Source organism: Megalobrama amblycephala, linkage group LG4 (genome assembly GCF_018812025.1).
Source record: "Megalobrama amblycephala isolate DHTTF-2021 linkage group LG4, ASM1881202v1, whole genome shotgun sequence".
NCBI lineage: Eukaryota > Metazoa > Chordata > Actinopteri > Cypriniformes > Xenocyprididae > Megalobrama > Megalobrama amblycephala.
In genome coordinates this window covers 30,844,911-31,133,268 of record NC_063047.1, presented here as the reverse complement: position 1 = coordinate 31,133,268, position 288,358 = coordinate 30,844,911, and the positions used below count along the sequence as shown (strand labels likewise).

Genomic DNA, 288,358 nt, shown 5'->3' with positions numbered 1-288,358 from the left:
AGGGCCCTTGGAAAAGATTTGTGTGCAGTGAACTGTGACCGCTGAGCCGCGGTCCAGGTAGAAACCACAAGAGGGAAGGTCCTGTAATGATGTTTGTGTGTGGAGTTGGTGGATTGTGAGTTCCAAAGCAATTACAGATTAACAATCTTTGAAGGAAACTGACCATTTTTGACATTTTCTCTGTTTTCAGAAAGTTTGATTTGTAAACTCTTATTAACAATTACGTCACCGGCATCCATTCACTCCCACAGTACTCAGCCTCGCCCCACTCATCATAATGTTAATTACATACAGTTTCATTTACATAAACATCACATTCAGATCTTGGTTAAATGTTAGATAGCAAATAACACATGCTAACTATGAAAGAGACTGGCATTATATACTTGCATGTACAAAATACAGTATATGTGATCTTAAAAGTTTTGCAGCCCATCCACAACCTAACCCCAAGCTCTACTCTTCACCACAATGGTAACCCTACAAAACTAACATTACAGAATCTCCTGTAAATCACACACACAGTTTCTGCCAATCTCATATTAATCTTGAGTACCTATAGAGTAGTAGTGCATCCTTCATATCTCTGAAAAGTCTTTAGTTTTACCATATTTATTAAAGACAGATACTCTGTACCGACTCTTTCCGAAAAAAGCAGAGCTCCTGGAGGCGTGCCGTGGGCAGAGCTAAAAAGTCACGAGCACGCACAGCTTTTGCGTAGAGATCGTCTGCAAGCTGCGACATCATTATAAATAAAAAGGGAACAAAAATGTTTGTGTTGTTTACATTATATGCACTTGCGCGCCGATTGCCAACAAAACACAGACATCTGATGCAGTTTTACTCACCGCCTGCGATCTGCAAATCCAGCGCCGAACTGGGACTTGTTTACAAAGCATTTATCACCGAAATTCCAGGAACAAACAAAAATACGTGTGCAACTCTATTGCTGCCCTGGAAAAACAAACTTCATCCACTGTTCCCTTAATGCTTGTTCTTTGGGAAGCTGAAAACGGTAATCTTTCCCTCACAACCAAAAACTAGGGGTGTAACGATACGCTCAGGTCACGATACGGTACGGTACGGTACATGGCCGCACCGCTTCTCCTTCTTTCCAAAGCGCTTGCGCTCCCGTGGCGTCGGTCGTTGCTATGCAACCATGAACTGAGCTCTCCAAGAGGATCAGGATGTTTCTGCAAAGGATAAATGATTTCTAGCCCTTGCATTAGTTTTACTATGAGATATATTGATGGAGATAAGATATAAAAACCACCATGTACAGCTATGATCAGCTGTTCGGCTGAGCTTTTGATGTTTTGTTACGGAAAGGCCATAGCTGATCGGTTGATTCTTGTCACACGACCTGCGGTGCGCTTGAGGCATTCTGAAAAGTTGAGAATTGCATGCGTGTCGCGACCGCGTTGATACCATTATGAGCGCGCCTGCCGCGCGTCTACATTCGAAAAAAATAACTGACTTGCACGAGGAAAAGACGCAATATGTGAACGGCCCCACAGAACTTCTTAAAGCAAAGCATCACAAGCGTGTTTTGCTTTTCTGTGAGCACAGCTGTTGCTGTGCACTGCGGTGAAAGAAAGCCACGACTTTTCTCACGCGACCATGCAAGAGACTGACATGAGAAACGTTTAAACCTGCTTGCAAGATTCAATGTGTGCCCGAAACACTTACTGAACTAGAGAGCTGATTGAGACACACCATTTATATGCGGTGACAACCGGCTTCTCTCACTGCCACCTTGCAGAGTAGGTCACGTCGGCAGCTCAACCAATAAGATTAAACTGCCATCATATCGTAAAAGTATCGCCATCACTCTACGATGCATATCGTAACATGTTTGCATCGCGAAATATCGTACTATGATAAATCGTTACACCCCTACCAAAAACACACTCCTTTAGTGACATTCCCTGAGTCTCAATCAGCTCCCTAGCTCTCTAGTTCATGAATCAGTATATCGTGAAAATGAATGTGGCCAACTCCCTGATCAGTGCCCTGACTGCTGAACTAGGGAGCTGATTGAGACGCACCCATTGTTGAAAAATCTCTCGGCTTCCGTATCCGGAACGAAGTGCGTTGATGGGTGTGTTCTTGCTCTTGCTCTGGGTGATGTGTGTGCGCACGCTTATCATGGAGAAGGTGCACTCAGGGCGTGTCCAAATCCACTTTTGCTATTTTAACGACGGAAAAACGGTCCGTGCGCCGGGGCGCATTTTTGAAATGGGTTGTCCCTATTCTCTTAATGAGTAATGGGCGTAACGTTCAATAAACCAATCAGAGTGTCATCTCCCATTCCTTTTAAGAGCGAGATGCGCTCGCGCCATGGCGGATTGCTATTTACATGGCGGAATTTGTTGGCGGAAAAGCTGAACGCTTTTCAAGCAAAGAAACCGATCTGCTTGTGCGCAAAGTTAAAGTCAGTTAATATATATGTGTGTGTATTGGCTCGATTGTTCAATTAAATAGCCAATTTCGTTCATCATTATAAGTAGGGGTGTAACGATACGTTCAGGTCATGATACGGTACGTATCCCGATATGGAGTTCACGATACGATACGTATCACGATATTTTGAACAAAATGAAACTGAAATTCAAACAACATTTATTCAAAAAACATTAACAAATTTCAATAATTTCCCTTGTTGTACATACAAGATCACATTTCAAGGTTTAATAAAAACCTTCTGTATTCAAATCAACAGCTGAATAGGTCTGTCTGTCACTGAAAAATAATGTTAAATCTAACATGAACATGAATTATGAATATGGGCCGTTCACATATCGCGTCTAAAAATGCGTGGAAGGCGCGGCCGCACCGCTTCTCATTATTTCCAAAGCGCTTGCGCTCCTGTGGCGTCGGTCGTTGCTATGCAACCATGAACTGCGCTCTCTAAGAGGATCAGGAAATTTCAGCAAAGGATAAATGATTTATAGCCCTTGCATTAGCTTTACTATGAGATATATTTATGGAGATGAGACAGCTGTACAGCTATGATTGTTCATCTCGATGCGCCTGGAAAAACGCACCGCATGCGCGTCGTGACCGCGTTGCTCCCATTATGAGCGCGTCTGCCGCGTGGCTACATTTGAAATAACTGACTTGCACGTGGAAAAGACACAATATGTGAACGGCGCCGCGGAACTTCTTAAAGCAAAGCATCGCAAGCATCTTTTGCTTTTCTGTGAGCACAGCTGTTGCTGTGGCACTGCGGTGAAAGAAAGTCACGACTTTTCTCACGCGACCAAGCAAGAGACTGACGCGAGAAACGTTTAAACCTGCTTGCAAGATTCGATGTGTCCGCGAAAAACTGAACTAGAGAGCTGATTGAGACACACCCTTAATATGCGGTGACAACCCGTCTCTAACTGCCACCTCCATGTTGCAGAGTAGGTCACGTCGGCAGCTCAACCAATAAAATTAGACTACCGTCATATCGTAAAAGTATCGCCATCACTCTACGATACATATCGTAACATTTTTGCATCGCGAAATATCGTACTGCGATAAATCGTTACATCCCTAATTATAAGTAGTAATAGGCTGAATTGAAAATAGGTAGCCTAATTCTAATACACGCAATGACTATTCATCATTACATTTTTATATTTATGTAGCCTACACAATAATATTCTTTTACACTGTAATCCTTTTGTTTTTAATATTTGGCATGTTTGTGTGATGTGCATCCCTGTGTGTAATAAGCAAAGTCAAAGCGCACTGTGGATGCGCCCAGAGGCGCAGTTTCTACCAACGCGCTTTAACAAAAAAATATTGCGCCATTGACTTTAGACTTTAGACCAGGTTTAAGTTGGTCTATGGCGCAGTCTATTTTCAGCTCCTTAAAATAGCAATGCGCCTGAACACACCTCTTTTTTAGACCAGCACGTCCATGGGCGCACTAACTGGCGCAAATGCATTTACTAATTTAAGGACGTGGCGCTGAACGGGAAAACGCGAACGCCGCCGGAAGCAAACACACTTGCGCTGCTGCGCCTTGCGTCGCATTGCGCCGGGTGTATTATAGGGCCACATATTATTATTTGAGTGAAACAAACTCATTTCATGTAATTAATTTCGCTGTTCGGTTTTACAGTGTGTCATGCCCATGCATTCAAATCCAGCTTGTGATATGTCCTGACCTTATTCTTTATTAATAAAATTCACACTTCAAGAAAAATGTTCAATACTCATTCTGCAAGGATAGATGTATGCTTCATAAATAATTAAATTAAAGCCTAAAAATGTGTAGTCACGTGTCTGTTTTTCGGTAAATTTTCATAGGCCCTGCTTAAACCTGGTATTAAGATGAGTTTTGGTCAATCTGATCACAACTAGACCAGGGAGACACATTCCCAGATACACCTGGTGCTTTAATGTCTCTTTTGTCCACTTTCAACTACTTGCTTTGAAGGAAGGCAAGTAAATGAGTGGGTTTTGTCAGATCTTTCAATCTAATAGACAAAGTAAGCTTGCGCAATTTACTTATAACAGAAAACAGAAAAACATACTGAGATCATCAGCTTTTGTTTCTTCTCTGATAGACCACGCTGAATGCAGTGAATGGTGAGAGAACATTGTGCTTGGTATGTTTTTCATCTTCAAACCAAACTTGGGTCTTCGGTCGGCAAAGTTTAAATTCCACCTTGCTTTCCATAAAGTTTACACGTTAGGTCAGTAGTCTGGTCGAATGTGTTTTCGACTACCTCTGGATGTGGTCGAAAGTGGACAAGTTCAAAACGTTTTAGACCACGTTTACACCTGTATTTAGCATCGTCCAATTGTGATCGGATTTACGAAAATGTTACTTAATACCAGATGTAAACAGGGCCATAGATAAAATCCAGTCATTTTAATAGGATCGATGTGATCTCGAATTTCGTGTGAGGGTGAACGTTTTCCCGCACAGATTTGTGGAGCCCACTGTATCTACAATGAAATTACCGTAAAGTTAACGTGCATTTTGGGAAAACACAATTTAATAAGGTGCAGAATTAAAACAATTAACTTGAATGAAAAATTGAACCACTTTTACATTTAACCTGTTAGTCGAGTTTGAAAAAGAATTGATGTCCTGATAGCATATTTCATCGTGTGGGTTTCCATCCATCTTCCTGTCTTTCAGCTATTCTAAATAAAGGCACCATCAATCAAATCTCAGCAGCCTACCTGCTCTCCCAGAGTTGAAGACATTTTCCACAGCTCACTTTTCAGTCTCCTGAAAATACATATACTCAGAAAATGGGTTAAGCCGAAAAGAACTCTAGAGTTTAGACATGTTTAATGTCAGTCTTCTGGTTTTCTGTTTGTTCGCTGTAATGCAGAGTTTAACGTCAATGCACTGAAATTTGTGTCAACACAACATTTTTGAGAGAAGGAAAAGCGATAGAGAGAGCTAGAGAGATTGAAAAACAGGACATGATGGATGATGGGTATCCTCTGGAACAAAAGGTGGATCACTAATAGATAAAGTTCACTATGAGCTTTGCGTTTGTCATCTTTTAATTTCCCTCTTTGTAGTTCTTCTACATTAATGGTGTTGGTGATTCTGTTACGAATGGGATTTGTTCAGAAATTAAAAAAGGGTTAAATATAAGATTCATTTGTGTTGAACATAATCATTAATGATAAATATACCTGAATTGTGATCTAATAAATGATATAAATGATACTTACAGATGGGCTTCATCATTTCTTAATTGCAATAGGAATGTTTTTAGAAATGTGCTGTGGAGAAATCAAATAAACATGTATTGAATTGCATTTGAATATATATTAATGATTATGCATTGTGGGTTTTTTTTTTTTTTTTTCAAGAACAACTTGAAGATGACAAATTACAGAGTAATGGAGGTGAGGCACCGTCAGTTTCTCTTTCTCATGTTTGTCTGTTGTCATAGTGTGTTTACGTATCAGTCAACTTCAGTAGTCATTACATTGAGACATTTCAGAATCACTTTGCTCTCAATCACACGTATCCTTTCATCTTTCTGTCTGTTTGTCATGATAGATGCAGTCTGAGTCTCTTCACTGTTGACATCCTTCATCTGGCACTTGGTATCAAACTCATTTTCTCTTCTCTTCTCTTCTCTTCTCTTCTCTTCTCTTCTCTTCTCTTCTCTTCTCTTCTCTTCTCTTCTCTTCTCTTCTCTTCTCTTCTCTTCTCTTCTCTTGCCTCACGTGTTCTCATGTCTTCTGTTCTTTTATTTGTTTTTTCTAGTGTCTCGTCATCTCTTGCTCTTCTCTTTTTGTCTGGTGGTCAACTGATATATTGCCATGGCATGAATATTGTCTGATATTTGTCTTTTTTTTAATTGACTAATGTTCAAATTATTCCAAATATTTATTTTACAGATTTATTTTTTTTAAAAATGGATTCATTTTCAAATTAATAATTTAAAATTATTTTCATAAATAATATGTGCATTAAATATTAATTTTACAGATTTGTTTTTATCAAGTTCAGTTTATTTGTTCAGATTGCGTTTTTAAAATATGGTAAATTATTTTAGTATGATGTAAAATAAACATTAATTAAGTTTAATTTATATGTTCAAATTGATTCATTTTCAGTTAATTATTTCTGATTATTTTATTAAATATTATGTAAAATAAATGTTCATTTTATTTTGAGCATGTGTCTTCAGATTCAGTTCAGTTGTGTCATATCATATACCGGCTTTATATCAGCCATTGGCCACATTCTTCTCTAAGATATCGACGTCAGGCATCGAAAACGAAAAACAACAACCATTATCCTTGTCAAATTTTGTCTCATCTCATGTAACCACATCTCACCTTGTCCCTTCTCTTCTTATTATTTCATCACCTGTTTGCTTCTCATCTCTTCTTTTCTTATTTCTTCTCATCTTATATCATCTCCTCTCCTCCAGTGTTTCTTCTCTAGCTTACCTGTGCCTCTTTATTCTGGCCAGTACAAACCTCCACCTCTCACACTGTGTGTCCACAGGATCCAAGCAGGACTGGTCTATTCAGTGGCCCACGTCTGAGTCGGGTAAAGAGAACACCCCTGTGGGGCCGTCGGACCCCAGTCAGTGGGTCCGTCTCCAGCTCTCCCAGAGCCCCAAATTGCACTCACGCTATAGCCAGCACTTGTGCCAGAGCCCCCAGGCCCTGGCGCCCCCCTTTTACTCCCCTCACCCGCATTCGGACCGGCTGACTGTAGACCCTCACTCCGGCCTCTTCCCCTCGTCTCTGGATACTGGACATCACTCTCTCCCTCCTTCCCCCCGACAGAGGCACTTTGCCCACACACCTCCACGGACTCCGTTAGTAGTGAACACCATGACCCCTCCAGGGACGCCGCAGGTCAGGCGCAGGAATAAACTGAAGGCCCCCGGAACCCCACCGCCCGCCAGCCGGAAGCTCATCCACCTTCTGCCGGGGTTCACGGCTCTGCACCGCAGCAAATCCCATGAGTTCCAGCTGGGGAACAGAATAGATGACGCACAGACACCCAAGTGAGTCACACTACATTATACAGCGTTCAGTGTAATTGTGCAGTGCTTTTTAAATGTTGATTTGTTTTTCGGTGTGAGGGTCACATGTTGATCTCTAGCTCAGCAAAACCAAGCTGCCTACGTAGACAGCATTTTAAGGCATTGTAAACATGCTTTCAACAAAGGTCAAAAGCTAGGAAGAAAAATGAGGCTTTCCTTCTAAGGTACATCATTCACTGTATGTAATCCTTCACAGTTAAGACAATCCCAGAATACACTGATTGCTTAATTAATCCGGATATATGTATTTCATTTAATAAAAAAATGTAAATATATGCAATTCCCCCATCTTGAATGAAAGTTCAGATGCAATGCAATATATATATACCCATTCAAAGTAAATGAGAAGCGTTAACGCCGACGCCCCAAGTGAATGCAGCGTCACAGCGAGTGTCATGGAGGATGAGCAAACCCACTATATTTTTACAGATACTACTGTTATTGTGTCATGGAATATAGTTTTTTTAGACGTGAATGTAGTTGTTTAGACCTCAAATATGCGATTTATATGTAGTCATAGTGCCTATTTAAAAATTTGTTTAGACACTTTCGTAGATGTGAGCTCCAGGCCATCAGCGGCCATTCAGAGCTCATGTACCCACCGAGAACAGCTTTATCTCGGCCAGTCATTCGGGACTTTGCTGCTGTCGGTAGTGTTTATAAGGTATAATTTGTTAGCTATGGCCGAATCACAGCCGTGCTGATATAGAGTGATAGCGCACAGCTACTCATGTGATATTGATTATATACAGGTGCTGGTCATATAATTAGAATATCATCAAAAAGTTGATTTATTTCACTAATTTCTTTCAAAAAGTGAAACTTGTATATTATATTCATTCATTACACACAGACTGATATATTTCAAATGTTTATTTCTTTTCATTTTGATGATTATAACTGACAACTAAGGAAAATCCTAAATTCAGTATCTCAGAAAATTAGAATATTACTGAAGACCAATACAAAGAAAGGATTTTTAGAAATTTTGGCCAACTGAAAAGTATGAACATGAAAAATATGAGCATGTACAGCACTCAATACTTAGTTGGGGCTCCTTTTGCTTGAATTACTGCAGCAGGAGTGCGTGGCATGGAGTCGATCAGTCTGTGGCACTGCTCAGGTGTTATGAGACCCCAGGTTGCTCTGATAGTGGCCTTCAGCTCTTCTGCATTGTTGGGTCTGGCATATCGCATCTTCCTCTTCACAATACCCCATAGATTTTCTATGGGGTTAAGGTCAGGCGAGTTTGCTGGCCAATTAAGAACAGGGATACCATGGTCCTTAAACCAGGTACTGGTAGCTTTGGCACTGTGTGCAGGTGCCAAGTCCTGTTGGAAAATGAAATCTGCATCTCCATAAAGTTGGTCAGCAGCAGGAAGCATGAAGTGCTCTAAAACTTCCTAGTATATGGCTGCGTTGACCTTGGACCTCAAAAAACAAAGTGGACCAACACCAGCAGATGACATGGCACCCCAAACCATCACTGACTGTGGAAACTTTACACTGGACCTCTAGCAATGTGGGTTGTGTGCGTCACCTCTCTTCCTCCAGACTCTGGGACCGCTTCTGATGCTGTCTATTGTTCAAGAGTGGCTTGACACAAGGAATGCGACAGCTGAAACCCATATCTTGCATATGTCTGTGCGTAGTGGTTCTTGAAGCACTGACTCCAGCTGCAGTCCACTCTTTGTGAATTTCCCCTACATTTTTGAATGGGTTTTGTTTCACAATCCTCTCCAGGGTGCGGTTATCCCTATTGCTTGTACACTTTTTTCTACCACATCTTTTCCTTCCCTTCGCCTCTCTATTAATGTGCTTGGACACAGAGCTCTGTGAACAGCCAGCCTCTTTTGCAATGACCTTTTGTGTCTTGCCCTCCTTGTGCAAGGTGTCAATGGTCGTCTTTTGGACAACTGTCAAGTCAGCAGTCTTCCCCATGATTGTGTAGCCTACAGAACTAGACTGAGAGACCATTTAAAGGCCTTTGCAGGTGTTTTGAGTTAATTAGCTGATTAGAGTTTGGCACCAGGTGTCTTCAATATTTAACCTTTTCACAATATTCTAATTTTCTGAGATACTGAATTTGGGATTTTCCTTAGTTGTCAGTTATAATCATCAAAATTAAAAGAAATAAACATTTGAAATATATCAGTCTGTGTGTAATGAATGAATATAATATACAAGTTTCACTTTTTGAATGGAATTAGTGAAATAAATCAACTTTTTGATGATATTCTAATTATATGACCAGCACCTGTATATTATATATATATATACATACATACATACATACATACATACATAAAAGTTCTGTGTAATTCAAACCAGGAATAACTAAAACCAAAATTAAAAATAATACCATAAAATTATTGTTACTTGAAATAAAATAAATGTTAAAAAATATATATAAAAAATTAAACTTAATTTATTTCACCTAGTTGCCTAGACATCAATATTTTCTTTTACTTTAACTTGAAGTACTAAACTAACTAAACTTAAAAAAAAAAAAAAAATTAAAATTAAAGAGCTATATACATATATTTAAAAAAAAACTAATAAAAATGAAAACAGAAAATATAAAAATAAAAACATTCATACAGTATTTGTGTATTTTGTTTTACTTATTAGAGTATCATGTAATTCGTTCAGGAACATGTCAGTCTATTTTAGAATAATCTGAAAGCAATAGTCTCTTGACTCATGCAGTTTTTGTGTGCCATGCATGCATGACCACTTTAGAGCATAGCTTATGAGGTTTCATGATGCTCATGTGCCTTGTGTTGTCTTGAGAGAAAGAAAGAAAGAAATAGAAGAATAGAGAGACATTACTTCCTAGCATAGATCAGTAAACTGGATTAAATGGCATTAGATCAGTGACTACCAGTCCCCCTGCTCTGATGTGATCCAGACCCTTTCCATGTCCCTTTAATAAGGGCCTGGATGCTGAGAATGCCAGCAAATAGGGAAATCCAATCAGGACAAAGCTATTCCGATACCTCCACTAGACCTGATTTGGGACTTGTATTGTTCATTTGAGACTTCACTGATTCATGCAGAGGATAGTTTGTGAACAGGCACTGATATGTTTGCACAAGGAGGTCATCGTATTGTATAATTAACCTTTGTCTTACGAAGCAGTAAATTTAGGCGTGAACATGTATGGCATACCAAAAAGGCCAAGACCATGTCTCATTTTTACAGCCTGTTGTTGGATGTATATTTATGACCATCACTGGATTTTGGTTGTAAATCAGAGATCTCTACTTAAAGGGTTAGTTCACCCAAAAATGAAAAGTATTCCATAATTTACTCACCCTCAAGCTATACTCATTTGTGAATCCAGATCTACTTCATTTTAGCTTCACATTCATGTCAACCATCCATCTCCTTGATTTAGTTTCTCCAGCATTATTGGTCTAATGCTTAAACTTGTGATGTTTTGGTTAGTGAAATATTGTATAAAAAGCATCAATAAGTCAAGGCCAGTATCTGGTACATGTACATTGGTTGCCACAGTAATGATGTAGACGTTGGCTGTTTGTGTGGAAATAGTGGATGGAAAATGACTTTTGATGACTGAACATAGCTAAAATGCCCATTCACACCAAGAACGATAGCTGTAATGATAACTTAGTGACCAACGAACAATATCGTTCTGTTTATTCTAAGAGTGCGCTGCAGTTTTGTTGTCTGCCACTTTAAATGCTCAAGCTCTTTAAAGCAGGATGGATTCTGATTGGCTGGAAAAATAATTCTGAAAGTGATTCCAGTGATATCGTTTCTCTGTGCGTTATCGTTACAGTGGTGGTACAGACTCTGCTATTCTTTTATATTTTATATATTACGATTTATAGAACTATATCTTTATCATTATATTAATCGTCTTTGGTGTGAATGGGCCTAAAGACTCTCCAAAACAACTTTCCCCAGTTTTTCCAGAATATTAGTCATTTATGGAGGTTTTCATTATTTATTTTCTTGAAACAGCTAATGAGCTTGTCTGTCAAACCCACATTGTTTCACTGCTATTGTCGAGGTGTACTTTCTGTATAAAGCCTTAGTGCCTCATAATGGTTTGGGTTTGTTTCATCACCAGTTGCAGGACATTCTAACCACAATTTTTTTATGGCCGGATTTACATATTTGCTTAAGCTGATTGAGAAATGCTGTGTTTTCAATTCCTACCTCAATAAATGACGTGTGGTGCTACAGATATCTCATTAGAACAGCTGTTTAGCTGAAACAGAGAGAGAGAGGAAACAGTTACTGCCAGGACAGGTAGTATATTAACAAGTTTTACACCGACTTCCCATTTCAGTCACAATGGATTTGAATTTTCTGTTGATTTGATAGGATCATGACGAATGAAAGATGCTTAGCTTATGTGCAGCATGTATGCAGATTGATTATGAATGCATCTCGGTGAGGCACTGTCATAGTCTGATACTGACAGTTTAATGAGAAAACCTGAACTGTCAATAAGGAACTTATTGAAGACATGACTGTTAATGGGAGAATTGAAGTTGAAGTCAACATTAAATCAAAATGTACTTTCTTAAAGCATGTTGTTGGTCTTGTGAATGAATGTTTTTTGTGAATAATTCTTCTATTCCACTGTTTTTTTTATTATTTATAAATGTCAAATATCTATTTGCTATTGTATTAGCAAATTCACTGTCTAATGTAATGTCTACATGCCGCTTTCACATTATGAATATGTTACATTATGGAAGTAAAATGGGTTGTGAATGGTAATCGATGTTGACTTTAGGAATCATATTCAAATGTCAGAGCTCTGGCTCAGCGGTTAGCACACATGCTCCATACACACCAAAGACATCAAAAGCTGTAGAAACATCTTTACCCTGTGTGAGGTCTGACTATAGTAGTTGACATAATTATCACCTTTAGTACAGTGGAAATAGACATAACCTGAGACCCAAACACCACCTAATGAGATCCAGACCAAGGCCACGTTTCATTTATGTGGTCTCGAAAGGTCTCACGACTAATACTGCAAGATCACGACTCCAAATCTTCACGGTGTTAATTAAAAACCCCAAGATAAAACTCAAGAATCATCTACTAAACTTTTATTGAAGAACTTTTATATTTAGGAGCTCACAGACATGTTGTTTGGAGTCTCAAATTGTGTTTCTCTTCTTAAATGGGCTCATTTTGACATGGAAAAATGTTTGTTGATTCCGGACTAGTGATGTTAAATGTACCGGTACAAGAAAAAAAAGTTGATGGTACCAGCATTTCTGCAGTACCAGTAGTACAGAGAACTGGGTATTTTTATTACCCACTGAAAGGAGCTGCTTTCAAATACTCTAGTTCATGTTTGTTTGAGCGCATCGAAGGTTTCTATTTACAAAGACTTGAGCATTGTATCCAGAGATTTATAAAGTGAGGGCTCATCTCTTGCTTTCTGTTTATTACCCATTCACAATCAGAATACAAGTTTAGTTTTTCATGCTGCTAAGTACACTGCAAAGTTTCTGGATGGACAACCGTAATAAAATGCGCGATTTGATCGGAAACTGTGATGATTGACAGTGATATCCAACAGACAAGAAAAAAAAATTGTACTTAAAGAAAATGAAAATGAAAATTCTGTCATTAATTACTCACCCTCATGTCGTTCCACACCCGTAAGACCTTCGTTCATCTTTGGAACGCAAATTAAGATATTTTTGATGAAATCTAAAAGGTTTATGACTCGTCCATAGACAGCAATATAATCAACACTTTCAAGGTCCAGAAAGGCAGTTAAAACAGTCGACGTGACTGCTGTGGTTCAACCTAATCTTATGAAGTGACGAGAATACTTTTTGTGCGCAAAAACAAAACAAAAATAACGACCGAAGATGAACGAAGGTCTTACGGGTGTGGAACGTCATGAGGGTGAGAATTTAAATTTTTGGGTGAACTAACCCTTTAATTCAACAGATTTGCTCTGAATTTCACTGGTGGTACAGTGACACACCTACGAGAGACAGAAGTGGCCATAAACCTGAGCTCACCATGTTTCTTCCTCATAATTACAGACCTTTCGACAGCTTACATTAACCTATGACCCTCACACACTGAGACACTCAGGCTCACACGCGCTCCAGAATTCCTAATGAGGGATTTTTAATGAGACCGGACATAGGAATTCTCTTAACATTCAAATGTGCATCTAGCACAGCATTCCCTCTGGTTATATGAAAAGAATCTGTATTACGGAGACTGTGAGAATGCGTCTATCCTTTAGTCATCTCATAAAGAGCTAACATGATTGTTATTTTCTCTCTGGTCATCATTCATGGTGTCATTTGCACTGTGCAGCATTCTTTCTATACCTGGTGGCTCCTGTATTGTATCGTGTGTGTGTGTGGGGAGATGTTTTTGAAAGGCGTTTAAAGCGTGGAATGCTTGACAGCTGTTTTATTATATCTGGCAGGTTTGAAGGTGAAAAACGGCTGCAACGGAGAAGCAGGAGATGATGAAATTAGTGTTGTTTGATTTGCATGTCATCTGATTCCGTCATTGTGATTGGATCGTAACTGATAGGATTTTTTAGATTCATTTGCTATTGTTATCTGTTTAATATGATTTCAATGATGTTTTATATGTGTCCATTTATATATATATTTTACATATTCTATGGCTGTATTTGTCGTAGACAGATATATCGGCCAACCAGTATTCCAGTATTAATCTCTGCAATTCTTTTACATACATGTGCATATATATGCATATGTACATTGCTGTTCAAAAGTTTAGGGTCACTAAGATTTTTTTAAAAGAAAGAAATAAACTTTTATTCAGCAAGTATGCATTAAACTGATCAAAACAGTAAAGAATTTTCAAAATTTTTATTTTAAATTGATTCTGTACTTTGTTAACTTTTTATTCATCAAAGGATCCTGACAAAAATGTATCACCGTTTCCACAAAAATATTAAGCGGCACAACTGTTTTCAACATTGATAATAATAAGAAATGTTTCTTGAGCAGCAAATCAGCAGAATTAGAATGATTTTTGAAGGATCATGTGACACTAAAGACTGGAGTAATGATGCTGAAAACTCAGCTTTGCATCACAGGAATAAATTACATTTTAAAATATAATACAATTAAATTGTAACAGTATTTCACAATATTAAATATTTTTGGTCAAATAAATGCAGCCTGTATGAGCATAAGAAAATCTTACTGACCTCAAACTTTTGTATTTGTATTTTTGTATATATCATATTTTTGTTATATATCAAAACAAATATTATTCACATATATTTCAAAAAATTATATATTCCTATATGTAAAATGTGTATATATACTGTATATTCCTGGGGTAATTCAATTAATTCTCAACGCTCATGTTTGCAATGCTCAGCAGTCGTCACATTCTCCATTTGAAAAAACACTCCTGTCACCTCTTAAACTCTTTTTTAGCATCGAGTGGATGGCTATTAATTTTGCTTATGTACCCGGGCCACCTCTCTCTCTCTGCCCTTTTCAAGCTGAGTGCTGCTCTCAGCTGTAGAGATAATTAGCAAAGCTTATTTGCTATGCTAATGAGCGTCAACATGCATCTGCATAAAGGCCAATGTCTCTCAGGCCTCTGTGCTAGTCAACTACTTGATGAGCCGGAAGACAGCTAGCTACTTTAAAACTGTAATTTCCCAAGTTGCGTGTTACGTGTTACTTGTGATTTAAAAAATGCATACGGTCAAACTGCATTGAAGAATTTTTTTAAGAGTTATTAATTATAGGTTTGATTCCCAGGGAATGGATGAACTGATAAAATTGTATGCCTTAAAGGGTTAGTTCACCCCAAAATGAAAATTCTGTCATTAATTGCTCACCCTCATGTCGTTCCACGGCCGTAAGACCTTCATTCATCTTTGGAACTTATGAAAAGAAAATCTTATGAAATCCGATGGCTCAGTGAGGCCTGCATTGCCAGCAAGATCACTTCCTTTTTCAATGCCCAGAAAGCTACTAAAGACATATTTAAAATAGTTAATGTGACTACAGTGGTTCGACTTTAATGTTATGAAGTGACGAGAATACTTTTTGTGAGCCAAAAAAAACCAAATAACGACTTTATTCAACAATATCTAGTGATGGGCGATTTCAAAACACCGCTTCATGAAGCTTCAAAGCTTTACGAATCTTTTGTTTCGAATCAGTGGTTTGGAACGCCAGAATCACATGATTTCAGTAAACGAGGCTTCATTACATCATAAGTGTTTCGAAATTTCAATGGTTCATATGACTTTGGTAATTTGATACACTCTCCAAACCACTGATTCAAAAGAAAGTATTCGTAAAGCTTCAAAGCTTCATGAAGTAGTGTTTTGAAATTGCCCATCACTAGATATTGTTGAATAAAGTTGCTATTTTGTTTTGTTTTTGGCACACAAAAAGTATTCTCGTCACTTCATAACATTAAGGTTGAACCACTGTAGTCACATGAACTGTTTTAAATATGTCTTTAGTAGCTTTCTGGGCATCTGAAAGTGTTAATGATCTTGCTGGCAATGCAGGCCTCACTGAGCCATCGGATTTTATCAAAAATATCTTAATTTGTGTTCAGATGAATGAAGGTCTTATGGGTGTGGAACAACATGAGGGTGAGTAATTAATGACAGAATTTTCATTTTTGGGTGAACTAACCCTTTAAATGCAATGCAAGTTGGTTTGCAAAAAAGTGTTTAGCAAATGCGTAAATGTAGATGTAAATATAAATTATGAAAAACGTCACAATATCATTCCTAAGGTCTCTTTCTGAATGGAATTTGTACCACGGGTGGTACAGTGAAATGGTAAATTATTCCCACCCAAGTCACACACAAAAAAGGGGTGAGGCCTGGTTGGGTAGTGTTAGTAGTGTGTTAAGGTAAGGGGCGTGGCATTTCTGAAATGCGCTCTAAGCCTTTGACCAATCACAACACACTGGTCCAGCCGACCAATCAGAGCATATTGCACTTTTCGAAAGGAGGGGCTTCACAGAGACAGGAACTAAACAGGGATGCGTTTCCCAAAGCGAACTATGGTCGCAAGTTCCGTCGTTACCAATAGAGTTCAATGTGACTTACGACCATAGTTGACTAATGATGTTTTCGGGAAACGCACCCCAGAGTGTTACTGACAGACTGGGAAGAGAGGTGCTGCAATAATGTCAAATATGTGAAAAATAAAGTGTTTTTTTGACATTCAAGCATGAAAACCCATTCTAGTGGACCCCAAAAACAAAATAAAGACATTGTAGAAGAGCATAATATGGCCTCTTTAAGTGTAGAACTGTAGAACTTTGTCACGCAGATGACATTTACTAATCCTATTCAAAACGAGTGAATGCATGCAACTTTATACATGTATGTGAGAAAGCTTAATTTTATGAAGTTTTCTAAAAGAATATATATATAAACACCTTTATGAAAGTTAAGGTGTGTTTGTACAGCTTAATGAGAGCGTGTATATGCGTGGGAACGGCTAACGGCAAATGTTAAGCACTCCTTTATTTATTCTGATGAGCTCGGGAGACTCTGATGGAGTAAATACGGGAGAGGGGACAGGGAACAGGGTGGAATACGGAGGAGGAGGCGCATGAATCACGCTGCGAAGCCTTTTCTTCAAGTAATTCCACCGTGGATTACTCGAAATTGAGAAATTTGCATCTGCTTCAGTGTGAGCCGCCGTGTTTGGATTGATTAGGTCTGTTACCTCCCCTTTGCTCTGTCTCCATCCACATCTCTCACTTTTAATGAGAGTGTTTTTTATTGCTGAAAACTTTTGAAATAAGACGAGGAGCAGACCTGTGTTTGATCATCGTGTTTAGTTCAGGGCTATTGCGGCGTCGGGGCTTCAATCTAAGGAAATGGAAATAGGATCATGTTGCTTTGGGCTCACAGAAGTCATACAAAAATGAGAGAATCAAGCAAATTATGATGCAACGGAATGCCAATACACAATTTGTGTAGATGTATATAAATATTAGATTTGTATTACCATTGTATAAACCGAAAGCCAAAATTTTGCAAGCAGTAAAATAAGCCCATTTTTAGTTATGCAATCATTGCAGATTGTTGTATAAAGACTTTTTAATGAACAGTTTAGGGTTCTACAGTACAGTCCAAAAGTTTGGAACCACTAAGATTTTTAATGTTTTTAAAAGAAGTTTCGTCTGCTCACCAAGGCTACATTTATTTAATTAAAAATACAGTAAAAAACAGTAATATTGTGAAATATTATTACAATTTAAAATAACTGTTTTCTATTTGAATATATTTCACAAAGTAATTTATTCCTGTGATGGCAAAGCTGAATTTTCAGCATCATTACTCCAGTCTTCAGTGTCACATGATCCTTCAGAAATCATTCTTATATGCTGATCTGCTGCTCAAGAAACATTTAATGTGTACAATTGTACAAAATATTTGTGTACAATATTTTTTTTCAGGATTATTTGATGAATAGAAAGTTCAAAAGAACAGTGTTTATCTGAAATCTAATCTTTTGTAACATTATAAATGTCTTTACTGCCACTTTTGATTGATTTAATGCATCCTTGCTGAATAAAAGTATTCATTTCTTTAATTTCTTTTCAAAAAAATAAAAATAAAAATTCTTACTGACCCCAAACTTTTGAACGGTAGTGTATAATGCTACAGAAGCTTTGTATTTCAGATAAATGCTGTTCTTTTGAACTTTCTATTCATCAAGGAATCCTGAAAAAAAAGCACACAACTGTTTTCAACATTGAAAATAATCATAAATGTTTATTGAGCAGCAAATCAGCATATTAGAATGATTTCTGAAGGATCATGTGACACTGAAGACTGGAGTTACGATGCTGAAAATTCAGCTTTGCATCACAGGAATAAATTACTTTGTCAAATATATTTAAATAGTACACAGTTATTTTAAATTGTAATAATATTTCACAATATTACTGTTTTTTACTGTATTTTTAATTAAATAAATGTAGCCTTGGTGAGCAGACGAAACTTCTTTTAAAAACATTAAAAATCTTAGTGGTTCCAAACTTTTGGACTGTACTGTATATACAAACAGACGGAATCACCTTTATACAATGAAAAGTGATTACACTAAATTTGTAAATTTCTGGTTTGGGGAAATGGATTTCTTTTACCTAACATTGCACTTTCATCAACATTTTGACCTAACCCAAATGTTTGTTCTTGGCTGATGGAGGATTGAAGATGCTAAAGGACTTTCTGTAGTTTTTGGGTTGCCTGGTCATTTTTAAATAGTAATGGTGAAATAGAGTGACTGAGTCGAAGGGATGATCTGGTGTTGAATCATGCATTAACCGTTTGTTTTTAGAGGTTGGTGAAGAATTGTACAGAACTCACTATACAGGTATTCAGGTGAATCTCAACATAACACAGACTGTTGCGTAACAGTCGGGATCATTAATATGTACGCCCCCAATATTTGCATATGCCAGCTCATGTTCAAGGCATTACACAAGGGCAGCCAGTATTAACATCTGGATCTGTGCACAGCTGAATCAGAGAGCGTGTGCAATTCTAATTTCTAATTATGCCCCAAAATAGGCAGTTAAAAAAATTAATAAAAAAAAAATCTATGGGGTATTTTGAGCTGAAACTTCACAGACACATTCAGGGTACACCTTAGACTTATATTACATCTTGTAAAAACTGGTTCTAGGGCACCTTTAATATTACTGTCACTTTAAAGACCTGCACGTATATGCCACGTATCCAATTTTCTCTCAAATGTTTCCTTTCACTTTAGACATAACCAACTGTGTTTATGTAAACTTTGTGTGTACTTGACAGTATTAGAGCAATCGGACTCCAAAGTTAACTTAGTAATCAGGTGCTGTTTGACAGGCTTTTAGTGCTTGTGCGCTTCAGGTGTACGCATTCTAAAAAACGCATGTCAGAACAGAGCATCAGCACGCAAAAGAAAAGTTTAACCGGCAAGGCACATGAAATAATGAACTTTTGTGGATTGAAGTGTCCCACAAATATTACTCTGCCACTGCGTTAAAATGTGATGTGAATGTACGTCACGTTGAACAGTAAACTGAGACGGAGGCGCTAGAACTGCAACTGATAGAAAGCATTGTAGCACGATACTACGATATTTCTTCATAAGCAGATCGTGGAGATTTTAATCGTCTATGATCAAAAATCGTGATATCACACACCCCTACTGTACCGATACTAAATGTGACGTGACACCAAACTCTCTAGATTTAAATCTCTTTTTTTATGTTCATTTCTGCAAATAATGTGTCCAACTAATATTGTAAAACACTAGATATACTATTGCATGACAAAATACGTAGTGTTCAATAAAACTAGTAAACAAATGATATTTGGACACTTTCTAGTTGTTGATAGTTAAACATTTTCTTTTTTCTTTTTTTTTTTTTTACATTTTTAAATTATTTTTATGTTTATAGATTATTTTGTCAAGCTTCAAATATATAAACATTGAGTTTACTAGCTAACAGCAGTGCTGTGCAGTCTTAAAAGCACTTTTAATGGTCTCTCTCTTCAAAATGTGCACAAACAGCTCATAAATCCACATGGCTAATAGAGTCCCATCCATCAAGACCCTAATGCACCTGCACCTGGTCGAATTCTCTCTCATGTCTCTCTCTCTGTCTCTGTCTGTCTCAGAATCAGAATCAGTGTAGGTCTTTGGGTGAATCTTATTAAACACTCTAAAAAAAAACACAGATTTGTGACATTACTATTTTAATGTCAATTAAGCACAATCATACATCTTAATGTTTTACATTTGAGTTTGTAATTCTCAGTATTATCATTGAGGATTCTCAATGCTGCGATAAAGTCACTATGATTTAAAAAAAAAAAAAAAAAAAAAAAAAAAAAAATTTGCATTGTAAGCATTAACATGTTAAATACAGAACAACAAATACTAGTATAAAAGTTAACTAGTCCGTTTTCTGTGTGAGAGTTTCTTATACCGCGACTGAAGGAGTGACGGTGAATTTGAAATCTTTCTCTCTTCTGACCAACATATTCAATCTCTTAATTTTTTTACTCCTTTGGGAAGTAATAGAAACAATATCATGGATTGTTTCTTTTTTATATCTGAGCAAATGGGAACGCAAATAGTATATTTGTCGTAGTTTCAGTTCACCAGTAGCAGTTTACCCAACTATGATGACTTCCGCTTCTGAGAAACCCGGAAATGTGGAAAAAGTCAGAGTAATTTTTTTTTTCCTTTTCAATTTTTCAATCAAGACCTGAGCGTATTCTTGACAGGCGTCATGAGTTTCACCCAGCCACAGTTTTTTCTTACAGAAAATCTCTTTCTCTCTTGCATTTTCTATGTATTATATGTGTTAGGCTGTAAATTTCCTTGCACGTGTGTTTAAGCACTGTTTGTTAGAGGGATCGGGCCATTAAGCAGTCCTCATCCATGTTAATGCCAGTCTTTTTTTTTTTTTCTCCATCTCATTAATGAGCGGTCAGGTTAAAGGCATATAAGCACCAGTGTGGCCGGTTTTCTTTTCACCAGTCTGGCCTTCGTAATGAGCCGCTCTCTTCTCCCTCCCGCCCAGATTGGAGTCATGATTGCGAATTTAAATGAGTGTTTAAGAGGGCCCGGGCCTCAGTTGCATCCCTGCGTATCATTGATTTATCACTGCCGTGCCCTACTGACGGGAGTCGAGCTGTCGGACACAAACCTGTCAGGAGACCCTGAACGAGTATCTGGAGACCAGCTATATCAATGAATCAGATCCCACTTCCTATCTGCCTTTCATCTCAGTGATATGTATGCAGTGCAGTCTGACCGAGATCTGAATTATTACTTCCATCACAGTATGAAATGTTGCTCGTTTAAAGAGACATGCACTCATTTATTAGTTTGTTATGAAATTCCCTTTTATATAATATCACTTTTTTCTTTCTTCACTGTCCTCATTAGCTTTATAAGAAAAGAAGAAAAAGTCATAACAGAGTTATTAGCTTTTCTTCCTCTTAAAAAGTGACATACTGTTACTTGTTGCTTTTAGGTGTTTTAAAAAAACAGTAAATGTGAGACATAATAATATGATGTTTATTAGCTACTAATTGGCATTTTATCTGAAACTATGGTTACCATGGTACATTTTTCTTTTTCTTTTCACTCTTTTGAAATCTCACACAACATGCAAATACAAGTACAAACTTTGTTTTATTTCTTATTTACAGTGTATATTGTGAGTCTTGTGCTCTTATCTTGAATATATATCCTTAAGTAGATAAATTATATTGCCCTACTGCTCCTCTCCTTCACCTTTATGGCACATTTTTCCCTCCGTTCTGCGGAGCAGAGTTGCAAATAATGAGCGTAGCTGAGGTGTAATGAAGCTTAACTATCCCTGTTCCTCCATATTAGCGCTGGTCTTACTGAGGGGAGAGTCCACGGCAGGCTTTACGCTCCAGTCTCACATAACAAGTCTAGCGGCATTGAGTCTGCTGCTCATTACTGCTTAGTTCAGATAAGAACTGCCCACTTAGGCAGGAAGACGCCATTTGACCGATATAAAGTGGCCAGCTGCAGTTTGTTTCAATAATGTGGTGTTTATGGCCAGATATTGTGTCATGAGCACCATTCAGAACTTAATTGAGAATGCCTTTTGAATTCTGATCCAATTATTAAATTTAATTGAGGTAGCGAATAGAATACAGAATTGCAATTTAAAAAAATTTTGATTGATCATGAACATAAACAGAAGCTCAACCGAACCTGCTTGATGCACGAGAATAAACCTCTTCTGGAAGTGCTGCGTAACACGAGAATGAACCTTATTGGTTACGCAGCACATCAAGCAAACATGCTTGAGCTTCAGTTTACCAAAATTGATGTGTGCGCTGATGAATGTTTATATGTGAATAAAAGCCTAAATTCAATCTGTTCATCATATAAAGCGATCGAGTCTCTTCAGAAAATTTGGACTAAACCGCTCAATCCAAATGGATTAGTTTTACAATCTCTTTATGATCTTTTTGAAACGTCAAAGTGGTAGATGCGTAGCTGTCTATGGAGGGACAGAAAGCTCTCAGATTTCATCAAAAAATCTTCATTTGTGTTCTGAAGATGAATGAAGTCTTATGTGTTTGGAACGACATGAGGATGAGTAATTAATCACAGAATTTTCATATTTGGGTGAACTATCCCTTTAACTATATTGAAAAAAAATGTATTCAAAAGTTTTCACTCAGATATTGCTAGTAAATTTCACAAACAATTACAAAGATTTGGATAAACATTTTTTTAAGTAGAAAATCTGAAATAGTAATCTTTATTTACAACTTCGAAAAAATATTTTTTTTACAGTGGAGAAAAGTTTGTCAAGATATAATTTGAATTTTGGCTTAAAGGTGCCATCGAACATTTTTTTACAAGATGTAATATAAGTCTAAGGTGTCACCTCAATGTGTCTGTGAAGTTTCAGCTCAAAATACCCCATAGATTTTTTTTTAATTAATTTTTTTTTAACTGCCTATTTTGAGGCATAATTAGAAATGCGCCGATTCAGGCTGCGGCCCCTTTAAATCTCGTGCTCTCCGCCCCCTCCCGAGCTTGCGACTCTATCATTGCATAAACAAAGTTCACACAGCTAATATAACCCTCAAAATGGATCTTTACAAAGTGTTCGTCATGCAGCATGTCTAATCGCGTAAGTATGGTATTTATTTGGATGGTATTTATCCAGTATGGTATTTATTTACATTTGATTCTGAATGAGTTTGATGGTGCTCCGTGGCTAAAGCTAACATTACACACTGTTGGAGAGATTTATAAAGAATGAAGTTGTGTTTATGAATTATAATAATTATAATAATGAAAATAGCGACGGCTCTTGTCTCTGTGAATACAGTAAGAAACGATGGTAACTTTAACCACATTTAACAGTACATTAGCAACATGCTAACGAAACATTTAGAAAGACAATTTACAAATATCACAAAAAATATCATGATATCATGGATCATGTCAGTTATTATTGCTCCATCTGCCATTTTTCACTGTTGTTCTTGCTTGTTTACCTAGTCTGATGATTCAGCTGTGCACAGATCCAGACGTTAGGTTAATACTGGTTGCCCTTGTCTAATGCCTTGAACATGGGCTGGCATATGCAAATATTGGGGGCATACATATTAATGATCCCGACTGTTACGTAACAGTCAGTGTTATGTTTAGATTCGCCTGTTCTTCAGAGGTCTTTTAAACAAATGAGATTTATATAAAAAGGAGGAAACAATGGAGTTTGAGACTCACTGTATGTCATTTCCATGTACTGAACTCTTGTTATTCAACTATGCCGAGGTAAATTCAATTTTCAATTCGATGGCACCTTTAACAAAGCCTTTTTTTGAAAGTTTTGAAGATGGATGGATGGATGGATGTAAAGAAAAATAAATAGATTTTCGGAACACAAATTAAGATATTGTTGATGAAATCCGATGGCTCAGTGAGGCCTCCATAGACAGCAATGCCATTCAAACTCTCAAGATCCATCAAGGTACTAAAACGTATTTGAAACAGTTCATGTGAGTTCAGTGGTTCAATTTTAATATTATAAAGCGACAAGAATACTTTTGTGTGCCAAAAAACAAAATAACAACTTTTCAACAATATCTATATGGGTCGATTTCAAAACACTGTTTCATGAAGCTTCTGAGCTTTATGAATATTTTGTTTCGAACTAGTGATTCGGATCTCCTATCAAACGGCTAAACTGCTGAAATCACGTGACTTTGGCGCTCCGAATCACTGATTCGATTTGTAAAGCTCTGAAGCAGTGTTTTGAAATGTTTTGAAATTTGCCGCACAAAAAGTATTCTTGTCGCTTTATAATATTAAGATTGAACCACTGAACTCACGTGAACTTTTTCAAATATGTTTTTAGTACCTTAATGGACCTTTAGAGTCTGAATGGCATTGCTGTCTATGCAGGCCTCACTGAGCCATCGGATTTCATCAACAATATATTAATTTGTGTTCCGGCTGTAGAACGACATGAGGGTGAGTAATAAATGACATTATTTTCATTTTTGGGTGAACTAACCCTTTAAGTATTAAACTTTCATTCACATTGTGAAAGTTGAGTTCACTGTTTTACATTTAGTTTGTCTCCTTGCCTGATATGTGCACTGTTAGTATCACATGTGCTTGATTTCTAAAGCTAATTGTTTTCATTTTGTAGAAATGGCCTCATCTTTGTTTTCTTTTAAATATAGTTTCTGAGGTTAGAAGTAACAGCATGACAAGGTCTCTCCCTGTCCCTTGCGTCCTGTTCCAAAACCTTTAGTACTGCCTCACACACTCACAAACACACACACTCGCTCTCTCACTCACTCACACACACCTTCAAGAACATCTGCTGTCAGTATGTGTCATATCCACACACGAATGCCTTGCGTGCTTGGACACTTACATATCATTGTCATCAGTGACAGCATTGCCACACACACACACACAAAACAAACAGATCATTTCCAAAAACCTTTGACAGCCCTACAGAAACAACACGCTCACTGTGGCTGCTTTCATTGACGAAGCCAGTAAAGGCTTCAGTTGGAGTTGTATTGTTTTCCTTCTTTGGAAATAAGTTTTGGTTATATGTAAAACTATACAGTATATATTAATTTAATAATGTTATTAATATTCATTCTTTCATTTCACATTATTATTTTTATTATTTATATATATAATTTCTTTATTTTTTTATTAAACAGTGATTTATTGAACAAATTGTGTCTCTCTCTTTAAATACATTCAATTATAATTAACATTTTCTTAAGGATAAAAATCTATCTCAGCTAATCTTGTAACAGTGTACAGGGAGCCCTTTTGGTTACAGAAAACAAACTATTACATTCAGTTGCTATTTATTTTTAGATATAATAATCAGCTCAAATAAAAAAAAAAAAACATGGAAATAGCACATAAGGCAGGTTTTGCATTAACTTATAATTATTAAAATTATTACTCCAATTCATTTTTGAAAGGATTATTTACACAGTAGCTGTCATAACTTGTTTTCATGATAAATTTATTTAAACATATTAAATAATTGAAACATTAATAACATGTAAAGTACACACCCGATTCCAAAAAAGTTGGGACACTGTACAAATTGTGAATAAAAAAAAAAATGCAATAATTTACAAATCTCATAAACTTATATTTTATTCACAATAGAATATAGATAACATATCAAATGTTGAAAGTAAGACATTTTGAAATGTCATGCCAAATATTGGCTCATTTTGGATTTCATGAGAGCTACACATTCCAAAAAAGTTGGGACAGGTAGCAATAAGAGGCCGGAAAAGTTAAATGTACATATAAGGAACAGCTGGAGGACCAATTTGCAACTTATTAGGTCAATTGGCAACATGATTGGCTATGAAAAGAGCCTCTCAGAGTGGCAGTGTCTGGAGCAATATCAGAAAGGAGTTTTTCAGAGAAAAATTGCAAAGAGTTTGAAGTTATCATCATCTACAGTGCATAATATCATCCAGAGATTCAGAGAATCTGGAACAATGTCTGTGTGTAAGGGTCAAGGCCGGAAAACCATACTGGATGCCCGTGATCTTCGGGCCCTTAGACGGCACTGCATCACGTAGAGGAATGCTACTGTAATGGAAATCACAACATGGGCTCAGGAATACTTCCAGAAAACATTGTCGGTGAACACAATCCACCGTGCCATTCGCCGTTGCCGGCTAAAACTCTATAGGTGAAAAAAGAAGCCATATCTAAACATGATCCAGAAGCGCAGGCGTTTTCTCTGGGCCAAGACTCATTTAAAATGGACTGTGGAAAAGTGGAAAACTGTTCTGTGGTCAGACGAATCAAAATTTGAAGTTCTTTTTGGAAAACTGGGACGTCATGTCATCCGGACTAAAGAGGACAAGGACAACCCAAGTTGTTATCAGCGCTCAGTTCAGAAGCCTGCATCTCTGATGGTATGGGGTTGCATGAGTGCATGTGGCATGGGCAGCTTACACATCTGAAAAGGCACCATCAATGCTGAAAGGTATATCCAAGTTCTAGAACAACATACGCTCCCATCCAGACGTCGTCTCTTTCAGGGAAGACCTTGCATTTTCCAACATGACAAAGCCAGACCACATACTGCATCAATTACAACATCATGGCTGCGTAGAAGAAGGATCCGGGTACTGAAATGGCCAGCCTGCAGTCCAGATCTTTCACCCATAGAAAACATTTGGTGCATCATAAAGAGGAAGATGCGACAAAGAAGACCTAAGATAGTTGAGCAACTAGAAGCCTGTATTAGACAAGAATGGGACAACATTCCTATTCCTAAACTTGAGCACCTTGTCTCCTCAGTCCCCAGACGTTTGCAGACTGTTATAAAAAGAAGAGGGGATGCCACACAGTGGTAAACATGGCCTTGTCCCAACTTTTTTGAGATGTGTTGATGCCATGAAATTTAAAATCAACTTATTTTTCCCTTAAAATGATACATTTTTCTCAGTTTGTTATGTCATCTATGTTGTATTCTGAATAAAATATTGAAATTTGCTTCCACATCTTCCACATCATTGCATTCTTCCACATCATTGCATTCTGTTTTTATTCACAATATGTACAGCGTCACAACTTTTTTGGAATCGGGTTTGTAAATATAAAGAATATATACACCTATATAGAGTATATATTTAGTGAAATGCTCCCCTCTAGAGTTCATTTCTCTAGTGAACTAACATGCTGCGGACACTAAATGACTTGCTTGAGGTAAATGTAATGCTACAAGAGATATTATTCTCAAAGCTGTTTTATTGATTTCTTTCTGTGGTTGAAACACTGATTGAGTGATTACACATAAACATATCTATGCATAGATTGTCTGTTCTTCTTCTGTGCTTTTTCCTTTTGTGGTGGTTAGCAAACAGTGTTGCATTACCGCACGCGCCTCTTTCTGGATTGGAGTGCAGATCGCCTGTTACTGACTGTATTTGTCGTCTAACTGTATGAACCGAACCGTGACGTCCGTACTGTACAATTCAAGACGAATACATGTACCGTTACACCCCTAATTAATATATATATATATATATAGTAGGCATTCATTTAAGTGATTAGTTGACTAATCGCACGTGTTTATTAATAAGACGTAAATCATAATAATGAGCCGTTATTTGCCTATTTATAATCATAATACAGAACCTAATCAGCACTCAAGCGCACAGATAAATCCTATAAGTGATAGACTTACATTCAGTGACGTGGAAATTATATATGAAATATATTTTACGCTATTTTAAAAGTCTTTTCATTTATTTGATTATATTTGAATTATCTTCATTCTGGGGGCCTTTGTCAGCAATTGTCACATATGTGATTTAATTTTATTGCAATTTTTATCAATAAGTTGACAGCCCTATCGATTTTTGTTTTGTTTTACTTTTAACATCCATGTCAGACCTCAGACTGTGTAATAGTTTGATAAAATGTCAGACTATTTGGCACTTTACACCTAGTCTTAAGACAACAAAATAAAGAAAGCAAGATGGCAAAAAAAAAAATGAAAAAGCAAAACGTATAAAAGAAAGAATGAAAATCTGTCATCAGTAGTTCGCTGCCAGTCAGTTGTGCCTGTCACCCTGTTGATCCGTCTTTATTTGTCTGTCTCCTGTTCTCTGTCTCCCTTTTTCACACACCTCGCCGTTCTGCTTATCCCTGCACAATAAGAAATCTTCTCTCACACACACTGTCAGTATTTGTCATATCCACACACTAATGCATTGTGCTCTCAGAGTCTTGCACATCGGCGGTAGATACACAAACACTCTCACAATGCACCAAAATATCTAACCATCGGTGAACATTAATTCCCTTTTTTGGATTGAAAAAATATTTGTATTAAGAAGAATCTTCATGTTTAATGATTTGCATCTTGCTGGAAGTGTTTCCATTTTAATTCGCTATTAGTTTACATATCTGTCTCTCCCTCCTAGTTCAAAGCTTCTTAAACTTCAATGCTTTTTCCAAAAGGACAAAACATTTAAACAGGGAAAAAATCTAATTTAATATGTTCATTAATTATACATTTAGAAGTGGGTTCAGTGAGTGATCTGACCATTGAAAAGAACCAATCAGGGATGTTTTGATGCCCACACTTTTCTTTTGATGTCAACTCAAACTCTTTCTCATATGGTAAAAAATGTTTTGCTGTCCAGTTAGGCTTTAATATTAGGTTGTCAAACATAAATTTGTCTAGCTGAAAAGTCCAATCTGACCCAGAATATGTTTTGAGAGAAAAAAAGAAAAAGATTGAATTATGCTAAAAAAAAACATTCATGTTCATTTATTATATCAATACGATATATTCATAATGTTGTATCTTTAGTTACAGCAGGAGAGATGAACTTTTTAATTTGATATGTTATGTGTTAAAGGGATAGTTCACCCAAAAATGAAAATTCATTTACTCACCCTCAAGTTTTTCCAAACCTGTACGAATAGAAGATATTTTGAAGAATGTCTGTAAACAAACAGTTGATGAACTTCCATAGTATGGGGGAAAAAAATTTAAGCTATGGAAGTCAACAGGGTCTATCAACTGTTTGGTTACAGACATTCTTCAAAATATCTTCTTTTGTGTTCAGCAGAAGAAAGAAATTCATACAGGTTTGGTACGACTTGATGGTGAGGAAATGATGACAGAATTATCATATTTGGTTGAACTATCCCTTTATATCTTGCATACAATTGTTTGTGTGCATTTCACAATACCTACAGTGTCTGTGGAATAAGCTGTGGATCATTTTGTCTTTCTTTTGATACATAATGCATTTAATCACCTCATTTGGAAATTCATGAAATGCTATTTCACTCCGCATTAAGCAGTAGTAAAAATAGTAGTACAGCCCCTTTTTACACACGGGACTGTCTTGTCTTGGAATGTTTGCTCTATGGTAGAATGAGGTTGATTTTGAGATGTTTTGGTGGTTTAAATGTATTTTGCAAGAAAATAAACTGCTGTGTGAAAGTGCATGCTGGAAGAATTTTTGAAAAAGTGTGCTCAGTATTGAGAGATGCATATCAACAGGAAAAAGAAACGGTTAAGAGAGTTTTTCTTTTAATTATGCATGGCACTTACATGCAAATTTGTTGCACCTGGATCTGATACCAATTGTCTTAGAACAGCACAGTTCATTTTCCCACTGGGAAGTTTGTGAGAGTTGCCCACAGCAATAATAGTTGCCTTTACGGGTATTTGGAGCAAATTTCATAGTGGATTCCATATAAGTCTATTTCATTATTAGATTATTATGTTGATTATTAAAACGATAGAACTTACGAAGTTAAGAGAAAGGTGACATGATGACAATTTCAAAGCTATTCTCTGAACAGTAAGACATCTGTCCTTGCAAACATGCACCCATACACACAGAAAATGAATGGATCTAATTGGATTTGAACGGTATAATCAGTGCTTAATTAGTAAATTCTGAGGTCCCGGAACAAGGGGGGAGGGTGACGGATCCGGCAAGTAAGTGGGGTAGGGAAACAGAACATATGCGCAACCTCAGTCGGGTTTCCATCCAACTATTTTGATGTGCGTTTTGAAAATGCGCACAAGAAATCCTGACAGACATGCGAATATACTCTGAGAATCAGCATAGAAATTTAATGCACTACACGCAGATTATCTTGAGTTTTGCAGATGAGCATTAAAGCGATGGAAACCGTTTATTCACATACTGATGATGTGTTGTGAACATTTGTGCATATCAAACACCATGGCATTATGCGCTAAGCCCAACAAAAGGTCTGACCAACATAGCCCTTGACATTCGTACAGAAGTTTAAACTCTAGTCATAGTCATTTTGCTCGTGGGCGCTTGCAGGTATTTAAGGAGGCTGCTGGAGTATGGGGATAGCGGCCGTTTAAGCGCCCAAATGCCTCACAGCATTTAATAAAACGATGTCCAACAACACAAATAACTCTCTCCAAAGCAATGGGCTCCATCACAGCAAGTTTCCTCAAGATATGATGCATATTACCTAAAAATCATGTTAACATGCTCAGCTAGAACTTTTTTTTGATAATCTGGAGGGGATCAGAATTGGGCACAACACGGCTCTGCTTGCAAAGATTTAAAGAGGAATCAAAAGTGAAAATATCCATAGCGACTTGCATGATTAAGTTTCATAAAACCGCTTAACAGAAGCATATCGAAGTTTATATATATTCTTTATATATAGGCCTATTGCTTGTCATTGTTAAATGTCCACTGTTGTTTTCCTTAGTTTGACCTAGTTTTCCCCATTCTGTTTAATTAGTCATTTCATTCACCTGTGCCCTGTTAATTATCTTGTTAAGTTCCCTTTGTTTGTCACGTGTATATACAGTATACCCTGTGTTTTTCTTCATTCCTTGTCCGTTCTCGTTTATGTGTTGATGTTTGATGTGTATATTGAGTTTCCTGCATGTTTCTATTATTAAATTGCACTCCACTTATTCTCCTTCATCCTTGTGCCTTCATGTACAAACGCCACGTAACAGTCCTCCGTCGGAAATGTGAATAGCGGTCAAGTCCAATAAATCATCGCCAAAACATGGCTTGGACCACTTTGTAGCTGCATTTCTTCCACTTCTTTTTTATACATTTAACATAGCAAGTTATTAACAACAACATTATTGTTATTATACATAATTGTCCTGAACATATGTACACAAGTCATAACATAAATATTAGGGGTGTACACAAACATGACGGTTCAGTACGTACCTCTGTATTGAAATCACTGTTCGGAACAGGGGGAGAGAACTAAACATAAATTTGCTTCTTTTTTATAAAACAGTGGTTTATTGAAAAATTGTGCCTCTCTCTTTAAATAAATGTAATTATAATTAACATTTTCTTAAAGATAAAAAATCTTATCTCAGCTAATGCTGTAAACTATATACAGGGAGCACTTTCTTGCACATTACTATAATATTAAAGGTTACAATTAACAACAGAGCCCGAACTATTAAATTCAGTTGCTATTTATTTTTATATATATATATATATATATATATATATATATATATATATATATTAGGGGTGTGACGAGATCTCGTGGCACGAGATCTCGCGAGACTAAACTGTGACGAGATTTCTCGTCGAGACGAAAAGTAGTCTTGTGATGTTGCCATGACAGAGTGTTAGGATGATTAGGAAAGAATATGCCACCTCTACGTTTACATTATGCCTCCACTGTCGTTTTGCTTTGTATTTAAATAAAAAAAAACATTTAATTCAGTTGGATAACGGTCACCGCCACTCCATATTTAAAGAGTACGCGCGATCGCTGAAAGTGAAAGTAAACGCCCGCGCGCATTCAAACGCGATTTCAATACCCCGCATTTGAAAGCGGCTCCCTGATGAATGCAAATATCTCTCAATATGAAAGCTATTTTAGGCTGGGCAGTTTAGTTGTAACCATCTCTCAGCTCTGTATCAAAGAAAAATTTGGTCTTATTTGATCTTTGAATATTGAGAGAGTGCGATTATGGTTGCACTTATTGTAAAGTGTTACCATAAAAATGAATAACAGTTTTCTCTTCTTATTATTTACTAGTACAAACAAGGTTTCATTTGTTAACATTAGTTAATGCACTGTGAACTATCATGAACTAACAATGAATGACTATTTTTATTAACTAACAAACAAAGATTAATAAATACTGTAGCAAATATATTGCTTGTTGTTAGTTGATGTTGGTTAATACATTAATGTTAATAAATGAGACCTTATTGTAAAGTGTTACCATTTTTATTTATACTGTTTTTATTTATGTGATCAGTTTGTGGAGAGGAGTTCAGTTAGGAGGTCAAAAGCTGTAGAAGCTCATAATTCATGTACAGTAAGATCTGAAGAGAAGCCAGTCAGTTGAGTTAGTGGCAAAACCTTTTACAGTACTTCAGTATTGTTGTCTTTTACTGCATATGATAATTCAGTCTCAGAAAGTAGAACTGAAATGACATTCATTACAAAATGATTAGTTAAAACATTTCAAATACACCTGCAGAATATTTTTTCTAGTCATGTATTTCGCCATCTTGTCTCGTCTCGTGAACTCAATCTCGAGTCTCGTCTCGTCTCGTGAGATACTGGTCTCGTCACACCCCTAATATATATATATAAAAAACGTAAATTGCACATAAGGCAAGTTTTGCATTAACTTCTAAGTCTAATTATAAAGTTATTTTTCAATTATTTTTCTACTCCAATTCATTATTGAAATATGATCATTTACACAGTTACTGTCATAACTTGTTTTAATGACATAGATTAAATAATTAAGACATTACTAACAGGTAAAGTAAATATAATGACTATATAAGCAAATATAGTACATATATTTAGTGAAATGCTCCCTTCTAGAGTTAATTTCTCTGATGAACTAACATGCTGTGGACACTAAATGACTTGCCTGAGGTAAATGCTATGTGAGATATTGTCAAGCTGTTTTATTGATGTCTTTCCACGGTAGAAACACTGGTTGAGAGATTACCAACATGTTCTCCAACCAATACGCCTATATAGGTCGTTTGTCACTTCGCTGAAATACGACCCATAGGAGCGTTTGCTAAAGTTGGGCCCTTTCGACAACAGGACACTTTCATTTTAATGCATTGTTCCCTTTTATCTGTGTCATATTTTGGGTTTCGCAATTGGCAGAGCATTGCAATATCAGTATGCAATCATGTGATCATGCGATTGTGGGTTCGATCCCAGGGAACGCATATGCTCATAAAGTGTATATGCACTATATATCACTAAGGGTAGGTTTAGGGATGGGGTAGGTGTAGTCGATCATAAAAAACTCCCCTTTCTGGATTGGAGTGTGGATCACCTGTGACCGACTGTATTCCTTGTCTGACTGTATGCACCGAACCGTGACGTCCGTACCACGACAGTTCGGGATGAATACATGTACAGGTACACACCAAATAAATATATTTTAGTGGTATATGACATGGAAGATCCCCAGATGAGGTGCTGGATCGGATTTCAGAGGTGCCAGATCCAGCTTGTTCCAGCATAAATTAAGCCCTGGGTGTAATGTGTTTTTTTAATTGCTGACTGAGTCCTGATGATAACCTGTGGTCTGTTTATTTTTTAGCAAATAAACGGTTTCTCACAGATGCTACAAGCAACATCGTTTAACAGTGTGAGATTGTGTGTGTGTCTTACTGATATGTGAGAAGTACTCAAAATAGCTACAAAAACTGTAGCATGAAAGGTCTTGTTATAGCCTACATGGGTTTAGGGCTGCAGGATTATGATGAAAGTCATAATTTGGGTTAAATTTACCTTTAAAATGCTTAAAATAATATAATGTACATTGTAATGCCAATGCTTGTTTTGTGAGATGTTTTGATTGCATTATAATCACTGAAGTGGTCAATGCAAGTTGAGATAACTGAGCCCTGCAGTTCAACACAAGCTCACTGACTGTTTAAATTAAATTAAAATTACCAATGGTACTTTGTGAAAAGAAAAGTATAACTTAAAACCTTGTTCATTAGGATCAATTGTCATTACTGAAGGGCCTAAAGTGCAATTTCTCTATTTATTCTCTCATTTGACTAATCTGTGACTGGTTACAATGCTCAACCAACCCTAATCAAGCCACTCAAGCCGTAATTTGAATCAGTTTTAAAAAATATTTGTTTTATTAATTGTGCATACATGAGTTTGCATATACATGCATGTGTGTGCATGTGGGTTTACTTGTGTAGAGTTTTGAAGATAAATCCGTCTTGGAGCTTGACGTGCAGGTGCTTGTTTGGAATCCAGATAAAACATTGTAAACAATGTGATCTTGTCTTATTTTGGGCTCATTTGTTTTTCCTCTGACTCTCTTTGTAGAACAAAAAAAAAGAACAAGCCGCTGAACCTGAAGATACACAGCAGTGTGGCTGGGAGCTGTGAAAACTTGCCGACGCAGCGCTCTCCTCTCCACTCCGACCACTCACTTCGCTCCTTCTTTTTCCCTAATTTTGTCCCTTCGACACCACCGGTTCACTCTGACACCCCCTCAGCAAGTGAGTAAACACACCCATTAACCTCTGTGTAGGACAACACATTATTTTGGGTTCTCATTTACTTTGTCCCACCTAAAACACAGTTGATGATAACTTCTGAAGAACCTTTGCGTGTCTCCCTGCATGGTACGTGTGATTCTTTGCTTGTAAATAAACACATGAAAATATCCAGATAGAACACTAAAGCAATCTGGACTCATTATTATCAAGTAAACACATAAGCATCAAGCATAAGCACACTAATGATTGAAATAAAATAATAATAATTGAGATTATATAATAATAATAATAATATATATATATATATATATATATATATATATATATATATATATATACACACACACACACACACACACAAGTGCTGGTCATATAATTAGAATATTGTGAAAAAGTTCATTTTTTTATTGTAAATTATTTTAAAAAATGAAACTTTCATTTATTCCAGATTCCCTACATGTAAAGTAAAACATTTCAAACGTTTTTTTTTTATTTGTTGATTAGAGCGTACAGCTAATGAAAGTCCAAATTCCAGTATCTCAAAATATTAGAATATTTACATTTGAGTTTCATTAAATGACCATCCCTACAGTATACATTCCGGGTATCTCTTGTTCTTTGAAACCACACTAATGGGGAAGACTGCTGACTTGGCAATGGTCCAGGAGACAATCACTGACACCCTCCACAAAGAGAGTAAGTCACAGATGGTCATTACTGAATGTGGTGGCTGTTTACAGAGTGATGTATCAAAGCATATTAAATGCAAAGTTGACTAGAAGGAAGAAATTGGGTAGGCAAAGGTGCACAAGCAACAGTGATGACCACAAGCTTGAGAATACTGTCAAGTAAAGCCGATTCAAACACTTGGGCCGGAGTCAGCGCATCAAGAGTCACCACACTCGGACATCTTCAGGAAAAGGACTACCAAGCCACTTCTGAAACAGAAACAATGTCAGAAGCTTCTTACCTGGGCTAAGGAGAAAAAGAACAGGACAGTGAACAGTGGTCGAAAGTCCTCTTTTCAGATAAAAGTAAATTTTGCATTTCATGTTGAAATCATGGTCCCAGAGTCTGAAGGAAGACTGGAGAGGCACAGAATCCAAGCTGCTTGAAGTCTAGTGGGAAGTTTCTGAAGTCAGTAATGATTTGGGGGGCCGTGACATCTGCTGGTATTGGTCCATTGTGTTTTATCAAGTGCAAAGTCAATGCAGCCATCTTCCAGGAGATTTTTAGAGCACTTTATGCTTCCATCTGCTGACAAGCTTTATGGAGATGCTGATTTCCTTTTCCAGCAGGACTTTAGCACCTGCCCACAGTGCAAAAACCACTTCCAAGTGGTTTGCTGACCATGATATTACTGTGCTTTATTGGCCAGCCAACACGCCTGACCCCTGAATCTATGGGATATTTTCAAAAGAAAGATGAGAAACAGTCGATCCAACAATATACAGATGATCTAAAGGCTAAATAGTGCTTCAGCAGTGCCACAGGCTGATCACTTCCATGCCACACTTCACTGATGCTGTAATTTGTGCTAGGAGCAAGTCATTTGCTGTAATATGTGCTGCTGACCAAGTATTGAGTGCACAAATGAACATACTTTAAAGAACTTGAACTTTTCTGTTTTGAAAACTTTTTGATGATATTCTAATTATATGACCAGCACCTGTATATAGTGCATATATATGCACTATATGTGTTTGCTGATCAATGTTTATATGTGAATAAAAGCCTAAGTTAAAGGGTCAGTTCACCCAAAAATGAAAATTCTGTCATTAATTACTCACCCTCATGTCGTTCCACACCCGTAAGACCTTCATTCATCTTCGGAAACTCAAATTAAGATATTTTTTGATAAAATCTGATGGCTCAGTGAGGCCTCCATTGACAGCAAGATAAATAACACTTTCAATTGCCCAGAAAGCTACTAAAGACATATTTAAAACAGTTCATGTGACTACAGTGGTTCGACCTTAATGTTATAAAGCTTTACGAATCTTTTGTTTCGAATCAGTGGTTCGGAGCATGTATCAACTGCCAAAGTCACGTGATTTCAGTAAACGAGGCTTCGTTACATCATAAATGTTTTGAAATTTCAATGGTTCACGTGACTTTTGCAGTTTGATACATGCTCCGAACCACTGATTCGAAACAAAAGATTCGTAAAGCTTCAAAGCTTCATGAAGCAGTGTTAATCACCCATCACTAGATATTGTTGAATAAAGTTGTTATTTTGTTTTTTTGGCACACAAAAAGTATTCTCGTCACTTCATAACATTAAGGTTGAACCACTGTAGTCACATGAACTGTTTTAAATATGTCTTTAGTATCTTTCTGGGCATCTGAAAGTGTTGATTATCTTGCTGGCAAAGGAGGCCTCACTGAGCCATCGGATTTTATCAAAAAATATCTTAATTCGTGTTCCGAAGATGAACAAAGGTCTTACGGGTTTGGAACGACATGAGGGTGAGTAATAAATGACAGAATTTTCATTTTTGGGTGAACTAACCCTTTAAATATGTTCATTATATTAAGTGATGATGTCTCTTCAGAAGACTTGGATTCAACTCCTCAATTTGGATTTCTTTTGCAATCTCTTAATGTTAGTCTCTTAATCTCTAAATCTTTCAATGAAGGGGCAGAAATCTCTGAGATTTCTTTAAAAATATCTTCATTTGTGTTCTGAAGATGAACAAAAGTCTTATGGGTTTGAGGGGGAGAAATTGATGGCAGAATTTTCATTGTTGGGTGAACTAACCCTTTAAGTAGTAAATACTGTGCATTTCTTCTATCTATACTTTCCCTGATCTGAATTTCTTTTTGAGCAACATTGTTCAGCTTTATCCCATGTGCGTCCTTAAAGACGATGAAACTCATCTAGGTTGGTCAGCACCATTAGATCACAGCTAGTGTTGACAGATGTCTGATGACGCACGTTGGGCAATTACAACTTTCTTTGTCGTTTCTTTTCACAATGTGACCCTTCTCATCACCTATTAAAGGGCAGCGTCCCAAACTTACACGTGTCCCAGGACACCTGGCAGCGTGTAAGCGCATATTGTCCAAGCCCAATATCTACACCGGGGGCCTCTTAGCGTGGGCTATTAGAGGAATAATGGGCCGAACGGAAGCAGTGTGGATGTGAGAAGACTGGGAATGACACAAGAATGACGCAAAAGACTCAGTTTTGGAATGAGATTATCGTACAGATGGAGGGAAAAGTTTTGACTGCTTGTTTCCAGAATTATGAATGATAGACCCCCTCCAAGCTTTGGCAATCTGGTGTATGCTTTGTACATTGTACACTGTGGAAAATATCTGTTAGGGTATCTGTTAGGGTGTTATTTTTATGTACCCCTTTTTTGATGGGTTTTGACGAATTGAATTAACTTATTGAAATCCATTCACTGTTGAGCAGTGTTATTTATACTATTATAGCTAATATAGTATGTATTAATAGTTAATAGTAGAATTAGTATTTTTAGTCAACGATAATAACCGCTGTTGGAAGTAACGCATTACTAATAACTCAATTAGTTCCTTTTTTTAGGTAGTAATGCAATATTGTAACGCATTTCTTTTAAAAGTAACTTTCCCCAACGCTGATAATAACCTCACTGTTGAGACAATTTTTTTTTTTTTTACCCAAACAACCAAATTCCTCTAGAGTTTGGGAAGCAAGGGCTTGTTGTGAAACAAGATGAAAGAACGTTATAGTTGAATTTCCGATAAACCAGTTGCTGAGGTATAATCTCGTTGAGTTTGTGGCAGCCTCTGTAATGGCATTACTTGCGTTCTGGACCTCCCGATGGGGCTCCAGGCCGGACGCAGTGGCAGCAACCAGGCCTCGTGAGTGTCGTCAGACCTGGTAATGCGTCTGCTGTTTTTCTGCATGCGGTGACAGTATTATTGTATACAGCAAGCAACAGTGTGCCTGAGGCCTGTGCTTCACGGTTTCGAGTTTCTTGACTTGAACACAGGATACAAATAGTGTGTGCAATACTATGAAATGCTTACAGTTTAACTGTTAACTTCACAACTGAAAGTTGAGAACTACACAGAGTAAAATGGTGTTGTTTGGATGTTGCTCTTACATAGCTCAATAGACCCAATGGATAGTTCACTTAGTTCACTTCAGAAATAAAGTTTCCTGATAATTTACTCACCCCCATGTCATCCAAGATGTTTATGTCTTTCTTTCTTCAGTCGAAAATAAATTAAGGTTTTTGAGGAAAACATTCCAGGATTTTTCTCCATTTAGTGGACCGTTACCGATGGGTTAAATTGCAGCTTCAAAGTGCTCTACATGATTCCAGCTGAGGAATAAGGCTCTTATCTAGCGAAACGATCAGTCATTTTCTAAAAAGAAAATTAAAATGATATACTTTTTAAACACAAATGCTCGTCTTGCACTATCTCTGTGTACTGTGGTAGGGCAAACAAACAAACAAAAAAAAACTCCATCTCATTTTCTCCTCCAACTTCAAAATCGTCCAACATCGTCGTTTTACCTTTTTTTTTTGTAAAGGCTGCTTGACTTAGTCATTGCACATTAGCTTTGTAAACACTTGCTAGGTACTTCCACCTACGTCACACGTGACCTTTCCAATGTGATTACGTAATGTGTGGCGCATTGTAGAGCAGTGCAAGTATATCATTTTTATTTATTTTTTTCGAAAATGACTAGATAAGACCCTTATTCCTCATCTGGGGTTGTGTAGAGCTCTTTGAAGCTGCACTGAAACTGCAGTTTGAACCTTCAACCCGGTGAACCCCATTGAAGTCCATTATATGGAGAAAAATCTTGAAATGTTTTCCTCAAAAACCTTAATTTCTTTTCGACTGAAGAAAGAAATGCATAAACATCTTGGATGATATGGGGGTGAGTAAATTATCAGGAAGTCTGTTCTAAATGTTCTTTTTATTACTTTCCAGAAAGTTTGAGGACTCATTTTTTGTACTCTTCCATACATTTTGAAGAGCGTCAGCTTATTTTCTGTCTATATAGAAAGAATTTAAAACTAATGCAAAAGGCAACTCTTAACTGTAACTTCTTGGCTGCAACAATTTATCTTCATGACACAACGACGCAGTGCAGCACTTCTATAACATCATTTATCTAGCTGTCAGTCAAATCCATAGAATTGTTTAAGAGCAGGTCAATAGCAGGTGTTAAATGTACTTAGCGTCACTCACTCATATTTCCTTATTGAAAAAGTGTCTCAGTTGAAATCTTATCAAACTGTAAATCTAATAAAGTTGCTTTATTGTATTCTGGAAAGGACTGAGGCGGACCGCTATGTTAGTCATTGTTTTACAAATCATTTGTTTAGTCTGTTTGTTTGTAAGATGCCTGTGATATTTATATCACTAACACTGGCATGTGATTGGTCGATCGTGAAAATTGGCCAACTGTTGCTTCATCTGGCATGAACAAAATCCAGTTAGTCTTGTCATGTCTAAATTTGATAGTTAATTGAGCTATTGAGTCAACATGGTGGTTTTTAATGACTGGTTGTTGGTTCAAAAAGAGAAACGTATAATGCTTTTCTGCAAATTAGACACCTGCCTCTGGTAGTTTTGTTATTTTTAGCAATATTTGTACCAATTAAACATAAATTCAGCCTCTCTGTAGTGATGCTGGTTTGTATTCACAAGTAAGTAGGTCTGTCTATGCCTGTGGATAAAACATTTACCTGCTGAGAGACGATGTGAGTTTGTCAGGTAAACCTTTAACTCGGGTCTATAATGAAAGACTCTCTTTCTCTCCATTTCTTCATAGGATGAAAGGTTTTCAAGTAGCATGTACATGCCTTGGTATATGAATATGTTGATCATTCTGTATCTTATCAAAGTACTATGGTATTATTTGATGCCATCTTTATATCTATATATGCTGCCGGTACTTTTTTTGAAGGATGCTCTCAAACTGCTGTTTGAAAGTCTGTTTTCAATTGGCTTTTGTTTGTTCAGTCTTTACTTATGTATTTTATTATTATAGTAAATGTAAGATTAGTTTTGGAAAATTTCTGGAGTCCGTTATAATTTGCATCATCTCCTTTAAAACTTTGAGTGGTTACCATAGAAACAGGCAAGGAAGGGTTTTGTCTAAAATTATCACTGCAGTATAATGTAGTTTATACATTTGTTTTCACTTAGTATTTACTCACTTTAACAATTTTTATGTAGTGTTTATAATTTTTAATCATAGTGCATACCTCACTGCAGAGGTCATCGGATGTTATTTTTAGTACTATTTAATTACTGTTATTTATTAAAGCAACTGTAGTTATTTTTTACCTTGAAATATTAGTTATAATATAATATAAATATAATATACATAAATATTTTGTTTTTGATTGCAATCAATTAGTGATTGATTGTGTTATGGTTAATAGAAGTCTTTTTTTCATACTATAAATATTAAAATAGTTTATTTTTATTTAAATATTTGCTTAGATATTTATGAAAGCTTTTTTCCACCACGGAATAAAAAATAAAAATGGTAATTGCACATTTTTATCTCAGAATTCTGCCTTTTTTATATCTAGCATTTACCTTTTTTTTCCAGAATTGTGAGATATAAACTCGCAATTATAAATGATAAAGTCCTACTTGCAGGATATAAATTCTGAGAAAATTCTTGAGAAATAGTTCGCAATTCTGAGAAAAAATGTCAGCTCACAATTCAAACTTTTTTCTTGCAATTGCAAGTGTATATCTCACAATTCTGATTTTATAACTCATGTGTGTGTATATATATATATATATATATATATATATATATATATATATGAATAAAGTTGTCAAAAGTACCGACTTCGGTACCACATCATAACTGAAATTTTAAAAATGTGATGCTTTGAGCGCTGTTGAGCGGATTCGTAAACAGCTCTGATTGGCCATTGTGTTCACGGCTCATAGGATATGTCTATGATTGGCTTCAATGATCAACATAATAGTCATCAATGACGCTCTTCACCAAGCGCTTACACTGATACACATGGAAGCGTTTGAAAGCAGGCGTCTATTGCCGACCAGTCCTCTGATAGACACCTGCTTTCAAACGCTCCCGCTTCCACTTTCAGATTCAAACACTTCCATGTTCTTTCAAACGCTCTCATGCGTTGATTATTGTAGCCAATCAGAGACATATCCGATGAGCACGTCAACACAATGGCCAATCAGAGGTGTTTATGAATCCGTTCAACAGCGCTCAAAGTGTCCAGTTTTAAAATTTCAGTACCGATTGGTACCGAAGTCTGTACTTTTGACAACAAAAGTTTAATAACAATTATATCACTTCACAACAGAGAATGACACTTTTAAGAGAGAGAGATAAAACTGACATGCATAGAGGCGATGGAAAAGAAAACAAACGCATTAAAACAACCTAAGCATAAGTCTCAATTGTCTCCATTTAATTTCATTATTTCCTAGAAAGTTTGAGGACTCTTCCTTTTGTACTCTTATGTACACTTTGAAGAGTGTATCAGCTTATTTTCTAGATTCCATATATATCAGATCTTGTAGAGTGTAATATTTTATATTGGATTTTAATACTTAAAGGGTTAGTTTACCCAAAAATGAAAACTCCGTCATCATTTACTCACCCTCAAGTTGTTCCAAACCTGTAGTGATTTTCAGCAACTTTTTGGTTACCCATATTCTTCAAAATAACTTATTTTGTGTTCAGCAGAACAAAGAAGTTAATACAGGTTTGGAACAACTTGAGGGCGAGTAAACGATGGCAAAATTTTCATTTTTGGGCGAACTATTCCTTTAAAGATCGAAAGTTTGGGATTGAGGCAAGAGTGAAACAAGCAAAAGTAGCAAAAGTAAAAGGTAAAAAGTTTATGGTGAGCTTTATATAACAAAAAGTTGAAACCTATAAGTTTGGATAAAAATCAAGCCCTGAGGCATTAAAGTGCCCATAGTCAGAGAAGCACTTGTATATTTATGCTGTTTTACCCCTCAAGATCACTTGTGTTTCAGTAGAGGTCCAGCACTCCAGAACAAAGATCATATCAAAACTCTGATCTAATTTGGAACACTGTGTACATCCTCGATCCACCTGAAAGATGCAGCCGAGCAGAAATCAGAGGTCATACTCGCATCCATATTTGATATAAGCATCATGGAATGCACACTGACAGAGTCAGTCATCAGGAATCACAAGTAAATATATAAGTGGATGCAATCAAAGGCAGAAATATGATTATGAATGCAAGGCTCCTCATATTTTTTCATACAGTATTTTATGTTTATAATAAAGCAGAGCAGATTATCCTGTTTGTGTGTGGGCATGTGTACTAGTCCTCGTATCTCCCTGTTAATCATAAACAAATGGAGTGTAATTGAGCGTGGACAATCTGATGAATGGCTTTTTGAACTAACAGTGCTGTGGGAAGCAAATGCGATTATTGTCTTACAAGTCTCCATTTAGGTTTCATCAGATCTCTTCCATTTGAGTGATGACAGAAGACATCTAATTTCAATTCTTCAAATCTTTTTAAGCATTTAAGGATTTATATATTATTAAATAATGATCACATGGAAAATTTCGTTTGGTTTGGCCTGTGCCCTTTCTAACAAAACATAATGAAGTTAGTACTGTTCAAAAGTTTGGGTCAGTAAGATTTTAAAAATGTTTTTTAAGTGCATTTATTTGATCAAAATACAGTAAAACTGTAATACTTTAAAAAATAATTAATATATATTAAAAATAACAGTTTTCTATTTTAAAGGTCCCGTTCTTCGTGATCCCATGTTTCAAACTTTAGTTTGTGTGTAATGTTGTTGTTAGAGTATAAATAAAATCGAGCGAGATATTTTATTTAACAGAAGTCGCCTACATCGAACGGCCAGTTTGGACTACATCCCTCTACTTCCTTCTTTAATGATGTCACTAAAACAGTTTTTTGACTAACCTCCGCCCACAGGAATACACAAGAGTTGCGTTTGTAGAGTGTGTTTGTCGCCATGTCGTCGAAACGCTGTTATTTTCATCCCGCAGTCCAATCACCGGGTCTGATTCCGGCTCAAATTGATAGGGTAAAATTAAAGACATGTTTACAATAACACTGAGCGCGTGCATCTCCACGTTATGGTAAGAGGCGTGACCTTTCCGGGCAAGGTTCGCTAAGCTGCTGTCGAATCACAACACAGGAACCGCTGGCACAATCAGAACTCGTTACGTATTTCTGAAGGAGGGACTTCATAGAACAAGGAAGTCATCAGCCCGTTTTTATGACAGTGGAAACAGCGGTATACAGATAAGTAAATTATGTGAAAAATACTGTGTTTTTTGACACGCGAAACATGAACACATGTTATATTGCACACTATAAACACAATCAAAGCTTCAAAAAACCATGAAAAACGGGACCTTTAACAGATTTTAAAATGTTATTATAAACATCACAGGTATAAATAAAATAAAAAAATACCAGGATTTTTTGATGAATAGAAAGTACAGAAGATGAAAAATTCATGACCCCAGACTTTTGAACAGCGGTGTATATATAATACTATATATTGTAAATATACAATGCATTGTATATTAAAGGGTTAGTTCACCCCAAAATTAAAATTCTGTCATTTATTACTCACCCTCATGCCGTTCCACACCTGTAAGACCTTCATTAATCTTCAGAACACAAATTAAGATATTTTAGTTGAAATCCGATGACTCCGTGAGGCCTCCATAGGGAGCGATGACACTTCCTCTCTCAAGATCCATAAAGGTACTAAAAACATATTTAAATCGGTTCATGTGAGTACAGTGGTTCAATATTAATATTATAAAGCGATGAGAATATTTTTGGTGATGGCCGATTTCAAAACACTGCTTCATGAAGCATCGAAGCATTAATGAATCAGTGTGTCGAATCATGATTCAGATTGTATGTCAAACTGCCACCGGCTGAAATCACGTGACTTTGGCGCTCCGAACAGCAGATTCGACACACTGATTCATCTGTGCTCCGATGCTTCCTGAACCATTGTTTTGAAATCGGCCATCACTAAATAAGTCATTATTTTGTTTTTTTGGCACTCCAAAAATATTCTCGTCGCTTTATAATATTAATATTGAACCGCTGTACTCACATGAACCGATTTAAATATGTTTTTAGTACCTTTATGGATCTTGAGAGAGGAAGTGTCCATTGCTCCCTATGGAGGCCTCACGGAGCCATCGGATTTCAACTAAAATATCTAAATTTGTGTTCTGAAGATTAAAGAAGGTCTTACAGGTGTGGAACGGCATGAGGGTGAGTAATAAATGACAGAATTTTCATTTTTGGCTGAACTAACCCTTTAATGTGTCAAGATGCTTGGTAATCAACCTTTGTTAATCCAAATAATAGTTAATGATTGATAATAAATATAATTCCTTATTAAACATTTGTGTCTTTTATCCTATTGCTGTTGCCACTGTTTTGTTTGTATTGTGGCTAAGAAAACCTCTTAACCATGGTAAAAATCACTGTATGTCTTCTTGCAACATTGCTTTGTTTTACAACCATTTTGTCGCTCATCTAGTCAGTTTTGGGAAACTAGAATTATAATAGCTCTTTTATGCGCTTTATGAAAGTGATTTTAAGTTTTACAACAGTCTTGGTGTTATAATACCTTGTAATCTGTGTTTCCAAGCTTTAATTCTGTTTTCTTGTGTTTGTCTGTTCTAGATACTCTGTCTGTTCCTCGCTGGTCCCCTCAGATACCTCGTAGAGACCTCGGCAACTCTATAAAACACAGGTGAGTTTTGTGCATGTGTGAGTGTGCGGTAGTGGTTACAATATGTCAAGCCAATTAACTCATGGTTGTGCAACTCCAGTCAGGCCTGCTCACGTCTGACGACTTGATTACACCAAATACCATTGATCCCAAGTCAAACATAGAGCCTGCATTTGCACTTAGACTACGAAACACTGCAGATTTTGTGATGCAGGTTATAAAGGTTATAATGACATCTTAGCTGTCAAAAGACATGCAAAATTCACCAAGGCTAAAAATCAACCTCCAAAGGGCACTTCAGAGTGGGACCAATTATGGCCGCCATATTGAAGGGCTGTTACAAACCAAAGTGCCCTTTAGAGGCCCTGTCCCAAATGGCACACTTCATATGCTCTTACACTTCATGTTTACTGACAAATGGGACAACCTATGGTCTCATGGATTAGGGCTGGGTATCGATACAGATGTCCTGATTCGGTTCCGATTCACAAAATCTCAATTCGATTCGATTCTCGATTTTCGATTCAATGTATTCAATGACTCAATTTTCACTGGCCCCATCCCAAAAAAGTAATAAATGAATAAAATAGTTATTGTTTTTGTTTTTTTGTATCCTTGTATTGTTATAAATAAGGTTATGACACCAAAATTTTAGATACCAGTGAAATTTAACAATTCTCAATTCCAATTTCGATACCACAGCTAAAACTACTAGCCTAACTAATATAAATTTCAAAGATGATTAAAGAGAAGTAAACAGAAATTAATAAAAAAGAACAAATAATTAAACTACAAGCAACATCACAAATACATAAATACAACAGAACCAAGATACAAATGAAATAATCAGTGCTTTTCAGGTTTTTCATGAAGGTCTAACAGTAGTTTTCATTGAATAAAGTAATCAAATGTGAAACAACACTGCATATAATCTTCACTGTACAAATTAAATAAAAGTCAATCTTTATTAAAATTACAAAAAAGTTCAGTGAAGAGCAGTGAGTGACTTCTTTCTTTTGTAGTTTGATTAACATTAAAAACACAGACAGCAACAGGAATATTAGGCTGCTGTCACTTTAAGAGCTAATGCACACATCCAATATACTGATACACATGCGTTCTTTCTCTCCTCTTACCTTCACTTAAGCCATAACCGACTATGTTTAATAGGATACTTGCCGAAGTGGGCATTTTGAGATAAAAGTGGGCATTTTGATTGTGTGAATTTGTCCATTCAAGCGCAAGGAGACATGAAAGATAATTCATTTTATTATTTGCACTGGCCCGATCGGGTCACCTTAATTGGCTTGGCAAGATGACGCACAAGTTTTTTGGTCCACTACACCCTTCATCCCTTCGAAGGGCTCTCTCTCTGGAGGGTAAACCCTTCGAAGGGATTAGGGCATAGGGATGAACTCTTCAGAATTGAATGCAGGGGTGGAAATTAATGTCATCATAGATGGACAACTGCCACAGTTCTAAAACGCGAGCAGATAAACAGATCCAAAAAATTGAAACGCTCATGTCAACTTTAAACTGAGACGGCTACGGTGATGTGGGCTTGCGTACTAAAGCCAGCCGCCTCTTTTATGAGACAGCACGGCTTCAATCTAATGAAGACACTTTGACACTGTCAGAGCCCATTAGTCATATTCTATTAACTGTCAGCTTCTGTTCATATCAGAGAAATAGATTGGCAAATGCACAGTGACCCTTCAGAGGAACTCTATTGCAGGAGATTTGAATGGCCCTTTCATTGTGGAGAACGGCAAATGCGACTACATGTAAACAAAAAGAGATAGAGATAGAAGAAATGAGGAATAAAGAGAGCACTTTCTATGCAATTCTGCTGAACAATCGCCAATGCATCCATATGGCATTTGTCCTCGCGTATATTTGTCAAGTGCAGATGCACAGTTGAGTGCAAAGGAGATATTCAGAGATACTCGGTTACAATTAAATTACTCTTACGGCGAAGTGTCTATCTTTGGGCGTACGCTGCACATATCTGTCTCTCGATGAAAAGGTTAGTTGGCAAACGTGATCGCTGCAGTGACACATTCGCTCTTTCATCTGAAGAGTTTAGGAGTGGTTGTCAAAAGGTCAGAACCATCTGCTGATAGTTTGACAGCGAAGCAAAACAAACCCATATGGCCTCATGCATTTTAAAACTGGATGAAATTAGATTTTTTTTTTCTCTGAGAAAGTGTCTGAAAAAGGGTCAGTTATGAATTACGCCACTTATTTGTGCTTTTGCAGGTTTTCCACGAAGTATTGGATGTCGCAGACATGTATCGTGTGCGGGAAAGGAATGCTATTCGGCTTGAAATGCAAAAACTGCAAGTAAGTTCTACGTTTGTCTAGAAGGATATTTCCTCCACAAAAAGAAAACAAAATCATGCTTTTGTAATCATAAGCATGACATAAAAAGTTGAAATTATGACATAAATGTTTCAGTTATGACAAAAAAACATTCATGACATCATTTTTTTTTAGAAACGGCTGTCAAATGATTAATCGTGATTAATCACATCCAAATTCCAAAATAAAAGTGTTTACAGGTGCTGGTCATATAATTAGAATATCATCAAAAAGTTGATTTATTTCACTAATTCCATTCAAAAAGTGAAACTTGTATATTATATTCATTCATTACACACATACTGATATATTTCAAATCAGTATTTCGTTTAATTTTGATGATTATAACTGACAACTAAGGAAAATCCCAAATTCAGTATCTCAGAAAATTAGAATATTGTGAAAAGGTTCAATATTGAACACACCTGGTGCCACACTCTAATCAGCTAATTAACTCAAAACACCTGCAAAGGCCTTTAAATGGTCTCTCAGTCTAGTTCTGTAGGCTACACAATCATGGGGAAGACTGCTGACTTGACAGTTGTCCAAAAGACGACCATTGACACCTTGCACAAGGAGGGCAAGACACAGAAGGTCATTGCAAAAGAGGCTGGCTGTTCACAGAGCTCTGTGTTCAAGCACATTAATAGAGAGGTGAAGGGAAGGAAAAGATGTGGTAGAAAAAAGTGTATAAGCAATAGGGATAACCGCACCCTGGAGAGGATTGTGAAGCAAAACCCATTCAAAAATGTAGGGGAAATTCACAAAGAGTGGACTGCAGCTGGAGTCAGTGCTTCAAGAACCACTACGCACAGACGTATGCAAGACATGGGTTTCAGCTGTCGCATTCCTTGTGTCAAGCCACTCTTGAACAACAGACAGCGTCAGAAGCGGTTAAAGACAAAAAGGACTGGACTGCTGCTGAGTGGTCCAAAGTTATGTTCTCTGATGAAAGTAAATTTTGCATTTCCTTTGGAAATCAGGGTCCCAGAGTCTGGAGGAAGAGAGGAGAGGCACACAATCCACGTTTTAGAGCACTTCATGCTTCCTGCTGCTGACCAACTTTATGGAGATGCAGATTTCATTTTCCAACAGGACTTGGCACCTGCACACAGTGCCAAAGCTACCAGTACCTGGTTTAAGGACCATGGTGTCCCTGTTCTTAATTGGCCAGCAAACTCGCCTGACCTTAACCCCATAGAAAATCTCTGGGGTATTGTGAAGAGGAAGATGCGATATGCCAGACCCAACAATGCAGAAGAGCTGAAGGCCACTATCAGCACAACCTGGGCTCTCATAACACCTGAGCAGTGCCACAGACTGATCGACTCCATGCCATGCCACATTGCTTCAGTAATTCAGGCAAAAGGAGCCTCAACTAAGTATTGAGTGCTGTACATGCTCATACTTTTCATGTTCATACTTTTCAGTTGGCCAAGATTTCTAAAAATCCTTTCTTTGTATTGGTCTTCAGTAATATTCTAATTTTCTGAGATACTTAATTTGGGATTTTCCTTAGTTGTCAGTTATAATCATCAAAATGAAAAGAAATAAACATTTGAAATATATCAGTCTGTGTGTAATGAATGAATATAATATACAAGTTTCACTTTTTGAATGGAATTAGTGAAATAAATCAACTTTTTGATGATATTCTAATTATATGACCAGCACCTGTACATACTATATGTATGTACTGTGTATAATTATGAATATTTAAATACACACACATACATGTATATATTTTTAAAGGGTTAGTTCACACAAAAATGAAAATTCTGTCATTAATTACTCACCCTCATGTCGTTCCACACCCGTAAGACCTTCATTCATCTTCGGAAACACAAATTAAGATATTTTCAATAAAATCTGATGGCTCAGTGAGGCCTCCATTGCCAGCAAGATCATTAACACATTCAGATGCCCAGAAAGCTACTAAAGACATATTTAAAACAGTTCATGTGGCTACAATGGTTCAACCTTAATTTTATGAAGTGACAAGAATACTTTTTGTGTGCCAAAAAAAATAAATAACGACTTTATTCAACAATATCTAGTGATGGGCGATTTCAAAACACTGCTTCATGAAGCTTTGAAGCTTTACAAATCATTTGTTTCGAATCAGTGGTACGGAGCGCATATCAAACTGCCAAAGCCATGTGATTTCAGTAAACGAGGCTTCATTACATCACAAGTCTTTCAAAATTTCAATGGTTCACCACTGGGGGCATGACTTTGGCAGTTTGATACACGCTCCGAACCACTGATTCGAAACAAAAGATTCGTAAAGCTTCAAAGCTTCATGAAGCAGTGTTTTGAAATCGCTCTTCACTATTGTCGAATAAAGTCGTTATTTTGTTTTTTTTTGGGCACAAAAACAGTATTCTCGTCACTTCATAACATTAAGGTTGAACCACTGTAGTCACATGATCTGTTTTAAATATGTCTTTAGTAGCTTTCTGGGCATCTGAATGTGTTAAAGATCTTGGTGTCAATGCAGGCCTCACTGAGCCATCGGATTTGATCAAAAATATCTTATTTTGTGTTCCAAAGATGAACAAAGGTCTTACGGGTGTGGAACGACATGAGGGTGAGTAATTAATGAGTAACTTATATTATGACTTAAGTTGAAATTGTGATAAAAAGTGAGACACAATTCTAAATTATGACAAAAAGTCTAAATTCTGAGATAAAAAGTTTACTAAAATGACAAAATCTGACATAATTGTAATTGATTTATGTCATAATTATGACTTTTTATATCTTAATTCCAATTATTTTATGTCATAATTTTGACATTTTATCTCATAACGATTTTCATGGGGTTTTTTTCATATGTGGTAGAAATGGGTTTCCAATGTTCAAGTATATGATGAATTGACAGAGAAAACAGTTTTAGTATTTGTGTTTGTTAGTTGTTCCAATGGTGTCTAATAATTCCAATAATTACAGACATTTATTAGCCTGTTCTGCAAGTATAAATGCTATAAATGATATTATTTAACATTACCATTTCATGTTATTTTTGCTGTGTGATATTTCCTAACCTCTAAGTGGCAACGAAAAGCATTGTTTGTAGCATAGCATAGCATAAACGGCTCAACAAATTGTCAACCTGTCTGAATCAGAACAATGGTAAAAGAGGGGCTGTGTTTGAGAAATCTGTTATGAAACAACCGTTAGCTAAATACAGTAATATTAGATATAGCTTGTTTCTCTCCTTCAAAGTAAGTGTAGGACGTTTTTACATGAGCCAAAAATTTACAAAATGGAAATCCTCTGGATAATAAAATGGGCAAAAAAATTCCAAAGACTGATATTGAAACCATATCTGTAGACCAAAAGCAAAAAAAGTTTAGCAGTGTGCTAAAATTCAAGTCTTAGCACCCTAGCAATCGTTGTGATGATTTTTGCATGGCCAAACACCACTTACGTTTTCTTGAAGATCAAAAGATCATAAAAATCAAGCTATTTTTGTAATTCTGTCTGGTGCCACTTCTGATGCAGAGTCTTTGCACATCATGACATCATAAATGTCAAATGTTAAATATATACTTGACTATTTATTACCATTTCTTAAACCATCTCTTATGATCATACAAATGTCTGAAAATGAAAATTCTTAACATTTTAGTTTGGTAAAGATGCGATTTGATGTTTTTGTTTGAATCAAAGCCTCTTTATAATTCAGCGCTACACACTTTGTGCCTGCAGTAGTGTCTGAACATTCAAATTGAGCATAATTATCATTATCATTAAAAGATTATTTGAATAAATTACCTTCCTAATAGTTTCCACTCTACCACCCTTGACTGTGGCATCTTGTTACTAAGATACTTGCTGGCTTTTGACACCCTCAAAATGATGGCTGCATATTAAGTGTTTATTTTGAATATTCATTGATTTGCTTTTACAAGAGCAAACTAATAAACATTTCTGTCATGCTTTCTTTTGTCAGATTGAAGTGCCACAACAAATGCACCAAAGAAGCACCGCCCTGTCATTTACTCATATACCACAGAGGAGGTAGGGACCCATTCAGAGGTATTTAAACTTTTATGTTTTCTCTTCTTCTTCTTTTTAACTTCATGAATGCTTAAATCCATAAGTACTACACATGGCAGGCCATTAATTATGGTTCAAATATGACTTCAGAAACTGCAATGTTCTTGTTCAAAGCATGTTTTGTATTCAATTGAACATATTTAATTACAGGCTTTATCTGTATATTATGAAAACACTGCGTTTTGAAAATTGGTTCCCAAAAAGGAGAATGCATTTAAAGGGAATAATTGTGGGAACAATGAAGAATGTATTTGTATTTAGTGGCATGACATCTTTGTAATAATGTATTAAACCATTTGTCTTGTTCTCTGTGAAGCATTAGGTTTAACCTTCAGTCTGCAACCTTCTTACCATTTTTCTTTCTTTTTCCATCTGTGCTGTTTTACACCACCTCATTGTTCCCTCATTTGTTATGTTGCAGATCAAGGAACATCTCAAGGTAAGAGATGTGACCCCATTCTTTTGAAAGATATTCTATATAGATATATTACAGTATATGAAAAATGAATATAGTATAGGAAAAATGTCAAACCAATTTTTAAATACTTTCAACTTTAAATTTAAAGGGATAGTTCACCCAAAAATGAAAATTGTGTCATCATTTACTCACCCTCATGTTGTTCCAAACCTGTATAAATTTCTTTGTTCTGCTGAACACAAAGGAAGATATTCGGAAGAATGTTTGTAACCAAGCAGATCTCGCCCCTACCCTCACGACTACCATAGTAATTTTTTTCCTACTATGGTAGTCAATGGGGGGTGAGATCTGCTTGGCTTCTAACATTCTTACAAATATCTCCCTTTGTGTTCAGCAGAACAAAGACATTTTTACAGGTTTGGAACAACTTGAGAGTGAGTAAATGATGACAGAATTTTCTTTTTTGTGTGAACTATCCCTTTAATGGATCTTTTCTCTGCTGGAAGAAGTGAACAATGATATTTTATATGTCCTGGTCGCTGCTGTTGAATTTCCATGTGATATTTCTGATATATACTGTACATAATACATGGTTTAGTGGCTCTTCCATTAAAATGTGACAAGACTTTTCAGAGTTTTTCTGTTACCGTGACAACTGCCTCCTGTTACCGTGGATACTATGCTGTTTCTCTCGCTCTCTCGCTCTCTCAGCTCGTCAGCTCGTCAGGACCGAGTCGGTACCATGTGACATAAACAACCCCCTCAGGTACTCAGACCTCCACATTAGCCAGACTCTCCCCAAGACCAACAAAATCAACAAGGTAAGAATAGTCGCGTACTATTACGTCTAAGCAAACGCATCTCAACCCTGTTACATCCCTCCACTGTCAACATTATTACTACAAGTCCTTCCTGTAATTTAATTTTTAACACAACATGTTTGCTTTTGATTTTTATTGAAATAACTTCAAAAGCAGTTTTTGCAGACCAAACAACCTACCTGTAATTTTTGGTACAACTGGTTTTCTTATGTGTGTATTGGAAAACAAATCACGGCAAGATGAGTGTGACATTTTTAAGACACCGTGTCAAGTCTATGTTTAAAAACGTGTCTTGAGAACCCTGCGTTCAATTCCATTCCATTGCGCTTTATTTAGGTGCTTTTAAATGCAAGAACACGTCCTGTGTGTGTGTGTGTGTGCGCGCTCTCCATAAATGCTGCTAGAACTCCTGTGTGAAGGGAACTGACTTCATATCCAATAAAAGTCACTTCAGAACTAGCTGGTAAAAAGTAACTGCAAAAGAATATGCTGCTACATTATGTTTGATATTTCGTTACCTTATATACCTAATATACCTCTTACCTAATATATCTGTCAAAGAGGTGAAATTGTGGAATAACTGTGACAAAGTGCAGTTCACTTTGCAAATTTAAAAAAAGTTTAAAGATAAATATAACTCTAAAATGAATCATTTGTATATGTAAAACTTAAAACGATTGTATTGATGTATGAAAGTGTAACTTTCAGTTATGTACTGTATGAAAGTCTTAAAGTCAGCATGAAACGGAAGTTGCAAAGTCTTTTCTTCTCTATTGTGATGTATATCTGAGTGTAACAGCTTCTTGAACAGGAATAAATGAAGGCCAGGACTTGATTTTGTCCAACAGGAATTGATTGGATCAAAGTGGTTTGCTATTGGTCGATCTCATGTGAGTGACAGGTTGTCCCGCCCTCACACCAGTAAACACGTCATCAGAGAAGAGATTTTGCTGCAAGAGGGAGGGGAAGTTATTTTGATTAAAGATTATGAGGGTACATGAATTAAAAAAATAACGATGTGCATGGGTAAATTATTTATAATAAATACAGCAATATTCCATAAAAAATAAGAATAGTCAGAATTGAGACTTTAAGAAGTTTTGTTTTTGTTTCTGTTTTGTATCCACCTTATTATTAAAGGGTTAGTTCGTCATTAATTACTCACCCTTAAGTCGTTCCACACATGTAAGTCCTTTGTTCATCTTCAGAACACAAATTAAGATATTTTTGATGAAATCAGAGAGCTGTCTGACTCCTCCATAGACAACAGATTAACCACCACTTTCAAGGTCCAGAAAGGTCGTTAAAACCACCAACGTGACTGCAGTGGTTCAACCTGAATGTTATGAAGTGTGCAAAAACAAAACAAAAATAACAACTTTATTCAACAATCTCTTCTCTTCCATGTCAGTCTCCTATGCAGTTGATGCAGTAAGCACAGTGAAGGCTTCTGTGTTTACATCTGAACGGCGGCTCAGTATTGGCTGATGCTGTATTTGTGAGCCGCAGGAGCCAGTCAATGATGAGCTGGCCTTCAATGTGTGCTTACTACGGAAGAGAAGAGATTGTTGAGTAAAGTCATTATTTTTGTTTTGTTTTTGCACACAAAAAGTATTCTCATCACTTCATAACATTAAAGGGTTAGTTCACCCAAAAATGAAAATGATGTCATTAATGACTCACCCTCATGTCGTTCCAAACCCGTAAGACCTTCGTTCATCTTCAGAACACAGTTTAAGATATTTTAGATTTAGTCCGAGAGCTTTCTGTCCCTCCATTGAAAATGTATGTACGGTAGACTGTCCATGTCCAGAAAGGTAATAAAAACATCATCAAAGTAGTCCATGTGACATCAGTGGGTCAGTTAGAATTTTCTGAAGCATTGAAAATACATTTTGGTCCAAAAATAACAAAAACTACGACTTTATTCAGCATTGTATTCTCTTCCGGAATCCTTCCATTGAATTGATTCCATTGAATCCTTTCATCGTTCGGCGTAACTTTTACGTCGCCGTGGTTGTTTTTGGCGATTAGGACATCCGCGACATTTTGAAGCATCGAAAATACATTTTGGTCCAAAAATAACAAAATCTACGACTTTATTCAGCATTGTATTCTCTTCCGGGTCTGTTGTCAATCTGGGTTCACGACTCTGCTTCTTCTTCTTCTTCTTTCCTGTTTTACGGCGGTTGGCATCCAGCTTATTGGTGCATTACCGCCCCCTTCTGCTCCGGAGTGTGGTTCACGACTCCGCAGTGACACTCCTGATGTAAGACGCTGCTGACGTGTTATCTGGTGTGCCAGAGCTTCGTTTACAGTCTGAGGGAGACGCACGCTGTATTCAAGCTATTCTACATTGTTTGTATTTTGGTATTGCTATATTTTTTAAAATGGTGCGTAAGTGTGCATGTCGCGGATGTCCTAATCGCTAAAAACAACCACGGCGATGTAAAAGTGCATTACCAACACCGACAGATGAAAGGATTCAATGGAATCAATTCAATGGAATCAATTCAATGGAAAGTATTCCAGAAGAGAAGACAATGCTGAATAAAGTCTTAGTTTTTTTTTTTTTGGACCAAAATGTATTTTCGATGCTTCAAAAAATTCTAACTAACCCACTGATGTCACATGGACTACTTTGATGATGTTTTAATGACCTTTCTGGACATGGACAGTCTACCGTACATACATTTTCAATGGAGGGACAGAAAGCTCTCGGACTAAATCTAAAATATCTTAAACTGTGTTCCGAAGATGAACGGAGGTCTTACGGGTTTGGAACGACATGAGGGTGAGTCATTAATGACATAATTTTAATTTTTGGGTGAACTAACCCTTTAAGGTTGAACCACTGCAGTCACGTCGACTGTTTTAACGATGTCTTTAGTACCTTTCTGGACCTTGAAAGTGGTGGTTAAACTGCTGTCTATGGGGGAGTCAGAAGCTTTTTAACGGCGCAGCATTTCCAATGACTGACATCATAGAATTTACCAGTATTTTGGTGCGTATGCGTGAATGGTCTCATAACGGTAAAAAGTCAGAACGGCGTTGCTTGTGTGAACACCAAATTTGTGTATTTACCAGTGAAGTCATTCTGGTAATTTTACAGTAATTTACTGAAATTGCTGTGTCAAAGGGGCTTATGTTGGACAGTTTTCTAACGTAGCACAACTGTCCAGTTTTCAGCCCATAGGAGATCAGGTTTACAGCCGCCTCACCCCTGGTTTTTGATTAATCGTTAACTGACCGTGAGAATGAAGCCAGGTTTACTGATGTCTGACCGTGCCAGTAATGAGCAGAGAGTAGGGAGTGTTTTTGTGTATTACAAAAGGTCTGTCTCTCTCTGTTTCAGGACCACATCGCTGTGCCATATCAGCCCGACTCCAGCAGCAACCCCTCCTCCACCACCTCCTCCACCCCTTCATCTCCTGCTCCCCCTCTGCCGCCCAGCGCGACGCCCCCGTCTCCTCTGCACCCTTCCCCGCAGAGTGCCAGACAACCGAAACAGTCCAACCTTACAGGTACCAACCCAAAACATAATATTATTTTTTTCCTCTGAATTTCAAATAAATGATTACATTTTGCATTTTTATTCTTTAATAAAACAAAACAAAACAATCATTTCAAATTATATCAGCATAACAATTTGAGTGAAAAGTTGGATTTTATATATATAGCACTGCTGGGGTTTTTTTTGTGATTCTTTTTTTGTGAATTTGTGAATAAATTGCTTATTTGATTAGTGATATAGAAATATAATTGTGTGTAGAAATATATATATATTTTTAAATTGTTAACGTTTTTTTGTTATACATTTTTCAAAATCATATTTTAAATTAAAATTAGACAGCACGTTTACATGCACACCGATATACTGATAACTCCCAAAAATCAGCTTATTGAAATAACCCATTGTCTCGGTTTAGATGCAAACCAGTAACCTGGCAACGCAAGTAAACCGCGTTTAAAAAAAAAAACTTTATTAATAAATCAGGTTATTCCCCAGTAGTGACGTCAAACCTAACCACTCGTGCGTCTGACTCAGAGTATTTCATATGTTATGTCCGTTGTGATATTAAATAAAGCATTAAAAACCCAAGAGTATTCCAAAATGTTAGCAGGAAACTCATATTCTCCTCTCCTGCAGTTACGGATGCAGCATTTTGACTGTACCACTTCTGCACAAGATGAGAACACATTTTTAGACTCTTTCTTGGGTCAAGAGTCAAGAGTGCGATATATTTCTTCCTCCCATACCGCGACACGCTCGCTGTGTCTGTATGCTCTTAAATCCACAGTAAGGATGCTTTCCTGTCACATATCACACATGTGCACTTCGATAGACCTTATGTACCCCCACCCCTTTTCAGCACTGTGCTCGTTGTGTTTGTTGTGTTCTGCCTTCCGGTTTGTATTTCCACAGCATGGAGGTAAGATCTTACAGATTTATGAATGAACTGCTCATTTTAAAATCTTCCCGGTCTACTGACTTTTATGACATCTGCTTCTTACATTGCAATTCTCATGATAACTTTCATTTACTCTACAATAAGTAATCACCAGCTAATTACTCCTTGACAGCAATGCCATAGAAATACACAGAGATACGGCAAAAAAGGAAGCTCAAAGACAAAATTCTGATGGCTGCACTCTTTTTTCTCTGGTGAATAAGGTCTATAAGCCGAAAGAAAACAGATAGATGTGTTTATGTGCCAGCGAAAAAGTAAAATTTTTATGCCATGGAAGTTGCGATAGTCTTTTCTTCTCTATTGTGACATATGTAAGCAATAAGGTACGAGAGTCTGTGCTGTATCGTGAATAAGAGAAACGGACTGCCTGCAACCCCTTCAGCCGTGACTTATTCATGATACAGCACTAGCCTTGAGTACCTTATTGCTTTTATAAAACGGTTACCACACAATACAAATATTAAAGCCAGAAATATGTATCAATGCAACTTTCATGAAGTAAACTCTTACTAAAAGCCTTCCTTCCGCCGGAAAAAATAGTCCAGTGAATAGACCGTGAACAGCAACAGAAGTTACATTATTATGCCATTAGATGGCGGCAAAGACTGTCTTTATGAGTGTGTCAGTCAGTAGCGAAGACTTTTATATTGAAAAGACTGAATTGTTTTGAAAACGGAACAAGACGCAACTGACAAATGCTTTGACTAGTGCTGTCAATCATGGGAAAACCCCCTAACATTTAAAAGGACAAGATAATACATTGGACATTTAAACTGATTTTTTATTATGAACATAGGACTGACCTGAAAGAAAATTGCTAAATCTGAATGCAGGTGACACTGCATGAATTTAGACACGGTGTAACATATGTTTACGTTCCTAAGATTGGTTGCTAAGGGTGTTGTGTAGTGATACACAGAATCGTTGGGGGAAGCAGTCAGAGCCGTGTTTTATCGTGAATAAAACACAGCTATTGACCAATCAGAATCAAGGACAGGAACTAACTGTTTTTATAAATCTGAGTAAAATGGCTTCTAGAATGAGAAAAAAAGTAGGGCTGAACTTGACTTTTTTTGCCCTCATGTGACTCGTTTCATCTGTTTTCCTCATGACAGTGTGAACAGTACAAACCACGTGGAATCTGATCTTTTCAATTCTGATATGTGCCACTTCCATATGTGGTACTAAATCCGATACAGGTCAAATGTTTTGTAATGCGACCGCAGTGTGAACAGTCATATCAGAATTCATGCGATTTCTACGTCACTCAAGATCAACATTCGTCATGATTCTGCACTCATGGGAGTCTATTCAAAGATTTTACATATCCAACGTTATGAAGACAGTTGTGAAAGGTAGTCAGTAGAAGGGCAGAGATGTGTCAAAACTCATAAGTATTACAGAGACGGCTCTATAATACAAGCAAAACATGAGGGCTCGTATCATAAAAGTTTCAAAACTCTGCTCTCTTTTATCTCATCGTTCTTTATTTTTCATATTGCCTGCACATAATTTCATACTATAAATAAATGCGGAATTGCTTACTTTAATGTTTACTTCCGTATGACAACGCGCTGTGTGTTGCCAAGTCCATGATTTTCCCGCAGAATTGTGTTACTTTTTCACCATTTCCACGGGTTGTTGTGCAAACTGCACTAACGTGATATTTAACCCCCAGAACACGATTTTTACTGGGATACCTCATGGAACGTGATTTGGCTAGTTTTGGACTAGTTTTGATAAGCAATTGAGTGGATTTTGTGGTTAAAATCCTGGTAACCCGGTTTGTATTGTTCTTTTGCGCATGCAGTTCAGTTCAGAACCATGATCTGTTCACACTGGAAATCTGATATTGGCCACATTTAAAACAACAATGTGAACAGTTACCACACAAAACAAATATTAAAGCCAGAAATATGGATCAATGCAACTTTCATGAAGTAAACTTTCACTAAAAGCCTTCCTTCCGCCGGAAAAAATAGTCCCTGACCGTGAACAGCAACAGAAGTTGCATTATTACGCCATTTGATGGCGGCAAAGACTGTCTTTATGAGTGTGTCAGTCAGTAGGGAAGACTTTTATATTTAAAAGACTGAATTGTTGTGAACACGGAACAAGACACAACTGTCAAATGCTTTGACTAGTGCTGTCAGTCACGGGAAAAACTCCTTAACTGTTAAAAGGACAAGATAATACACTGATAAAAAAATTTGATCTGAGGAAAAATCAGAATTGAGCATTAAGGCTCGCAGTGTGAACGTAGCCTTAATGGAGGCATATCTAAATGCCAGTTTGCATTCAGTTGCGGAGGATTCACTTATGACCTTAGTCCGATAAAAGAAAACGGGTTAACACATTTACATGACCACGTGCATTGTTGGCTAATTAAGCATAATTGCATGTAAACGTGCTGATTGAATCCCAGATTTTTAGTCTGGACTCAGACTTTGGACATTTCTGTATCCTATAAGTCAGTATTTGTATGTTGTCTTTGTGATAAACTGTGGTGAATTTTGCAGAGCAATAACACACGCCAATAATCATCTGGGGGGTTTGCTGAATTTTATTGAATTCTGTCTGCTTCTCTCCTGTGCTCCTCTCAGCATCTCATTTCTACAAATACAAGCAGCAGTTCATCTTCCCTGGTAAGTGTGTCATAATTGGTCATTACCCCTACCCATAATGCAGTGCGACATGCAGAGGCAAACTTTTTTGATGTCATTTTTATGCCATCTTTTCTTTGAGGCACAACAAACCCTCTCCCTATGTCTTTCTTTCCACTTCTTGTCGTCTCTTAACCAGCAATGCTGTATTCTATAATGATGGTTCTTTTAAAGGCGAGGTCGCCTGCGCCTCGCTGACAAATAAAGGCTGATAAGTGCCTGTATTCTGTGGGAGGCACTCAGCTCGCTGCATGTTTTTGATGAACGCATGGAGGGAGGAAAGCCATGATGTTGTTGGTAGCCTGGTAGTTTGAAATAAAGGCTACTTGTGGCAATTTCGCTGGTTTAATTCCAATGAAGAGGTAACCTATGTTAGCTGCTGAGATCACAGTCACAGTTGTAGCTTTAAGAAGGAAACATATGGCCAGTTTTGTCCATTAGACAAAATCAATGTTTTATATATTGCTTACTTATCAAATAAATAAATCACTGGATATTCTATGGTGGCTTAAGTTGAGAGTTTATTTTATTTTATGTATAAAATCAGTTGCCTGGTGTGTGTACATATACTGTTCAAATGTTTGGGGTCGGTAAGAGTTTTTTAATGTTTTTAAACTTTTAATGCATTTATTTGATCAAACATACAGTAAAAATACTGTGAAATATTATTACTATTTAAAATAGCTGCTTCCTATTTTAATTCGTTTTAAAATGTAATTTATTCCTGTTACGACAAATCTGAATTTTCAGCATCGTTACTCAGGCTTAAATGTCACATGATCCTTCAGAAATCATTCTAATATTCTGATTTGCTGTTTAAGAAACAATTATTATTATCAATGTTAAAAACAGATGTGCTGCTTAAAATCTTTGTGGAAATGGTGATATATTTTTTTTTTGGATTCTTGATTAACAGCTTTTATTTGAAATATAAACATTGCAAATGTCTTTACTGCCACTTTTGATCAATTTAATGCATTCTTGCTAAATAAATGTATTATAAATCTTACTCACCCCAAACATTTGACCAGTAGTTAGTCTTCAGATGTTTGTATAATAAACACATTGTTGCAGTGTAAATCAGAGAGTTAAATGTTGCTCTCAGCAGTACTGCTGCATGAATTTATTTCTCTGTTAGTCTATAAAAATACACTCTCTTACAAATTATGTCATTTTCTCTCTCATCTCTGCCTTGTGACTTATCTTTTAACTCTTTTTCTTTGTAGATGTGGCCCCTGAGGTTCCCACCAGGGCCCCTCAAGTCATTTTACACCCTGTTCTGTCTGAGCCTGGGTAAGTGTGTGCGTGTGTTTATATGTGTATGTGAGTTTATGTTGATTTGACATATTAGGATGCATTTAAACATGATGACATCAGTCTGCCTATGCAGAGCGTTCCAAATCAGTCTGAGGTCATAGAAGGCAAGAGTAGAGTTGTGTCATAAATGACATACTATACACTATCCACATATATACTGTGCACTATGTACTCAACAATGTAGTGTATGAAATTGATAAGGTTATTTTGTCATCCAGCATTGGAGTCGTTTGTTAAAAAACTTAACATTTTTTATTGTTAGTTCATGTTAGCTGAGGTCCATTAAATAATATTAACAGATACAACTTTTAATTTGAATAATGTATTAGTAAATGTTGAAATGAACATGAACTGAGATTAATAAATGAACATAATTAAGTTTATGTTAACTAATGTAGTTAAGTAATGTTAAGAAATGAAACCTTATTGTAAAGTGTTACCGTTATCTTTTGTTAAGGCTGTTGTGGAAATTTTGGTTATGCATTGATTCTGATCTAGTTTTCAGAGCTAGGACTAAAGATTTGTTTACTGCCAAACTAAAAAAAAGGCTCTAATTACATCTCGTTTTACGGTGTTCTCTGAAGATGCTGCTAAATTAGCAGCATAAAATGTAGATTACTGTATATATTGTTATGTTGCTCTCTCTGGCTCTTTTGGATTGAGGTCAAATACCATAAACTGTGGAAATATTATTTTTTGTCACTTATAAAGACATGCCAAGACCATTTAGCATTGTTTATTAATATACAAATGTGTCTGAAATGTCATGTTCTGTCCTGTACTGACTTTGTGTGTATTTAGAGCGATGCCCAGTGAAAGGCCACAGACATGTCAGACAGTTACGCCACGGCTTGTGTCTATTTATGGCAGATATGAGCATTTTAGATTACAGAATTATTAGAGCAAAAATATTTGTGGTGCAATAGTTGATGTGACTGGAGACAAGTCACACACACACTTTCGCCAAACAAAGAGTGGGGCTTGAGTTCACGCTACAGTGATGATGTCAACCATATCTGCCTATGTTTTGGAAAACTCAAAGACCCATAAAGAAAAATGGCCTTTTTAATTGAATGAATCAAGATGCAATAACTTCAAAAAACAAATTTCAGTTTCTGTTGTGCTTTCACAGCAGTATGTGCATTATGGGGTTCTTTGACATAACTGTAGAGTCAGAGTGCAATTGTTTACAGACATGTACGCATAAATGCCCTGACAGATCTTCCGGCACTGTCCTCCCATATTCTTCAACCCAAACAAGGGTCAAAGGCGTATTAACAAACACATTTCTTACCACGGATATGTACAAGCCAAGTCATCCAGACTGAAAAAGGCCTTGAGATTTATGCAATTTTAGACACTGAATTTCTTTTTGTAAGAGGAAGTTGATGATTATATGCTGTACTGGCTACAAAGGTCATGGAATTCTTTTTTTTTTCCTTATACATTTTTTATAACAGGCACAAAAACATCATGCTGCCTTCTATGATACTTTGCTTCCTAAAACTGATTGTACTTATTTGATGTGAGCCCGTGAGGTTTGGTTTGATGCTTCTTTTTTTTTTTTTTTTTGGCTTATGTCAGCTGTCCAGGCTGAATTGTATTTTATTTTTTGACAAAAAGTGCTCATAGAAAATACATTAGTCTTGATTAAAAATAGACTATTTTGCCTGGTATTTGTCTGTGATATTTATGTATATGGTAATTATAGAGTGGTGCAGGGATGAAGTCAAAATTCACCACTGGTTCTCTCAAGATTTTTTTATTTTAAAGTCCCTGTAAAGTCATTTTAAAGTATGTGTTCTGAGTTTGTCACACCGCAGAAAAATGTGTTATTAACCTCCCAGCCAAATTTGAATGATTAAAAAAATCTGCAAGTAAATGAAATAAGTTATCAAAATCTCGAAAAAATAGGCAGCGCTCTCTGCTCTCAAACGCTGGGGGGCGTGTCCGCTGTCGGCGCTGAAACCACACCCACTCGCTAGAGCTGCAGCCTCAACTGACTTGAGTCTAATGAGTCAAACATACTGATGCATATAAAAAGAATCATTTAGAGGGTTGCAAATTTTAGTAGAGTTACTGTGGACTACTTATTATTATAACATAAGCAAACTTGGCAACTTACACTCATTGGTGGGCACGAACTGCCTACTATTGTCGAGTCGACAAATGATGGTGTCGCGAGACGGGAGGATGAAGTCCGGGACGGGAGAGACTCTGTCCGGCCCCATATATCATCGGTTATTGGTGGGACGGTAGGAAGGCCGAGGCGGGAGGGCGGCCGAGGTCTGTTCAGTCACATTCACCAAAAACAGCAGATTATCTGTGAATCCCAGCTGTCTGATGAAAGTTTGTAAAACTATCCGTTGTAGAACAATCACTTTAGAATCCTTAATATCATCGTTTTAGGAAATTTAAATAAGGAGACCGAGCATGTTGTATATTATAACAACCATGTAATATGCATTTGCGTGACAAAGGCATTACTAGCTAAATGTGCAAAAGGGCTGAGGCGGCGCCACGCTCAGTGCGTCATCGACAGTTAAATAGTGTTAGGGGCGGGGCTATGCTCGGGGTTCCAAGTGCGTCATCAGACCCCCGTTTTAGCTCCGCCCAAAAAATCCTGAGCAGAGACTTGGTGAAAAACTGTTTAACGCTCTAACTTCACAATTAAGCATTACACAATTCACAGTCTTTGTAATGTGTTTCAGCAATACATTTGTAACATTTATAAAGTGTTTTGAAAGAATTCTCAGAATTGACTTTACAGGGACTTTAAGATTTTAAGAGTAAATTAAGGTCTGTGGTAAACATAACTTGATGGTACTTGATTGTTTGTTCTACAATTAAACTGCACACACTCACACTCCAAAGGTTCTTATCTGGTTACTTATTAGTTTTACTTATTAAAATTTTAAGGGGGCATATCATGAAAATCTGACTTTTTCCATGTTTAAGTACTATAATTGGGTCCCCAGTGCATCTACCAACCCAGAAAACGTGAAAGAGGACAACCCGGTAACTTTGTTTTGGTAAACCTTTCTCTGCAAGCATGTGAAAAAACGAGCCGCAAAGATTTCACTCCCCTAGTGACGTAGGAAGGAGATCTTATTATAATATTACCAACCTTTAATCTGCACGTTTCCACCCACGGTGTCGCCATTTTGTTTTCGCAAGCAACAACGGTGTACCAGTTCTAACGCCATGGCAAAAGTTCAAGCAAAGCATGCTAACTGTTCTGTCATTGGCTGCACTGACGAGCACAGAACACTATTTAGGCCATGTTGGGCTGCTTTAGAGAAGAGGAAGAGTTGTTGTAGTAGAGTGCTGTCATTTTACGCCGGACTGCTTCACAAACGCGGGTCAATTCAACGCTGGATTTGCACAAAAGATTAACATGACGGCACATGCTAGTTGATAAGTTGAATCAAATTTCACAGCAACTACATACATTTATCCACTAACCATTCAGAAACATCCAGTTTCATTCTAAAAGTTATAACTTCTTCCTGAGTCTCTCCATCAGTGTCGACTCCGGTTTGAACGATGTAAGGCTGAACACCGTTATTGACAATCCTCATTTTAGCCGCTTGAGATTTTCCAGCATTGTTGTTGTTGTTGAGCAACCGAACGCGAGCTGTTAAAGCTCCGCCCTCTTTTGAAAAGCATCCAGGAGCAGCAGCTCATTTGCATTTAAAGGGACACACACAAAAACGGCATGTTTTTCCTCACACCCAAATAGGGGCAAATTTGACGAGCTATAATAAATGATCTGTTGGATATTTTGAGCTGAAACTTCACAAACACATTCTGGGGACACCAGAGACTTATATTACATCTTGTGAAAAGGGACATAATAAATAAAAATAACAGCTTAAACATTAGCATTTTCGATTTGGCTTCAAAACATTCAAGTATCGTCAACTCATATTTACCACAGACCTTGTTTTAATCATAAATTGAAAAACCCCATAGGAAACTCTTGAGTGAACCAGTGGCAAATTAGTCTTCTGGGTTTTGACGTCATCCCCGCACCACTATATTGTCATCTTAGCTATATGTGAGGTTACGTTACAGTTAGCATGCTAACTGAAGGCAGCTCACTAAGCTGTAGAGCCTGTATGAACCACTTTTGTAGAAGCTAAAAATACGAAGATGAGCAAGCAGAATTTTTTATGTGATCCTTTCAGATGGCGTAAAGTAAACAATGGATTTTAATTCGATTATAGGCCTTTGAAAATGAAACATTGGTTCGTTCTGCTGAGGTAAATGACCCTCCCTGCGCAAACACATTTTCTGTTTTCTCTTCACACAGTCCCAAAGGGAGTCCCTTGCTACAAATTGAGGTTGAGCCAACATCTGATGTGAGTCATCCTGCTTCTATAGCAAATGTGCACTATCATGTGGTAAAAACCTGAGTACAAACACTCTTAAAAATAAAGGTTCTTTATCGGCATCGATGATTCCATGACTTTTTGCTTGGAACGTTTCCATTGCACAAAAGGTTCTTTATAGTGAAAAATGGGTCTTTTTGGGGTCTAGATTATTAGAATGTTCTTCACAGTATGAAAAAATATTGATCTTTTAAAATCCCCTTTTAGAACCTTTATTTTTAAGAGTTTTAAGATTCTATCTGTATATCTATCTATCTGTGTGTCTGTCTGTCATTCTATTGTTCTGTTTATCGCTCTATCTATCTTTTAGAACGAGGAAGGCAATGATGAGGCAGAGGGCTCAGCAGATGAGTTCGAGGAGATGAATCTCTCCCTCTTGTCCGCACGAAACTTCCCACGTAAGGCCAGCCAGACCAGCATCTTCCTGCAGGAGTGGGACATTCCCATGGAGCAGCTGGAGATCGGAGAGCTGATAGGGAAAGGCCGGTTTGGACAGGTCTACCATGGACGCTGGCATGGAGAAGTGGCCATACGACTAATTGACATTGAAAGAGACAATGAAGAACAGCTGAAAGCATTTAAAAGAGAGGTGATGGCGTACAGGAACACGCGGCATGAAAACGTGGTCCTGTTCATGGGAGCATGTATGAGACCCCCTCATCTGGCCATCATCACCAGGTAGGCGTGAACAGAATTTGATGAGTGATCACAGCTCAAAATTTCCAGTGCCCGACTATATCTTAGTGGGAAGTTGACTCACTTTTCCTGAACTTCTCTAATCAGCATGACCTCATAGCTTGCATTAGTAGCTGCTTTCAGCCTAATTTGAAAGGACATGTCATTGACCACAAATGTAAATATAAGTGGCTGAATTTTTCTGAAGATTCTCAGAAGGCATGTCAGTATAAATATGGAGATGCTATGAAAAACAAGTGGTACTTTAGCAACCTGTCTGAACAGGAGATGGCAAATATTATTTCCTTCCTCCTACCACACAAATTGGTGCTTCCTGTTTGTTTGTCTGGAAGCAGATGCTGAGCTGCATGGCCACAGCCATTAAAAGATTTCAACAGAGGATTTCAATTTTCTCTTTCTATAATTAAAGTGTTAGCAACATTTTTGATATGATTGAAATTCAGTAATTCTCATCACCAATTTCAATATCATGAAAAACTAATACTAGTCTAAATAAAAAAAAAACCTCAAACTTACTGAAGACAAGTAAACAGTCAGTGATAAAATAACAAAGAAATTAATTACGAGCATTAGGACAAAACTTCAATAGAGCAAAGACACAAATCAAATAGACCTATCTGAAAAATTTCACGCACTAAATAAGACTTAAATATATATTTTTTTCTTATTAAAGTTACAAAAGCGATTCAGTCAGGAGCAGTGATTGATTTTCCTTTTGTCTTTTGTTGTTTGATTAATATTAATGACACAAACATCAGCAGGTATATTTGGCTGCTGTCACTTTAAGACCGAATGCAATATTTACTGATGCACATGCACTTTTTTCTCAACTGTTTACATTCACTTAAGACAAAAATTATTGTGTTTGCGAGGATACAAGCAAAGATGGGCATTTTGACACATAAGTGTGTCTATTTGACCGTTCAAGTGCAATAAGGCGGCAAAAAGAACTCCCGCGCTCTGAGCGGCTTCATGTGCGTGCGTCTCTCAGACAGTGCACACATATACCGAAATGAGTTTCCTTTCGCTGCTTATTGGACGGCTTGAAATCACTTGTTTTAAACGATAAGCTTTTGTGACGGCGCAGCATGGCAACATCACGTAAGCATAACCGCGATAGAGACCGGTTGACAAATTTCTCGCCCGCCCCTAGTCTTCATGCCTTAAGGTGCGTTCACGCGGCCTTGTAATTCCTGTAGTTTCAAGATTCTAGCTTGTAAAAAGCATTCATGTCCTCGTAGAGCTCGTAATTACAGCTTGTAAGCTGGGAGTTTTCTGAAAGCTCCCACATGTACCACCTGACCGCTGTAGATTCATTTAGGCGTTGATAGTGGTGCCATAGAAACGCATAATTCCCAGTCCAAGGACCAAAAGGATGTAAACAGCTCCGAATATAATGTCACGTGTTGTCATTTCAAGATTCCGGTAAATACGAGGTGGCGTGAACGCAGCATAAATGCACCAAGTTGCTGCCATGTGATTGGCTGATTAGATATTTGTGTTAATGAGCAGTTGAACAGGTGTACCTAATAAAGTAGCCTGTGAGTGTGTGTGTACACACACAAAACAATAAACAATGAATAATAATATATTAGCCAATATTTAAATGTAGATCTGACTTTTTCAGTATTTGTGAGTTAATTTCCAGTCAAAATTGCTAAACAAGAATCAATTCAGTTTATTTTTCTTACCTTACTGACAAATAGTTTTCATTTGGCCAAACACTGGTAGACATTTATTAATGTCTAATCCTAACTAATTTTAGTGCATGATTTTGTGTTTTACTATTAACACAGACAAAAGTTATAATGATTTTATTCATAGTTCTTAATCATAGCAAAGCAGGCTCAAACAAACAAATTGAGAAATAATTGCTATAAATGGGCTCTTTCTTAAAAATAAACATTGACATAAATATTGATTGTTTGTCTCAGCATTGTCATGAGTGATTATACTTTGATTGCTTTCCATATCACCCCTGCAGTGTGGAATAAAAGTTTGGCTTTCGCTCACAAATGCAGCGTATAGAACATAATTGCCCCGGAATGTCAGAGCCTGTCATTATTTGGAATAGTCTGTCTTGACATTATTAGTGTTAACAGCTGAAATGTGATGCACACGGGACTTTTCTTTAGTGACGGCGTACATACAGAGTTCAGCATTTGCATTTGTGCATCACGTATTTGAATGGTCCCACACTGCAGAAGGCCAAAAGGCCAGAGTGATGCTATAAATGAGCGTCGTACCCTGATGCCTTTATGAATATGTATAAAGGGAGGAAGAGGGCAGCCCGGGGAAAGACGCACACGTCTTTGTGAGGTGGCACAGTAGGAGCTCAGGTGTCAGGGAGTTAGAGGGGTGTCTTTCTGCTCCTTCCTGCCGAGGTGAAGTTCACGGCTCACTCAGCATCATTAGTGACAGCACTTAAATCTGCTTGTAAATACAGAACAGCATATCATTCCTGTGCTAACACATGTCATATGATAATGTGGATTGTCGGTTCAAACTCTGCAAGTGGTGATCCATGAAGTTCGATCACTGACCTAGAGCAAAGTGTTTAACCACAGGTTGCTCCAGGAGACTTGTCAAATGACCCTAACTTCATTTCCCATTTTTCTTGGTGGCAGCACAAGAATAGAAATGGATAAAATACATAATATTGTATTTTGACTATTGCTTTTGCCTACTGCTTTCATTGACCCTCTAAGTGAGTTGTATTTTTGGTAAGCTTTATTGCTATTCTTCATCAACAAGCTAAATAACATTCATAATTTATAGGGATGAACCAAAATTTTGTCTGCCGAAAAATACTGGCCGAAAATGGCATTTTCGGTTTTTGGCCAAAAGAGAAAGAGGGCACTCTTTCCATCTTGGTTATCTCACCATGGACTACATTTCCCACAACCCATTGCCTGGACTCATTATGCCTGATTACATCCACCTGTGTCTCACCCTGCCTATTTAAACACTGTCTGTTCATTCAGTCATTGCGAAGTCTTGTATGTGTCTGTACTGCATTTCTGAGCATTTGCCCTGGTTTCATGTCTCTTGTTTTTTTGGATTCTCTACCTGTTCCCCTAGATTTCTCTTCACTGTTGCCAACTGCTTTCATTTGAAAGTAGCTAAAACTGGTAGCTAAATGTCACTAGATGACATCATAATGGCAAATTCATTGATCTATATAAATATGGTCAGTGGGCAAAAAAAGAATCCAGATAAGGTTTGTCCAAGAAGTTGCTAGATTTGTCCCTAAACTTTTGAAAAAAGTCTCAAAAAATGTCTCTTTCTCCTTTCTGCCTCTGCCCTTAACTCTGTCGATTGGATTGATTGCCTGTGTATTGTACGTGATCGTAATCATGCGGTGAATCCGGCCAATCGTGAAACAGCTGTGTCGTCATCAGAGCTCGTGCAGCCGTTCTTGAGAAACTGCGCTGGCTGACTCATCCGACTGCTCTCCAATCGCTCTTGCGGTACTTTGATGCCATACGTCACAGTCAGATGGCGTCGGACAAAATTTCTTACCGACATACACTGCTTCAAGTCAGCCGCCAATCGGTCTGTGCATCAAGTCAAACAAGCCTATTATTTCCCCCATATTTTACATTGTTGCAGCACCTCTCTTCCCAGTCTGTCTGTAACGATTGATTTAGTTCCTGTATGAAGCCTCTACTTCTGAAAATCACAGTGTTCTCTGATTGGTCAGCTGGACCAGTGTGTTGTGAATGATCTGCTTCGAGCAAGTTTCGGATATGCCACAACCCTTAACGTAACCACAAATTTCAAAACACTACTAACGCAACTGAACTAGGCCTCGTCCCTTTATTTTGCATATGCCTTGGGTGGGAATTATTTAAATGAGGAATAATGTGATGCGTACATTCCCAGAAGAAAACTCAAGACTTCAATCGAGGCCTTTCAGGGAGTTCAGAAACAGTGCTTACTGATATAGAGAATAACTCCCTTTGGATTGACTTTGTGTTTTGTAACTCTACAGACATTTTTCATTCTCAAACAGTAACATTAAACACTAAAGAAAGTTGAGAATGTTTGAAATAGTTTGAAGCTTGAAGTAGTTTTGAAGATAGATAGACAGACAGACATAACTATGACCCATACATTTTAGTACTCTCATGGACATCAATAATCAATCTGATGATATTTAATTTAATTTTAATTGTCTTTCATTTTAGAGCTTCTAGTTTCAGTTTCATTGATTTTTATTTATTTATTTTTTTGCATTTTTGCACATAAATTGTGAAAATAGTCAAATGCATATTTAGATTCATATATATTTGAGTGTCGTTTTACATTGGATCTACACGACCCTGTAATGCTTTTGTTCTTTATTTCTGCAAAGATCATTTTGAAAACCTGCAATCTGCTCAAGTAGCTTTCCAGGCTACATGAAATGAACATATTTTGATGTTATGTTCACTGCTGATGTCTAATATGTGTTTTTTGTTGTTTTTCTCTGTTGTAGCTTGTGTAAGGGCAGGACCCTCTACTCAGTGGTACGAGATGCAAAAGTCGTTCTCGACGTGAACAAGACTAGACAAATCGCACAAGAGATGGTGAAGGTAAGAGTAACTGATGTAAAGTCAGTGTGAAGACTGTTTGCTAAATGTCAGCTAAAATTGATTCAGCAGTCATTTTGAAAAACATGATAGTGTCGGGAAGCTTTCATATCTACCTGAACATGTACTGTTCCTTTATACATTATATGAATACGTTTAGGGCTGGACGATTAATCAGAATAAAAACAAAATCACAATATGGCTTATAGCACTGTGTTCTGGTACAAGCAAGCAACTCATGATTCATTTTTTTTTTTTAAGTTTTATTTTCTGCTTATAATGTGCATTTGGGAATATGTGCCAACACTGCAGAAAATAAAGACATTTGTACTGTAAAATAACTATAATAATTTTTATTTTATTAAATATCAATTATTTTATTTCACAGTAAAATATTACAGTAGTAATATATATTTTTATTTTGTTTAATATTTTGATTAAATAATAAGTATTATAACAATAATAATTTTTATATTGATACAGAATCACATAATTTTTGGCCCAATTGTGCAGCGTTACAAACAAGCACAGCAAACCTGAGATTTTTTTCCCCTTTTTCTTAATCACCTTAAAAAATTGCAATTTATAAAAACTGCAATTAGGCTTTTTACCAAAACATGCAGCCCTAATTACATTAACCCATTTTTTCCAGGGCATGGGCTACCTACATGCCAAAGGGATCCTTCACAAAGATATGAAATCCAAGAATGTATTTTATGACAACGGGAAAGTGGTCATCACTGACTTTGGCCTGTTCACAATATCTGGTGTTCTACAAGCAGGCAGGTACGTAAAATTACAAACAAACACACATAATTAAAACTTTGAATGTTTTGAAAGAAGTCTCGTATGCTCATCAAGGCTGCATTTGTTTGATCAAAAATACAGTAAAAACAATAATTTTGCGAAATGTTAGTACAATTTAAAATAACTAATTTCTATGTGAATATACTTTAAAATGTAATTTATTCCTGTGATGCAAAGCTGGATTTTCAGTCTTCAGTGTGATCTTTTAAAAAAAAAAATAGAAATTATTACTTTTATTCAACAAGGACGCATTAAATTGATTCAGGTGACAGTAAAGACATTTATAATGTTACAAATAAATTCTATTTCAAATAATTGCTGTTCCTTTGAACTTTGTATTCATCAAATAGAAAACAGTTATTTTAAAGTGTAATTTCTCAATATTTCTGTTTTTATAGTATATATTTTTGAATAAATAAATTCAGCTTTGGTGAGCAGAAGAGACATTTCAAAAACATCTTATTTATTCCGACCGCCAGTGAATTTGTTATCAATACTTTTGTTATCGAAAAAACATTTTCATCTTGCATTCTTTTTTTCACTGAGCTTATTGTTGTGCATTCTGGAATTGCTTCGTTCTCATAGGATACACATGATATTGCCTTAAATATTGGCCAAAATGAGGTATCTAAGAAGGCAACATGATGTTTCTGCCTGCTGTACCTTTTAAAGGATTAGTTCACTTCAGAATTAAAATTTCCTGATAATTTACTCACCCCCATGTCATCCATGTTTATGTCTTTTTTTTTTTGTTTCTTCACTTGAAAAGAAATAAAGTTTTCTGAGAAAACATTCCAGGATTTTTCTCCATGTAGTGGACTTCATCGGCTACCAACGGGTTGAAGGTCCAAATTGCAGTTTCAGTGCAGCTTCAAAGGGCTTTACACGATCCCAGCTGAGGAATAAGGTCTTGTCTAGTGAAACGATCAGTCATTTACTAAAAAATAAAAATGATATACTTTTTAACCACAAATGCTCATCTTGCACTGCTCTGCAATGCGCCACACATTACGTAATCGCGTTGGAAAGGTCACACGTGACATAGGCGGAAGTACTGATCCAGTGTTTACAAAGCGAATGCGCAAAGACTAAGTCAAGCAGCCTTTACAAAAAAAAGGTAAAACAACGATGTCGGGCGATTTTGAAGTTGGAGGAGAAAATGAGAGTTGTTCGCCCTACCGCTGTACTTCCACCTATGTGATGTGACCTTTCCAACATGATTCCAACATGACCCTTATTCCTCGTCTGGGATCGTGTAAAGCCCTTTGAAGCTGCACTGAAACAGCAATTTGGATCTTCAACCCGGTGAACTCCAGTGAAGCCCACTATATGGAGAAAAACCCTGGAATGTTCTCCTCAAAAACCTCAATTTCTTTTCGACTGACGAAAGAAAGACATAAACATCTTGGATGACATGAGGGTGAAATTTTAATTCTGGAGTGAACTAATCCTTTAACAGCCTTTACTTCATGAGTGCACCTGTGATGCTATAAAATGCTGTCTAGATAGGCTTTTCACTAGCTGAAATCGAGAGTAGTCGCCTAAGCTCTGATCGTAATCTCTATGTCGTCTGTAGAAGAGTGACAAATGTACAACCCATCGCACTATACGTGTGGCAGGCCATTAATAATGTCCTTAAATTCCGTAATGACTTTCAGAACTGCTTATTAAAAACCAAAGCCTGTAATTATTAGAGTGTGGGCCACAGAGCTAAATCCAGTTTGACCTTCAGTGTTCTCTTGGTTCTTCATAAATGTATGCTTCAGTGAGTTGAAGTAGCCGCAGATGTTATCGACACACCAGCATTTGACAGGACTTCAATAACTTCTATCACGGAAACTCCCTCTTGCAATGTATTTTCAGTTCACTGCAAAAATATGAATATGAATATCAACCAGATATCCATGTCTAAATAGAAAGAAGTTCACATATAGTGCACAAGTCATATGGACTCTTTTTATGGTGCTGTTTTTTGTCCTTTTTTAAGCTTGACAAAGTATAAAGCTAGAAACATACTTTACCTAATTGCATGAAAGACATGAATGCCTGGCCAACACATAGCATGTGCAAAAAGTAAGTAAGTGTGTTGAAACTCGCGGTTATGGTAAAGGGCGTGACATTTCCAAAACACACTTAGGGTGTGTTCACACTTTGCATGTTTGGTTCCATTAAAACTAACCCTAGTGCAGTTCATTTGAATAAGTGTGAACACTATCATCCAAACCCTGGTGTGATTGCTCTGTTAGTGCGGTTCATTTGAATAAGGGTGTGTTCACACTTATTAGGTTTGGTTCGATTAAAACTAACCGTGGTGCAATTGCTCTGATAATACAGTTCATTTGAATAAGGGTGTGTTCACACTTATTAGGTTTGGTTCGATTAAAAGGAACCTTGGTGCAATTGCTCTGATATGGTTCATTTGATTAAGGGTGTGTTCACACTTATTAGGTTTGGTTCGATTAAAACGAACCCTGGTGCCATTGCTCTGTTAGTGCAGTTCATTTAAATAAGGGTGTGTTCACACTTATTAGGTTTGGTTCGATTAAAAGGGACCTTGGTGCAATTGCTCTGATATGGTTCATTTGATTAAGGGTGTGTTCATACTTATTAGGTTTGGATCGATTAAAACGAACCCTGGTGCGATTGCTCTGTTAGTGCGGTTCATTTGAATAAGTGTGAATGCTATCATCCAAACCCTGGTGCACACCAAACAAGTGGGTCTTGGTTCGCTTCCAAACGAACTCTGGTGTAGTTCGAATGAAATATGAATGCAATGTACCAAAAACATGTAAACAAACCAAAAACAGGACATGATGTCACAAGATGTGACCCTAAAAAGGTCAGAATGCTCAAGCATACCTGTTTTTTCATGATGTTGCCCGTCACAGTTCAGTACAGACATCAGAACCACATTTCCTCGCAGCAGATGTTTGTGACGGAGGGATTCCTGCCACTGTTTTGACTCCTTTACGCATTTTAAACTCCCAGCTGGTCAAAATACCATCATATGTAGGCTACGCACATACAACGAGTGCTTTTAGCCCAGTGCACAGCATTTTTTTGGATGTTCAATAAGTTCTGTCACCAAATATACATCATAAAAGCTGACCAATCTGGTTGTGAACGTTTCCCTATGACTTTAGGTTTGGTATCTTTAGGTTTGGTGTCGGACCAGGATAAATCAAGCGAACCAAACTACAAGTGTGAACACACCCTTATAGCGGTAACCAATCACAACACACAGTCCAGCTGACCAATCAAGGTTAGAAGGATAATATATGAAAAATAAGGTGTTTTTTGAAAATTCTAGCATGAAAACCTATTCTAGATGACTAAAAAACAAAATCAAGACTTTGTAAAAAGGCATAATATGGCTTCTTTAAATACTGTAGTTCACTAAAAAACCCTCATGTTGTTCCAAACCTGTACAACTTTTTTTTTTTTTACAGTAACAAGTATTTTATCTGCAATACACACAAGAAGGTATTTTGAAGAACATTTGGGTCCAAAAACAACATTGGACCCCAATGACTTCCATTGTATGGACAAAAAAGACTAATAAAAATGTCTTTTATGTTTCACTGAAGAAAGTAAGTCATACTGGTTTGGAACAACATGAGCGTGAGAAAATAATGACATTTTTGTGTGAACTATCCCTTTAATGTTACACATTTCAGAAAGCAACAATGCGTGAAATCGAGCTTGCATAGCTAGAAGCGTTTCTGTTCACATGAGGATGAGTGATATGAGCAATGATGACCAATATTTTGCCGTCTATCAACTGAGCAAGAGCTTCCCTTAGGGTCAATTCATTTCAATTTAAATTTCAAATCAATATTCAGTGTTACAAATATTCACTTAATTATGTTTTAATGCCATTTTCTCCAAGTAATTATTTCAATTCCACCCGCGTGTGTGATGCGGATGAGGATTTTGGCGTAAATTGATTTATGATTGAGTGTCATAATACAGAACATAAGGAAAAAGCACAATATTTTTCTCAGATCAGTACTGAATAACAGCTACCTGAGGGGGAGTCTGCATTTTACATGCTGTTTGGCTTCGAACTAATCACCTCCACCACCTTCTTAATTGAGTACCACACAGTCTTTACAGATAGGACCTTACAGATTGTCCTTCAAGAGACAAAGACTTAAAAGAATCCTTTCTCCGCCACACTCCTTTGAACAGGAAAATCCATGAAAAGGGTGTCTGATGTATGCGTTTTGTTGCTCTCTTGCACTGTATGAAGAGGAAACATCCTCTTCTTTAAGGCTGAATGAACTTGAAGACATTCCTTCCTCCAGGCAAGGCCATTGAATCACAGTGGCAGACGTTTCATTTTTGTAAATCTGTGACATATGTCTTGATTATTCATCAGTTTTGAATGCATTTCATCAGGTAAAGGGAAGGGTTATAAGAGGACATGTCCACTTGTACAGTATATTACAGTGCATTGAATTTGACTGGTTACACTGCAAAATCATAAAAAATAGGATAGCCACACAAACATAATAAAACATAAAATAAAGTCCAGGCCTGGTCCTCTCTCCTCCTTCACTGACGTCGCTCCTCCTTTTATGCTTCCGGAGCTCCTCCGTGAGAGACTCAAGGCCGGTGCGCCTCCCAGGTGGAGCTCATTAACTCTCGCGCCACCGGCCTCGCGCCGTTCCCTCACGGCTCTGGCCCGCCCTGGTCGCCACACAATCCTATTATGGATTTTTGAAAATTACCTTTCATGTAGTGTGTAACGGCTCTAAGTGAATGAAAACATCCTGCAAAGTTTTAAATCTGAAAGTGCACCGTATATAAAGTTATTGTCTCTCAAAAGAAAGACTCTGAATCAATAAAATGAGTCGTTTAAAAAAAAGGAATCCCAAACCGTTTCGTTGTAACGTCACAACAAAACATTAGCATATTGTCTGCCCACTTATTGCGCACGCAGACGTCAGGGAAAATTCTTTTCTTTTTTTTTTTTTTTTTTTACAATATTACAGCAATACAATCTTTTATTGTGTTCCCATCATTTTACTGACCACTGCTTCTCAAACCTTGGGGAGTTTAACGCAGGATTCACAAAATGCTTGATCTTAAAATATGGATCAATGTCCAGTTTATTTGGACCAGCTTGCTCCTCTGAATCTCAGCTCGTAAGTATGATTAATAATTGATCTTTATATTTTCTAGCGATCATCCAAAATTCATAGTTTTGTATGTTATGTTGTGTAACGTACACCCTAGTCTGTATGTCTCCTGCTAACCGGCTAACTCACGTTTCTGTAGTTCTGCTATTCAGATGTAGGTCCAATATTGTCTAAAAATGTGTCGATTAATGCAGCTTGTCTGAATTATTACTTGGAGTATTTATCAAGGATGGAGCACGACTTTTGTTTACAAAGTGTAACGCATTATCAACTATTCACATTTGTGCTCGGCTAACGTGGGAGTTTACAACATATCTGTAGGCCCGGTTCGCTTACATCACTGTGAAACAAACTGTTTTTTTCCTCTGCGTTTTTATTATTACAGTAGAGTGGAGCTCTATCTGTATTGTAATAGGATGTTAAGATGCTAGTCTGCGCTATAAACAGCAAATGTCAAACAATGATATAGCCATTTTTTACTTTGTTAATAGTTATGATGAAAAAAGTCTGTGTTCACATCTGGCCTAAATGTTTATCTTATGTAAGAGGTTTCCAGCTTCGCTTGGCATTCTGATCCAGTTCCCTCAGGTGCACCTACACCTACGTCTTATAAATAACACAAACTAAGGTGACACTTACCATATAGAACCGTCCTACTCCAGTCGTAAATGTGAATCAGTTTCTAGTTGATCGACTACTTCAGACGTTTCATCGTCGGATTCGGGCTCAAATTGATACGGTAAAATCACTGCTGTCTTTTCTGTCCATACATTGTATACAATGTCTTGCGAATTGATAGCTGTCATTCACTGCAGTGCGTGTAGTAGGCTAATCACAAAGGATTGGGCCATTTGACCAATCAGAGCAGTGTAAGCTCATGGAAAGGAGGGGTTTAGAGAGACTGATTCTTTGAACTGCTTCTAACGAATCGCTTACAAATCATTGAGAACTGAGGTGAAATTAAATGTATATTATGAGAAAACTAACGTGCTTTTTGACCTTGCATGCATGCAAACCTGTTGTAGGAGAATCCCAAAACTATATTAGGAACCTTAAAAAGGCATAATAGGGGCACTTTAAGATGTTCTTGCATTGACGTTATTTTCAAGACATTCAAGCACATTTAACTTAATTTAATAATACTGTCATGACAACACACTCTTCCATTTAAATAATTCTATAATTTTAAAGATTTTACATTTATAATAATAACTTTTTTACAGTAATGAGAATGAGGGAAATGTGATGTCATGTTAATTTTCATTTTTAGTACTGCCATGATGTAATGCCATGATTAATTTAATTTAATACTGCTATGATTTATACACATTTTACCATTTAAATAATTTTAAAAATTTTTACATGTATAATAATAACAACTTTTTCCAGTATTAACAGTAATGACAATGAGTGAAATATGATGAATTTGATAAGATGTCATGTAATAATAATGCCACAATGCAAAAAAGCTCAATAAGACTAAAAAAAAAAAAAAGAATAATTTCTTTCATTTGAGATTAAATATGTCCTGAACATGTTCTTGACAGGTTTAGTGAGATTCAGCAATATCTTAAAATATTCAGTTACTAATCAACAGTCCTGATACACAATTTTAATTAATAAATTCTACTTCTTTGTTTTGATTTTATATGTTTATTGGTGTATCAAGATGTTTAATGAAGTCTTTGGCTTTGAAAGCACTGAAAATGAGAGTAAATTATCTGGGGCAACATGAAGCGTTTGCCACCACTGATGACCGTGATGATGTTGATGTTGTTTTGGCACTCGTCCCATTTGTGTTTGCGAGTCTCGCCTCTTTGAAAATGTTTTCATTGGCATTACAAGCAGTAAATCAACATCCCCAATGGAGCGATATTACAAACACTCGGACCCATCGGTTCATCTGATTATCAGGCAGATTTCGCACAAGTGTGTTTACGTACGTTGGCAGTAATTACCGGGAAAAAGACGACGTCTCCACAGCGACAGGTTTACATTGCAGCCATTGTTGATCAAGTCTCTTGGATCGGCTCACTGTTGCCGTTCTGATCAGCCCACTTCTACACCTCCGCAGCCATGTGAATTATTATCAGGAGTTATTAGATCGAATGGATAGTATTTGAGAGCGGCCATCAGAGACGTGCAGGCTCTAGCATAATTATGAATTGTTTATCTGTAAAGCACAAGTCTGGCTCTTAATAACATGATTTTACATTAGTTATGTATTATGACTCAGGGTCTGACTGTAATAAGATCTGATTATTCTGGGATTTGCTGCTGTTTGAAATACCACATCCCTGTAAGGCAACGTTTCACAGGTACAAGAGGCTAGTGAGGCTGTGGACGCACTCATACTGAAGCATCATAAAATGTCAAGGTTTCTTTATTTTTGAGAGATGAAGTCAATGGAAATTTACTCTGGGCAGTGTGATGGGGGCTGCTCAGATTTGAGACAATAGCTGTTTTAATGCAATGGAAGACCTAAGAGGTCGTGCGCCTTTGTTGCATATAAAAACATGGCTGGTTTGAATTTAAATAGGCAAACACTTAAGAGTCTATGACTGGATTATTACTGCTGTGATTATTATGTTTCTAGCATGGTAGATGTTTGGGAACAGTTCTTCTAACTTTTGATAAAGTGTGTAGCTTTTCATTTTTTAAAGGTGCCCTGGAATCAAAAATTGAATTTACCTCGGCATAGTTGAATAACAAGAGTTCAGTACATGGAAAAGACATACGTTGAGTTTCAAACTCCATTGCTTCCTCCTTCTTATATAAATCTCATTTGTTTAAAAGACCTCCGGAAAACAGGCGAATCTCAACATAACACAGACTGTTAGGTAACAGTTGGGATCATTAATATGTACGCCCCCAATATTTGCATATGCCAGCCCATGTTCAAGGCATTACACAAGGGCAGCCAGTATTAACGTCTGGATCTGTGCACAGCTGAATCATCAGACTAGGTAAGCAAGCAAGGACAATAGCAAAAAATGGCATATTGAGCGATAATAACTGACATGATCCAGGAGGGCAGGGAGCGAGAGATTTAAAGGGGCAGCAGCCTGAATCGGTGCATAGTTAATGATGCCCCAAAATAGGCAGTTAAAAAAAATAATTAAAAAAATCTATGGGGTATTTTGAGCTGAAGCTTCACAGACACATTCAGGGGACACCTTAGACTTATATTACATCTTTTGAAAAGACGTTCTACGGCACCTTTAAACAACCATGCAGGAAGACACATCATGGCCATATTCCAGAATGATTGGGATGGAGCATGAAGAATCATTTTCACACATGATATGGCACCTCTGAATCCAGACCTTAAATTCATTGAAAGTCTTTGGGATGTGCTGGAGGAGACTTTACAGAGTGCTCACCTCTTGCATTGTCAATACAAGATCTTGAACAAAAATTGATACATCTCTTTATGGAAATAACATCACAAAATTCTTTCACAATTTGAGCCTGATGAATCTTGGCTTTGTCATCCTGGAATATGGCCATGATATGTCTTCCTAAATGGTTGTTTAAGTAATGAAAAGCTACACACAAACATATACCATGCTAGAAACATAATAATCACAGCAGTAATGATCCAGTCATAGAATCTGAAGTATTTGCCTATTGAAATCCAAACAGCGACTTTTTTTTTCTGGTCAGGCAGTGTGTGTATATATGTGTGTGTGACCTGTGCTGGCAAAATGAGACGGAATACACTAATTGACCCTTTGCCGGGAGTTTGATTGACAAGCGATCTAACCAATCAGAACGCAGAATCCGCCATTTTGTCCAACAAAGCAGTCAGGAGTTAGAAGATTAACCTCGGTGGACTTGAACTTGAAAAATGGTGTGTACTGACGTCTTTCCGCATTTGAAACAACATTCCTTCTCATGTTCATTCATGTTTATTTGATGCTATAAATGAACTAATAGGAAGAGATGATTGGTTCATGAGCTGCTTGAGCTGATGCACTACAGCGATCTGTCACGGCACATTAAAGAGCCACAAAATGGGTTTTATTGTTTGAATTTCTTTAAAGGTCCCGTTCTTTGTGATCCCATGTTTCAAACTTTAGTTAGTGTGTAATGTTGTTGTTAGAGTATAAATAAAATCTGTAAAATTTTAAAGCTCAAAGTTCAATGCCAAGCGAGATATTTTATTTAACAGAAGTCGCCTACATCGAACGGCCAGTTTGGACTACATCCCTCTACTTCCTTCTTTAATGACGTCACTAAAACAGTTTTTTGACTAACCTCCGCCCACAGGAATACACAAAAAAGGGGGCGTGGTCTTGTTGCGCTCCCACGGAGAAGAGCAAGAGTTGCGTTTGTAGAGTGTGTTTGTCGCCATGTCGTCGAAACGCTGTTATTTTCATCCCGCAGTCCAATCACCTTTGTTTGGCCTTCCCAGGGATGCTGTACTTAGAGATCAATGGTTACAATTTATGTTTAACTCGGTTCCCGAAAATTATAATCCACATGTAAAACTATGTGCAGCACATGTTTACAATAACACTGAGCGCGTGCATCTCCACGTTATGGTAAGAGGCGTGACCTTTCCGGGCAAGGTTCGCTAAGCTGCTGTTGAATCACAACACAGGAACCGCTGGCACAATCAGAACTTGTTACGTGTTTCTGAAAGAGGGACTTCATAGAACAAGGAAGTCATCAGCCCGTTTTTATGACAGTGGAAACAGCGGTATACAGATAAGTAAATTATGTGAAAAATACTGTGTTTTTTTACACGCGAAACATGAACACATGTTATATTGCACACTATAAACACAATCAAAGCTTCAAAAAACCACGAAAAACGGGACCTTTAAAAACGACACAGTTTGAAAGCTGGGACTTTGTTTAATATCATAAGTAACCTGTTCTGTCTTGACTGTCGACGTGTTGTCAGTGTCCTCTTTGCTCTGCGATGTATTTTTCACTGTGTGTGGCATGACAGCGCCACGGCTTGTCGGACAAAGCAACAGTAACTAAGGGCGGCGGGTCTTTGCGAAGGGTCAATTACGAGCTACAGGCAAAACAAGTCAAATTGTCGATTTTGGTCGAATTTGAGGTTTTCACAAAAATGAGTTCATTAAGCCCTCATCTAGCAATCCAAATGCTTCAACTAGCAATTAAACATCTAAAAGTATCTTTATTTGTACGTTTTCTGAGAGGAGTAACTTTCCTTTGTCCATGACCATCACCACTCGTGCTTCCCCTCAGCAACTTCCTCATTAGTCCAAGTTTGGTATCGTTTTAAAGCGCAGCATTCCAACTTGTGAATATTCATAGCGAATTTTTGAAGGCCAATGAAATGTAAACAAATCTATCTGACTCGTGCTGACTGACAGATCCCGATATACACACATAAACAGAATGACAGTGCTTCAAAATATTATATTGAAAAAAAGTTGAATATATATATATATATATTTTCCTGTAGATATTTGGTTTTGATGAAGTGTGTGCCAAATTTGGTGGTGTTACCAGGGATTTTAAGATATGGTTGTTAGGTAATTTTGTTTTGGAAGCTTCAGAAAACTTTAAATTGATTTTCTTCAAAATTGACTCTATCGACTTCAAAATTATGTATGATTTGTTGGAATCAGACAAAAAAATGACTGAGCTACACCTGTTTGAAGGTTTTTTAATAGAAAATAACAATAACTCATTTTTGAAAATGTGCTTATTGAGACTCATTTTGCCAGCGTGGGTCTCACACACACACAGCATTTATTTGAAATAGAAATGTTTTGTCACATTATAAATCGTCCCCTTGGAATTATCTGTTCCATCTGCATTCTGAGCAGTTTTGAGATATTGAGCTTCAAAGTTTTTGCATTCCATTCGACTTTATAGATAGGACATTGTTTTCTAAATAAAAAGTTACAAAAGTTACACAACATAATGTAAATAAGTTGTCACAGAATTAGAATGTGTGAATAAATCAGTTTTGACAAAAAGAACCTTATAATTCCAAAGGGACGAAATGTTGTTACTTTCACTTTTGATCAGTTTAATGTGTCTTACCCCAATGTATCAAAGTTTTCCACAAAAATATTATGGAGCACACCTGTTTTCAACAATAATAAGAAAATATTGTAAAATATGTTAAGAAATTAAAGAGAATAATAAAGAAAGAATTTTAAGGGGTATTTATTTGTCAGTTTCGATGGCATTTTCCCCCAAGCCCCCATTAATTTCCGTCCCTGGTTTGAAGGTATATTATGCTGTATATCATGGGTGAGTGAATTTGTTTTTTCTTGGATCAGAGACTCAGTCAAGCTGAAGCAGCTCTATGTCTGTCAGTGATAGACCACTTCCAAATCCATGTCTGACACTTGAGAACGAGGCAACTGCTTTATCATTGTAGAGGCTTCACAGGTTTTAATCGGTCCAGTGGGGAAACAAAGTTGTGTTTACAAGTTTCCCAACTGCAGCATTTCTAAGAAAAAAGAAAAAAAGTTGCTAGTTTCTTGCCATTCAATCTTTGAAACAGACCGAGTTTCTAATTAGTAGCAACTATCAACTTTGTATTTAAAATTATAAATAGATTTAGAAAGAAAAGTAGACAAAATGTAGAAACAATAAGAGTAAAGAGCTAAAAACTGATTGTGAATTGTGTAGCTCAGATTATGAGAAATATCTTTGTTGAGATCTGATACATTTCTAAAGAAATTCTCTTAGGAGGAAATTTTGAAAACGGGAGATTAAAGCAAAAGTTTGCTATTCATTTGATTTTATTGCTGTCTAGGGGGAAACGATAAGTTCAGAAGGAGATCTCATTTGAGGACTAGACTTTGTCAATAATCAGACTATGGGAGAGTAATAGTTGCTTGCCCTCTATTGTATTTCTTTGACAGAATTGTCACTCTAATGATCTTTTGGTTTATTCTCTGACCTTTTGCGTAGCACAAATAAATCGTTAGTGTGTTGTGACTGATTATTTTTTAAACTTCAGGTCTTCTCTGTCTCTCTCTCTCTCTCTCCAGCAGGAGAAAGGATAAGCTGCGGATCCCAAGCGGCTGGCTGTGTCATCTGGCTCCTGAGCTCATCCGTCAGCTCTCCCCTGAGACAGCAGAAAACCAGCTTCCCTTCTCCAAACAGTCTGACGTCTTTGCCTTTGGGTGGGTCTCTCTCTCTGTCGCCCTCTCAGCACCCGTGTTTTCACCCCTCACTGCTTCTCTGCCTTTTGTCACTCGGGGAAACTAACAGAATCCATTTTTATTTACAGAAATAAGCCTAAGCCTGTTTCTCTCCACATCGAATGTGCTCTTATAGTATCAGCACAACCATTTTTGGATGCTAAATCTAGAATATAATAACATTTCATTAGTGTTATTAACACTTTATTTTTTCAAGGATGCATACAATTCATCAAAAGTGACAGTAAAGACATTTATAATAATAAAAAATATTTCTAATTCGAATAAATGCTGTTCTTTTGAACTTTCTATTCATCAAAGAATCCTGATAAAAAAAAAAGTTGTATCACAGTTTCCACAAAAATATTAACTTTCAACACTGATAATGAGAAATGTTTTTTAAAAGCAGCAAATCAGCATATTAGAATGATTTCTGAAGGATCATGTGACACTGAAGACTGAAGAGTAATGATGCTGAAAATTCAGCTTTGACATCACAAGAATAGATTATGCTTAAAATAGAATCATATAGAAGTTATTTTAAATACAATATTACTTTTTTCTGCATTTTTGATCAATTAAATGCAGCTTTGGTTAGCATAAGAGACTTCTTTCAAAAACATTAAAAATGCAATTAAAAACTGTACTATTCAAAATAAACTTGAACTGACGTCATGTATCCACTAAAAATCATCAAACCACCAGTTGATTAAAAGACATTGAGCAAAATGTCTCAGAAAAGTGACTTTAGTTTTGAGAAGCTCCCTAGCGTCATTTGCATCCAGATGCCACTTCTTTTGATATATTATCTAATGCATTGACATTCATAGATTTGTGTCACTTAAAGGGATAGTTCACCCAAAAAATTAAAATCCTGTCATCATTTACTCACCCTCAAGTTGTTCCAAACCTGTATGAATTTCTTTCTTCTGCTGAACACAAAAGAAGATATTTCGAAGAATGTCGGTAACCAAAAAGTTTAATTGATGAAAAAGTCATTGGGGCCCATCAACTGTTTTTGTTTCCCATATTCTTCAAAATATCTTCTTTTGTGTTCAGCAGATGAAAGAAATTCATACAGCTTTGTAAATTCTTACAACTTGAGGGTGAGTAAACGATGGCAGGATTTTCATTTTTGGGTGAACTATCCCTTTAAGCATCCAAATACATTATTGATTTCCAATCAGATCAACCAAAATCTTTTTTCCATTTAAATATGTCCGTTTAATTGCTACAGTGGCCATTGAATGGTACAGCTATATCACAACATCAAGAATATGGCTCGTTTAGGATGAGTATTATCAAAGAATTGATTTGCTCAGTGCTCAGCCTCCACTAATCAGATTGTATTCACATGAGACGAAATGCAGAACTGAACCTCCATCTGTAGTTTTTTCTACCTGACCCGGGCCTTTCCAGAGGCAGTGAGTGTGTGGGCCAAATGAATAAAAGAATGGATGGATGGTTGACGAAATGAAGGAATGCTGCTCTGTTGGGTCCTAACACAATTGCGTCCTCAGCTGTTCTCTCCATATGGAGGCTCTGTCACACTGTCACTCTATGGGAGCCAAATACAGCACCCACGCAAGCTGTCCAGCTGGTCACACTAAAGGCACATTACCTAGAGGTGACCCCAAAGCAATTCTCCCTATTGTTCCTTCTGCTTCCTCTTTTCACTTCCGTTGTTCTCTGCGAGTGCCGTGTTTTAATGCGGCACAGTTCGCATTGGCTTATGACAGCAGCTGTGGGATATGTTATGCCTGTAATGCTCTCGTGTTCTGTTTTATGGACTTTTTATGATGTTATCTGTATGTACTGTATGTACTGTACAAAACACTACTGGTAAAAAGTTTTAAATATTTTTGAAAGAAGTCTCTTGTGCTCACCAAGGCTGCATTATTTGATCAAAAATACAGTAAAAAGAGTAATATTGTGAAATATTATTACAATCAAAAATAACTAAATTTTCAGCATCATAACTCCAGTCTTCAGTGTCACATGATCCATCAGAAGTCATTCTAATATGCTGATTTGCTGCTCAGTTATTATTGGTTCTCAATTATTAATAACGGTTCTTATTATTATCAATGTTGGAAACTGTGATTCTTTTTTCAGAATATTTTGATGAATAGAAAGTTTAAAAGGACAGAATTTATTTGACAGAAATCTTTTGTAACATTATAAATATCTTTATTGCCACTTTGGATCAAAATGCTTCCTTGCTGAATAAAATCATTAATTTCTTTGTTTGTTTGTTTGTTTGTTTTTCTCACTTACCCCAACATTTTGAATGGTAGTGTATCGGTTTCCACAAAAATATTAAGTAGCAAAAATTGTTTTCAGCATTGATAATAATAAGAAATGTTTCTTGAGCATCAAATCAGCATATTAGAATGATTTCTGAAGGATCATGTGACACTAAAGACTGGAGTAGTGCTGAAAATTCAGCTTTGCATCACAGGAATAAATTATATTAAATAAAAAGTATATTAAAATAGAAAACAGTCATTTTAAATTCTAATGATATTTCACAAAATTATTGTTTTAGTTTGATCAAATAAATGCAGCCTTAGTGAACATTAGAGACTTCTTTCAAAAAGATTAAAGAAGATTATAAGATTACATATTCTAAACTTTTGACCATGTTGTGTATGTTGCGCTTAAAGGTGCCGTAGAATGTCTTTTTAAAAGATGTAATATAAGTCTAAGGTGTCCCCTGAATGTGTCTGTGAAGTTTCAGCTCAAAATACCCCATAGATTTTTTTTTATTCATTTTTTGAACTGCCTATTTTGGGGCATCATTAAATATGCACCGATTCAGGCTGCAGCCCCTTTAAATCTCTCCCGAGCTCGTGAATGCCTAAACCAGCATAAACAAAGTTCACACAGCTAATATAACCCTCAAAATTGTTCTTTACAAAGTGTTCGTCATGCAGCATGTCTAATCGCGCAAGTATGGTATTTATTTGTATGTTTACATTTGATTCTGAATGAGTTTGATAGTGCTCCGTGGCTAAAGCTAACATTACACACTGTTGGAGAGATTTATAAAGAATGAAGTTTTGTTTATGAAATATACAGACTGCAAGTGTTTAATAATGAAAACAACGACAGTCTTGTCTCCGTGAATACAGTAAGAAACGATGGTAACTTTAACCACATTTAACAGTACATTAGCAACATGCTAACGAAACATTTAGAAAGACAATTTACAAATATCACTAAAAATATCATGATATCATGGATCATGTCCGTTATTATCGCTCCATCTGCCATTTTTCGCTGTTGTTCTTGCTTGCTTACCTAGTCTGATGATTCAGCTGTGCACATCCAGACGTCCTGCCCTTGTCTAATGCTTGAACATGGGCTGGCATATGCAAATATTGGGGGCGTACACCCCGACTGTTACGTAACAGTCGGTGTTATGTTGAGATTCGCCTGTTCTTCGGAGGTCTTTTAAACAAATGAGATTAATATAAGAAGGAGGAAACAATGGAGTTTGAGACTCACTGTATGTCTTTTCCATGTACTGAACTCTTGTTATTTAACTATGCCAAGATAAATTCAATTTTTAATTCTAGGGCACCTTTAAACTAAATTCACTAAATGGCCTTATTTACTAACTATGTAAAGTCTTTTTTCTATTTACTTTCTATGTAAATTAGGCTAATTATAGTATGCGCATTATTCAGCACTATTTGCCTGGCACACTCAACTTTGTTTTCTGTGGGTGGTAAATTAATTTTTATATAAAAAAAAGAGATGTTTATGTACGGTTTCTAGCAATCATGGCAGCGGTAATTCATCAAATGATGTAGAAGAATCTATCACCAGGGCATATGTCCAGATTCACGGTGTACACGAGCGCACTTTCAGTGTTTTTAAGAGATGATTCAGGTGTCTGGATCACGGTAGTAAAATGGTACCGTCTCAGTAAAGTATTAGACTAGTAAATTAAAAGACTGCCTGATCTGGAATAGTCTGGTCTAGTCTAGCACTAAGAAACCACCTGCAAGACTGAAAATGCACCATGCGAATTGCTTACTTTTTTTTTTTTTTTTACATGCAAATAAATTACACTATCATTGGTTGCAAATGCAGTTCATTCATGGTGAATTCCCTGCTTCAGTTTTGCAAAAGCCATCTCAATTACATCAGTTTTTTTTTCTTTCTCACCAGTCTCAGCAAGCTGCACGTTTCACGGCTTTAAATTGCAGAACTCGGATGATTGGTCTTTTCAGCAGGGCTCTTCGTTCAATGATTGTTAATGAGCTCTTAAGTGTGGTTTAGTAAACTTTAACACGAGCATGCTCTTTAGAGCAGAATACTGTGTTTTTCAGCAGTCAACAGCACCTCAAAGTCATTTATTAATTATCTTGGATGACTTCTGACTATATCGGCTTCAGGGAACGCAAAGTGATGTAGTGCACCAGAAGTGCTTTAAAGCTTTTGAACTGTTGTATTGCGGGTCCTCAGGGAGGCGCTAGTCCTCATCCTCACACACACACACACACACATACTCGAGCTTGTGATACAGGAGTTCCATCTGATTTTTTGTTCTTTTTAAGTTAAATTATAATTAAGATCTATTTATATAATTTAAGTTTTTGAAAGGCATTGTTAAGACTCTTTTCTCACACGTCTGAAATGGTTCGGTAAAGGATCCGGTCTCTCTAAACCCCTCCTTTCCGAGAGCCTACTCTGCTCTGATTGGTCAGATGGTTTGGTCTGTTGTGATTGGTCTACTGCTTACAGCGCATGTCTTCTCGACCCTTCTTCTTCAGGGGTAGTCAAAGTAAACGTTGTTTGCGGGCAGCCGGTGAAGACCATAGGTTGGCATTATGTAAATCTGTCACAAACCTATGCAGGTTCAAGCAGGAAGTAAGACTGGAATTACTGATGACTCGTTTCAAATCGGTTCTTTCTTTTGGGAGACAAAAACTGCACTTTAATCATTGAAACTTTTACATTCAGTTATATTACACACTACATGAAAGGTAATATCCGAAATAGGGGCACTTTAAGACATTATTTAGTTTTTTATTTACTTTTGAGAGGTTTTATTATATTAGTGACAACATTGTTATACATTTGGCCCTCACTAGTATAAAGAAACCAGTACATGCACACTAACACTCGTATGCGTCATATGTTTCAGCACTATCTGGTACGAGCTCCATGCGCGTGAGTGGCCCTTTAAGAACCAGCCAGCTGAAGTCATTATCTGGCAGGTGGGAAGTGGAATGAAGCCCAACCTCACTCAGATAGGCATGGGCAAGGAGATATCCGTGAGTATTTCCATATACCTCACAGGCTCTGGGGTCCAGACTGTTGCAGTTAAGCAAAACATATGAGAAAGTCTGAATAATAGCAACTTTCCACAAACAAAGCTGTCAGAATATAGTGTACGAGTCACATGAACCACTTTTATTGTGCTTTTATGAAGCATGAAAGTGGCTATTCAGTCTATTTTTATTGGAAGAGACGGACTCTGACATGCTTGACCGGCTTTTACATGGCATCAAAGTATATGAACAGATTCTTTTTTTCCTGTGTAGGACATCCTGCTGTTCTGTTGGGCGTACGAACAGGAAGAGCGGCCCAGCTTCTCCAAGCTCGTGGAACTACTCGAGAAACTGCCGAAACGCAACCGTCGCCTGTCTCACCCAGTACACTTCTGGAAATCAGCTGAGTATGTGAAATGAGCTAAACTCAAAAATGCCCGTTTATAAAAAAACAAACGAACAAAAAAAAAAAAAAAAACCCAACAAAACAAACAATCATGAGGTAACGTTAAAATGGAGTCAGTCAACGCGAATCTGTCGAGAGTCGCTACTGGATGGTGCATGTATTCTGCTGTATTTAGCAACGTTTCCTTAAAGCAGTGATCATTTAGCGTATTTAGAGCACACAGTATTTTCTGGTGTATCGTTTGGTCGTGAAAGAGAGATGTTTTCTCTTTTTTTTTTCTTTTCAGTTGTTGTTTTTGCTAAATGTTTGATCTGTTTTGCATATATCAACTGCTTGTGATTATTTCTCATTATCTTGAATGAGTCCACTTTCAGTGAATGTTGTTTTCTTTCGTTGAACCTCTGCAATGCATTTTTATAAACAACTGAAACTAGTGTTATTCAAGTTTTTGTCTGTATTGTTTATTTTTTTTTTTCCTTTCTGAATTAAGTCATTGGATGAATGTATTTTTTTTCTCGATTTTGAGAAATGTACCCTTTGGAGTTGTTTTACATTTTCTGTCATCCATGCTGTAAATGTTTCACAGAATTCCATGCCGTTGTTTGACTATTACGTGCGAATCACAAAGCTTTACCGTAACGCAGGGAGACACGTTTTCCGGGAATGTGACGAATTTCTCTCCCTTCCTGTTGCATTGTAGATAAGGCGGTCACTCATTTACTGGCGCGGTCAGCATCGCCTATATCGAAAGATGCGTTCGTACAATTGAGTGTGCCACGAGGCACATATGTATATTATCGACACTTGAATTGTATCATGCCTAACTGTGACAAAAACAGAATTACCTAGAGGTAAACTGCTATTCCTGAGCCTACAAAGAAAGGGATAGATATAACAGATTGTATCTATCACACTTACAAACCTTTTCTTATCAGTGCATACTTACGAATGTTTTAGCATAATTTAAAGCTTTGCGTTGTTTGTACTAGGCTACACATTGTTATATTGTAGAGAATACACAGTACCACGAGTAATAGTGCACTTTTCACCACGACGGCATTTTTGTATATTATTATAAATCACGTCTCATTAATATGACTGTTGCATGTTGCAAGTTCTGGAGTGTCCATGTTGTAACACGGAACGGTGATCAGGTTGGTGTCGCTAGCTAGGTATGGCTTAAACAGAACCGCTATCCCGCTTTCTCCACCATCTCCGCACCATGGGTACAGACAATCTGCTCACTTGTAAAGCCATGGTTTTTGGGTCATAAACAGTGCCAGTGCTCACAAACTTGTTGCTGCTGTTATTTTTGAAGTATATTTTAGGATCACAAAAATACAGATGTTGTTAAGTGGGCGTTTATATTTGTACGGTCGGCCGTTTTTACATGCATGAGAACATTTTTAGGGGATTTGTTAATGTTACGGACCCCCCCGAATACAGTACCACACATAGTAGTTTTACAAACTATGACGGCTTATGTGATAACCTGAGAAAGTAATACAAATATAAGTCTATATCAGGCCTTGTAAGGCAAAATTTTAAACCTATAAATAAATAACTGTGCTATAATGTTTATATATATATTTTCTTTTTAAATGGGGGCTATGAGGATGTGTTGGGACAGTGTTTTCACGCTGGGAAGAAAAGACGAGAAGATGGGATCTTGTTAACAACCATTATTAGCAGCTTCCATATCAGGCCTATTTAACAGGCTGTAGATTTTGCTTAATAATCTGTTGCTGTAATTAATATTCCAGTCACTGAATCCGACCTCATTGTCATCTATTATATTTCTGCCCCATTATGAATGTATGTATGTGTGTATGTGTGTTGTTGTTTTCTTTTCTTTTCTTTTTATCGTCTTACTATCCATCCATGCATTTACTTGGTGGTCGTTGATTATTTATCAATACTTTTCCATCGCTCTGGTTTACGTTTCTTTTCTGATATTGTGTGCGTGTCTTTGCAGATTTCTTTGATGGCCTCCATGATTGAGTTTTTTGTATTATGTATTTGTTGTAAGTATATATATAAAGCTTGTATTTACTGATGCCTTATGGTCCATGGCTTAGCGACTGGTACACATCACAAGCTCTTTCTTTGCACTCATCCTTTATGAAATAAATAAAAAGGTGTTGATTTTGGACTTTTGTTTTTTGTTCGTCATTTCTTTTTGCTCCTTGTCATGATTCATGTTTTATGTTCACAGAAAACCTATGTTACATTATGTAAAAGCTTTAAACGTTAGATGATAAGGTCTTAAGTGGTTAAGTAAAGAATAATTTGATTGTAATTATTTTAATGAGTTGGATCGTGAATAAATAAGTCTTTCACTTAAAGGGATCGTTCACCCAAAAATGAAGATTTGATGTTTATCTGCTTACCCCCAGCGCATCCAAGATGTAGGTGACTTTGTTTCTTCAGTAGAACACAAATGATGATTTTTAACTCCAACCGTTGCCGTCTGTCAGCCTTATAATGCGAATGAATGGTAACACAATCTATAAGAGTGAAAAAATATACATAGACAAATCCAAATTAAACCCTGCGGCTTGTGACGACACATTGATGTCCTAAGACACGAAACGATCGGTTTGTGTTTGAAACCGAACAGTATTTATATCATTATTTATACACCACTATGTCCAACTGCGTTCGGCACTCGATTAGTGAGGTCTGATCGCGCTCTGACAGCGGAAGTGATGTCTAGCACTCATGCATCGACGTCACTTTCCCGCCGAAAACACGCTCCCTCACCCTCAGCTGGACTGACTGGCAAAAGAACCTGCTGCGTGATTGGATTTAACAGGGGAAACTGCGAAAACGCGAGTAAAACTAACGAATTACACTAAAGGTTGGAATTGAATGTGTTCCTTACAACTTGAAAAATAAACCTAATCCATGGATATTGACATGCAGCCTGGAGTCGTGTTTCCTGACATTTACATGTGCCTGATTTCGACGGCGGGGAGACACAAAGCATAAAGCAATATTTTATATAACTAAATCCGCGTAATCACTTATATCATTATATTGTCCAGCCCTAAAACATATATAGTTTTATCGTATAGTTTTTGTCAGTGTTGTTTATTTAAAAACACCCAATTATGCAGAATATAAGATGGAAAATAATTAATTGATGAGTTGTCAAACTAATAACAATACAATATATACGGTATGATTTTACCTCAAAATCCAACAATTTGAAACAAAATGATAACTAAAACATGTTTCTCTGCCTGGAGTCGAGCTGTTTCTGTGAATTGCAGTGATCCATTTGCTTCTTTCCCTGTTGCTTTCTGCAGTTTTTAAATATATACCTCAGGGTTTGTGTCAAAGCTATTTGTACAGTCAATCACAAAGCTCTTTCACGTTTGGATGTGTTTTGTGTGTTTTTCGCGACATTCACGCTGAAAACCAATGCTGCTGCTCGATCGCTCAGCGCCGCGCTGCGCCGCGACACGTCTTTCAAATTCGAACGCATTACATTTTTCTGAGTCGTAGCTGGGCGCCGCGGACAGGCGCCGAATGTCGCCGCCGGTGTGTGTACACTCATAGTTCTAAAACAATGCGTTCGAATTTAAGACGTGGCGAGGCGAGCCCTTCAGTCTTTTGCCACTCAGTGGCCGTGACCGCAGTCGTAACGGTCGACGGTGACGTCACGTGCACACCCTCTATATGCGCGAGACATCACTTCCGTTGTCAGAGCGCGATCAGACCTCACTAAGCGAATGCTGAGTGTAGTTGGACATAGCGGTGTATTAGAGGTAAAAAATTATACTGTTCGGTTTCTCGCACAAACCGATCATTTCGTGTCTTAGGACATCAGTGTGTCGTCACGAGCCGCAGGGTTTAATTTGGATTTAGCACGTTTTATTTACTCTTATGCTGCGTTCACACCACACGCGACTTGCGCGAATAAATCGCGCTATTCGCGCGTAGTAGGACTTGGACGCTTGAACATTTTGAGTTTACTCGCTTCATTCGTGCGTGAAAATCCCTTCACAACAGACATGAGAGGGGCTCTCCCGCTCCTTTATGTGTCCCAGACTCTCCCACTGCTTTCTGCACACTTCCTCTGAATAAACACAACTTGTCAGTGGGGAAATAATTGTAAATTACAGTGAATAAGCTTAATTGGTCGTCTTTAGTTGGCTTGTAGTCTTAATATGTATATATATATATATATATAGATCAAATTGAATAAAGACCGTTTTTTACAACTTATCAGATTGTCCGACCTCCTCACTCACTTTCTTTCAAACACGATCCTTTTTATTTCTGTTTCTATAAATGTATGAAGATGTATAGCGATGATGATTTTGTCCTCCATTGTTGTTTCGAATTTCTGCCTCAGCTCGCTATGTCACGTCACTACTAGAGCAAGCTCCTGATTGGTTAACGCGGCACGGAAATTCGCCAAAGTACAGATTTTTCAACTTGCGCGATTCACACGAATCGCTCAATTCGCGCCGCAGGATGTCAATTCGCGTCTTTGCATTGACTTAACATGTAAATCACTCGCGCTTACCGCTTCATTCGCGTCTGGTGTGAACGCACCATTAGAAGTTCCCATCCACTAGCATTATTTGACTGACAAACGGCAGCGGTTGGAGTTAAAAATCATCATTTGTGTTCTACTGAAGAAACAAAGTCACCTACATCTTGGATGCCCTGGGGGTAAGCAGATAAACATCAAATTTTCATTTTTGGGTGAACTATCCCTTTAAACTTAGATAACAATTTTGAGCAACTATACCAAATAAGTGACTAAATCACACTATAAATATTCACAAATATCACAATTAATAAAATGTCTTTAAACTGATTCTTGATGTCGGATTTAGCCTAAGAATTCACAGTGCTGGTTAGAGAAAAAGAAAGATGGGTGAAAAACTCTGATCTATCAATTTTAATGGTCCCCTTTAGATATTCTTTTGATCATAAAGGTTCTATATAGAACTTCAAAGGGTTCTGTGAGGCGCTTCATATATACAACCTTTTAGGGGTTGCCATCATTGGGACCCTTTTATGGATTTTGTTTTAATTCATTTTTATGAATTAACCAGTTTGTAAGCATTGACCTAGCACTAGAAAAAATGAAAACAACCTGTTAAACATGAAAATGCTATGCAATCGTTTCTCATTAAATTGGTATAAAGGGTTGATTAAAACTGAGTGAAGAACCCTAGGATTCAACGATTCAACCCACTGATCCCTTTTTTCTAAGAGTGTAAGTAACATTGCACCTACATGTCAACTGGCTCTCATTAGAGTTTTAGTTGACTGTCTGCTTAATAGCTGCTAACACTTTATTTTGATGGTCCCCCAACAGACATTCTACTGACTATACTATTTGCAAGTATGTCAACTTATATTACTAACCCTAACAGCCTACTAATACTCAACTACTCTGAGAGTTAGTTGACATGTAGGTGTAATGTTACTTAATCAACAGAATGTCTAATGGGGACTATCAAAATAAAGTGTAACCTTTTTTTTTTTTTTAAAGTAAATCTCAAAGCTTTAAAGGGTTAGTTCACCCAAAAATGAAATTTCTGTCATTAAGTACTCACCTGCATGTCGTTCCAAACCCGTAAGACCTTCGTTCATCTTCGAAACACAAAATATTTTGAGCTCTCTGACACGTCCATAGACAGCAATTTAACTACCACTGTCAATGCCCAGAAAGCTACTAAAGACATTGTTAAAAATAGCCCACGTGACTACAGCTGTTCAACCTTAATTTTATGAAGCGACAAGAATTCTTTTTGTGCACAAAAACAAAACAAAAATAATGACTTTATTGAACAATTTCTTCTGTCCCCTGTCATTCTATTGTTGTCGCTTCATAACATCAAGGTTGAACCACTGTAGTCACGTTGACTATTTTAACAATGACTTTACTACCTTGAATGTGGTCATTTCATTTCTTTCTATGGGGGATAAAAAAACCTCTCGGATTTCATCAAAAATATCTTAATTTGTGTTCCGAAGATGAACAAAGGTCTTACGGGTTTGGAACGACATGAGGGTGAGTAATTAATGACAGAAATTTCATTTTTGGGTGAACTAAACCTTTAAGACAAGAAGGGTCAACATTCAGAGCTAAAAATAATTTTGTGTATTTAAAAGGATAACACTCCTTCCAAACCCACATGTTTCTTTGTTCTGTGGAAAAAAGCGCATTTTAAATAACGTACTGGTTGTTTAATCCCATGCAGTTTTCTTCAGGCACCTTACGTGTTCCACAGAAGTAAGAAATTCATATGTGTTTGAAATGACATGAGATACAATTTTCATTTGGACACCATGTGACTGCAAATGTCACATCTCTATTGGCTAGTCTTTCTAATAAGAGAATGATCTGCTCCTGTTGCTCCCAATCTCTCCCTCAGCTGATGAGTTTAATTAGGGCAAATCACTGTTTAAAATGCTAAATGAGGTGAGCCTGAACCTCACTACAGATATATGGCTCAAAATGGGGTTTAATGGCATATTTTGTAATATTAATATTTCTAATATTTTATTTCAAATTATGTAAGTATTTTTTAAATAATTATTTTTATTATATAATATATAATTAATATTTTTATACACATACAAGTAAGACAATTAGTTCACAAGTATGTCAATGTAATGTGGTTATAAAAATAGCAATGTTTGTTTCAAAAACCTTGGTTTCACTCAACACATAACAGAAATATGCAGAAAATGAATTGACCTGAAACCTTCATCAAGAAGCACCTCTGAGATCCGCCAATTACAAGCAGATAAACTCATTTCATTCCCTGGATCAGAGTCAGATGAGCGTTAGTGCTTAAGAAAGACCCGTGGAGTGCTATCATAAAAGACGATAAATTGCCATACCACACAAGATTATTAGCAGGGGATCCTTAATTGAATTAGGAGCAGTGAGTGAAAGAAAGAAAGAAAGAAAGAAAGAGCGAGAGAGAGCGCGCATGGTAACGGAAGTGAAAGGGGGTGTCGTAATTAGCTGTCTTTTCAGTGTAGACTACACACTAGATATGCATGCTGTATATATTTCATATTAGATTTATCTGTTCCAAAACCCGGTGAGCTGACTACAGAGGAAGCGTTTTAAGGCATCATGAGCACATTACTGTGCAAAGGCTGTTTCGAAAGGTAGGCAAATTGATTATGCTACTTTGTATCATTTTCAGGAAATGGAATCCCAGAATGCACTGTCAAGCTCAGTAAAAATAAAGACGTCTTTATAAGAATCGACATGATATAAAAATTGATTATTTTGCACAATACACACTGCCTGGCCAAAAAAAAAAAAAAAAAAAGTAGCTGTTTGGATTTTAATAAGCAAATACTTTAGAGTCTATGGATGGATCATTATTACAGTGATTATTATGTTTCTAGCATATGCTTGGCAACATATGTTCTTTTGACCCTAAAGGATGGAGTGTGTCGCTTTTCATTTCTTAAACAACAATGTAGAAAGACACATCATGGCCATATTCCAGGATGACAATGATCATCAGGCTCATATTGTGAAAGAATGGTTGGGAGGGAGCATGAAGAATCATTTTCACACATGAATTGGCATCTCTGAGTCCAGACCTTAACCTCAGGATGTCTTTGGGATGTGCTGGAGGAGACTTTACAGAGTATCTTGACCAAAAATCGATGCACCTCTTGACAGAAATAAATGTTGTGATGTTATTTCCATCAAGAGGTGCATCATTTTTTGGTCAAGATCTTGTATTGACAATGCAAGAGGTGAGCACTCTGTAAAGTCTACTCCAGCACATCCCAAAGACTTCCAATGAATTTAAGGTCTGGACTCCTAACCATTCGTGGCCTAATGGATAGAGAGTTGGACTTGTAACCCAAAAGTCATGGGTTTGAGTCTCAGGTCTGGCAGGGATTGTCGGTGAGGGGAGTGAATATCCAGCGCTCTCTCCACCCTCAATACCATGACTGAAGTGAGACCCTTGAGCAAGGCACCGTACCCCCAACTGCTCCCCAGGCGCCACAGCAATGGCTGCCCACTGCGCCATGTGTGTGTTCTCTGCTGTGTGTGTGCACTTGGATGGGTTAAATGCAGAGCACAAATTCCGAGTATGGGTCACCATACTTGGCCACATGTCACGTCACTTCATTCTTTCACGATTTTAACCCTGATGAATCCTGACATTGTCATCCTGGAATATGGCCATGATACATCTTCTGACGTGGTTGTTTAAGAAATGAAAGCCTACACACTCCATTTGTTAGGGTTAAAAGATCCGTTGCAAAACATATAACATGCTAGAAACATAATAATCACTGTTATAATGATCCATTAATACATTCTTAAGTATTTGCCTATTAAAATCCAAACAGCAACTTTTGTTTGGCCAGACAGTGTATATGAGTGTTTTATATATTTTTATGTTCATTCTACAGTAGGTTCTTTACTGGCATTGATGGTTCCATCCCAACTAACAAAAATATGTTCTAAGAACATTTAGATAACGTTCCCATTAAGTTATCAAAACCTTATTTCTGATTGTTCTTAGTGTTCAAAATTTCCAAAAACGTTTTTTCTTCTTTATGTGCAGGTTAACAAAAACATTAATGGAACATTCAGTTTGATTATTTTACAAACATTATAGGAACATTACATTTTGAATACAGAATGTTTTGGAACAAGGACTAGTAGTAATGTTTAAAAAATGTTAGTCGAATGTCCAACTAAAGCGTTTCATGAATGATGTATAAATAATATTTTTGTGCTAACATTTTGAGAACGTTATTAAAGACCAGGGGCCATATTCACAAAACATTTTATCTTACCACAAAGAGTTCTCCTAAATAGCAGTAAAAGTTCTTAGCTAAGAGTTTTCTCTTAAAACCTATTCACAAAGCTGCTGAGACAAACTTTTACTAAGGAATAGACTGAAGTCTTAAGCTAAGAGTAAGGGTGGGGTTGACCTCGTTGCTATGGAGTTTACACACAGTGATTGGCTGATTCTATTTAATCATAGAAATATTGTAGAATGATGTGTCATGTTTCCATATTAAAATAATGGTTTTAAAACACAAATGTTGCCCTATTCAAATAAATATTTTTTTAATAAAAATATAAAATGTTGCCATATTGTTGCCATAAAGGTTTTAAAATGTAGGCCAATTGTCACTAATAAACTAGTATATACAGTTAATTGTCCGCCTCTTGGATGTCTGCATCTCAAGAGAATGCAGAATTCAAGCGACAAATTACGTTTTATAAACAAAGTTTGGGAGAAACACATTCGAACAGTCTTTCTAATCAAAATATTAGAATATTTCCTAAGATCAATCAAAAAATGCATTTGCAAAACAGAAAAGTTCAAGTTCTTTAAAGTATGTTCATTTGTGCACTCAGTACTTGGTCGGCAGCACATATTACAGCAAATGACTTGCTCCTAGCACAAATTACAGCATCAGTGAAGTGTGGCATGGAAGTGATCAGCCTGTGGCACTGCTGAGGCACTATTGAGCCTTCAGATCATCTGTATATTGTTGGATCAACTGTTTCTCATCTTTCTCTTGAAAATATCCCATAGATTCAGGTCAGGCATGTTGGCTGGCCAATAAAGCACAGTGATATTATGGTCAGCAAACCACTTGGAAGTGGTTTTTGCACTGTGGGCAGGTGCTAAAGTCCTGCTGGAAAAGGAAATCAGCATCTCCATAAAGCTTGTCAGCAGATGGAAGCATAAAGTGCTCCAAAATCTCCTGGAAGTTGGCTGCATTGACTTTGCACTTGATAAAACACAATGGACCAATACCAGCAGATGTCACGGCCCCCCAAATCATTACTGACTTCAGAAACTTCCCACTAGACTTCAAGCAGCTTGGATTCTGTGCCTCTCCAGTCTTCCTTCAGACTCTGGGACCATGATTTCAACATGAAATGCAAAATTTACTTTTATCTGAAAAGAGGACTTTCGACCACTGTTCACTGTCCTGTTCTTTTTCTCCTTAGCCCAGCTAAGAAACTTCTGACGTTGTTTCTGTTTCAGAAGTGGCTTGGTAGTCCTTTTCCTGAAGATGTCTGAGTGTGGTGACTCTTGATGCGCTGACTCCGGCTTCATTCTACTCATTGTGAAGCTCTCCCAAGTGTTTGAATCGGCTTTACTTGACAGTATTCTCAAGCTTGTGGTCATCCCTGTTGCTTGTGCACCTTTACCTATCCAATTTCGTCCTTCCAGTCAACTTTGCATTTAATATGCTTTGATATTTCACTCTGTAAACAGCCACCCCATTCAGTAATGACCATCTGTGACTTACTCTCTTTGTGGAGGGTGTCAATGATTGTCTCCTGGACCATTGCCAAGTCAGCAGTCTTCCCCATTAGTGTGGTTTCAAAGAACAAGAGATACCCGGAATTTATACTGTAGGGATGGTCATTTAATGAAACTCAAATGTAAATATTCTAATATTTTGAGATACTGGATTTTGGACTTTCATGAGCTGTATGCTCTAATCAACACATTAAAAAAAAAAAAAAAACTTTTGAAATGTTTTTCTTTATATGTAGGGAATCTAGAATATATGAAAGTTTTATTTTTTTAAATAATTTACAATAAAAAAATTAACTTTTTCACGATATTCTAATTATATGACCAGCACCTGTATAGTTACTTTGACAGTTTTCTGCATCCCTCCGCCACCCCGCTCGGCTGGGGATATGGGGATAACTTTGGGTTTGGGCTAAATTCCAAGCTCAGAGCCCTCCATCCCCTTGGACAGCACACCAAATACGCTTATTATATATATATACATTATCTATTTAATCATTTGTAAGTGTGAAACCTTTGCCACAGGTAATATTTATTTATTTGTTAAAGTTTTTTTTTTTTTTGGCGTCTCATCGTAGATTCAAATCTATAAATCAAAATGTATTGCATTTATGAAGAAAAGGTTCAGCACCCAAGGCTCTATCGCTATTGCCTTAATGGTGTTCAGTGTCTTTGGGTGAATTAGGACTGTTTGTGATTTGGTCTTAGTGACTTAGGAGTCCTCTTGACTACTAACGTTTTACAGGCTTAGGAGCTAGTTTTAGCACTAAAATGCTTTGTGAAATACTCTTAGAGCAAAAATTTAGGACTCCTAAAATTAGGACTGACACGCCCATTCTTTTTAAGAGTTTCTCCTAAATCGGCAAGTTAGGAGCTACTTTTAGCCTTAAGATGTTTTGTGAATACGGCCCCAGGTAACTATGAATGAACATTCTATGAATGTTACTGGAAGGATGTTTGCTCATAACTTTGAGAGAACCTTGCCAGAATGTTAGCCAAAGTTCTGAGAACTTTCCCTGTTAGCTGGGATGAAGATCCATTTCCATAGCACAAAAGGTTCTTTATAGTGGACAAAAGGTTCTTCTACGGCATTCAATGTGAAAACCCTCTTTTGGAAACTTTGTTTTTTAGTGTATTGAGTTTCCTGTTCATTTTGCACTCGCCAAGCACCAAATGCGAGTAAAAATCGGCGTTGACAAGTATATATGAAATGGTGTCAAGTGCACAAATACTAAACTGAGCTCTCTTTCGCATCTTCTTGTGCTTGAATGGACAAATTCACACAAAACTATGTCAAAAATTCCTGTCTCATTGAATATCCTAGTAAACATAATTGGTTATGTCCTAAGTGAACTTAACAGTTGAGAAATAAAACGCCTGTGTAAGAGTATCGGTATATTGGATCTGTGCTTTAGGTCTTAAAGTGACAGCAGCCTAATCTGTCCTAATCTGTCTACGTTTTTAATGGTCATCAAACAACAAATGACAAAGTAAAAATCACTCACTACTCTTGGCTGAATAACTTTTGTAACTTTAATAAGGATTAATCTATGTTAAATTTGTAGTGAAGACTATGCAGATATATTTACATTTATAGCCTATTAGGCTAGTAGTTTTAGCTGTGGTATCAAAATTGGAAAAGAGAATTGTGATTGTGTTTTCATTGGTATCTAGAATTTTGGTGTCATAACTGCCTGTTTCAAAAAGTTAGTTTTAAGCACAGAAGAACACTAAAGAGTGTTACTTACAGTATGAGGTTTGATTTCATTTATGATGCTGCCTTAGAAGGTAGCTGCCTGTGTAGACAGCATACAGCAAGGTGGCTCACTAAGTTTTGGTACAGAGCATGTATTCAGAAACAGAACAAAATCAAAAAGATAATTTTGTGTTTTTGTCCAATGTCTGATGTGTTGAACATGACCTTCTGTTGAAATGTTGAACCTTCCATTGTTGATTCTTCTCGTTTTTATCTACCTCCACATATAATTTCTTTCACCCATAATAAGTCTGTCGTTCTGAATGAACTGGGATGGCCAAACCAGGCCTGGAGGTAAATTAAATTTTAAAATCTTGTTGCTACTACACTCACATTTGTGAAAGTTTGAACTGGATTCATGGCCTAAAGCTGAGTTTGCACTGAAAATGAGCATTTTCGCTCCAATCTAAAAGGTGTCCAGTCACAGGTACTGTATCAATACATGTCTTGTCTATGTGGGAGGACTTTCTGACCAATTTCATGCTTCAGATGTCTAGTTTAAAAGTCATATGCGCAGGAGAGTCGAGATTTTTCTTTACCTCGCTGATGACACCCACACACTTCACTGAGCTTGTGCTGATTAGTCACGAACTTGGGACAAAAAAAGGAAAGCTGTGAGAGAATGAGAAAAGGTTAGATTTAAAGATGAGTGATAAAAGAGTGGCTATATTGTACCGCACAGCAGGCTGGAGATCCACTAGCAATGACGACGAGAATGCTGATGCAGACTTTTAATGTCCTGTCGTGCTCATTGTTTTATTGTGCGTAATTTAGGGTTTAAGGCCAAAAACATACTCAACACAAGTGCACAAATGCAAATGCAAATCCTGTGGCCAAAGCATTGCAAGTGCATTTTTTGTGGCAGAAAATAACTTTAATTATTGTTATTATTCAGATAGCTTGCTATACTTTGATACATTTCTGACTCGATCAGCAGGGTTTTCCATTGAAGGTCAATGAAATTGACATAAAAGAAGGCAGTTTACACTAAATGCCCTTTCACGTGACTTGCGCTAAGATTTCAGTGCTCCTCTCAACATTCTGCCATGCATCGTTTTTCCTCTAAATGTCATGATAGGCCTTTGGCGTTAAATTGAACTTCAAGTGTTCCATTACAATGCTTGATCAATGCTTGAGTTCAATCTATTTAGAAATGTTGATGCAAGTCATGACAAGTCATGTCATGTGACACAACTTTAATTCCCACTATAACGCCCCCTTGAGGCAATGCTGAGAATGCAGTGCTCAATGTTGTGCAATGTTAAATAGTTAGTTCACCCAAAAATTATGTTATTAATTACTCACACTCATGTTGTTCCAAATCCGTAAGACTTTTGTTCATCTTCGGAACACAAATGAAGATCTTGTTAATGAAATTGAGTGATTTCTGTCACTCCATAGACAGCTAAATAACTACCACTTTGACGCTTCAAAAAGTTCATAAAGAGATTGTAAAACTAATCCATTTGGATTGAGCGGTTTAGTCCAAATTTTCTGAAGAGACTCGTTCACTTTATATGATGAACAGATTGAATTTAGGCTTTTATTCACATATAAACATTCATCAGTGCACACATCAGTTGTGGTAAACAGAAGATCAAGCAAGTTTGCTTGACGTGTGTGAGAACGAATGAGGTTCATTCTCATGTGTTACGCAGCATGTTTGAGCTTCTGGAAGAGGTTTGTTCTTGCGCATCAAGCAGGTTCGGTTGAGCTTCTGTTTATGTTCGCTGATCAATTTTTATATGTCAATAAAAGTCTAAATTCAATCTGTTCATCTTATAAAGTGTTCGAGTTTCTTCAGAAAATTTGGACTAAACCGCTCAATTCATATGGATTAGTTTTATGATCTCTTTATGAACTTTTGGAGCATCAAAGTAGTAGTTGAGTAGCTGTCAACTGAGGGACAGAAAGGACTCAGATTTGATCAAAAAGATCTTCATCTAACATCTGTTAGCAGTCATTTTTAAAATGTAATACCCTTCCAACTTTCTAGAATAAATATTGCAATAAAAACAAAGAAAAGGACAAAACTTGTTTTAACCTAAAATACATGTTAAAAGTATGAATGTGAGGGCAAAATTCACTCACCCTCCTGAGATCACATGAGATCCTTACAGTTCAGAGTGGGCTGATGGATATTGACAATGAAAATAATTTAAAAAAACAGAAAAGAATAATGTGAGTTTGTTTCTAGCTCTGTTCCAAAAGCTGTCTTGCTGTCTACTGCCTACATAGACAGCTACTTTCTAAGACAACATCGTAACTGAAATGCACAATAAGTGATTTATTTGGCTCAGAAATAAGAAATAAGCTTAAGTATTAGTAACTCTTTATTTCGTTATAGTCCACTTTGGACATTTTACTAAGTATAACTTTGTCAACTAACTCTCATTAGAGTATTAATAGGTGTATATGACTTTCTTCTTTCTGATGAACACAATCAGAGAAATATTAATAAATATCCTGACGCATCCAAGCTTTATAATGACAGTAAGTGTTACCAAATGAGTATGAGCTGAAGAAAGTGTCTCCATCCACATCCATCCATCATAAACATATTCCACAAGGCTCCAGGGGGTTAATAAAGGCCGTCTGAAGCGAAATGATGCGTTTGTGTAAAAAAATCCATATTTAACAAGTTATGAAGTAAAATATCTAGCTTCCGCCAGACCGACTTCCGTATTTTACTTACGAAGAAAGTGTAAGACTCTCACAAGTTCAAAAAGCTTACGCTACGTCCTACGCCTTCCCTATCCAATTTACGGAACTGACGCGACGCCAGTTCCGTTTTTTTCCATAATTTGAATACGGAAGTTGGTCTGGCGGAAGCTAGATATTTTACTTCAAAACTTGTTAAATATGGATTTGTTTTTTACACAAACATATCATTTCGCTTCAGAAAGCCTTTATTAACCCCTGGAGCCGTGTGGAGTACGTTTATAATGGATGGATATGGATGGAGGCACTTTCTTCAGCTCATACTCGTTCATCCAGCTTACTGCCATTATAAAGCTCAAATGCATTAATCCTTTAAGGGTCTACTAATATTCTAATGAGAGTTAAACATGTAGTTGCAAAGTTACGTATAGTTAGTAGCATGTGTAAAGGGGACTATAGTTGTTTTATCTTTTATTTCAGTGTTAAATAATGAATTTTCTTTTTATGGTTTTGGTTTTAGTTAACGCTGATAACCTTGATTTGGCTCACTGAACACAAATAATGCTCCTTAATTAACTCAGCAAACACTCAAGGTTGATTCCAATAGTTCATGTTAGCATGTTGCTAAGCTACTGACACGACACAGTAAGAATAGCCTTAGAATAAAGGACTAAAGAAGGCATAATGTTGCTGCCTACGTTTATAAACAGCTTTTGTGTCATATGACCACCTGATGTCTCAAAATGTTTTCTAGGTAAGCAGCTCACTAGGTTTTGGAGTTAATTGTGTTTCTGTGTGTATTTTTAAATATGTCCCAACAGAAGAGGAGGAAATAAACATAATTTCTCATGCTGGTTTAACTTCATCTGTTTTCCTTTTCATAGGCTGTGACAGTGATGGGTTCCTGTTCTTCAGAAGGCCTTTCTCTAATTATCTCATCTGGACTGCATTGTCACAATCAATCAAGCCCTGGAATGAGTTATTACCTCATCAGTCATGTGACAGGAAATCTTGACGCTGGCTTCCTGTGGCCCTTATGATCGACGGGCTGAGTTCATTATAGAGAGCCCTTGTGTTGTTAGTCTATGCAGAATATGACTGGTACCTGGTTAGATTTTGATTTCAAAAAGACGCTGCATCGTCTTCGTAATCTGCATAGACAAAGCCCATATCTGTCCTCCAGCAATCAACCATTCTGGAGATATTCATGCTGTATTAAAGGTGAAGTGTACATTTTTTTTATACTTTAATATCCAAGTTAAATGTTCAAAGACAAGAAGGGAAATAAACAAGCCATTTGTAGCTTCTCAAATATTTGCTCTGTTTCTTTGATTGGTCTGAAACAGCAAAATTACCTCAACCATCGCATGAGTTTGGGAATAAGGCACCTGTTTATTCCAACAATTGAACGTAACTGTGACTTTTTCAGCGGCCATGACCCATTCTTTTCCTCCACAGGGATTTCAAATAATCCTTCAAATAGAGTTCTGAGACTTGAACCAAAACAACCAGCTCCAGTTAAGATGAATCACATGAATCCCACTTATGATTCAAATTAAAAAACTATTTGAAAATCAGAAAACCGGTACAACCCAGCTAACAAAATTATGTTCTAAGAATGTTTTTGTAACATTCCCATTATTTTTTAATTATTTCTGAACATTATTAAAGACCTGGGGCCTCATTTATAAAATGTTGAGCAGAAACCGTCCTAAATTTGATCTTACGCTCATTTCTCCAATGTGCGTACATGTGATTCATAGAATGAACGCACGCACAGAAAACGAGCGTACGCCTCTCTTTCAGATTGAAATCTATAAATCGCAAATGATCTTCAACTTGCACGGAGCTGAATGGTTTCAGTTCTCCGCGTTTTAAACGACACCCCAATTAATGTAATTTACATATAAAAGATCACCAGTCATCGTCCAAATCCTTGGCGAGCTGCAAGAATATCTTAGATTTCCAAAAACCTGCAGTAATCTGACCAGGAAAAGTGTGTACGTCTACTCAGACCCTGACATGGCGCTAGGCACTTTTCCACGTCAAAGACCGCTTTGAGCATTGCTGTGGATTTAAGCGTAAGCACGCTCTAAGATCAAATCTGTGCGTACGCTCGCTTTATAAAAGGCCCCAGATAACTCTGAACGAACATTCTATGCATGTTACTGGAAGAATGTTTATTCATAACTTTGAGAGAACCTTGACAGAACGTTAAACAAAGTTCTGAGAATGTTCCCTGTTAGCTGGTGTTTCTTGAGCAGCAAATCAGCATATTAGAATGATTTCTGAAGGATCATGTGACACTGAAGACTGGAATAACAGCTTTACCATCACAGAAATAAATTACATTTTAAAATAGAAACAGATATTTTAAATTATAATGATATTTTACAATATTAATATTTTTAATAAAGCAATAAGCCCCAAGAAGCCATGGTTTACAGTGAATTATGCAGAGCGGAGTGCCTAAAACCCCCTTAGCTGTTATAAATTCACTGTAAACCACAGCTTCATGGGGCTTATTGGTTTTATAAAATGGTTACCACACAATATAAATATTAAAGCCAAAAAAATATATATCAATGCAACTTTCATGAGGTAAAATCATTAAAAGCCTTCCTTCCACTGGAAAAAATAGTCCCTGACCGTGAACAGCAACAGAAGTTACATTTATTATGCCATTAGATGGCAGCAAAGATTGCCTTTATGAGGGATTCATCAGTCGCAAAGACTTTTCTATTGAAACTTGTTGTGAACACGGAACAAGACGCAAAAGACAATGTTAAATGTTAAAAGGACAAGATCGCAGCAGACATTCAAACGGATAGAATACTCTTCTATATAATGCAGTAAGCTTCAATGTACAAAATCAATTGAGAACAAACATATGTTTGTTGCTAAGGTTGCGAAGACAGGCTCACTGAGTGGCACGATGCAATGCGGTCAGCTGTATGTTTTCGGGAATTTTACAACGGCTTCGAACGCGGCTCAACTAATCAAAATCAAGGGCCGGAACTATGCGTTTTCTAATGTATTTTTGATTAAATAAATGCAGCCTCTGTGAGAATAAAATACTTTAAAAAACATTAAAAAAAAATCTTAATGACCCCAAACTTTTGAATGGTAGTGTACAGTATATAACACTAGCAGAAGAAAATGTGCATACAGTACATATATCCTTAGCACAGAAGTAGACACACTCGATAACAGTAAACATTGGCCAATCAAACTAATATTAAATGCAGTTATAAAATAACAGATTCTCACCAACTGGAAAGAATATTTACTTCTGGAACCAACTGCTGCACTATGAGAAGAGAATAATTGTATAAAGCTGTTTGGAAACAGTATTTATTTATGCCATTACACACTTCACCTTTAATGTCTGCTTCATTTAATCTTTATTTTCATTTCTCTCTTCTGTGCTGTATCACTGCATATGCTACTTCAGTGCCCAGGTAACGTCATCCTTTTACATGTAATGTAAAACATACACAAAGATATGCTTACTATCACCCAAACCATGCTCTGTCTCTGTCATCTGATGAGTCAGTGTCTGGGCAGGAGCTGTTCAGGTATGCAGCCGCACAAGCCCTCATTTAATTATGTTACTCTTTGCACTCAGGACAGTAAAATGATCTGACTGACATTTTCTGGCCATTGGACAGACAATGCTAGTTGAACTTTATCTTTCAGCATAATAAATAATTTGCATTAGTCAGACTCATACAGGAGAGGTAAGAGGAGGGCAGACAGGTGGGATGTGCTTAATTGTGTGTCTCTTTATGAGTAATATCTAACAAATTCTTTGGTAAAACATAACTTTTATTAGCAAATCATCAGTAAACATTATTAGTGGTGTTTGCTAAACCAAACATCACAATTGCTACATACTTAAAGGGATAGTACACCCCAAAATGAAAATTCTGTCATTAATTACGCACCCTCATTTCGTTCCAAACCCATAAGACTTTCTTTCATCTTCAGAACACAAATGAAGATCTTTTTAATGAAATCTGAGAGCTTTCTGTCCCTCTATTGACAACCTACATGCAACTACCATTTTCAAGCCCCAGAAATGTTGTAAAACATCATTAAAGTAATTTGACCTCTTCAAAAATCAGAAATCTTCAATTTTATGAAGCAACATGATTGCTTTGCTTGAGGAAAAAAAAACATTTACCAGTTTGTTTGTTTATAAAAATATTCATCTCCAACGTAAGAGTAAAATTGAGGTTAAACTACTTGGGTCACATGGATTACTTTCATGAGTACCTTTCTGGGCCATGAAGTGTTGCATCAAATCAAATTTCATTAAAAAAATCCTCCTTTGTGTTATGAAGATGAACGAAAGTCTTATGGGTGTGGAACAATGTGAGGGTGAGTAATTAATGACAGAATTTTTGGTTAACATCCTGCAACTGTGACGTGAGTTCTGCACAGTCAAACACCACTCATGCATTCTTAAAAATGTATGTTATAAAATTTCTATAAATAATATTTATGAAAATTTACATTTACATTTATGCATTTGGCAGATGTGACTTACATTGCATTCAAGTTATACATTTTATCGGTTCATGCATTCCCTGAGAATCGAACCCATAACCCTGGCTTTGCTAGCACAACTGTTTGAGCTACAGGAATACTATAAAAAAAAAAAAGATGACATTTTAAACTATTTGAATGCTACAGAGCCCCTAAAGGGACATGGTGATGGAAAAAATATGAGATGGGAGGAAAAATTACATTTCAATGCATTTGCGTGCGCTTGCGAGGGAATGCAAAGTTTCTCAGGGGAACGCAAAACAAATGTGAGAGAACGCAAAAGCATTGACATCATTTTTCCCCTCACATTTCATATTTTTTTCCTTTGCCATGTCCCTTTAGCGGCTCTATAGAATGCACATTAACTAATGATCTGATAAGCAATATGCAATGTAATAATGTTTGTTAATGTTCTTAATGTATAAAGTTTTAACCTTTGTTCTCATTTTTTTCTGACTGTGGGAGTGTTTGATCATTAGCATTTGTAGAGCAGGAAGATGGGCTGATTGAGCTGTGCAGCATTAAATGAAAGTACGCCATCAACAATAACCTGAACCCTCCGCACAGTCAACATGCCTCTCAGAAGAATCTGATTAAAATGCAAAGCATTTAATTACTTATGACGGGATGTGTTTACCATCACATTATGGCATAAAAGAAGCCCCCCCCCCCCACACACACATAACAGCTGATTTCATAATTCCACAAGTCGTTAACCAACGCAGAATTGTTAATTTTTCAACGCACCCCGCTTTGAGGCACATTTTCATGTAATTTTCAACGTAGGCGAATGATTTGCTGCTTTGATAATTACCAAATAATTCACATTCCGGATAATTAGACCAAACAACCCTGTGAGCAAGAGAATTCATTAACAATCTTCACCTCTGATGCTCCGTTTGAAAGGCATATCACACATTCCATCTCTCTCATGGCACTCATTTGTAAGACGCTTCGGATATCATCTGATTAGCTTTCTGAACGTTTCCTAGAATCTGTGGAGGGAGAAATCTTTGTTTTTCTTTAATCAGTTCATTAAGGTTATTCACATTTCATTTCATGAGGCCCGTTCTGTTGAATGTGAGTTAAGTAATGAATTATACCAAACTTTGCTGAAGATTTCCCATCAATCTGTATTCTGAAATGTGTACACAGTGCCCAATCTTTCAGATGTTGGCAATTATTATCAGTAAATACTTGCCATGAAGATTCAAACTGTGACCTAGCGGTGGACAGACAACGTTTCTGCCGCGAGAACCGTGAATGTATCCCAGAATCTCTCGTGCTGCAAAAAAGGATGAAAGGAAACATGTCATCTAAATCAACATCATTGCAGAAAGTTGCACCATCAACCATTGCACACAATGTACTTTAAAAACAGGCAAAAGTAAGAAATATTCTAGTCTGGCCAAGAACAGCCCACTTAAACAGTAAGAGAACATTTGCCCGACCTCTCAAAAGTCGCAAAGGTCAAACAATCAGATTAGAACTTGGCAGGAAACGCTATTAAATTCTTTTGGATATTCCTAAGTAATGTGCATTCAAATGAGTTACCATTGAGAGTATATATAAGTATACATCAGGGAATTATGAAATACTTTATAACATGCTTTCAACTTAAAGCACATGCTGAAAATTTTCAAGTGCAGTAAGATTTATTTCCTAACGTCAAGGTTACTTATGTAACCCTGGTTCCCTGAGAAGGGGAACAAGATGCTGCGTCATGGAGTTGACACTATGGGGAATGCCATCAGTGTCACCAGTGTCTGAAGCACATGTACCAAACACACCAATTCATTGGCTGACAGCAATCTTTGACGTCGCAAGCGGAGCACCTGTAAGTATAAACTTCATCAACTCTTTTGTCTGAAGGAGACATGCAGGCAAGCCCTAGGCATGGCAATGAGACACAGCGTCACGTTCCCCTTCTCAGGGAACCGGGTTACAGTCGTAACCTACACATTCCCTTTTTGAAGTGTAAACTCGAACGGGATTGGGACTCGAACTGCCGCCTTCGTCATGGGAGACAGGTGCTCTAAGTCCGCAGCCTCTAGCGTCATTTGCTACCGAGACCTCTTGAAGCCAGGGGAGTGAGGCTTACACACACAGATCTTACTGGCCTACGTTACACTCACCTCCCCAAACCTCACTCCCATCCAGGTCACGCCACCAAATGTAACCAGTCCTACTCGACCCACTCTGAGCGGGACTCGAACTGACATCTTTGGCATGGGAGGAGGGCACACTAACAAGGACGCTAAAGACCACAGTCTCTAGCGTCAGTCGCTAAGCATTCCTCTTGAGGTCAAAGGGAGTGAGGTTTACCCTCACAGCTCTTACTGGCCTACGTTAAACTCACCCCCCCAAAACCTCACTCCAATCCGGGGCACGGCTCCAAATGTAACTGGTCCTACTCGACCCACTCCGAGCGAGAGTCGAACTGGCATCTCCGGCATGGGAGGCGGGCACCCTAACAAGGACGCTAAAGACCGCAGTCTCTAGAGTCAGTCGCTAAGCATTCCTCTTGAGGTCAAAGGGAGTGAGGTTTACACTCACAGCTCTTACTGGCCTACGTTAAACTCACCTCCCCAAACCTCACTCCCATCCGGGGCACAGCTCCAAATGTAACCGGTCCTACTTGACTCACTCCGAGTGAGACTCGAACTGGCGTCTCCGGCATGGGAGGCAGGCGCGCTAACAAGGACGCTAAAGACCGCAGTCTCTAGCGTCAGGCCCTAGCATGCCTCTTGAGGTCAAGGGAGTGAGGTTTACATGCACAGCTCTTACTGGCCTATGTTACACTCACCCCCCCCTAAACCTCATTCCCATCCGGGTCATGGCACCAAATGTAACAGGTCCTACTTGACCCAATCAGAGCGGGACTCGAACTGGTATCTCCGGCATGGAAGGCGGGCGCGGTAACAAGGATGCTAAAGACTGCAGTCTCTAGCATCAGTCACTAACATGCCTCTTGAGGCCAGGAGAGTGAGGTTTACATGCACAGCTCTTACTGGCCTATGTTACACTCACCCTTCTAAACCTCATTCCCATCCGGGTCACGGCACCAAATGTAACCGTTCCTACTCTACCCACTCCGAGCGGGACTCGAACTGGCGTCTCCAGCATAGGAGGTGGGCACACTAACAAGGACCCTAAAGACCGCAGTCTCTATCGCCAGTCGCTAGCATGCCTCTTGAAATCAGGTTTAGATGCACAGCTATTACTGGCCTATGTTACACTCCCCCAGTTACACATGTTGAGGGAATGCCTGTCTCACTAAGCTGTGAATGTGCACAAACATAGTGACCATAGCATAAATTGACTCTAAGGATTACTTAGCCAGAGTCCGAGTGTGTCAACCCCAAGGGCACATCCAATATGACTCAAAGACTGCTCAGTGTCTTTATTCCTTAAGCCAGTATCTACCAATAGCAAGAGAAGATATCCAAGCTTCTATGCTGTATAGCAAGGGACATCCCGGCCTATACAACCTTATAAGGCCCCAAGAGCAGAGATCTAAGGTAAAATGGCCCAGCTTTGTCAGGACCTTGGCAAAGCCCTTAGGGAGTCGCCTACCAAAGGGAGTATATCAACTATGATCTTCAATATACCAGTATTTCCAAGGGGAGAATGAAACTCTCAACTTCAAAGAAAGGATGCAAAGACAAGAACGGCATAATATAACATCAAAACTCAAACCCCTAGGGAAACCACAAGGGAGCTTTAGTTCTACTTAAATACCCTAGAGCAGGGGTGTCCAAACTTGATCCTGGATAGCCACTGTCCTGCAGAGTTTAGCTCCAACTTGCCTCAACACAATTACCTGGAAGTTTAAAGTATGCCTAGTAAGACGATTAGCTGGTCCAGGTGTGTTTAATTAGGATCGGAGCTGATCTCTACAGGACAGTAGCCCTCCAGGAGCAGGATTGGACACCCCTGCCCTAAGAGCAATGGGGCGTTCACACCCTGCTTGAGCAAAGGTACTTCTCCAGGATCCATTATAAAAAGACACCATTCACTCATACAGTATACGTTTATAATGAGTTTTATAATGGTCACTATAATGAACCTTAAATGAAGACATATATTATACAAAAATTACATTACATATACAAAATGTTTCTGTTTCAGGCCTCATCACTAGCTTTCACAGAAGCCTTTTGTTTTTGCTTTCCTATTTTTATTTAATGTTGCTCATTCAGTTCATGCCATCCATGATGATTAATGATCTCAAAGTCAATCTACTGTAACTGTGCTCCAAACTCCTTTCCCACACATTTCACCTCCTCATGGAGTTTCCTTTCATAAAACATTGTGAATGAAAATCACATATTGTGCAAAAAATGAGGATAAATGGCTGTGTACATATTGTACAGTGATATTTCTATAGTTTTTTTACTCTTGTAAACAAATGGTATTTATATCAGCAGATGTCATGAATGTCAGCTCTGGACTGCTGCAGGCCTTGTTACCAAATATGTGTTTCTGTTGTGCCGCTTTTGGTCAGGTTCTACTTTTGCCCGCAGAAATAAAGACTTATTTATCAAAACCAGTGATAAATTGTTTTTTCATGACTTTTGACAAACATGTTTAAAGTTATGAACACACACATGAGAAGAAGACGCCAGTCATATCAGTGGCCTAGAAAAAGAATACACGTGACCAAATATGGTTGATATGGGTTGATAATGAAAGTTTTGCAAACTTTGCATGGTCTAAGGTGAAGTTATCCATCTTTCTTTCAGACACTGCATGCGACATCCTGCTAGGAATACATTTGTGAGCAAAAGAGAGAAGAGGAAAGCAGTGCAAGATAACAGTATAGTGGCTCAGTAAGGAGTGTGAGTCATAACTTGCCTCCAGAAAGTGTTTTTCTTCCGACTCTCCACCCTTGTTCTGTTATTGAAATAAGATTATTAATTCAACATAATTCCTGTGAAAACTTCCACATGGTTTCATTTTGCCTGTATAGTATCTTTTCTCTAACAGATTCTTTTTTTCACCCTGATGTTTGTTCACATGATTTGGCCAACTTATATGTGTCTCTGTACTACTACACGCATTAGAGGACTTATTTAGAGGCCATATTTTACATTTCCCCTCACCAATCACAAGAGAATTCCTCTGTTGTGTTTCCTTTATCCATAAAAGGCTTTGCAGTATTCAGAAGTTGCATGGAAGTGGAGGACAAATTGTGTATCTGATAAGTGTCATTTCTATTTCTCAAATAATATGTAGAATACAGTGGCCCCAAATGGAAACTTAAGTCATACCTAGAAATGTCTGAATGTCATTTCACTATACACACACACACAAAAGTGGCATCAGCAAAGAAATGCTGCTATATTTTCTGAGCCATTTGGGCAACTGGTCTAAAAGTAATTTTTAACAAAAGAATAAAAAAATATTGAGTATGTGTGCACATTCCAAAAACCTAAATGTGCTCAGGTACAGGACAACAAAAAAAAACAGTGATGAAAAAAGAAACGTGAAGTCCGCACACTGAAAATAACTGCTCCAATAAATTATTTATTCAAGACAACGTTTCGACTAAAAGGTCTTCATCACGCACATCCATGTGGAATACAATCAACTCTTTATAGACAACAGGTGTTCAGCTTAATCAAACTGACTCAAGAAACAGGTGACACATAATATAGCTCATGTGACCAGTCCCCCGCCCCCCCCAGAAAAAACACAAATATTCAACAAAAAAAAAATAAAAAATGAATGAATGAATGAATAAATAAATAAAAAATAAATAAAAAGTAAAGTGCACAGATATACAGAAAAATATAGTAAGAATCAGTATTCATACACATGAACCTCGTAAGAGTCGAGAGAAAGCATGTTATACATCTAAAGGTCATATCAAAAATATAACAATATCTTAATTGTTAAAAACAGCAGATAAATAAATAAATCCCTACAAAAAAATGTTTAATATCAAAATCCTCATTCAACCCAAATTTCAACATTTACTAAAACATTATTAAAATCAAAAGTTAACATTAGTTAATGCATTGTGAACTAACATGAACTAACAATGAACAACTGTATTTTTATTAACTAACATTAACGAAGATTAATACTGTACTAAATGTATTGGTCGTTGTTAGTTAATACATAATGTTAACAAATGAGACCTTATTGTAAAGTGTTAGTGTTATATATATATATATATATATATATTATATATATATATATATATACACACACAGTACAGTCCAAAAGTTTGGAACCACTAAGATTTTTAATGTTTTTAAAATAAGTTTCGTCTGCTCACCAAGGCTACATTTATTTAATTAAAAATACAGTAAAAAACAGTAATATTGTGAAATATTATTACAATTTAAAATAACTGTGTACTATTTAAATATATTTGACAAAGTAATTTATTCCTGTGATGCAAAGCTGAATTTCCAGCATCGTTACTCCAGTCTTCAGTGTCACATGATCCTTCAGAAATCATTCTAATATGCTGATTTGCTGCTCAATAAACATTTATGATTATTTTCAATGTTGAAAACAGTTGTGTACTTTTTTTTTCAGGATTCCTTGATGAATAGAAAGTTAATGCTTTGCCATCACAGGAATAAATTACTTTGTGAAATATATTAAAATAGAAAACTTTATTTTAAATTGTAATAATATTTCACAATATTACAGTTTTTTACTGTATTTTTAATTAAATAAATGTAGCCTTGGTGAGCAGACGAAACTTCTTTTAAAAACATTAAAAATCTTAGTGGTTCCAAACTTTTGGACTGTACTGTATATATATATATATATATCATGCAGCTGTATATAATATCAAAAGTGATGTAATGACATATGCTTGTCGTATGTGTGGGTTTCATACAATTTTATACAGTAAGTAAATCTCTTTTAGTGTTTGAGCAAAGAAACTGGATGCTGTCAATGACATGAATAGAAAATCTGCCCTGCCAACATTTTAATTTTATGATTTTTTCTCGCTCTGAGCCACTGAATCTTCCTGTGGAATATATATTTCCGAATGCTGTGATTAACTTATGACTCTTTGCTCACTCTACATTCTGAAGCACAAAGTGATGCAACCCTGTGCTAATGGGAAACACTGTAAATTTGAAAGGGCAGAAAGTCACAACATAATCACAGGATACTGAAGTTCACTGTTCAAACATACCGGCAGTCTGGTTAAACTTGTCTTGCACCTGTCATAAAACCATTAATCTCATTGACAGGTAACTCACTACCTTGTGATACACCCACAAATTTTCAAAGTGTCTGAAAGGTCTCAGCCGATATATTAGTTCATTCCTCAACATCAGTTGAATGATTGTTTGAACATAATCATGAATTCATCATTATGCACATGGTGTAATGGTGTCTTTTGGAAGACAGTAGTACTTCCACTGAACTTACACTACCGTTCAAAAGTTTGGGGGAGGTAAACATTTTTTAAATGTTTTTTAAAAATGTTCCTTTATGGTCACCGATTAAGGCTTCTTTTATTTGATCAAAAATAGAGTAAATGCAGTAATATTGTGAAATATTATAATATTCTACATTGTGATACACCTACAAACATTGAGACAAGCAGAAACTCACATATACAAATAAATACTCACACATGCACTGAAAAACAGTGGAAATATCATATATATCCTTACAAAAAAAGTTATTTTATTAAGTATACTTAAATGGTTAGTTCACCCAAAAATGAAAATGATGTCATTAATGACTCACCCTCATGTCGTTCCAAACCCGTAAGACCTTCGTTCATCTTCGGAACACAGTTTAAGATATTTTAGATTTAGTCCGAGAGCTTTCTGTCCCTCCATTGAAAATGTATGTACGGTATACTGTCCATGTCCAGAAAGGTAATAAAAACATCATCAAAGTAGTCCATGTGACATCAGTGGGTCAGTTAGAATTTGTTGAAGCATCGAAAATACATTTTGGTCCAAAAATAACAAAAACTACGACTTTATTCAGCATTGTCTTCTCTTCTGGAATCCTTTCCATTGAATTGATTCCATTGAATTTACATCATTTTAAAATTGACGTAACTTTAAGTAACGTTCAAGTATATTTTTAAGTATACTTTATGTAGTAAGTATGAATGTACTAGTAGTACTTGTAAGTGTACTATTTCAATACTACTTGGGACTAAATTGGCCCACTTTTTAGTGTATAAAAGTGTATACTTTAAGTGTAACAGTAGTAAACTTTGAGTACACAACTAGTTTACAACTGTTTTTCATTTGTACTGCAACTATACTACAAGTGAACTTATAAGTATATTAATAGTTTACTAGATAAGTTCTTGTATCACATTTTATTTAATTTATTAAAGTTCAATTTGAAGTATTCTTCCAGTAAACTAATTTAGTAGTTTTATACTTCAAGTATACTTGTAAGTTTTCTTTAAGTGAACTTAACATCATAGCTATTTATATATTATTTTTGCACTTTAAGTATACTACTATGTTCCTTATGTATTATTTTTTATACTTGAAATACCTTTAAGTGTACTTTAAGTAGATTTAAAGTAAATTCCTATATACACTACAACTGTACTACACAAAATTCACATACTCAGAATTGGGAACATATCGGTTTACTTTATAAATCAATATTTTCAAACAATGTAAGTTTATTAGTATGTAAAACTAGGTGAAAAAAGGATTTAATAGTCTCAATCAAATACTCAATCAAAAGATTAAACACAACTACAAGCCAAGTAAGAATACCTAATTATACTTTTAAGTATATCTCGATTAAAAGATTGAGTACAAGTATGGGCCAAATAGACTTAGACTTTTCTGTCAGTATAAGTCAAGTATTAAGTGTAATTTCAAGTATATTTCTGAGAAGTACATAAAACGTAGACAAAGTATTCTAATAGCACACTTAAATTAACTTCTTTTTTGTAAGGGTAGTCTACTAATGCTGGTCATTTTCAGCCATACAAAAACTACTGGATCTTATCTGCAATGTTTTGGCCAAATTCAACATTGCATTCTTTATCCTTTACATATAAGGTAATCCCATAATGCACTGCGACCATCTCTGTGAACAATTCCATTTAAAATGATGGATGGAACGGGAGAAACTACTACTTTAATATACCTTTTACTATACTTAAAATTAATTTGATTCCAAAAGTATTGATAACTTCAAGGCTGCCACAGGAACTGTACTATTGTCTCATGAATTCAGCATGCACATTTCCAGTTTATCATCATGAAATTTATTTTTAAACCCAAATACAAATATAATTGCTATTCTGCAGCATGTATTACAACAAATGCCAGGCTTGCCCTTTTGAGCCTGGACAAAATTACCATCGCAGCCATTATCTGAGGGTGCAGCGGGAACAAAACCATAAGGCCCTTCAAACAGAAAGGCCACGTCATATTGAACTGGTGATGAACTGGCCCTCTGCATATTGATAAAACAGAAGTGCTGATGCTTGTTTTCCTATATTACACAATTAAAGGGTTAGTTCACTCAAAAATGAAAATTATGTCATTAATTATGTCATTCCACACCCGTAAGACCTTTGTTCATCTTAGGAACACAAATTAAGATATTTTTGATGAAATCCGAGAGGAATCTGACTGATACCGAGATGTATATATTATCAACCCAATGAGAGAATATAATTTGTTAGTATACAAATATATTATACTATACCACAGTGTTTCTCAATCCTGCTCCTGAAGATCACTTGCACTGCACATTTTTGCCAAAAATCTAATAAATTAATTTTTAATGTAAAAATAAAAAAAAATAAAAAAAAATAACTTCAAGTGACATTGAACAAATATTTAGAAAGATATATAATGTTTTGTGCTGTTAAACACAGCAGAAAAAAAGCAGATTCAGGAAGGCACTTCAAAAATTGCATTTTGCATTTCAGGGCTTCCGTAGAAAGGTAATGGAGTATTCAGGTCATGGCATAATCTAAAATGTGCAGTGTTTGGAAAGGATAAGGAAGTAAGGGTGCTTAACATCACCGACTATCAAATTATAGATTTATGTGTATGAAGACCTACAGTTACATATACACAACATGGTTAAAAAGCATACATTGACATCCTCAAATATACACTATATGATAACACAATACAAAAACACACATCAATTTGTATCTGTAGTTGAATGCACAAGTAAATCACTGAAGTTGTACCATGCCTCTGTAAATATATGTAAATTTGTTGTTGGATTTGAAGATATTTTTGAGACATCAGCATCAGTCCATGTGCAAGAACACCTGTTTCACTGTAAGGTATAAGGTAAGTATGCACTCAATTTATCAACTGTTATAAATAGTTTAATGCTTCATTAATTGTTTGTTTACACATACTGTAGTTGTTTACAAGCATTTTTTTTTTTTTTTTGCTTGGCATGTGCAGAGTTTGCCATTTATGATGTTCAGTTTCTAGTCATAGTTTGTGGATGAGGATTGTCACTTTAATATATTGGTATACTGGTCTGGACAGATCAACTGTATGTACTTCTTGGTACTTAGAGGAAGCAGTGAAGACAAGGTCCCAGATACACTGTGCGGACTCCTTATCAGCTACCTTTAATGTCACAAATTACTTGTGGGCACTGTCACTAATGGTCAACCATAAATCTAAACATAACCATACATTGCAAACCGGTTTAAAGTGACTTGAAATACAGGGACAGTCACTATGGAGCAACCTGGGGTTAAGAGTGTTGCTCAAGGGTATAATGGTGATAATTCATGTTCAGCCATCGGTTTAGATGCATTAACCACTATGACCCAAAACAAAATGAAAATGTATTTGCATGGCACATAGAGTTCATGTAGTAATTTATTTTTAAAGTAAAGATATAAAGGCATCATCACCATGCCTGTCATGCAGCATGACTCAATAAAAACTTATTTATGACTGGTTAAAGCATTCCTTAGATGTTTCTCCAGGCGAGCTATTGCTGTTTGTAATGGCTAGTACTGTGGCCTGACAGGTTGTCTCAAAAGCATTGCCTAGGAAGATCAAAGCCAGTCAGCCAATCACAATTCATGGCATGTTCTTTTGACGTAGCTCTTCAAACTATTTGCTGCCCCAAAAGAGGTGCATCCAAGTTGAATCTGTGTAAGTGCAGAAATTATATATCTTAATTATATATCATTACTGTGGCCCTTAAATATGTTTGCACACTTAAGCCACACATTCTTAAAATGCAAGAACGCCATTGCATTAAATAAAATGTCAAACCAAATGCCACTTATTTAAAAGAAAGCACAAAACATGCTTGTTTGTTTTTTAAATGATAGAACATCAGACGCACTGTCTAAGAATTAGGACTTAGTGAAAACAATTCTGCATTTCTTCTCTTCTCTCACTTGCTTCCTAGTTGTCTAATAAACCTGGAATCATATATTACGAATATTGTTAGCTGTTTGATGAAGTGCTTTCGTTCCTCTTTTGTAAGTCACTTTGGATAAAAAAGTAAAATGTAAATATAACCTGTTCATAGTTAATGTGATGAACTGCCGCCAATCAGAAGATATTTAATGCACTGTGATGTAGAGCAGCAGTTTGGACCTGTGAGATTTTATTTGTAGATGGAGCTACACAGTACGAAATAGAAACAAATGCCAATTCCAAATGCCATTTGTGCATCTGAAGGGCACTCGTGAAGGGGATTGTATTTGTGGGGTTATTCCTAATGAAAACAACTGAATCCCTTCATGAAGGGCCCTTCCACAAGCCCGTGAGCGAAATGTATGTCCGACAGTCACTTCAAGGAAGAGCAGTCCATTCAAAAGAGAGCATCTCTTTGCCGAATTTACTCCGAAGGCCACTTGGAGTAGTGTGAATGGTGCAGAGTACTGTAGTCACATATTCATCTGTTTTGACACGTTAGACACTATTGATAACATTGCAGAAAAAAATTATATTTACAATATAGGCACTTTTTTGGAGGCACTTTCTTCAGCTCATACTCGTTGGTCCTGTTCACTGCCATTATAAAGCTCGGATGCATCAGGATATTTATTAATGTATCTCTGATTGTGTTCATCAGAAGGAAGAAAGTCATATATACCTAGGATGGTGAGTAAAGCTTGGGGTCATTATCATTTGAAAGTGAACTAATCCTTTAAGGTTTTTGAATTACCATACATAATTTGGGGTAAAAAAAAAGAGCCTGCAAAAAGATTTTTAAGTACCATTTCCATGGTAACACAATGTCCCATTTCAAAACGGTTTCATCACAGGATGAATTTTGAGTGTTTAAGCTTTCAAATGATACCTAATTAAAAGGCAATAAAAAAGCATGCCAAGTGTTCTGCTACTATTGTTAACGGACAATGGTCTTGATTCTAAAATACTCAATTGCTCTTGTACACACAAAGACTGTCAGCAAAAAATACTTCTGACACACATTTCCATTTATGTTTGTTTTGCACCAAATGCCATGGTACAGAATTTGAAATCAATTCGACTGAAATACCCAAAGAGTTTGACGCAAAAGTGTTTTTCACAACAATTTTAGCAGCTACTGTATAGACATCAATTTTGCTACACTTTGAAACTATTTAACTTCATAATAAAGTGGCTATAGCCTCTCTTTGTGTATGATTTGAAATGAGATGGTAATGCCCTGTTCTTACTTACTTCAAGAGTCAGACAAAATGTTATCAGATGTTTGCAGATGGTTAGAGCAAAACTCATGAAAAGAGATTATCCCTTTATCAATTCATTGCTTATTGGTCACTTGTAGCGTATCACTGTATTGCATTTTGTCTGGTTAGAACACGTGTTAGAGGTGAAACAAATTACTTTCAAAGAGAAGAACATGTTGTGTGCCATGGTTGCTTTAGTCTTTGGCTGAAAAGATTAATCAAAGGAATAGTTCACCCAAAAATGAAAAATTATCCCATAATTTACTCACCCTCAAGCCATCCTGGGTATATATGACTACCTTCTTTCAGCCAAACACAATCAGAGTTATATTAAATAATATCCTGGCTCTTCCCAGCTTTGTAATGGGATTGAATAACTCCCAAGTTTTTAAAAAAGCACATCCATCCATCATAAAAGTAATCCATATGGCTACAGTGCCTTCTGAAGCGAAGCAATGGGTTTTTATAAGAAAAATATCCATATTTAAAACTTTATAAACTATAGTCACTGGCTTCCGGCAATGAAAAATACATTGGGGAGCAAAGAGGACACTGACAACACGTCGACAGACAAGACAGAGCAGGTTACTTTTGATATGAAATGAAGTCTCAAATTTAAAATTTTGTCATTTTTAAAGAAATTTAAACAATAAATACCATTTTGTGGCACTTTAATGTGTTGTGACAGATCGCTGTAGTGCCTCAGTTCAAGCGGCTCGTGAACCGATCATCTCTTCCTACTAGTTCATTTATAGCATCAAATAAACATGAATGAACATTATAAGGAATGTTTTTTCAATCGTGAAAGGACGTCAGTACACACCATTTTTCAAGTTCAAGTCCACCTACGTTAATCTGCTAAGTCCCCTGACTGTTTTGTCGGACCTAATGGTGGATTCGGCGTTATGGTTGGTTAGATCGACTGTCAATCAAACTCCTGCCGAAGGGTCAGTTGACGGACACGGAAACTCAGAGGATAGAGCAAAACAAAACGCCGGTCACAAATTAGAAGTCTAAAATGAGAAGTTTTAAAGAGAAATGTCAGAGGATTTCGATAAAAGAGGAGTTACATCCCACCTTATACTCGTGAATGCGCATATGGCCTTTACCAGAAGCCAGTGATTACAGTTTATAAAGTTTTAAATATGGATATTTTTCCTACAAAATCCCATCACTTCACTTCAGAAGGCTTTTATTAACCCCCTGAATTACTTTTATGATGGATGGATGTGCTTTTTTGGGCTTCAAATTCCCCTGAATTACTTTTACGATGGATGGATGTGCTTTTTTGGGCTTCAAATTCTAGGGTACCATTCACTCCCATTATAAAACTTGGAAAAACCAGAATTGTTTTTTAATATAACTCAGATTGTGTTTGGTTGAAAGAAGAAAGTCATATACACCTAGGATTGCTAGAGTGAGTAAATGGGATAATTTAAATTTTTTTGGTGAACTATCCTTTAAGGGTTTAAGGGTTAGCAACATAAACAGTTGTATATAATATACCGTTATACTGTTATTGTTCAGACTATGAGATCAGCAGCAGAGTGAGGACCGTTTCTGACTTAAGAGATCCAGGGGCCGCACTGCAGTCCCTCTCATGCCTGACATGCCACTGAGACTGATTACAGGCAACATCTGTCACATTTATCTCAAACATACAGTTATCTACCTGAAATGCAGCTGACCTGTCTCAAATCTTCCTGAGTTTTGTCAAAAATACACTGGCTACGACGTCAGAAGCCTGCTATCATAGATTTGTCATGTTAAATATTACAATTCAGCTTCATGCAGCACCCTTGGTCAGACTGAAAAACGAAAAAAAACAAAAAAAACATTCTCACACTATTTGAACAAGGTTTAATGGTTTTTGTTGTGTATTACCCAGGGTTATTACTGTAGACTAAAACTAAAACCATAAAAACGTTTTTGTTACTTGACATAAATAATAGGGTAGGCAATTTCGGACTGGTTAGCAATAGCAAGATAGCTTTGAAAGCATCCCAACTGTCCTTCACAGCCCTCACCAACACCACGCCTCATCCAAAACACACAGCCAGAGCAGTGTCTGCCAAACGTCATGAGAGAAGGCGATAAATTACCTCAAAGCATGTAACATTACAATAATATTGAATGTAAACAACTTAAAGAGCTCTTACTTGTAACAACTGACTGCTGCAGATTTCATTTCGGCGTTGATAGTGTTGCCACAGAAACGCATATTTTCGAGAAGAACATCATGGGTTGCCATCTCTTAATCATGACATAGCATGCAGCATAAGCTTGTTGTTTTGGTTCAGGAGGAACTATAAAAGGTGGCTGCTGTTTGTTTGCAGTGCTCTGTGAGTGACCATGGCTGTGTTTTTGCCCCCTACACCCTCATTCACTATTTCTTAAATTACTCCACTAATAGGCTATATTGGTAGTCCATTTGAAGAACTGAATGAAAACGAGGGAGTGAATTCAGCCACAGTCAGTGCACCAGAAGGGCTGCCGCTTTTGCATAATTTGTGCTGGCTGTTTAATAATAATCGTTTGAAACTTAGCAAACCAGCAGCAGCAGCATAAGATAAAAAGATTTATATTGAACTCTGTACATGTATAAAACTTAAGCAATTTAATAACCAATTAAAAAGGAATTTATACCTGTATGATATTACGCTGGACCAGTGGTTTGATTCAGCTATGGGCGCCATCTTCTGGTCAGATGCGGGAATTCATTCAGCACGCGACTCTGACAGTGCATTTTGGTATTCGTTGAGCCGTACGTACATCGGCTGTCCACTCATTATTGGGGTTCAAATGGCTGTCCACTCAAATAGTGCCCTTTTTAAGGGTATGGGGCGATTTAACTTTGGCAGATGACTCTGCAGGCAGCGTTATGTTGTTCATGTGAGTACATTGGTTCTACCTTTATAGACCTTATGTAGCCCCGCCCCTTTTCAGCGCTGCGCTCGTTGTCTTTTGACTTCCGGTTTGTATTTCCACAGTGATCTTACGTATTTATGAATGAACTGCTCATTTAAAATCTTCCAGGTCTACTGACATTTGTTTAGAAATCTGCTTTAAACATAACAATGCTCATGATAACTTTCATTAACTCTACAACAGGTAAATTCACTTCACCAGCTAATTATTCTTCAAAAACTATGCCATAGAAATATGGGCTACCGCTAAAACGGAAGTTCAAAGACAATATTCTAAAGATGGCGGCGCGCTTGTTTCTCTGGAAAATAAGGTCTTATAGAGCAGTGGTTCTCAAACCTGTCCTGGGGACCCCCCACCACTGCGCATTTTGCATGTCTCCCTCATCTAACACACCCAATTCAACTCTTGCAGTCTCTACTAATTAGCTGATGACTTGAATCAGGTGTGTTAGATGAGGGTAACATGCAAAATGTGCAGTGGTGGGGGGTCCCCAGGACAGGTTTGAGAACCACTGTTATAGAGTACCTCAGGGATGACGTGTTTTTGTAGGCAAAACCCGGAAGCGAGTTAGCATTTTAGGATTTCCTGTTCCATCGCCCTAAAGTCAATGGGTTTTTGCTAAATCGCCTGAAATTGTCAACTGCCATTAAATCATACAAGAAGAAGAAGAAGAAGAAGAAGAAGAAGAAGAAATCGCCTGAAATAAGATCTGTGGTTAACAAAGCCTCTAAATATGTTCACGTTTTGATCTATGACATAAAACACACCGGTTATAACCCGCTTGTGATTTTTTAAACCTTTATTGTGTCTTAAAAACGGTGGTTGGTAACAAGTTGCTAAAAGGGACTACTTCCTTTGGCGGGGACTTTAGACGTCATCATGACAAACAGGACATTTGTACAGCATTTCTCATGAAAAAGTGGATAAGTATTCATACACAGCGCAGATCATAATCAGCGAGCATGTTTTTAAATAAAGTTGTTTTTTAAAATAAATTTTGAGGAAGCTTGGTGGTGGTGACGTTGATCTGCGACCATGTTGTGCTTTATAGCCTACTGTTAGCTGTTTATATCTGATGACTTTATTTAGGCTTCAAAATGTATAAATGTTGTGTTAACTTGTAAAGATTATCTTGATAGACAAAACGTGTAAGTGGCATAACTCTTTGTTAAACACAGAGCTTATTTTTTATGATTTTCCAAAAATGCATAGGCTTTTGATCGAGGGAACCGCTAACTTCCGGGTTGGCCTACAAAAACACGCCATCCCTGAGGTACTCTATAAAGCGATGAGAATAAAGGTGTAAAAAAAAAAAAAAAAAAAAGAGAATAAAGGTGCGTTCACGCGCCCTTGTAATTCCTGTAGTTACTAGATTCTAGCTTGTAAAAAGCGTTCACATCCTCGTAGAGCTCGTAATTACAGCTTGTAAGCTGGGAGTTTTCTGAAAGCTCCCACATGTACCACACTGTACCGCCTGACCGCTGTAGATTCATTTAGGCGTTGATAGTGGTGCCATAGAAACACATAATTCCCAGTCCAAGGACTAAAGAACAGCTTGAATATAACGTCACGTGTTGTCATTTCAAGATTCCGGTAAATACGAGGTGGCGTGAACGCAGCATATTTTTTGTGCGCCAGTGGATCGGAGCACCAAAGTCACGTGATTTCAGCAGTTTGGCGTTTGATACGCGATCCGAATCACTGTTTTGACTCAAAAGATTTTATTTTAAGATGTTATCATAAGATGTTATTTCATCAACAATATCTTAATTTGTGTTCCGAAGATGAACGAAGGTCTTACAGGTGTAGAACGACATGAGGGTGAGTAATAAATGACTTTATTTTCATTTTTGGGTGAACTATTCCTTTAATGATCTACATCACAATAGAGCGAGCTTTGGTGAGAACTAAACAAATGTTAAATTACCACAGTAGTAATTTCATGCTAGAAATGGCATCAGAAGTGAAAAAAAATCTTTCTTTTTGTAGCTCAACTGTAACTGAATGGAATGCATAGGATTGTAGGATATCAAAGGCAGTGAAGGATACATCTAGTGTATGCTGCCTTCAAAAATCGATCAGATGAAGGTATCTCAGGAGGCAGGAAGTGAAGCTAACATTGGATTTGGACGTGCCTTGATGCCTTCCTACCTTGGAATGCAGCCTCCGAAGGCAGCATTTATGCTAATGACTGCGATGTCTGGTATGCAAATACATATGTTGACAGGCAAGTACACATTTCTCATTTTCATATAGTTTAACTTGACGTAACAAAATAACTTAAACTAAAATAAAAATGAATGAAAACTATAGACATTAAAAAGATTATAACACAGCAAAATTACAAAAATAACTAATAATTAAAATTAAAACAGAAAATATTAAAATAAAAAAATACATCAAAATATGATATTATAATAGTATCTCAGTAATACTAAAATAGCACTGGTATCACCCTTCACAGGTTCACATTAATATTTAGTGTCATCATAATTCATAGAAAATAATATATAAATAAAAAATGTATTTTAAAAAATGTATCCCTCTCAGACCACGCTGAAAACCTTTTTTTCTTTTAAACTTAAATTTTTAAAATTAACAAAATAAATCTAATTCAGAGAGGGAAACGTATATGAAAGATTCTACACTAATCAAATTTGTGAAACTGACCATGTTAACTTCTTTTAACTAAAGGTCAGATTTTACAAGACGCTCTTTGAAATGAATGTCATGCTGGTAATATAATTTGTAATGAACAAATGTATATTCAATTAGAGAAGAATACAAAATAGAAACATTTTCACTAAAAACACTGTTTCTTTGCAGCATTTGCATATATTGAAAGACAGTTTTTTTTATTATTTGTGAGTTACCCATCAATGAAAACTATTATTAGATACTCTAAAAGTAATCTAAGTCAAAATAAAATAAAAAAAATGTAAAAAAAAAGGTAAACAAGAAAAATATTTGTTCTCCAAACTGAAAATCTGCTGTGTTGAAGATTCTGACTCTGTATGAGAAAGAACGACATAACCAACAACGAAAAAGTTTCCATGGCAACCAGAGGTAAAAAGAATCAGACAGTTACAGAAATGATTGTTTTGGTCATACCTGAGTAATTAAAATATTGCTGTGCATGTGTGTATGTGTTTACCAGTGTTAAAAGCTGAGGCAAAACAGGACAAATTGTATTTAATGGGAATATATGGTGCGTATATATCACCTTTACACAGACAAGAACTGGCAACGCGTTGCAGTGACACTACCCACAATCCCCCACAAACTGAAAATATGGCTATAAAAAGAAATGGCAAAATAGTAACATTTGTAATTTTAGCTTGAGTTTTGTCTCGAGTTTCTGCAGCTTTCATTGAGAGGGTGCATGTGTAAATGTTTGTTTGCTGCTGCTGCTGTGCGTGTGATTTAGATGGGTGTAAGAAGAAAGTGTGTGTGTGTGTGTGTGTGTGTTATGAGCCACAGTGCACGGTTTCATTAGGGGGCAGATGGCAGCACTCAAGTCGGAAGTGACTGACATAATGGCTCGACCAGGCCGACAGGCTCTATGTGTATGTGTGTGTGTGTGTTTGCATTTGTTCACATCACAGATTGAAAATCTCCCATACACTTTCCCGTGCACAGCAGAATCCTCTCAGATTTTGCCTGTTTAAATAATGTGTTTTTGAGTGAGGTTAATTTAATAGTTTTATGGGTAGAAAAGGAAAACGAATTTAATCAAAAAATATACTGTTTCTATATAGTCAGCATGAAGCCTTTAAGTGTTATTTTAAATGTAGATGAGGAAAACAATATCCAGTGGTCTCACACAAGTCTAATACATTTAATATTTGATTTAAAAAATATTTTATAATTTATTCTTTTTATTATTCTTATTCTTTTTTTTTCTATTGCGCTGCATGCATTAAAAATGCACATCACATAACATATTTATTCTTATACAGTCTTGTTTAATAAAGCAATCAGAATCTCTGATGTGAGTCTGCGGTCAGTCTGGAGCTTGTTGAACGTGTCTCTCCTCCTGCGGTGCAAATTCATATGCGTCTGTTTATGCTGCCTGTTTAAATGAAGATCCCGTCTGAATGACACATTGCAAAACAATATTAGGGCTTATGAAAAAACATCTAGCTTGCAATGTACGCATGGCTGGTGTTGACACCAAAAACCTTCATTCAAATTCATTATGACTGGTTCTGAAGACTAGATTCAGTTCGTTATGCTGCATCGAGACATTTATTTAGTGGAAAAAACATCTCACCAAAACTTTAAAAAAAAATATGACCTTTAGGTTCAGCCTGTTATTGAATGAAAACATGTTTTTGTACATTGTGTGGGTGTTGCAAAAATAAAGTTGTAAACTCAAATATACAAGCTGTACTCAAATATAAAATTGGCAGATTAAACTTCTTAATGCAATGTGCATAATTATTATTAATTTGGTATAATTTGTGCTAGAGCTTTTAGTATCCTGAGGTTGAAAGTTTTAGCTTAGTGTAAAAATTAACACTACAGTACGTAATCTGTTATTGAAAGTGTGTGTGTGTGTGGTTCATGGTGTGTTCTTCTCTCCTGCTACTTGACCATGTAATGCAGGAAACCTTTGACACCAATCTTTGAAGGTCCACAAAGATAAAGGCATTCTTGCTAGAAGATAGCTGTGTTTTTTTATATCAACATAATACAGGATTGTGTTGTTTAAAATGACCATGCTGGAGCAGTTTTATTTCTGATAAACTTAATTCATTCTCTGAGTAATCCAAATTGTTTTTAAATGAATGCCAAATGAAAAATAAATCTTGATTAACAGATCTTCATTGCAAATGAGTTCAGCATTGATCTTTGACACTGAAACAATGATTTTACTTATTACTTCAATTTAACATTCACTCAAAAAATGAACTTTCACTGTTGTTAGTTTCACTCAAACAACCCTTGTTCACATTACTAAAAAACTCATGTAACTACATGAACTTAATTTAACTGAGTTGTTTCTACTAAAAATAAGTATTGTCAGCTTTACTTAAGTGTTTGTTCAGTCAACTTAACATTTCTGAGTGAAACGCACAAATTAATGTAGACATAACTAGGCAGTGGGTCGGTAGTTCCCAGCATGCTTTGCAAGGGACTGCTTTAGGAGAGTAAATTTAGGGATTAAAGTGTTATTTTATGTGTTTTTCAGTAAAGATGTTGTTAATGTTAGTGTGTAATGTTCAGTTATGTTGTACATTTAGAGGAGTTTATGTAATGTTTTTGAATTTTGTGGTTACCATTATGCAGATAGCCTACCATTTTTTTTTTTTGAGTGCATTTCGTAGAGCAAATAGTTAAGGTAAATTAAGTCAATAAATGTGTTCACCTTATAACGTTAAACATAAGTAAACTGCACATATAAATATTATGTAACTGACAAATTCAAATAATTTGTATTTACTCAAAGAAATGTTGTCAGCTTTACTTGAATTTCTTTTGTTTGTACAACTAAATTGTCATTTGTACAAATTACTCAATATAGTTGCGTGGAAACACTTGACACTTCTTTTTTAAGTAAATCCAACAATTCATGTTTTTAGTGTTGAAAAGGCTGCAACATGCATGGAATTTCATGATTTTTGGAGAGTGATTTTGTTACAATACTACCTGTAAATTGGGATTTGTTGTGCTATGCGTCTCAAACTTTGATGTAGCATTTTTGTCCACTTCAATTTAAAATAGTTTAGAAATCTTCAACTAAACATTTGTACTTACAGCTTCGTATAATAGTGATTTCACCCGTTTAGCTAATAATTTAGGTTAAACGTGGCGTTAACTTACAATCCTCTCCGGTCTCCACATTTCAGATATTGTAATGTTGATTTCCGTTTTAATTTGAGATGTTTCAACGTATAAATTCATCGTGTTTAATGTGAGGATGTACACATATTACTGTGCAAATATCATTCATTCCTATATATGCCAGTGCACTGGGGTTGTAAAACCCTCCCATTGAGGGAGGCAGAGCGTCGGGAGGGATGGATGACAGAATGACAGCAGTGCGCGCGGAATAAATGCTCGCGTACCGGAGCGGCAGAAGCGCAGAGCTTCTCACGCGCTGCGTGTTTATACAGCAGCTCGCTCAGACATGCCACGCTTCTTCTGAGTGGGACATCAAGAAAAAAAGTCTTAACCTTCCATCGGAATATTGCCAAGGGGATAACCGCACTGTTTGAGACGATATTTATAGCTTTTCAAAGTGAAAAGGTAAGTTACCTTGCTTTTTTTGCTTTTTAACTGTCAAAAGTATATTTTATTATTAATGCCACATGTTTTGTGAAATGCATACGGTATATTCGATGATGCTTTGTGAAATGGGCATGCGGACTTGCTGTAGCTCATGATGCAACTGGTGTGTCCTGTTGAACAAGCATGCATGGCTGCAGGTCAGCGCTTCTGATAACTCTATATTATAGTTAACCCATATTTATTATCATTTGGTTTTTAAAAAAAGGGTCATAGGCTATAATTGATTGAGTGTATTTGTGTATGGGAAGTTCTTGCCTGCTTCTGAGAACTGTCAGCATGTGTTTCTGTCTTTCTGTATTAAGAAAAGGCAACTTATAAATGCTCGAAGCATGCTTTTTAGTATTTATTTACCCTTTTTTCTGCTTTATAGCAGATATATCCGCACATGAGATTTATTTAAACATTATTCTAATAGGTTACTGATTTCATAAGTTAATTAATTTAGCTTTTTTTTAAAAAAATAAATGTCCACATAATCTGCATGCAAAGCATCTGTATCTGGTAATCTTTCTTAAAACTTTGGGAATTTTGGATCATGTCTTGGTAAATTATGGTAATTATAAGGATAATATCACAAGATTCACCAATACATGTTAACTGTTCGAATAAATATATATATAATTTTTTATTTTTTTATTTTTTGCAAAGAGGAGCTATTTCTACCTGATCTGACAGTTAAATTGTTTTCATTGATGGAACCTAATGTAGTCGGTCATATTAAATAGAATTTTGTCTTGAATAAAACCTGTTATGTAACCAAAATGAAGCACATTTTCACAGTATAGCCCAACAGCAAAATGTCAATATGTCTATACTAATAGAGGAATGTAATGTGTTCTTTAAGAGCTTTGACATGCATAGCACATGATTTTCTCAGTGGGAAATCTCATTGTAATCTATAACAAATGCATTTTTGTTATTTTACTATCCACAAATAGTTCTTGAAAACAAGTGTATTATAAACAAGAAGTTAGATCATGCTGTGAAGCTGCAGTGCAATTGAAAGTTGTTAGTTGTGTTTTTCCCTGTTCTTCATTACAAAACAGTCCCTGCAATTGTAATGTCTCACTCTAAATCTGAATTAGTAATGTCCCATTTTGACAAAATTGGACAATAGTTGTTCACACGAGGCCATATGCGTTTCATGCTGCCAAGAAAGGCGAGATGCAGGAGGACTGTAGATTCTAAGTGTTTCTTACGTGAACGTTTAATGATGCTCATGAAGGAAATGCTACTGGCTTGTCAACAGAAAGGAAAGACTGAATTGAAGTCTATGTTCACAGCTTGTACACTGTGATATGAGTCACCACTCAATCATTGAAATTATTATGAAAAAAAAAAATTTGTGATGAATTGAGCTGAATTACTTTTTCTTAGAAATAATGACTTGCATTCAAAGAAAAGCAATAGCTCATCCAAAAAAGAAAAAGAAAATTCGGTCATTATTTCCTCACCCTCATGTCGTTCCAAACCTGTATGATGTATTATTTCTGTGGTACAAAAACAAAATTTGAAGGAATCTTCACAACTTATGCTCTATATTTTAGTTCTTTTGAAGCTGCACAATAGTTTTGTATGAGAACTACTGAAATTTAATTGAATAATGTTCATTTACTGCTAAACTTCTCCTCCTGATATCTCAAGAACTTGATCACGAGTCAGTTACATTCGTGAACGAATCATTCAGTCTGATTTGTGAACCAGATCAAGAGTTCATTGAAAAGAACTTGCCCAAAAGAAGAATTCATTCACGATTCAGACTTATCAGACTTTAAAGCATTAAATATAGAGCATGAGTCATATGGACTACTGGCATTTTTCATGGCATTTTTTTGCTTTTTGTTCCATGGAAATATGAAAGAATAAGCTAAGAACAAATTATTTTTGTTTAATTATTCCTTTAAACCTGTTCTTACTTATTATATTCAGACATAGTTCTATATTTTCTTAAATGTCACAGGATGCCATTAGTACAATGAAAAAGTGAATTTTACTAGCCCATATTGTTTTGCATCTCTGCATGTCTTCGCCTGCCGTGGCTGACACATTTGACATGTTGCTCTCCTTTGTCACATTCAACTCAATTGCAGATCAGCGCTGACGCACAGAAAGACACAATGCAGGAATCTGAGCCCAGCGTGTGTCAGCTGCAGCCCAACATCATCTCAGTGCGCCTCTTCAAAAGAAAGATCGGTGGGCTGGGCTTTCTGGTCAAACAACGTGTGTGCAAGCCGCCCGTTATCATCTCCGACCTCATCCGGGGCGGGGCGGCAGAGGAATGTGGGCTGGTCCAGGTCGGCGACATTGTCCTGGCCGTGAACAACAAGCCTTTGGTGGACCTGAGCTATGAACGTGCGCTCGAGACCCTGAAGAACGTGTCGCCCGAGAGCCACGCCGTCCTCATCCTCCGGGGACCCGAGGGCTTCACCACTCACCTGGAGACCACGCTGAGCGGCGACGGTAAACCCAGAACGGTTCGCGTCACCAGGCCCGTCAACCCCGCTCAGAGCAGGTCGTGCGAACGATGCTCGCCCGTCACGCCCAACATGACCAAAGAGCTCAGGGCGATAGAGAACCTGTCCTCTGCCTACACTCCCGGGAAAGAACCGCGAGAGAACAAACCCTTGATTCCCCTGCTATCCCAGGACTCTCTGCTAAGAGAAGGAGGCCATTCAGCCCTCCTCCTCAATGGGGTGGAGGAGAACAACGACCTGCTGAAGGAGATTGAGCCAGTGCTGAAGCTCATCAAGAACAGCAAAAAAGAGATCAATGGAGAAGGTCAGAGAGTCATAGACAGGAAGGATGTCGAGGTGCAGGTGGAGAGGTGAGTGATGTCATTAGTGCAACATTTGCAACATTAGTGCCACGTTTCCACTGCAGGAACTTTCCCCAGGAACTAGGAACTTTGGGGTGGTACTCGGTGTGTTTCGACTGCAGGAACGAGGGTCTAAATGAAGTTCTGGGTAAAAATTTCCCCCTCAGAAAGTCCCTGCTCACGAGGTAGTACTTTTTTCAAAGTTCAGGAACTTTCAGGGGTGGGACTTGGGCACTAAAAATGCTGATTGGTTGAGTTCACGCAGCATTTTGATTGGTTGACTCCACACGGCATGAACCACCATTTTTAAAAGGCGGTTGCGGTGCATGCAGAAAGAGTTGTTTGATATTCGAATCAACAATGGAGTGGACTGATGATGAGGTTCAGGCTTTATTATTAAGCTTATATGCGGAGGACGAAATCCAGTGAGAACTGGAAAGTCGCGTGCAGTCCTTCGTCACGACTGTCTTCACAGTAATTTAGACTGCAATGGAAAGGCAGACAGCAACAGGTCTGGGGGAAAAAAGTTCCTATGATAAATTATTCCAGGTAATTTCAGTGGAAAAGCGGCTATACAGTAGGCTCATTGGAAATACATGCCTCTACCTACATTTTTCCAAAAATATACCAATATTCACACAAATTATGATTACGAGGGCAAATTATCAATTAATAAAGACTTATTTTTGCACATTTCCTTTTACAATACTATGCTGTTTCTAGTTAATGACTTATTGACTTATTTTTGCTTAGTTCCTTTCATAGTACTATGTTATTCTGACCTCAAAATGCTTTTACTATAGTGCATGAACTGTTAACTAGAATTACTTGGAAGTATGTGCCTCAACCTACTTTTTTGCAAAACTCCAAAAATGTACCAATACATGCAATTCACTACAGTTTTCAACTTAAATAAACACTAGAGCCTGCTAACAAATTTTATTCCTTTCACACAAATTATTATTACAGGGCACATTATTATTAATTAAAGACTTATTTTTGCACAGTTCCATCCACAAAATTACGTTATTTTGATCTCAAAATGATATGTAAACTAATAAATTTTGATGTTTACATCATATTACCAGTTCCATATGTATTTTTACATAGTAAATTTGCTCAGTATATCACCTAGTACAGCAATGCACTTGCAATGTGAAGCACTCTGGTACGAGCCCTGTGAAGCATGAGTTATGATAAAACTCAAAGACTTGTAGAACCAAGCTTAAATGGCAGGGTTGCTTTAGCAAATGTGTTTTTATCTCATGTTAACACTATTGGTTAAGGCCCGTTCACATTGCATTACAAGTAATGTAAGTTATGTAATCAGATTACTTTTTCAAGTAACACATTACTTTTAAATTTACAAACAAAATATCTGAGTTACTTTTTCGAATAAGTAATGCAAGTTACTTTGTTTTCCCATTTATTGACTGACAGCTCTCCTGTTTCTCCGTTGAGAGAAATTGAGAGTTAGTGCAGAGGTGTTGTGAGCACTGTGGAAACATGATGGTTATTGTAGTTATAGACTTAATGTGAACATGCATTTACTCATCTCACTTGCTTAAAAACAGATTCAGTATTCCTCAAAATGAATAAAAACAGGGAAATACAAAATCAGAATATTACATAAACCTGCAATAATTACATTTTATCTTTAATTAATTAAATGTTAAATTACACAAATATACTTTATGTATGTAAACTCACTTTATCGACTAATGTCAATTAAGGAATTAATTTAGGGAGGAATTAATTAAGGAATTAATTTAGGGAGTAACACAATATTGTAACACATTACCTTTAAATGTAACTTTCTCTTTTTCTGCTGACTGCGCATGAGAATCAACAAATAACGTCTTTGTAGAGTAAAGGCGGCCATAGATAGATAATGCAAAAAAAGGAGAAAAAAAATCACAATGTAGAATTCAAATAAAAGCAAGAAATCAGATTCCTTCAAATATTTTCATGACATTGTTTTGGGTTCAGTTTTGATTGTCAAACATGTCGTCAATGTAAGTCAAAGTTTTTCAAACTCAAATATTAATTTTTAAAGAAGTAAACTAAAACAAAGTTTGAATGCACACTAAGCAAGTAAAATTTCAACACATATTTTGTCCTGACATGAATGGAATCTAAATGATGCCTGTTGTGTGTTCAGTGAGTCTGATCATGTGATCTGCACATTGGAATCTGATTTAGGTACTTACAGTAACTCCATGTAATTGCCTTGCTGAAAGCATCAACTTTCAACATTCCACTTCTTACATTCACCAGAGTACAAAATAGATTGCATTCCAGGAAACCTCTAAACTTTTCAATATATGTGCAAATATAAGTTATTAATGCATACTTCATTTTGGATTACAGTTCTGAAGTGGCATTTAAGAAGCAAAGATGAGTCTGCAAACCTGACTTAACTTCACTTGTTCCCAGAAATATCTTGTTCTAAAAGCTTCAAGTGGTAGAGCATGAGTAATGAAAACACTACAGCTAATTACATGAGCGCTATTGCTCAAGAAAAGAGTTCTTTCAAAGCATTATTGGTTTCATGTTGTAAACACAAATCGAGAAGACATCCTGCTCGTAAAATCAATTATACTATTTTATATAAAATATGCCTGTATGTACTCCAGTTGAGGTTTTTTTTAATGAGTGCATTTTCTGTTTATTTGCTGAGCCGTAAGTGAGTGAATCTGTACATAGTGTATTTATTCCGTTCAGTCTTTGAAATTACTCTTGCATTGAATGTTCATATTGCGCTTAAGTGAACATGAAATACTAACAGGCAGTGTGAGAAGCTTCCAGCAACATTAATAATAGAATGGATAAATATAGACATTAAGTATTATTGTCATTTCGTGATCACACCCAGTTTTCACAGTACACCACTTGGTCTAATTAATTATGCCTAAATTATTTGTTACACTCTAGTGCTGTAATGTTGTCATATTGTTTAACCGAATGAGATTTACCGTCTTCAGAAATGTGAAGATCAAATGATCGTCTACTCTGTAAACGCCTCATTACACAAAACTGAATCGATTTAGTCCTCGTGGTTCATGAACAGCAGCTGTCCCCGTTGAGTGTGCAAACAAGGTGAAGTGTGTAAAAATAATGACTGTTTCCAAATAGGTTTCCCAAACACTCTCCTCCCTTCTGCCATTGGTTGGTCAAACAAATAGTCCTGCCCCAAACTCATACCAGTGGTTGAGTCACTGTTGCTGTTGTTGGGCAAGATGCTCAAATAAACAGATCAATGATTAGAAATGGCCTCAAAGTTTTATTGTTTGAAAAAGTACACACTTCACCAGATTTCTATATTACTAAACAAATCATAATTAGGCTTGGAATTTCAATCCGACTGGGCAGCATCTCATCCAAAACAAATCATGCTTCTCTCACTCTTCTCACATTTGTGAAGAATGTGTTACTATAAGTCCCAAAGTTATACACATGCAATAGACAAAAAAAAACAAAACAAAAAAAAAATTATAATAATATAATCAAATGTGATTTGAGTAGTTGTACATATATCAAGACTTATATCGGTATTCTGGCTGGCATATATATCGGTCTTCTGGCTGATGTTTGAGGTGTGACCTGAACTGTTTGTGACTTTCAGAGACCTTGGTGTGGGAAATGGACAGAACGCCCAGCTGGCGTCGGATAACGACAGAGTGTTCGATGACCTCTGGAGAAAGGACAGCATGCCTACGGTGCTTAACAACCCTTACTCAGAGAGTGACAAGGTAAAATACAGTCTAAATGGCTTTACATGTGGCTTTGAAGGACTGCGAGTGAGTCAGTAATCTATCGTTATTTGTTTTTCTGTTTTAAAGGTGCAAGTTCAGATATATTGAAGCTGTACTTTCTGTAAATATGGCCTGATCTGCTTGACAGCTGGCAGATAGTCAATGTCCTATTGTTAAAAATAATTACAGGACATAGTCCAATAAATATCTTTTTATTTTCTGAATTCTTAAGATGAACAGTGATTTACTGACATTTTTAGTTTTCTGACTGATCTGAAGATTCTGTAATGTAAATTCAAGCATGTTTTCAAAAGAACCACTATATGGGTTTCTTGAGGGTTCTTTGCTGCAAAGAACCTATATTTGGGAGATTTGCAAACTTTAAAAGGCACAATATGTAATTTTCGCCACTAGAGGTCGCTTATCCAAAACAAAGGCATAGCTTGATGATGCTGTGAATAAGCATGGAAGTTGTCGTCTTCATATCCACAGCTGATGGAAAGGAATCCAACGGACTCGGGCAGAAATCATGTTCATGGATGAGCTAATGTATTAAAGTTTTATTAACGTGACTGTGGTATGAAGCAGGACAGGTGTGCCGTGGGAACAGAACGAGGCCCCTGAAGCGAATGCTAATGATTGACACCTGCGATGCACACTGATCTCGAGTCCAGCAAAGCTTTTATTATGCTAATGCTGCAGTCTCTTTTCATTGCGTACGTGGGGTAATGTGGCACTGTTTTACATGGTTAAAACAATCATACTAAATACATTTGAGTGTGTTGAAATTTATATTATAACGTTACTCTGTGCATTTGCTCGGTGGCTGCTATGAGAGACTTGTTGCACTTTACAGTAATCTAGATCAACATTAGTAAAACTTGAAATTGAAGGTAGCGCGGATATGACGTCATTGACAGGCGACGTAATGACACTCTCCGTGTCCTGGTTAAAATTGCTGATTTCTGATTTAAACGTTGTTGGAAAAGGCTGGAATAATGTAAGTGCAAATGTCAACAAAATATATATCATTGTTGTAGGGGTTTTTGGATATTTTAATCTAAAAATCTTACATATTGTGCCTTTAAAGGTGCTAAAGAGGATGTTTTGTTTTATACATTTTTGCAATATTACTTGAAACTGTCTTTACTAACTGATAAAAGACTATTTATTAGGTGCACTGAAAGGAATAATATTAATATACATCATCTGTGCACGAGGTAGGGCCTTAAAAACATCAACGATTGGCCCTCTGGCTTGTCAATCACTGCCATGACGTTCCTTGTGAGAGACGAGCGCGGCTGCGCGCTCCAGTAACTTTCCACACTCCACAGGCGCCGCATGCAATGTTTTTGTCAGGAGACAGGAGTAACAACTGCAGATTATGAGTTACCTGCAGTGAGTCCGACATAATGAATCCACAAACACGACACAGCGAATGCCGGTGGTAAACACTCGTGTTCCAATACTCGTGCACGAGTTTTGGGAGGCGTTCCCTCGAAATTCTTACACATGCGCTCATTTCAAAAACTCAGTAACAGTCTTTGGTTTCTCAGTCGACGAAAAGATCAGCTTTAGCACCTTTAACCTTATATTTAAAAAATACAATATTTACAAAAACAAAAAAAATACAAAACACACCCACGACTGAAATTTTCTACAAAATGAGATATAACTTGAGTCTGCATGTCAAGAAGTTCAAGCTTAATTAACTGCAGAAGTACTTCAAGTACTTATAGGGTCACTTGTATATGTGAAAGTAACCATATGAAAGCCTCTCTCTAGCACCTGTCACATGGTCTTCTCTGTACCTGCCAGCACAGTGCTGGTGTAGCATGTGTTTCTACAGTCCTGGTTGTGGGGGTAGCAGTGCTTACATTTCACATCAGCACATGACTCTCTCATCTGGCCTCTTGTGACGCATTATCCCTCTGAAAGAAACCGGATGGATGGAGGCGATCCAAGAAAGCAGAGGAATGAATGGATGCAGCTGTGTGGTCCAAGACGGAGTTGTTCTCTTTCTCTCTCTCTCCTTCGCGTAATACAGTGTCTGGTGGATGATTAATCATCAGTGAGTAAGACGAGGAGGGGGAGAGTGAGAGAGTATAAGAGAAATAGAAAGACAAGAAGATGGTAGCATGTGATTGTTGTGCACGATGCCTGACACTATTAGTGTGGCAGAAAGATGACTGTTGAGATGACATATGAACTCTTAGAGCACTAAGTTTCCAGCAACAAGCAATTTGTCAATAAGTGCAAAACTGCTGTAGCCAATCAGATGATATTTAATGTATAATGCAGTAGTGGGCAGGGCTATGTAGTGAAATGTGCATGATCAACAAAATGTCCAGATTTACACAAGGTGTCAGATTTACATCAAAGAAATAGCCTTTATTGCTTGTTGCTGTGTTTGGTTAGGACTGTAAGAAGCTGAAGTTTTAAAGTGATGGATCTGCACAGGGGGCGTCTCACGTTCCCGATGAGGAAAGACTATAGATGTGTCCAGAATTCACATTCATAAACTATGCATTATACTTTTTTCCTTTTTTGGCGGGGTGGGGGGCACCCCTGCACACTACAATCCTGATCTTGGAGCTCTACCTACTTGCAGAATTCAGATCCAACCCTGATCCAACACACCTGTCTATAATTATCAAGTGCTCCTGAAGATCTTGGGCAAATTCCAATCAGAAGTGAGCGTCGCTATGCCCTACTCACTCTGAAGAGTAGAACCCTTGAAGTGGAGACTTTGGAGGGAGCAGGGGAATTGTATGTCATAATGAAGCCATTTGGGACGCACTTGGCAAAGGGAGCAATGAAAGACCACATAATTTCCCCATTAGCTAACGAGAAACTTTTTATGCGTTTTGGCCGTTAATTTAAGCCAAGGACACACCAAGCCAACAGTTATCTGTCGGGCTGTTTTTGACCATCGGCAGACTTCGTTTTTTCAGTGTTTTCCGCGCTATTTGCTCTAGTCGGTTGCCGTTGTTTTTTCCAATTCAGCATGTAGAATCGTCGTCGGGCCGTCGGTGAGAGAGAGAACTCTGATTGAATTAAAATATTTAATTTATGTGAATCGTGTAGATCCAAAGAGTTTTTTTGGGGGGGGTGACAGGGTGAGTTTGCAGGCACAATAAATCGAAAATCCCCATAGACTGTTAACCATAGTTGTCGTGATCTTTTTTGGCGCTCTGTGGTGTGACTAACACATCGCTGTAGCACTTCAGTTCAAACAGAGGCAGAGCGCACGTGAACTGATCATCTCTTCCGCTTTACAACACGAAATAAACAGAAATGAATGTAGGACGAATGAATACTGAAGGTATGTTGAAAGATACAGTACAACTTACTGAAATCCATATCATGTCATATGTAACGTTAATCGATCAATCATCGTTTCAACCGCGGAAAAGCGCCAATAAAATAGCTTGTAAAAATGTACCTCAGAAAAGCCGTTCAAGGTCAAAAAACTTGTTAGTCTGCTACAAAAATGAACTTAGAGAGGAGCATTTTGATATATATCCACTGTGACTATAGGCCATTGCATATTCATGTACTTAACATGTGCATCAGTACTGAATGTATAACACCATTTTATGACAGCCACCATTTAAATGTTTAGGCCGATATTAAAAACAAATAGAAACATAATTATGTCTTTAAGAATGTATTATAAATTTATAAAAAAAAACCTTCTTTATGTGTAATTTATATGTAAGTACACTTCATTTTAACCTTTAATATTATAATGATGTACCAGCTGTGGTTCCCTGTATAGTTTACAGCAATAATTGAGAGATACTTTTTCTTTGAGTAAATTTGCCATGTACTGTACCTGATTGGCCCCAAATTAATCATTATTGAATTGAAGGTGATCAAATTGAAATCAAATCGCAAGCTTCTGAATCAAAATCAAATTCAATTGTGAAATTTGTGTCAATGCCCAGCCCTAGTGTCTCTAGGAAATGAAAATTTTCTCCTGGAGGAGGATGCCCCCAGACCCCCCTACAACTATTTACTTTGTAAACATGTCACCTTTTTCACCACTTTGGAGTTTGCAGGAAGGCTTCTAATTTTACGTCATCTTACCTGAGCTTTCCACTGCACAAATATTTTCATAATAATATAAACAGAGCGGAGTGGAATAAAGAATGATTGATTTTCAAAGCGTTAATGTTTATGGTTTGAATACCTGCAGTCTTATTTCACTTTCCCTTTTTGAATGATGAATATATAGACAAATAGATCTGCTTAAATAGATAGTTATCTTCTTTACACGCAGGCACAGAACACATGTGCTTGTTGACAGTTGGTTGTATTCCTTTTGCCGTGTTCAAGCACAGATTTTTTTCCCAGACGCAGGTGACGCAAGGCGACGACACAGACGGCTTTCATCAGAGCTAGTTCTTTAGCGCCGGTTTGGTGTGTCCCTTCCCTTACACAACAACAGCGTTTTGAGTACCTGAAAATGCAAACTTTTGAAAACGGGTTTCAAAGTGCGAGTTTTTGAAAACGATCCCATTATTGTCTCTGTGTAAACTACAAAAACATGAATTTGTGAAAACAGTGACGTCATGTGCATGCAGGTTACGTGTTCAGTCTATAGGCACATAGTGTTTCTTTACAAAGTGACATTGCCAGCTACTGGCATGGATAGCCTGGCATGAATAGTACAGCGTTTTTAGTCGTTTTCATGGATCCGTGTGAATAGGGATCATTTTGACTGCATTGTCATCTGTACGTGAAAAACGAAAAGGAAAAACGTTCTGTTTTTTGTACATTGTTGTTGTGTAAACTTCCTAATTTGTCAAATAAAATCACTAAATCAGCCTTGAACGCTTGTGCTCACGCACACACAGCACTGCCCCCCACTTCCAAAAATCACCCATAGGAATCAATAGGAGACTTTTAAAAAAATTGCTTTCTGTTACGTAATTTGTCAAAAAATGTCAGGTACAATGCAGAAAACAAAAAACAAATTCTGGGGTGACACCACAACACATCCACGATGTAAACACTCAAACAACCTCCACCCCACACCCCACCTCCCCCTAAACCCACAAAATCATTTATAAGAAATGAAAAGGTGAGATGACAAAAGTTAGATAATTTGTCCGAGATAACCCCCCCCCCCCCCCAAAAAAAAATCATTAAAAATGCAGACCACACACAGAAATGGTGGAGTGACACCACAACACATCCACGATGGAGAACAAATTCAAGCACACATTTATAACATTAGAGTAAAAACATTAATAAAGTGAGCAATGTTAAATTTGTTACATTATTATGCCACAAAATAACATTTTACTGGTGTCTGAGGAGACCCCAAACATCCTGAGTGTACACCCTAAACGAACAGTGCATAAGACTTAAGACTGTGTGTTATTCAGTCACAATGACCTGAAATGGCTAGCCAGATATGACAATCTCTGCAAAGGCTAAGGGTTGATAACACATTCCCTTGTACCTTCCAATCTTCACTTCGCTCTGACAGTTTGAGACCTTGGCTACTCTATAATAACCTGTTATAACAGAAGTGTATGTTGACATTTTGCACTTTTAGCATATTCTCACTGACACGCACTGCTGGGTAATGAATTTGCTCGAGCATGACCAGAATATTCTCGACACACTGTTAGATCTACAGAATATTCCTGCTGAGATGATGATAAGTGAGCGTTCTCTTTAGGTTGCTTTAGACAAATTTAAACTTGTTTTACATTTCTGTATCAAGCCGTAAATGGAACAGCTTGTTTTTTTGTAAGAAGTGTCTGTACTTTGGAAAGCTAACCTTGCTGACACTAGACAGAATGCATGTTTCGTTGCTTTAGTGATTGCAAACCCCCTTAAAGTAACACAGGTGTGATGATTTGAAATGTTTGAGATGATAATAACATTTCAGTCTGGCTGATGTGGTTGAGGTTTTTTAGAAATGTGCTGAGTTTTCCAAGGCTAACAGCAGTGTCCTGCATAATTTAAGCTCTAATAAGGCTCGCTCGCCCAGTGGAAGTGGTGCAAAGCAGTTGGACAGATGAGCTGCTAACATCATTAAACAATGATGCTGCTGCCTTTAAAGCTCTGCATGAAAAATAAGAAATATTGTTTTATCATCTACATTTTTATTAATTCCGTGCCCTCATAAGTTCAATTATAAAACAGATAGTTCCTCTCCTGGATGCTAATGTCAATACAACATTCCACCAGTTCAAAAATATGTGGTTTAATAACTGCTATGATACTAAAATGCATATTCACCATTAGCTATTAGGTTTTACATTTAAATTTATGCATCTGACATGTTTTTTTTCAAAGTGACATAAATAGAATAGAAAAATGAATAGAAATTTGTCTATTATTGTTATGCTTTTTTAAATTATGTATGAATCATTTAATGTAAAAGTACAACTCTAAATACTTAAATGATTATGTGAATAATGTATATTAATCAATACTTGCATATTTATGATTTGCATATGGATGGATAGATGATGATCGATGGATGGATGGGTGGATGGATGATTGAAGGATTGATGGGTGGATGAATGGATTATCGATGTATGGATGGATAGATGGATGGATGATCAATGGGTGGATGAATGGATGAATGAATGATCAATAGATGGATGGATGAATGGATGATCAATTGATGGATGGGTGGATGGATGATCAAAGGATGGATGTATGGGTGAATGGATGGATGATCAACGGATGGATGGATGATCGATGGATGGATGGGTGGATGGATGGATGGATGATCGAAAGATGGATGTATGGGTGAATGGATGGATGATGGATGAGTGGATGGATGGATTGATGGATGATCGATGGATGGATGGATGATCAAGGATGGATGGATGGGTGGATTGATGGATGGATGGGTGGATTGATGGATGATTGATGGATGATGAATGATCGATAGATGGGTGAATGGATGTATGATCGAAAGATGGATGTAGGGGTGGATGGATGGAGTGATGATTGGATGGATGGATGGATGATCAATGGATGGATGGATGATGGATGGGTGGATGTTGGATGGATGATCGATGGATGGATGATCGATAGATGGGTGGATGGATGGATGATCGATGGGTGGATGGATGAATGATGGATGGATGGATGGGTGATCGATGGATCGATGGGTGGTTGGATGGATGGATGATCGAAGGATGGATGGATGATCGATGGGTGGATGGATGTATGATCGAAAGATGGATGTACGGGTGGATGGATGGATGATCGATGGATGTATGGGTGGATGGATGAATAATCGAAGGATGGATGGATGGGTGATCGATGGATCGATGGGTGGTTGAATGGATGGATGATCGATAGGTGGATGGATGTATGGATGGATGGATGATCGATGGGTGGTTGAATGGATGGATGATGTTTGGATGGATGGATGAATGGATGATCGATGGGTAGTTGAATGAATAGGTAGATGGATGGATGATCGATGGATGGATGGATGAATGATTGATCGATCGATCAGCCACACAGAACATCGTAGCAGCTATCTAGCCTTACTAGGTATATAAAGCTAATATTAGGTAGGCCTGTTTATACAGACAATTTCCATGATATCCAAAGAAACACAATCTTTTCAGCTGATTAGTCATTCCAGAATGTTTTATTTATTAGCAGCTTGTGCTTGTGAAATTAGTTTGTCAAATCAGCTCGTGTTACTCTTTTACATAATAAAGCTTTTTGCGCAGCTTGTGTTAATACAGCTGTGGTGTATTAACGATGAGACGTAGGATGAGACGTAGACAAAGCAGTTACCCCCGCAGTGGCTGTTGTCGAGCAAAGTTGAATAACGAGGCGCAGCAGTAAAGGTGGGCTCTGGGGGTCTGTGAATGTTGCGTGAGTGTATCGAGTGCTTGTTTCTGAAGCGCTCCAGTGTGGGTAAGTGGTCTTGAAGTGTCGATGATGTTGCCGATTATTCCACCCCGCTTGTACACGTGGTTGTGTGTGTGTGTGTGTGTGTGTCAGTTGTTGCTCGGGGCAACGCTGTCATGTACACAGAATCCTCAGTTGAAGTTTCCTTTTTCAATTTTACATCTTTTCTTTCGCACTGCCTTCCTGTCACGGTGCACGTTCGTATATGTAAGGGTGTATCATATCCGCTTTTGTCCTCACATTTCACTTGTGGCAAGATTGTTCTTCTCATCCATTCAGCTTCAGATGTCTCACATGCGTGAACATGAGTGTGGTGTTTTCCGTGCCAGCCGAGTGCAGCGTGACGGCTTTGAGATAACAATCGTGTATGTTGCGCATGTTGTGTAGCCAGAGACATATTTTTCTTCTGAGGAGAATCAAATCGATTGAGTTGAAGGACGCCCACTATTCTTCCAGGGGACAGCGAACATAATGGGCCAAGGCTGATATTGAAGTTTGCATTGATATCATCAGAAACCACCACAATTATGAGAGTGATGTGGTGCCGAAACCGTCGGCCTGTGAACTGGGTCTTCATAAGGAATATAATGGCGGCTAGATTGATTTCCATTGGCTTAAAGATGCCAACTTTTGATACATTTGTACAGGAAGCAAATTACAGTCATTTTTTGAATGGCAAGTCAATGAGAGTATTCTATTCTCTCTGTAGCTCAATTAAATCTTTGCTTAATAATGCTGATTATTCCTTTGCCGATTTGAGTATAGTTAATTTCTTTCCTTTACCTGCTGGTTATTAAAATACCTAAATTAGAATAAAGAACTTTGCAAAGAAAGTTGATTGCTGTCAAATATCATTTGTCTTCACGCAGATGTTGAGGATTCATAGAAGCTGGTTAATGTCAAACTTAAAAGCTATCTTTTCGAGAAATAAAAAGCTGGTTTTGCTTAGTGTCCTGATAAAGATGTTTAAATGCTTGTGCTGATAGCAAAAACATTCTTTTGAAGAAATAGAAATTTATTATTATGCTTTTTACATACATATTTTTTATGTATGACTGATTTAAAAAATGCTATGTGTGATCGCCTTTTAGCACAATCCTCATGCTTATATGAATATGTGAGTATATTAATCAATATTTGCATATTTATGATTGGTGATACAAAGAATTTTGATATTGTTTTATATGCATGTATTTTATTAGATGTTACATTATTAATGCCATTTAATATTCTTTTCAAGAAGTAAAAGGCTGGTTTTGCTTAGTGACCTAATAAAGATGGTTAAATGTCTGTGTTGATAACCAAAACGTTCTTTTGAATTGTTCTTGTAATAAGTGTACAGGGAGTCATTGTGGATAATAGTGTTTGCTAATAGACAAATTAGAAGCAATTTTGCTAATAATGTTTGTTCCTCCACAGCCGCAATCCCATGGAAGAGTTTCCCCCACTAAGACTGTACAGAATGGAAGTCCCTCCAAATGTCCCAGATTCATGAAAGTGAAGAATTGGGAAACTGGAGCTTTATACAATGATACTCTACATCACAGCTCCAGCACGGTACGTTTGATGTTGACCTCAAAGCTCTAAGGAAGGCTTTGTACCTGTATATGATCTATTTGCCATTTAATTGAGCATGTGAAGAAATATCTTTTCAGACAGTCCACCTCTGTTTCCACCTAGTATTAAAGGGTTAGTTCACCCAAAAATGAAAATGAAATGTAAATTATCCTATAATTTACTCACCCTCAAACCATCCTAGGTGTATATGACTTTCTTCTTTCAGCCAAACAAAATCAGAGTTATGGTACCATTTTTTTTGAGGCCCAAAAAAGCGCATCCATCCATCATAAAAGTAATCCATACGGCTCCAGGGGTTTAATAAAGTCCTTCTGAATTGAAGCGAATCGTTTTTGTAAGAAAATATTTATAACTTTATAAACTATAATCATAATCATATAGAGATTTTTTTTCAGAATTGCATGTTGTAAACTTGCAGCTACATCTTATAAAGTCAGAATTGCGAGATATAAACTTTTTTTCCTCAGAATTGTGAGTTTTTATCTCGCAATTCTCACTTTATAACATGCAATTGCAAGTTTTAAAGTCAGAATTGTGAGATAGGCATATAAACTCGCAATTCTGAGAAAAAAAAACGTCAGTCTTTTTTCCCCTCACAATTAGACATTATAACTTGCGATTGCAAGATTATATCTCACAATTCTGACTTTATAACTCACAATTCTGACTTTATATCATGCAATTATGACTTTATGACTCACAATTGTGAGTTTATATCTCGCAAGAATTGTGAGATAAAAAGTCGCAATTACTTATTTTATTATTTCATGGCAGAAACAAGCTTCCATAGAAATGGTTTATGAAGTAATTTAAATGACATGCATGTAATCAGAAACCTCGCGCACATAAAATACTGAAATAACGAATAACGATGTCAGGTATTAATGAGATAATCACACATAGATGCATATAAATCCAATACCGGTTGCAAGATATATACCACAAATTGCAAGTAATATTGTATATAATCAGAAAGCACATTCACATGCGCTTAACAGTGCACGATACACATTTACTTGATAAACAGGCAACTTACATTTGTTTATTGACACACACTTTTGCACACACAGTCCTGCGCGCACCTTCCGCCGAGTCTCTGCTGATGATGGAAAGTAGCGCATGTGCACGGAACTGAGCCTTTCTAACAAAAACTATATATTTGATTATGATAATGATATGAAATGGATAGATAGATACACAATGGTTCTAGCTACAATTGTTATTTTTTATCTGCACTTTGTTTCAGTCTCTGTAACCAAAGAGGGTCCTTAATACATTTTCCTGTGATCAAAATCATTAGGCCTATTTCATTGCTTATTCAGGTGTTTCCAAAGTAATATAATAACAACTAGAAAGAAATATCAGGAATGGCTCAGTGTGAGAGGTTCATGCAGCGTTGACATTGTGTCGGAATTTTCGTAATTACAAAATGACATCTCTGAGATTGTACTTCTGCTCAGACACATGAATGAACACTTTGTTTCTATGGCAACACTCATAACACCAAAATGGATCCAAGTGTGGCTTTGTTGGTACAGTAATGACCGAAAAATACTTTATTACTACCTTAATTCACCTCTTGCAAAATATTAAAATGCCATATCAAACAGAGGTTGCCAAAAAAGTAGCTGCTTCCATCTTGGTTGTTTTTGCATAATGTCACACTCTCAACAGTCTAGTGTGAAAACTCAGATTGTTTATGAAAAATGAATTCAACAAAAATGTGAGACATTTTCACAAGTTGGAAACTCATAATTATGGTAATTCGGAGCTGACTTTTACTATTCGCATTTGCTTGCAATTTAGCTGCTCCTTTAGAATCCATATGTTGTGAACGAACTGAGGTTTAAAATTAGCTTTTGCCTTCCACTGTAGACATAAATCTGTACGACAACATGTTTTAAGAACTCTCAACATCTCTCTAAATCTGAATCATCATTCCAAGAGGGGGTTATGAAGTTCTGCGCACTTTCATGAGAGGATGGCTTTGCATGCTAATTGATGCTAATTACAGATGGTATAATTTATAATATATCACATTTTGAAGGATTTTTGGGTTGAATCTCCAACTCTACAGAATGTGACAGCTGCAAGACTGCATTCACAGTCCCTTATGGTGGGTGAATGTGAAGAAACTAATGAAAGTCTTATTTTATTTTTAACATTCTTATGCCAAGTGCCATCAGTATAAATGCATGCCAAGGATAGGACAAATGGGTAAGTTACACTTTGTTAGGGCAAGTACTAGTCATGGTATCCTGAGTTAGTTTAGAGACAGTATAAGGGGAGGATAAAATTCAATTAATAGAAGAAGTTTGAAACATTCAGTAAGGTGGTTCGAGGACAATGTAGGATGAAACAGCAGAAAACTATTAGCATGTTTAATTCAATGTGTTACTTGCCATTTCTTTCTGAGTGAAAATTGTTTCTACACCATTTTTTTAACCCTTCTATAGTGAACCATTTTACATAATTTTAATTTCAGTCCCAGACTAAAATTCATGTTTGAGCTGTTTTAACTGAATGCAACTTGCACTGACATCTTAAAATATATCAGTGCTGTTGTTTTGTCTCAAGATGCACATTAGTAATGTTTTATTGTTCTAAGGCATGTTTAAAAGCTACTTAAATGCCCTAATTTAACTAAGACCCACAGTAATCCTGGCTTAATCTAAGCCCTCTCTGTGAAACCGTGCCATAATGTATTAATGTAAAACTAATAACTCGCCATTTGTGGTTTGCTTTATGCACATTAATTATTAACTGGTAGATACCATGCATTTTGTTCTTGCCGTGAGCTCATACAGTAAATACAAGGGTGTTACCAAGATGGCCACCTAGTGAACTGACTTGCTTTAAAGGGAGTTTGGTTATTTTGGGCTGGTTACTCTAAAACCGTTGAACGTTATGGGTCAATGGTTTAAATGCTTCACCAGACTGAAAGGGCAATTTGGGACATAGAAACAAGCCAGTCCTTATTTAAACAGCACTAGCTTAGATAGGCTTGTTGTTTTTTTCCAGCTCTTCTTTGCCATTTCACCCCTAATCCAGTGAACATATTAACAGCTACAGAAAGTGACAGTGCACTTCAAATCTAATCTTATTATAGTGACCATATGAGTATTTTCCTCAAGGCAATGAGCGACTTCCGTTTGTCTGTTTGCTTTTTCTTATCAAGCTCTGATGAAGCCTGCCACTTATCACTTAGCGATTTGTTTTTCATACATTTTCATTATGATCACGAAACACACGTACAATAAATGTTGAAGCTCTGTGTTTGTTTCACATGCCTATTTTGTGATTAGAATATGTTACATATTTACTGCCCAACTTAAAAGGGTCATATTGCATGATTACTAAGGTTTGCAGCATGTAGGTGACACATAACATTAAAGGGTTAGTTCACCCAAAAATGAAAATAATGTCATTTATTACTCACCCTCATGTCGTTCTACACCCCTAAGACCTTTGTTCATCTTTGGAACACAAATTAAGATATTTTTGATTAAATCCGATGTCTCAGTGAGGCCTGCATTCACAGCAATGACATTTCCTCTCTCAAGATCCATAAAGGTACTAAAAACATATTTAAATCAGTTCATGTGAGTACATTGGTTCTACCTTAATATTATAAAGCAATGAGAATATTTTTTGTGTGCCAAAAAAACTAAATAACGGCTTTTTAACAATTTCTAGTGATGGCCGATTTCATAACACTGCTTCTTGAAGCTTCGGAGCTTCACGAATCAAATCAGTGAATCGGCGCGCAGATTTAATCAAAAATATCTTAATTTGTGTTCCGAAGATGAACAAAGGTCTTAAGGGCTACAGCTAATGAACTGAACATTTAAATAGACTGGTTCATTGTTTGCTATAAGCTAGTCCTGCAGCACCCTATCAGAGTTCCTCTGAACCCCTCCACCTCCCCCAGCTCCACCTGCCTAGATCTGCTATGGGATATATGTATATCTTTTTATGCAGATGCAGCATATCTTACATTCTCACAGCAGCATATATCTGTGTATCTATTAGCAGTAGCAAGTCTATACTTGGTCTGCAGCAACAGCAGCATAACAGATCTAGCCCACCAGGACCAGATACATTAACATTGCCACATTCATTAACATGCTAAAACTAATTCAAGAGTTGTCGTAATTTTATGCAGCAACCTAAAACTGTTAGTAAAAACAAGCTGTGTATGTACAGTAAATAATGCCGTTTGAATGTAAATTTTCTGACCCTTCTAATGTAACTTAAATTTCATGACATTTTATAATTTATGGTGGTAATTAAAGGAAATACTCAATGTGCTGACCCAGACATCACTTTATATTCTGTATAGAGCTGCACTTCTGTTACACAGCAGAAAAAGTGTCTCAGCTTGTGCCTGCTGTTGCAGTTGAACTCCTGTGGACACAATATGTGTGAGATGTACTTTGGATTTGAACACAGTTTTCTTATTGTGCTAGTTGCTTTTTATTTGCAGGTTCCTATCTGCACCGAGCGTGTTTGTATAGGCTCTGTTATGGTGCCAAATCAGCACAGTCGCAAACCAGATGAAGTCCGAAGAAAAGACGAACTGCTACCACTTGCGACAGATTTCATTGACCAGTACTACACATCAATCAAAAGGCAGGAGAAAAACTTATTTCAAGATATACTATCTGAAAACATCTTTTTTTTTGGGATTTTGGGATATTTTTCAAGTAAAAACAATACTGATTCATAATTATTTGTTTGTTTGTTTTTTCAGTGCTTAGCTTTCCTTGTTAATTTTCTTATCAATGCACCTCTATATGTCTGGCTTCTGTCTGAACAGATGCGGCTCAAAGGCTCATGTTGACCGGCTAGAAGAGGTCAAAAAAGAGATTGAAACTTCTGGAACATATCAGTTGAAAGACACAGAGCTAATCTATGGGGCCAAACACGCATGGAGAAATGCAGCTCGCTGTGTGGGACGGATCCAGTGGTCCAAATTACAGGTATTTTATAATAGTTTTTATAATATTACAATTTCTCATCCTAGATCCAAACCCAGTCCCTAATCGTACCTGAAAATGGTAATTTCAGAAGCATGCCATACTTAAGTAAATTACATTACACAATTACACAAAGATTAAATGTGTCTATCTTCAGATTAGTCTAAAATCAAAGCATGTTTTTTCACAAATGCAATATACCATTCCATTCATCTCATCAAGAGCTACAACAGTGTGATAACCATTGAAATGCAGTGATAATAGAAAAAAGAATGCGTTCTAAAAAGTGAATTTCTCTCCGTCGAGGTGTTTGACGCTCGAGACTGCACAACCGCTCACGGAATGTTTAATTACATCTGCAACCACATCAAATACGCCACCAACAAAGGAAACCTCAGGTTAGTGTGGTCGTTTTTCACCAGCTCCCTTCTCTTCCTGTCTTTTTTCTGCATCTCCTTTTCTCTGCAACTTGCCTCCTTCCCTGTCAAAGTGTGTGTTCCCATTCTCTCTTTGTCACCTTGTTCCACAGCCCTCAGTACAGCACCTGCCACAGCATTGCCGAGCGCTGGCACCGCTGCCACGTTACAAAGCTAATCATACATGACACTTACTCTCTGTTCTGTTTAATTAGCGTCAGTCTAACAGAATGATTAGAGCCTGGGAGAGTGAGAGAGAGGGGCGAGGAAAGGGAAAATTAAAACAAGAAGAGAGGAAATGCTGTTATACAGGCAGAAGCCCCCGCGCTTGCTTCTTACATCACCAGGACCTGCCAGAATAAACGTCAGAGGTCTCCTACACTCTTTTTCTGCACATAAACAAATCAAGGCACATTTCTCTGTTAGCAAGAAAAGCTTCTCTGCGCTTTTGCAAACAGGCTGTTGACCCAAATTTCATCCGAGAGTGACGGAACTTGTTATTTAGATTAGTTGGACTGACACTTTGTGCTCTTAGCATACTTTTGAAGTCAGTAAACAAATAAAGGCACCTCAACACTGTTGCAGCGCCGACGTGACGTCAATGTGATGTATTTTCAGTACTGAAGCACGTTTCTGTTTTCTTATGGAAAAGATGGGGTGGTTTGATTTCAAAAGCACTTAAAACAATAAACTCTATTATGTAATTACCATTATCTGGATGGTAATGCTAAATAATTAGCTGAAAAAAAACATTGGTAAGATCAGCAAACCAGTAAAGATTGTTTTTCAGCAGAGTCCAGTTGAGGATGTTAGTCTTTAGTTAGTCTTTAGGATGGTCTTGCAGCCTGGCAATTTTTTTTTTTTTTTTGGCTGCATGGGCTGTTTGATAGTTCCTTGCCCAAAACTCATATAAAACCAGCATGACCAGACTTAAAGACACTGAAGACTAGCAAACCAGATTTGTTTTAGTTCTTTATATCTGGAAAGTACTATTTATTAGCATTCCTGTTTATCTCAATGGCAGCCTTTTGTTGGACAAAATTTTTTAAATGTCAATCCTAACAAAATTAATTATCGATATATTTTCCAGAAGATAATTACTATCTTTGTTGCAGTGCATTAACATGACCACAAAGCTAACAGCAGTATAAAGCTATTAAAGTTGGATATGTAGCCTACATACAGTATACTCACATAAAGCTATATATACTATCACAAATATATACTAATATATACTGTCACAAAATTTAAACCATATCATCGCACGCCTCTTTATATAAAGTTGGATGTATAGGTATATCCAATTTTTTACCCACATGAAACCCCTCCTTGCACCACTCCGAGCAGGATTCAAACCGCTGTGTCCGGCATGGAAGGTGGGCATGTTAACAAGGACCGCAAGACCACAGCCTCTAGCATCAGTCAGTAGTGCACCTCTTGAGATCAGGGGAGTGAGGTTTACCCGCACAACTCTTAGGTCGTGTTTCCCCCAAAGCCCTTTTAGCCAGCTGAAAACACCAGCACTCTTCTGAAAACACCTTGCTGCGGGTGCTTGAGAGTACTTCAGTGGCACAGCGTTATTTTCAGTTGAGTGGTTTGATACGGAATTTCCGTGGAACTGTTACTAGTATCTGATTTCACAAATAGTTTGTTTCTTAGTATAAAATTGTTGACACAATGTAACGTACTTGCTCTGGCACTAGTTTTGGATAAAGAGATGTTCTTGTTGTCGTTCGATATTATTGTACAAGCAGAATGTGACAGTTGGTCAGTGTGGTATGTGTCCCGCCTTCCTCCACTGTGATTGGACTGCTGGGTTAAAAGTGACAGTGATGAGTGCTGCGTTTTACCCAAATATGAACATTCTTGAACTCTCGGCAACCTGTAAAAAAAAAGAAAAATAGATGCTCAACGCCTCATCACGCTGCTGGCATTTTAAAAACATGGCGCTCACATTGTAAACATTTGGAAAAATATGCTAGCCTTGGGAAAAAATGCTTTGGTGGACACACGTCCTTACTAACTTATCTCCGTTACACTCACCCCCCTAAACCTCACTCCCATCCGGGTCACGGCACCAATCCGGTTCTACTAGCCCCACTCCAAGCAGGATCCGATCAGGCATTTCTGGCATGTGAGGCAAGCACACTACCAAGGATGCTAAAGACCACAGCCTCTAGCTTCTGTTGCTAGTGCACCTCTTGAAATCACGGGAGTGAGGGTTACCCGTACAGCTCTTACTAGTTTGCCTTCGTCACACTCACCCTCCTAAACCTCACTCCCATCTGTGTCATGGCACCAACGAAACCCCTCCGGTTCTTCTCGTCCAACACTGAGCAGGATGCAAATGGACATTTCTGGCATGGGAGGCAAGCACACTAACAAGGATGTTAAAGACCACAGCCTCTAGCTTCTGTTGCTCGTGCGCCTCTTGAGATCACGGGAGTGAGGGTTACCTGTACAGCTCTTAGTAGCTTGCCTTCGCCACACTCACCCCCCTAAACCTCACTCCCATCCGGGTCGCGGCACCAATGAAACTCCTCCGGTTCTACTAGCCCCACTCCAAGCAGGATGCGATCAGGCATTTCTGGAATGGGAGGCAAGCACACTACCAAGGATGCTAAAGACCACAGTCTCTAGCTTCTGTTGCTAGTGCGCCTCTTGAGATAATGGGAGTGAGGGTTACCCACACAGCTCTTACTAGTTTGCCTTCGTCACACTCACCCTCCTAAACCTCACTCCCATCTGTGTCATGGCACCAACGAAACCCCTCCGATTCTACTCGCCCCACTCTGAGCAGGATGCAAATGGACATTTCTGGCATGTGAGGCAAGCACACTACCAAGGATGCTAAAGACCACAGCCTCTAGCTTCTGTTGCTCGTGCGCCTCTTGAAATCACGGGAGTGAGGGTTACCCGTACAGCTCTTACTAGTTTGCCTTCGTCACACTCACCCTCCTAAACCTCACTCCCATCTGTGTCATGGCACCAACGAAACCCCTCCGGTTCTACTCGCCCCACTCTGAGCACGATGCAAATGGACATTTCTGGCATGTGAGGCAAGCACACTACCAAGGATGCTAAAGACCACAGTCTCTAGCTTCTGTCGCTAGTGCGCCTCTTGAGATCTCGGAAGTGAGGGTTACCCGTACAGCTCTTAGTAGCTTGCCTTCGCCACACTCACCCCCCTAAACCTCACTCCCATCTGTGTCATGGTACCAACGAAACCCCTCCGGTTCTACTCGCCCCACTCTGAGCAGGAAGCAAATGGACATTTCTGGCATGGGAGGCAAGCAAACTACCAAGGATGCTAAAGACCACAGCCTCTAGCTTCTGTTGCTAGTGCGCCTCTTGAGATCACGGGAGTGAGGGTTACCCGTACAGCTCTTAGTAGCTTGCCTTCGCCACACTCACCCCCTAAACCTCACTCCCATCTGTGTCATGGTACCAACGAAACCCCTCCGGTTCTACTCGCCCCACTCTGAGCAGGAAGCAAATGGACATTTCTGGCATGGGAGGCAAGCAAACTACCAAGGATGCTAAAGACCACAGCCTCTAGCTTCTGTTGCTAGTGCGCCTCTTGAGATCACGGGAGTGAGGGTCACCCGTACAGCTCTTACTATTTTGCCTTCGTCACACTCACCCTCCTAAACCTCACTCCCATCTGTGTCATGGCACCAACGAAAACCCTCCGGTTCTACTTGCCCCACTCTGAGCAGGATGTACCTGGACATTTCTGGCATGGGAGGCAAGCACACTAACAAGGATGCTAAAGACCACAGTCTCTAGCTTCTGTTGCTAGTACGCCTCTTGAGATCAGGGGAGTGAGGGTTACCCGTACAGCTCTTTCTAGTTTGCCTTCATCACACTCACCCTCCTAAACCTCACTCCCATCTGTGTCATGGTACCAACGAAACCCCTCCGGTTCTACTCGCCCCACTCTGAGCAGGAAGCAAATGGACATTTCTGACATGGGAGGCAAGCACACTACCAAGGATGCTAAAGACCACAGCCTCTAGCTTCTGTTGCTAGTGCGCCTTTTGAGATCACGGGAGTGAGGGTCACCCGTACAGCTCTTACTATTTTGCCTTCGTCACACTCACCCTCCTAAACCTCACTCCCATCTGTGTCATGGCACCAACGAAAACCCTCCGGTTCTACTTGCCCCACTCTGAGCAGGATGTACCTGGACATTTCTGGCATGGGAGGCAAGCACACTAACAAGGATGCTAAAGACCACAGTCTCTAGCTTCTGTTGCTAGTACGCCTCTTGAGATCAGGGGAGTGAGGGTTACCCGTACAGCTCTTTCTAGTTTGCCTTCATCACACTCACCCTCCTAAACCTCACTCCCATCTGTGTCATGGTACCAACGAAACCCCTCCGGTTCTACTCGCCCCACTCTGAGCAGGAAGCAAATGGACATTTCTGACATGGGAGGCAAGCACACTACCAAGGATGCTAAAGACCACAGCCTCTAGCTTCTGTTGCTAGTGCGCCTCTTGAGATCACGGGAGTGAGGGTTACCCGTACAGCTCTTACTAGTTTGCCTTCGTCACACTCACCCTCCTAAACCTCACTCCCATCTGTGTCATGGTACCAACGAAACCCCTCCGGTTCTACTTGCCCCACTCTGAGCAGGATGTACCTGGACATTTCTGGCATGGGAGGCAAGCACACTACCAAGGATGCTAAAGACCACAGCCTCTAGCTTCTGTCGCTAGCGTGCCTCTTGAGATCACGGAAGTGAGGGTTACCCGTACAGCTCTTACTAGTTTGCCTTCGTCACACTCACCCTCCTAAACCTCACTCCCATCTGTGTCATGGTACCAACGAAACCCCTCCGGTTCTACTCGCCCCACTCTGAGCAGGAAGCAAATGGACATTTCTGACATGGGAGGCAAGCACACTACCAAGGATGCTAAAGACCACAGCCTCTAGCTTCTGTTGCTAGTGCGCCTCTTGAGATCATGGGAGTGAGGGTTACCTGTACAGCTCTTACTAGCTTGCCTTCGCCACACTCACCCCCCTAAACCTCACTCCCACCCAGGTCACGGCACCAATGAAACCCCTCCGGTTCTACCCGCCCTGCTCTGAGCAGGAATCGAACCTGCATTTATGGCATGGGAGAGGGACACACTGACAAGAACGCTAAAGACCGTAACCTCTAGTGTCTGTCGCTAGTGCGCCTCTTGAGATCAGGGGAGTGAGGTTTACCTGCACAGCTCTTACTAGCTGGCCTTCTCTTACAAATTTACCCTCATACATACATATGTAAAATGTAAACTATATTATTGCCCAGCTCTAATGTGCTAAATGCAACTATAAGGTATGAAGACATTAAGATATCATAAACAATAGGCTGCTTTGAAACATTATGTATTGTAAAAAGCGCTATACAAATAAAAATGCCTTGACTTAACAGACATGAACTGGGAGTCACTTAAGTTTGATTTCATGGAATCTGTAAAACTGCCTGAATTAAAAGATTAGAACTGTAAATCCACCAGAGGGATCTCAGCATTACCTCAATGATCTCTTGTCTCTGATGTGTAGATCGGCTATTACCATCTTCCCCCAGAGGACAGACGGGAAGCATGACTTCCGGGTGTGGAACAGCCAGTTAATCCGGTATGCAGGCTACAAGCAGCCTGACGGATCAATTCTTGGAGATCCAGCTTCTGTGGAGCTTACAGAGGTGAGATGGGAAGCTACATTGCAATAATTCCGATTGTCAGAGTCACAGGCATCACAAAAGCATCCTGCTTGCATGTTAATTGAAGCAGTGCACACAAGAATAAAGAGTCAAACTGATTCATACAAAACTTTTTTGGCATCATAGGTATTTCTTATCATAATTGGGATGACGATTGTTTAATTTAATGTTATTAATTGTGTTTGAGTTGTTTTAGGGCAGTGCAATCTATATTTTGGAACATGGTAGCTGTTTTCTAGCTGAGCTAAACAAGTTAAAAGCTGGTCCAAGATAGCTGGGTTAACCAACATGTTCCAAAAACCAGCTTGACTACCTTAAGACCGACTGGTAGCTGGTTTGTTGCTGGTTCAAGATGGTCTAGCAGCCAATGACCACAGTTAACACTGGATTTTCCAGCAGGTATTTATCTTGTTGCTCTGTTAGATGATCCTATAGAAGTTGTGTTCTTGTTTGTTTTTGACTTACAGATCTGTATACAGCAAGGATGGAAAGCTCCAAAAAGCCGGTTTGATGTTTTGCCCCTTCTTCTCCAAGCTAATGGGAACGATCCTGAGCTTTTTGAGATTCCTGATGATCTTGTACTTGAGGTTCCTATCTTACATCCAAAGTAAGAAGAACCAAAAATATTTTAGAGTTTTTTGGGGGTCAGTCTGTTTGGTGAAACATTGTTGAATCACGTCAGTGCTTAAAACGCTTTGCACCTGCAATGTTTTTCAACTCAGAATATGATAATACTCTGTGTCAGTACATACCAAAGGGAAGTCACATATCAGAGAGGCTGTAATGTGCAGAGCTTCAGGATGCATAGCAACAGAGAACTCAAGCTGAGAGAGTGCCTCTTATGCACGTACATTCAGGAACGTGGGCTAATTTGGCATAAAACTTGCCCTTTTTCCAGATCCTGCCTTAGTTTGCTTGTTTAATGCTGTCAGTTTGACACTGATGTGTCTCAGAGATGATCAGATTGAGATACTTGACATAGGTCTAGATCTCATAAGTCATGCAGATGAAGTTAAACTTCTTATCAAACACTCTTAAAAATAAAGGTTCTTTATTGGCATCTATGGTTCAATGAAGAACATTTGACATCCATGGAACCTTTCCATTCCACTAAAGAGAGTTCTTCAGATCAGTGGTTCCCAACAACGTTCCTGGAACCCCCCCAAGACTGCACATTTTCCATGTCTCCTTTGTCTGACACACCCATTTCTGGTTTTGGAGCCTCTGCTAATGAGCTGATGACCTGATTCAGGTGTGCTTGATCAAGGAGACATGCAAAATGTGGAGTGTTGGGGGGCAATTAATGCAATTAAATGCAATTAAATTGAATGAAATTTATGAAGATATAAGTGAAATCAGTAAGTCACTAAAAGTCAGCTACATGTTCTAGAGTAAAAAGTAAAACAAAATGTTTTCTTCTGCTCATACACTGCTCAATTGCGAAATAGACAACTAGACTTTTCTGGCATAAATGAAAATGACAGCGGTGCTACTCTTATTCAAGAAAATTGCGATTAGGCCATTCTTGAGGAGTAAACCTTGAATTGTGTGTTGAAGTTTGGCTAAAATATGCTTGTTTTATACCCGCAATGTTCCTGTGATTTAAAATGTGTGGGAGGTTTTTATACAGTATGCGAGCAATTTTGACATTATGAAGTCAAATGCACACAAATCAAACATTCTGAAGAAATGGCCACATACCTGAAGCACTGGTAGAGATACTACCATTATGAGACGGTTAGCAGAAAAGAACAACAATTTTCAGCACTCAACTTTTGCATTGATATAATGCCCATTATTGACAGTTTGTCTCAAAACTCTTCAAGAATTGACCAGCCAAACAAACACACCTAAATGGAGGAGATGCATTTGCATATAGTTTCTTTTCAAGAAAAATGCTGGTATAATGACAATAATGGACTCAATCACTGCATTATTTAGTGCAATAATTGTGTGAATACTTCTGCATGGCTCAGCCATTCTGCATTTATAACAGACGGGTGGAATTGGCCTTTTAGCTCAACACCTGAGACACCTGCAGGTGCTGGTTTAGAGATAATGACAGTTTTGGCAGTGCTTACTATGTTTTTGCATTTACTTACAGAGAAATTATGATGAAAACTGTAAATGGAATATTCTTCAAGCTTAATGGTGTACATCTGCATATGCCAAGATATTCCACATTATGCTATGCAAATAAACCCCAAGAACCTTTCATTGCAAAACATTTCTGCGTGTAACTTTTCTCCCTGTGCTGGGTTTAATATTGTCCACTCTCCTGTCTGTGTCTGTTTAGGTTCGAATGGTTTAAGGAGCTGAATCTAAAGTGGTACGGCCTTCCTGCCGTATCAAGCATGCTGTTAGAGATCGGAGGACTGGAGTTCACCGCCTGCCCCTTCAGCGGCTGGTACATGGGGACCGAGATCGGTGTCAGAGACTTCTGCGACAGCTCTCGATACAACATACTTGAGGTACACCCGTAATTCACCCCTGCATTACTGAGAATGTCTTAAAAAAAATCACACTTTTGAACACGAACGGCATTACATTTGTTCATTAACATGCATATGCATTAGATATTGTACTGCTGCAGGAAATTAGGAATGACACTTTTGTTTGTTTGATCATCCATTATAATGGATTAAGTTAATTATATGGTATATTACGCATTGTTTATAATTTTTGAATTCAGTATTACAATCTCTCCTCCACATTTACATTGTACTATGGAATAAATTCTATAAGACAATGAGTCAATAACATCCTGACTGTTTACCACAAATAAAAATATATGCTCAAGTATAATTCTAATCATCTAAAAAAAGAAATTTTTACTCAGTTTCATGTTATTCCAAGCCCGTCTGATTTTAAATCTCCAAAACTAATTTATAAAAATGTAAGAATCAGCCTTCATATCAAAAGGTTTTTAAGATCATGAGAAATACATATTCATGTCAAGTGTGTCCGAAGTTTTGACTGGAAGTGTATTTTTAGAATCTTCCTGGTCGCACCAGATCTTCCAGATCTATAGAGGCAGATCACGAGTGGCAGTTCTATTAACCTCGGTTCAGATCCAGAGAGAATACAGTATGAATAGTCTCCCTGTACAGTATGATTAATTCCCTCTATTACAGGAAGTAGCTACAATGATGGGGCTGGACACGAGGAAGACTTCATCCCTGTGGAAGGACCAAGCTCTGGTGGAGATCAACATCGCAGTCCTTTATAGCTTTCAGGTAGGATGAATACATATGGATGGATGAATCTCAGAAATTATGTCAGAATCAGAACGAAAATATAGCCTATTTTAGTATCATTAATAGTTTGGACATGTGACTTCATTTTCATTTATTGATCCATAGATCTATCTATAGATTTTTTATTAAAATCAGTATAATTTACAAGTAGTGCAATAAATACTACCACAGTTTAAATATTAATACTTTATTTTACTTTTTCATTTTAATTTGACGTGAAGATGTGTTGACTTGGCATGTAAATAACGTCACAACATCAAAAAAGCCCCTAAAAATAGGCTTTATTGTCTTTACGCAAAATAGAATTTCTAATTCATTTTTTTTCTTCTTTTGATTTTGTTGTCAAACCCAACCCAGACATGTTTTTGACAGGTTTTGTGAGGTTCACCCACATGTAATCTTAAACTCAGCCTTATTTTCTGTCACGTTTATTTATATTTGCCAGTATCTCATTTTTCAGTCCATCTCTTTACACAGCTTCTCCAAGAGCCTAAAAGAAAATCCCTGTGTTCACATTTATGCAGCATTCATAGAGACTCGTGCAAGCAGACAAAACATTAACCGGCTTTCACAAATCAAAAGGCTGAATCCCTTCTGTTCTATTTATTATAGTTAAGCACCTTGGACATTTAACTGAAAGCTCCTGTGACTGAAGAAGCATGTTTATTGATATTTATTGCACACCCCCTGCAGTTTGTTTACCCACAAGACCTTATTCCTTGCTTAAAAGGCTTTTACTGTACGGTTTCAACACTGATAAACTAATTAGACGTTAGTAAGTAGCTGTGTTCAGTTTCTTATCTTTCATAATTGCGGATGGAGTCAAAACAATGACGGATAACAATTAAATCTACTTGGAAAAGTAGACGTGCTGCAGTACAAGCCAATCTGAGGATTTAATAGCAGGTTGTATTGACTTACGTCAACATGCTGCATTAAGCATTACAAGCTATCTAAAATGCATTTGAAAATAACCACGTCCATGAATGCAAAACATTACGGGCATTGTTGCTGTTCGTACTGGATTTGTGTCAGATAAAAAAGCACAATTTTGGGATTGCACAATATTATGGACATTTCCTTTGTCAAGCATTGACATTTTATTGCATGTAATACTTCATGATTCTATTATAGAGCATCTGATAATTGTATATTATATTAAAAGACAATATACTTTTCAAAACAAGTACTTCAGAATACTAAGCAAAACCCAAAAACTAACATGTGCCTCTTTTATTTTTATTATTTCTATCACCTCCGTGTTGATTCGCTTCACAAGCTGAATTTAACTTCAGTTTTGGTCTTTTTATAGCTGTTTTTTTTTTTCAGCCAGGAAGTTAGAAGTCTCACTTTTTCCAATTTTTCCTTTATAGATGTCAAAGGTTACCATAGTAGACCATCACTCGGCCACTGAGTCCTTCATGAAGCACATGGAGAATGAGTACAGAGTGAGGGGAGGCTGCCCGGGTGACTGGGTTTGGATAGTGCCGCCCATGTCAGGCAGCATTACACCTGTTTTCCATCAGGAAATGCTCAACTATCGCCTAACACCTTCCTTTGAGTACCAGGTAGGTCTTTTGTCCAGTTTATGTTTAAGTTTGACTTGATTAGTAAAATCATACATATAAGCATTAAAGTGCCCCTTTTCTGTAGTGTGTTATCAGTGCTGGGTAGTAACTGATTACATGTAATCTGGATAATGTAATCAGATTCGAAAAAAAATTAAGTACTTTTAATTAGATTATATTACATTTTAAAATACTCGTAATCAGACTACAGTATTTTTTTATCGATTAAATGATTACAAATTATTCTCACAATGATGGCAGTAAATTATTCATAATCCATTCTACTATTTTTTTTATTTCTAAAAAGCCTACTGCTTATACAGTAGGTTCAGAAGGTCTACCAGGTTTGTGGAATTCACCCTTTACCATGAGTTTGATTGACAGGTGATCTGACCAGTCATAAAACTGAATCTGCCATTTTGTCCAACAAACAAACCAGACAGGAGAGTTAGTAGATTAACATCAGTGAACTCTTTCCGCCATTGAAACAACATACTTTCTGATGTTCATTCATGTTTATTTCCTGCTATAACTAGTAGGAAGTGATGATCAGTTCAAGTTCCTCTTCAACTGAGGCACCACAGCGATCTGTCATGGAACATTAAAGAGCCACAAAACAGTATTTATTGTTTGAATTTGTTAAAAAAAAAAATGACAAAATTTGAAAGCTGAGACTTTGTTTTTATCACAATGTGATAAATGATTTACTGTAGGTCAAAAGCAATCTAAAAGTAAACAAAAAGTAGTCAGATTATATTACCTAAAATGTAATATGTAATATGTAAAATGTAAAAATGTAATATTACCTAATATGTAACTGATTACATTACAAACTACAGTTTTTGTTGTGTAATTTGGAATCAGTAACTGATTACAATTTGTAAGTAATCTACACAGCATTGTGTGTTATATAGCTGTTTGTGAATGTAAAAGGTCTGCAAAAGAAAGAACCAATTCTGAACTGCCTGAAATGAGTCATCAGTAATTCTACTTCCTGCACAAACCTAAGTAGGCTTATAATAAATTTGCGTAAAGCCAGCCCATAGTTTTCACTGGCTGTTGCGAACATCTACTTTGACCCGCCCTCAAACACTTTACTTGTAGCTGAGACTGGAAGAAACAGTCGGCAGATGTAAAAAGCTAATGTTATGATATAAACAAACAACACTACTGTTACATGACTTCAACGTCATCACCACTAAGCAGACAACTCTTTCAATCTTTATTTAAAGGTGCCCTTGATTCAAAAATTGAATTTACCTTGGCATAGTTAAATAACAAGAGTTCAGTACATGGAAATGACATACAGTGAGTCTCAAACTCCATTGTTTCCTCCTTCTTATATAAATCTCATTTGTTTAAAAGACCTCTGAAGAACAGGCGAATCTCAACATAACACCGACTGTTACGTAACAGTCGGGGTGTACGCCCCCAATATTTGCATATGCCAGCCCATGTTCCCAACATTATGAAAGGCATTAGACAAGGGCAGCCAGTATTAACGTCTGGATTTGTGCACAGCCGAATCAACAGACTAGGTAAGCAAGCAATAACAACAGCGAAAAATGGCAGATGGAGCGATAATAACTGACATGATTCATGATAGCATGATATTTTTAGTGCTATTTGTAAATTGTCTTTCTAAATGTTTCGTTAGCATGTTGCTAATGTACTGTTAAATGTGGTTAAAGTTACCATCGTTTCTTACTGTATTCACGGAGACAAGAGCCGTCGCTATTTTCATTTATAAACACTTGCAGTCTGTATAATGCATAAACACAACTTCATTCTTTATAAATCTCTCCAACAGTGTAGCATTAGCCATTAGCCACGGAGCACTATCAAACTCATTCATAACCAAATGTAAACATTCAAATAAACACTGTACTTACGCAATTAGACATGCTTCATGACGAACACTTTGTAAAGATCCATTTTGAGGGTTATATTAGCTGTTTGAACTTTTTTTATGTTGTTTAAGGCAAGCGCGAGCTCCGTGGGCGGAGAGCACGAGCAATTAAAGGGCCAGCAGCCCTGAATCGGCTCATTTATAATGATGCCCCAAAATAGGCAGTTAAAAAAATGAATTAAAAAAAATCTATGGGGTATTTTGAGCTGAAACTTCACAGACACATTCAGGGGACACCTAAGACTGATATTACATCTTTAAAAAAAAGTTCTAGGGCACCTTTAAAATCTACATATTGGAAAGTTTGAGTTTGAATAATTTGCAAGACTGCGAGTATAAACACAATAAGGCTGTAAAAGTGGACTAGTGAATAGATGAGTTTACCTGATCAGCGTGATGACGTTTAATTTCTCACCAACCTCTGTCCCATTTAGCCACTGAAAGAAATAAAACAATCAGCCTATTGTGCTCATAATTGAAATGAGCTCTGCAGCTTTCTCTCTCGCTCTCTCTCTCTCTCTCTCACTCTCCAGCCTGACCCATGGAACACTCACGTGTGGAAAGGGGTGAATGGAACACCCACAAAGAAAAGAGCGATTGGATTCAAGAAACTTGCCAAGTGAGTGGGTGAAGAGCTCGAGACCTTTGCGCTGTTTGTTTTTGTCTTGAGCACAAAGTGTATGCTGAGTTTAACCTGCACAGCGCTTCCGAGGCCTGCCGTCTGCAGCGCTCCAAATCTTTGCCAGCCTTGTGTTGTAATTTTAACCCTTAGCTCAGGAACTTCAGTAAGTGGTTGTGATAATAGCTGTTTAAGAGTGCTTTCCAGCATATTTTCCTCACAATAATGCTGGAACAGCTGCAAATAGTGTGAGTCTAACTCACTGAATCACACTCAGGTGTAATCAGGTTTCCTTTCAGTGTCCCTTTAATGTTCAGCCTCTGTGCTATTACAGTAATTGCCTGCAGGATATAAGTAGCTACGTTTATGTGATTGTGTGGTCTCGGAAATGAGGGGAAAGTGTTTGTCAGTGTGTTAAACTCTTACTAAGAGATCATATTCAGGAATTGCAATGCACATTGTCACAATCGATGAGATTTTTAGTGCAACAATTCATCCTTGCTGACATTGTAACATGTTACCCAAGAAAAAGACACTGAATATTCAGGAATATAATCGATTTGACTACACTGACACTATTGAATGAGAACAAAACTAACCCTTACTGAATTGAGCTGGATGATGGCACTATTGCCAAAGGTTGCCAGGTTTTCACAAGAAAACCCACCCAACTGCTAGTCAAAATTAGCCCAACACACTAACCCTGCTCGAATAAATCTCAATCTCAGGTAGATTATTTGTAGTCTCATTCATCAGTTAGAAACAGGTGCCTCAACCCTTGTGGTGTATGTGTGACAGCAGCAGTGCGAGATCTTGGAAGAATGACCAAGCAGACAAGTAAAAAAAAATAAAAAAATTATATATATATATATATATATATATATATATATATATATATATATATATATATATATATATATATATAAATAAAATATCATGATATGCTAAATATCATGTTATTTGGGGTCGTTTCAACCCACAGACGTGAAAAACAACCCGTTGCAACAGTGTTAAAGTAGACCAATAACGCGGGAAAACTGAGAACTTGGCAACACTGCTATTGCCTTCTGTAGAGTTTATAATTTTTCAGAATTGATTAATTTTGCAACATAGACACTGTTTTGAACTGAAATGAATCAACATTGAACTAACTTGAGCTGAATAATGACACTATTGTCTTCTGCAGAGCTGCTTATAGCTGAAATTAACTTTTGAAAAACAGCTTTTCACTGTTATATGGTAGGGGGCGCTAATAAACATCTTCTGATAGTGTAGAGAATTTCCGGATCAAAACACAGGAAAAAAAGGGGCAGAAACAAGCAATAAAAGCATTGCTTATGCACGTTGTAGTCTTTTTAAAAAATAAAAATAAAAAAAATAAAAATAAAAACTCTTTATGAAACTTACCCACATTTAAGTGTTGATAAAAAAAGAATGCATAAAGGTAGAATGTCTTGTTGTTGCTGTTGTTTGTTTGTTTAAAATCAGAGGCTCTGTTCCTTCCTTTGATATATTGCATGTTCAGATATTCATACAAAATATTCTGGGGGCGATTAAATTTTTTTGAAAATTATCAAAAATGCTGGCAACTTAAAAAAAAACGCTGGCGGGGAAAGAATTAATGAACTTTACAAAGTTACTGAACTGAATCAACACTAAACTAACTTGAGTTGAATGGCACTATTGACACTATTGCCTTTTTAAAGCTGATTTTCTTGTTTACTACTGCTTTCAAACAATCTGTATTGCATAAAGCACTATATACAGTAATGACATACTGATATTGACATCTGACATGTTTGTGTGCGACTTGCAGGGCTGTGAAATTCTCTGCCAAACTCATGGGGCAGGCCATGGCCAAGAGAGTCAAAGCCACCATCTTGTTCGCCACAGAAACTGGGAAATCGCAGGACTATGCAAAAACACTCTGTGAGATTTTCAAGCACGCATTTGATGCCAAGGTAAGAATGACGGGCTTATTGAACCACACATAATAGATTGACATCTGTGTGTAATTCTTAAAACCCTTCCTGTTCATCCCAGATCAGTGCCTCCAGTGGATTTGCACGTAAACATTGATGTAAACAAAATGACAAAGAATATTGACACAAGACACGCGGTATCCCCTTATGGTTTCACAACCAAAATCTCTCTTCCAATTCAAGGCTATTTTCACACCAAAGTGCACTATGCGAGAGCTTACGCAAATGTGTCTTTTGACCCAATTTCTTTTGCTCCAGTGCCATAAAATGCCAAGAATCAATACACCCATGCATTGAGCTGTAGGTTAAGATAAGATCACATTACACTCCAAGCTATGTGACATCTCAAACAAGCGTATTGAGTCCATCAAGTATTTAGCCTTGGGATGGCATTTAAATGCAAAGTTATTTTTATAATCTAGCAGAATAATCAATCTTGTTCATGTGTGCTTGTTATTACGTGATTTACATGCAGATGACGCAGATATACCGCTTCTCTCTCTATTTCTGCATGTCCTGAAGGCGTTTGCCCTGCCACACGCACTGATGCGTCTTTTCTGTTAATTGTATCATGGCGCATTAGCTGCTCGTTAGGCGCCGTACGAACTGTTCATTACCGCTACACCCCTTTTGGCGGTACGTCAGGATCAAGAGATAACGTGCCTCCCATTCCTGATGCACATTGTGTGATTTTTCACACTCGAAATCTCTCCGAACGCTTATCTAATAGTCAAACTTTTTGCTTCTGGCTTACAAATGAGACAGAAAAACCAATCATGTCTAGTGGAGGAAGTATTATGTATGTTCTCACAAACAGTACTAGTAATTAGATTACATGCTTGCTGGTGCAAAACTGGCCACTGTGATGAAAGGGAGTTCTAGGTGGTTGCTTACTGGCCAAAGTCAAGAAAAGTTCTAGATATGACTTGCTTGCTCCCTACTTCAGTTGATTGATTGATTTGATTGATTAATTGCTCAAACAGAAGATTGAATTATAATACAGTATAATACTTGGGATTTGAGTAAAGGTCTTATCTAAGTGAAAGCCTTAGCCTTGCATATGTATTAATTCAGTAAAAATAATATGACAGACATGTTGCTCTTGTGGGAAAATGTAAAATAAATAAATAAATAAAAAACTGGCATAATACACAACAATGCTGTTTTTCTAGATGGGTATATATGATAATACATAGATATATGATGTTTATATTAGGGGTGTAACAGTACACAGAAATCACAGTTCAGTACATTCCTCACTTTTAGGGTCGCAGTTCGGTAAGATTTCAGTACAATAGCCAAAATGGTCACACTTTAAAAGTTTAGTTTCCAATTGTCTAAGACTTTTGCCTCAATAAACTCCTAATTGCTGCTTATTAATAGTTAGTAAGGTAGTTGTTAAATTTTGGTATTGGGTAGGTTTATGGGATGTAGAATAAGGTCATGCAGAATAAGGCTTTATAAGTACTAATAAACAGCCAACATCCTAGTATGGATGCTAAAAAGCAATTAGTTAATAGTGAAGATTGGACCCTAAACTAAAGTGTTACCGGACAAAGGAACTAATCCACAATGCTAGGTTTCTATTATTTTATTTTGAACAGAAAGTAGTGCAAATCAAATTTTGTTATATTTAGTCCCCTACTTGGTACAGTACAGCTTCCTATAGTGTAGTAGGCACTAAGCAGTAGGTCATATTTTTTTTGCAGGGCTAATAAAAAACAAAAGGTATTTAGTCACAATCAGCTACAAACTGAAAAGCATCTCGTGTTATAAAAGTAAAAAATAAATAGATTAATGAAAAATAAATCTTGTGCTTTAGGAGTGTTACAATTTGCTCTACTCAAACCCTAGAATTAAAAATTGAATTTATCTTGGCATAGTTGAATAACAAGAGATCAGTACATGGAAGTGACATACAGTGAGTCTCAAACTCCATTGTTTCCTCCTTCTTGTGTAAATCTAATTTGTTTAAAAGACCTCCGAAGAACAGGCGAATCTCAACATAACACCGACTGTTACGTAACAGTCGGGATCATTAATATATACGCCCCCAATATTTGCATATGCCAGCCCATGTTCAAGGCATTAGACAAGCCAGTATTAACTAGACTAGGTAAGCAAGCAAGAACAATAGTGAAAAATGGCAGATGGAGCAATAATAACTGACATGATCCATGATATCATGTTATTTTTAGTGATATTTGTAAATTGTCTTTCTAAATGTTTCGTTAGCATGTTGCTAATGTACTGTTAAATGTGGTTAAAGTTACCATCGTTTATTACTGTATTCACGGAGACAAGAGCCGTTGCTATTTTCATTTTTAAACACTTGCAGGCTGTATAATTCATAACCACAACTTCATTCTTTATAAATCTCTCCAACAGTGTGTAATGTTAGCTTTAGCCACGGAGCACTATCAAACTCGTTCAGAATCAAATGTAAACATCCAAATAAATACCATACTTACGCGATTAGACATGTTGCATGACGAACACTTCGTAAAGATCCATTTTGAGGGTTATATTAGCTGTGTGAACTTTATGCTGTTTATGCTGTTCAAGGCAAGTGTGAGCTCCGTGGGCGGGGAGTGCAAGATTTAAAGGGGCCGCAGCCTGAATCGGTGCATAGTTAATGATGCCCCAAAATAGGCAGTTAAAAAAATTAATTAAAAAAAAAAATCGATGGGGTATTTTGAGCTGAAACTTCACAGACACATTCAGGGGACACCTTAGACTTATATTACATCTCGTAAAAAAAACATTCGATGGCACCTTTAAACATTCAAATCTTAAGCCCAAACACTCCTATACTTAATTTTGACCTTTCAAAGAATTCTGTTTTGTCCATGAGTGCAGAAAGATGCATTCGACACATGTGCACTAGTGGACTTTGTTTTCAAGCGCTCATGTGATTTGCGTATATGTGCTGCTTCTTCTTCTGCTCTTTTTCCTGTTGTGGCGGTTAGCAGACAGCGTTGTATTACTGTGCACGCCCCCTTCTGGACTGGAGTGTAAATCGCCCGTGACTGACTGTATTCGTCATCTGATTGCATGCACTGAACCGTGATGTCCGAACCGTATGGCTCAGGACAAATATAAGAAATGTATGTTGAGCAGCAAATAGGAATATTAGAACGATTTCTGAAGGATCATTGACACTAAAGACTGGAGTAATGATGCTGAAAACTCAAATTACATTTCAAAATGTATTTAAATAGAAAACAGTTACTGTAAATTGTAATAATATTTCATAATATTACGGCTTTTACTGTATTTTTGTTCAAATAAATGATCTTGGTGAACATAACACACTGCTTTCAAAAACATTTTTTAAAAAACAAACAAACTTTTGAACACATAAGCATAATTAAGCACATTTCCCCACATTTCTCATTACTATAATGTGAAAAAATGATTTATTTAGAATAATGTTCCAGTCACATTCCCTGACTCTCCCCAATGTAATTTCAGTAACACTTTTTATTTGCTAGCTCATGTTAACTAATGCAGCTAAATAATGTTAACATATGGACCCTTATTGTAAAGTGTTCCTGTAATTTCTTCTCTCCTCTCTCTCGTGTCTATAATGAAAAGTGGCATAAAACACAACATCAGTACTAATACAACTATTTAGATGGATGATGTTTACTGAGGTCATAATATCATGTACATATATAGCAGCATAAGTAATGTGTATAATGCAGTATAATATGATCCTGCAGGTGACGTCCATGGATGAATATGACACAGTCGATTTGGAACACGAGACGCTTGTGTTAGTGGTGACAAGCACGTTCGGCAATGGGGACCCTCCTGAAAATGGAGAGGTGAGTTATTAAAATACAAGTTTGCTTTCACTGAGCACATCAATCATTTTCTTCTGCTTTGAATCAAATTGTCAACACTTCACAACACAACAGAATGTGCTCATCGTGATGATAAAGGACTTCACACATATACTGTACAGTGGAGAACCTGCATTATGCTGACAGGTCCTGGTTGAATTTGTGATTGTGAACATGCGTGGGAAGGGCCGGTAACTTCTCTCCTGTTTCTCTTTCTCCCCTTTTCCACTCTACAGAAATTTGGTGCGGCTCTGATGGAGATGAGACATCCCACCACCAGCGTAGAGGACAGAAAGTGAGTGTGTGTGCACGAGTGGAGATGCAAGCGAGTGATTTTCTTCTCATCCTCCCACCCATCTGTTTTCCCATAATTAATTTTTTTCAGTGTTTCAGTTCACACACCTACACAAAGTCTAACATATATGCATCAGACATACACATTTACGCATAACATGCATTTCTTCTCTATACGCTCAAACCATTCACAGAAATGCACAAAGAAATCTCTCTCTCTCTTTCCCTCTCTCAGGACGTACAAAGTGCGTTTTAACAGTGTTTCTTCATATTCTGATACCCGTAAATCCTCCAGCGACGAACCTGAAACCAAAGCCAACTTTGAGAGCACTGGACCACTTGCTAATGTCAGGTACTGTAGTGCCTGTATGTGTATGTATGTGACTTTGTGTAGATTTGATCTTTATACTTTGGAAAAACAAACAAACAAAAAAGTAAGAACATGTCTGGGTTATTCCACCTCAAAATCCATTTTTTTTTAGGATTAGGATTTAGGATTTTAGATAAATTATGCCACAATACAATTAAAAAATATATATGTTTTTGCATTTAAAAAAGCACAATTAAGTACTATTCCCCTTAGATTCTCTCTATATTTTTAAATTGTATTTAAGTGTTGATTAATCATGTGAATATTTATTGTACTTTTATTCTTTAATTGATAACTGATTTCAAAGGGGGAATTGCTACGTAATTAAGGGAAAATGTTGCAAAACCAAAATTCTTAATGGTTCTAAATTAGGCCTAAATTTCATAAAATAAATATTTTCTTCATGCAAAATATATTTACTTATTTTCCTAGATTCCTAGATTATTTTTCTCTTGGAGAAATATGCTTAATTGTGCTTTTTAATGCAAAACCTTTTTATATAATTATTATTTTTAAGTTTTTGCATTGTGGCATATTTATCTGAACACATAATATCTAACATCCTAAAAAATTGCCTAAAAAAAATTTATTTCCAATTTTGTGGTGACTTGGACTTGTTTTTCATGATATTGTCCTATATGTCTTTATGTACATGTGTGCATTTCTTCTGGTATCTGTCACTAAATTTAAAGGGTTAGTTCACCCCAAAATGAAAATGCTGTCATTTTATCATTAATTACTCATCTTCGGAACACAAATTAAGATGAAATAAAAAATTCTGACGTAGAACCCGGAAGTGCTGCACTGTGTTTACTACATCAACTGTGTAGGAGATTGACATGGAAGAGAAGAAATTGTTGAATAAAGTCATTATTTTTGCTTGTTTTTTTGCGCACAAAAAGTATTCTCGTCGCTTCATAACATTAAGGTTGAACCACTGGACTATTTTAACAATGTCTTTACTACCTTTCTGGGCCTTGAAAGTGGTAATAGTGTTGGCAGTCTATCCCAGAAAGCTCACGGATTTCATCAAAAACATCTTAATTTGTGTTCCAAATATGAACGAAGGTCTTACAGGTTTGGAATGGCATGAGGGTGAGTAATTAATGACAGAATTTTAATTTTTGGGTGAACTAACCTTTTAAGTTCATCAATTTCTTCAAAACTAAAATACAAAGCACCTAAGAACAGAGAACAACCATCTAAAATAACTTTAGTTTTGAAAAGAAATTCCATCCTAAAGCAATCAAAAGAAATTTCACACTTTTTGCATGTATGTGTGCAAATGCTTGCGTAACATCCTCTCTGGCCTTGAATTTCATCCTGTTTCATAGTTTCAGGATCAAAGCTCACAGCCTCTGGCCTGATGTCCACAACCATCCCACTCTTATAATTTACTTGGTTTTGTATATACGGTGTATCTTCTTGTGTGTGTTGTTGTTTGTGTTCATGTGCTTCAAGTGTTTTGAACACTCCGTTTCTCCCATGCAGATTCTCTGTGTTTGGCCTTGGCTCCCGGGCATACCCACACTTCTGTGCGTTTGCCCACGCAGTGGACACGCTGTTCGAAGAGCTTGGTGGGGAACGAATAATGCGCATGGGAGAGGGAGACGAACTCTGTGGCCAAGAGGAATCCTTCAGAACATGGGCCAGAAAGGTCTTCAAGGTACTGCCCTAAGCGAGCAGTGGGCTGCAGTCACTACTTTGCATGGATTGTTTTTTCATACAGTATTCAAACACATATGCGTAATTTTGTTTTATTGAATTTGAAATGGAACTTTTCAATTCTTTTCCATTTTTTTTCTTATTTCATATGTCAGGCTTAACAGGGTTAAATAAAACCATTTAATTTAGATTGTATTGTTTTTTTGGGGTTTTTTTTTAGACATTTTTAAGCCTAATAAAAAGATGTAAAGTGTATATTTCTTGCACTGCACTTACACTTATGGTTTAGCTCATGATACATCATAAAAAGTTGTCAAGAATTTGTTTTGATCCTTTTTTATCCTTTTTATCCCAGGCTGCATGTGACGTTTTCTGTGTCGGCGATGATGTTAATATCGAGAAAGCAAACGATTCCTTGATTAGTAACGATCGCAGCTGGAAGAAAAGCAAGTTCCGGATGACATACACGGCGGAGGCACCGACGCTAACACAAGGTACATTGCTGCTCCAGTGCCTTGCATTTATTAAGGAATGACTCATTTCAGAAAGCCAATAAGCTTTTATCAAATTAAATGATACTTAAAGTCTTCCCCTGTGAATGGCGAAGCTTTTTTATTTGCCACAAAATTTATGACGCATGCCAACTGACTCTTGAAGGGACTGCCATTTTAGTGGCTCATTAGCTTGACACGGATTGTCTCAGCGCCGTTTTAGCATTACCCAGAGGATTGTAAACACTTCTTATTCAATTGATGAAAGTGTAAACAATGCCTTTAAGGCTTCCGGATCTGATTTCTTATGTCATAGACTTTTTTGCTATTGCATCTAAAGTCCTCAAAATGATGTTGAAATGGGCGGCTCGGCTCCATAACGAGTTTTATAGCAAATCAAGTTGTAGGGCCGCTAAATTGTATAGTCTAATTCCACACAGCACATTTTTAACTGTTGATTGGTTTTTGTATCCACTCTCAGCGCTTTACAGCATCCATAAGAAGAAAGTTTATGGGGCCAAATTTCTGCAGAGACAGAACCTACAAAGTGCCAGATCAAAGTATGTTTTTGCTAATATTCTGTCCAATTTCAAATGATCTCACATTTACATTGTCATGAAAGTCTTTCACATTACCTTTGACTGAGTTCTGCCTTAAAAAAACTTAAAAAAGTTACTGAACCTTCCTTAGCAATTGTTGCTATCTGCCATATTTTCTGAGAAGCTTTTGCTCTTTTCTAATGTAAATCTATGTAGGATTGGTGTTTGGATAGTTTTAAACTAAGTTTTTCAAAAAATTATTATAAAATGCTATTTCCATATTGTTGCAATCATTTATTAAACCCTGAAAAGTTAGGAAAATCAGTAAGAAAAAACACATTTCCTTATAGCTAAATTAATGTCAATAACATAAAGCTACTTTAAGCCTTGAGTTTTTATCATGTTACTGTAAAATGTAACAATTTATTTTAAGAAAAATGGCACATAAAATGCTTTTCAATGTCACACTTCACTCCAGCCTATTCTAGCAAAAGTACCCAATGGGGCAAAGCATATCAAATTGCTATTGTGTATGAATATATCTTTTATAATCTCTTTAATAATGACTGCAACTGTTTCATATTACGTTTTCTTCCTGTCCATCAGCCGGTCGACTATATTTGTGCGTCTTGATGCCAACAATCACGAGAGCCTGAAATACTTGCCTGGTGACCATTTAGGAGTTTTCCCTGGCAACAACGAAGATCTAGTTACAACTCTTATCGAGAAGCTGGAGGACGCACCTCCTGTCAATCAAATTGTGAAAGTGGAGTTCTTAGTGGAAAGAAACACAGCATTGGGTAACTATGAAATACATGCAAATATCTTCTTTTTTTTTTTTCTTGTCAAAAAAAATATACAAATTTTTATTATAAAACCATATGAAATACTATTTATACTATGGGACTGAATGCTTGAATATGATTGGTTGACAAACATTCTACAAACATTTCATGGAAAAGCATAGCTAAAGTAGTTCCAGGCAGGTCTTGACCACATTTTATGTCCAGATCACTACACCAAATGATTTCAGTTATTTCAAAGGTCCTTACAGCCTACAACAGCAAAAGAACCAAAACCTACAATGACACTGACCAAGCAATTAAATATAGTAAACAATAGGATAAAAACAACAAATTATTTCCAAACTGTAAAAAAATATTTTCATGATTTGTCAAATCAACTTCAGTAATTAATGTGGTTCAGATAACATATTATTTTGAGTTTCTGTTTATTAAACCAATCGCCTTCATTGTATTAACTCAAATTTTTAATTTCATTGAACTCAGAAGTTTAAGGCAACCAGGTAACTTACTTTTTTAAGTTGCATGTTTTTTGCAACAATAGTGTTTTATTATGTACAGAAAGCAACCTGATCTCATGGAAAAACTTACCTGTGGGAACATCATTGCAAATGCAAAATACATATATATATATATATATACAATACAATACACTAGTTTCATAATACTGCAGTTTCCAACAGAAATGAACACTAGAGGCAGTAAAACAGCAAGTATTTTTAATCCTTGTCACACAGTTATGATCACAGGGCGTCTCCTTGCACAATATTATGTTATGATCTCAAAAAACGTTTTACCATCAGTGCATCCCACACATAGACTTTACTTGGGCGGGCCGCCCAAGTATATTTGGAGACACATTTTTGCCTCTTATACTTTTATATCCGCCCAAAATAATGAAACCATTCGCGATCGATTAACAAGCCGTTTCGTACCTGCTCGTTATGTGTGTGTCAGAACTGTTTACTCCCGCTGTCACAAGGGGGCACTGTTGTGCGCTGTACAAGCTCGCGCAAAACTGCTTCAAAGTGATTCTCAATCAATGAAAAGCGCAGATTTATGCCAAGCGATTGCAAATGAGCTCAAGTTGATGAATTATTACAATGTCTACTTCATGGCCTTTATATAAAATGTTTTATACGGTTGTAAGAATCTGAAGGATCAGCCTGCAATAGTACAGACATTTCAAAATAAGAGTCCCAGTGTATTTCGGCTTGTTTATAATTAAAGTTATAAGTTTTAATTTCGCTAAGTTTTTTCTTTTTCTTTTGGGTATTATTGGTATTTTGGTTACACAATAAATTGTATTTAATTTGATTTCCATTTAATTCATAGTAAATTATTGTAGTCTCCCCCACAGGAAGAAAAGACTAAGAACATTATTTGACACATAATATTCATTATATAAATTTTACTAGTAAAATCTGTGTCCCATTCACTGAGAGAGACACTATATGACAGCAAGGAGAACATAGGAAAAGGATAACCATTTAAATGCTGTAATTTTGCATAATTTACAATGCATAATAATGCATAATAGTAGTATGTAATTAAATGTAATAGTATGCTATGTAATTAAAATTAATTTCAATAAATAAAAATACTGTTAAAAATCACACTTTATTTGTTTGTCACATGTAGTAGACATTTTTGTGCCGTGGGTAATAGGAGAATTTTTACCCGGCTCCTACCGCAAGTATATTTCAAACCTGTGGGAAGCACTGACCATAGTACATGATTTGTAAACGAATACATTTTGGACTTTGCATTGCTTAACCAGCTCCATATATTTCGCTTTTCTAATGTAACAAGCTTCCTCGTTAGCTTAGCTGATACAGAATTGTACTTGGGATGCGGAGGGCCTGGGTACGAATCCGGTGAAGCATGACTTATGATAAAAGAGCTCAAAGACAAGAGATCAAAAATGAAAACAAGCTAAAATGGCATGATTGCGAATGCTTTTTATGTCACATTTGTTTTTGTTAACACTATCAAGTAGGTTTAGGTTTAGTGTTGGTAAAACGTTATTTTAAAATGTAATGGAGCATTAAGCTTAGCGCCACTCACCGGACATATCAAATCAGAAATGCGGTGATATGTATAAAAATAAAAAAAAAACAAGGTAACACTTTATTTTAGTTATTTACAGTACTTATTAGCATGCATAGAATATTGGCTATTTATTAGTACTTATTAAGCACATATTAATGCCTTATTCTGCATGAACTTAATCCTACCCCATACCTAAACTTAACAACTAACTTATTAACTATTAATAAGCAATAAATTAGGAGTTTATTGAGGGAAAAGTTGAAGTTAATCTTTGATATGTGTTCCCTATACTTAAGTGTTGCCAAAAACAATGCAAAAAAAACAACAACAAAAAAACATACCAGATTAACATTCATCTGTTTTGGAAAAACAGAACACGCTTTTAGCACCACTCAGTGGACAGTTCACATAATAACAGTCACAAAACATGAATGACGAAACGCATTTTCGTTTTGCAAAAATGTTCCCAAATGTACATTTTTCCAATGAGCCTGGGCTGATGGAAAACACATATTCTCTTTCCCTTTCGAAAGGGAACTTCAACTCTGCGCTAGACTGCGCTATGGGGTTCCCTATAGCGCAGTCTAGCGTAGAGTCTCGTTCCCTGTTCTCAGGGAACCATGGTTACATGTGTAACCTGAGACGTTCTCCCGCTCTTTCCCACTCAAATACACACACATACAGTACGGACACACACTCGCACAGATACAGGTTGTCAGCGCTGCTCTGAAGATTTTATCAGTAAAATAGTTTAGCAACTTAAAAGCTACATGACATTTCTCACTAGTGATGTAAAAATGGTGCTGTTATTGAAGCAGATAAACTTAAAGTTTTGCTATTAGTAGAAACCCTGCTGCCGAATACTGTTGCCAGATGCAGATTCAGGTAATTGACACAAGCTTAATCTCTCTCTCTCTCTAATAACTGATATAAATAAATGACTGCATTAGTCTGCAATCAGTGATTTTAAGCCTCTGTCACTAGCTCTTAAATGATGTTTTGAAATTAGCAACGTGGCGTGGGATGAGGTGCGGAAGAAATAAGTCCTACACACAAGTGTCTCAGGACAAAAACCTGACAAATGTCTTGAAATACAACATCTGAACAATGTTTTGAGGTGTGGTAACCGTAGTATAAGCGGAATAATTGACTCCAGGCCGTTGAATTATTAGAAAATAATGCACACCTGCTTCACATCATGGCTGCATTACCACCTCGGGTGTGCATTATTTTCTAATAATTCAATGGCCTTATTGCTTACTAATTATTCCTTACATACTAATCCAAAATTGAAAATATAATACGAAATGGAAAAAAAGTATTCTAGAATAACAATCTAGCTTAATAGCAACTTTAAATTGTTTGGTAATTTCTTGCAAATGTCAATAAATGAAAAGCAACTTTCCAAATCAACTTGTCTTTCAATCATCTGCTTTGGTATCTTATGGAAAATGACAGAATCTGCATAAAATAATCTTTATGCCATATCACTTTTGATGAACAAACAGAATGAGAAGAGAGATGCAGTGTTTCTAGTACTTTGTCCATATAAGTCTGCCAGCCCCCCCCCCCATTCAAACATTATTTTGATTTCTCCCCTTTGAACACAGAGGAAAGGCTTTCTCAATATGCCATTGTCTGTCGAACAGTGCGTTTCGGTGTTCACAATGAGTCAAAGATCAGGGTAACCTGGTCCATAGTGCTCATCATGTCACATTTACTGAAAAGTGAGCTAGCTTTCATTCGTATCACTTACAATAACACTTACAACTGATATCCATCAGGAGACCGTCCTTAAAACAGATCCTGTATTCTGAGGGTTTATAAATTATACAGTTCACTACTCAAAATGTATGCGCTGACATCGAGTAGATTAGCATTCACAAACTCATTACGCTTAACCTGACAATGTGTAAAGTGTGCATGCATCTTTTTAAATAGTTAAAAATGATTTTTAAAAAAAAGTGGTTTTGCTTTAACTTCACTGGCATTATGATGGCTTATTCAATGTTCGCACACAACAATAAAATCACAAAATTTAAATCTCATGTACATGCAATTCTCTTGCATTGTTAGGTTTTTATAATAAGCTGATCCTTGCTAGTTATCAGTGCAGTGTGCGTGTAAACACTCATTTTAACATTTGCATAGTGAATTGCAATTGTATCAAATTATTAATCAATTGTAAAACATAATTTAGATGCCACATGACAAATCTCTATATACGATGAATGCAGGATTCATTTGCTTTGGATTCATTATAATCTATGACAGATATTTAGATTAACTAGACAATTTTTGAGATCAAAACTTCACTGAGAGGGAAAGATTTTGATGCTGGCATGCTATTGTTTGATTCCTTTGCAAATCTGACTGATTCAAAAATATTTTTGATGCCAAATGAAGTGCTTTCAATCACATTTCTATCAGGGTTTCATCTCTTGTGCCAGAGGCGCAGTCCCATTTCCCTATTTGAGCCTTTTCATTCTATTTGTTCTCTTTTGTTGAAGTTTTCCCTCATCATATATGGTTATTTATCTTGCCTCTGTGCATGGAAAGCATTATGATTATTTCACAGTTGTTGTGTTGAAGAGATAAGAGAAGGTGTTAAAGAGATACTACATATATTTTTGGTGGTACTGACCTATCATACAGGACCTACTTATCAGAGTCTTTTAAAAAGGTTAGCTCAAGTGAGATTTCTCACCCTTTCTTGTTGAGAAATATGTCAGGATGACTGAAAACTGGCCAGTGACCTTTACAGAGGTAATATGAGGTTGCTGCAACACTTTCTCCTTGATCTGACAATCATTACAGATGTGGTCTCATTGAAGCCTGCATTATTGTGCACAAAAGAGGTATTTTAACAAAAGTAGGTGCACATCATCAGGGTACAGTTCACTCAGAAATGAAAACTCTGTCATCATTTACTCATCCACATGTCCTTCTAATCCCATACAACTTTCTTTATTTTTTTTTTTTAATACAAATGGAAAGGTCTATAGGCCTCAAAAAATGATAAAACAAGCACCATGAAAGAAGTCCAAATTATCTGTCCACTATATTCCAAGTTCTCTGAAGGCATATAATAGTTTAATGTGTGAGGAAAAAAGCTACAATTTAAGTCATTGTTTGCTTAAATATTCTCCTCCAACATAACTCTCAAATCTCATCTGCATTTGTGAATATCTGAATGTCACATCAAGTTAGACTTCAGTGATGACAAACTACAGAAGAGGACGAGATTTTCAGCGAATAATGACTTAAAGGATTAGTTCACTTCAGAATTAAAATCTCCTGACAATTTACTTACCCCATGTCATCCAAGATGTTTATGTGTTTCCTTCGTCAGTCGAAAAGAAATTGAGGTTTTTGAGGAAAACATTCCAGGACTTTTCTCCATATAGTGGACTTCAACAGGGTTCAACGAATTGAAGGTCAAAATTGCCGTTTCAGTGCAGCTTCAAAGGGCTCTGCACGATCCCAGACGAGGAATAAGGCTCTTATTTAGTAAAATGATTGGTCATTTTCAAATAAAACAAACAAAAAAACATTATATACATTTAAATACAAATGCTCATCTTGCACTAGCTCTGCAACGCGCCACGCATTAAGTAATCACACTGGAAAGGTTACGCGTGGTACCAATCCATTGTCTACAAAGTGCAAAGACTAAGTCAAACACCCATCCAAAAAAAGGTAAAACATTTTGATGTTGGAGGAGAAAATTAGATGGAGTTTTTCGCCCTACGGCGGTACTTCGGCCTACGTCACGTGTGACCTTTTCAACGTGATTACGTAATGCGTGGTGCAGTGCAAGATGAGCATTTGTGGTTAAAAAGTATGTACATTTTTATTATTTTTAGAAAATGACCAATCGTTTCACTAAATAAGACCCTTATTCCTTGTCTGGGATCGTGCAGAGGCTTTTGAAGCTGCACTGAATCGGCAATTTTGACCTTCAATTCGTATAGTCCACTATATGGAGAAAAATCCTGGAATGTTTTCCTCAAAAACCTTAATTTCTTTTCGACTGACGAAAGAAACACATAAACATCTTGGATGACATGGAGGTAAGTAAGTTGTCAGGAAATTTTAATTCTGAAGTGAACTAATCTTTTCAATTTTATTTTTTTTTACTCACACAAACCTATAATATGACTAAAATATAGTGCATACATGATACTTTTATTGAATTTTTGGCTTGATATCAATACATGTTGCCTTGAATTTTTTTTTTTTTTCTGCATGGAAAATGGGATTCTTAACAAATCAGAATCTCTTCATCTTCTTCAGGTGTGATAAGTAACTGGACGGATGAGAGTCGTATTCCGCCCTGTACCATCTATCAAGCTTTCAAATACTTCCTGGACATAACCACCCCTCCTAGTCCTCAATTATTGCAACAGTTTGCTCCTCTAGCGACTAATGAGAAACAGAGAAAGAGACTAGAGGTGCTCAGCAAGGTAAGAAAACACTGCATGCCTGCACACAAACTTGTGCGTTTCTCCAATTATCATGTGAGACATTTATTTGCATCAATACAAGCCGTGCTAAAGCTCAGTAATGATCTAAGACCCGTTTTCATACACCGTATTAGACAAAAGGCGTCACGTCTCCACATGCGTCCCTGCATTTTCCGCCTCAAATCGGCAGTAATTTTCTCAGTTTGATAACTTATTACCTGAAAATCAACCCCCTCCTCCCCACTTCCTTTTTTCCTCTCCCATGCCTGTCTTGCTCTCTCACACAAGCCTCTCAGCGTCAACTCGAAGACATGGAAATATTTCTCTTTCATTGCTTGTTCCCACTGAAAAATTTTTCGATATTTTGCTAAAAATGGCTGCTTAGTTAGTGAGTCATTCTTTTTTGGTTCAAATGATTCTGATGAAGGAATGGAGTGAAACAGAGGAGAAAGAGAGGGTCACGTCAGTGAGGACGGCAACTCCCCACAGTGTCTCTCTCTGCCTGGTTCAAATAAACATACAATTTACTTCTGTTTATTTTAAGCATTTATTTGGAAAACACTAGTGAAAGTTTGGGGTCGGTGAGATTTTTAAATGTTTTTGAAAAAGGTCTCTTAGGCTCACCAAGGCTGCATTTATTTGATCAAAAATACAGTAAAAATTGTGAAATATAATTAGAAGTTAAAGTAACTTTTTTATTTTATTTTATTTTATATATATTATAAAATGTCATTTATTCCTGTGATGTCAGCTGAATTTTCAACATCATTATTCCAGTCTTTAGTGTCACATGATTCTTCAGAAATCATTCTAATATGCTGATTCGCACTGTTTAATATTCTTGTGGAAACCATGATACATTTATATTTCAGTATTTTTGATGAATAGAAAGTTCAAAAGAACAGCATTAATTAAAAATGGAATTCTTCAGGTAATAGCTGAAGGTCAGAAAGGATCAAGAAATCTATGATGAAGAAATGATCAGGAAAAATGAGCAAGTAGTCTATATGATTTTTCCACCACTGTGTCATTTTTTGAAGCCATATGATCAGGTAGTGTAATTAAAAATAACTATTAGAAAGTTTTTGGTACAGTTTTTTTGAGTTTGACAGCTCTAGTAAAACCACTTTCATTGTATAAATAAGAACATTGTGCTAAATAATAATTTATGTTCAAAATATCACATACTGTAGATTAGGATTGATATGATGGTGAGTACATGGTGTCAAAAACTCTCTTTAAAGGATTAGTCCACTTTTAAATACACTTTTCCTGATAAATTTACTCACCCCCATGTCATCCAAGATGTTTATGTCTTTCTTTCGTCAGTCGAAAAGAAATTAAGGTTTTTGAGGAAAACATTCCAGGATTTTTCTCCTTACAGTGGATTTCAATGGCTACCAACAGATTGAAGGTCAAAATTACAGTTTCAGTGCAGCTTCAAGGGCTTTAAACGATACCAGACGATGAATAAGGGTCTTATCTAGCGAATCAATCGGTCATTTTCGAAAAAAATACAACCGTTTATGCTTTATAAACAAAATATCGCCTTGAACGTACTTTCCGCTTCCGCATTCTTCATAACGCTTACGCTGAATGTTCTACGCCTTCCCTATTCTACTTACGGAAAGAACGCGGCGGCAGTTTCGTTTTTTTCCGTAACTTGAATAGGGAAGGCGTCCTGGAATGTTTATCTCAAAAACCTTCATTTCTTTTCGACTGACGAAAGAAAGACATGAACATCTTGGATGACATGGGGGTGAGTAAATTTATCAGGAAAAGTGTATTTAAAAGTGGACTAATCCTTTAAAAGGAGAGATCTGAGAAAGACATTTCTGGCTCTGTTTTACACTCACATGATTAACGCTTATACGCAAATTACAACGTTGACAGTTTTTTTTTACTCGCTTCTTGCCGTCAGTTCACAGCTTGCAGAATGTTTTGAACGTTTGCCATTCACTGCCACTCATCCAGAGCTCATGTGCCAAACCAGAGCTACAGAGAACATCATGTTGATGTCATGTGCTTCATTCTGTGTCTCCTCAGGGTTTGCAGGAGTATGAGGAGTGGAAGTGGTACAATAACCACACCATAGTGGAGGTGTTGGAGGAGTTCCCGTCCCTCCAGATCCCCTCCACCCTGCTCTTGACACAGCTACCCCTCTTACAGGCACGGTACTACTCCATCAGCTCCTCTCCAGACCTCCATCCGGGAGAGATCCACCTCACTGTGGCGGTGGTGTCCTATCGGCCCAAAGGTAATGAAAAAAAAGAAAAGAAAAACCAGAGGGGATCGCAAAGGGGTTGCTTTTTCATAGTTCAGGAAACTTAATAGTTTTGCTTATAATAAAAAAAAAAACAGTAAAAATGCTACAATAAAAACCTTTTAAGATGTTAGCTGTAAGTTACCTTGCCATATATGGTGAAAAAAATGGTTAAATGGTTTACCATTGCATAATATGTAATGTATGTAATATGTAATACAAGCAGTGTTGGGGGTAACGCATTACAAGTAACACGAGTTACACAATCAGATTTGTACTTTTTCAAGTAACAAGTAAAGTAACGCATTAAAATTTAAAAGTAACGCATTTTAAATTTACAACAAAATATCAGAGTTACTTTTTCAACTAAGTAACGCAAGTTACTTTATTTTCCCATTTTTGACTGACAGCTCTCCTGTCCCCATGTTCAGAGAAAGTGCAGAGGCGTTGTGTCACTACGCTGTGTGAACATGATAGTTATTGCAGTTCTAGACTAAATGTGAGGATACATTTACTCATCTCACTTGCACAAAAACAGATTCAATATTCCTCAAAATGAATAAAAACAGTGAAATCAGAAAACTCAGAATTGTACGCAAACCTGAACTAATTAAATGTTAAGTAATACATATATACTTTATGCATTTAATCTCACTTTATTAACCTATGTCTTTGTTGCTGACCTTAAATGTTCCAATTCAACCATACTAATAAGCAAAATTGACTTTTGATTGCATTTCCTTTAGCGTGAGCTTATTCATTTCACTTTTGTTGTGAATGGGTCTTTACATTTGCCAATAAAATATAACTTTGTTTTTTAATATACAAAAAAAAAACCAAGAAACAAAAACCAACAAAAAACAAGCTAGCCCAGCCCTGGTGAGAAAAAGAAACAAAAAAAGTAATGTAATGCAATTCTTTGCATAAAAAGTAAGACCATTTGTTACTTTTTTAGGTATTAATGCAGTATTGTAATGCATTACATTCCACAATCACACACAAGTCAAATGAAGATCCACCGCTATGCTCCTCATACCAGAGTCCAGTATCTCTCAAACGTATTTTATTAAATTGTTATGGTTTAAGTTCTTGCAGGAATTATTTTACTATACCTATAGTTTTTTTTTTTTTTTTTTTTAAACCTGTTACTCACCATGAAGATAGCCAAGGAGGCTGGCATGGTGTTAAAACACCAACCAACCAGCTGTTATTTAGTTAAAGGTCCCGTTTTTCGTGGTTTTTTTGAAGCTTTGATTGTGTTTATAGTGTGCAATATAACATGTGTTCATGTTTCGCGTGTAAAAAAACACAGTATTTTTCACATAATTTACTTATCTGTATACCGCTGTTTCCACTGTCATAAAAACGGGCTGATGACTTCCTTGTTCTATGAAGTCCCTCCTTCAGAAATGCGTAACGAGTTCTGATTGTGCCAGCGGTTCCTGTGTTGTGATTCGAAAGCTCTGAGCACACCGTGCCCGGAAAAGTCACGCCTCTTACCATAACGTGGAGATGCACGCGCTCAGTGTTATTGTAAACATGTCTTTAATTTTACCCTATCAATTTGAGCCGGAATCAGACCCGGTGATTGGACTGCGGGATGAAAATAACAGCGTTTCGACGACATGGCGACAAACACACTCTACAAACGCAACTCTTGTGTATTCCTGTGGGCGGAGGTTAGTCAAAAAACTGTTTTAGTGACGTCATTAAAGAAGGAAGTAGAGGGATGTAGTCCAAACTGGCCGTTCGATGTAGGCGACTTCTGTTAAATAAAATATCTCGCTTGGCATTGAACTTTGAGCTTTAAAATTTTACAGATTTTATTTATACTCTAACAACAACATTACACACTAACTAAAGTTTGAAACATAGGATCACGAAGAACGGGACCTTTAATGTTTACTGCATTATTTTAGTGTCTCGTGTTTCACTGACTGATGGTGTTTTTTCTTTGATTGCATGACACTGTGCACATTTATACACAAGTATTGGCCTTGATTTATGGACAGGCCACTTACTATGAACTGTGATTCATCATGTGATTTTCTGTTTTACCACCTGCATTATTAAGGTGATTATTAGTATATTTTAAGGCAAAAAGCAGATTTTGATAATTCAAGTAATAATACCTAAAACAATGTGACTGTGTTATTTTCTGGCAACCACAGCTGCAGTTTTTTTAATCATATAAATTTAACAGAACATTTTTTCGAGTGAGATGTTAAAATTACTTCTAAAATTACTTTTAAAAAAATAGAATCAAATAAAACAGTATGTACCGTATATGTATGTACTCTACATCAGCTAAATTTGATTCTATCCATTTACACCACAAGCAATAGCAAACTCATATTAAATTGCATAACAGACCTGGTATTGACTTTTTTTTGTTTGTTAGTTTGTGGGGGGGGTTTATGTCAATGTGCAGAGATAAACTGATGTAATAAGTGATTTAAGCGGTCTTTCAGAGAGCCTCTATTTGATGAAAGCTAATGGTCACCAGAAACACATTTGAGATGCAAGTTTGCACCAGGTGTTAACAGTAATGTATCTCAGGTGATCACTTTAACACCAGATGTTCAAAGCACGTGTAAACCGGACCTGATGTTGCGTTTAACCAATGCAATCCACTTCACGGTGTTAAACGTTTCCAGTGCTTCTTTGTCACTCGTTTCAAACTGTGAGTGTCACACTAAACAGCCTCTCACTTTCAATGACATACAGCCTGAAAACTCACATTTCCCCAACAGCGGTATCGTATGAATAATTGGGTGCTTAATAAGAGACTATGAACTTAATTAGCAATTTGACTGAAGTGCCTAATGAATTGTGAATAATCTGTATTGTCAAAAGAGAAACCAGGCTGATTGTCTGTGGTATTAGACTGTTCATCTAATAACTGCTCATTTATTTTAAAGATAGGGACTACATAAAAATTAAAAGATCAAATTAATTCTAGATCTGCATTTGCTGTTAAGCCTTTTTTGTCATCATGCGCAAAAAAGAGAGAAACTGTGATCTAATCTCTTTTCCACATTTTTAATGCATTGTAAACATGTAATTATGTGCATAATGGCGTAATTGGCGGTTAAAATATAGCAATTTCACTCCATTTGAAGCAAGTGATGTCAGCCCTGTGCAGTCCTAAATTGCCAGGCATTAGATCAGTGTCGGAGGATGTCAGGTTAAAGGATTATGTGCTTTATTCCGGATAGATGGAGAGGGTCCCGTACACCACGGAGTGTGTTCCTCCTGGCTCAACAGCTTGGAAGAAGATGATACGGTGCCATGCTTTGTCAGAGGGTAAAGCGTTTATACACTTCTCAAATATGTCCACTGAGGGTAGTTTTCTTGTGGATTTGATGGAATCGAATGATGTATTTTGTGTTTCAGGGCTCCAACGTTCCGTATGCCCAAAGACAGCCAGGTTCCGTGTATTCTGATTGGTCCAGGCACTGGAATTGCTCCATTCAGAAGTTTCTGGCAGCAGAGACTCTATGATATTGAAAATAAGGGTAGGCTTTGGGTTGTGATTGCTTCTAAGTTTAAATTCTAAGTTCTGAGAAAGGAAAGCGTCTTTTGTTTGATTCATTTGTTAATTTGTTGTTTAATACATTTTCAAGTGTGACTTTTCACACTTATATGTGACCCTGGACCACAAAACCATAAGTCGCGAGGGTATATTTGTAGCGATAGCTAACAATACATTATATGTTTCAAAATGATTGATTTTTCTTTTATGCCAAAAATCATTAGGATATTAAGTAAAGATCATGTTCCATGAAGATATTTTGTAAATTTCCTACTGTAAATATATATAAAAATGTATTTTTGTGAGTGTATATGCATTGCTAAAGACTTTATATGGACAACTTTAACTTTTTTTGCACCCTCAGATTCCAGATTTTCAAATAGTTGTATCTCAGCCAAATGTTGCCCAATCCAAACATCTTATTTATTAAACTTTCAGATTATGTATAAATCTCAGTTTTAAAAAAATTGACCCTTATGACTGGTTTTGTGGTCCAGGGTCACATATGTGTTCTACTTTTTGTAGAAGATGTATTCATTTATTTTATTTGTCACTTGTTTTAATTGCTTGAATGTACAAACTCAAATTTGCATTTAAATTTCCTGAAAAGGGTCAATCATTGTTTGATTAATTTGTTATCTAATGCTGTGATATTCCATTACTTTTTATAGAATAAAATGAAATAAAAAGTTTATTTATTTTTATATATTAATTTATTTTATTTATTATTTTGTTTTGTGGATATATATTATATATACTGTGTATATATATATATATATATATATATATATATATATATATATATATATATATATATATATAATTTTTTTTTTATAATATAAATTTATTATTATTTATCATTTTAATTTTAATTATTTATTTATCATTTTAAGATTAATTGATAATTTGCATATAGCACTAATATACTTTGGCATTTGTCATTGAAGGGTTAGTTCACCCAAAAATGAAAATTCTGTCATCATTTACTCACCCTTATGTTGTTCCAAACCTGTATGAGATATTTTGAAGAATGTTGGTGTAACCAGTCAGTTGATGGTAGCCATTGACTTCCATAGTAGGAAAAAAAATTACTATGGAAAATTACAATGGTTACCGTCAACTGTCTGGTTACCAACATTCTCACCAAAATATCTTCTTTTGTGTTCAGCAGAAGTAAGAAACTCATACAGGTTTGGAACAACATAAGGGTGAGTAAATGATGACAGAATTTTCATTTTCGGGTGAACATCCCTTAAAAACTTAATTTTGGCATGTTTTATTTGACCAGGAATCAAGGCATGCCCCATGATCTTGGTTTTCGGTTGTCGGCAGTCACAGATTGACCACATTTACAAGGAAGAGACCATCCAGGCCAAGAACAAGGAAGTGTTTAAAGAGCTTTTCACCGCATACTCCAGAGAGCCTGGGAGACCAAAGGTGAGAATATTATGCCTTGGCAAATATCAGTGAGGATATTTCAAATCCATTTATACTCCAGCATTAGTGAGGGTTTAGCTAGATTGCCCATGTGAATCATAGAGATTAGTGGGAAAATGAAAAATGGACCTTTTTGAAGAAAGTCTCATTTTTCCTTTTTTTTTTTTTTTAATTCAGTGAGCAAAGCAAAGGCTTTCTGGCTTATCAAATAATAGTCAACTCTTCATGTACCATGCCATGTGGCTCAGATGTCTATTCAGTCCCTTACCTCACAATTTCGTATTCTTTTCTCAGAAATACGTCCAGGATGTGCTTCGAGAGCAGCTGTCTGAAACAGTGTACAAGTATCTGAGAGAAGAAGGAGGACATATCTACGTCTGCGGGGACGTCACCATGGCCGGAGATGTACTGAAAACAGTCCAGCAGATCTTTAAACTGCACGGCAACTTGACTCTGGAGGATGCCGGCTTCTATATCAGCAAACTAAGGGTCAGATCCCACTTTTTTCGAAACTTTACACTATAGCCGCTTTTCCACCAAAATTACCTGGAACAATTTGCCCCAGGAACATTTTCCCCCAGACCTGTTGCTGTCTGCGTTTCCATCGCGGTCTAAAGTACCATGAAGATAGTCTGGTGATATAGGAGTGCGACTTTCTAGTTCCCACTGGATTTCATCCTCCGCATATAAGCTTAATAAAGCCTGAACCTCGTCGTCAGTCCATCGTTTGTGTTCTTTAAACTCCATTGTTGATTTGAATAGCAAACAACTCTTACTGTACGCACCACAACAGAGTGGCTGAAATAAATGGTGGCTGAAATAAAATGCTGCGTGGAGTCAACCAATCAAAATGCTGCGTGAACTCAACCAATCAGCATATTCAGCGCCCAAGTCCCACCCCTGAAAGCTGCTGTTTGCGAGCAGGAACTTTCTGAGCGGGACATTTTTACCTGGAACTTCATTTAGACCCTGGTTCCTGCGATCGAAACACACACTCTGTGGACCCAAAGTCCTTAGTTCCTGGGGAAAGTTCCTGCGGTGGAAACACAGCTTATATTTAGTGTTGTATTTGGCCATTTATTTAAAACTGACGCTTTGTGTGCAAAGGTAAATCAAGTACAAGGTCATCTGAGAAGTTCTAGTTACTTTTTTCAAACTGTTTTCTCCTCTTTCTTGTTGAAGGATGAGAATCGATACCACGAGGACATTTTCGGCGTTACTCTGCGCACTTACGAGGTCACCAACCGTCTAAGGTCGGAGTCTATTGCATACATCGAAGAGAGCAAGAAAGACACGGATGAGTAAGTCCTGTTTGCTTCTTCTTCATCCGTCCTCCTCTCTCCTCGAGTTGCCTTGGGTTATCCGTGCTTGTAGGAGGACCTTGTGCTGTGTAGATTACTGTAGATACTGCCTCTGGACCGGCATCACTGAATGCCAGCGGTAACCATAGAGACGGAGGCTGAGAAGAGGCTGCAGCGTAACAGGATTAGTGAGAAGAGAGTGGCTGTGCTATTCTCTGTTTGTGCTCTTACAGATAAGAGCTTGTTCATTGCACACTTGCTGTAAGAGCGGAGGGAGGGAGAAGTGCTCTAACCGTAGCGCACTGAACTGGCCTTTTTGCAGTGTGGCCACCATAGTTCCTGTGAGAGGTGTCACTTATTTTGATGTTTTATGATGAAAGTCCTTGTGTTGGAGGACGAGAGATCTCTCGCCATGTGTCATCTGGTACTCTGTTGGACAGTGGGCAAAATTGAATAAATTAATATATATATATATATATAAATTAATCGCATCTAACATAAAATATATATTTACAAAATATCTTATTTTACAAAATATGTTTTTATCAATATATATAAATTTTATGTTAGATGCGATTAATCATGATTAATTGATTTGACAGCACTAATCACAACATAATTAAATATCATCATGAAATGTTGCAATGAATGCATAGAATATGAAATGTAAGCATGATTAAAGCATGAAAGGTGTTTATTATTCGAATTACTTTCATCATGCAGATTAATTAATCAAATTAATCACAATTACAGCAACACATTTTCTTAAGTTAAATGAAAAAAGGCATGAAATATGAAAAATATACTACCGTTCAAGAGTATGGGGTCAATAAGATTTTTTAAATGTTCTTTAAAGTCTCTTCTGCTCACCAAGGCTGCATTTATTTAATCAAAAATACAGTAAAGACAGTAACATTGTGAAATATTATTACAATATAAAATAACTGTTTTCTATTTGAATATATTTTAAAATGTAATTTATTCCTGTGATACAAAGCTTAATTTTCAGTATCAGTCTTCAGTGTCACATGATCCTTCAGAAATCATTCTAATATGCTGTTACATTTAATTATTATTAATTAAAATATAATTCTATTAATTCTATTTTATATTTTGTGATTGATATATATACCGTATGCATACCCTCTCTACCCCTCCCCTTTTTGTCTTTTTTTTTTTTTTAAATCTCTTTTAATCTTTATTTTCTTTCTTTTACAGGGTGTTTTGTTCATAGTTTCATTTTCAGTCCATATCGCTGGTTTTTGCTCATAATCAGCCAACCAGAAGCATGATGGGACACCAACCATGATTCGGGAAAACTGTGCCAAGTTTGTCTAATTTAAAAACGGTTTCTTCTTTTCCTTTTTTTAAATGGAATATTTCATTTTCTTTGCTAGGTCTTGTTTGATGTGCATCTCTATGATCAAATCTGTATTAATACAAACCTTTCACTTGAATTTCTAAATGCACTTTTTTGTGTGTCTTTATGCTTTGTCCTCAATGGGCTACGTGCACTTAGACATGGCCTGCCTTTTTAACATGTAAGCAAGATCAGTGGCTTTTCTGATGTACAAACATGCGTAGATATTGACTTTTGACCATTAAGAGATGGGAAGCATTTGATTTAGTTAGTGAGTCTTGGGGTTATTATGCACATTATGATCTGTTTTTATTAAAGACCGAGTCTCTATCCATGATAAAAAGAGAGGATGTGCTAGCATTTACTAAGAGTGAGTCATCTTTAAAAGAACCAAACACAGACCAAGAGATGAACTGGGTAAAAACATAACCAGTTCGCTTTGCATTCACACTGTCCTTGACCTTAAAAGTGGGTTCAGATCTCATTTTGGTCCATATTAGTTCATTTTGATTGTGAAAGAGTCAATTATACTATCAGTTATATTAACTTCTTCTTCATAATAATAATATTTTATATTCAATTTAATATTATTATTATTATCATCATCATCATGATAACACTTTACTATAAGGTCCCATTGTGTAATGCAAAACACGTTACAGTATTTATTCACTTTGTTAATGTTAGTTAATAAAAATACAATTGCTAATTGTTAGTTCAGGTCCACTGAATAATATTACCAGATATAACTTTTGGTTTTTGATAATGTAAATGTTGAAATTAACATTAACTAAGATTAATAAATGATTTAGAAGTATTTTTGATTGTTAGTTTATGCTAGCTTATGTATTTAACTAACGTTAACCAATGGAACCTTATTTTAAAGTGTTGTTGTTGTTTTTATGTTTCAAAATAGAAATATACTGTTATATATACTGTTATATTTCACTGTTATATGGTAGGGGGCGCTATTACGCATCTTCTCAAAGAGTACAGAATCTCCAGGTGAAAACACAAAAAATAGAAGCATTGCTTATGCACATGTAATCTAAAGCGATCATCAAACATTAAATAGCATATAAATCAAAACTGCTTAATATACCTGAATGAAATGTTGGACCCATGACAAGGTATAGGACTGTGCAAGCTTTGAGGGTGTTGAAGGACTCGATCTATGTTTTGATCATTCGATCTATGAATCTGATCCTGACGTAGTCTTTCACAAAAATGCGAGAAAAACTTTCTCAGCTTTTGGTTCAAAATGTTACTTTTTTTAATGAAACTTACCCACATTCAAGTGTTGACAAAAAAGAAAGCATGAAGCTAGAATAAAATGTTTGTAGTTGTATTTTCCCTTTGCGTTCTTTCCTTTGATATGATGTATGTTCAGATAATTCAACAAAATATTCTGGGGGCCATGAAAGTTTTGTGAAAATGCTCAAAAATGCTGCCGCAGACTGGCAAGTTTAAAAAAAAAAAATACTGGCAGGGATAGAGATAGAGTTAATTAATATTACTCAATACTTAAAGGGATAGTTTACCCAAAAATGAAAATTTGATGTTTATCTTCTTACCCCCAGCGCATCCAAGATGTAGGTGACTTTGTTTCTTCAGTAGAACACAAATGTTGATTTTTAACTCCAACCGTTGCCGTCTGTCAGTGGTATAATGCAAGTCAGCGGGAACTTGGACTATAAGAGTAAATAAAACACAACAGACAAATCCAAATTAAACTCTGCGGCTCGTGACGACACATTGATGTCTTAAGACACGAAACGATCGGTTTGTGTGAGAAACCGAACAGTATTTATATCATTTTTTACCTCTAATACACCACTATGTCCAACTGCATTCATCACTCGATTCGTTTGGTCTGATCGCGCTCTGACAAAAAATGATATAAATACTGTTCGGTTTCTCACACAAACCGATCGTTTCGTGTCTTAAGACATCAATGTGTCGTCACGAGCCGCAGGGTTTAATTTGGACTTGTCTAAGCAAGTTTTATTTACTGTTATTGTAGAAGTTCCCATCCACTAGCATTATTTGACTGACAGACAGCAACGGTTGGAGTTAAAAATCATAATTTGTGTTCTACTGAAGAAACAAAGTCACCTACATCTTGGATGCGCTGGGGATAAGCAGATAAACATCAAATTTTCATTTTTGGGTGAACTATCCCTTTAAAGGTGCAGCGTGTACATTTTAGCGGCATCTAGCAGTGAGGTTGCGAATTGCAATATAGAGAAGCTATACAGGACAAAGATGTCATCGTCTGAGACAGAAGAGAATAGCCAGTCAAGCAAACATGCTCTGTAGAGCAGTTTGTCCATTCAGCGCTACTGTAGAAACATGCCGGCTAGAGCCGCACGATTAATCGTAAAAAAACGCGATCTTATTTATTATTGACAACGATTCGCCCGTGTCTGTTAAACCTTTGACAAAATCATACTGGAACATTCAAATCTGTGTTCATGCCGCCGTTCTGAGCCAGAGAGAGAGGTTTTGAACCACACAATAGTAGTATTTCTGTTACAAATATTCAAATTATCACAGAAGTACTGAGATTAAAGTTAGGATATAAACACTGATGTCTACGATAGCGATCAAAATAGAGCAAACCACCTTTTGAAATGAACATGGCGCTTCAAATAATGGTTGTATCGATTACATCTTATGCCACTAGGTGGTGACAAGTGACTGTTAAAAAATGTATTGTCATTGAATCATTCATTCAAAAGATTTGTTCAAAAACGCTGATTCATCCAGTAACGAAGCAAGTATTTATTAACAAGTCATTGAAATCATTAAAAAAACACACACTTTTTATTAAATAATTCATTTAAAATAAATTAATAAAAAAATTAAATAAATTCCCTGTTATTTTTAGTTGTATATTCAGAATCGTGGAAGAATCGTGATCTTTATTTGAAACCAAAAAATCGTGATTCTCATTTTTTTCAGAATCCTGCAGCTCTAATGTGGGCACAAAATGGCGACTTAGCATATCAGGGGACCCGTGGTGTATGTAGCTAGAAATGGCTCATTCTAAGGTAATAAAAACATAACGGTTCGCTATGTAAGGTCTTTATACACTACTAGAAACATTGTTACATATATAATATAGCAATAGATCCTCCTAAAATTCACACATTGCACCTTTAAATGTATAATTACACTGGAACAAGGACACCTTAAAATATCATCACTGGTTTCCGTGCATCTGAACGTGCTGAAGTGGTTAGTTGTAAATGTTTGTCTTGTTAAAAACTAGCCCTCAATATGGAAAGAAATATAATGAACTTTAAGAAAAAAAAATAGAGTGGTTATTTTTATTTTTTCCTGATGCACTAAAAACATCTCACTTTTGAAATTAATTCAGTGAATAAAAACATGAGTGTGGATTTAAAGAAAACTGGTTGGATTTTAAGATCAATAAAATTAAGATGAGGCTCATTTTGAATATTCAATATGCATTTATCTCAAGCTAACTGTAAGAAAAGGCTTGAGGAGTTTTGAATATCTCTCTAGGCTGGTTCTTTTATGAAACATCCTGATCTTCAGTATTCAGGAGGAACTGACAAAAATGAAAGAGGTGATGCACCTGTTGTGCTTTATTATACTTCTGTATCCCTTTTTCCTCGCTTCTCTGAGACATGGCTGTGATGGCACTTTTCTTTGAATCCAACTGAGATCTGGATTTCTTCTTTAGATTTAAGATCAACCGTTGTAGTTATTGTTTTGCATTAAAGGGTAAACGCTTGCAACAGAGAGCAAAAAATCAATGCCGTGCATAGTTTTTTTTTTTTTTTTGCATGCAATGCCTTTTTGATGGCTTTAAAAGGATGGGTTTCTGGAGATGAATCCTTTAAGAAAAGTCACTGTTTTGCTTCTGATATGTATGTTCGATTAGATCCTAGCTCGCTTCGGATTTGCTTGGAAAACTTTGAGTTATGAGTGGCCTCTGGCATGAAAAATATTACATGAGGTAATTTGATTTCAAGGGACTTTGCTTTCTGTTGTCTTTCTGTAGGAGAATATTCTTGTTCTATGTATGCTGTTAAAACTGAATGTTTCCTTCCCCACATTTGGGTTTTGCACCGTTTAAACTCTGTGATTATAAAAAGTCTGGCAAAAAAGAAACACACACATGCATATATTAAAAGGTACAGTAAATATCTAAATATATATGAGAATTTTTTAAGAATGTATTTTGATTATGGGTATTGATTTGGTTTTGTCCCTCTGAGTTGCTTGTAATATATTTCGTGAATATGATGTCTAATCTTTACTTAGTTTGGGGGAACCTGAAGCATTATTCTGAATGCATGATGTTACAGTCCTGTTCTTCTCTTAACCTGCACTGTGTGTGTCCATTTAACTGTTGTGATCGCGTCCTTCCTCTGTGACTGGACGGAGAAGAAGCTTACGGGATTTTAATTTCTCTTTTTGTGTTTGTTCTTTGCTGCTGCTAAAAGAAACTGTTCCAATCAATTTCCGCTGTTAATCTTATATTGTGGAACTTCGAACATTGAAACATTTGCCATTTTAATGCATATACTGCAAGAACTTTGCATCTACTTAATAATAAAAAACATTTGTATGTCAAGACTTGAAGTTATTTGCTGTTCTTTCTAAAGCGAACCAATTTTAAATTGTATGTCGTGTAAATCTGTAATGCATAAAAGAATATGTGAAATTTTGAGCGTATGGAGATTATGGTGTGTTTCATGTAATAATGTATTAATGCCAATGTGTGAATGGCTTGTAACAAAACTTTAAAAAAAACAACTCCTTCCTTGACTTCCTAGGGTGTCTATGAAAGCCTGTCAACCGATTTTTATGTGAAGGACTCGGGACGTTTTTGCCAGGAAAATGAAAAGGATGTGATGTTTACGGACGCTGCCGAGAATCTTCATTCTATGACGCGTGAAACGAATGTTTGTGCAAGGTTCAGGATAATGCAGAAAGAGCTCCGTACTGTATATGTCAATGTGTCGTCCAAAGGAAACGGATTCGTTCAAACTATAGCCAGCTCTATATAGTCGCAAATACTTTAATCAAACTATCATAACAGTGTAATTTTAATTACCTCATCAGTCGACATGATGCTGGGGAGTTGTAGAGCTGGTGCAAACATATCCACATTGCTCAGATGCTTTCTTATCCGCTGCTTTCTCATCGCTGTCATTGTTGTCTTTATTTTGTTTGTTGAGAGGAAAGTGCATGCAGCACGTATTTACATATTCATCTAAATGTCACTCTCAGCAGCTGGATGGCGTCGGGATTTTTTGGTACGTACCACAATACTCTCAAGGCTTACCGAACGCGCCCCGCCCCCTGCTGCCCCGCCCAGCCCTGGCCCATTGCATCATACACAACCAATAGAGCCCAGATATTTGCCTAACCACCAATAATTTGCAATAAGCTCTGTGTTTTGTTACTTTCGATAAGAAAAAAAAGTGTCACCTTTCAAATTCTGTCAATTTTATCATGAAATTCAAACAAAAAAATGCCGTTTTGACGCTCTTTAATGTGGCGTGACAGATCTCTTTACAGCAGCAGCACGGAGTGAACGTGATCATCTCTTCCTGTTTAATACTAGTTACAGAATAAACATGAATGAACATCTGAAGGTATGTTAAAATATACAGTACAACGTACTGAAACGTATAATATGTCATGTAATCCTTCAGTCAGTGTTTCAAAAACGTCAATAAAACAGCTTGTAAACGCTGTCATAGCATTTACCTCAGTTGAGTCCAGAACTTCTTAGTTCACCAGAGAAATTAACTCTTTTGCTAAGTATTAGACTATATATTCATTATATTTTACTTAACTTGTTAGTGATGTCTTGATTATTTAATGTGTGTTTAAAGGATTAGTTCACTTTCGACTGAAAATTACCCCAAGCTTTACTCACCCTCAAGCCATCCTAGGTGTATATGACTTTCTTCTACATTCTGAGATATATTAAAGGTGCTCTCACACACTTAAAAAAAAAGTGATGTCACGCGTTTTTAGGCCAAAACATTTTTTGTCACATACAGCAAACATCTCCTCACTATCCGCAAGCTGCCTGTCCCCTGAACACACTGTAAAAAAACACGATCTCTGTAGTCGTCACAAGCTCCGGAAATAAAAACAAAAAACGGCAATAAAAACAAACTGGTGCAGCCTGGACCACGAATCATAATAAACATGCTCCAGCCAATAACTGACAAGAATGATTTTAAATGCACGTTCATGACTGTTTCAGGAAGCACGGAGGGGAGGGGGGGGGGGTCTCGCTAGCCTCTGGTTTGTTTGACAAGACTTCGAACGTCAACAGGAAGTTACTCCACCCAGGATCACTTAGAGCACCTTTCATATAAATGATTATATTTCAACAACGAATTGCAGTAAAAATATAATTTTATAATTAGAATTAGAAGTTAATGTAAAAACTGCCTTATGTGCAGTTTACAAGTTTGCATACAATTTGTTATTTAATTGTTGATTATTATATCCAAAAATAAATAGCAACTGAATTTAGGCTAATAAGTTGGGCTCTGAACCTTTAATATTATATTAATGTGCAAGAAAGGGCTCCCTATATAGTTTACAGCATTAGCAGAGATAATTTTTATATCCTTAAGAAACATTTAAATTATAATTGAATTCATTTAAGACAGAGACACAATTTGTTCAGTAAACTACTGTTTAATTTTTTTTTTAAAAAGAAGCAATTTTGTTTAGTTTTTTCTCCCTACTGTACGAAACCGTGATTTCAAAACCGAGGTACGTACCGAACCGTCAGTTTTGTGTATTGTTACACTCCTACTTCCAAGGCTAAGCTAAGAACGGGGCCAGTGTGTTAAGCTCTCTCAGCCATCATAGACACATAATAGGCCTACGTAAATGTTGCCATATTCACTCTAAAAAAAGTGATATATAGCACTAAGAGTGGTTCTTGGCTCGTAATCCTTACCACTTTTGGTGCTATGTAGCACCTTTGTCAAATGGTGCTATGTAGAACCCATAAGAGGTGCTATATCGCATTTTATTTCTTCAACAAAAATAGGCCTAAACAGCACCAACAGTGGTTCTTTGGCTCGTAGAGAAGGGGCTTTACAGGTTCTTTGTAGAGCAGTGGTGCTATATAGCACCTTAACCACCCCAAAGAACCACTGAAGAGCCATGCAGGGGCTTAACAGGTTCTGTATACAGTAGCGGTGCTATATAGCACCTCAGTCATCCCAAAGAACTGCTGAAGAACCACTGAAGCACCAAGATTTGGTGCTATTCAGCACTTAAAGTGGTTCCCCTATGATTACGAGCCAAAGAACCACTTTTAGTACTACACAGCACCATTTTTTTAGAGTGGAAGGCTGCATCCGAAAACTTAGGCAGCTGACTTGTTGCCTTGCTGCCTCATCAGGCAATGACTTTGCAGGCAGCGTTTGCATACGAAGGCACCTTACGTAACCTCATGAGATTTCAGACAGACTTCTGAGGCAGCATAACGTTTTAATGATCTAGAGCAATAACTAAGCAAATGTTTAATTATAACAATAGTAATTTCTCTCTAGAAGTGGAAAACTTTGGTCAAAAATTTACATTTACACACAAACTGACCACCAACCACAACTTTCAGACACCATCTTTCTTTTCTTTTTGTTTCTCAACTGTCACCAAATGGAACGCATACGATTGTGGGATATCAAAGGCAGCGAAGGATACGTCTACTGCCTTCAAAAATCAATCAGATGAAGGTATCTCAGGAGACAGGAAGTGATGCTAACATTGGATTGATGCCTTCCTACCTCGGAATGCATCCTCCGAAGGCAGCGTTTTTAAGTTTTCGGACGCAACCTTATATTAAAAATGTAGATCTTTAAAATGTAACTATGTAAAAGAAAAACTAAAGATATTTTTATTTCAGACATTTTAGATTAAAAATAAATTATATGAAGAATATAGTAAATATAAATAAGTTTTGGTGATTACTAAATATTTAAAAAATAATTCTAAAAATATATAGGCCATAAAAACTTAGAATGAATATATATATATATATGAATTATAAAATGATATTTAATTTAAATTGTGTAGAGAGCAGCTGATTATTTAGCTTTTATAATCAAGCTGATATCTGTATTGAGGAGAAGTATGTTCTTTGTTTTATATAATTGTTTCTCTCTCTCGCCACTCACTCACTGCTGAAAAAGATTGAGTGCAGCTTTATGAGAGGAGAAATGACACCATGGCAACCAGTCAACAAAACAAATGAGCTGAACAATAGCCCACCCTCACTGTTCAGGCTCTCCTGCTGAATGGACAAACTGTCCAAAAATGCAGCTCTGCAATTAGTCAAAGTGACTGTCAGTCAACTATAACCCTCCTACAGAGCAGGTTAGTCTGGGGCAACAGGAGACAGCACTGCACTGATTTGCTTTCTTATAGATTTTATTTAATTTAAGGATATCGATCCTGGCTGACTTGGGAAACCAGAGTGAATTGAATGTGATTTAGTTTGAACAAAACATTCTTAAATTCATTTTCAAACAATCACAAAGTCTCAAAACATACATAGAATGGTAGTGGGTAAAAAGGTAACAAAAGATAGTATTCTTCCATCTGTTTGTGAAGATGATGGAGATGAAGGTGGAAAAGAAGAGGATTTGGGAGGGATTGCAAGCAGGCCGGTCAGCAGACCCAGAAGTCTCTACAGCAGAGGAAGTGTTGATGGCCAAGTGAGTGTCCCTGCTCATATTTCACGGATTCTGTTCACACTTTACAATAAGGTCTCATTTGTTAACATTAAATAATGCATTAACAAACACAAACTAACACTGAACATTATAATCTTACAGCATTTATTAATCTTTGTTAATGTTAGTTCATAAAAATGTTCATGTTCACAGTGCATTATCTAATATGTTAACAAATGCAACTTTTGATCTTAAAATTTAACTATTAAATGTAGAAATTACTATTAATGCTGCAGAGGTTTGTTCGTTGTTAGTTCATGTTAACTAATTGTAACAAATCATACCTTATTGTAAAGTGTTACCGTGTCTCTTATGCTTGTATCTTAGAAAACACATGACAACTAGTATACAGGTTCCTGGATCAACATCCTTTCAACCAATCGGATTTTAGGGTTTAGGGGAAGTGACATGGTTTGGCCTATGAAAGGTTGAACGCTGGTTGCCAAATACTCACATACAGTGTCAATTTAACACTTTTGTTAAGCCATCCCAAATATAACCACCATAATAGTGTCCAAACGGCATTTGAATTAAATAAAATAATACACTTCTGTTCAAAAGTGGGGTCAGTAAGATTTGAAAAAAATGCTTTTATTCAGCAAGGATAGATTAAAGTGATCAAAAGTGACAGTAAATTCGATTATAATGTTACGAAAGGTTATAAAAAGGAAATATTCAGCATATTAGAATGTTTTCTGAAGGATCACTGAAGACTGGCGTAATGATGCCGAAAATTCAGCTTTGATTACACGAGTAAATTACAATTTAAAATATATTAAAATAGAAAACAGTAATTTTACTGTATTTTTGGTGTACAGCATGAGAGACTTTTTTTTTTTTTTTTTTTAAATCTTACAGACCCCTACAATCTTTTGAACGGTATATAATGATGTAGTTTAAACACCAAATTCATCAGAAACTCGTGCTCTTTCATATTTTGAGCAGATGATTGGAATGTGATTGGCTCCTGACCAGTGTTGGTTTACATCTCATTGGATAAAGTTTTGGTTTTCTCAACTTTTTGATGCTCTCACCACTTGCCTTGCTCCACTGTCAATCCCACAATCCCCCGCATGAGCCTGTCGCTCAGCAGCTCCCATAGAAAATGAATTGTAAACGCCCGCTCATCTCAGCACCAGTGGGCGCATACAGTTACTTTTCAACCACTCACCACTAACCATCTGGCTCCATTCTGGAATCTGGTACTTTACACAATCCAATAAAATCAAGTCCTATCCTACAGTATGTTTTTTTCCCCTCACAGTATGTTTCATTTGGAAATATGTCATATTGTGGAAGTAAAATGGCTTGTGAATGGTAGGATTGTGCACGATTCAGAAGTGAAACGTAGAAATTCAGGTAACTGTAATGTTAGAATAGCAAAGTTTGTCAAGACAAGCTTGGAATATTGAATTGACAAAGTTGAGGATGGATGGATGGATGGATGGATGGATGGGTTTATGGATGGATGGAATGGATGAGTGGGTGGATGAATGGGTTTGTGGATGAATGGGTAGATGGATGGATGGATGGATGAGTGGGTGGATGAATGGTGGATGGATTTATGGATGGATGGATGGATGGGTGGATGGAATGGATGCTTGGGTGGATGGAATGGATGCTTGGGTGGGTGGGTGGATGAATGAATGGATGGATGGATTTGTGGGTGGGTGGATGGATGGATGGATGGATGGATGGATGGATGGATGGAATGGAATGGATGCATGGATGGATGGATGGATGGATGCATGGATGGATGAATGGGTTTGTGGATGAATGGGTGGATGGATGGATGGATGGATGGGTTTGTGGATGAATGGGTGGATGGATGGATGGATGGATGGATGAGTGGGTGGGTGAATGGGTGGATGGATGGATGCGTGGGTGGATGGATTTATGGATGGATGGGTGGATGGGTTTGTGGATGGATGGGTGGATGGAATGGATGCTTGGGTGGATGGAATGGATGCTTGGGTGGGTGGGTGGATGAATGAATGGATGGATGGATTTGTGGATGATGGATGGATGGATGGATGGATGGATGGATGGATGGATGGATGGGTGGATGGGTTTGTGGATGGATGGGTTGATGGAATGGATGCTTGGGTGGGTGGATGAATGAATGGATGGATGGATTTGTGGATGGATGGATGGATGGATGATGGATGGAATGGAATGGATGCATGGGTGGATGGATGGATGGATGGATGGATGGATGGATGGATGGATGGAATGGATGCATGGATGGAAGTATGGGTGGGTGGGTGGATAAATGGATAAATGGATGGATGGATGGATGGATGTGAATGTTATCTATAGAAATGTGTTTTATACAAATGACAACGTCTTATTGGAAAGTTTTGAAAAATGTTGGAAAAGCCTTGAAAGTTTATAAAACTTATTGACATGAGTGAACGATAGATGGCTAAATGATGAGATATAATTTCTGAGCATATTCCCTGCCTGAAAATTTGCATTCTTCTGCTCAGAGAGTGCCTAGATCCCCCAGCCAGCATCAAAGCATAAAATTGGTCCATCAGGTTGAAGATTATACAAATGAAGAAGACGAGGTGGAGGAAGGTCGAGGCCACCCAGGTGATGGACAGCAGCAGGAGGGAGAGTGTGTCATCGGTGACGAAGATTTTGACACAGACCTGGAACTCGACAGATTTCACAGTGAGAGTTCTTATTAAAAGTGAAAGTGTGAATATGAACAGAGAGAGAGAGAGTGGGCTGGCGGGGGGACGTGGGTGATGCACGTTCTGATAGAGGGTGTCAAAGAGCTAAGGGGCAGAGAATATGATGTTTCCACTCAATGGGGAATAAAACAGGCAAACGGCCGTGAGTCATGCTTGTAATTTCAGACAGGCTTCTCTCTTTCTCTCTCTCTTTCATTTTTCACCTGCTCGTTCTGCAGATACCGAAACACCTACACAATCCTCTGCATATACATAAATCATGGCTCGATCCATCTCTTACTATCTCTCTGATGGCTGTTTATTCAGCTTATTAGAGATAGCCATCTGCTAGATTACTGCTGTGTGCCTCCGCATAGCTTAATGAATGGCTTGGGAATTTTCCACATTCATGATAATTGCGCATCTCAATGAGAAACAATGATACATTGTTGTCGTATTTGGTTTACAAAGTCACACCAGTTCATCTCAGTTCATTCAGTTCAATTGAGTGGAAGGCTGCACGTGTGAATACTCCATATTGGTTATCTTCTGTATTGACTGATTAACGGCGCTTGCTAAGGAAAACATTATTATTTTTTACCCATAAACCCCTAACTTTATGTTTTAAACTTCAATGAGTTGTTTCTTGTCCTGTACCGTTTGAGCTACAGACAGGAAAGACACAGTACCTTAAATGCTTTGAGATGCATTATTCCTTTTCTAAGCAATCAGATTCTAAGCAGTTTTTAAATGTTATCTGTTCTATGTTTTTTTTATTTTTATGATTCATTATTACTTATTGTTTTGCATTTGCATTTCTTGTATTCTAGCAATTTAATATGGGAAAGGTGCATTATAAATAAAAAGTATTATTATTATTATTATTATTATTATTATTAGACAACACACAGACAGCAAATTGATAAAAAATACTTATTTTTAAGTCTACAGTTACAGGACAAAATTATAAAATTATATTAATATATTTATGTATATAGGTGCTGGTCATATAATTAGAATAACATCAAAAAGTTGATTTTATTTCCCTAATTCCATTCAAAAAGTGAAACTTGTATATTATATTCATTCATTACACACAGACGGATATATTTCAAATGTTTTTTTCTTTTCATTTTGATGATTATAAGTGACAAGTAAGGAAAATCCCAAATTCAGTATCTCAGAAAATTAGAATATTACTGAAGTCCAATACAAAGAAAGGATTTTTAGAAATCTTGGCCAACTGAAAAGTATGAACATGAAAAGTATGAGCATGTACAGCACTCAATACTTAGTTGGGGCTCCTTTTGCCTGAATTACTGCAGCAGGAGTGCGTGGCATGGAGTCGATCAGTCTGGGGCACTGCTCAGGTGTTATGAGAGCCCAGGTTGCTCTGATAGTGGCCTTCAGCTCTTCTGCATTGTTGGGTCTGGCATATCGCATCTTCCTCTTCACAATACCCCAGAGATTTTCTATGGGGTTAAGGTCAGGCGAGTTTGCTGGCCAATTAAGAACAGGGATACCATGGTCCTTAAACCAGGTACTGGTAGCTTTGGCACTGTGTGCAGGTGCCAAGTCCTGTTGGAAAATGAAATCTGCATCTCTATAAAGTTGGTCAGCAGCAGGAAGCATGAAGTGCTCTAAAACTTCCTGGTATACGGCTGCGTTGACCTTGGACCTCAGAAAACACAGTGGACCAACACCAGCAGATGACATGGCACCCCAAACCATCACTGACTGTGGAAACTTTACACTGCACCTCAAGCAACGTGGATTGTGTGCCTCTCCTCTCTTCCTCCAGACTCTGGGACCCTGATTTCCAAAGGAAATTCAAAATTTACTTTCATCAGAGAACATAACTTTGGACCACTCAGCAGCAGTCCAGTCCTTTTTGTCTTTAGCCCAGGCGAGACGCTTCTGACGCTGTCTGTTGTTCAAGAGTGGCTTGACAGAAGGAATGCGACAGCTGAAACCCATGTCTTGCATATGTCTGTGCGTAGTGGTTCTTGAAGCACTGACTCCAGCTGCAGTCCACTCTTTGTGAATCTCCCCCACATTTTTGAATGGGTTTTGTTTCACAATCCTCTCCAGGGTGCAGTTATCCCTATTGCTTGTACACTTTTTTCTACAATATCTTTTCCTTCCCTTTGCCTCTCTATTAATGTGTTTGGACACAGAGCTCTGTGAACAGCCAGCCTCTTTTGCAATGACCTTTTGTGTCTTGCCCTCCTTGTGCAAGTTATCAATGGTTGTCTTTTGGACAACTGTCAAGTCAGCAGTCTTCCCCATGATTGTGTAGCCTACAGAACTAGACTGAGAGACCATTTAAAGGCCTTTGCAGGTGTTTTAAGTTAATTGGCTGATTAGAGTGTGGCACCAGGTGTCTTCAATATTGAACCGTTTCACAATATTCTAATTTTCTGAGATACTGAATTTGGGATTTTCCTTAGTTGTCAGTTATAATCATCAAAATTAAAAGAAATAAACATTTGAAATATATCAGTCTGTGTGTAATGAATGAATATAATATACAAGTTAGTGAAATAAATAAATTTTTTGATGATATTCTAATTATATGACCAGCACCTGTATATTGTTTGTATTATAAAATAGCACTTAAAATAACACTAAATTATAATATTGTATTATGAAAATGTTTCTTTTACAGAATATTATAGAATTATACATTTCATGCTTTCAGTGTTCCAAAAATATTTACTATCATACATTGAAATATCTGCAATTTATTTGTTGCTTACAAAGTGTTAAAGGGTTAGTTCACTCAGAATGAAAATTCTGTCATTAATTACTCACCCTCATGTCGTTCCAAACCCGTAAGACTTTCGTTCATCTTCAGAACATAAACTAAGATCTTTTTATGAAATCTGAGAGATTTTTGACCCTTTATTCACAGCCTACACAACTACCACTTTGATGCTTCATAAAGTTCGTAAAGAGAATGTAAAACTAATCCATATGAATTGAGCGGTTTAGTCCAAATTATCTGAAGAGGCTCGATCACTTTATATGATGAACAGATTGAATTTAGGCTTTTATTTACATATAAACATTGACAAAGACTTTGACATTGATCAGTGAACATAAACAGAAGCTCAACCGTACATGCTTCATGCGCGAGACAAACCTCATTGGTTCTTGTGGAAGTTCAAACGGGCTGCGTAACACAAGAATGAACCTCATTGGTTCTCACACGTCAAGCAAACATGCTTGAGTTTCAGTTTACCACAACTGATGTGTGCGTTGATGAATGTTTATATGTGAATAAAAGTCTAAATTCAATCTGTTCATAATATAAAGCGATCGAGTCTCTTTGGAAAATTTGTACTAAACCGCTCAATTCATATGGATTAGTTTTACCATCTCTTTATAAACTTTTTAAAGCGTCAAAGTGGTAGTTGTGTAGCTATCAATAGAGGAACAAAAAGGTCTCAGATTTCATTAAAAAGATCTTCATTTGTGTTTTGAAGATGAACAAAAGTCTTACGTATTTGGAACGACATGAGGGTGAGTAATTAATGACAGAATTTTTATTTTTCACTCATAACATCCTAGCATTAGTTTTGTCTGTGTTTGTCTGTATGGATTGAGAAATAATCCATGTATCATCATTGCAGCTGTCAATATTTTACCAATTTGCTTCATTTATACTAGAGATATCTTATCTAACAAAAGAATGAGATGTATTCTGATTGTGTTTTAGATGAAAAACAAGCATATGACCCTACAGGCCAGTCTCACTACAGAGAGGCTTGTAAGATGCTGAACGTAACTCCTGTGTCCTACTTCCTCCGAAATATGAACCAGAGTGAACTCAACATGATGCATTGTGGTTTGGGCTCACAGGTAAGAGCAAAAAAACTGATTTAATGTCACACTTTAAAACAGAGATGAAATAATGCACAACAGAGTGCAACAGTGTCTGCCCATTTTTCAGCTGCATTGGTTCTGGAAGTATTTTTCCCCATATGAATTTTTAAAAAGTCTTTGTTGAAGAGTTATTACTAAGCCATGAACCAAACCAACAAGCTACAAGGTGAATCAAAACATTACAAATTTTGTAATTATTTGAAAATTGGACAAAAAGGCAAAGGTACAATGTTGTGTATTTAATGGCTTTAATGAGGGAAAGAATTCCCAAGAAACATTGCGAATGACATAAAGTAAAAACAATGCGGAAATATGGGTGCTAAACAGTTTATTTAGTGCAGCAGTGCCCGCCCCCTTTTTCAGCGGCGCTGTTTTTTTGTTTTTCTTCTTTTTTTTTCCCATAAGAATTTTAAAATAGTCTTCGTAAAAGGTCCCGTTTTTCGTGGTTTTTTGAAGCTTTGATTGTGTTTATAGTGTGCAATATAACATGTGTTCATGTTTCGCGTGTAAAAAAACACAGTATTTTTCACATAATTTACTTATCTGTATACCGCTGTTTCCTCTGTCATAAAAACGGGCTGATGACTTCCTTGTTCTATGAAGTCCCTCCTTCAGAAATACGTAACGAGTTCTGATTGTGCCAGCGGTTCCTGTGTTGTGATTCGACAGCAGCTTAGCGCATCTTGCCCGGAAAGGTCACGCCTCTTACCATAACGTGGAGATGCACGCGCTCAGTGTTATTGTAAACATGTGCTGCACATAGTTTTACATGTGGATTATAATTTTCGGGAACCGAGTTAAACATAAATTGTAACCATTGATCTCTAAGTAGAGCGTCCCTGGGAAGGCCAAACAAAGGTGATTGGACTGCGGGATGAAAATAACAGCGTTTCAACGACATGGCGACAAACACACTCTACAAACGCAACTCTTGCTCTTCTCCGTGGGAGCGCAACAAGACCACGCCCCTTTTTTTGTGTATTCCTGTGGGCGGAGGTTAGTCAAAAAACTGTTTTAGTGACGTCATTAAAGAAGGAAGTAGAGGGATGTAGTCCAAACTGGCCGTTCGATGTAGGCGACTTCTGTTAAATAAAATATCTTGCTTGGCATTGAACTTTGAGCTTTAAAATTTTACAGATTTTATTTATACTCTAACAACAACATTACACACTAACTAAAGTTTGAAACATGGGATCACGAAGAACGGGACCTTTAAAGCGTTATTAGCCAAGAACCAAACCAATCAGCTACAAGGTGAATCATAACACTACAAACTTTGATTTGAAGCAAAAAACTTTTTGAAAATTGAAATTGAACTTTTTGAAAATTGAAAATTACAGTCCCATGAATATGTATATATATATATATATATATATATATATATATATATATATATATATATATATATATATATATATATATCATTATATTAGAATGATTTCTGAAGGATCATGTGACACTGAAGACTGGAGTAATGATGCTGAAAATTCAGATTTGTCAACACAAGAATAAATTACATTTTAAAATATTTTCAAATAGAAAACAGTTATTTAAAATTGTAATAATATTTCACAATATTACTGTTTTTACTGTATTTTTAAATAAATGCAGCCTTGGTGAGCAGACGAAACTCCTTATAAACATTAAAAATCTAACCGTTTCCAAACTTTTGACTGGTAGTGTGTGTGTATATATATATATATATATATATATATATATATATATATATATATATATATATATATATATATATATATATACACACACATTTCAATATTGAGAGAGCGTAGGGAGATGATCAATTCGATTGGTCATTTGCAGTACTTTTAAAGAGATCTGTACAGTAATATAGTTTTAGTAATATAGGTAATGTAGTTTTTCACCAGGAATTAAACATGATTATTTATTATTTAGCTGAAATAATGCAGGCTGATGGCTTCAGCAAAAGCAAATACCGTGGATTAACAACCTTGTAGCTCACAGGTGTGTCTTTAAAGGTTTACAAGTTATCGTTCAAAATCAATTTCCTTTTAGAGAAAATTAATGGAATTTTTACTCCCAGAACTGTTGCATTTTATTTGGCATGATTTGTTTGTTTCAGTTCTCTTTTATTGCAGAATCATGGGTAACGTAATTTTTCATGAGGATTCCCTCTGTTAAACATAATTGTTTAAAAATGAGTTAAAATAATAAGGGCCGATGGCTTCAGTAAAACCATATACCATGTCAGTTGGTTTTTTTTAAGGTTTATAAGTTATTGTTAAAAATCAGCTCTCCTGTGGTGAAAATGAATGGGATTTTTACTTTTGGAACCTGACTGTTGCACTCATGTCCACCATAGCATTTTTATCCAGCTGAAACGCCTAGCTGTGGCCGCTTATTCGGCGCAGCGTTTTGTTATTGTTGTTGTTGTTTTGTTTTTTTTAATTCAGTTGAGATGCTTTGGTTGCTGTGATACAGAACATACGCGGAAGTGTTACTAGTATCTGATTTGGCAGATAGTTTGTTTCTAAATATAAACATGAAAACACAATGTAAAGTATAGTCTTGTTTTGGAGGATTTTGTTCAGTTGATTTTGTTGTTGTGTACTTTGTTGTCTGTTGTCGTTGTACAAGCAGGATGTGACAATTGGTCGGTGTGGTACTTGCCCTGCCCCTCCTCCATTGTGATTGGACGACTGGGTAAAAAGTGACTGATGAACAAAGTTGAACATTTTTCGGCTGTGTCCGAATGCTTTAAAATGCTGCCTTCAGAGGCTGCATTCCAAGGTAGGAAGGCATCAAGGCATGTCCGAATCCAATGTTAGCTTCACTTCCCGTCTCCTGAGATACCTTCATCTGATTGATTTTTGAAGGCAGCATTGACGTGTCCTTCGCTGCCTTTGATATCCCACAATCCTGTGCATTCCATTCTGTGACAGTTGAGCTAAAAAATAAAGATGGCATCTGAAAGTTGGGGTTGGTGGTCAGTTTGTGTGTACAATGTACATTTTTGACCAACATTTCAACATGTCTAGCGAGAAAGCATTGCTTAGTTATCACCAAAGCTCACTCTCCTTTGCTTTAGATCATTGAACTGTTACATTGCCTCAGAAATCTGTGCAAAATCAGTTTCGTGAGGTTCCTTTGTGCGCAAACGCTGCCTGCAAAGTCATTGCCTGATAGGGCAGCGAGGGTACAAGTCAGCTGCCTAAGACTTCGGACACAGCCAACAACTCTCGGCGAGCCTGAAATAAATCATCAGCGCATTGTCACGTTGATGCCGTTTTTAAATTCACGGCACTCCCATTTAAAACAATTGAAAAATATGCTGGCCTTAGGAAAACAATGCTTTGGTGGACACACGGCCTAAAGGGTTACAAAACAATGTCAAATATTTTAAAAACTCTCCTCTATAGGGTACCAAAGCTCTGGCGGTTTCTTTGGTAACCAACACCTCCATTCTGAAACTGAATCTACGAGATAATTGGATGGAGGGAATGGGCGCGGCTGCCATCGCTGACATGCTCAAAGAGAATTGCTACATCACAGGTGACTTTCTGCAGCCACACTGCTACCATCCCACACACTACTTCTACTTCACAGTACTGCCTTGTTTTCTGTTGGACTTTTATTTGGGATTCACTGGCAGTGTGAACTTCAAGTCTGTTTGATCTCATCTGTGAGACAGTCTTGTCATGTATTTTATAGTGGAACATGGTGATCGGACAGTCTGGAATCTTTTCTAGGCCCTTTCAAAATGAAATGAATAATTCTCAGGCTGAAGGAAATGCAGATTAACGCCTGTACAGTAGAGGGCGCCGCTCAAACAAATTTTTCAGCTGTGTTGCCATTCTGGACGATAGATAGATTTGCATTACTTATTTGAAAAAGTAACTCAGATATTTAGTTTAAATTTAGAACGCGTTACTTTACTTGTTACTTGAAAATGCAATCTGATTACATAACTCACATTACTTGTAATGCGTTACCCTCAACACTGTTTATCATTCACTGTGCTTTTCATGAACTTTTATGATTGTGCAGTTGATTGTGTTTTTCCCTCCCAGAAATTGATTTGTCTGAAAACCGAATGGGCGAACATGGAGCCAGGGCTTTGTCCAGCATGCTGTTGGAAAACACTACTCTAGTCTCTCTCAACCTCTCCGGGAACCATCTGGACGAGCGAGCGGCCAGACACCTGTCTCCAGCTCTGATCGCCAACCAGAAACTTCAGCACCTCGACCTGAGTCACAACAGATTCGGAGATATGGCAGGTGTGAGATGATGTGAAAAGCTTGCTGTAAAAGGTTCACTGCTTGAGCTTAGACATGATTACGGCAGACCTCTACTTCAGTAACTTTGCTTTTAAAGGGGCATTTAGTGGTATTTGGCTGCCCAGTGTTGAATGGTTGCACATAACACTTGAACTGGAAGACTATTGCATGGCCACTTAGTAGGACAAGTACTAGAAGAAACAGCTTGAGATTTGACCTAACACATGCATAACAATAAAAGAATGTTAACCTTCACTCGAATATTCCACAATGGGAATCAAATTAAATATGTCAGTTTCTCTTACTTTGATTATACAGATGATTTTACAGCACTCCTGAGTGTGATAAAATAAAATGTCTTGACACAAAACTTGGATAATTTAGTTTCAGTTCAATAAGCAAAATATAACTCTCAGACTACATTTGTCCGGATACATTCAAAAATGTATCTTTTAGTTTTGGTCTTCTGTCCACAATGAGACAATGTTTTTGTTCATGAAAAATGAGCTTTTTGAAGATGCTTTCCAAAGTAGATGAACCCAGCAAACAAAAAAATTTCTAAGAACATTTTGCTAACGTATTCTTATTAAGTTATGAAAATGTTATTTCTGAACATTTCAAACGTTTTTTTTCTTGTTTCTTGCGAACATTAAGGGAACATTCCATTATATAATTCTGCAAACATGCGAATATAATTTACTTTTGAATGTTGTCTGAACATTCTGAAACAAGTAGTAACATTTAAACAATGTTAGACGAACATCCAACTAAAACCTTTTAAGAAAAAACGTTCCATGAATGATGTTTAAATAATGTTTTTGTGCTAGTGCTTTGAGAACATTATTATTGAAGACCAAATAACTTCGAACGAACGTTCTATCAATGCTACTGGATGAATTTTTTCATAACTTTTAGAGAACCTTGCTAGAACATTAGGTAAAGTTCTGAGAATGTTCCCTGTTAGCTGGGAATGATATCTATGATTATATCGGCATGTGCCTATCTTCTGTCAGATTAACACAATATGAGATATATTTAAAAATATCTTGGCTCTTTTTGCTTTATAATGACAGTGAATGGGGGGCCTGATTTTGAAGCAAAATAAAAGTACATCCATCCATCTTAAAGGATTAGTCCACTTTTAAATAAACTTTTCCTGATAATTTACTCACCCCCATGTCATCCAAGATGTTCATGTCTTTCTTTCTTCAGTCGAAAAGAAATTAAAGTTTTTGATGAAAACATTCCAGGATTATTCTCCTTATAGTAGACTTCAATGGGCACCAAACAGTTGAAGGTCATAATTAGTTTCAGTGCAGCTTCAAATTGTTCAACACGATCCCAGATGAGAAATAAGGGTCTTATCTAGTGAAACCATCGCTCATTTTCTGAAAAAAATTGAAAATTATATAAGTTTTAACCATAAATGTTCATCTTGAACTAGCTCTCTTCTTCTTCTTCTTCTTTTCCTCTATTAGAATTCCAGCAGTGTAGACACTGCTAAGCGTAATACTGCCCTCCACAGGCCAAAGTTTGAACTAATTGTTATATACTATTGAACTAGCATATTGCATATAAAAATTAGTTCAAACTTTGACCTGTGGAGGGCAGTATTACGCTTAGCAGTGTCTACACTGCTGGAATTCTAATAGAAGAGAAGAAGAAGAGAGCTAGTTCAACATTTATTGATAAAACATATAATTTTCAATTTTTTTCAGAAAATTAGCAATGGTTTCACTAGATAAGACCCTTATTTCTCATCTGGGATCGTGTTAAACAATTTGAAGCTGCAGTGAAACTAATTTTGACCTTCAACTGTTTGGTGCCCATTGAAGTCTACTATATGGAAAAAAATCCTGGAATGTTTTCATCAAAAACTTTAATTTCTTTTCGACTGAAGAAAGAAAGACATGGACATCTTGGATGACATGGGGGTGAGTAAATTATCAGGAAAAGTTTATTTAAAAGTGGACTAATCCTTTAAAAGCAATCCACAGTTTCCGGTTCCAGGGGGTTAATAAAGGCCTTCTGAAGCGAAGCGTAAAAAATATCCATAATTAAAACTTTATTAACTATAATAACTAGCTTCTAGCAAACACCCGCATGCATCGATTTGCGGCAGAAAAGTGACACATGACATAATGATGAATGCGGAAGCGCAAAGGATAGAGCAAAGCAAAATAAAATGAATTAGAAGTTTTAAAGAGAAATTTTAAGGAGAAAAGATTTCAATATAAGAGAAGAGGAGCTTGAGTTTGTTGCACAGCCCTATTTTGTTTAAATCATGAGAGGCGTCTAAGCTTATGCTACTCCTACATCCTACGTCATACATCGCGTCACGGGTTACTCTTGTGGCACAAGTCGACTTGCGCGGTATGTGTACGGTCGTCTGCTGGAAGCTAGTTATTTTAGATTATAAAGTTTTAAATATGAATATTTTTCTTACAAAAATGCATCGCTTCCCTTCAGAAGGCCTTTATTGACCCCCCGGAGCCGTGTGGGTTACCTTTACGATGGATGAATGCACTTTTTTTGCTTCAAAATCAAGCCCCCAATTCACTGCCATTATAAAGCTTGGAAGAGCCAGGATATTTTAGAATATAATTCAGATTGTGTTTGTCTGTCCTTGGATGGCTTTAGGGAGAGTAAATCATGGGGTAATTTTCATTTTTGGGTGAACTAACCCTTTAAAATCTACTGTTTTCAAACACATCTGGTTCACCAAAGATTATTCATACCTTTCTGTGAGAATGCATGGAAAAGCAATTCTTCAAAATAATGTAGTTTTCTTTTATAGCTAAGTGCTCTCTTCTTAACTGCAATGCAAATTGGAAATGATATTCAGCTTCAACACAAGCACAATATCTTCCTATTTGCAAGCATCTGAGATATCCAGAGGGCTGGATCTCAAATTATCAGAAACTCCAGTATGATGATGAGGGATATAGAACATAGTCCTAAAGCCCCATAGCTGTCAGCATGAATGACAGAGTGTGAAAATAGGGAAATTGCCTCAATAAAATATTGCATATCATCATCAAGAGGAACTCCTCCATGACCTGCCATGATTCATACATCCTTAACAGATTCCACTGGCATATCTCTGTTCATATTACATATGGTGATGGCTTTCTTTTTATAATCATACACAGCTTGCTTATTCTTGGCAGGCAACCCTGGTGACCATTGAATATGTGGTCAGTAAGGCATGATATATTTATATAAATCAAATATGATATTCATTGAGTTTTTATTTATTTAAGAGCTTTGAAAATGGAAATGCGGAAATGCTTTTTATTAGCTATGTAATATTCTACCGTTCAAAAGTCTGGGGTGTGTAGGATTGTTTGCTTGCCAGAGCTGCATTTACTTGTTCAAAATACTGTAAATATTATTATAATTTGAAATAACGGTTTTCTATTTGATTATATTTTAAAATGTAATTTATTCCTGTGATGAAAAAGCTGAATTTTCAGCATTACTCCAGTCTTCAGTGTCACATGATCCTTCAGAAATCATTCTAATATTCTGATTTGCTGCTCAAGAAATATTTCTTATTATTATCAGTTTGTAAAACAGTTGTGGTGATTAATATTTTTTGGATAATTGTGAATTTTGTTTCTCTTCAGGTTTATGCATCTAAAGGTAATCTATGGGTGGGCATAACGAAAAAACTGTGTCAATTTAATAGAAATAAAAGCTGTTTTCAAGATAATATTTGACACATATTTATATATTATATTATTGAAGGAAGAGGGTCACTCACAAGGGCACCACCATATTTAGGGCCTAAATTACTAGTTACTAGTCAGTTAGATGATGCAGAAATCAAATTATAAGTAGAAGGCACAATAATACACTGAATTAATAACAGCAACTCCCCCATGTTGCTCTTCTCCATCTTTCTCCTCCCCTCAGGGGAAATCCTGGGTGCTGCTATTGCCGAGAACACAGCAATGAAGTCACTCAATCTGGCTTGGAACTGCGTTCGAGGAAAAGGAGCCATTGCATTTGCCGAAGGCCTAGGGGTAAGAGAAAAGTCCATCCTCTGCCAGAGTCAGTCACTCATGCTAAGAATTTACTTTAGCCTAAACATTTAACAACTCAGATAGAGTACAATGCTGTTACATCCACCATTCTATGCAGTAAAGGGGTCTTATCACGAGAAATCAAAGTTTACTTGATGTTTTGAGATAAAAAGAGTTCATTTAACTATGAAAACATACCTCCCCTGTTCAAAAAAAGAGCATTTCCATCATGATGACAACTCTTGGAATAGTTTTAGCATGTTATTGAATATGGGAGTGTTAATGTATTTGGTCTTGGCGGACCAGATCTGTTTTGCTTCTGCTGTTGATTATTGCTGCAAGTATATGACTTTCTACTGCTAATAGATACACAGAAATGCTGCTGTGAGCATGTAAGATATGCTACTGCTGCATAAATAGAGATCTAGGCAGGTGGAGCTGGGGGAGGTGGAGGGTTTCAGAGGAACTCTGCGCTGCAGGACTAGTTTACAGCAAATAATGAACCAGACTATTTAAATGTTCAGCAAGCAATCTAATTGGCTGCAGGGTCAGCAGAGGCCAATCAGCTTGCACCATATGTGAGTGCCTTCTAAGGATAGTTTACCAAAAAATTACAATTCTGTAATTAATTACTCACCCTCATGTCGTTCCACACCCATAAGACCTTTGTTCATCTTTGTTAAGAATTAAGATATTTTTAATCAAATCCAATTGCTCAGTGATGCATGCATTGCCAGCGAGATAGTTAACACTTTCAAATGCCCAGAAAGCTACTAAAGACATATTTAAAACAGTTCATGTGACTACAGTGGTTCAACCTTAATGTTATGAAGTGATGAGAATACTTTTTGTGCGCCAAAAAACGAAATAACGACTTTATTCAACAATATCTAGTGATGGGCGATTTCAAAACACCGCTTAATGAATCTTTTGTTTCAAATCAGTGGTTCGGAGCGTGTATCAAACTGCCAAAGTCACGCCCTCCAGTGGTGAACCATTGAAATATCAAAACACTTATGATGTAACGAAGCCTCGTTTACGGAAATCACGTGACTTTGGCAGTTTGATACATGCTCCGAACCACTGATTTGAAACAAAAGATTCGTAAAGCTTCGAAGCTTCATGAAGCAGTGTTTTGAAATCACCCATCACTAGATATTGTTGAATAAAGTTATTTTGTTTTTTTGGCGCACAAAAAGTATTTTCGTCGCTTCATAACATTAAGGTTGAACCACTGTAGTCACATGAACTGTTTTAAATATGTCTTTAGTAGCTTTCTGGGCATCTGAAAGTGTTAATTATCTTGCTGGCAATGCAGGCCTCACTGAGCCATCGGATTTTATCAAAAATATCTTAATGTGTGTTTCCGAAGATGAACGAAGGTCTTTTGTGGAACAACATGAGGGTGAGTAATTAATGACAGAAATTTCATTTTTTGGTGAACTAACCCTTTAAGATTGCATGTAGAGGACCTATTAGCCTGCGCCCTCTAGAGTTTCATGACTGAACTAGATATTTATTGAAGTTAATTTGCACAAAAACAGCCTATTTGAAAAAAAAAAAAAAAAAAAAAAAATATATATATATATATATATATATATATATATATATATATATATATATATATATATATATATATATATATATATATATATATATATATATATATATATATATAAAATTATTATTATTTTAAAATATATTTTTAATTTTATTTTTAATCTGACAAATGATATGACCCCTATAAAAAAGGAGCACTTCATTTCCGCACATGTGTTACTATAGTCAGTCTGTTGGATTTGATTTTTTCAGGGAAATATCTTCTTGCGGACCCTGGATTTGTCGTACAACGGACTGGGCAAAGAAGGAGCCGTGGCTCTAGAGGAAGCACTCAAACACAACAATACACTGGAGGATCTCAACATTAGGTACTGTCGCCATAGTATGGTTATATATCATAACTGTATTTATGGACTGCAGGATGTGAGACTGTCCTCACTTATTCTTTTTTATGTGTACACAGACAGCTGTCTTGATTTATTGCCGTAATTATGAGATGGTAGACTGTTGAAATTGTACAGTGTTTGTCTGCTAAAGTTGTTTGAATGTTCACAATGCACATTAATTCATGATTTATTTGCCATGGCAAAATCAACAAACACCAGACTTAGCAAACATTCAATAAAATGACAAGCGCCTCCATAAACACTTTTACTTTCATTGCTAAAAATAGTTAACTATTGTCTTTTTCTTTGTCTGCAGCAATAATCGCATACCCTTTGAAGGAGCCATCCATTTTGCGTTGGGCCTCAAAGTGAACTCAACTCTACGAATTCTCAAAGTACGAAACTTTAGAATAGGAACATCAGCTGAATTATTGAAGCGAGCGATACTAAAGTGGCTTTTAAGCGTAAGCTTTCAAGTCTGCGTCAAAAGAGATTAATGGCATTTCTTTCATTGTTATGACTAATTCTGTTGGTTTTAACTGTGATCCAGATGTCTAGGAACCCAATGCAGTCAGCGGGATGCTTCGCCATTCTAAAATCTGTTCAAGCAAACCCAGAATCTGCAGTTGAGTTCTTGGACTTCTCTGTGAGTGACTCTTACCCAATCATTTCTCATGTTTCCTTTGATATTTATTGGTTTTCTTTATTTCTAAAATCAATTTTCTTGTATAGGACATTTGCGTGGACCAAGAATTTGAAGACTTATTCAACAGCACCAAAGAAACGCTCCCAAACCTTCAAGTGAAACATGGTGGAAAAATTAATGCTGCATTTAAAAAGAGCTGAAATTTATTTAAAAAGAAAAACAAACATTGTGGACAATCCATATAGGCATGTAGAACGGCAAATGTATTTTTGAACTTGCATACAACTGAGATTAAACTGATTTGAATCTAGCCTCACACTCCTCCACATGGAAAATTGGATCAAGTCATAGTTGATGGATCATGGTTTCTGGCGTTAAGGGAACAAAGGTTCAGTAGAATGATGTTTAGAAAAGAATTTGATGGCATTAGTGACCTTAGGCTTTAAAACATATTTAACAAAATGGGTACTGACATGATGTGAGGAGCAATGACAAGACAGACTTTGTGTAAAACAACATTTACCTAATTCTTTTTATGTTTGGGATCTTTTTTTTTGAAAGAAGTGTCTTATGCTCACCAAGACTGCATTTATTTGTTCAAAATACATTATTAAATATCATTACAACTGTTTTATATTTGAATAAATTGCAGTATATTTATTTCTGTGATGCAAAGCTGAATTTTCAGCATAATTTCTCCAGTCTTCAGTCACATTATCCTTCAGAAATCATTTTAATATGTTGATTTCAAGAAACATTTATTATTATCAATGTTTAAAACAATTGTTCTGCTTGTTTGTAGCATCAATTATTGTAACTTTTGATCAATTGAATCCTTATTTGTTGAATAAAAGTACGGTAGTAGTGTATTCGTGCTTCATGTCCTCATAAATTGGAGATTACATGTAATATTTATCCTTCTAAAAAGTATTTCACACTGCAACACTATTCAAGTGAACAACGTCAGCAGTGTCACATGAAATCTTTCTTATCAAAACTATGGTATTTAGGCAGCAAACTGGCTATTGCATTCGGTCCCATTTCATTATTATTAGCCTATTATTCGCTTTTAAAAAAACACACAACAACAACAACCTAAAACTAGTTAACAGACAAGTTTAATTGCATCATCGACCAAATCAACAGATTAATCATCGTGATTAATGAGTTTCTAAAAGCGCTGTTTCATGAATCAAAGGCGCACATGGAGCTGAAGTCCAACAGTTCACGCGAGTCAAACATTAACTCAGGGTAAGAGAGTGTGTCGCAACAACTGCAACTTCATATAGACGCCAATCTATAAACAACACGCGAGAATAATGGCGACAACACGATCTCTACACATCCTCAAGAGACAGCAGCATTTCCTTAACAAGGTGCAATCAGCATGGGTGGCCAGGTAATGTGGATTTGTCATTGAGAGATGCGTGTAACACGATACAAATGCTAGTTAAAGTTAATCAGCAACGCAAGTAAGTCAATTCAGTCATAAATTCAGTATGTGGGTAGTTGATAATATGGACATTATCCTTTTTTTTCATCAGGGGTTTTATTTTAAAATACATGTGAATATATGAGGGGAAAGTGTAAGTTTTAGTCTGACAAGGGAATATCTAAGAGTGCAAAAATTCAATATAGCCTAGTCTCTAAATTTGCACCCACAATGCATATGTAGCTAATATTGCTAGATAGATTATTCACAATAAATTAGATTTTCGTCTGACTACAATTTCTCTGTCTTTGAGCACTTAGTTTTAACTGGTTTTATTTTAAAATAGATTGTATATTCATAAATAGACACACACACACACACACACACACACACACACACAGAGGTATTCCTATTATTATGAGGACATTCCACAGACATAATGATATTTATACTGTACAAACTGTATATTCTACCACCTAAATTTACCCATCACAGAAAACTTTCTGCATTTTTACATGTTCAAAAAACATAGCCTAATTTCATATGATATATAAGCCGTTTCCTCATGGGGACCAAAAAATGTCCCCACAAGGACAAGGTTTTCGGACATTATTACCATCTTTATGGGGACATTTTGTCCCCTTAAAGGATTAATTCACTTTCAAATTAAAATTTCCTGATAATTTACTCACCCCCATGTCATCCAATATGTCCATGTCTTTCTTTCTTCAGTCGAAAAGAAATTAAGGTTTTTGATGAAAACATTCCAGGATTTTTCTCCATATAGTGGACTTCAATGGAGCCCAAAGTGTTGAAGGTCAAAATTACAGTTTCAGTGCAGCTTCAAAACGTTCTGCACGATATATATAAAGTTTTAACAATAAATGCTTATCTTGAACTAGCTCTCTTCTTCTTCTCTATTAGAATTCCCGCAGTGTAGACACTGCTAAGTGTATTAATGCCCTCCACAGGTCAAAGTTTGAAATAAATTGTCATATACAATATGCTAGAGCAAGTATATAACAGTTAGTTCAAACTTTGACCTGTGGAGGGCAGTAATACACTTATCAGTGTCTACACTGCTGGAATTTTAATAGAGAAGAAGAAGAAGAAGAGAGCTAGTTCAAGATGAGCATTTATGGTTAAAACGTATAAAATGAAAAAAAAATTTTTAGAGAATGAGCGATGGTTTCTCTAGATAAGACCCTTATTCCTCGTCTGGGATCGCTGTAAACTGTAATTTTGACCTTCAACTGTTTGGAGTCCATTGAAGTCCATTATATGGAAAAAAATCCTGGAATGTTTTCATCAAAAACCTTAATTTCTTTTTGACTGAAGAAAGAAAGACATGAACATCTTGGATGACATGGGGGTGAGTTAATTATCATGAAATTTTAATTTGAAAGTGAACTAATCCTTTAACGTAGGGTTTACCTGAACCACTTTCTCTCTCTTTCCTACTGATCTAAATGAAGACATACATAGACTGCCGTTGCCTGTAAATAAATCTAATAACAATATCTACAGGCTAATCCTCTAAAGAAAACCTTTTGCATATTTGGATTAAAAAAAAAAACACACATTTAATTTATTTATGACTCAGTGGTCTCCACAGGGAGCAAATTTGTCTCCAAAGTATAGCTAAGCAAGCTCTCCACATATAAATTATCATCAAAATGTATTTTTATTGACAAAATGCATGTTATGTAACTATATGCATCTAATTTTTCCATTATTTTTTGACCCACGTATGCGCTGTAGAAGGAGGTTAGCTATTTAGCTATAAAAGTTAATATAAAGTCACAAAAACTGCATGCATAATAATTATTATGATGGAATGTAGCATGTTACGCTGCAAGCCGTTGCTGTCACTCCTTCAAACGTCACATCAACTACCCAAGCTTTTTTATACTACTGCGCATTGCAGCTTGTGATGCATCATTTATATATTTATTAAACACTTGCTGAAACAGTTTTGCTTGTGAATCTTTAGAGGTTTTGCAAATAAAAGTGATGAAGGCTGGTTGAGTTCCATGTTTGCACACAAAGTGGATGCCAGGAAAGATGCCCACTCCAATCTGCTCTCCAAGAAAGAAACCAGCAACCTCTACAAGATCCAATGTGAGCCAATCCATCTAAAACCTTCTAGGATGCGCTCAAATTTTTAGGCCTTGAGAGAAATTGTGCATGCAATAAAGTTGATAGGAATTGCTAAAAATATTCCCATGCATGAATGATGTGCTTTCTTGTCGTTTCGCTCCAGAAAAACTGCCTAAACTGTTTGTTTTATACTAATTGCTTTAATAAATCAGCCTCCAAAAAGTTTATTTGTAGAATTCATTTGTGTACGGAGCATTGTAATGAAAATTGGGTTTAGAAAAATGAGGGTGATATGTCATAAACGGTTGATTTAAGTGATAAAATCACAAGGGATTTCACTAAATTCATAACGTTGCAAAAATAAGATACCGGTCCATTTATCTTTCCTGACATCTTCAAATCCTTTTTTTTCTTTCAGTTCACAATGTCAAGCCAGAGTGCATGGAGACATACAACAAACTGTCGTAAGCTCTCTTTTGATTTTGCAATAATATACAGCCGATCAAGTCTATTTTCTTCGAATGTAGCCTAGTTTTCAGTATGACGCTTGCAGGCCTGCATTGTCTAGATTTGGTGTACTTTGATTCCTTGATTGTCCCATGTGACATGATATGTTATCATTAGTATAGCATCGATATGTCAACACATTAAAACTGCACGTCATGCCATTTCATGGGGTTTTAATAGCCTACTGACCATATTGGTGATCTTTTTGTGGTTTAAGTTTAAAACATGTTTTTAAATTACTCCCACTGTCTAATTTCAGGGATGAGGTACAGAAAGAACTCCATCGCGATGCAGATTATCCATGTGAAGTCGTTGGAAGCTGGAACACCTGGTATGGTGATCAGGATCAAGCAGGTGAGATGAAAAACAAAGTATTTAGCTTTTTCTATTACTGGGACAAAACTGGAATAGTCTTCTGGTTTCCCTTAGATTAGTTTCAACAGAATCTGAATAGCTAAAGCTACTGTTCCTAGAGTCTAAGATAAGTCTTACAAGTGTTTTGATGCTTCCTCTTTTTATTGCATTGCAGTGTATATAGTTTATATGCACTTTCTTATGTCTGCAATGTCTATTTTAAAGGGATAGTTCACCCAAAAATGAAAATTCTGTCATCATTTACTCAAGTTGTTCCAAACTTGAATGAATGTCTTTCCTGTGTGGAACATAAAAGAAGATATTTTGAAGAATGTGGGTAATTAAACAGTTGATGGTCCCCATTGACTTCCATAGTATTTTTTTCCATACTGTTAAAGTCAGTGGGGACCATCATTACCAACATTCTTCAAAATATCTTTTTTTATGTTCCACATTAGAAAGAAATTCATACAGGTTTGAAACAATTTGAGGGTGAGTAAATAAATTTCATTTTTGGGTACAGCACAATGGTCAACTACTGTTGTTTTTACTGTGCTTTATAAATAAAACTTGATTTATTTTTGTAAATACACTGTTCAGAAGTTTGGGGTCAGATATTTTTTTAATGTTTATAAAAAAAAGCCTCTAATGTACACCAAAGCTGCATGAACAAAAATGTAAGAACAGTAATATAGTGAAATATTACTGTAATTTAAAATATAAAATAAAATAAAATATAATTTATTCCTGTGATGATTACTCCAGTCTTTAGCGTCACATGATCCTTCAGAAATCATTCTAATATACTGATTTCAAGAAGCATTTCTTATTATCAATGTTTTTGTGGAAACCATGAAACATTATTTCAGGATTCTTTGATGAATAAAAAGTTCAAAAGAACAGCATTTATATGAAATATAAATTTTGTGTAACATTATAAATGTCTTTACTGTCACTTTGGATGAATTTAATGCATCCTTGCTGAATGAAAGTTCTAAGGAAAATCTTACTGACCTCAAATTTTTGAAAAGTAGTTTGTACTTCCATAAATCGGTGTTTTTTTCAAGCACCGCCTGGATATGTTGTGTGTATGATGTTGCAGTACTAGAGTGACACATGCTGTTTTGTGGTTGTAGTGCATCTCTGGAGATACTCTGGTGGATATCCTGCTCTTATGGAGTGTTTGCGCAAACTCAATCTCAATTCGGTATTTAACACATCTCTGTGCTCTTAAAAATTGGAATTAATAATGTGACAATCCATATATTTGTGTCATTTACCAAAATGTTTCCTGTACAGACGTATCTTGCATTTCGAAAAGAAAGGAGCAAAATGTTGATCTCCCGACGCAACCAGCTTCTTCTGGAGTTTAGTTTCTGGAACGAGCCTGTGCCCAGAATTGGTCCCAACATTTATGAACTGAGATCATATCAACTACTAGTAAAGGCCATTTAGTTGTTCTTTTTTATATATAATAATATATTGCATTGCATTTTACACCTTTTTTAACTTTTCCTTTTTTTTTTTTTGGTTTGTTTGTCCTGAAATTTCTCAATCAAGCCTGGTACTATGATCGAATGGGGAAATCATTGGTAAGTTTGAGTGTGATTTGTGCAGTTTAACATAAGAAAAAATATTGATATTACTGTATATCACCATGTTGCATATTTAATCTGTTTTATGATGTTCCAGGGCTCGAGCAATCAAATATAGACAGGAAAACAATGAAGCAGTGGGCGGCTTCTTCACACAGATTGGTGATTTGTATGTTGTTCATCATTTGTGGGGTAAGAGCATCTTTTTCTTCTTCTGCTGATCATTGCATATTAATAAGTGGCGACACTTTAAAATCTCTCAGTTGTACTGAATATATTTAATGTGTTTTAGCTTATAAAGACCTGCAGTCCAGAGAAGAGACCAGAAACGCTGCTTGGTTAAAAGAGGGCTGGGATGTCAATGTGCACTATACAAGTGAGTAAGAACCAAGACAGATGATGTTTGGAATAAAATACGAGCATATTGATTATTGCATACTGCATAATAGACCTTAGTCAGGGTAGCGCCATATTTAATTTTTATTGGTAATGAAAAGGAGTCTGTGAGCGATAGAAGTGCAAAGGATTGTACTGTTGTTTAACAACATACCAATTGTTCAGCTGATGAAACGTCTTTCTGACATCTCAGAGCAGACAAAAATGCCATGAAAGAGTTTTAAAAGCTGTGAGTTGAGGAAATTACATGACCTTTATGCAGTGCGTGCCATTGTAAAGACTGTAGGTCTATCCCTCAATGCCTCGTTTTCATCCATGTTAAGGGGCGGTCACTACACTTTTCAGTCCATTTACTTCCATTCACTTCCATGCAAGCTCATGTGAAGATGTTTCTCAATTCGGCACGTTCTAAAGTTCAAGTTTGGTGGATGATCTGCAAATTCATATCACGTGAAGACGTGCTGCCAATAGAATATTGATAATCCAAGGCTTGACCTCTTAGCTGAATTAAAAGAATGCAAATTTTTGCAGTAAAGTGGAGTGGAGGACTTTTTTATCTATTGTTATTTGTTATATGTTGAATTTATGTTTATAAAAAAGATGCTGTAGAGTGTAAAGTCATATCCTGACTGTTGCAGTGCCCATAGAAATTTTGCGCGTCTAGTGGGACAGCAGCTTTAAATTCAATATGGCGTCTAACGTCTATATATAATATGGAAGCTTGTTTCCGCCACGGAATAAAAACATTTCAAACATAATTTTATCTCACAATTCTGAATTTTTTCTCCCAATTGCAGTTTACATCTCACAATTCTGACTTTTTTTTCTCAGAATTGCGTTACATAAAGCCGTAATTGTGTGTTATGTCAGAATTGGGAGATATAAACTCACAAATGAGAGGAATAAAGTCAGAATTGCAAGCTTTTTTATTTATTCATTTTTTTTTATTTCATGGTGGAAACAATATTCCATAATGCCTATTATATATTGTATGTGAAATAGTACGCCAAGTCATGTTTATTTGTATAGCACTTTTCATTATGCATATACACTACTGCTCACTTTTTTGTTGACGCAGGTCAGTGGAATGAAAAAGGTCTAGAGACGCGTTTTTTAAAAGTTTAACTGTGTCATGCGCAAGACACTGCAAAAGAAACCAAAGAATGATTTCTGAAGGATCATGTGACACTGAAGACTGGAGTAATGATGCTGAAAATTCAGCTTTGATCACACTAATAAATTACAATTTAAAATAGATTAAAATAGAAAACAGTTATGTTAAATTATAATATTTCACAATATTACTGTTTTTACTGTATTTTACGATCAGATAAATGCAGCCTTGGTGAGTGAATACTCTTTCTGGGTATTCCAAGCATATGGAAATTTGCATAATCCATAATGCACACAGTATGCTATAGTGTTCTGCAGAAATAGTAAGCTATTCCAACCGTAATCAAAGTGTTTTCTTTGTAAACAGCGCCATCTGGTGAATTTAAGTAGAACTGTTCACACACAGTACATCACATATAAGGCAAAAGCTTTTGATCAGTACCTTGACTTATGTCTGTTTTTACAGTGCCTCTTATCCAAAAGATGGAATCGAGAATTATGATTCCAATGGAACATTCCCCTCTGCAGTAAAATCAACAGTGTTTCACCTATAGACAATCCATCTGGAAATCGAATTTCATGAAGAGTTTTGTTCTGACTTGACTCAAACACATCTGAACCAGACGATAAAGGTCTTCAGGTCCTCTTGAAGAAGACAGTTGTGTTAGAGTAGAGCGGGACCTAAACTTTGCAAGAAGGCAGAGCAAAATGCCAGTGTTCAAGCCATTCTGAGAACTACAATGACAAACCTCAGTGCCTTTGTATGAGACTGTTGGAAATTAAAACAGTAATCTGATAAATATATATATAAAATTTAAAAATTCTAGTCTTGTTTTTGGTCTCATTGTTTTCTTTTCTGGTGCATCATTTGGCCTGTTTGGTGTGTTAGGGTGCTTGATGAAACTTTCATCTGAAATGCTGTTGCCGCCTGTCTACATAGCTTTACATCGGCAATTAAGACGTATTTGTTAAATTGAATGCATTTATCAGAATACTTTATTTTGTTGTCCTTAATTTGCGCACAGATATTGAGAACTCCATTTTTATGTGTATAATAATAAATGATTACATTTCTGCTGACTTTTAGTCTCTTCTTACACTGAAGGAAATCTTGTGTTTATTTATGATGATTTTATAATGCTTTTATAGTATTACCATGGTAATTTTCTGTAAAACTATAGTATTTGTAGGTTTAAATGAAAGCAATAGCCTAGTAATCCCAGGTTTTGGAGTTTGGAATTGCCTATGAAACAATTATTCACAATTGTTTAATTTGATGCTAATTATATTTCATAAGAGCATGATATGGAGTATTGTATATTATTAAGTCCTTATTTTAAAGGAACACTCCACTTTTTTTGAAAATAGGCTCATTTTGGTAAACAGTTGAGTTTTACCATTTTCGAATCCATTCAGCCGATCGCCGGGTCTGGCGGTACCACTTTTAGCATAGCTTAGCATAGTTCATTGAATCTGATTAGACCGTTAGCATCTCGCTCAAATATGACCAAAGAGTTTTGATATTTTTCCTATTTAAAACTTGACTCTTCGGTAGTTACATCGTGTACTAAGACCGACGGAAAATGAAAAATATCATTGCACCTGCTGCACCCATGGCACGGCAGTAAAGTTCCTTGATTATTACGCCGGAATGAGAGTATAGTTCCTAGCCATATCGGCCTGGAAAATCGCAACTTTTCATTTTCCATCGGTCTTAGTACACAATGTAACTACAGAAGAGTCAAGTTTTAAATAGGAAAAATATTGAAACTCTTTGGTCATTTTTGAGCGAGATGCTATCGGTCTAATCAGATTCAATGAACTATGCTAAGCTATGCTAAAAGTGGTACCGCCAGACCCGGAGATGGGCTGAATGGATTCGAAAACGGTAAAACTCGACTGTTTAACTCTAGGGGAGTTGGAAAATAAGCCTATTTTCAAAAAAAGTGGAGTGTTCCTTTAAATAAATACAATAATTTAATTACAAATGTAACATTTTAGAGATTTTATATTTAAGATATGAACTGAACATATTAACAGTTCATGCCCCTCATTCATTTTTGTGAAATTTGTCCATCTTAGATGCTGCTGTCCCTTTAAGAAGAAGGGGGTGTGTGACACAACGGACACAACTGCAGCCGAACCACACAAGTAGAATAAAATGAACTGATAGAATGACAATAAGCGTGAAACGAGGTCTCATGAAGGGCGGGGCTTCGCGAAGCGGTGTTTTAAGATTCGATGGCTCAAAATAATAATTTTCCTGTTTTAAAATAAACGTTTTTCTCAGTTTCTCCATGTCATTTTTAGGTGTAAATTACTGCTTGGAATGTTTGCTGAAGCGAACTATTAGACGGCGTTGTCACTTGATAGCTGTTTCTTTTCTCAGCGCGGGACAGGATCGACCAATCACTTGTGCTATCACAATCACGTGTGATGACTTGATATGGAGTTTTAAAAAAAAAACATTTTACACAGATTGCTAGGGTATATATCTATTCATTTGCCAGGTGACAATCCTTGAAAATCCTTATCTCCAATAAGACAAATAAGCAGCTTTGTAAATTCGAATGAGCTTTCTGAGGCTCCAAACGCCCCCTGGAGGAAGCCCACTGTATATTCCATTGTAAACAATTTTTTTAGATCCACATTCCAATAATTTCTCGAATCGAATTACATCGAACGTGTCACTCCCACCAGCCAGCCACCAGCGTGCCCAGTGCACGAGGATGAAGCGTTTTGCGAGCGCAGGGGCTTGTACCATCACATAGGCGGATCTCGCGTTGCGTTATTAAACGCGCCCACCTGCACTGTATAGAATACATATTCAACGGCGTCTTTCTGGTGGACCAGTAAACGATGGACCTGCACATCTTGGACCACAAACTGAGGGTCACTTGTATCAGCAAATCTGGTCTGGAACATTACACCCATCCCCTGATCAAACTGATATTTTTAAGAAACAGGACGAGGTAAGAACAGCCAACGCCTGTATGAGTTTGCAAACATGTTTTTACGCGTTTGATGGTGCAATATATCTTGTTTAGACACCAATTCAAGAACATAGCTTGCCTGTTTACAGTGTTTCCAACTGCAACTTAAGAGCCTCACTCTGTTTTGGTTAGTTTGGAGAAATGATAAATAACCAAATATTGTCAAATCATGCACATGCTGTACTTGAGGCCTTTGTAAGCTTACAGTTACACACTTAAATGGCTAAAAGGAAGCTGTTTCCATAAAGTGCGCAATTTCTTGTGCTCAGACATGTAAATGGCTTGAAATAATGGCTGTATCTCAAACTAGTGAGCTGGCTAACTGGATAGACAACTTATTTGGGCATGTAGGTTTTGACATGCATCCATTAAGTAAATTAACTTGGGAAAAAATAAAAACTTTTAAATTCATAGATGTATACAGTGGGGACAAAAAGTGCTGCTTTTGCATTTTTGGTAAATGTTATGTGAAAATATTTTAAGTAATTTTCTGTCTCATTTGCAGACATTAAATTGTGTGTGTGTATGTGTATGTGTATATATATATATATATATATATATAACACAACACTATAACATCACATATTTAAAATTATATGGCTGAATAAACAGTTAAAGGTGCCCTAGAATCAAAAATTGAATTTACCTTGGCATAGTTGAATAACTCTAGTTGAATAGAGTTCAGTACATGGAAAAGACATACATTGAGTTTCAAACTCCATTGCTTCCTCCTTCTTATGTAAATCTCATTTGTTTAAAAGACCTCCGGAAAACAGGCGAATCTCAACATAACACCGACTGTTACGTAACAGTCGGGATCGTTAATATGTACGCCCTCAATATTTGCATATGCCAGCCCATGTTCAAGGCATTAGACAAGGGCAGCCAGTATTAACGTCTGGATCTGTGCACAGCTGAATCATCAGACTAGGTAAGCAAGCAAGAACAATAGTGAAAAATGGCGGATGGAGCGATAATAACTGACATGATCCATGATTACATGATTTTTTTTGTGATATTTGTAAGTTGTCTTTATAAATGTTTCGTAAGCATGTTGCTAATGTACTGTTAAATGTGGTTAAAGTTACCATCGTTTCTTACTGTATTCACGGAGACGAGAGCCGTCGCTATTTTCATTTTTAAACACTTGCAGTCTGTATAATGCACAAACACAACTTCATTCTTTATAAATCTCTACAACAGTGTGTAGCATTAGCCCGTTAGCCATGGAGCACTATCAAACTCATTCAGAATCAAATGTAAACATCCAAATAAATACTATACTCACATGATCCGACGCATGCATGCAGCATGCATGACGAACACTTTGTAAAGATCCATTTGAGGGTTATATTAGCTGTGTGAACTTTGTAAATGCACTGTATTATAGTCGAGAGCTCGGGGGGGCAGGGAGTGCACGATTTAAAGGGGCCGCAGCCTGAATCGGTGCATAGTTAATGATGCCTCAAAATAGGCAGTTAAAAAAATTAATTAAAAAAAATCTATGGGGTATTTTGAGCTGAAACTTCACAGACACATTCAGGGGACACCTTAGACTTATATTACATCTTGTGAAAACTGGTTCTAGGGCGCCTTTAATACGCAACGCATTTCCAGTGTAGAGTGTGGAATAAATATTGCACAATTAAAACATAATTTTTACTGCAATATTAAAACATTACTTTTTTTCTGCATTAATGTGTTCAGTTCTCTCTTTATTTTACACTTGAATAAAAGTTAGGGATTGGGTTGATAATCTTACTACATAAACCACATGGCCAAAGTGACATTCGTGGAAAAGTAAAGTTGTGTGTATTTTGTGTGTGTGTGTGTGTGTGTGTTTGGAATAACATTCACTAATGAATTATTCCCAGTAAGACCGGTAAATAGGATCCGTTCTGATTGCATTACTGCATTACTGTTTTTCTATGTGAATCTGTGCAGCTTGCGTGCTTTTGTCCCTCACTCTTATTTCATCCATCTAATGCTAGTACATATACTCAAATATGCAATAAAAAGTTCTGGGTTGTAAAATGCAGCTGATTTAAGTATTTTGTGGGGCATCGTGTGACTTTAGTATCTGCTTAATGCCATTGAATTGGCTGTTTTTCTCATGTCTGCGAGATGGCGAAAGGCCTTTCAGGATTGGATTCCCACAGAGCTTAGAAAAAAGATTTGTTTGTGTATTCAATATGCCTTTTCTGGTTCGTTCAGCCATATCTTGTTGAACTTTCCAGAACCTTGAATGCTACAGATAATATTCCAGAGTTGAGCATATCACTTCCTAAATCCAAATCTTTAACCCCCCGTTTCACAGACAAGGCTTAAGCTAGTCCCAGACAAAAATGCATGTTTGAGCTTATTAACTGAAAGCAACTTGCACTGACACATCTTAAAATATGTCAGAGCCATTGTTTTGTCTCAAGATGCACACCAGTAATCTTTTTTTTCTTGTGAACGTTTATAAAAGCTACTTAAATATCCTAATTGAACTGAGGTTTAATCCTGGCTTAATCTAAGCCCTGTCTGTGAAACCAGGCCTAAATGTTTTTCTTTCTTTAATCTTAAAATACACAAATAAAAGGGATAGTTCACCCAAAAATTGTCACCATTTACTCAACGTCATATTGTTCCAAATATAAACATTTGAATGTTATGAGTCAAATGAGTCAAATCAAATATGAGTTTACAGCATGAGACCTCATGCTCTATATTAATTTTTTCTGAAACCATTCCATGGTTTTTAGTGCTAACAGACTAAAATGCATGTTGTTTTTCACAAATTTACATGCATCTTGGCACTTCCATCCAGCATTTTTTTTTTTTTTTTTTGATGCACTATCCCAAAATGCACATAAAAAAGCTGGATGGAAACAAAGCTACTGACACCAAGCAGCATTGGTTCTTGATGTGTATTGCAACCAAATGTGACAGGTGAAATGTGGAAGGTGGTGGTGACAAGTTTCATTTTTGGGTGAACTATGCTTTTAAAGGTCAGGAGTGCTCACGTAAGCACAAGATCTCATCTGTTAATGTTATTTTCTCCACATGTGTTGTGCAGCTTTGAGCACAGTAAGTGAAATCTATCTTCAAACGTTTTTTTTTTTCCCCCAAACAAATTGATTTATCAATAACTTTATTACAAAAATGTATTCTAAGTTTATGAAAAAATGTAGGAACAACCGAAACCACGTGTATGTAAAAATTAACCATATAAATATGATAAGCTGAAATATTATACACGGATGTATAAACATTTAGAATATAGTCATGGCCACGAGTATTGGCAGTGACATAAATTTTGTGTTTCTCAAAGTTTGCTGCTTCAGTTGTGTTGATTCACATTGTTTCTAGATTATTGGACAGAGTGATAAGATGCATTTTAAATAATTGCAAAATACTTAAAGTAAATTCTTTTTGGCTAATTATCACAAAAACCCAAATTTCAAATTATCAAAAATATAAACCAAAAAACTGTGAAGCTGGAGCTAAGTATGAAGGTTTGTGTGCCGAAACGCGTTGGCAAAATAAAGTTCATACTTAGCTCCAGCTTCACAGTTTTTTGGTTTATATTTTTGATAATTTGAAATTATCAAAAATAATTTTTTGATAATTTCAAAATTATCGTGCCACAAGTGCTGCTGGTTTTCTTTCCTATATTACATATTTATCATTCCATGCACCTTGTTGGTTGTGAAGTTACACCAGATTAATTATATCATTGGATTATAAGAGCAGACTGATTGCAATAAAAGGAGGGAAGAAGTGCTTCAAACTGTTGTATTCTTGTGTTAGCAATGGTTCCCTCCAAAGAAAGGCATTCAGCCATTATCGCTTTGCATCAAAATGGCCTCCTCACTAGCAAGGAATTTGCTGCAAAGAGTATTGCACCGGAAATAACCATTTACTGGATCATCAAGAACTTCAATGAGAGAGGTTCAACTTCAGTGAAGAAGGCTTCAGGACATCCCAGAGTGTCCAGAAAGCGCCAGGACTATCTCCTCCTGCGGAGTCCGCTGCAGAATCATGTCACAACCAGCGCAGAGCTGCTCAGTATTAGCAGCAGGTGGTTTCGAGTGCATCTGTAGCACAGTGAGGTCAAGACTATTGGACAACGGCCTGGTGTCAAGGAGGACAGCAAAAAAAACCACTTCTCTCCAGCAAAAACATCAGACTGAAATTCTGCCAGAAGTACAAGGATTGGACAGCAGAAGACTGGTGCAAAGTTTTTTTTTTTCTTATGAAGCCCCCTTCCAACAAGAAAAGGTGAGTCCTGTGTCATGCCAACAGTGAAGCATCCTGAGACCATCCATGTGCGGGGTTGGAGTGGCTCTCTCACAATTCTGCCCAAAAACACTGCCATGAATAAAGAATGGCATCAAAATGTCCTGCAGAGCAACTTCTCCCAACAATCCAGGAGCAATTTGGTGATGATCTGTGCATTTTCCAGCATGATGGAGCGCCAGGTCAAAAGACAAGAGTGGCTTGGAGAACATTACTTTGAAATTTTAGATCCGTGGCCAGGCAACTCCCCGAATCTTAATCCCATTGAAAGCCTGTGGTAAATCCTCAAAAGGCCAGTGAACAAGCAGAAGTCCACAAATTGAGATCAACTAATAAGGCACGAATGGAACTCCATCAGTCGGGATTTGGCCTAGAAGCTGATATCCAGGATGTCTGAGCAAATTACTGAGGTTATAAATACAAAGGGTCAACACTGTAAATATTGAACTGAATGTTTTTGCCAATAAAAACCTTTAAAACTTGCAAAATGCATATCATTGTTTTCCAGTATACCATAGAAATAAGTGAAAAAACAATCTACAAATACTGAAGCAGCAAACTTTGCAAAACACAAAATTTATGTCATTGACGATTTTGGCCACGGCTGTACATGATTAAATGAAATAAAATGAAATTGTGATATGGCTTAGTGCAATTACCAAATTGCAAGGGCTCTGATTTAATTAAATTTATGCCTCAGAGTTATGTGTTCTTACACATGAGCAGATCATTATCCGTCGGTGTTTGCAGCGTTTCAAAGCAGTAGTAAATAAACAGATGCAGAAACGTCATCTCTCCATCTGCTCTAAATTTTGGGTCGTTTTAACATGCATTTGAGAATGCAACATGCGCCAACCATCTTCCCAAACTAGTAATGAGAAGCACTTTTCAACAAAAGAGAAGCTTTAAGGGCTCCCAGCAACTTTCCATCAAAATAAACGTTTGATGGTTTAATGTCAATAAATTAGTATTGTAATTTTACAGTTTTTCTTCGATTCACAATTTTTTTTTTTTACAATGAAATATTACATTAGTAATATTTATTTGTTTTTGAGTTTTTTTTTTTATATTTTAATCTAGTAGTAGTAGTAGTAGTAGTAGTAGTAGTAAAAATATTAATAAATAATTATATTATTATAGCCATATTGATATATAATCACAAAATGTTGGCCAAATTGTGTAGCCCTACTGGTACTGTCGGTACTGAAATTTTAAAAATGTGACGACACCAGCATTTCCACCTGGCGTTTTGAGCACTGTTGAGTGAATTCTTAAACACTTCTGATTGGCCATTGTGTTCATGTGCTCAACAGATATGTCTGGTATTGGCTACAGTGATCAATGCTTAAAAAACATGTTGTAAATGGACATCTTTGCTCTTCACTGAGCGCTCACACAGATACACATGGAGTGTTTGAAAGCATGCGTCTATCAATGGATCAAATTATAAATTGCAATTTTTGTCTGAAAGACAAAATTTGCAGTTGCAAATTGTATAGCTCTATATACTATATGTTATTCATAAAATTACACGCATACAGATAATTCAGATAATTATTAGTGAATGATACCCATTGTTATTTTGCCAAGGAGAGCTAGGGTACATGTAAAGATTTATCAGTAAATAAGACTTAAAGGGGGCATATCATGAAAATCTGACTTTTTCCATGTTTAAGTGCTATAATTGGGTCCCCAGTGCATCTACCAACCCAGAAAATGTGAAAAAGGACAACCCGGTAACTTTGTTTTGGTAAGCCTTTCTCTGCAAGCATGTGAAAAAATGAGCCACTCAGATTGTAGGAAGGAGATCTTATTATAATATTACCACCCCTTAATCTGCATGTTTCCACCCACAGTGCAGCCATTTTGTTTTCGTGGGTGATAGCGGTGTACCAGTTCTAACGCCATGGCAAAAGTTCAAGCAAAACATGCTAACTGTTCTGTCATTGGCTGCACTGACGAGCACAGAACACTATTTAGGCCATGTTGGGCTGCTTTAGAGAAGAGGAAGAGTCGTTGTAGTAGAGTGCCGTCATTTTACGCCGGACTGCTTCACAAACGAGGGTCAATTTTCATGACGGCACATGCTAGTCATTAGTTGAATCAACTCCACAGCAACTACATAAATTTATCCACTAACCATTCAGAAATGTCCAGTTTCATTCTAAAAGTTGTAACTTCTTCCTGAGTCTCTCCATCAGTGTCGACTGAACACCGTTACTGACAAACGTCATTTTGGCTGCATGAGATTCTCCAGCTTTGTTGTTGTTGAGCAACCGAAGCATGAGCTGTTAAAGCTCCGCCCTCTTCTGGAAGCGTGCCAGGAGCAGCAGCTCATTTGCATTTAAAGGGAGCCGGGAAACGCAAAAAAAACATGTTTTTGCTCACACCCAAATAGGTGTAAATTTGACAAGCTATAATAAATGATCTGTGGGGTATTTTGAGCTGAAACTTTAGAGACACATTCCAGGAACACCAGAGACTTTTATTACATCTTGGGAAAAGGGGCATAATAGGTCCCCTTTAAATCTATTTTCTGACGAGACGACTTGGAATAGAGTGCACTAATATAGCAAACATAGTTCTCTCTCTTTTCTCACCGTTTCTGGAGGATGTTGGTTTAACACCACTCCTACATTTTTTTTTTTTTTTCCAGAAGGCTTTAAGAGCGCTTGCAGGAAGTTGAACCCTGGGAGCTCTAGATGTTGTTAGGAAGTGTGAGACTAGCTGACACAATACTGCTGTGCTGAGTTAGCCCTGAGGGTGTGGATGTATTATTTCCCTTCTGGTTGGCCCTTGGTTTGATGTGCCTAGTCATTGGGGTCCGGATTTTATTCTGCTGAGTTGCAGACAGCGCAGGAATCAGCTGCTCTGGGCTGCTGGATGACTGAAGGCCTGTGGGTCGGTGTCAGTACAGTATCACAGCTCTTCATTCAAATAAGGGCTGGTGCACTGGTGGTCTGATAGGGTTTCAGTCTTCCTTAACTGCAGTAGTTCATTTGAAAGTTGAACAGTGCTGTGCACCATGTTAGCGGACTACTGCAAGAACTGAATACTGAGTATTCAGTATTCATATCGTGTTTTTTAGTGGTTTATTGCAAAAAATAAAATTTGCTTCACAAAACTAATGTTTGCATGCACTTTCAGTCATTGCATCGGGGAAAAAAAAATCCAGGACTAAATTTCTCCTTTTGTTTTCCTAGAATAAAAAAGTCAGAGGCGGCAAAAGTAGTATGATAAAATTATAATATAATAACAATTATAATATTGTTCATTAGCCTAACTATTTGATCTTTTTGTTTACCTTTTTTGAGTGTAAATGTATATTGTATACCGTTCAAATTTTATTTATTTATTTTTAGAAAAAATGAATACTTTTATTCAGCAAGTGTGCATTAAATAGATTAAAAATTACAGTAAAGGCATTTATATTATAAGGTTACAAAAGATTTCTATTTCAAATAAATGTTTTTGAACTTTGTTCATGATAGAATCCTGAAAAAATGTATCATGTTTTCTACAAATATTAAGCAGCACGTCTGTTTTCTACATTGATAATAATAATGATAAATGTTTCATGAGCAGCAAATCAGCATATTAGAATGATAGGATGAAGGATCATGTGACCTTGAAGATTGCGGCTGAAAATTCAACATTAGAATGTATTAAATTAAAAAAGTTATTTTAAATTGTAATAATATTTCACAATATTACTGTTTTTAGTGTATAAATGCATCCTCGGTGAGTATTTGATTTGTTCAAAAAAAAAAAAAAATTCCTACACACCCCAAAACTTCTAAAAGGTAGTGTATATTTTATTTTTAACTCAATAAATTAACATAATTAGACTACATGACTGCTGCTGTACATAACTTAACAGTATTACTGTATTTCATCTTTGGTTGAAATTCATGAACCAGTCTAGATTTCGTTTGCACTAATCAACAGCTCAACAGTTTTTTTTTGTTTGTTTTTTTTCTCCCCCATGACTCCCAGCTGCTTGTCAGATCTGTGGCTCTTAGACAATAGATCCGACTGAATGAAGTGGAGCATGTTGTTCTGGGCTCCTGGACCGGCCCCTAAAGTATTTGGGTCAAACCCCATCATGAAGAAAGCAATTCACACAAACACACACTCAATCTTGAGTTCTCTTCTTAACATGCACTTTCAGCACCTCATATTTATCACAAACCAATTCAGCATCAATCTAAATTCAGAACCATATGAATGGATTTCAGATATTGGCTCCAACGTCAAGTAAAAAAAAACAGCGTTCACTTTTTCTGCAAAGGGGTCTGATGTAGTTTCTCTCTCCATCCCACACCTCCCTGCTGGAGTACTCTTTACAACAATCTGCCATTGTTTTTGTCTATTATGCAATGTCTGATCTGTCTGTTTGGTTTGTTTCTTTCTCTCTCCCTTTATTTGTTTTCTCTCTCTCCTGTGCTTTATCTCTTTCTCTCTCAGATGCAAATATTTCAGCCTCACAGAAACTCCAGAAAATTACACCGTTGTCCTCGACGAGGAGGGATTTAAAGGTACACACACACACACACACACACACACACACACACACACACACACACACACACACACACACACACACTGCTCTTTTAAGGCTCTTGTGTTGTGTTCAGCTGATGATGACACACATTGCCACGGAATATACTGAAAATTCTGTGTTTGTTGTCACATTTAATCCTGGGGATTCATAATCTGACATTTCACACTGTACATTTCTAAACCCTTGGTTAACGTTCTTATTTGCATTGCATATATGCAGTGTGAACAGCCATGATTGGATAAATGTGATTTACCAACCTGTATCACCCTACCGTATTCAGTATCTAAATACTTAATTTATTCTTTGAACTAAATAATGCAAGTCGAAATCAGTCGTTTCATTCCACATTGAAATGTGAAGAATATGGAAATGGATTTTTGACATTCTTCAACAATGTGGACAGAATAACGCTTTCCGTGATTTTACTTGGTACAAAAAAAGGTTAAAGGATTAATTCACTTTCAAATTCAAATCACCCCCATGTCATCCAAGATGTTCATGTCTTTCTTTCTTCAGTCGAAAAGAAATTAAGGTTTTTGATGAAAACATTCCAGGATTATTCTCATTATAGTATTCTCCATATATTTCAGTGCAGCTTCAAAGGGCTTTAAATGATACCAGACAAGGAATAAGGGTAATTTTCTAAAAAAAAAAGATAAAAATGTATATGCTTTATAAACACTTTTGCTTCTGCCAGACCGTATTCTTCAAAAAGCTTACACTTAAGATGTCCTACACCTTCCCTATTCAACTTACGGAACTAACGTGGCGCCAGTTCCGTTTTTCCGTAATTTGAATACGGAAGGCGTTCTGGTGGAAGCTAGATATTACACATCATAACTTGTTTAAATATGGATATATATATATTTTTTTTATACAAACGCATCACTTCACTTCAGAAGGCCTTTATTTTAACCCTCCGGAGCCGTGTGGAGTACTTGTTTATGATGGATGTGGATGGAAGCTTTTTCTTCAGCTCATACTCGTGGGTCCCATTCACTGCCATTATAAAGCTCGGTTGGGTCAGGATATTTATTAATATTTCTTCGATTATGTTCATCAGAAAGAATACTTAGGATGGCTTGAGGGTGAGTAAAGCTTGGGGTAATTTTCATTTGAAAGTGAATTAATCCTTTAATTATTGAAAATTATGCTGTTTGTATTTGAACATTTATTATTTATTCATTCATTGTTCATTATAAAACATAACAAAAATATTAGTTCTCGACTTTTAAGATCAAAATCTACTGTATTAGCAGTAGCACCAATGAATCAGTCATTAGAAAACATTTTTTTCTGCTATTTTTGTGTTGCTAATACTATATTTACTGTGTGTGTGTCTAATAAATATATATATATATATATATATATATATATATACACATACAGTACAGTCCAAAAGTTTGGAACCACTAAGATTTTTAATGTTTTTAAAAGAAGTTTCGTCTGCTCACCAAGGCTACATTTATTTAATTAAAAATACAGTAAAAAAAACAGTAATATTGTGAAATATTATTACAATTTAAAATAACTGTGTACTATTTAAATATATTTGACAAAGTAATTTATTCCTGTGATGCAAAGCTGAATTTTCAGCATCGTTACTCCAGTCTTCAGTGTCACATGATCCTTCAGAAATCATTCTAATATGCTGATTTGCTGCTCAATAAACATTTATGATTATTTTCAATGTTGAAAACAGTTGTGTACTTTTTTTTTCAGGATTCCTTGATGAATAGAAAGTTCAAAAGAACAGCATTTATCTGAAATACAAAGCTTCTGTAGCATTATACACTACCGTTCAAAAGTTTGGGGTCAGTAAGAATTTTTATTTTTATTTTTTTGAAAAGAAATTAAAGAAATGAATACTTTTATTCAGCAAGGATGCATTAAATCAATCAAAAGTGGCAGTAAAGACATTTATAATGTTACAAAAGATTAGATTTCAGATAAACACTGTTCTTTTGAACTTTCTATTCATCAAATAATCCTGAAAAAAAATATTGTACACAAATATTTTGTACAATTGTACACATTAAATGTTTCTTGAGCAGCAGATCAGCATATTAGAATGATTTCTGAAGGATCATGTGACACTGAAGACTGGAGTAATGATGCTGAAAATTCAGCTTTGCATCACAGGAATAAATTACTTTGTGAAATATATTCAAATAGAAAACAGTTATTTTAAATTGTAATAATATTTCACAATATTACTGTTTTTTACTGTATTTTTAATTAAATAAATGTAGCCTTGGTGAGCAGACGAAACTTCTTTTAAAAACATTAAAAATCTTAGTGGTTCCAAACTTTTGGACTGTACTGTATGTATATATATATAATATATATATATATATATATCAGTATATAATGTCTTTGCATGAAATCTCTTATGCTCACTAAAGTTATATTTATTTAATCAAAAATAGGCCTACTAAATGTTAGTAATTATATTTAAGTGCAATTTGTAGTAATTATATGTTTTATTAAATAATTTTCTTTAATATATTGTAAATGCAATTCATTCCTATGGTGGCATTGCTGCAGTCTTTAGTGTCACATAATTATTTTCAAAAATCATTCTAATATGCTGATTTGGTGCTCCGCTGAAACGGGTTATGCTTAATATTTTTGTGAAAATCTTTTGTAACTAAAATATAAATATATTTGCTGTCACTTTTGATCAATTTATTCAGCAAGGACACATTAAAAGCATTAATTTCTTTCAAATTAAAATGTTTATTTTAACCTTTTCTTTGTTTGTGAAATTATTTGCAGGGCAAATGCAAATCTGAACTACTGGCCAAATCAGACCAGCAGAAAAATATCCTTATTATTGTTGAATGCTGAAAAGACCCCTAAGCCCTCAATTGAGCTCTATTGACTCTGGAGCATTGATCAGTGGACAGGTGGAACAGTACATCGAGTTCTTGGCTGTTATCGTAACCCTGTCCTCTGCCTCTGCTCCAAACAGCTGTTTCCTCAATGCTGACAAACCCCTGCGACTCTAGAGCAAAAAACCTTTTCCTCTTCTCATAATCTGCAGGAAGGCAAAAACAACTATGTAGGAACAAAGTTTTCAGAGGCAGTGTTTGTTTGCAGGTGTTCTGATATGAGAATGAGATGTTTTCTGTCATTTTGAGAGCTGTGCATGTCCAAAACGTATAATTCTGTGCAAGATGTTAATGGGTTATAGAATGACCCTGTTAATTTCTGAACTCTTACACTCTCAAAGTGACATGCCCGCCCACAAAGACATTTGCAGCTTCCTGCTAGAATTCTGTAAATAAGTACAGGCTCCAGAGTGTTAACAGAATCAACATTTAAGAGATAACTTCCTGTTGTGCTCTGTGGTTTAGTCTGTCAATGTAATTTCATTAGACTAGTTTCAATGCATAGGGTAATGCAACTATATTTTATACATTATCTGAAGAAAATGTGAGTGCTATATAAATATAAAAATTATATTATATTATATTATATTATATTATATTATATTATATTATATTATATTATATTATATTATATTATATTTGTGTTTTGGAAAGATGTCTCTTATGTTCACCAAGACTGCATTTATTTGATCAAAAGTAATATTTTGAAATATTATAACCATTTAAAACAACTGTTTTCTATATGAATATATTTTAAAATTTAATTTATTCCTGTGATGTCAAAGCTGAATTTTCAGCATCATTACTCCCGTCTTCAGTCACATGATCCTTCAGAAATCTTCATATTCTGATTTGCTGCTTAATTAAAATTTCTTATTATTAATGTTGAAGTGTGGGGCATAAACCATTATTTAATAATAATAATTTGTTACATTATAAATGTCTTTACTGTCACTTTTAATCAATTTAATGCTTTTTTGCTGAATAAAAATATTAAATTATTCAAAAAAAAAAAAAAAAAAAAACTTACTGACCACAAACTTTTAAACTGTAATATGCTGTTTTTTTTTTTTTTTTTTCTACAAATGTTGTAAAATGTGTTTGGGTTGTAAAGGAAATGAACATAAACCTGTTGTTTAAATCTGGTATGTTTGATTGATATGGTCTTCTTCATCATCCTCTTCCTCCAGAGCTACAGCCGTCTGAGCACTTACAGGTTGAGGGCTCTACTTGGCTCCCGCTCAATGTCGTCTCCAATGGCAACGCCTCCAGCAGCTCACAGGCCGTGGGTGTCACCAAGATCGCAAAGTCCGTCATCGCTCCATTGGCTGAGCAGCATGTGTCAGTCTTCATGCTTTCAACCTATCAAACTGACTTTATTCTGGTAAGTGAGTGTGTTGTGCCTTTGAGATCATTAGCTATGTTTCCATCCACCTATTTTTATGCAAATTATGGATTTTCGCATAAAAAACACTGGATGGAAATGGCAAAATGCATATAAATTCTAAAAATGTGCATAATAGTTTTTTTTATCTGATAAGAAGACATGCCTAAACTACGATGGAAACACATTTACCAAATAAATCTCTCAATGTGCTACAAAAAAGACTTGTGTGATTGGATAACTGGACTAACCGGTGGATCAGTTTCATTGCACATCATCTCAAATGTTGGTTTGGTCATTCTGAAATGCCTGAGCCAAAGTCTGTCATCAGATTGATTTGGTATAATGACCATCCAGAAGAGTCTCACACGATTGCGTTCACAAACATCAGGCATTCAAACACAAGATAACATGACAATGTCTGCTGCGTTTTGTCTGCTCACTCTGAGACGCAAATCATTCATGATGGAGGGAAAAAAAGCCACATCGGCTTCCCCAATTTCAGCAACTTCCATTATTATTACAGATATTTTGTGCCAATATCCCAGGAAGTGACAATTCCCAATTCACATGGGATGGAGACTGTGCTTTATTCGCAAATGTTTTATGCAATATTCCAATTTTGCACGTAAATTCGCAACTTTGGATGGAAACATATTGACACATATATTTCTTATTTAAGCCTGTCAGCAACTTTCCCTGAAATAATTGGATGAGTTTAAACTTTTCCAAATGCTGGAAATATTGTGTCAGTGACTCTTTGTTTTTACATGTCACAACGCTCAAGTCGAAGTTGGAGATTTCATAAACTTTCCAACTTGTAATTACGTGTTTGTCAAAAAATGTTAATTGTGAAAATTATGTTTATGCTAATTCTGACATGACATATTTTTATGTAATTATTTGTTTTTGGTAAAAAAGAAAGAAAAAGCTTTGTACTGTGATTAACTAAGCAAAGAAAGCAACAGGACAAGATTAGAGCTGGCGGACATTTGGCTGAACCCAGAGACACAGAACAGTGTTAATAAATAAAATATTAAGGAAACATGCTCTAACATCAAACACACCTGATTGTTGTAAATGTTTTACAATTTTATGACCCTTTTTGTTTTGAAAAAGTTGGTAGATGTGTAATGAAAGTGGTCTTCCTGCATTGTTTTGATGTCTGGAGATTTTATTAGAATTCTTTTTTTTTTTTCCTGAATCCTTGTTTTCCAACTTTAAAAGCTTACATTTTCTGAAACACAGACTTTGTGAGTGTGTCCAATTTGCATGAAATTTTGTTTGTAAAAATGAGTGATTTTATTTTTTTTCATAGATTAAAATTGACAACCAATTAAAGTTTGCAATTACACTGCGGCTAAATATTGACTAATTAACTAATATATCCTTAATGCAGTCCAAACTTTCCAAAAATTGCTGCAAATAGTCACCCACAGAGGGTGCTACATACACAAACTTCATAACTGTTTGATTTTGCATGTTTTTGTTTTTTTGGTGTTTTTTGGTTACACTTTATTTTATGGCGTCCTTATTATAGATATAAGTACTGAGTAATATTAATTAACTACATGCACTTACTGTAGGGTTATGATCAGGTTTTGGTTTAGGGTTAGTTTCATGAAATTATGCATAATTTATAGATATTGTTATAGTAACTACGTAGTACATGTTTTAAAAGGACACTAAAATAAAGTGTTACCGTTTTTTTTAATAAGTGCTAATGTATGCTAAAAATAATTTAAAAAAAAAATGTTGAAGTACACAAACATGCAGTTAGGGGTTTAATATAAAAACGTATGTTATTAACTTAATGAAAGGGATGTTTGTGTTGTAGGTGCGAGAGAAAGACCTGTCGGTGGTGGTGGACACTCTAGTGGAGGAGTTTAATATTTTCAGAGAAGAAGGGGGAGAGTCAGTGCCTGTCCACAGTCAGGATGCCTGCAACGGCCTTCAGCGAAACGGAAGAGAGGGTGAGAGCGGATAAAGGAAAGGCATACACTTTTGTTCAAAGTTTGGGGTTGGTATGGTTTTTGAAAGAATTCTCTTACGCTCACCAAGACTGCTTAGAGTTGATCAAAAATACAGTAAAAATAGTATTATTGTGTAATATTAGTACAATTAAAAAGAATTGTTTTCTATTTGCATATATTTTAAAATGTAATTTATTCCTGTGATGGAAGAGCTGAATTTTTAGCAGTCTTCAGTGTCACATGATCCTTCAGAAATCAATATGCTGATTTGCTGCTCAAGAAACATTTCTTATTTTTATCAATGTTGAAAACGGTTGTGCTGCTTAATATTTTAATGGAGACTGCGATGCTTTTTTCAGTATTTTTTGAGGAGAAAGTTCAAAAGAACAGCATTTATAGAAATCTTTTGTAACATAAATGTCTTTACTGTCACTTTTGATCAATTTAAGGCGTCCTTGATGAATAAAAGTATTAATTTCTTTAAAAAAAATAAAATTGTACCGACCCCAAGCTTTTGAACGGTAGTGTATTCACACATCTTGCCCTTTAAAAATTTTTTTTCCTTTGTGAAATTGATCTTTTTAAGAAGAGTTCATACTATTTAAACACACTGGAGCTTTAAGATTTCAAAACTGCCTCTCTGGTGTAAAAAGACCATCTATATATTGTAATGAATATCTGATGTCATAAATACTTCTTTGTATAATTCATTATTTTACCAGTGCTTTGCATTGACACGCAGCTTGTGCATTAAACAAGTGTTGGTATTCCAAGTGGTAGTATTGTTTTTGACATTTGAAAGTGTTATTTTGTGTGTTTTCAGTTTCACATGCAACAGTTCATCCGGTGCTGATTCCAGAGAATCAGTTTTGCGTAATGAGTTTGGATCCGGATACTCTGCCAGCGATCGCCACCACCCTCATAGATGTTCTGTTTTACTCAAACAGGTATGAAACATGCTGCTGCACAGGCATGCAGTGATGATGCTGTTTTCACTGGTCTGAATTTTGTATTTCTTTTCTGATTGGCACCAAAGATAGCAGGTCGATATTGATTGGTATTTACTGCCACCAAGAGGCGCCTTGAACTAATTTCAGTTTATCACACAACTGGCCTGCTGATGTAACTTACATTCTGTAAGTTGCCTAATATAAGCAGGCGGAAATGAGAAAGGGGAACTCCTAATTATTATTAAGAGTAGCCATGCGTTTTTATTCAGATTTTATACAGATTTGACTAATCGGAATACAATGCTCCATGTAACATACCTCTCTTTTAAACTGGAATTAAATGATTTGCAACATGGAGACATAGAAAAGTGACAAAATTTACAGGCATATTCAAAGATAACAAGTACTAAATCAAATGATGTCTACAAAATATTTATGTGCTGTTTTCATTCATTTTTTTTTCTCCTGCAGTCCCAAGGAGGGCGCCAGTGTTGATCAGGACATGGAATGTATCAAGTTCTTCTCCTTCTCTTTGATTGATGGATACGTCTCCTTGGTGATGGACACAGAAGCACAGAGACGGTAAAATTCGCACAGAGTCATGAAGGGGTGATAATATCAAAGTTTTTTTAATTGCACATTTAAATCTTAAAACCAATAAAAATGTGTGTGTGTGTGTGTGTTGTCAGATTCCCAGCTGATCTTCTCTTCACCAGCTCCTCTGGTGAGCTCTGGAGGATGGTGAGAATAGGAGGGCAGCCTCTTGGCTTCGGTGAGCTTTGAGATACCTTCTTCTGGCCAGAGTTGGTCTTATTATTGGGAGATAAGAGGGTCAAGATCAAGTTTGATTTATGGGTCTTCATTGTAAAAAGTTTAGGCACTTCTGGTTTACATGCATCCGAGGTCAGAAAACACTCATTTTCTCATAACACATTGCAGCATCACCTCTTTTCTCACAGTGTCTGAGACATTTCTATAAGGATTAGCTCTCTAAACCCCTCCTACCCTGCTCTGATTGGTCAGATGGCCTGGCAGAAACGAAACGCCCTTTACCATATCTGAATTTCACCTCTGGAAGCTTACTTAGCGCTTGATGCACAATGATACGAACGGTAACGATGGCGTCGGTTTTACCGTATCAATTCGAGAGCAAGACCTCATCCTTTGGAAGTGCAAGTGCAAGTGTCAACAACACAAACCAAACTCTTCCAGTCTCAGCTACAACTATAGTGTTTGAGGGCGGGTCAGAGTAAACGTTCACGGGCAGCCAATGAAAACCATAGGCTGGCATTATGCAAATTTGTTACAAACCTACATTGGTTCAAGCAACAATTAAGACTGGAATCGCTAGTCCAGACAATAGTGAAATTTGCTTAGCTGAGTGATAAATGAATAGATTAAATGAGAAAGTGTGATTTATCCCAATTATTGACTCTTATCTCACTCTCTCTGTCTCCTTTTGCAGACGAATGTGGGATAGTTGCTCAGATCTCTCAGCCTCTTGCAGACAGTGATATATCAGCATATTACATTAGCACCTTCAGCTTTGATCATGCTCTGGTAAGTCTTATATTTTCTCTCCCCAAGGTACACAGACAAGGCTTAAGCCTAGTCCCGGATTTGTTTGAGCTGTTTTAATGGAAAGCAACTTGCACTGACATATCTTAAAATATGTCAGTGTCATTGTTTTTGTCTCAGGATGTTTTTTTTTAAGGCACGTTTATAAAAGCTATTTAAATGTCCTAATTGTACTAAAGCCTAATCCTGGCTTAATCTAAGCCCTGTTTGTGAAACCAGCTCTGTGTAATAGTCAACCGATGAGGGTGCCCACTGGTCAATATAATGCAAAATATGTGAATTATTAACATACATAGAAATTAATAAAAGATCCTGATCACCCAGTTTGGGTTTATTTAGTGATTATTGCCATTTAATTCAGGCTGTGGAGGTCTAGTGCTTTTATATTTAGTATATTTGGATCATTTGTGATATTTGTGTGACATTGGCCAATGGAAGGACTAATGGTTGCCTAGTAATCGGCAAACAGAAGAATTTCAGAATTTGATCTGATTGGGCGATTTCTGCAACACTGCCTCTGTTTATTTCCATTATGTCACGTGAAATCAGATCATCTGGTTGTCCATGCTTACTATTCCTTTCCACTTTTCCTGGAAACCCATAAGTATTTTAGCAGAAACTGGCTGGTTCCCTATTGTTAAAGGTGCCATCGAATGTTTTTTTTACAAGATGTAATATAAGTCTAAGGTGTCCCCTGAATGTGTCTGTGAAGTTTCAGCTCAAAATACCCCATAGATTTTTTTTTTATAAATTTTTTTAACTGCCTATTTTGGGGCATAATTAGAAATGCGCCGATTCAGGTTGCGGCCCCTTTAAATGCTCACGCTCCCCGCCCACGGAGCTCGTGCTTGCCTTAAACAGTGCATAAACAAAGTTTACACAGCTAATATAACCCTCAAAATGGATCTTTACAAAGTGTTCGTCATGCATGCTGCATGCATGCGTCGGATTATGTGAGTATAGTATTTATTTGGATGTTTACAATTGATTCTGAATGAATTTGAAGCTGTGATCCGTGGCTAAAGCTAACATTACACACTGTTGGAGAGATTTATAAAGAAGTGTTTATGTTTATAAAGTTGTGTTTATGAATTATACAGACTGCAAGTGTTTAATAATGAAAATAACGACGGCTCTTGTCTCCGTGAATACAGTAAGAAACGATGGTAACTTTAACCACATTTAACAGTACATTAGCAACATGCTAATGAAACATTTAGAAAGACAGTTTATAAATATCACTAAAAATATCATGTAATCATGGATCATGTCAGTCTGATGATTCAGCTGCGCACAGATCCAGATGTTAATACTGTCTTCTTTGTATAATTCATTATTTTACCAGTGCTTTGCAGTGACACGCAGCTTGTGCATTAAACAAGTGTTGGTATTCCAAGTGGTAGTATTGTTTTTGACATTTGAAAGTGTTATTTTGTGTGTTTTCAGTTTCACATGCAACAGTTCATCCGGTGCTGATTCCAGAGAATCAGTTTTGCGTAATGAGTTTGGATCCGGATACTCTGCCAGCGATATAAACTGTCTTATTCAACTATGCCGAGATAAATTCAATTTTTAATTCTAGGGCACCTTTTAAGGGGTCATTCTTACTCATCATCAGATCATCAGCTTTAACTGTATGGACCCTTTTCACAGACTGTGATTATCAACATCACAAATCTAGTGAAGTTTTTAATATTTTCATTTTTAAAAAATCGAATACACACATTTATATTGCTATATTTTGTTCGTTATTACCTTAAAAAACAACAAAAAAAACGAATTAACGCTGCTGTGAAGGTGTTTCTAACGGCTGAGGGATTGATGACAAATTTGACCTCTTTCCCTCTTCTGACTACTGTAATCAATATTCAGTCAGTATTATCAAAATAATACTGAAATGGCGCTATAGCTTATTAAATCGCAATTATCTGATTAAAGGCTGCAATTTAAAGAAGTGTTTTGGAGTGAAGAGCGGAATTGTGTTCATTCACACGCGTGCAGCTTATAATACTGTTTTCAGAGCAACAGTGTTTGCAGAGATGGAGTTTGTGAGAAGTAACATTTACCGTGGGTTTAAAGTGCATTTGTGAATGCAATGTGTGCTGTTCGCTTTACTTATATTCACATTTGCATTTCCAATATTTTTATGGACATAACTTTACAGTGTTTCCCCAGTATTCCACCAAAACAAAAGCTTGAGGATTTGACATGTTAAAAGCTCAGGTTTGAACATTTAAAAAGTAAAGAATAAGACATAAACATTTGTATTGTAAGCTGTCATGCGTGTTGGTTCTTGTAAACAGTGAACCCGAGCGTTTACCCCCCCTTAAAGTTAATATTTTTGTTCTTTGTGTCTGGATGTCTTTGCAGTAGCAATATGAGATTTTCATATTGAAATGTCATATTGCAGTTTTAATCACAATCGCAAAATGTGACAATAATTTAAAAAAAATTTTGGTCCAATTCACGCAATTGTGTATTATATTCATTTTAAAATAAAAACAATCAAAATAAATATTAAAATAAATATACTTAAATATTAGCTTTAAAATCTCAGGGGGTACTTCAAGGAAAATGTTGACATATGGAACCTTTGCCTTACATTAACATGTATTGTCACAAAGCCTACACTTTAGAAAAGAAGTGTCCTTCATGATTCATTTAAGTCAGAGAAGAGGAAGTTTATCACACACACGGACATGCCATACATAGCATTGCTATATATAGAGTACATTAATGATGATGTAATTCATCAGTGGAAGCCAGTGCAGCTTGCCCTGCCACCAGAAGTGTACGTTCACATGACCTTATAGTAAATGAAGTAGTATGAGGAGCTGATCATACCTGTTGGTATACAGTACGTTCTCATGCTGCCTGGACATGACCCTCATTTATTTAAAGGTGCCCTAGATTATGTTTTTAAAAGATGTAATATAAGTCTAAGGTGTCCCCTGAATGTGTCTGTGACGTTTCAGATCAAAATACCCCATAGATTTTTTTTTATTAATTTTTTTAACTGCCTATTTTGGGGCATCATTATAAACGCGCCAATTTTATGCTGCGGCCCCTTTAAATCCCGTGGTCCACGCCCACAGAGCTCGCGCTTGCCTTGAACAGTGCCTTAACAAAGTTTACACAGCTAATATAACCCTCAAAATGGATCTTTACAAAGTGTTCGTCATGCATGCGGCATGCATGCGTCTGATTATGTGAGTATTGTATACTGTTATATTGTTTACTTCTGATTTTGAATGAGTTTGATAGTGCTCCGTGGCTAACGGCTAATGCTACACTGTTGGAGAGATTTATAAAGAATGAAGTTGTGTTTATGCATTATACAGACTGCAAGTGTTTAAAAATGAAAATAGCGACGGCTCTCTTGTCTCCGTGAATACAGTAAGAAACGATGGTAACTTTAACCACATTTAACAGTACATTAGCAACATGCTAACGAAACATTTAGAAAGACAGTTTACAAATATCACTAAAAATACCATGTTATCATGGATCATGTCAGTTATTATTGCTCCATCTGCCATTTTTTGCTATTGTTCTTGCTTGCTTACCTAGTCTGATGATTTGGTTGTGCACAGATCCAGACGTTAATACTGGCTGCCCTTGTGTAATGCCTTTTATAATGTTGGAAACGTGGGCTGGCATATGCAAATATTGGGGGCGTACACCCCGACTGTTACGTAACAGTCGGTGTTATGTTGAGATTCACCTGTTCTTCGGAGGTCTTTTAAACAAATGAGATTTATATAAGAAGGAGGAAACAATGGAGTTTGAGACTCACTGTATGTCATTTCCATGTACTGAACTCTTGTTATTTAACTATGCCAAGATAAATTCAATTTTTTTTTTAATCGAGGGCACCTTTAATTATTTAATCATTTTGTTTTAATTTTAATTCTTGTATTAGTAGTAGTAGTAGTAGTAGTAGTAGTAGTAGTAGGTAAATATATAATTATTGATTTGCTTTATATCATTATTAATAATAATGATATTAATACTAACCCCTTCAGTCGTGACTTATTCACGATACAGCACTAGCCTTAAGTACCTTATTGCTTTTATAAAACTGCTACCACACAATACAAATATTAAAGGCAAAAAATATGTAACGATGCAACTTTCATGAAGTAAACTCTTACTAAAAGCCTTCCTTCCGCTGGAAAAAATAGTCCCTTACCGTGAACAGCAACATTATTATGCCATTAGATGGCGGCAAAAACTGTCTTTTATGAGTGTGTCAGTCAGTAAAAGACTGAATTGTCATGAACACGGAACAAGACACAACTGACAAATGCTTTGACCAGTGCTGTTAGTCACGGGAAAACCCCTTAACTGTTAAAAGGACAAGATAATACATCGGACATTTAAACAGATTTTTTTATTATGAACATAGGACTGACCTGAAGGAAAATGCTAAACCTGAATGCAGGTAATAAACTCGCTCACTCGATCTCTTTCTCACAATACTCTTCTACATAAAACAGTAAGCTTCAATGAACAATATAAATTGAAAACATACAGTTTACGTTGCTAAGGGTGTTTTGTAATGATACACAGAACCGTCGGGTGAAGCGGTCATAGTCGTGTTTTATCGTGACGGCTATTGACCAATCAGAATCAAGGACAGGAATTAACCATTTTATAAATCAATAAAAATATTATTATTCATGTAATTATTCATTTTATTATTATTATTTTGTTAAAGTTTGGGTTCCTTGCCGCTGTCGCCTTTGGCTTGCTTAGTTGGGGACACTTGACATTTGATATTCAACAGTGCTTTGCATCTGCCTGCATTGACACCATTTTCTTCAAGAGCTGATGTGCAGACAAAATGATGTACCAATTATCAGTGTAAAGCTGCTGACACAATATGCATTGTAAAAAGCACTATATAAATAAAGGTGACTTGAAAAGGAGACTATTAATTTATTTTATTTATATTATATTTTAAATGTTTTATTCTTATTAATAATAATTGTATTTATTTATACTAATAATATAAATAAAACCTGATTAATTTATTTTATTATTTAATTTACATTAAATTATTTTAATATTGTAGTAGTAGTAGTAGTAGTAGTAGTAGTACTGTTTTTTTTTTTTTTTTTAAGCATCTTGCCGCAAGCATTAAGGCATGTCATGTTAACAATACTTTTTAAATACTTTTTTTCGAGACCACTGCATTGTTCTATACAATTATCATTGTTCTGTGGTGTTCTGTACCATTGACAGCAGCTATTATGTAAGGGTTTTTCATTAAACACATCTTATGAAATACGTAGTTCCATGCATGCGTCTGTGTGAACACGTGCATCGTTATCGGTGGGAGCTGATCCATGTGAGTATGAGATGATCTCATACAGCATCTCTGTTTACTCCCTTCCTAAAAAAATGCTTCATACCAGCGTGTGTTGTTCAGCTGACAGCATGTGACATCCCTAACAAATATTGCATATTCAGATAGGATGTGATCATCCCTGTGTTTTTGTGTCATCTAAATCTAAACCTTTTTTTGTCTCAGGTCCCAGAAGAAGATATTGCGAGCGTGACCGAAATGCTTCACGCTCAGAGGAAGGACATGTCCAGTTGAGGCTGCGGTTGGTTACATCTTAAGCTTGAAGACGGTAGAAAAAGACCTTCACGGTGGATGATAGATCTTGTTTGAGCCACTAACACACAGTATTACTCCACATGACTGTTTTGCCATAACCAGAGGTGCTTCGGTCACAGCATTTAAGAGCGTGGGCTTCAAAAAAAGGCCTAAACTTTTTGCTTTTGCAGAACAGCGGTGCTGATTATATCCAATTACTGAGAATCAAAGTATTTACATGACCGATTTGAAAGAACATCGATGCAGCATTTTAATGCTGGACTATATGAAGCACTTTTTTTTTTCTTAACTGAATTATAAGATTAGAGGACGCTATTGCTTTTGGATGTTTAGTTCTTCTATGCAGGGGTAATGATTATTTGTAACCAGAAACCCCGTTTGGGTTTACCTGCTGCCATTATGTTCTGCAAAAATCGTTATTACTTTGAGTATTGCACATAAAAGTCTTCCAGTGTAGTCAGACCTCAAGTAACCATGTTTGAGGTGAAGCAAAAGGAATTTTATTGGTGTAGCAATTTTGGTGTAATTTAAACATTGCACTTAGTAAAGCAGTTACTGATGGTGATTATACTGATCACTTTTGAATGAGTGTTTCTAACATATCTTGCAAATACTGAAGTCAAACTCTTATGATGGGTTCTTTTGTTTAAAATCATAGGCAGTTGTTTTCATCTAGCATAATGGGGTGAATCTCTCTAAACTCCTCAAGATCATGTCCATGTCATATTTCATGCTAAATTCAAAAGAAATATATATTTATTATTATTATTTTGCTTAGAGGAAATGAAATCCATATTTATAACCATCAACATTATTTGCACCAACATTATTTTTATAACAAATAAGTGCATGCCTCCCCTCAATTCTTATAGGTATAATACAATATTTTGTATAATATTAAGTATATTATTTTTTAAATATGATTTTTTCACAGTAAAGTATTTATACTCCATGTTGTACTTCCTTTACTGCTGATTAAAAATGAAAGTATTTCAGATTTTGAGATTTTTCATATATATATATATATATATATATATATATATATATATATATATATATGATTATAATTTATTTTATAATTTAATAATCTTGTTATTTTATTTATGTTTTTGAGTGAATTTAATGACCTGGATTTGTTTGTGTGTGGAATTCACCCATTCTTGAGAAATCCAGATACGCGACTTTTGAGTCAGGCATCATGAAAGGGCGCAAATAAAAATTTCTTCATGTTAAGTTTATCAAGATCTTTTGATTTGCTCTTATTTGCCCACAAACTGATAAGAATGATGAGGTTCAGAGAGTTGTAGTAGTAGTATTGCTTTGTCAACTGATCTACAGTGTGATAAAGGAAATGGCTCTCGCACAACTGTCTGCCTAATGACAACGTTAAGTTTGACTCTTCTTTGACATTTCTGCCTTTTTGCTAGCTGTGGCCTTACAGTTTCACTTGCTATTTGTTTAATGTAAGAATAGGCTGCTGTTTTGTGACCTATTTTGGTCACTACTAGTGAACCAAGCACAACATATACACAAATAGTTATCAAATCAAAGAAACTGATTTAAAACACTCGTTCATATAACCTTTTGATTATTGAGGGGCCCAAAAATGGCTTTTAAAATTTCATTGAAAACTTATTCCAGCTCATTATATAGATAGCTAATGCAGAATCTCAGCTGTAGGGGTTCATGCAACAAGAAATGCACTAAGTGATTAATATTTTGTTTCGCACAATCACTAATAAATCCAGGAATCAGATCTGGTAAATGAATGAACTTCTTTCTAGAGAGAAATATATCTTTGTTACAAATAAGCTTAATGTTTTGAAAGAGCTTCTGAAACTGAAACACTAGCGTCAACATACAGAATTTTAGATGAATGATTAGGGTTGTGTGTGTGTGTGTGTGTGTGTGTGTGTGTGTGCGTGTGTGCGTGTGTGCGTGCAAGAATTTCTGCATTTGCTAACACTTTTTTATGTTAACTTTTTTTCTTTATATAGAGAAAGTTTTTCAGGGCACCAAAGCAGCATAAGAATAATTGTCAAGGTGCTTTTTGAGATCATGGTTTAAAGAAAATTGTATATTAAGAAAAATATTTGTTACTCCAATGCCATTAAGGAGTTATTTTCATATGTTTATTTTATCTCATTTCTACAATATTGGTAAAGACCAAGGTTACTGGCATGTTAAAACAAATTTTAAAGGTCAGTAACAATTTTGAGCATTTGTTGTTCTTTCTTGCTTTTTGTAGATTAGGTGCATTTATCTAAAATCATTTTTGGTACATTTTATACAGTGTCAAAAGAATTACATAACATGTTTGTAACTGTGCTGCTTGATCAATAAACAAATAAAAAAAAAAAAAACTTTTTTTTCTGGCATTTATTAAAATTGTGTGTTTAAAGGGTCATACATCTCTATGTACAACACTTAAAATACCTTGCCTGGCAAGTCCAGAATGATATATCTTCTACAATATATATCAGTCTGGTCAGTCCGCCCTCCGTCAAGATTCCAGTCAACTCCAAACCGTACCGTGCAATCAGATTCGTTTATTTCAGTGACGCAAACAGCGTCACTCTAGTGCGGCGAAAGTCCCTTCGATATCAACAAAGATTGCGCACGGTAGACCCGAGAGTTTGTTCTATTCAGCCGTGAATTCAGTTTTAAATTACCAAAAAACACATTAATTATTTACTTTTGGCTGTTGACTCTCTTGTCGCTTTGCTAACGTCATATCCGCCCTTCTCTGATTGGTTTACTCTGCTTCCTGTTTGCTCGGATTTGCTCCGCCCTAGAAATCGAATTGATTCAATGGGCGACCAGACTCATCCGCTGGTACAGTGGTGAGGCTGGATTTTCCAGGCAAGAAAATACCTTCAGTTAGATGTGATGAAAGGAGCATTACTTTAATATCAAAATATTCTGAAGGGTATTAAATACAACCCATGCAGATCAGTTAAATTTTACTTAAGTATATTAGTTATCAAGTAAAATGGGTTGGTACATTACAACATATTTAACAATTTAATGCAGAAATATAGTCACAGCATGTTTATTTGAAACTTGGTTAGATGATTTTATCCTTAAATTACAGCATGTTTAAGTGTAATATTAGTGTGTAGTAAATGAGTACGTGTAATCTGGATTATGTAATCAGATTCCAAAAATTAAGTACTTTGTAATTAGATTATTACGTTTCAAAATACTCATAATCGGACTACAGATACTTTTCTATTGATTGCATGTTATTTTCACGATGGCAGAACCTTATTCATTATTCTTTGATTCAACTTCTTTATCTTTTAAATGTTCCTTTAAAAAAAAAAAAAAAAAAAAGTCTACTGCTTATTCAGAAATGTCTTTCAGGTTTGAATTGCACACACAGAACAGCTGTGTGTCATGAGCGCATCACTGAAATCTCAGACCCACATCTCCTTATTATTCATTATTATTTAAATGATCACTCAGTGAGTCATTTAATCATGTATTAGTGTCTTTGGAAGGCTTTTGTCTTGCAAGCACATTAAAATGTAAAAATTCACATTTCATCAGGAATTTCCCAACTTTTTTGTGACCTGAACCTCTTTTACCCAATATAATTTGAAGCACCACCTGAGATTTTGAGTTAATAAGTTGTCAATAATGAAATTGTCAATAATGATAAAATTTAGTTCATGGTTTTCTAATGCCACAGTTAATGGTCACGGTAAATGGTCACGGTAATCAAAAAGTAGTCAGAATACATGACCTAAAATAAGTAATCTAGATTACATTACTAACTTTGTGTCATGTAATTTGTTAGTTCACCCAAAAATGAAAATTCTGTCATTACTCACCCTCATGTCATTCCACGCCCATAAGACCTTCATTAGTTTTCAGAACACAAATTAAGATATTTTTGATAAAATGGCTCCGTCAGGCCTGCATTGCCAGCAAGATCATTTCTTTTTTCAGTGCCCAGAAAGCTACTAAAGACATATTTAAAACAGTTCATGTGACTACAGTGGTTCAACCTTAATATTATAAAGCGACGAGGATACTTTTTGCACACCAGAAAAACGAAATAATGACTTTTCAACAATATCTAGTAATGGCCGTTTTCAAAACACTGCTTTGAATATTTACGAATATTTTGTTTCGAATCAGTGGTTCAGAGCACCAAAATCGTGTGATTTCAGTAAGCGAGGCTTCGTTACGTCATAAGTGTTTCGAAATTTCAATAGTTCACGTGAACCACTGATTCGAAACAAAAGATTCGTAAAGATTCGAAGCTTCATGAAGCAGTGTTTTGAAATCGCCCATCACTAGATATTGTTGAATAAAATCGCTATTTTGTTTATTTGGCGCACAAAAAGTATTCTCGTCACTTCATAACATTAAGGTTGAACCACTGTAGTCACATGAACTGTTTTAAATATGTCTTTAGTTGCTTTCTGGGCAAGTGTTAATGATCTTGCTGGCAATGTAGGCCTCACTGAGCCATCGGATTTTATCAAAAAAAACTTAATTTGTATTCCGAAGATGAACGAAGGTCTTACGGGTGTGTAGAATGACATGAGGGTGAGTAATTAATGACAGAATTTTTTTATTTTGGGTGAACTAACCCTTTAAGTAATCATGTCGACATGATGCCGGTGTGGATCCACAAACATATCAGATGCTTTATCACCACGTCTGGATGATGTTTGGATATTCGTTAAAAATAACTTTGCCCATATCAGGGCTGTGAATCACATTCAGTACGTGCACATGAGTGCGAGCACAAGCAGTTGCTGGCTGCAGTTCGCTTAACGGCCACCGGTGTCGCTAAAAACAAGGGTTTCTGAATTCGACATATTGACCATTTAACAGTTTCTTTGAATCCTCAATATATATAATGTTATTTATAGTACAAGTTAGTCATTACACCTACTTGTTTATTATTTCTATTTTGCTCAGTTTATAATGTTGGGAAAAAAAACACTTTGATCTAACACACATATAAGTAGGCTAGCAAGTGAGAAGTATGTTGTGACCAAAATGTCAAATGAAAAATCTTATTCTCTCAACCAGTCTGTGCCTTTTTTTTTAAAGAGAAATTAACACATATGTACATAAAAGATAATGTGTAAGTCATTATGAAGGAATTGCATTGCATCTTAAATTGTCTTTGCGGGTTATAGTGACAGGGTCATTCTCATTCCAGACTGCGTTAATGGAAAAACAAGTGCATAAGTCATACATATTTTGGTCCATTTTCCTGTAAGAGAAATGTTTGTAGAGATGTGGGAGTGAAGCTTGAAGAAAGACAATGGTAGCCGTTGACGTCAGTTTACACCCTGATAAGAGCAAAATATGATATATTAAAAATCATTCTTTTCCAACTCCCATCATTTCAGATTCCATAGCCAATATTATTATAATGAGTCAGATTGTGATTGAAATCAACAGACATTTCTATGCAGTGTGACATTCGACGAATATAGCTTGTTATGGCTGATTAGCCATGTACTGTAATGTACCATGTACGATTAAAATTGTTGAGGCAAAAATCAATCAAATCATTTTTTTGTTACTCCTAAATATGCATGTGTATTTAGACTTCACTACATCAGAGAGCTCATTAACCATCTCATGTACCATCACGTCACAACATCTTTTATTATCATCACATGCCAAACATGTGGTTATAAAGGAAAATGTCATATACTAAACTATGAACATTGTTTGTTTTCAAACAAATCTAACAAACCATTTTTTCTTTCATCACCTGAATACAAAGTAGAATAAACATTATTTGACTTGCGTTGTACCAAAAGTTTCCTCTTATTTTACATTATTTTAGAACGTCTACAAATCTGCCTCGTAACTTTTGAGAAAATGTCTATGGCAAAAGTAACTATACCAATATTACATGTACAGCCCCAATTTTGTTTAAACATTTTTTAAATGTGAATAAAATGAAAAAAAAAAAAAAAAACCTTTCAATCACATGAGCCAATATTTTATTCACAATAGAACATAGGCAACATAACAAATGTTTAAACTGAGAAATGTTACACTTTTATCCACTAAATGAGCTCATTTCAATTTTGATGCCTGCTACAGCTCTCAAAAAAGTTGGCACGGGAGCAACAAATGGCTGAAAAAGCAAGAAATTTTGAAAAGATTCAGCTTGGAGAACATCTAGCAACTAATTAAGTTAATTGATATCAGGTCTGTATATCAATTAGAGAGGCAGAGTCTCTCAGAAGTGAAGATCTGTGAAAGTGTGTAAAACAATGTTCCTCAATGTCAAATTGCAAAGGCTTTGCAAATCTCATCATCTACAGTGCATAACATCATCAAAAGATTCAGAGATACTAGAGAAATCTCTGTGCATAAGGGACAGGTCCGGAGACTTTTATTGGATGCCCGTGGCCTTCGGGCCCTCGGATGACACTCATCGGTATGATTGTGTCGATGACATTACTAAATGGGCCCAGGAATACTTCCAGAAGCCACTGTCGGTAAATACAATCCACCGTGCCATCTGCAGATGCCAACTAAAGCTCTATCATGCAAAAAGGAAGCCATATGTGAACATGGTCCAGAAGCGCCGTCATGTCCTGTGGGCCAAGGCTCATTTAAAATGGACTGTTTCAAAGGGGAAAAGTGTTCTATGGTCAGACGAGTCCAAATTTGACATTCTTGTTGGAAATCACAGACACCGTGTCCTCTGGGCTAAAGAGGAGGGAGACCTTCCAGCGTGTTATCAGCGTTCAGTTCAAAAGCCAGCATCTCTGATGGTATGGGGGTGCATACGGTATGGGCAGCTTGCATGTTTTGGAAGGCACTATGAATGCTGAAAGGTATATAAAGGTTGCCAGATGACGTCTATTTCAGGGAAGGCCTTGTGTATTTCACACATACTGCAGCTATTACAACAGCATGGCTTCATCTAGAAGAGTCCGGGTGCTGAATTGGCCTGCCTGCAGTCCAGATCTTTCACCTATGGAGAAAAATACTCATAACTCATAACCATAAACTCATAACCTCGATGCCCAGACATCTTCACACTGTTTTGAAAAGAAGAGGAGATGCTACACCATGGTAAACATGCCCCCGTCCCAACTATTTTGAGACTTGCAGCAGGCATCAAATTTGAAATTCGCTCATTTTGTGCTTAAAATTGTCAGTGTAAACATTTGTTATGTTATCTATGTTCTATTGTGAATACAATATTGGCTCATGTGATTTGAAAGTCTTTTAGGTTTCATTTTATTCAAATTTAAAAAACACCCCAACTTTTCCAGAATTCTGGTTGTACATTTAGACAGACCTGATAATTTTCACCTGTATTTCATGTAAAAAATGTCTTTAGCTGTCAGGAATATTGTGTTTAGAGCAAAAGTCTAAGTGGGACCTATACAGTAAATTATTATATCAGTTAAATAATTTTAATAAAATCATCATCTGAAATTTCAACAGTTTTCAACTGCAAATAAATAACATGTTCTCTAGCCAATACGCATATATAGGTCATTTGTCAGTTCCCTGAAATACGACCCATAAGACCCATTTCCTAAAGTAACGCCCCTATCAGCAACAGGACACTTTCATTTTAATGCATTGTTCCCTTTTATCTGCATCATATTTTGGGTTTCGTGTAGCTCAATTGGCAGAGCATTGCAATATCAATATGCAATCATGTGATCATGCGATCGTGGGTTCGATCCCAGGGAATGCATGTGCTCATAAAGTGTGTATGCACTATATATCAATAAGGTTAGGTTTAGGGATGGGGTGGGTGTAGTCGTTAATAAAAAAAAGTCCACACACTGCATTTAAATGAACACGCATTTTGATTGGTAATGACAGTCATACATCATTTCATGACGACAGACGTAACACGTAACAGGGTGCATGTCTTTAAAACGTAAATATAGGTCGTAATAATAATAGGTCGTTTTTTTTTGTTTTTGTTTTTTTTGGAGGACAGTCTGCAAATAAAGCATGCTCATTACATAATTTACAGATCTAATCATTCAATTAGTTAGACTATGTTCAATTCATAACTAATCTCCCCTGACCTGACAATCATAATAAAGAGACAGTCCTGACAATCATCTTAAATTTTCAAGATAAAACAGATACTATGTATATATGTATTATTTAGTATCTATTCAGTATCTATCCAGTTAAAGATTAGGGTGAACGTAGGCACTGGAAAAGTTTGATGCACAAGGCAGAATTTTTATACTGATCATTGAAACTACCCATCGCTAACCGCTTTATCTCTGAATTATCATCACAACTTATACATATGTATCTCCATCAGACAAAGTTGCATGGAAAAGTTCTCTAGTTTGACAGTCTAAGCATGACATGAGTGTGGGCAGGATATGACAATGATCTCAGTTGACATTAAAAAAAACTGTGGGTAGCTTCACACTTTCCTAATTGTGCTGTCTCTTTCATCAAAGGGAAGTGGCGATCGTGCTGTTTGTTGCAATGCCGTGGTGATGCCACAGTGTCATCATCATCTATGTATCCACAGATCAAGGATTCAGATATTTGCTTGTGAACAACCTGTTCCCACCATACAAGGAAGTACTTACTCAGTAGTGTTCCTAATACAGAAAGTAACGGGTTATCTCTATTATCTCAAAAAAGTGCAAGTGGAAGGACACGGACCCAGAGTGATGATGACACACATTCCACTATGGGTGTCCCCCATTTTACTAAATAATATAAATATATTAATATTAATTAAATATTAATATTTTAATTAATATTACTTTTTTTTATAAATATTACTTTACTCAAAATTAAATACGTAGTTATTTTTAAATATTTTAAATTGTTATCTTGTAAATTAAGAAATAAAATCAAACTTACTAATGCCTCCCCCATTCGCATTAAGAAGTTGTCACGTGACGAATCTGCATTTTTGCGGATAATATGCTGCGGTCATGCCATGCTGTAATTACCGTAGTCTCGAGATGACAACATGTGACGTTTTATTCAGAGCTGTTCACTTCCTGAGACTTGAATTATGCATTTCTATGGCAACACTATCAACTCCTAAATGAATCTGCAGCAGTCAGATGGTACAGCGATGGTACAAGTAGAGCTCTCAGAAAATTCCCATCTTACAAGCTGTAATTAAGAGGTCTACAAGGACTTGAATGCTTTTTACAAGTTGAAATCTCATGGAGTGAATGCACCTATAGCTTATGGTAATATACTGCTTGTTGTATGACGTGAAATGGATATTCAGCGTATTCTGCTAAATGATTAAATAAGTGTTTGTGAGCATTTATCTTGAATCATGCCTAACAAATTTTTAAAGCAGTGGGTAATTCACTCCTTGATTTGCTTAATAAAAGTCTACTTTGAGATTCTGTTGACAAACATGTGCATTATTTTCACTAGTTTATTGCTAGCATAGCAAAAAATAAACAGCACAGCCTTTACAAGTAATTTGCGTGTGATGTATCCTGAGCCACATAAATGCACAGGCGAAAGATGGCATCTGAAAGTTGCAGTTGGTAGTCAGTTTGTTGATGAGGAGATGCTACACCATGGTAAACATGCCCCCCTCCCAAATATTATTTTGAGACCTGCAGCAGGCATCAAATTTGAAATGAGCTCATTTTGTGCATACAATTGTCCATTTAAACATTTGTTATGTTATCTATGCTGTATTGTGAATAAAATATTGGCTCATGTGATTTTAAAAGTCTTTTAGGTTTCATTTTATTCATATTTAAAAAACGTCCCAACTTTTCCAGAATTGTTATATTATAATAAAATAATATCAGATAATGTGATATTAAGCTCATCTTAATTTTGATTTCGATTTTGGCTTCCAAGGATCAGACAGAAGATATCTGAGGTAAAACTATTAAAGACTAGCCGCGTTTCGTCTAGCACACCTGCATTCTCTTCACAGCTGTGCGCGTTCGTTCCTCCCTAAACCCAAACTTAACGTCAGAATCAGCACAATCGGTGATTCTTGTACAATGCAGTCTTTACTGTTGCTAAATAAATTGCAGTAAATGTTTGATAATTGTTATCAACGGTTTAAAACGTTGAAAGCACAATAATCCGCGCAAGAGACGCTGTTCCTCAGGCTGAATTGTGTGTTTTACACAAATTACACGTTGGGCTTCAGGGGCACATCCAAGCGATCAAATACACACAAAAATGTGTTAAAATGACCGAATTGGAGCGTGCTTAACTACTTAAACGCAGTTTATATCGTAAGTGTAGGCTACATGAACAGCTGGGTGTTAAAGGGTTAGTTCACCCAAAAATGAAAATTCTGTCATTTATTACTTACCCTCATGCTGTTCCACACCCGTAAGTCCTTCATTCATCTTCGGAACACAAATTAAGATATTTTAGTTGAAATCCGATAGCTCCGTGAGGCCTCCATAGGGAGCAATTGACACTTCCTCTCTCAAGATACATAAAGGTACTAAAAACATATTTAAATCAGTTCATGTGAGTACAGTGGTTCAATATTAATATTATAAAGCGACGAGAATATTTTTGGAGCGTCAAAAAAACAAAATAACGACTTACTTAGTGATGGCCGATTGCAAAACACTGATTCATGAAGCATCGGAGCATAAATGAATCAGTGTATCGAATCATGATTCGGATCGCGTGTCAAACTGCCAACGGCTGAAATCACGTGACTTTGGCGCTCCGAACAGCAGATTGATTCATCTGTGCTCCGATGCTTCCTGAAGCATTGTTTTGAAAACGGCCATCACTAAATAAGTCGTTATTTAGTTTTTTTGGCGCTCCAAAAATATTAATATTCGCTTTATAATATTAATATTGAACCACTGTACTCACATGAACCGATTTAAATATGTTTTTAGTACCTTAATGGATCTTGAGAGAGGAAATGTCATTGCTCTCTATGGAGGCCTCACGGAGCCATCGGATTTCAACTAAAATATCTTAATTTGTGTTCTGAAGATTAACGAAGGTCTTATGGGTGTGGAACGGCATGAGGGTAAGTAATAAATGACAGAATTTTCATTTTTGGGTGAACTAACCCTTTAATGTCTATTGTCTTAAAGTGACAGCAGTCACCTTCTGACGATTGTGCCATCAATGTTAATCAAACAACAAAATGCAAAGAGAAAATCACTTACAGCTCTTCTTCTGAATATAGTTAGCTTTAATAGGCATTAATCTATTAATTTATACTGTGAAAACCATGCAGTGTTATTTTACATTTGGTTACTTTACTTAGATTTATTTTATAGGCTAGGCCTATATTACTTACCTGAACACATGAACAAATGAAAGCACTTTATTTCATTTGTATCTTTGTTTTATTGTATTTGTCAGTTTGTTTTAATTTGTATCTTTGTTCATGTTTTTACTGTATCTTAAATAAAAGACCAAAAATGCCAGACACTATATAATATAAAGCAAAGTTAATTCAGCTCTTTTTATATATTATATTATAATATAATATAATTATATATTATATATTATATATTTCACCCCCCCCCCAATTGAAATGGTCTAGATGCATGTGTATCTCCATCAGACAAAGTTGCATGGAAAAGTTCTTTGACAGTCTGAGCATGATATGAGTGTGGGCAGGATTTGCACGTCACTCCCACAGTCACTGTGTTACAAACACCCTCACAGCAGCGTTAACTTTTTTTTTTTTTGTCATTTAATGCAAAGCTAATATAATACAAAGGATTTACGACGCTGATGAGTGTTAAAACATGTCATTGCAGTCTGTGAAAAAGGCCTAGTCCTGCTCTTTAATGTTCTGTCTGAAATCCAGTAAAATTCATCATTGCTTAAAGTGTCTGAAAGCATTCATGAATTGGCCTGTATCAAACTCACGTGACGTACTCACATGATAAGATAATTGCCGCCTATCATCTAATGAGTTGATTTGACAGTGATGTTTTGAAAATATGAGAGCGGATCTCAAAAGCGAAATAGCCCAAAATAAAGTAGAACATCAGTCAAATTTGTCGGCATGAAATCAAAATTGACAATTCTATTTTTTTTTAATGGAATATTGTAGTATTTATTATAAATAATTTATCCGTGCACTTCATTTTTTTTTTAATTCATGTGCCCTAGTAATCTTTAATCAAAAACATTAACCTCCCCCCATGCAGAAATTATGTAAATAGAATATTATAAACATTACACATTATTTGATATTTAAAAAGTAGCCTTGGATATTTCACCCGCAGTCTGCTCTAGCCTGCTCCCCAACCTGCAGCTGAACCACAAATGATGATGTTAATATTTTTCCACCATCAAAAATGAGCAATTCACATTTCACAAATTTATATGTAAATTAATTAATAAAAACTATACTGTCAGTTACACAAATGAATTGGATAAATCAATGCATTTATTTCCATTCAAAGGGATAGAAACCAAAGTAATAACATTAAATTATAAACGATTCCTTGGCTCCCTCTAGTGTGCAACGTTAATATCACAGCCTTCATCTTTCAGTTGATATGGCAGATGGTTTAGAGCAGGGGTTATAATACCAAAAATACAATTATAGATGTATGAATTTCTGATGCTCAAGAGGAGAACATCAAATTCTAATTCAGGGCTTCTCAGCTGGTTAGGGTTGGAGATAAACTCTGCTGGAAAGTGCACCTTGAGGTCCAGACCTAACAAACCCTGGTTTACCATCAGAAATTCATATATCTATTATAATTGCCTCTCTTTTTGGTCAGAAGTTACCATGTTAGTAGCTATTTATTTGTTGTAACAAATTAAAGAAACTATAATTTTTACCATCACTTTTTTTTTTTTTTTTTTTTTTTTTTACTAGTAATACTTTTTGTAACCTCTTTTTTGTCTAAATATATAAACTATATTCACAAAACTATAAGCACTGCATTTTTCCTATACTGGTCCATGCTGGTCCTAAGCTGGTCCAGGACCAGCTCAGATCCAGCTCAGGACCAGCATGGACCAGCATAGGACCAGCATAGGACCAGCGTGGACCATGCAGCTCAAACCAGCATACCAGCTTCAAAACCTACCTTACCAGCATATGCTGTTTTTTTTCAGCAGGACATAGCTAATACGATAGTCTATAACATGCAACGTCAACTGAACCCAGAATAATACTGAATTCAGGAATAGCCTTGTAAGAGGAAAAAGTTTAGGGCTGGTCCGAATACCATTTTTTGATGAACATCGACTATTCGAAGCTTCGGAGAGAGGGGCTGAACATATTTTTCTCTCTAATAAAGGCAGGAATCTGTGTCTGTATATCCGTTTGCATTTTTATTATTTCGAGAACCGTTCATCCAATCGACTTCACAGGGGAGTGCAGTGTCGCATTTGGTGCAATATAGATGGACACGCGAGACGCGACACATTCAGAATTAATAAACTTTTAGTAAACTACAGTTAGAGCAGCGCGAGCGGGAAGCGGCGCACCTCACGCGGGCAGGGCTTATGCTCCGAGAACGGACACTGCACTAGTGATATAAAACGCACACACACAGGTCTGTTAAATTAAGCAATACTTTTAAGGTAGTCTAATAATTTTCTGACTAACAAATTGACACAGAAATTTAAACAAAGAAAAACGAAATTAAGTTAAATTAAAAACGAGATTAATTTAGATTGATAATAACGGGTAAAAATGCTAATACATTTTGTCTATTATTCTATTTTCCACAATGTCAAAGCAACAAAACACAAGCTCAGACATGCACAAACTCCGCTGTTCTGCGCTCTAGCCAGAGAACACTCCCGTTGCTGGAACCATAGGGCTGGAAGAACACGCGTCGGTTCTATTTCTAGCATGCACGCGTTTTCTGCGTGGCTCGAGCGCGCCTGAGACGCGTGTCTCAGTGTGCAAACTCCAACCTGTTAAATATGGGAGCCGAAATAAAAACGGACACGCCACGCAGCTGAGTCGCTCACGCAGCCAGTGTGTCGCCGGCCTTATTCAAGGGGGAATGAGAACCGTTTTTTATTTTTAATCTAACGAAACAAAAAGCCTTCTGAAAAGTAGCTTGTGCCATAGCCTGCCTTCAGTCAAGAATGACGATAAACGCGTTCTCTCATTGAACATCTTTTATTGTTTCACGTGCTCATTTTTTCACAAATGTCAAAATTTTCCTTGCCTGGGATTTGCGCACAATTGCGTGACAGTGATGGACAGCTTGAAAGCCTCACAAATATGAAGCCTAAAATATCGCTATCGCCCCCTGGTGGCTTGCTGCAGTACAGGTAATATGAAAAAAATAACATAAATTTGGAATTAGAATTATATCAAATAATAACATATTAGGATACAATTCGAATTTTATTTTATATTACGAGTATCTGGCCCTTACAGTGTCTGCAGTGAAAAATTCTGGCCCTTGGACAAATATAGTTGATGACCCCTGGTCTATAATTAGTCAAATAATTAACTACTTTTAAGCTTAAATAATAAACAATACTGTTGACAATGAACTGATTTCCTACATTCACTATCTATCTGTCTATACATACAAAATTTCCTTGAGGGGTATTTGCTAAGTCATGGCAAAAATGTCTAATAAAAGTGAAGTTAGTTCTTGGGAAAGGCCTGGCATCATTTTTGAAAGCCCCTTGCTTTGATGTTATATTGAATGACGCAATGACATCCAAGATATTTGTGGCCTAAGAGTAACGTCGAGTAATTTAGAAAATCTGATGTTTTTCAGAATTTAAATCGATCTAATAACAGGAAAAAATGTTTGTTCAGTGATGCCAATAGGCTTTTAAAAATAATCAGATTGATTGATATCGCACCGCAACTCAGTGAAATGTTATCTCGATTACTTTCCATGTTCTTATGGAACACAAAAGGGAAGTGGTCAAAACTAATTTCAAATGCATGCGTTTGCATTTCCTCACAGCCTATATGATTTTCCCTCGCAAATTCGTGACACGTAGTCTAAGAATGAGTAATCAAATTGGCTATATTTGTGGGATTTAAATGCTTTATATTTTTCCTGTTCCTGTTGCTATAGAGCAATAATTTGCGATCTATTAATTTAGTGAGTCGTATATCACTTTTATCCAAAGCGAATCACAGTTCGGTTCTTACGATCACATTGCGTACGATTTGTTCATGCTCAACTGAGGGTTGGGCTCCCAGAACTTTCTGGCAAAGTGCTCTCAAAGTTATTAATATACATGACTTCCTTCCAGTGTTCATTCAAAGTTTTCTGGTATTTAATAATGTTCTCAAAAAGTTATCAGCTCAAAAACAGCAGGCCAATTTATAGATCATTCATGGAACTGACACATTTTTGTTGGACATTCATCCAAATAAAACTTGTTCAGAGAACATTCAAAAGTAACATCACAATAATGTTTCCAAAACTATACAATAATATCCCTCTAAAAAAAATTCCCTTAAATACTAAATTTAGAGAAACAGAAATAGGAAAAAGAAATAGACCAAACATTCTTAGAATATATTTTTGTTAGCAGGGCTTAGAGCTGTAGCTTCATGCTTACTTTTTTTTTTAACCCAAATATTTTTCATTTATAGGCATGCATTAATTAATTCATAAGTTTTTATTTATATTTAAATGTAAATACATTTACATTAAAATATTAGGTGAAACCTGTTTTTTTTTTTTTTTTTAAATAATTTATTTTACATTTTATATTTCTTTCTTGAAATGGAATTGGCCTGTCACATCTCACAGGTCAGTAGGGCTGGGCTATAAGACGATGTCAATAGATAGAGATTTTTTCTATAGTTTATCTGTTTATCTATGTAAATGTATACGTGCATCTCAGGACTGCTTAAACACGGATAAATGAGAAGAAAGAGGGCAACGTGCTTAATGAGTTGTTAAAAGCACAATAAACAATGGCGCACATCCGAAGCACTTAAGTGAATTGACTTTAGCAGCTTATTGCGCTTGAACGGTCAAAAACACATTTATATAAAATGCCCGTCTTGGTATTCACAAAAACACAGTCAGTTATGTCTAAAGTGAAATTAAACAGTTGGGCCGCGAAATTACCGTTAAATTGGATCCATGCATAAATCTTAAAGTGACAGCGGCCTTATTGTTGTTGTTGTTTAACATTAACTACAGTACAAACAACAAACGAAAGAGAAAACCATTCACTGCTTTTGAATGACTGTCTTTCATAGCTTTATTAGGAATCTGTGTAAATGTAATTCATACAGTGCAGTTCATACTATGCAGTTTAATTGGGTCAGGTAAGGGAGGCAATTTTTCGATCATTTTTGTTTATTTCCTGCCGCCGTGCAGCCTCACTCATTGTACATAACAGAACATGTAAAACACCAAGACAATAACAAATGCAGATTTACTACAAACTGGGGTTTGAACCTACAAACTTACAGTTTCCACTGCAGATTTTTAACCACTAAACCACAATACTTAGAAAGCAAAGCAACTCCCCTGTATATCCTACTTTACAGTAGCCTATGTCTCTTCTCAAGAGAATGGCTGGGAATCTCCAATTAATCATTTAACTTTGAATAGGAAGTACTTATAAGGAGTGTACATATGTATCTCCCACTAGATATTCACAGGAATGTGTGACATCACATCTATGTTATGACATACGCAAGCGTACCAATTCAACAGAAATCATGTGAGCAGTGACATTATGTCTGTATATGTATTTTAATATATGCATGGTCTGATAAAATGGACACAACATTTTATGTTTGTAACAAAGGACCAAATACAACCAAACTTTGCAGCGACAAAGTCACAAAGCATCACATTACATTGACTTTCGAGGCAGCGTGCAACACTGTGCAACACTCTCGTCTAAAAGAAAATTATCAGGGATTTCACAGGACTTAATCACATATCACATGATCAGAACATTGCATGAAATGCATTGCCATTAACAAAGATTATGAGGACAGACGGGCATCCCAAACACTACAGATTTACATACAGCCAATTTAGTCTAAGTGTGTATCATATTCATTTGAACTCCCAGGTTGGCAGGTCAGATTTATCAGCGCAAAATTATCCACAAAGATAAGCATTTTTTACGTCTTGGGTTTAATTGAAAGTGTTCGAGTTTTAGACTGTGTGAGAGCGATATCATCTCATTTCCTTTCTGTGACTAAGCGGTCACAGGCGTATAAAAGATGGAAAGTTGACAGATTTGACACTGAAAACAAATCATACTCTGAAGAGTTTGCTCTAGCACTTAGAGTTAAAAAAAAAAAATACTGTGAATTTTCATCATGGAGCCAAAAACAGGTAGGTTAAATCTGTCTTTTTTTTTTTGTAAGAACTAGTTTAACTTTCTGAGCTTCACTGTCTGTGCTATATACATGACAGTTTATGCCTGATATTAACTGATGTACTTTTCTTTTTAGGACTTCTGATTTGGTGGATTCTAACGATGATCCTTGGGATGACCTGCAGACCAACAGACAGAACAGTGACACTGCAGAACAACAGAAAGTGTGATGTTATACACCGCATAGATGTCACCAAACATAGAATGAAAGTTCTATTGAATACATTTGTAAGTATCAATCTTTTCCTGTATTTTACACTTCACAATGTCTAAATGTCAGGTGATTTTTACTGGATGGATGAAGTTCACAGTGTCCTAGCACAGAGATTGCTGCTTGTTTCATATTTGGGTTTCTAGTGCAGTGACATTCATTTTAAGTTAAGTTTAAATCAGTTTTAGTGTCCAAAAGCTTTATGGTTTCACTGTTATGTTTTAGACTTGGCTATTTAGTAGATGGTTGGATTTACACTGAAACAATTTACCCTCAGAAAAAGAATTGTTGGTTTAACTTAAAAAAGTAAGTTACCTGGTTGCCTTAAAATTTTGAGCTGACAATTTGAATGACTTCAATGGAGGCGATTGATTTAATCAACAGAAACTCAAAATATTGTTATCTGAACCACATTAATTAAGTTGATTTGAAGAAAACATGTTGTGATAAATCATGAAAATGTTAATTTTACAGTGTAGTGAATTTTGCAAATAATTACAAAGAATCAAAAAGTAACATTTGAATTAAACATGACATTTTTGAAGTAGAAAATAATGTTTTATTTAACGTTGAAAAGCCTTTTTTTTGTACAGTATATTATGTCTTTAGAAATTCAAACAATTGGAATTTAGATACTCTGTAAGACTCATTTTTTTTTTAAAGTGATAAGACATTTTTATGTGATTAATGATCACATATTTAAGTGATAAGACATTTATTTTTATAACACTTTATGCATTTCCATTCCATCAACATTATAATGAAGATAATGACGATGAACACCAAAATTGATGTACAGTCAAACCAAAATTTATTCAGACACCTTGAACATTTCACACATTATTACAGTTTATTCACTATAGTTAAAAAATGGTAATAAAATATGTCAAGAACTAAAGTTAAACTGAATAATTGAATCTGAATAATTTTTGGTTCCAAATCTGTATCAATTTTACTGGTAGTCCACTGTATGAAAATATGGGTATAACATATCAGTTTATTTTGCTATCCTCACTTCCATAAATGAACTATAGTGTCCTGCACCCACCCAGTAAAAAAATATAAAAAATTATATCTAGTGTCTGAATAATTTTTAGTTTGACTGTAGCTGTCAGAAAGATTTGGAGAGATTTCTTTCTGAAAGTTTCATAAGGTGGTGTAACAGGACATCGCAGCGTTTGTAAATGATAGTTCAAAGCTTTTTGAACTATTTAAAACCATCTCTCTCTTTCTCTTCAGAACATCATAAACAAAAATCCTGGACCATGGATGGAACCAATTTCAGAACTTGACTTGAAGAACTTGACCCATAAAGAGAAATTGCACAAAGCTCAATGCGGACTTCACTACATGGAACAGGCAGTTGAGATGATACGTAAACACCAGGATGATCTACATGCTCCTGTGACACACATACCTAACAGTATCGCAACAGACTTAGACCGTACCAGAGAATGTGTTAAACATGCTATAGGCCATTGCAAAAACAAGACAAAGCCTGAGTTCTCTTATCCACATACATATGAGAGAAAACAGTGGGGCGGGACTGTTCTTAACATCTCTGTAGACTTTCTGGATGAGTTGGTGAAAGTCATAGAACATGAGATGAGCAAATCACATAAATCAAACAATCACTCAATCAATACTGCTTGACACCATTGGTTTATATTATTTGTCAGCTGCACTTATTAATTTATGAAAGATTTTGTAAGCACTTATTTATAAGATCCTGTTATTAACGGAATTTGCAGTATGTTCTCAGGATAAATATGGTTGGAAAAGTTATTTATATTTTTAAATTAAAGAAATTGTTATTTATTATATATTTGTACTTTTCAGTTTTTTGTATTTTGAGTTAAAAAATATTGTTACTCTATTTAACATTATATATTTATATTAATGCAGCTTATTGTCATATTGTCAACACAATAATAAAATTTTTGTTACAAATTCTCATAGCCATGAATTTTAATTGCACGAGCGGGAAGCAGGTGGTCGACTCAATCTTATTGCTAAGTCTGCAAGGCGATAATACTATAGTCTCAAGTGAGCGTCATTAATCAAACTGTCATATGCGGCCATGAGAAACTTGAGCTTGTTAATTTTCTCATTTCAGTGCAGATGTTTTTTTTCTTTCCTTTTGGAATAATCAGGATGATTAATTGTTTAATAGTAGGCATGTATCCCCAAATGACTTCTTTATTTTGGCAGTTGGAAATTTTTAAAAATTTGGTTACCGAGCAGTACACCAGTATTTGGAAGTAAATATCCACCTTATTTTTAACATCAGATCCAGTGCGGCCATTTGTAAAATTATTTTACTATTTACTGCATTTTGCTATTCTCCTAGTCAAACATTCCCAGAAAATAGCTTACTTCCGAGTCGCAAAATAAGGTGGATGTACTCAAATGATTTATTGACATTTTCTCACACTTACATGGTGCTTATTCTTGTTCTGAAAGAAATTCAGGAAACATCTAATCCTCTAATCTAAACAAGTTGAGCATAAAGCCAAATACAGCAGCATTCAAGGACCAAAAGACCCATTATGTAATGCAAGCCAAATTATATTTAAGATGTATATATATGATGTCACAACAAAGATTTTTAAATCTTTTAAATTGACAGGCCGACGTGAGCAATGGACCGTATCGTTCTAGTAGTGAATCTTTGCTTTCAGTTTCATAATGTGTTAAAATTGCTGTAAAAACTCTCCGATTACGCCTTGACAAATATCATTCGAAAGAGAGTGCAAATGACCTTAAGACCGAAATTCAGTGTATTTTTCCTGGAAATCCATGTTGAATTGCAGCATTTGTGGCATAGTGTCAACTATCACTTTAAAAAAAAAAAGAGTTGTATTTTAAAATACAAACCATTATTTATTCAATTTCAGCATAAACATACATCGCTAGACAGGTAATGAACAATCTAGCTTACATTTATGATTTACAGCTGAAATTTTGCATGTATATGTAACAAGCAAAGTATCATAATGTACTTTAAATAACATTAAAAAATATCAGAAAGATATTAGTTCTGCTGTTGATCATAAATACCAGTAGTGACGTTGTACAGTGAGGACATTGTCATTTTGCCGGAAATAGAGTCATCATTGTCCCAATGTGTAGTAAGCCAGAATTCATGCGCACGATATACTGATTCACAACCTAGGAAGCTGATTGAGACGCACCCATGGTCATAACAGGAGTTGGAAATATTGGATAAAACCTTGCACAAAGTAATTAATTCTATCACACTAGTGTCATGTCAACACAAGTGGTTATACTTTCAAAATGGTGTGTATTTTAACATTTACTGCATGGCCCGTTATGCAACAAATGACCTTAAACCTGAAATGTTCTGTTAAATTAGAGAAGTCTGGAAAAATAGAAACATCCTCAATTGTAAAGATACAGAAAATCACATTTACTTTATTAAATTAACATATAGTAGTTCACATGCAGGTTGTACACAAATCTGAGCTCACACAGACCCTGGGTGTGAGGGGTGCTGTCAAATCATCTGAGGTGCTTTCCATGTTTTCATGTGTGCTTTTAGCATGAAGCAACAACACTATGACTCTTTCTGGAATCCCACCCAAAGATAAAATTAGCCAGGTTACCCAAATGTGGCCTAATCTTAGCATGACGAGCAGAAAAAAAGAAATGGGCGGACTCTTCGATGAGATGTTCGTCACTGATGAGGTAAAAATAGATACCACGCACATATGCAGTGTAAAGTCTCTTTTAAGTCTTTTCTGATTGTGCATTCAGATTATTATTGTTCATTTTGGCCCATCGGGACCCCTGAGAAGACCTGCAAGAAATCTCCTTCATTATTCGAAGTTGGCTCGCCGGCAAACAATTGGAAAACAGTCATATTGGCAGCAGTTCTGGTGGACTCTCGCCGTAGCAGTACTTCGCCTGCGGGTTCCTGTAGGTGTTTTCATGTTGGACGCTCTGAAACAAGACAATAGCAGAGACCATTTAACTCAGCGGTGAACAACATCACCATGAACTACAGAGTATTTTTATGTTTTCCGGTCTGGAATGCCAAAAACAAGCTAAAGCCACATAGGTCCCACTTTATATTAACTACTTGGCTTTAACTACTATGTACTTACATCAAAAAATAAGTACAATGTACTTATTGGGTTCATATTGAATTGCAAAACACTTTTGCTGCTATTGAGGTGGATACGGGTAAGGTTAGGGAAAGCTTTGGTGGTATGGGTAGGTTTAAGGGTAGGGTAAGGTGTAAGTGTTGGGTCAACAGTGTAATTATAAATGTAACTAGATAAAAAAGTTTGAAGACAAACTTTAAGTTGGCTTGAAAAAGCCGGTCCATAAAGTTTGAAGCAGTTTTAAAAGTTTTCAGTTTGAAAGTTTTCAGTTTGAAAGTTTAAGTTTAGTAGTTTAGATAGATAGATAGATAGATAGATAGATTGGTAATTGTCACAATGGATACTATGGAGTTTTTATTGAGTTATTAGCATGTTCTTAGCCCACTTTAGCACTTAGCTAATCACTATTAGCATGTAGCTATTCACTGCTAGGATGTTGGATGTCCAGATTGCTAGCATGAGTCAAAAGAGCCAACCCCCATGTCTGTACGATGTTCTGATGCAGAGATATAGATTTTGCAAAACGGTTGCTAGGGTACTCTGTTTAGTTGCTAGGGAGTGGCATGGCAGCTACCAATGATGATACTCCAAAGGCTGCTTGACAATATAAAATAACCCCCATGTTTGTACGATGTTCTGATGCAGAGATATAGATCTTGCAAAACGGTTGCTAGGGTACTCTGTTTAGTTGCTAGGGAGTGGCTTGGCAGCTACCAATGATGATACTCCAAAGGCTGCTTGACAATATAAAATAACCCCCATGTTTGTACGATGTTCTGATGCAGAGATATAGATCTTGCAAAACGGTTGCTAGGGTACTCTGTTTGGTTGCTAGGGAGTGGCTTGGCAACTACCAATGATGATACTCCAAAGGCTGCTTGACAATATAAAACAACCCCCATGTCTGTACGATGTTCTGATTCAGAGATATAGATCTTGCAAAACGGTTGCTAGGGTACTCTGTTTGGTTGCTAGGGAGTGGCTTGGCAGCTACCAATGATGATACTCCAAAGGCTGCTTGACAATACAAACCAACCCCCATGTCTGTACGATGTTCTGATGCAGAGATATAGATTTTCCAATATGGTTGCTAGGGTACTCTGTTTGGTTGCTAGGGAGTGACTTGGCAGCTACCAGTGATAGATAGATAGATAGATAGATAGATAGATAGATAGATTTAGTTTGATAGATAGATAGATAGATAGATAGATGAGTTTGAATGAGTTAGATAGATAGATAGATAGATAGATAGATAGATTAAGTTTGATAGATAGATAGATAGATTTAGTTTGATAGATAGATAGATAGATAGATAGATAGATTTAGTTTGATAGATAGATAGATAGATAGATAGATAGATAGATAGATAGATAGATAGATAGATAGATAGATAGATAGATAGATGAGTTTGAATGAGTTTGAATGAGTTTAAATGGCTTGGAAATAGGAATGGCAGTTAAATTGAGTCTGTGTGTTTGAATTTGAATTTTGACAGTTGGACGGAATGTTCAGATCAGCCAAGGCAGATCAATGAAAGTCAATGGGAGTTTTCCAAGTTTTGATCAGCTTTTTTAGGAAAACCGTAAGTCGGATCAGTCTGAAAAGATATAGCACACTAAGTCAGAACAGTCTGAAGGTCTAGTCCGAGTTTGGTGGTTGTAGCTTGAACAGTCTAGGAGGAGATGCATTTAGAAATTTAGTCTAAGAAGAATAATAATAATAATAATAATAATAATAATAAATAAAAAAGTTTGAAGACAAACTTTAAGTTGGCTTGAAAAAGCCGGTCCATAAAGTTTGAAGCAGTTTTAAAAGTTTTCAGTTTGAAAGTTTTCAGTTTGAAAGTTTAAGTTTAGTAGTTTAGATAGATAGATAGATAGATAGATAGATAGATTGGTAATTGTCACAATGGATACTATGGAGTTTTTATTGAGTTATTAGCATGTTCTTAGCCCACTTTAGCACTTAGCTAATCACTATTAGCATGTAGCTATTCACTGCTAGGATGTTGGATGTCCAGATTGCTAGCATGAGTCAAAAGAGCCAACCCCCATGTCTGTACGATGTTCTGATGCAGAGATATAGATTTTGCAAAACGGTTGCTAGGGTACTCTGTTTAGTTGCTAGGGAGTGGCATGGCAGCTACCAATGATGATACTCCAAAGGCTGCTTGACAATATAAAATAACCCCCATGTTTGTACGATGTTCTGATGCAGAGATATAGATCTTGCAAAACGGTTGCTAGGGTACTCTGTTTAGTTGCTAGGGAGTGGCTTGGCAGCTACCAATGATGATACTCCAAAGGCTGCTTGACAATATAAAATAACCCCCATGTTTGTACGATGTTCTGATGCAGAGATATAGATCTTGCAAAACGGTTGCTAGGGTACTCTGTTTGGTTGCTAGGGAGTGGCTTGGCAACTACCAATGATGATACTCCAAAGGCTGCTTGACAATATAAAACAACCCCCATGTCTGTACGATGTTCTGATTCAGAGATATAGATCTTGCAAAACGGTTGCTAGGGTACTCTGTTTGGTTGCTAGGGAGTGGCTTGGCAGCTACCAATGATGATACTCCAAAGGCTGCTTGACAATACAAACCAACCCCCATGTCTGTACGATGTTCTGATGCAGAGATATAGATTTTCCAATATGGTTGCTAGGGTACTCTGTTTGGTTGCTAGGGAGTGACTTGGCAGCTACCAGTGATAGATAGATAGATAGATAGATAGATAGATAGATAGATTTAGTTTGATAGATAGATAGATAGATAGATAGATGAGTTTGAATGAGTTAGATAGATAGATAGATAGATAGATAGATAGATTAAGTTTGATAGATAGATAGATAGATTTAGTTTGATAGATAGATAGATAGATAGATAGATAGATTTAGTTTGATAGATAGATAGATAGATAGATAGATAGATAGATAGATAGATAGATAGATAGATAGATGAGTTTGAATGAGTTTGAATGAGTTTAAATGGCTTGGAAATAGGAATGGCAGTTAAATTGAGTCTGTGTGTTTGAATTTGAATTTTGACAGTTGGACGGAATGTTCAGATCAGCCAAGGCAGATCAATGAAAGTCAATGGGAGTTTTCCAAGTTTTGATCAGCTTTTTTAGGAAAACCGTAAGTCGGATCAGTCTGAAAAGATATAGCACACTAAGTCAGAACAGTCTGAAGGTCTAGTCCGAGTTTGGTGGTTGTAGCTTGAACAGTCTAGGAGGAGATGCATTTAGAAATTTAGTCTAAGAAGAATAATAATAATAATAATAATAATAATAATAATAAGCTTAAGACGTAGATCAGTAAGTTGGCTTTTTCAAAGCCAACTTAATTACAGAAATTAATTACAGATCTAATTACATGCAGGTGTTTTAAGTACAATGTAAAAACATGTATGTACACAATAAGTGCATTGTATCAAATGATTAATTTAAATGTAAGTACATAGTAGTTAAGGCCACTTAATATAAAGTGGGACCGCCACATAAACCAACATAAATGACGCTCACCTGTGAGGAAGTACGACACTTGGCAAGACATAACTCAAAATGATCTTCCACTGCAGTGAAGAGGTTCTGGAACCCTTCTGCGGCTCGGTTTAGAAAACGCTCTAAAAGAGGTTGCTGATGGGAAGAGAGCAGGAGACAGATAGAGTTTTTGTCAGAGGGGAGTTTCCAATGAGAGTGGCCTGATTTTGTATTCCGGTTGTGTGACACACATATAGTGATCATGAACTCGGAATTGTTTTTAGATCTTACTTATTTTTGCCATCAACATAATGCAGCATTCATTTATATCAGTGCAGTCCATCACAATTTTTTCAGATATGTTACACATTTTCAGCTGCAACCAATGTTTCAAAAATAAAATAAAAAACATATATATATATACACACACACACAAACCCGATTCCAAAAAAGCTGGGACGCTGTACAAACTGTGAATAAAAAAGGAATGCAATAATTTACAAATCTCATAAACTTATATTTTAGTCACAACAGAATATAGATAACATATCAAATGTTGAAAGTGAGACATTTTGAAATGTCATGCCAAATATTGGCTCATTTTGGATTTCATGAGAGCTACACATTCCAAAAAAGTTGGGACAGGTAGCAATAAGAGGCCGGAAAAGTTAAATGTACATATAAGGAGCAGCTGGAGGACCAATTTGCAACTTATTAGGTCAACTGGCAACATGATTGGGTATAAAAAGAGCCTCTCAGAGTGGCAGTGTCTCTCAGAAGTCAAGATGGGCAGATGATCACCAATTCCCCCAATGCTGTGGCGAAAAATAGTGGAGCAATATCAGAAAGGAGTTTTTCAGAGAAAAATTGCAAAGAGTTTGAAGTTATAATCATCTACAGTGCATAATATCATCCAAAGATTCAGAGAATCTGGAACAATGTCTGTGTGTAAGGGTCAAGGCCGGAAAACCATACTGGATCCCCGTGATCTTCAGGCCCTTAGACGGCACTGCATCACATACAGGAATGCTACTGTAATGGAAATCACAACATGGGTTCAGGAATACTTCCAGAAAACATTGTCGGTGAACACAATCCACCGTGCCATTCGCCGTTGCCGGCTAAAACTCTATATGTAAAAAAAGAAGCCATATCTAAACATGATCCAGAAGCACAGGCGTTTTCTCTGGGCCAAGGCTCATTTAAAATGGACTGTGGCAAAGTGGAAAACTGTTCTGTGGTCAGACGAATCAAAATTTGAAGTTCTTTTTGGAAAATTGGGATTCCATGTCATCCGGACTAAAGAGGACAAGGACAACCCAAGTTGTTATCAGCGCTCAGTTCAGAAGCCTGCATCTCTGATGGTATGGGGTTGCATGAGTGCGTGTGGCATGGGCAGCTTACACATCTGGAAAGGCACCATCAATGCTGAAAGGTATATCCAAGTTCTAGAACAACATATGCTCCCATCCAGACGTTGTCTCTTTCAGGGAAGACCTTGTATTTTCTAACATGACAATGCCAGACCACATACTGCATCAATTACAACATCATGGCTGCGTAGAAGAAGGATCCGGGTACTGAAATGGCCAGCCTGCAGTCCAGATCTTTCACCCATAGAAAACATTTGGCGTATCATAAAGAGGAAGATGCGACAAAGAAGACCTAAGACAGTTGAGCAACTAGAAGCCTGTATTAGACAAGAATGGGACAACATTCCTATTCCTAAACTTGAGCAACTTGTCTCCTCAGTCCCCAGACGTTGTCCCAACTTTTTTGAGATGTGTTGATGCCTTGAAATTTAAAATCAACTTATTTTTCCCTTAAAATGATACATTTTCTCAGTTTAAACATTTGATATGTAATCTATGTTGTATTCTGAATAAAAAATTGAAATTTGAAACTTCCACATCATATATATATATATATATATATATATATATATATATATATATACACATATACAGTACAGTCCAAAAGTTTGGAACCACTAAGATTTTTAATGTAAAGTTTCGTCTGCTCACCAAGGCTACATTTATTTAATTAAAAATACAGTAAAAAACAGCAATATCGTGAAATATTATTACAATTTAAAATAACTGTTTTCTATTTGAATATATTTCACAAAGTAATTTATTCCTGTGATGCAAAGCTGAATTTTCAGCATCATTACTCCAGTCTTCAGTGTCACATGATCCTTCAGAAATCATTCTAATATGCTGATCTGCTGCTCAAGAAACATTTAATGTGTACAATTGTACAAAATATTTGTGTACAATATTTTTTTTCAGGATTATTTGATGAATAGAAAGTTCAAAAGAACAGTGTTTATCTGAAATCTAATCTTTTGTAACATTATAAATGTCTTTACTGCCACTTTTGATTGATTTAATGCATCCTTGCTGAATAAAAGTATTCATTTCTTTAATTTCTTTTCAAAAAAATAAAAATAAAAATTCTTACTGACCCCAAACTTTTGAACGGTAGTGTATAATGCTACAGAAGCTTTGTATTTCAGATAAATGCTGTTCTTTTGAACTTTCTATTCATCAAGGAATCCTGAAAAAAAAAAAGTACACAACTGTTTTCAACATTGAAAATAATCATAAATGTTTCTTGAGCAGCAGATCAGCATATTAGAATGATTTCTGAAGGATCATGTGACACTGAAGACTGGAGTAACGATGCTGAAAATTCAGCTTTGCATCACAGGAATAAATTACTTTGTCAAATATATTTAAATAGTACACAGTTATTTTAAATTGTAATAATATTTCACAATATTACTGTTTTTTACTGTATTTTTAATTAAATAAATGTAGCCTTGGTGAGCAGACGAAACTTCTTTTAAAAACATTAAAAATCTTAGTGGTTCCAAACTTTTGGACTGTACTGTATATATATGTGTGAGAGAGATACAAAGAAATAAAAAGATGATCATGAAAAGTTTAGTTATGCAACCAGAATATGTCATAACGCATTTCTGTTGTTGTGCTCATTAAACGGAAAATACAAACCACAATGAGTCTCAATATTTTACAGTAAGACTGGACACTGTATTGCAAGTGACCTACTGACCTAGTGACGCGTGTTGTTTGCCACAAGTGTAAGATAGTAAAAGATGATAAATAATTCCTCTGTCATTATAAAATATATATATACACACCCACACACACACCCACCATGAAATAAGTTTAAAACAATAAAAATAACGCCAGTGTATTAAAATATATAATAAATCAATATAATACTATATCACATATCAATATTTGATGAGAAAAGCCCCCTAAGATAACCCAAATAAATTATATTATTGTGGATGAAAACTGAAATGAAAATTCTGTCATTAATTACTCACCCTCATGTCGTTCCAAACCCTTAAGACTTTTGTTCATCTTCAGAACACAAATGAAGATCTTTTGATGAAATCTGAGAGATTTCTGTCCTTCCATAGACAGCCTACACAATTAAAATTTTGACGCTTTAAAAAGTTCATAAAGAGATCGAAAACTAATCCATATGAATTGAGTCGTTTAGTCCAAATTTTCTGCAGAGACTCAATCACTTTATATGATGAACAGATTTAATTTAGGCTTTTACTCACATGTAAACATTGATCAGCAAACATAAAAAGAAGCTCAACTGAACCTGAATGATGCACAGATGCACAAGAACAAACCTCTTCTGGAAGCTCAAACGTGCTGCGTAACCAATGAGGTTCATTCTTGTGTGCTTCGCAGCACGTTTGAGCTTCCAGAAGAGGTTTGTTCCTGTGCATCATTCAGGTTCGTTCATTCATCTGTTCATCATAAAAAATGATTGAGTTTCTTCAGAAAATTTGGACTAAACCGCTAAATTCATATGGATTATAAACTTTTTGAAGCGCCAAAGTGTCACTTGTGTAGCTGTCTATGGAGGGACAGAAAGCTCTCAGATTTCATCAAAAAGATCTTCATTTGCGTTTTCCGAAGATGAACAAAAGTCTTTAAGGGTTTGGAACAACATGAGGGTGAGTAATTAATGACAGAATTTTCATTTTTGGATGAACTATACCTACTATAAAACTTATTCCTAAATTCATTTTGATTACAAGCATTCTAATAAAAACATTGTCATCCATTGTTGGACTGTTTAAAAGTAATCCAGACATCATGAATGGTTTTTGAAGTAATAAAAATGAAGATATGTTGAAGTACCTTATCAGGCTGGAGGCAGCAGGAAACGCAGTACTCATAGATGCTACAGCAGCCATTGGCCAGACAGCTTTTACAGACATACTGGCTTGAGCTGGGAGCATTAACGTTACAACATCCATTCACCAGTAAATCCTTCCTCTCACACACATAACCTGCAGCGAAAGAAAAAGAAAAGTGTGTGTTAAACGGAACATTGGTCTTACATGTGAATACACACAAGCCCAGGGTCATGTTATCAGTTTGACAAAAGGAGCTGCTCATTAACGCATGGTGTGGTTAGTGGATGTGAGTGTTATAATTCAGCCTGCATCAATGCACATTCTCCCCTTTCTCTACAAATACTTTCCAGTCACGCTTCTCATGATCTATTTTTAACCCTCTGGAGTCTGAGGCTGATTTGGGGCTTGGAGAAGTTTTGACATGCCCTGACATTTGTGCTTTTTTCAGTTGTTCATAAACATATAAATGACAAAAGTGTCATTACACTGTATTCAGCACAAACTAGGCTACAATAATATGTGAGGAACATGTACGTACATTTTTGTATTTTTGAAGGAATAATGTTTATGCGTGGTTATTGAAAAAACAAAAAACTGCCATCCCATAAAAAGGCAAAACACTCCTCAAAAGTAATAATAATCCAGTTACAATTGCTACAACCCAGTATTTTTCCTCAACTAATACTGTAAAATTGCCACTCGGAGGTTCTACCTATTAACAAATGCTATGATGCAATCACCTTGTAAAACTGTAGTACAAAATCTCACGACTAAAGAACATGTCCAAGTCATAACTCACCCCAAAAGGAAAAGGAAAAACTAAATCTTTTTTTTTTTTTTTTTTTAAATCAAGATTTATTTTGACAAATTTCATGACAATTATGCTGCCAAATTTTCATTAGTGCAGAATGAACAAATCATATATTTATGTATTTAATTCTGTACTATCTTTATACTGATTTTAAATAAATAATAATGAGAAATTGCATTTTACAGATTGCAGATTACAGTAAGGCTGATTTTAAATAATAATAATAATAATAATAATAATAATAATAGGAAAAATCCCAGATTACAGTAAGTATTAAAGTAATGACAATCTATTAAGAATCCTAATAGACTGATTCCCCACCCCTCAAAGTTGCATTATGGTAAATTGGTATTTTGGAAGTAAGAACTGGAGCAAAATGTGCATTATGTTTCATTTTTATGAAAAATATCATTTAAAAAAATATCATTTTCTTTACGTGTTCTTGATTATGGGGAAATATGACTCGGACATTGGAAAACGACATCAGTAATTACAACAGAGCAAATTCTTTAAAGGTAGAGTATGTGATTTTTTATGAACACTTTTTGTTATACTGGTTGAAACTCTCTTCACATCCACGTATTAAAACATGTACATATTACATATATCTTCAGTGGAAGTCGCAGAACCAAAAAACGTTTGTCCAATCAATGCATTCGGTCCAAAAGCAATGATTCGATGTTCTATCTGCCTGTCAGCATATGTATTTCCATAACTCCGCGCACCCTGCTCACGCAGACATCGCACGTCATTAGCTCGTTCCGTAATGCTATGCAGAGCTGTAGACAGACAGTCACCGAGCACCACAAACAAACAGCAGGCATCTTTTACAGTTCCTCCTGAACCAAAACAACAAGCTTATGCTATGTTCGTGCCATGTCATTATAAGCGTAATTAAGCAACCAGTGACGTTCTTCCCTTAGCTGTTCACATCCTCAGACTCGGATTTATGCGTTTCTGTGGCAACACTATCAACGGCAAAATTATCTGCAGCAGTCAGGTGGTACAAGTAATAGCAGTGTAAGTTGTTTATGTTCATTATTGAAGGAAGCACTCTGAAGGGAGGGTGGGATCTCATGCTTTCAAGGCTAGCTTGCTATTGCTAGCTTCTCTGAAATTGCCTACCCTACTTTTAATGCCTAACGGCTTTGTTGTGAACAGTTGGCCAATGTGGTGACCATTCCCATCACTTACCCAGTTCATCAGTGAGAAGGCTCTTTCCCTGAATAGAGTTTCTGCACTGTGAGATCTGCCTGCTACTGTTGCCCAGGATGAACTTGACCTTCCACTGGATGGGGTGATCCGAGTCCCTCACCTCCAGGAGGGTCCGATCCCGGATGGTTCGCTCCTCCTGTACACATCACATGTCACACACAGACAGAACATCATTCCTTTTTCATTACATGGTTCGTTTCCTCTCAGGAGTTGTGTTGAGATGAGCGAGAAACTATTTTTTTAGAAACTAAAAAAATATTAGAAACTATTATTATTAATATTAAACTAATATTATTTTTTTAGAAACAAGAAACTATTCTAACTGAAGATGAACTATTGCTGGTCAAGCTAGTTAAAATCAAGTTTGTTTATATGTCTATGTGGTGTTTTTAATATGCTTTAAAGGGTTAGTTCACCCAAAAATGAAAATTCTGTCATTTATTACTCACCCTCATGTCGTTCCACACCCGTAAGACCTTCGTTCATCTTCGGAACACAAATTAAGATATTTTAGTTGAAATCCGATGACTTCATGAGGCCTGCATAGGGAGCAATGACATTTCCTCTCTCAAGATCCATTAATGTACTAAAAACATATTTAAATCGGTTCATGTGAGTACAGTGGTTCAATATTGATATTATAAAGTGACGAGAATATTTTTGGTGCGCCAAAAACAAAACAAAAAAAACAACGACTTATTTAGTGATGGACGATTTCAAAACACTGCTTCATGAAGCATCGGAGCATAAATGAATCAGTGTATCGAATCATGATTCGGATCGCGTGTCAAACTGCCAACGGCTGAAATCACGTGACTTTGGCGCTCCGAACAGCAGATTCGATACACCGATTCATTGTGCTCTGATGCTTCCTAAAGCATTGTTTTGAAATCGGCCATCACTTTATAAGTTGTTATTTTGTCTTTTTTTTTGGTGCACCAAAAATATTCTCGTCGCTTTATAATTTTAATATTGAACCACTGTACTCACATGAACTGATTTTTAGAACATTAATGGATCTTGAGAGAGGAAATGCCATTGCTCCCTATGCAGGCCTCACTGAGCCATCGGATTTCAACAAAAATATCTCAATTTGTGTTCCGAAGTTTAACGAAGGTCTCACGGGTGTGGAACTGCATGAGGGTGAGTAATGACAATTTTCATTTTTGGGTGAACTAACCCTTTAAGACAAACCATGTGCAAATTCATTAGTCAACACCATTGCTAAGTATTTTCTCCTTTGAAACCACCCGTTTCCTACTGTCACAAACATGTAACCAATCCCATCAACGTGCAGGGCGGAGCTTTTCTCCATTGACTTTCTATGATGTTCAAAGCATTTCTAAGGGTGCTGATCTTTAGAAGGCAGCCGTCTGACTCTGAAATGGCCAGTGGGTAACATTGTAAGATTAGCAACACATTATTAGCCAAAGACTAATCACATCAACTACCATTATGTGTCGGACGTTGTCGAGTGTTACATAAAACACATTACCATTCCGATACATCGACTTGCAGACTAGCCTGTATAATTCACTCTTCTTCTGAATCAGTTTCTGGTTCAAACCAAGCATGCAGTACAAGTCCTGAAAAGTGAAGTCAAAGCGTCTCGATCGCCCCCAGGTGGTTGGTCCCAGTATAGGTCATAAATCCCACCCTCTCCATGTAATTTAATGGGATGTGAGGCAAGCTTAACAATTAAATTACATGTCAAAAAAATTTTCCAAAGAGGGTTTCTGTTATTTTATGTAGTTTTTATCATGCTGATGTAAGTTCAAGTGTTTTTTTTTTTTTTTTTTTTTTTTTTTTTTTTTTTTTAAATATGTTTGGTTTTAAGTTATTTGATGTTATAAAAATGGGGGTGTGACTCTGAGCGAAGTAGTCACTCGAGGCACCAATGGACTTTTTTCAGGAGGAGATTTGAGCTTTAACTTTAATTTCTACATTTCCATAACTCTTTATTTCACACTGACATAATGAGTTGTTCTGCAGTAAACTGTATTAAACGATTCTGCGGGAGTGTGGGCGGGGCCTTGATAGTGCCCGGCTACACTTCATGCTCACTACTGCGCAAAAACGGGTCCCGAATCAGCACAAGATGTTGGCGTCATATTGGGACATTGGCGGCTTCACTTTTCTACAATGGAAGTGAATGGAGGTGCGGCGTCCATATTTTTTTTACAGCCTGTGTATAGGGCTGAAATCAGAATTAAAACATTATTATTTCCAATGCCAATGTGTAGCACCTTGTGTAGTCCGAGCTGGTGTGAGTGAGTAGAGGCGGGGACTAATTTGCATATTCATGCATACACGTATACTAAATGAAGCAAGGGTGTAGAGTTACATTCAAGCCATTTTAAGGCATGGAGAAATTATTTTTTATTATCAAAGATGAGTTTTAAGGGATAAAATGATTGACTGCAGGGGGACTTTAAGAAGCCTAGTGGGAACTAGACTTGAGGAAACCCTTAAGCCATCCTAGGTGTATATGACTTTCTTCTTTTGATGAACATAATCAGAGAAATATTAATAAATATCCTGACGCATCCGAGCTTTATAATGGCAGTGAACGGGACAAATGAGTATGAACTGAAGAAAGTCCTTCCATCCATCATAAACATGTATTCCACACGGCTCTGGGGGTTAATAAAGGCCTTCTGAAGAGAAGCGATGCGTTTGTGTAAAAAAAAAAAAATCCATATTTAAACAAGTTATGAAGTAAAATATCTAGCTTCCACCAGACCGCCTTCCGTATTCAAGATACGAAGAAACTCTCGCAGTTCACAAAGCTTTTGCTACATCCTACGCCTTCCCTATTCAACTTATGGAAAAAGTTTAACTGATGTGATGCCAGTTTACATTTTCTTCGTAACTTTCATAACTCATACTCATTGGTCCCGTTCACTGCCATTATAAAGCTCGGATGCGTCAGGATATTTATTAATATTTCTCCGATTATGATCATCAGAAAGAAGAAAGTCATATACACCTAGGATGGCTTGAGGGTGAGTAAAGCTTGGGGTAATTTTCATTTGAAAGTGAACTAATCCTTTAATAATGCTCCAAAAGGTTTCTATTTCATATAAATGCTACATTTTTTAACTTTCTGTAAATCAACGATTCAGTAAAAATTTATTGCTGATTCCACAGAAATATTAAGCAGCAACAGCTGTTTTCAATAATGATGATAATAATAATAATAACAACAATTATTTAAAAAAAAATCGATCAGCATTATGATTTCTGATAAATAATATTTTACAAAATTTCAATTTTACTGTATTTTTGATCAAATAAATGCAGGTTGCAGCCTTTGTGAGCACAAGAGACTTCTTTCAAAAAAACATTTTAAAAATCTTAATTATTGCAAAATTTTGACTGGTAGTGGAACTTTTGGTATCGGGCATGCTATTTATATTGATTCCTCCCTAGTGGGGGGACAAAGCAAAACAGCAGCATCAAAAACACAGTTACCTGTTTGAGGGTGCTGGTGAGAAAGTAGATGAGCGACAGTCCGAACACGACACCCAGGACCCAACGCTTGCGCAAGAGCCGGCGGAACACCATGGAGGCGTTCTTCTGGATGTGCACCAGGTCCAGGTAGATGTGATGGAGCTAAATAAACAGCACTAGTGATCTCAGACCGAGAGATCCAGCTGATTTACTTAACACAGCATCTCTTGCATTAAAAACACTCACTGTCACCGGCAGCGATCGCGTGAAGAATACGTATTATACGACACCGTTATCCGACCGACACAGGCCGCCAGTAGAGATCGATTGCCGTCGTTAGTTGGACAAACAGTGAGTTGTAGAGACATTTAACCCATTTTATGCATGAAATGTTCTGGACGGAGACTTATACATGGATATATCTCATTCTGACAGATGTAGCTGCAAAAACATAAACAAAGACAGAGTGTTACCAAACCGACTGAAACGTGCGCGGCGTTACTCTGATAATCTAATCTGATATGCACGATCACAGGAATGTGATGAGATTATCTGTTCAGATCGTAAATTGTTTAAATACTTAACAGTTGCAGAAATCAAGCTGCACAACAACAGCTCTTTCCATGCGGAAATGCGGAGCAACGCCGCGCAGTGATTGGCTGCCCTCCGTGTGTACTTCCGGAAACAAATCGGTTCACATCCGCTCTGCATTATCTGTATCATTGACTGATGTTTTCATATTTAAAGGGTTTATGTTTGTAAAAATCACGAAAAACAGTGGTTAAATATTCATTTGAGCGTTTCTGTTGCAAGCTACGATGAAGGTAAGATAATTCTGCTCGTTTCTAAGACATTAGATAGACGTTTAAACCGAAACAAAAGTATTCATCACTGATAGGCTCATCATGTTCATTCATGGCTTGATCCAAAATGTAGAAATATTAGTTTGACCTAAAATACTATATTTACTATAGTTATTACTACACAACTGTCATAAAAATTAACAAGAGAAAATTAAATCTGTGAAACTGTGGACTGACTATCTATCTATCTATCTATCTATCTATCTATCTATCTATCTATCTATCTATCTATCTATCTATCTATCTATCTATCTATCTGTCTATAGTCTATCTGTCTGTCTGTTACAAATATTTATCATAGCAAATATCTATCCATCCATCCATCCATTCATCCATCAGACAGATGGTCTGTTACAGATATTTACCTTAGTACATCTATCTCTCTATTTGTCTATCTGTCTGTCTGTCTGTTACAAATATTTACCATAGCAAATATCTATCTATCTATCCATCCATCCATCCATCCATCCATCCATCCATCCATCCATTCATCCATCTGTGTCTAGGAACTAGGATCAATCAATCTATCTGTCTGTCTGTTACAGATATTTACCATAATCTATCTATCTATCTATCTATCTGCTGTCTATTTGTCTATCTGTCTTTCTGTTACAAATATTTATCATAGCAAATATCTATCCATCCATCCATCCATCCATCCATTCATCCATCTGTCTGTCTGTTACAGATATTTACCTTAGTACATCTATCTCTCTATTTGTCTATCTGTCTGTCTGTTACAAATATTT

At 36.6% G+C, this 288,358-nt stretch overlaps 8 protein-coding genes across 13 annotated transcripts in view; 7 read left to right on the top strand and 1 right to left on the bottom strand.

Moving 5' to 3' along the window:
- Window positions 1-92,104, top strand: part of ksr2 (kinase suppressor of ras 2) — a 131,419-nt gene extending 39,315 nt beyond the window's left edge. The window contains exons 4-21 of one of the 3 annotated variants that reach the window (XM_048188837.1): window positions 5,836-5,871; window positions 6,989-7,499; window positions 34,463-34,638; window positions 45,333-45,402; window positions 47,641-47,724; window positions 51,701-51,768; window positions 52,229-52,246; window positions 52,937-53,046; window positions 56,402-56,570; window positions 60,122-60,163; window positions 61,408-61,474; window positions 65,814-65,862; window positions 66,203-66,570; window positions 71,069-71,165; window positions 71,815-71,948; window positions 84,109-84,243; window positions 89,420-89,549; window positions 89,820-92,104. In XM_048188837.1, the coding sequence (XP_048044794.1) occupies window positions 5,836-5,871; window positions 6,989-7,499; window positions 34,463-34,638; window positions 45,333-45,402; window positions 47,641-47,724; window positions 51,701-51,768; window positions 52,229-52,246; window positions 52,937-53,046; window positions 56,402-56,570; window positions 60,122-60,163; window positions 61,408-61,474; window positions 65,814-65,862; window positions 66,203-66,570; window positions 71,069-71,165; window positions 71,815-71,948; window positions 84,109-84,243; window positions 89,420-89,549; window positions 89,820-89,966 (2,411 nt within the window). In that variant the 3' untranslated portion in view covers window positions 89,967-92,104. Of the gene's footprint in view, window positions 1-5,835; window positions 5,872-6,988; window positions 7,500-34,462; window positions 34,639-45,332; window positions 45,403-47,640; window positions 47,725-51,700; window positions 51,787-52,228; window positions 52,247-52,936; window positions 53,047-56,401; window positions 56,571-60,121; window positions 60,164-61,407; window positions 61,475-65,813; window positions 65,863-66,202; window positions 66,571-71,068; window positions 71,166-71,814; window positions 71,949-84,108; window positions 84,244-89,419; window positions 89,550-89,819 lie in introns of all 3 variants that reach the window. The other 2 variants (XM_048188836.1, XM_048188835.1) reach the window with 2 other exon arrangements.
- A 38,592-nt stretch (window positions 92,105-130,696) lies between these two features.
- Window positions 130,697-192,052, top strand: nos1 (nitric oxide synthase 1 (neuronal)). Its single transcript, XM_048188834.1, has 29 exons — window positions 130,697-131,059; window positions 133,192-133,925; window positions 137,542-137,668; window positions 146,999-147,136; window positions 151,644-151,789; window positions 151,977-152,139; window positions 152,443-152,534; window positions 158,107-158,248; window positions 158,734-158,873; window positions 160,563-160,737; window positions 161,401-161,502; window positions 162,897-163,091; window positions 165,534-165,619; window positions 167,436-167,580; window positions 171,327-171,431; window positions 171,686-171,744; window positions 171,979-172,095; window positions 173,605-173,779; window positions 174,134-174,272; window positions 174,751-174,829; window positions 175,415-175,608; window positions 181,960-182,129; window positions 184,176-184,386; window positions 187,611-187,698; window positions 187,789-187,910; window positions 189,216-189,364; window positions 189,659-189,853; window positions 190,547-190,665; window positions 191,884-192,052. Exons 2-29 carry the CDS (start codon window positions 133,219-133,221, stop codon window positions 191,897-191,899), a joined length of 4,296 nt encoding a protein of 1,431 aa, XP_048044791.1. The 5' UTR covers window positions 130,697-131,059; window positions 133,192-133,218; the 3' UTR covers window positions 191,900-192,052.
- Window positions 192,053-200,417: 8,365 nt separating this feature from the next.
- lrrc74b (leucine rich repeat containing 74B) lies at window positions 200,418-218,773 on the top strand. The gene is made up of 10 exons (XM_048188833.1): window positions 200,418-200,760; window positions 203,268-203,454; window positions 207,178-207,320; window positions 210,743-210,875; window positions 211,394-211,600; window positions 215,519-215,628; window positions 217,441-217,556; window positions 217,891-217,969; window positions 218,125-218,220; window positions 218,307-218,773. Exons 1-10 carry the CDS (start codon window positions 200,602-200,604, stop codon window positions 218,418-218,420), a joined length of 1,344 nt encoding a protein of 447 aa, XP_048044790.1. The 5' UTR covers window positions 200,418-200,601; the 3' UTR covers window positions 218,421-218,773.
- A 479-nt stretch (window positions 218,774-219,252) lies between these two features.
- On the top strand, window positions 219,253-226,797 carry nipsnap1 (nipsnap homolog 1 (C. elegans)). Its single transcript, XM_048188832.1, has 10 exons — window positions 219,253-219,619; window positions 221,646-221,773; window positions 222,171-222,216; window positions 222,519-222,613; window positions 223,750-223,820; window positions 223,913-224,053; window positions 224,174-224,205; window positions 224,306-224,400; window positions 224,501-224,584; window positions 226,184-226,797. The coding sequence occupies exons 1-10, from the start codon at window positions 219,540-219,542 to the stop codon at window positions 226,246-226,248; spliced, it is 837 nt and encodes a 278-aa protein (XP_048044789.1). The 5' UTR covers window positions 219,253-219,539; the 3' UTR covers window positions 226,249-226,797.
- Window positions 226,798-228,346: 1,549 nt separating this feature from the next.
- Window positions 228,347-253,201, top strand: castor1 (cytosolic arginine sensor for mTORC1 subunit 1). Its single transcript, XM_048188831.1, has 9 exons — window positions 228,347-228,689; window positions 237,462-237,532; window positions 241,643-241,836; window positions 243,674-243,809; window positions 244,633-244,756; window positions 245,231-245,341; window positions 245,449-245,531; window positions 246,225-246,319; window positions 251,874-253,201. Exons 1-9 carry the CDS (start codon window positions 228,577-228,579, stop codon window positions 251,940-251,942), a joined length of 996 nt encoding a protein of 331 aa, XP_048044788.1. The 5' UTR covers window positions 228,347-228,576; the 3' UTR covers window positions 251,943-253,201.
- A 15,628-nt stretch (window positions 253,202-268,829) lies between these two features.
- osm (oncostatin M) lies at window positions 268,830-271,403 on the top strand. The gene is made up of 3 exons (XM_048188830.1): window positions 268,830-269,209; window positions 269,329-269,480; window positions 270,703-271,403. Exons 1-3 carry the CDS (start codon window positions 269,194-269,196, stop codon window positions 271,114-271,116), a joined length of 582 nt encoding a protein of 193 aa, XP_048044787.1. The 5' UTR covers window positions 268,830-269,193; the 3' UTR covers window positions 271,117-271,403.
- Window positions 271,404-273,342: 1,939 nt separating this feature from the next.
- On the bottom strand, window positions 273,343-284,608 carry spring1 (SREBF pathway regulator in golgi 1). The gene is made up of 5 exons (XM_048186628.1): window positions 284,555-284,608; window positions 283,273-283,429; window positions 281,269-281,420; window positions 277,115-277,228; window positions 273,343-273,426 (listed from the first exon to the last, which is right to left on the bottom strand). The coding sequence occupies exons 1-5, from the start codon at window positions 284,606-284,608 to the stop codon at window positions 273,343-273,345; spliced, it is 561 nt and encodes a 186-aa protein (XP_048042585.1).
- A 2,143-nt stretch (window positions 284,609-286,751) lies between these two features.
- rnft2 (ring finger protein, transmembrane 2) overlaps window positions 286,752-288,358 on the top strand; it is a 23,418-nt gene continuing 21,811 nt past the window's right edge. For 2 of the 4 annotated variants that reach the window (XR_007184652.1, XM_048188829.1), the window contains exon 1: window positions 286,752-286,893. Coding sequence is in view for 2 of the 4 variants with exons in the window: in XM_048188829.1 (XP_048044786.1) it covers window positions 286,796-286,893 (98 nt within the window). In the remaining 2 variants the exon portion in view is untranslated. Of the gene's footprint in view, window positions 286,894-287,034; window positions 287,571-288,358 lie in introns of those variants that run through there. The other 2 variants (XM_048188827.1, XM_048188828.1) reach the window with 2 other exon arrangements.

Coding starts and splice junctions, on each gene's coding strand:
- osm (XM_048188830.1), top strand. Junction 269,481..270,702: donor AAGTTCTATTGAATACATTT/GTAAGTATCAAT, acceptor CTTTCTCTTCAG/AACATCATAAACAAAAATCC.
- spring1 (XM_048186628.1), bottom strand. CDS start 284,608: ATGGAGAAAAGCTCCGCCCTGCACGTTGATGGGATTGGTTACATGTTT. Junction 281,421..283,272: donor CCTTCTCACTGATGAACTGG/GTAAGTGATGGG, acceptor CTTTCGCTGCAG/GTTATGTGTGTGAGAGGAAG. Junction 277,229..281,268: donor GCTGCCTCCAGCCTGATAAG/GTACTTCAACAT, acceptor TCTTCCCATCAG/CAACCTCTTTTAGAGCGTTT.
- nos1 (XM_048188834.1), top strand. CDS start 133,219: ATGCAGGAATCTGAGCCCAGCGTGTGTCAGCTGCAGCCCAACATCATC. Junction 189,365..189,658: donor GAGAGCCTGGGAGACCAAAG/GTGAGAATATTA, acceptor TTCTTTTCTCAG/AAATACGTCCAGGATGTGCT. Junction 189,854..190,546: donor TCTATATCAGCAAACTAAGG/GTCAGATCCCAC, acceptor TTCTTGTTGAAG/GATGAGAATCGATACCACGA.
- nipsnap1 (XM_048188832.1), top strand. CDS start 219,540: ATGGCGACAACACGATCTCTACACATCCTCAAGAGACAGCAGCATTTC. Junction 222,217..222,518: donor GAGACATACAACAAACTGTC/GTAAGCTCTCTT, acceptor GTCTAATTTCAG/GGATGAGGTACAGAAAGAAC. Junction 224,054..224,173: donor TGAGATCATATCAACTACTA/GTAAAGGCCATT, acceptor TTCTCAATCAAG/CCTGGTACTATGATCGAATG.
- lrrc74b (XM_048188833.1), top strand. CDS start 200,602: ATGGTAGTGGGTAAAAAGGTAACAAAAGATAGTATTCTTCCATCTGTT. Junction 215,629..217,440: donor CATTTGCCGAAGGCCTAGGG/GTAAGAGAAAAG, acceptor TGATTTTTTCAG/GGAAATATCTTCTTGCGGAC. Junction 217,970..218,124: donor CAACTCTACGAATTCTCAAA/GTACGAAACTTT, acceptor ACTGTGATCCAG/ATGTCTAGGAACCCAATGCA.
- castor1 (XM_048188831.1), top strand. CDS start 228,577: ATGGACCTGCACATCTTGGACCACAAACTGAGGGTCACTTGTATCAGC. Junction 228,690..237,461: donor TTTTTAAGAAACAGGACGAG/GTAAGAACAGCC, acceptor TTTCTCTCTCAG/ATGCAAATATTTCAGCCTCA. Junction 243,810..244,632: donor TCAGCGAAACGGAAGAGAGG/GTGAGAGCGGAT, acceptor GTGTGTTTTCAG/TTTCACATGCAACAGTTCAT.